Source organism: Ovis aries, chromosome 24 (genome assembly GCF_016772045.2).
Source record: "Ovis aries strain OAR_USU_Benz2616 breed Rambouillet chromosome 24, ARS-UI_Ramb_v3.0, whole genome shotgun sequence".
Taxonomy (NCBI): domain Eukaryota; kingdom Metazoa; phylum Chordata; class Mammalia; order Artiodactyla; family Bovidae; genus Ovis; species Ovis aries.
This window is the reverse complement of record NC_056077.1, coordinates 4,408,041-4,628,918: the sequence shown is the minus strand read 5'-3', so window position 1 is coordinate 4,628,918 and position 220,878 is coordinate 4,408,041. Positions and strand designations below refer to the sequence as shown.

At 51.8% G+C, this 220,878-nt stretch overlaps 6 protein-coding genes and 2 long non-coding RNA genes across 23 annotated transcripts; 5 read left to right on the top strand and 3 right to left on the bottom strand.

Moving 5' to 3' along the window:
* Nucleotides 1–4,214: 4,214 nt before the first annotated feature.
* SEC14L5 (SEC14 like lipid binding 5) lies at nucleotides 4,215–42,312 on the bottom strand. Its single transcript, XM_042239950.2, has 16 exons — nucleotides 42,046–42,312; nucleotides 41,290–41,404; nucleotides 28,125–28,274; nucleotides 27,544–27,675; nucleotides 26,442–26,570; nucleotides 25,402–25,594; nucleotides 19,865–19,977; nucleotides 18,240–18,429; nucleotides 16,037–16,125; nucleotides 15,869–15,939; nucleotides 14,147–14,318; nucleotides 12,658–12,792; nucleotides 11,505–11,639; nucleotides 10,637–10,864; nucleotides 9,243–9,421; nucleotides 4,215–6,829 (listed from the first exon to the last, which is right to left on the bottom strand). The coding sequence occupies exons 2-16, from the start codon at nucleotides 41,350–41,352 to the stop codon at nucleotides 6,721–6,723; spliced, it is 2,088 nt and encodes a 695-aa protein (XP_042095884.1). The 5' UTR covers nucleotides 41,353–41,404; nucleotides 42,046–42,312; the 3' UTR covers nucleotides 4,215–6,720.
* Nucleotides 42,313–63,150: 20,838 nt separating this feature from the next.
* On the top strand, nucleotides 63,151–111,241 carry PPL (periplakin). 3 transcript variants are annotated; one of them, XM_027961713.2, is made up of 22 exons: nucleotides 63,151–63,430; nucleotides 85,834–85,933; nucleotides 91,401–91,555; nucleotides 92,208–92,328; nucleotides 92,902–93,015; nucleotides 93,111–93,152; nucleotides 94,381–94,542; nucleotides 94,640–94,747; nucleotides 96,467–96,562; nucleotides 97,823–97,945; nucleotides 98,043–98,189; nucleotides 98,804–98,955; nucleotides 99,916–100,013; nucleotides 100,179–100,336; nucleotides 101,740–101,918; nucleotides 102,012–102,150; nucleotides 102,877–103,070; nucleotides 104,373–104,523; nucleotides 105,253–105,336; nucleotides 106,041–106,157; nucleotides 106,641–106,733; nucleotides 107,727–111,241. In XM_027961713.2, the coding sequence occupies exons 1-22, from the start codon at nucleotides 63,369–63,371 to the stop codon at nucleotides 110,394–110,396; spliced, it is 5,265 nt and encodes a 1,754-aa protein (XP_027817514.1). In that variant the 5' UTR covers nucleotides 63,151–63,368; the 3' UTR covers nucleotides 110,397–111,241. The 3 variants fall into 3 exon arrangements, with proteins under 3 accessions (XP_027817514.1, XP_027817513.1, XP_042096587.1); XM_027961712.2 differs by having other exon boundaries at nucleotides 107,724–111,241; XM_042240653.2 differs by lacking the exon at nucleotides 63,151–63,430 and adding an exon at nucleotides 64,327–64,408 and having other exon boundaries at nucleotides 107,724–111,241.
* A 168-nt stretch (nucleotides 111,242–111,409) lies between these two features.
* UBN1 (ubinuclein 1) lies at nucleotides 111,410–143,503 on the bottom strand. Of its 5 annotated transcripts, none has more exons than XM_027961714.2 (18): nucleotides 142,744–143,503; nucleotides 139,229–139,516; nucleotides 136,234–136,320; nucleotides 135,574–135,669; nucleotides 135,081–135,215; nucleotides 134,289–134,392; nucleotides 133,192–133,630; nucleotides 126,568–126,638; nucleotides 125,261–125,390; nucleotides 124,949–125,070; nucleotides 124,684–124,812; nucleotides 124,357–124,500; nucleotides 119,017–119,067; nucleotides 118,879–118,921; nucleotides 116,676–117,893; nucleotides 115,375–115,618; nucleotides 115,060–115,149; nucleotides 111,410–113,424 (listed from the first exon to the last, which is right to left on the bottom strand). In XM_027961714.2, the coding sequence occupies exons 2-18, from the start codon at nucleotides 139,475–139,477 to the stop codon at nucleotides 113,375–113,377; spliced, it is 3,402 nt and encodes a 1,133-aa protein (XP_027817515.1). In that variant the 5' UTR covers nucleotides 139,478–139,516; nucleotides 142,744–143,503; the 3' UTR covers nucleotides 111,410–113,374. The 5 variants fall into 5 exon arrangements, with proteins under 5 accessions (XP_027817515.1, XP_014959555.2, XP_027817516.1 ...); XM_015104069.3 differs by having other exon boundaries at nucleotides 124,949–125,067; XM_027961715.2 differs by lacking the exon at nucleotides 115,060–115,149.
* Nucleotides 117,889–122,614, top strand: LOC121817911 (uncharacterized). The gene is made up of 2 exons (XR_006058008.2): nucleotides 117,889–121,201; nucleotides 121,722–122,614. It is a non-coding gene; the product is annotated as an uncharacterized LOC121817911 (long non-coding RNA).
* A 160-nt stretch (nucleotides 143,504–143,663) lies between the features above and the next one.
* Nucleotides 143,664–175,070, top strand: GLYR1 (glyoxylate reductase 1 homolog). Of its 8 annotated transcripts, none has more exons than XM_042240656.1 (16): nucleotides 143,664–143,718; nucleotides 144,774–144,810; nucleotides 145,738–145,817; nucleotides 153,971–154,109; nucleotides 154,656–154,898; nucleotides 158,389–158,475; nucleotides 159,337–159,393; nucleotides 160,108–160,158; nucleotides 160,246–160,319; nucleotides 162,669–162,768; nucleotides 167,149–167,241; nucleotides 167,927–168,028; nucleotides 168,724–168,886; nucleotides 169,203–169,382; nucleotides 169,992–170,116; nucleotides 172,955–175,070. In XM_042240656.1, exons 1-16 carry the CDS (start codon nucleotides 143,681–143,683, stop codon nucleotides 173,027–173,029), a joined length of 1,644 nt encoding a protein of 547 aa, XP_042096590.1. In that variant the 5' UTR covers nucleotides 143,664–143,680; the 3' UTR covers nucleotides 173,030–175,070. The 8 variants fall into 8 exon arrangements, with proteins under 8 accessions (XP_042096590.1, XP_027817645.1, XP_042096593.1 ...); XM_027961844.2 differs by having other exon boundaries at nucleotides 167,131–167,241; XM_042240659.1 differs by lacking the exon at nucleotides 154,656–154,898.
* A 435-nt stretch (nucleotides 175,071–175,505) lies between these two features.
* Nucleotides 175,506–181,329, top strand: ROGDI (rogdi atypical leucine zipper). Of its 2 annotated transcripts, XM_004020754.4 has the most exons (11): nucleotides 175,506–175,564; nucleotides 175,644–175,715; nucleotides 176,413–176,495; nucleotides 176,764–176,818; nucleotides 177,522–177,602; nucleotides 178,247–178,342; nucleotides 179,550–179,648; nucleotides 179,999–180,112; nucleotides 180,189–180,238; nucleotides 180,343–180,469; nucleotides 180,775–181,329. In XM_004020754.4, exons 1-11 carry the CDS (start codon nucleotides 175,520–175,522, stop codon nucleotides 180,814–180,816), a joined length of 864 nt encoding a protein of 287 aa, XP_004020803.1. In that variant the 5' UTR covers nucleotides 175,506–175,519; the 3' UTR covers nucleotides 180,817–181,329. The 2 variants fall into 2 exon arrangements, with proteins under 2 accessions (XP_004020803.1, XP_042096594.1); XM_042240660.1 differs by lacking the exons at nucleotides 175,506–175,564; nucleotides 175,644–175,715 and adding an exon at nucleotides 176,194–176,301.
* Nucleotides 178,691–182,455, bottom strand: LOC121817910 (uncharacterized). The gene is made up of 3 exons (XR_006058007.2): nucleotides 182,078–182,455; nucleotides 181,796–182,001; nucleotides 178,691–179,118 (listed from the first exon to the last, which is right to left on the bottom strand). It is a non-coding gene; the product is annotated as an uncharacterized LOC121817910 (long non-coding RNA).
* Nucleotides 182,456–189,573: 7,118 nt separating this feature from the next.
* SEPTIN12 (septin 12) lies at nucleotides 189,574–199,101 on the top strand. Of its 2 annotated transcripts, XM_027961725.3 has the most exons (9): nucleotides 189,574–189,762; nucleotides 192,205–192,330; nucleotides 192,407–192,488; nucleotides 193,212–193,349; nucleotides 193,456–193,573; nucleotides 193,672–193,767; nucleotides 197,935–198,031; nucleotides 198,751–198,802; nucleotides 198,888–199,101. In XM_027961725.3, exons 1-9 carry the CDS (start codon nucleotides 189,600–189,602, stop codon nucleotides 199,099–199,101), a joined length of 1,086 nt encoding a protein of 361 aa, XP_027817526.2. In that variant the 5' UTR covers nucleotides 189,574–189,599. The 2 variants fall into 2 exon arrangements, with proteins under 2 accessions (XP_027817526.2, XP_027817527.2); XM_027961726.3 differs by lacking the exon at nucleotides 193,212–193,349.
* Nucleotides 199,102–220,878: the final 21,777 nt, after the last annotated feature.

Below are 220,878 nucleotides of genomic sequence, written 5' to 3'. Positions count from 1 at the left end.
AATCAGACACGACTGAAGAGACTTAGCACACACACGCAGGGGTTCTCACTTTCAAGTGTACTTGAATCACCTGGTGGCTCAGCTGGTAAAGAACCTGCCTGCAGTGCTGGAGACCTGGGTTTGATCCCTGGGTTGGGAAGATCTCCTGGAGAAGGAAACAGCTACCCACTCCACTCTTCTGGCCTGGAGAGTTCCATGGACTGTATAGTCCATGAGGTTGCAAAGAGTCAGACACGACTGGGCGACTTTCACTGAGTCACCTGGAGAGCTTGTTATACATGTAGACTCTGGCCTGGAGCCGAGCTCCAGACTCCAGGTCTCACCAAGCTCCCAGGTGATGGCTGTGAGCATCTGGACAGCACTCTGTGAGTTTGCACTGTGTGTTTTAGTAAAATTTAGTTACCAACAGTTACAAGTCAAGAGATTCACAACTCCAGATTTCTGGTTTCTCTTTGAAAAGAGTGAGAGGAAGACTTGCAGTGGTTAAGAATCCACCTTGCAATGCAGAGGGCGCAGGCTCAGTCCCCAGTCAGGGAACTAAGACCCCACAAGCCAAGGACCAGCTAAGCCCACAGGGAACAACTACCGAGCCCACACACCGCAACGAAAACTCCCTCCTGATGGAGTGAAGCTTCCCCCGTGCCGCAACTAAGGCCAGATGCAGCCACAATAAGCAAGTAAGTAAATATTTTTTAAAAAGCTTGACATCCCAGCATCAGAGGACGCCCTCAGAGGCAACAAGATAAATAATCCAAGCCAAGAGTGGCCGGTCCCCATCTGTGTCCTCTCCAGCTCATTGCAGCCCCAGCGGCTGGCTTCCCTTGACTGTGACCTGCATCCTTGTGAGATTAGAGCTTGTAACTTGTGGCCTCAGAGGGTCTTTAGGAAGTGCCTGGCGACACCCTGCCTCGTAATACACCCCGCTGTGTGCTTGGCAGCTTTATGCAGAGGGTACATGGAGGGAGTTGCTGCTGCTCCCAGCAGGTTCTCAGGTAGATCCAGGCACGTAGTGGATTCAATGTTTGCATCCCCTGAAGTTTGTATGTTGAAACCCTGACCTGCCGTGTAATAGTGTTAGGAGGTGGGCTGTTTGGTTTCATTAAATGAGGTTTAGATGAGGTCGTGAGGGTGGTGACCTTATAAAAGGAGACAAGAGAGCACCCTCTGCAACATGACACTCACAAGAACGAGGCCACGTGAGCTCGTGGTCGAGGGCGGCCGTCAGCAAGCCAGGCAGCGGGCCCTCACCAAACGTACTGTCATCTCAGTCGTGTCCAACTCTTTGCAACCATGTGGACTATGGCCCTCCATGTTCCTCTGTCCGTGGGATTCTCCAGGCAAGAATACTGGAGTGGGTTGCCATACCCTCCAGAGGATCTTGCCAGGGATCAAACCTGTGTCTCCTATCTCCTGCTTTGGCAGGTGGGTTCTTTACCACCTGCAAAGCCCCATCAACTGTAGTGGCATTTAGTGCTGAACAACAAACCAGCCCCAAACTGGTGGCTTAAAATAATAACCAGTCATTGTTCCTCAGGAAAAATAGTAGATTTTCATGCTTCTAGGGTCACCTGGGTGATTCTCTTGACTTGGCCTAGAATCAGTGAGTCCATCTGGGCTCACTCAGGTCTCTGCCATCCACTAATTGGGGCCTGGTCTGGAGTGACCACAGCTGCAGACATAGCTCTAATACCTCATCCTCCAGGGTTAGGTTCAGACTTGGGGTCAAGGTGGAGACAGGGATCCAGGCAGAGATGTGAAGCTGCTTCTTGAAGCTTCACCCCTTGATGAAAAGCTGCAAAGGGGCATGAATGCGGGAAACTGACTGAGCCCATCGCTGCAGATGAGTTGCTGTAATATGGGTCTAGTTTCATTTTTTTTTTGTTTTGTTTTTGGACCATGCTACATAGCTTGCATGATCTTAGTTCACCAGTCAGGGATTGAACTCTGGGCCCACAGCGGTGAAAGCACCCAGTCTTAACCATTGGACTGCCAGGGAATTCTCTAGTTTCACTTTAGAAAGGAAGAGTTTGGTTCAGAGAAGTGGAATGTCAAGGCCAGCTCCCAACCTCTGAGTTCCTGCAGGGATGTGTCTCTGGATCTGTGAGTCTGTCTCCCCACTGAAGATGGCAGGTGGACAGCCACCGTGCCAGCCTGTGATGTCCCCTACAGGGAACAGGAGGCTTGGGTCCTACAGTGCTGCAGGCCAAAGTGATAGAAGTGGGGGTGATGGAAGACCCCTGGGCACAGAACTTGGAAGGTGGACTAGAAGTCCTGGAGGTCTGACTGGGAACCTGGAGAGTGCTCTGTGCTGGGCAGTTGCCATGGTGACAGGTATCTCAGCCGCTGGGCTCCTCCGTATACAATCTGAGCATCTGGAGGGACCCCAGAAAAAGATTCTGATCCTGCAGTTGCTGGGTGGGTTCCGCAGTCCTGATGCAGCTGCTTTCATTGGATTCTCGAGGGGTCTGTGTCCTGCCTCCAGAACTCTTAGGGTGCTTTCAAATGGTGCTTTTCGGGGACCCACATTTCTCAGCAGTGCCTTGGTGGGCACTGAAGGGAGGGGAGGGAAATGGCCTGGGGAGAAGTTAGAGAGCCACCCAGCGCCTTTCCTTCCAACTCTTTCCAGCTCCTTCCAGGCTCTGCCCAAATTCTCACAGGAGCCCCTTGCACCATAAGGCCTACCTCTTCTGCGGAGGCCCCTGGCCTTGGAGGAAGAATTGGTCCCAGAGGCAGCCCTCAGGCCACAGGGAGGCAGGTTGTGTTGCTCTCTGCTGTCTTCAGACCCAAACCCCAAGAGCCTTCCTGGGAGGAGACCAACGTCATCAGGGCCCGCGGCTCAGACCTGACCCCAGCTCGCCGGCCGCAGGGAGCTCTTTCTGATCACCCACCAGGCCCACGGGCGGCTGGCTGTTCCTTGGAGACCCCTCACCCACAGCACCGGGACAGCATGAAGAAGCGGGAGGGATGAGTGCAGTGGGCCTGGCTGGTAACCGCAGCCAAGGTGGACAGGGGGCCCATCGGGGCCACAGGAAGCATACCTCTGCACCCTCAGCTGATGGCCCTTGGCCTCCTGCTCCAAAACAAGGGACCCTTCCCAGAATCCTGTGACACCTAGTGGCCGCCAGGACCCACCTCTGGCTCCCAGGGGAGCTCGCAGGAAGGATGGGGGGCACCCTAGACAGGCCCTGCCCACTCCTGACATCAGGACTCAGGTGCATCTCTGGGACTTGGGCAAAACCCAAGGGAGAGGGGAGAGCGGCTCAGGAAGGTGGATAGCAGGGCCCTTGCCTTCATCTGGACACCTGGCCAGGAGCCTCCTGCAGCCCACCCCCACAACTCGGGGTTGAGTGGGGCCCTGAGGCCTGTATTTAATGTTCTGATAGACAGCACGTGTCTGTTCTTGCACTATGTATATGCAGTGGGTTGAACAGTGTCACCCGAGAATTCATGTCCACTCAGGACCTCAGAGTGTGACTATGTGGAAGTAGGGTCCTTGGTGGGTCGTGCCCATGTGCTTGCTTCAGGATCTTAAGAGGAAATCATTCTGGATTTAGACTGAGGCCTAAATGCAATGACTGGGGTCCTCGTCAAAGACACACAGAGGAGAAGCTGCGTAAAGACAGGCAAAGGGACTTCCCTGCTGGTCCAGTGGCTGAGACTCTGTGCTTCTAGCGTAGGGGGCCTGGGTTTGGTCCCTGGTCAGGGATCTAGATCCCATGTGCTGTAACTGAGTTTGCACACTGCAACTAAAGATCCCACACCAAAACTAAGACCCGGAGCAGCCAAAAAACTAAATACATATTTTTTTTAAAAATTGCAGAAGCAGAGACAGGAGTGATGTGGCCACAAGCCAAGGAACACCAGGCATCCCCCAAAACTGAAAGGATCCTTCTCTACAGCCATGGGAGGGAGCCAACACATTTATCTCAGACTTGTGGCCTCCAGACTGAGAGAGGATCCATTTCTGTTGTTCTAAGCTACCAAGTTTGCGGTAATTTGGTTTGTCAGCACTAGGAAACTGATACAGTATGTCTGTGCTTCTATATTAAACATGGGATTTTTTTGTGTTCCCCCTAATTTCTCCAAAAACCAATCTGCAACCCCTTGAGGGTAGTGTGGTCCCTGTTAAACACGCTCTTGAGTCTTTTAAACAACAGCTGAGTTATTCTTGAACAAACCCAGGGAAACCTCCTAGGCAACAGACAACAGAGGGGTATCCAAATCTAAAACGTTTAATGCTTCTGGTCGGAGCAAACACTCAGGTGCATTTAATGCTTCCAGTCGGAGCAAACGATCAGGTGAACAAGGAATGCCGTGTTTTCCTGGCTGAGACAGACTGTGTGATCAGCTCACTTTACAGGGGGAGAAATTCCAGACACAGGCTTGGGTGGGGTGGGAGGGAGCCTCAAATTCCCCTTATTTCAACCTGTGGGGAGACCATCGTATAGCCAATTGAGGGAAGCACTACTCGGAATGAGGCCCTTCTAGACAAGTGGACGTGCCCGGAGAATGCAGTTTCTGCAAAGGGAAAGCCAGAAGGCAACAGCATCCATGCTTCCCTCCAGATGCATGGCGAGTATGATAGTGATGGGTGTTCTCACAGGATGGAGTCGGGTCTTTGGATGAGAAGCATTAAACTATCAGAATAACCACCTACTTTTATTAAGAGCTTTCCGTGTGCTGGGCGCCGGGCCCAGGACTTCAATCCACTCTCATTTCGTCCCACTGCAACCCAGAGAATGAGGTAGGCACTATTCTATCCCCATTTTACAGATGAGGATGTTGAGGCACAGAGAGGTTAAGTCACCTGCTGAAGGTCACACAGCTCGTGTGAAAGGATGGCTGGGCCTCGAATCCCACCTTGTTGAAATTTTAAGACTCAGGCTCCTAAACTCAGTGCCTGGGCAGGTCCTATTGCTAAAGGGTCATTTGTGTCCTGGCCACAATAGGCTAATGAACAAGATGGAGAAAGAAGCCATACCCAGGGGGCTTCCAGCCCTGAGGTTTGGGGAAATTGAGAAGCCAAGAGCTCAGCATCTCCTTCCTTGGATTTTTAATCCCAAGCCTCTGAAGGGTTAAGAAGGGTAGCTGTTGGTTGCTGATGCTCCAGCACAGGAGGGAAACCGTAGCAGATGCCAGTGTGGCCACCTGCTGCTCCTTGGCCCACCTCTCTTTCTCCATTGGGTGACTGGCCCTCCCCCACCCCTCTGTGGCTTCTGGAAGAAATGTCAATCCCAGGGCTCCCAGCTGCTCAGCCAATATGTCCACAGGAGTGACCACATGACCTGCTTAGGGCCAGTCAGAGCCTTCCCTGGGATTTGAGATGGAGAGTCTCTCTCTGCCTTAGAAACGGAGAGCCCTGTGGTTGTAGGCTAGGGGCTGCCAGCAGTCACTTTTCCCTCCAGCTGAGGAGAGAACAAGGTCAGCATGCAAACTGACACAGAGGCAAGAGGCCTAGGCGAGGCTGAGGATGGGCACAGGAGCCTAAGGCCACTGAGGGCTCCTGGATGCAGCCATACCTGCAGCATACCTGAAGCTGCGCATCCCAGCTACTGCTACCCTTTGGTGCTTAAGTAAGCCTGTTTGAGCTGGGGCTTTCCTGAGGGAGATGAGGAGAGCAGGCTCTCAAAAAGAGAGGCATAAGGCTCCTTACTGCTCCTGTTAAGGCAAAAACCAAAAACACTAAAGGCAGGTCAGATCAGACTGCAGGATGCCAGTGATGACCTCTGACCTGTTACCTGTTTGCAGGCCCAGGGAATGAAAGGAGAAATGTCCTCAGACCCATGCCCCTCCCATGCAGGAACTTAAGGAGAGTCTTTCAATATTGCAGCTGGTACTAAGGATCAGATTTGCCCCCAGTGCATAAAGATAACCAGAACTGCTTCATCATTGCCTGGAATTCAGCAAAAACATTGGGCCTTCCACTGGGGTGGTCAGGATTAGACCTTCCAGCCACATGCTGTGAAAATGCTTTTCACGTCCATGGTGGGTGGCTCCCCACAGAGAGTGGAGCCTGTAACTTATATAACTGCTCGCCAGCATATCCTGGGACCCAGGGCATCACTGTAGGCTTAGATGCTAGGGTGTACACCCATCATTTCTGCTTCTTAGGGAGGGGAACCCTAAGAGTCTTGGAAGAACCCACCTTGTGCTTTTCAGACCAGGTGGTGGGGACAAGCATGTGGTCTGGGCGGGCCCTCACTGTACCTCCTCCCCAGTGATTGGTCCAGACTGAACACAGACCCTGCAGGCCAATCAGTGTTCTCTGCTCCCCGCTGGCAACCGTGATTGGTTCAGGGACTACCCTGGGACTCAAGCAGGCTGATAAGACTAAATTCTGGGAGGCTGGATGGAACTTGGTCAGGAGACAGATTCTCTTCTGCAGCTGAGCTGCGGGAAAGGGAAAGAGGGAAACTAACAGTGCCGGGGTCGCCTGAGAAGGAGGCCACCCCAAGGAAGCTGGACCAGAGATGGAGGGGGGCACTGAGCCCGACAACTTCCCTGAGCCCCTAGACATGAATGGGGTCCGCCCACCCCTTGCCTTTTTGTACTCGAAGCCCGGTCATAGATGATTCTGTCCTCGACACCCCAAGAGCCAATGGGGGCCTCCAGATAGCCCAACTTTGGCAGCGTCCAGACCCAGGGCTGCAGGCCACACAGCCTCGTGGACACATGGGGACGTGGGAGGCGAGCAGGCTGCCCCACGGGGCTCGGTCCCAACTACCTGGACACTAGGGAGCTGCTGTGGGATGGTGCCGAGGAGGAGGAGGTGGCGGCGCTGAGCTGAGAGAAGCGGCTGGTGCAGGATTCCAGGCTGGACATGGAGCCCCTAGGGAGGAAGGACACACACGTTGCCTTCTGGTGGTGACCCGGCCCTGGGGCCACTGGGAGCGGTGGGAAAGCTGAGGATGATGCCAATGAAGCCCCAGGGCTCTTCCCACAAGGCTGGTAACCCTCCCTGGGTGCAGAGGGCAAGTGCAGAGGGAAAAGCAGGTGAGACTGTGATGAGACGTGAAGCCTGGCCCACTGCCTTGCAGGGCCTTCCTTCCCAGGCGAGCCACCCACCTCTGAGGGGCTTCACTGACCCAGGGGCCCAGCATGGCCCAGAGGGCACCCCGTCATCTCCAGCCTCACCCCTCCGCCTCCTTTCAGCTCCTCCAACACCCGCCTCCCCTGTCTCGGGACCTTGTGTCTGCACCTACTGCCGGAAGCCTTTCTCTCCCACCTACTTTGTCCAGTCAAATGCCACCCAGACCACAGAGCAGCACCATCCAGGGGACATTCCTGTGATGACAGACGCGTCCCATAACCGCGCCTTCCAGCACGGCTGTCATGGGCCATGTGGGGCTGCTGGGCACTCGAGATGCAACTAGTGTGACCAAGGAACTGAATTTTTAATTTTATTTAGTTCTAATCGCTATGTTTAAATTGCTCTCTCTGGCTAGTAGCTGTCGGGTTGGAGGATACAGACTTAGGGCCTAGCTCCTCAAAGTGTGGTCTGGGAACCAGCAGCGCAGCGTCTCCTGGAGCTTGTTGGAGATGCCTCAAGAGCTAAGCCATCTGCATTTTGACAAGCCCCTCCCCCACAGCCATGTGACCATGTGCGCATGGCCTAGATCTCAACTCCAGCGTCACTTCCCAGAGCCTCCCCCAAAGCCCTGCACCCTCGCCCGCCCTGCGCCTGCCTTGGTCCTGGGCTCCGACAGCTCTGTGTTCAGGCCACCAGCACCTCCTGGACTGTGACCGGGGGGCGAGGACCTTCCTGGCATCATCACCGCTCCTGTGTGGCTATGTGGTCTCCTGCTTCAGGATGGCGGACCCCGTCTGCCTGGCCCCTCTAGGACCACCAGTTGCTCACCAAGGGCAGCCTTGACCTAGGACTCTCCCGAGGCTATTGAGGGTCAGGGCAGCAGGTTCCCCCACACTGACCAGACAAGACAGGCTGGCAAGCAGTTCCAGCCCACCCCTTGGCCTCCGCTTGCTGTCCCGGAGGCAGCAAGTCCCTGATACATGTGTCTACAGGTCTGAGTCCCTCTGGGCCTCAGTCTCTCTCCCCCCCACTGAGGCCCAGTGGCCAAAACAGGCCATCTCCCAAACAGGGAAACACCACCCTTTGACACACTGTGGGGTCTCCCTCTGGGGTAAAAATACTGGCTCAGCATTTCCTTTCTTTTTTCTTTTGCTCATGGCCTGTGGGCTCTTAGTTCCCTGACCAAGGATTGAACCCAAGCCCTAGGCAGTGAAAGCACAGAGTCCTAACCACTGGACCGCCAGGAAATTCCCGGCCCAGCATATCCTGTGCTGGCTACACGTGCCCCTAGAATCCCTGCAGCTCCACCTGGGATGTAGGTCCAGACCTGACATCCTCTTGGAGCTTCAAATCTACTCCATGGTAAAGAGTCGGACATGACTGAGCAACTGGACAATAACAGAAGAATTTGAAGCGTCAGTTTTAGAAGGAAACTGACACAGCCATGTCATAAGGCAGGATGCAAAATCACATTTGTTTTTAAAAGATAGAACACAAGCTGTGGCCGGTTCATGCTGATGTATGGCAAAAACCATCACAATATTCTAAAGTAACTATTCTCCAATTAAATAAATTTAAAAAAAATTTTAAGATAAAACACAAGGCCTGGAAGAAACCACTATTGAGTGCTTACTGTATGCACAGACTTCCCCCACCCATCTTATCCTCAGGACAACTGCATGACGTAGGGGATCCAGTGGTCCCCGTCTAACAGCTGGGGCTCAGAGAAGTAAAGTGACTTGCCTGAGGTCACAGAGCAAGCCGGAAGTGCTTGGAGGTCTTGACCTCCCTGTCTCTCTGTCAGCAACACTGGGGGAGAGTTGTCTGTGAGCCATAACTCTAGAATGTTCTAGAGCAGTCCAAACCCAGTTTGATGGAATTCTAGGAGTGAGGGAAGGTACAAATAAGAGGGCTCAGGCCCCTCTTCTCCCGCCCACCCAATCAGTCTGGTGTGTTGGGCCTCTGTCTGGGGTTTCATTTGAAGGGAAGTTTCTGCAGCTGAGGCTGAAGCAGAAGAGTGATACGATCGCTCATGATAAGGGGCTGAGCCACTGGGAAGTTTATCAGTGCCCACGTCAGAGCCCCAGCCCAAGAGAAGCTCAAGGGCAAGTAGAGGAGGTGAGTGCAGTGCCCCCAGCCTGGAAGGAAGGGACCTCGGGCGTGCTGCAGGCCTGGCCCGGCGGTGGGGGTGGGGAGTCGGGGGGCCCCATACCTGAAGTCCTCAGACGCCAGCACCTCGTAGTAGTAGAGCAGTTTGCACCTGGGGCCGGGGCTGTGCAGGGCCGTCAGCACATCGTCTACGCCCGGGAGGCTGCAGGCCACGTGGGCAGGGGGGCTGTGCACTCGCCACTGCAGCAGGTAGATGCCAGGCCACCGGGTCACGTGGGAGCCCTGAAACACAGCAGCCAAGCCTCAGGCCCCGGTCCGCCCGGGGAGGGGGGCCCCTTTCTAAGCCAGCCCGCCAGCAAATCCTTCCTTTTGGCGTGTCCCAAAGTCACCTTTGCTTCCCCTCTGCTGTTACCCCATATCCATGGCAACTGAGAGCCTCCCTTTTAATCTGGCAGGGAAATCAGGGCCTAGGGGTTGCAGGAACTACAGAGGTGTGGTTTGGTTAAAAACCTGGATTTTCTTGGGCCTTCGTCCTGCTGAGTGGGATTTGCAAATTGAGGAAACCTGGAGAAAGGGGTGTATGGGCTTCCCAGTTGGTTCAGATGGTAAAGAACCTGCCTGCCAATGCAGGAAATGCAGGTTCGATCCCAAGGTCGGGAAGATTCCCCTGGAGATTCTAGCCTTGCCTGGAGAATCCCATGAACAGAGGAGCCTGGCAAGATGCAGTCCATGGGATCGCAAAGAGTCAGACATGACTTAGCAACTGAGACTACACACACACAGAGGGAGCTTAAAGGTGTTTACAGTTTGCTGAGGGCGGAGGGACAGCCAGATAGGAGGGTGTCAGTCTTTATGAGAAGAGCAACTTTGTAAAAGGGCTGATGCTCAGTGGGACCCGGGGGCAGAAGATGCTGGTGTGTGATGTGACAGTCATCTGTCCAGTTCTCCTATGACACCTCCAGCAAGATCTCCACTGCTCACCAGCGCGCGCACGCATGTGTGTGTGTGTGTGTGCGTGTGTGTGTGTGTGTGTGTGTTTGGGGCCAGTGATGCTGACCTGCACGCACCATGGAGTGTGGGGGGAAGGTGGTCAGCAGGGTGGCCCAAGTTCTGGTGGCATGTCCCCAAGTGCTGTTTCCAGACCTACAGTCTCCCTGCTGCGTGGGTGCTAAACATGACTGCGCATCAGGAGACCAGGCAGACGTGAAGCAGGCAGACACCAGGCCAGCGCCCAGGGCTTCTGAGCCCGCCCACGCGGCATGGGGCCAGCAACCTGCATCTCTGACAAGAGTCTCAGGAGGACGCTGAAGCCGGGGCCCTGGGGTGCCAGGTCTCAGACCTGCCTGCATCTGTCTTTCTCCCCCACTGTCCTGCAGGGTCTCTGAGGCCGGGGACCGGGTCCAATCTGTGCACTGCTGTTCCCCCAGAACCCTGGCATGCAGCAGACACTCGGTCCTGCGTGATCGTGATGAATGAATAAATGACCCAAGAGATGACCTGGATGCTCTCCCCCTCCCGGCAGATGAGGGGGGCCTCCACGCAGCTGAAATCTGCACCCAGGGCCCAGCCTCTGTCCGTCAGCTGCCCGTCGGCCCTGGCCCCAGGCTCCCGGGGGCTGGGCGTGGACGCCTGCTTGGCGTGGTACAGACTGAACACCACGTCCCCGCGGAGGATGTCGAAGTCCCAGGTGATGACTGACTCCCTCTCCAGAATCTCCACGGTGACCTGCAAGGGGACAGGTGACAGGTGAGGTCTGAATGTCCAGTCTGGAGGGGGCTGGGATGCGGAAGTCAGCTGCAGGTGTCTGGGTGCCCACCCTGGTCTCTATTCCCCACCCCAAGTCCAAGAATTGCTCGGGACAAACAGATCCACCTCCGTCTGAATCACCTGGGATGATTCCCTGTGCCAGAGTGACCACAGCCAATGACAGGCTGATGTGTGGGTACCGAGGCCAGCCCCCTGCACCGCTCTCCCCTCGGATCAGACTGGGCTGGACCACGGCTGCAGCCAGCTCTTGGCTTAGCTTCTGTCCCTAGTAGTAAAGAACCCGCCTGCCAATGCAGGAGACGTAAGGGATGCAGGTTCAGGAAGATTCTCTGGAGGAAGAAATGGCAACCCACTCCAGTATTCTTGCCTGGAGAATCCCATGGACAGAGGAACCTGGCGGGCTAGTCCATAGGGTGGCAAAGAGTTGGACATGACTGAAACGACTTAGCACACACACCACCCTCCTTAAGGGTTTCTCCTGAGGCTGATCCTCTACAAGTCATGGGCACAAGAACCCTCATCTCAGTCTCTGCTTCAAGGTCCCTGACCTAAGATGACACCCAGCCCAGCGGGCCCTCCCAGGCCGGGACCCCAGCACCTCGTGGGGGGCCCCGCGGAGCACGCTGGCCGAGTGGTACGTCTCTCTCCACTGCCGCAGCTGGTCTTCATCCTCCTGATCCTCTTCCGTCAGATACAGGGACTTGGGGACCAGTCCTCCTTCAGGGACATTACACTGGGGGACAAAGACACCGGGTGACAGTCAGGGCCCAGCCAGGCCTGGCTGACCCAGAGGAAGGCGCTCTATGACCCCTGAAACCACACTTACAACATGCATACAGAGCCTGACGATCGGAGAGACCTGGCAAGCTTGGCAAAATTTCTAGGAAATGTCTCTCTCTCTCTCTTTTTATTTTTTAACCCTGACAGCATGCAGGATTGCTCTTTGAGATTTTATTCATTTTTGGCTGCACTGGGTCTTCACTGCTGTGTGTGGATTTTCTCTAGTTCCATCGAATAGGGGCTACTCTTTGTTGCAGTGGCTTCTTTTGTTGCGGAGTTCAAGCTTAGTTGCTCTGAGGCATGTGGAATCTTCCCAGATCAGAGATCAAACCCATGTCCTCTGCATTAGCAGGCAGATTATTAACCAGTGGACCACAAGGGAAGTCCTGTTTGAGATTTCTGCTGGAGAAGGGAAAGGACTGCCCTCCCACATCAGATGAGATAAGGGTCACCCCCTGCCTCACCCCCAGGGGGAGCAATAAAAAGGGTCTGGGGGCACCTCTCCTGGAACCTGTTGCCTGATCATCCCTTGCCGTGTAGCTGTAAGTTGGGAATAAAGAAGTCCCTTTGGGTACACTAGCTCCTGGGTCCAGGCCGCTGGCACATCTGAGTCTCCTCCCCTTGCAGGAGAGGCTGCAAAGTCAGCAGCTAAATGCTAACTTCTGCCTGGCAACCTACTGGATGGGGATTCAGAAGAGTAAGCCCTTGACTGGCCTGGTCTCTGAGCTTCCGGGAAACTTCAGCTTTGCTTGAAAGCATCAGCATAAGGTCCCTCCTTCAGAGAGGAGTCACCTCTCGTAAGGGCAGCTTCTAAGACCAGCTCTGCCTCCAAAGAGTCAACAGGGTCCTCCCCAGCTCAGAGCATGCACAAGGGGTCTGCCCTCCCCCAGCCTTCTGCCACCTGCGGCCACGTCTCCCTGAGGCCACAGACCATCTCCGCTGTGGGCGCGGAGGGCTCACTGGGGCCTCACCAGGCACTCTCCCCCAAGGAAGTCAGGAATCACATCTTTGTCCAGATAATCAACAAGGCCTCCGGGGCCCTGGTAATTGCTGCCGCTGTAGATGAGAAACTTCTGCCTGGTATTCTCGTTGATGAAGGGGCTGATCTGAAACGGGGGAGATAAGGCAAGATGGAAAGATTGCTTTTTAATTGAGGTGTAATTCACAGAACATAGAGTTAACTATTTTATTTTATTATTATTACTTTTTGGCCACCTTGCAAGGCTTGCAGGATCCTAGTTCCCCGACCAGGGATCAAACCTGAACCCACTACAGTGGAGTTCCAAGTCCTAATCACTGGACTATCAGGGAAATCCCAGAATTAACCATTTTAAAGTGAACAGTCCTCTGGTATTCAGTTCATCCACTATGCTGTGCAGCCATCACCTCTAAATCCAAGACATTTTCATCCCCCCAGAAGGAAACCCCAGATCCGCCAGCAGTCACTCCCCTCTCCTTCCCCTTCAGGCCCTGGAAACTGCCAATATGCTTCCCGTCTCTATGATTTGCCTGTTCTGAACATTTCACAGAAAGGGAATGCCACGACGTGTGGCCTTCTGTGATTGGCATCTTTCACTGAGCCTCATGTTTTCAAGGCTTATCCACGTCGTAGTGTGAACCAGAACTCCCTTCTCATGGCAGAATAATATTCCATTGTGTGGATAACGTGTTTTGTTTATCCAGGATGGAAAGTATTTCAGTACTGAACTCTAAGCTGCGTGTTAGTTGGTTTTTCACAGTGTCCCAGGGCTGGGGTGGTGTTTGACTCAGTGAATAGTTGGGGAAGGCAGGGCAGGAAGGAGGGAGGTGGATAACCAGGCGCTTGGCAGACCAGAGCACAGGCCAATGCCGCAGGCAGGAGATTAATGGGGAGCTAGAAATCCCACTTGGGTGGGTCACACTGCTTCAGACCCTATCCCGAGAGGTGGTCCCTGTGGGCCCAGCAAGCTGGTTCTCATCTGCTGCGGCCAGTGAGGGGTGGTGTAGGCACTGGGAGGTGGGTACTGCTTTCCCCGCTCCCTCCTTGCTCCAGTGCTCCTGGAAGTACCCCCTCTCACCTGTGCCAGCCCTCACGGGGCTCTCGTAACAAGGACATCCCTTCCTCTTGTCTGTCCGGGGTGGTCAGGGCCTGCAGCAGTGGCCAGCCCCTGGGGCCGCTCCATCCTGCCCACCCTCCTAAGAGTGGGTCACACCCCCACCAGAGCCAGCTGGGTGAGTGCTGCTTCTGACCAGGGGTTGCGGAATCTCAGTTCCCCGACCAGGGATTGAACCCAGGCCATGGTGGTGAAAGCCCAGGACCCTAACCACTAGGCAACCAGGGCACTCCCAGAAGGGGTGAACTTTATGGGAAATGAACTAAACCTTAGTCAAGCCGTTACTGAGAAAAACTGACACAGGATCACCGGACAGGCAGATCCCAGAGGGACCCTCTCCCATCTCAGGCTCCTTGCTCTTTCTCACCAGCGTCCAGAGCACGGGGAAGACGCGGGGGGCTCGCACGATGAGCAGCCGGCCCAGGGTCTCAGGGTAATTGCCCTCCACCACCTCGATCATACGCAGCAGGGCCTTCACCCCTGGCCGCCACAGGTGCCGCAGGCTAAGACCCTCCAGGTCCACCAGGCAGGTCCAGGAGCTGTGGCAGAGAGGCCCACCTCACTCCACCTCATTCTGCCACCCCCACCCCTCAGAGCCCCCAGCACCGTCCGCAGGGACCCAGGGGCCCTTGGACAGGGACGGACGGTGAGTCTCAGTGAGGCAGCCGCTGGGGCAGGGACCGCAGGACACTCTCGTGGGCCCTCCCCCCAGGAGGGAGGGCACATGGCATGGGGGTTCTCAGCGTGCACACCAAGGCTGGAGTGCCCAGATTCAAGTGCCTGAGGGCTGAATGATGTCGGCAGAGTCCTCATCAAGACGTCAGCAATGTGTTACTAATAATTGTTGAAAAGAGGTGCCTGCGTGCTAAGTCGCTTCAGTCCTGTCTGACTCTTTGTGACTCCATGGACTGTCTCCTGCCAGGCTCCTCTGTCCATGGGATTCTCCAGACAAGAAAACTGGAATAGGTTGCCATGGCCGCCTCCAGGGGATCTTCCCAACCCAGGGATCAAACCCAGGTCTCCTGCATCACAGACAGATTCTTCGTCGTCTGAGCCGCCAGGGTAGCTGCGTCACCACTGGTGCTGGTGCTGGTTTAGTCACTCAGGCGTGTCCAACTGTTGTGCCCCATGGACTGTAACCCGCCAGGCTCCTCTGTCCATGGGATTCTCCAGGCAAGAATACTGGAGTGGGTTGCCATTTCCTTTTCCAGGGGATCTTTCCCGCCCAAGAATCGATCCCGGGTCTCCCAAATTGCAGGCAGATTCTTTACTGACTAGCTGTGAGGGAATCCCTGGTATCCCCTCTGAAGTCATTCTTTTTGATAAGCCATAAGGAAGCCCTAGGGCCTCCCAGGTGGCACTAGTGGTAAAGTACCAATGCAGGAGACGCAACAGACCTGGGTTCGATCCCTGGCTCGGGAAGATCCCTGGAGGAGGGCATGGCAACCCACTCCAGTATTCTTGCCTGGAGAATCCCATGGACAGAGTAGCCTGGCGGGCTACAGTCCATGGAATCACGAAGAGTCGGACTTGACAGAGGCGATTTAGCATGCATGCAAGGAAACCCTAGAAGTGTTTACAGAAGAGAAAGCCCCAGCTCAGAAAGGTTAAGTGCCTTTGGGGGGTGACACCCCTGTGAGGACTGGCGTGGGAAACTCCACTCAGGAATAGGATTTGGGGGCAGCCAGAGGGGGCAGTGGGTCATTGGATGAGCTCTGACACCTGAGAGGTTCACCTTCCTGGGAGACAGCCAGGGTGGATCTTGGGGGTGGGAGAGCTGACCTCAAAAAGCCAAGTCCAGGAGGCTGCGTGGCACAGGCAGAAAACCCATGAGCCCAAGCCAGCCGGGACCAAGTTCCAACCCCAGCTCTGCCCCTCCCCCGCTCAGGAGCCTTGGATGACGTCACCACTCTCAGCCTTGGTTTCCCCCTCCATAAAGAACAAGGACACCTTGCCTCATTAGGGTCACTGTAAGAATTAGGGGAGGGCATCTCTGTGAAGCATCTAGCAGGCATCCATGCCCAGTGAACCTTGGCTGTTTTTACTGTTTAGGAGGGAGTGCCCCCACCCCCCCAGCCCGAGTTCTTGCCTGATGGGACGGCCAAACTGCTTCGTGTTCCCTTCACACCGCTTCTGTCCTTCCTCGTTGACGGAAAGAATCTAGAAGGCAGAGAAGCGGCTGGCAAACGTCCTCTTGGTGCTCCGGCCGTGGGCAACCCCGGGGTGGGGGCTCCCAGGAGCGGGGACCCCAACTCACGTGCTGCAGCAGCACCTCCTCCCCCACGGCCTTCATCAAGCCCTTGGTGTCCATGTGGCCCAGACGCAGGATGTACAGTGGGCGGCCGTCTTTGGGGTGGGGGGAGGGAGGAGGGGACAAACCGGAGACAGAATTACGTAATGCTTAGGATGCGTTATGCTATACGTGCACGGTCAGCCGCTCAGTCACATATTGTTATATATATAACACACTATATATATCGCGAAAGTCGCTCAGTCATGCCCAGCTCTTTACTACCCCACGGACTGTAGCCCCCCAGGCTCCTCTGTCCATGGAATTCTCCAGGCCATAAAAATGGAGTGGGCAGCCACTCCCTCGGAGAAGGCAATGGCACCCCACTCCAGTACTCTTGCCTGGAAAATCCCATGGACGGAGGAGCCTGGTGGGCTGCAGTCCATGGAGTCGCGAAGAGTCAGACATGACTGAGCTACTTCACTTTCACTTTCATGCATTGGAGAAGGAAATGGCAACCCACTCCAGTGTTCTTGAGAATCTCAGGAACCAGGGAGCCTGGTAGGCTGCCGTCTATGGGGTCGCACAGAGTCAGACACGACTGAAGCAATTTAGCAGCAGCAGCAGCAGCCACTCCCTTCTCCAGGGGATCTTCCCAAGCCAGGGATTGAACCCAGATCTCCTGCATTGCAGGCAGATTCTTTACCGTCCTTCTGTGCCACTAGGGAAGCCCATATATAACATACTATATATATTGTATATATATATATATATATATATATATATATATGAAGTTTAATACTTTATACATATTATATACATACAATTAATTCTTATTATTTGCAGTAGTTAATTTCTATAAAGTCACCTCAAATACTGAATCAGGAAACACAGAACCACTTCTACTGGGGGAGACAGGAGGTTAAGTTCCTGCCAGCCTCTGGCCATGACATTTTTGTCAGTCGACCAGTATTAACTTTGTTTTGTGTGTGTTTCTATTTGAGGACATCTTGTTTAATTTATGTTGTTGATTCATTAGTAATTCGTGCCTGAAAGGAGCTTATCGAACATGAATTTTCTCCGTAAGGCACATCACACCTTCTTGCACTTAGGAGCACAGCACTTTCCCATGACTCAAAATCAACACACAAAAAAAGCACAAAATGCAAAAACACACAAAAAAGTAATGGCACTAAATAGACTGCAGAAAGGAGACTCATTGGAGGAGGAGCTGAAGCAGGGAGGCAGGACTGTTAGGCCTCAGGTGGGAAGGGACGCACACTTTTGGTCACTCCGTCCATGAAGGACAGTGAAAGCACCTTGAGCATTGATCTGTGGGTTAAAAGTAAATTTTAATGAGCAGGCAAATTCACAAATACAGAATCCATGAAGAACAAAGATCGACTATATATTGAAAGCAAGTGTGCCAACCGGTTTTTCAGGAGACTCGAGCACTTGCCCTGATCAATACATATGAATTTTTAACATTTTAATTTTGAACAAGGACATCAAAAAGTGTAACAGGTGCTGGCTTCAATGGCACTTTCACTTTGAAAAGCCCAGAGACGATATTTGTAGTGGATTGCCCCAAAATTCATGTCCATCCACAACCTCAGGATGTGTCCTTGTGTGGAAATAGGTTCTTTGCTGGCATGATTAGTTAAGGATCTCAAGATGAAGCCATGCTGGATCAGCTTGGGCCCAGGAGAGAGAACAGAGAGATACTGAGTGGGGGGGAGGGTGTGTGAAGGCAGAGGCAGAGACCTGGAGGGAAGGGGAATGTGGCCCCAAGCTGAGGAATGCCTGGAGCCACCAGAAGCCAGAAGAGGCAGGAAGGATCCTTCCCTAGAGCTTTCAGAGGGACCACTGCCATGCTGACACCTTGCTTTTAAACTTCTAGCCCCCAGAACAATGAGAGGATGGATTTCTGTTGCTTTCAGCCACCCAGTCTGAGGTCATTTGGTACGGCAGCCCCAGGATACTGACGCAGTATTCTGCAGACAATAAGTAATGATGCGCTGACCCTGCCCCGGGAGCACCATCTCATCTCAAGCCCAAATGTCAACCCCAGCTCCGCCTCACACTGGCTGTCATCTCAAAGGCATCTCCAGATGCCCAGGAGAACCAAGACGAAAAGTAACAAGCTGCTAAAAGAAGAGGGGCATTCAAAGCACATTCAGTGGTGAGCCCAGCGTGCCCCCCGCCCCGTCATGCAGGTAAAGGGACGCACCTATGTCCTGGTAGTGCCAGCCCCCAGCGTAGAACTCCTCCAGGAGGGCGGGGGGTCGCCAGGTCTCTAGGAGGAGATCCACCTGGTGCTGCTTTCGCCAGCTCAAGGACTGGCACAGCATCTCGCGGGCCCGGTCCAGGTGGAAGTCTCGAGCCCGCAGGAAGCGAAGGATGTGTTCATCTTTGGGGATCTGAGGGGAGAAGGAGGAGAAAGCCCTTAGCAAGGTATTCCCTAAACTGCGCTTGTCACTTGTAATTCGGTCGTGTGTGTGTGTGTGCACGCAAGCACATGTGCACTAATATTGTGCCCATTTTACAAATAAGGAAACAGCAGACAGGTTATATCCCAACCCAACACTAAAGTCATTCCCTTGTCTGCCTGCCTAGTAGGGGGAGGGGAGGGAGGGCAAGCAATTCATGACGAGGCTGGAAGCTCTTATTCAACAGAGCTGAAGGTCAGGATCTACATGGTGCACCATGATGTTGGAGGCTTTGAGACTAAAGGCAAAGTTCATGTGCAGTCAAAAACCAACCCTCCCAAGTCATTAAATCTCTTAGTGAGGGGGCTTCCCTGGTGGCTCAGTGGTGAACAATCCACCTACCAGTGCAGGAGACATGGGTTCAATCCCCAGCCCGGGGAGATCTCACGTGGCACGGAGCAACGGAGCCAGTGTGCCGCAACTACTGAGCCCGTGCTCCAGAGCCCGGGAGCCGCAACTACTGAGCCCATGAACCGAAACTACTGAAGTCCGTGCGCCCTAGAGCCCATGCTCCGCAGCAAGAGAAGCCACCGCGATGAGAGGCCTGCGCACTGCAGCTGGAGACGAGCCCCCGCTCGCCTCAACTAGACAGAAACCCGCGCAGCAACAAAGACCCAACACAGCCAAAAATATAAAACTTAAAAACAGATTGTTAAGATGGTAAATTTAAAAAAAATCTCTTAGAAAAGAACAGCATGCATGGTTTTGTAAACGTAGGGCTACAGAGCAGTGACTGGGCTCCCCGGGGGACACTGGCACGGTCTGGAGCCAGTTTTCATTTTCACAACTCGGGGAAGAGTCCCTGTCCTCTCATGGGTGGGGGCCAGGAATGCTGCTCGACACCCTATGTACACAGGACAGCCTCCCATAAAGAGCTGCTGCTGCTGCTGCTAAGTCACTTCAGTTGTGTCTGACTCTGTGCGACCCCATAGACAGCAGCCCACCAGGCTCCCCCGTCCCTGGGATTCTCCAGGCAAGAATACTGGAGTGGGTTGCCATTTCCTTCTCCAATGCATGAAAGTGAAAAGTGAAAGTGAAGTCGCTCAGTCGTGTCCGACTCTTCGCGACCCCATGGACTGCAGCCCACCAGGCTCCTCTGTCCATAGGATTTTCCAGGCAAGAGTGCTGGAGTGGGGTGCCATCGCCTTCTCCACCATAAAGAGCTGCCCAGCCTCAAATGTCAACTGTGCCGAGACTGAGAGACACTGCTGTCAGTGCTATGTACAGAAGGCATGAGATGGGATATAATAAAAAGAAGGTGAGATAGAAGTGTCCGGCATTGCTAACCACCCAGCCTTGCGTACCTGGCCCATCCTGCCCACCCCGTGCCCAAGGCTGAGAGGCTGCAGCCCCGGCCCCCACCTACCTTGCCTTTATGGGTCTCCTGCAGCCAACGTCTCAGCTGGACCAGGCAGCTCTCCTGCCTGGGTGTGAGATGGCCCAGGCACCTCTCAATGTAGTCCGCGTCCAGCTTGTCCCCTGGAGGAAAAGAGGGGGTTCAGAACAAGCAGGAGACACTGCTACTGTCTAACCTTTCTGGAGCCCTCGCCTCACTGGCCGATTTCGAATCTGAAAGGTAGCTCCATGTGTAGGGCAGTCCTTTCACCAAGGAGCTGTTGGTCTTCAGATCTTCTAGAGTTTGCAACCCATTTGCAAGGCGATCTGAAAACTCAGGCCGGGGCATGCCTGGATCTCACCGTGGTGAGTGATATGCCCCTTTGACTCTCGGAAATCAAGATCATTCCTCCCTCTGGGAATGTCAGTTGGAGCTGCCTCTTCGGAAAACAGTGTGGAGGATCCTCAGGAGACTCAACGTAGGATCACCATATGATCCGGCCCCACTCCTGGGCACACACAGAGACAGGACTCTACTTCGAGGAGATACACGCATCCCAGAGTTCACTGCAGCACTATCCACAACAGCCAAGACATGGAAACAAACCTAAACGTCCATAGACAGACGAACGGATAAAGAAGATGTGGGGCATGTATACAACGGAGTATTACTCAGCTGTAAAAAAAGAACAAAATAATACCATTTACAGCAACAGGGATGCAACTACAGAACATCATACCAAGTGAAATGAGTCAGAAAGAGAAAGACAAGGGCTTCCGCAGGGGCTCAGTGGTAAAGAATCACTTGCAGTGCAGGAGCTGCAGGAGACGAGGGTTCGAGCCCTGTGTCAGGGGTATCCCCTGGGGGAGGATTATGGTAACCCACTCTAGTAAAAAAACAAAGACAAATAAAATATGGTATCACTTATATGTGGAATCTAAAATATGGCACAAATTAAGTGAAAGTGAAGTTGCTCAGTTGTGTCTGACTCTTTGCAACCCCGTGGACTGTAACCCACCAGGCTTCTCCGTCCATGGGATTCTCCAGGCTAGAATACTGGAGTGAGTTACCATTTCCTTCTCCAGGGGATCTTCTCGACCCAGGGATTGAACCTGGGTCTCCTGCATTGTAGGCAGACGCTTTAACCTCTGAGCCACCAGGGAAGCCCTATCTACAAAACCGAAACAGAGGTAGAGAACAGACTTATGGTTGCCAACGGGGAGACAGGGAGGAAGAGGGATGGACTGGAAATTAAGGGTTAACATGTGAACTATACTATTTATTTTTGTGTTTATTTAGGCCATACCACGGAGAAGGCAATGGCACCCCACTCCAGTACTCTTGCCTGGAAAATCCCATGGACAGAGGAGCCTGGTAGGCTGCAGTCCATGGGGTCGCTAAGAGTCGGGCACGACTGAGCAACTTCACTTTTGCTTTACACTTTCATGCACTGGAGAAGGAAATGGCAACCCACTCCAATATTCTTGCCTGAGAATCCCAGAGACAGAGGAGCCTGGTGGGCTGCTGTCTATGGGGTCGCACAGAGTTGGACACGACTGAAGCGACTTAGCAGCAGCAGCAGCAGCAGGCCATACCGTATGGAATATTTGGCTTCCTTGGTAGCTCAGCTGGTAAAGAATCTGCCTGCAATGCAGGAAACCTGGGTTCATTCCCAGGGTTCGGAAGATCCCCTGGAGAAGGGAACAGCTACACCACTCCAGCATTCTTGTCTGGAGAATTCCACAGACAGAGGAGCCCGGCGGGCTACCGTCCATGGGGTTGCAAAGAGTGAGACACAACTGAGCAACTTTCACCTTCATGTGGGATCTTAGTTCCCCGAACAGGGATGGAACCCATGTCCCCTGCACAGGAAGGCAGATTCTTAACCACTGGACCACAAGGGAAGTCCCACTGTTATCTGCTCTTAACTACTGGGGTGGCAGATGCTGGCATGGTGAGGCATATGGGCATCTTAGACCCTCCGCACTTGGTGGAGATGGTCCATAAAGAGCCGGCTCCATGGGCACAGCCCTTTCTCCACATGTGGAGGGTGCAATCAGAAAACAAATGGAATGACTGCAAACCCAGCAGCAGGACCTAGCATTTCCCCCAGAACGAAAAGAGCTCAGGGCTGGTGGTCATGACTACCACACCAGTAGGCACCTGGGTAAATGGACGCTGCGAGGGGAACCACCCAGACTCTGCAGCCCCTCAGAGTGGTCAGAAGTGGAGATGCTGCAGATGGGGAGAGGGCAAGGCGGGGATGAGGGAGGAAACACGAGGGAGGCAGGAGATACCAGCTTCCTTCCGGCCTCCAGGAAGATGTGAGGCCCTTTCTCCTGAGCACAAAGGCTCAGTGGTAGAGAGCGTGGAAGGGGCAGGACCCTGCCTCCCACCAGCCATCCTGAGAACCAGCTCTGCTGGTGGACAGCACAGGCAGAGAAGGAAGGGGAGGCCTGGTGCAAAAAGGGGAGGGTATGGGGCATGACCTGCAGAGTGTACACAGTAAGGGGCAGAAGAAGTGCAGGTATTGTATAAATTTTAATATTTTAAAACCACACGCACAGCAGCAGCCAGCTAGGGCACACAGCTGGTGCAGGATAAATACTGGTTGAATGAATGAATTTTGTTGTCCCTAAACACAGCCCCCCACATGTATTTTTGGTTACATGGTATATCTCTGCATCAGGCAAGCCCTTACACTTCAATGGCCCCAAAGAGAAAACAATCATTGTGAGCATTAGTGCATATGGTTAAGACTGGATTCATGAGGCATGTGCAATTTTGTGTCCCAGGTATTTTCCATTAACAAATTATTGTGAACATTTTCCAGATCAATAAAAGTCAGAAATATGACAAAGGACTAATTGCCTTAACATGCAAAGAATTCAAAGCAATAAGAAATTGATGAGAAAATGGGAAAATGGATATATGACCAAAAAAAAAAAGGAATTCACACACAAAAATAAAAGAAGAAGAAAGGAAAGAAAAAACAGTCACCAAACATGAAAAAATAAAACTTGACCTCACTCATACAGAAGAACTGATCACTAATTCACCAGTGGTCAGCCTTTGCCTTTCAGAAGTTTAAAATATTTACTAATCGTCTTGGGGTAGTGAAGGCAGAAATAGATACAGCTACTCATTTTCGGTGGAAACATTGATTAGTACAACCTCTTGCAGGCCTAATTGGTAAATCTACAAAAATTTTAGTTGCCTGTAACATTTGACTCAGCAAATCAACTTTTAAAATTATATGCCATATACATGCTCATGCAAATATTTTTTAAAGCCTTAAACACAAAGCGGTACCACATTATTTGTATTTAAAAAGAGAATGGAGGGACTTCCCTGGCAGTTCAGTTACAACTCTGTGCTTGGGGCTTCCCTGGTAGCTCAGAGGTTCAAAGAATCAATGGATATAAAGGCAAAAATAAACAAGTGGGACCTAATTAAACTTAGGAGCTTTTGCACAATGAAGGAAACTATAAGCAAGGTGAAAAGACAGCCTTCAGAATGGGAGAAAAAAATAGCAAACGAAGCAACTGACAAAGAATCAATCTCAAAAATATACAAGCAGCTCCTGCAGCTCAATTCCAGAAAAATAAATGACCCAATCAAAAAAATGGGCCAAAGAACTAAACAGACATTTCTCCAAAGAAGACATCAGATGGCTAACAAAGACATGAAAAGATGTTTAACATCACTCATTATTAGAGGAAATGAGGTACCATCTCACGCCAGTCAGAATGGCTGCTATTAAAAAGTTTACAAGCAATAAATGCTGGAGAGGGTGTGGAGAAAAGGGAACCCTCTTACACTGTTGGTGGGAATGCAAACTAGTACAGCCACTATGGAGAACAGCATGGAGATTCCTTTAAAAACTGGAAATAGAACTGCCTTATGAACCAGCAATCCCACTGCTGGGCATACACACCAAGGAAACCAGAATTGAAAGAGACACGTGTACCCCAATGTTCACCGCAGCACTGTTTATAATAGCCAGGACATGGAAGCAACCTAGATGTCCATCAGCAGACGAATGGATAAGAAAGCTGTGGTACATATACACAATGGAGTATTACTCAGCCATTAAAAAGAATGCATTTGAATCAGTTCTAATGAAGTGGATGAAACTGGAGCCTATTATATAGAGTGAAGTAAGCCAGAAAGAAAAAACACCAGTACAGTATACTAATGCATATATGTGGAATTTAGAAAGATGGGAATGATAACCCTGTATGCGAGACGGCACAAGAGACACAGATGTAAAGAACAGACTTTTGGACTCTGTGGGAGAAGGCGAGGGTGGGATGATTTGAGAGAACTGAAACATGTATGGGAAATAGATCGCCAGTTCAGGTTTGATACATGAGCCGACTGTGAGGGATGGGATGGGGAGGGAGGTGGGAGAGGGGTTCAGGGTGGGGAACACATGTACACCCGGGGCTGATTCATGTCAATGAGTGGCAAAAATCACTACAATATTGTAAAGTAATTAGCCTCCAATTAAAATAAATGAATTAATTTTTTTTAAAAAAAGAAAGAGTCGCCTGCTGATGCAGGAGATATAGGTTTGATCCCAGGCTGGAAAGATCCCACATGTCTCGAAGCAACTGAGTCCATAGGCCACCACTACCGAGCGGGATCTCTGGAGCCTGTGCTCCACAACAAGAGAAGCCCCCGCAGCGAGAAGCCGGTGCACCGCAACTAGAGAGCAGCCCCCGCTTGCTACAGCTAGAGAAAACCCCGGGCAGCAACGAAGGCCCAGCACAGCCAAAGCAAATAAACAGAACCAAAAGACTTCGCACTTCTGCTGCGGGGGGCACGGGTTCAACCCCTGGTCGGGAATACATGCTGCACGTTTCCATGGTGCGGTGTATGTGCTGGGGCGGGGGCGGGGGGCGGTGTGCAAATAAAAACAATTTTAAAATAAAAAGGAATGGAAACACTCTACATGCCCATCAATACAAGACTAGCTAAATAAACTAATTAAAATAATAAACAATGTTTATTAACAAATTATGGCGCAACCACACCACAAAATACTGCAAAGTACCAAGATACATGCACTGATACAAAAAGTTGTTCCAGCAACATTAGTAACTTTTTTTAAAAAGCAAATTATCAAATGGAATGTATATATACTCTCATTTGATCAATGTAAGTTCCACGTGTGTATGCGTATAAAAAGTGTGTGTTTGTGTATTATGTATGTATATGTGCCTAGACAGCGTCAGGAAAACTTTCCATAGAGAGGAAAGGAGTCTTACTTCCTACTTCACATCTGAGCAGTTTGAATTCTTCTCTACCACAATCATGCATTCCTCATTTAATTTAGAATGCTAATAAAACCTGAGGAAAAGGCAGATCAACCCATTCCTGATGGAGAAATGAGCCAGTCCTGGTTCTCGGGCTGGAGCAGAGAGAGGGTAAAGCAGTTGAGGGAGGGAGGAAGCTGAGCCTGTCCCAAAGAGGGCCCCTGGCCACCCTCCCTACCTAGCCCCTCCCAGGAATAAGCAGGCCCGTGGCCCCCAGGGCAGACCTGACCGCTGCCTGAGACCTACCGTCAGTACTGACTGACTCGGGAGCCAGGTCCTGGGCACTGCTGGGCCCACAGACCTCCAGTGAGTCGGGCTCCCTCTGCTCAGCCTGGGAGGGGTCATCCTTTTCTCGGGCGAGGGCAGGCGTCCACCGGGGAATGTGAGAGGTGCCCTGGGAGATGAGCTCGTTCAGGTAATGCTCGATCACCTCCTTTCCCTGGAAGCCAGAGACACATCAGTACCGCAAAAGCCGGCCAGGGAGTCACCCATCACGGGAGTCACCTGTCACTGACTCCCACCCCAGCCCAACACGTGGCTACAGAGCAGTTGAAATCAGCAGGTCCAAATGGAGAAGTGCTGGGCACGCTAAATACACACTGATTTCCAAGACTTAGATGCAAACAAAGAAATTTAAATAGCCCACAGGTAAGTTTTACATTTGTATATTTTGTATTTTAAAGTATATGTTAAATATTATATATTTATAAATATATTTTTAAATATTATAAAATATTATATATCTTATATTTTTATTTGGCTACCTGATGCTAAGAGCCAACTCATTGGAAAAGACCTGATGCTCAGATAGATTGAAGGCAGGAGGAGAAGGGGGTGGCAGAGGATGTGATGGTTAGATAGCATCACTGACTCATGAATATGAGCAAACTCCAGGAGATAGTGGAAGACAGAGAAACCTGATGTACTGCAGTCCATGGGGTTACAGTGAGTTGGACATGACTTAGCAATTGAACAAATTTTGTATTAAAAACATGGATAGAAACGTAACTTAATTAAAATAAAGTTCACCTGTTTCACTGCTCTAACAAGCCTCTACTCAGTGATGGTCTGAGATCTTTAAACCAAGCACCGCACAAAGTCCCCATCCTAGACCAGATGCTTTCCATGCATCATCTCACATGATATGACTTGATTAGCATACCCATTCTACAGATGAGGAGACTGAGGTTGAGGAAGGTTAAGGGTCTCGGGATTGCAGATCAGAGTCTGCAGGCTCCAAGGTCTGTGCACCTTCCTCCCCATGACCGAAGGAGCCTGCCTCTTACCCTCTTGACGTTGGCCGTGTACTGCCTCATGGCGATCTTCTCCAAGGCACTCTCAAAGCCAAAGAAGGACCGGATATCGAGTGAGGCAGATTGCTCAAAGCACGTCCAGTCTTCATTCTCAGGGTGGACCTGAAAAGCCAGGCAGGGGCGGCAACACAGTCTCAGTGTGGGGGATGACATGCCCTCTCAGGGGGCTCTCTTGGTGACCTGGACCTGGGCAGAGCACACAGTGGGCAGGATGTCACAGCAGTACCAGGGGGCTCTGCCCAGAGAACAATGTGAGGTCTAAACCTTAGAGAAGACAGCCTTCTCAGGAGGGACCTGAAGAAAGTGAGTCCAAAGTTCCAGTCCCTTAAAAATTATACATACACAATGATGGACCTCCCTGGTGGTCCAGTGGTAGGGAATCCACCTGCCAATGCAGGGGACACAGGTTCGATTCCTGGTCCAGGAGGATTTTACTCACCATTGGGCAACTAAGCCTGTGCACCACAGCTACTGAGCCCGTGGACCCTAGAGCTTATGCTCTGCAACAAGAGAAACCACTGCAGGGAGAAGCCTGGACACTAGGGAGTAACCCCTGCTAGCCGCAACTAGAGAAAACTCACGTGCAGTGACAAAGACCCAGCACAACCAAAACTAAATAAATTTTTAACAAAGTATACGTATGTGATATATTTAAATTAATATCTAGTATATCATAAATTATGCATAAATACTATATTTTAAAATGTATTCGTTGTGAAAGTGTTAGTCACTCAGTCATGCCGAATCTGTGACCCCTGTGGACTGTCCATGGAATTCTCCAAGAATACTGGAACGGGTAAGCCATTCCCTTCTCCAGGGGATCTTTCCCACCCAGGGATGGAACCTGGGTCTCCCGCATTGCAGGCGGATTCTTTACCGTCTGAGCCACCAGGGAAGCCCCACACGTAACAATATATGTGTTTATTTCAGCTGTGTCTGTGAACTGCCGGTGTCAGGAGCTCCTGCGTCTTCTCTGACATCTCCCGGGGAGGGCCGGGGCCGCCAGGACCTCACCGACTTCAGGGCTCGCCCGGTGCGTGGGGGATCCAATCCCTGCGGGCAGCCCCTGACTCACCCTGTAGCTGCAGTTCTCCTTGACCACCACGCGGCTCGCGAAGGTCTCGTTGTGCGCTTCAATGAAGAGCGTCCTCTCCTTCCAGTTCAAGACGTTTCTTTGCACGAAGACCACGTGCTCCACGCCTGCGATCTGCAGGAAAGAGGCAGCAGGGGTGTGCAGGCTAGACGTGAGGTGGGGGCTCGGGGCGCGAGTCCCGAGGACTGTCACCACCAGCCCAGTCCGGATCCCTGGATCTCTGAATTCGAGGATCCCCGAACTTGGTCCCCTGCCCGGCGCCAGCCCACCCGCTGGAGCCCGGAGCCCTGACTCCAACCCCTTTCCCCCACTTCCGGGACCCTGGGACTCCCTGTTGGCCCTAGTTCTCTGGACAAAACCCAGTCTCAGCCCAGCCCCCTGGCCCTCCCCTCCCCTGGACCCGGGAGGCCCCCAGTCCAGAACGCGCTCCAAGCACCGACACACGCGTGTCCCCACGCCTGAACCCCGCCCCCGTCCCAGGTCTCCGCCCGCCACGCCCCACCCCGGTGCCGGCCCCTCCTCCGCGGGGTCCCCGGTTCCCCAGGGACCCCCTCCGCGCCCACCTTGCGCAGCAGCCTCGGGGCCTCCACGCGCAGCCGGCAGCTCCGCTCCACCACGTGCACCGCGCCGTCGGCGCTGCGGAACTCGCGCAGGACCTCGCTGCCCAGGAACACCGGGATCTGCGGGCAGGTGGGGAAGCGCTTCTCGTAGGCCTGGGGTGGGGGGGGGGCGTGGGGGGCAGGTGAGCGCCAAGGAGGCCGGGGCGGCCAGAACACCTCCTCCCTCCCCCCAGACCTGGCTGGGCCTTTGTCTCAACTCCAGGACGAGTCATCCAGAGGAGAAGGGCGTCTTCCCTGGGGAAAGAGCGGTGAGCACTGACCCTATTACCACAACGGTGGTCTTAACCTCTGTTCTGGAGCGTGCCTGAGCGCTGATTGGCAAATCACATTTTGACTCTCTGTGTGAAATGAGATATTTTCTGCCCTACAGCTCTACGGGGGAAACAAGCCTTTTCCAAATGCAAATATCTGAGCCCAGGTGACACAAAGCCAGCTCTCTGGAAGACGTCAGGTACTTCCTCCCTGTTGAGCAGCTGGGGAGAGGAGAGGAGACCTTCCTCCACACTGGCCATCTCTTACCGTAAACAAGGGATCAAGGAATTCGTATGTGAATAAAGAGAGCAGGATTGGTCCCAGATAGCTAGATGCATATGAAATAAATTATTTCAGCAAGCCCCGACTCGTCTATCTTCCTATACATAGAAGATCGCTAAATTTCTCCATATGAGAGATTTAGCTTTTCTTAAATTAAGAGTAATTGTTTAATATTCAGATTACCTGCCCCTTGCTGCAAACTTGTATATGGCCTGGCTCCTCCCCCACCTCCTGGGGGTCAGCTCTCTCCCTCTCACCTGAGATGCTATCCCTGGGACTCCAATCATTCCCACAGAATAAAACATTCTCACAGAATAAAACCTAACCCTCAACTTTTAGGTTGCAGGTGTTGTTGTTTTTTTTCCAGTTGACTTACATTTGACTTTTTGCCCTCCGAAGTGGGCTAGTTTGGGGCATTTTAAAAGAAGGCATGTTTTTTGAGGGGGGGGGACAAAAAGATGACAAAACCAACACTCCTTCACAATTAAAAAAACAAACAAGACTCAACAAAGTAGGAATAGAAGGGAACTTGCCCAACCTGATAAAAGGGCACATACAAGAACCGCAGCTAACAACATGCTCAGTGGGAAAAGACTGACACTTTCCCTGAAGATAAATTTGAACTGTGGTGTTGGAGATGACTCTTGAGAGTCCCTGGGACAGCAAGGAGATCCAACCAGTCCATCCTAAAGGAAATCGGCCCTGAATATTCATTGGAAGGACTGATGCTGAAGCTGAAACTCCAATACTTTGGCCACCTGATGAGAAGAACTGACTCATCTGAAAAGACTGTGATGCTGGGAAAGATTGAAGGCGGGAGGAGAAGGGGACCACAGAGGATGAGATGGTTGGATGGCATCACCGACTCAACGGACATGAGTTTGAGCAAGCTCCAGGAGTTGGTGATGAACAGAGAGGCCTGGTGTGCTGCAGTGCATGGGGTCACAAAGAGTCGGACACAACTGAGCGACTGAACAGAACTTCCCCTAAGATCAGGAACTAGGTGGGGATGCCTGCTTTGGATTTAGCCCTCTCCTGGGGGTTCTAACCAGGGCAGTTAGGCAAGTGAAAGAAATAAAAAGCCTCCAGATTGAAGGATGAGAGGCCAGTTCCCTGAAATGCCAGGGTCAGAGCCAAAGCCGGAATCAGGGGCGGGTTGAGGGGTAGGGGCATGCCAGCATCCATGGCTGACAGTATTCAAGCAGGGTTTGCTCCAAGAGCCTGTCACAGCCACGTGGCCCGGAATCAGGATCAAAGTGAACTCCAGAAATAGGCGTGAGCTCCAAAAATAGTGCCGGCATCTGAGGACACACACCTCCTCCCCTTCCCTAGAGGGAGGTGGCACCACCCGGCTCAGAAGGGCAGAGGCAGGGGAGGGGCAGGGAAGTAATGCTTGGTGTCACTCAAGGTCCCACAAGGCCAGCCTAGCGCGCCCTCCACCACGGTCAGGAGGTCAGGGCTGCCTTCATGTGTAGAGGCTGGTTGCTTTGTGCAAACACACCAGGGGTCAGAATAATTCTCCTCCGGGAAGAATGCACAGTGGGGTTCCTGGGAGTCTGGAATCAGAGGGCTGGCAAGGGAGGCCCCCTGAGAACGGTCTCCCCGCTGTACATCTCAGGCCACCTTGAGCTCTCTCTCAGAGGAAGGCATTTTGGACTTCCCTGGTGGTCCAGTGGTAAAGAATCTATCTGCCTTGCAATACAGGAGACAGGGGTTCAATCCCTGGTCCAGGCGATTCCACATGCAGTGGGGAAACTAAGCCCCATGCACCACAGCTACTGAGCCTGCGCTCCAAAGCCTGTGCTCCACAACAAGAGAAGCCACGGCTAGAGAGTATCCCTCACTTGCCACGACTGGAGAAAGCCCATGCACAGCAACAAAGACCCAGCACAACCAAAAATAAATAAAGAATAAAATTAACCAGCAACAAAAAAGGAAGGCATTTATTTCTCCACTGAGGAAGGTGCTGCTTTAAGTAGAACTTGGCATGGGGTCCAGCACCTGGTTTGAAGCCCAGCTCCACCCCCTCCCAGAGGAGAGGCAGGTCTGTCTTTTCTCTAAGCCAGTTTCATCACCTGGAAACTGGGCACAGACCAGATTGAGTATCTCATGCAGAGCCTGGCACAGAGTAGGCACCCAGGATTTTTATTCTCCAGGCAACAGGACTCAAATGGTAGCAGTGCAGGTTTTTAAGAACCAAAAGCAACTCCCCTCCAGGCCCTTCTGAGCAGGGGGTCCAGAGGAACTGGGCTCGACCCCACCTCTGTGATGGGCAGAGGGGTGCTGGCTTTTTTTTTTTTTAATTATATGGAGGGAAAGGAGTGCATGTGTCAACTGGTCAGGCTCAGTTCAGGTTTCTGCTTCCCTGGTGGCTCAGATGGTAAAGCATCTGCCTGCAATGTGGGAGACCTAGGTTCGATCCCTGGGTCGGGAAGATCCCCTGGAGAAGGGAATGGCAACCCACTCCAGTATTCTTGCCTGGAAAATTTCATGGATGGAGAAGCCTGGTAGGTACAGCCCATGGGGTTGCAGAGGCGGGCACGACTGAGCGACTTCACTTTCTTTCTTTCACTTCTTTACCTTCTCATTGGGTGATGCTGGGCAAGTGACTTGCCCTCTCTGAGCCTCTGTCTCCTCATCTGTAAAATGGGCTGGTGGTACGGGTGCCATTAGATTGCATCTCAGGCACACGCTGAGCCTCAGCTCTGCTCCTCCAGCTGTGTGCTTTCTTCCATTTAATCCTCTAAATGATGTCCTCATTTGACGAATGAGGAAACTGGAGCCCAGAGAGGCTAAGTAACTTATCCAAAGTCATACAGTGCAAAATGGTAAACCTGGATTTGAATCCTCGGCTGACCCAGCTCCTACTCCCTCAGGAACCTCTTGCTTAGCAGTTTGGAAACAGCCCAGGGGTTGCAAACTTGCCGATGGCCCAAACAGCTCCAAGGAAGGAGACCAGGGAGGGGAATGACAGGCGGTGAGCTCAGCGCACACAGCCAGCAAGCATCACTGACTTCCTGTCTTAACAGACTCTAGCTGGAAGAGCCCTGTCTGGAGCCCCCAGATAACGCAGGCCCCAAGCAGGAGACGTGCCCTTAGCCACAACCCTCCTGACTGTGAGGGGGAAGGCACTTCTGTTTCAACAATGGTGCCACCCCCACGCACTGGGGAGACCCCAGAACCTAGGGAAGGCAGGGGCCCCAAAATAAGGAGTCTACCCCAGTGCCAGTTCTCCAGAGTCTGAGGCTGTCAGCCAGAGATTCCCTGGGGTTGTGAAGGCTGGCATTGGACACCACTGTTATGGTGACACTTACAGAGAGGGCTGACTGCACCACTGTGTCCTCACGACATCCTGTTGGGATGGAGACCAGTATTCCCCCATTTTACAGATGAGCAAGTTGAGCCTTGAGAAGACAGAGTGACCTGACTCTGACATCACAGGATCGGTAAGTGGAGGGGCTAGAGTGCAGGCCCCATTGACCCAGACCCCAGCCCCGAAAGCCTTGTCCTGCCTCTCAGAGGATGTTGGCTATGTCACAAACGTCAGTGGTTTGGGAATTCTCAGTCTTGCTGGACCTCTGCCTTTGGCAGTTCACAGGGTCTTACAGGACCATCCCTGTGTGCAGACCAGTTCACACAGCTAGTTTTATCCTTGCCTGAGAGCCTCAGATGCTGACCGCTGTCCCCACCAGGGAAGTCTGAACTTCTCCCTGCCAGATGAATGCATGGGGTGGCTGCCACAGGCACACAGGGCAGCAGAAGGATTCGATTTCAGCTCTTCTGCCAAGTGGCTGGAGAGGGGACTCACACCTGCACGCTCAGAAAGGAAGCTGGTCCAAGGCCCAGAACCCATCGGGACAGGGACAGAAGCTGGGGCAGGCAGAGGCCAACGGACACTGCCAATGAAGGTCTCCCACGGGCTGCCCATCCTGCCGAAATCTACATCGACACACTAAGCACGTGGACATGGGCGCTTGGATTCCTAGCCGGACTCACCCATCTCTGGGCTGGGTAAACTTAGTATATATATATATATGACTGCATCAGGCCTTAGTTTCAGCGGGTGGGCTTAATTTCCCCAGGACATGCAGGATCTTAGTTCGCCGACCATGGATCAAGCCAGCTTCCCCTGCCTTGGAAGGCAGATTCTTAACCACTGAACCACCAGGGAAGTCCCAGGGCTGGGTAACCCTTGAGCATGGCACTTCCTGTCTCTCCTTGTTTTCTCAGTCCTTCAGTTGTGCCCGACTCTCTGTGACCCCATGGACTATGGCCCACCAGGTTCCTCTGTCCATGGGATTCTCCAGGCAAAAATACTGGAGTGGGTAGTCATTTCCTACTCCAGAGGATCTTCCCTACCCAGGGATCAAACCCAGGTCTCCTGCATTGCAGACAGATTGTTTACCACCTAAGCCCCCAGAAAAATCCCGTTCCTTTCTGAGGCTTATCTATAAAAGGGAGTGTTGTGAAACCGCCCAGTGAGTGCTTGGCTGTACTAGTTTCCTTCTTTCCTGTCTCACAGCCGCTGAAGGAAAAGCCATCGGCCCTGAATCCCTAATGCTCGTCACAAAGCCTAGCACGCAGTTGACACTCAGCAGACATTTCACAATGAGTGAGTGAATGACGGGGTAGCTTAGCCAGGAAGGGCATGGACTCCAGGCTTGGGTCCGAAGCTCCGCTCTGCTCCTGAGCAGCTCTGTGACCTTGAACAAGCCTTCATGCTCTCCGTTCCTACCTTCCTTCATTTGTTACAAGCAGAATGAGAAAAGTGTTATAGCTCCCTGAGTGGACAGGGGAATAAAGGAATCGGTTTGGTAAACTGTTGAGAACAGGGCCGGGCACATGGTTCATTCTACAGAAGAATTTGTTCAATAAACTTAAATTTTAAAAAAGAGTGAGAGTCTATAAAATACAGAGAAACTATTTCTGCTAATCACTTGACAGCTGCTTCCTCCTGCCATCCCTCCTTCCTTCCTGCTCTTCCTCATGAAAATTCAAAGGAAGCTGGAACACTGCTTACCCCAAACCTTCCAGAGTAGGGGAAGAAGATGCAAAACGCACCCACGTATTCTAGCCCAATACCTCACCTTTCTTTCCCGTGCAGTGCTCATGCACTGAGCACGTGACCAGTCCTCAGGGGACTTCCTCATCCACTGCAGCTTCCTCTGCAAGCCTGGGAAACCCCATGACCAAGGTATCAATCCTCTCAGCGGCCCCCTACTTTTTAAGAATTGTGATACCATACCATAAATGCACCATACTCATTTAATACTCATACCATACCGTGACACTCATACCATAAAATGCTCCCTTTAAAGTGTACAGTTCAATGGATTTTATTAGAACGTTCACAAAGTCGTGCAAACATCACCACTGCCTAATACAAGAACGTTTCATCACCTGCAAGACAAACCCCGCACCTGGACTACCCTGGGGGTCCAGTGGATAGAGGTCTGCCTGCCAGTGCACGGGACGTGGGTTTGATCCCTGGTCAGGGAAGATTTCGCATGCCGTGGAGCAACCAAGCCTGTGCACCACACTACGGTGCCCATGTGCTCCGATAGCCTGTGCTCCGTAACGAGAGAAGTCACCACTAAGAGTAGCCTCTGCTCACTGCAACTAGAGGGCCTGTGCACAGCAACAAAGACCCAGCACCGGTGAAAAATAAGTTCATTAATTAAAAACAAGAAACGCTACACCCATCACGGTCACTCCCTGCCCAGGCAACCACTGATCCACTTTTTTTTAAGATAATTTTTTATGTAGACTGTTGGGTTTTCTGAATTTGTCACAATATTGCTCCTGTTTCACATTTTGGTTTTTTGGCCATGAGGGACGTGGGATCTCATCTCCTCAATCAGGGATGGACCCTCAGCCCCCTGCACTGGGAGGCAAAATCCTAACCATCGGATCACCAGGGAAGTCCCCTAAATCCACTTCCTGTCTCTCTGGATTTGCCTTTTCTGGACATATCATGTGAACAGAATCACAAAATACACGATATTTGGTATCTGGCTTCTTTCCCTGAGCATCAGGTTCTCGGGGTTCGTCCGTGTTGTAGCCTGTGTCTGTGCTTTATTCCTTTTCACAGCTGCCTAATATTCCCTCGTGTAGTGCTCCCAGCTCTTGGCAGAGCTGCTCAGAGTTGCTGGAGGAGCCATCAGACACCCGATGGCAGCAGCGTCATCTCAGCTGATGAAGGGAAGCAGGCATGGGAGAATCAGGGTGACATCATCCTGGAGTCTTTTGAAATGACTGCTGAATATAATAGATAGAAACAGCTGTGTCCAGATGGCCCCGTAGCTGAGCAACCTGCTGCTATTCTGGTTGAGGTCAGCTCAGGAGACAAAAGGATGGAGACAAAGGGTCAGAAGGACCCTGCAGGGGGCAAGAGCGGGATGTGGTGAAGTGGTGGGGACAAAGCCCTGGGTTTAGAGGCTACCCATGCTCCCTGCCAGCAGGGTGACCTCAACGTAACCTAAGACTCAGTTTCTTCCGGAAAAAAAGAGGATGATGATGACAACGACAATGATATCAACTTCGTGAGGCTTGCTGAGGAGACTAAAGGGAGCCATGATATGTAAGGCATGTCACACAGTGCCAGACACATTTTTCTAAAATGAGCAACAGGGAACCAACAGAGACCTGACTTGATATTTGTACAACCGTGTTGACAACAACATTGTTCACAATAGCCAAAAAGTGGAGACAACCCAAATGTCCGCTGAGGAATGAATGATTAAACAAACCACGGTCCAGCCATGGTCCCATAGGGGAATATTATGCAGCCGTTAAAAGAATGATGCAGGCTAAAATATGGATGCATCCTGAAAACATAATGCTCAGGGAAAGACGCCAGTCACAAAAGAACACATGCTATATGATTACACTTACATGAGATTCCTAGAGTCATCAGATTCATTGAGACAGAAAGTAGAACCGTGTTTGCAGGGACTGGGGGAGGGGAAAGTGGGGAGATAGTGTCTAATGAGAACAGAGTTTCAGTTTGCGAGGATGGAAAAGTTGCGGCCGCGGATGTCAGTGATGGGCGCAGAACAAGGTAACTGCACTTAATGCCACTGAACTGTACCCCTACAAATGATAAATTTTGTGTAATGTATATTTTACCACATTTTTTAGGAAAAGTAAGCCATCTGATGGATGGTTTCTAGCCCCAGCAGATCGGGATTTGCAATAGTGTTTCAGGTCTGTGTTTATTCGTCTGTAGTCAGCATCTCTGTCTCTAGGTTGCTTCCTTCCCCGCTGGATTTCCCAGTGGCCTCGTACGTACCACACCTGGGACACTGTAGACAAACAGCCAATATTTGCTGGTCCCCGCTGCGTTCACAACAGCGGTGCACCCACAGCTGTTGGCCAGTGCGTCCGCACCAGCGAGGCGCAGGGCAGCAGTTCCGTCCGTCTGTCCCAGCTTCCCAGTCCTGAAGCTGTGGCGTGAGGCACCGTTAGCGGGGCCTGGTGGCTATTCTTTCCTGCTTCTGTCCTTTCCTCTAAGGGTGGGGCCTCCTCTTGCCTGGCCTCTCCTGCCCTGGGGGAGCGCACAGCCCAGCCGCCCGGCCCGGCCCCGGGCACTGCTCGCAAGCCTGCTGCAGCTTCTCACCCACTCACAGGTCGCGCTGGGGCAGGGAACTCTCCTGCTCTGAACATGCTTCCTGCCCACGGACTTCCAGGATCACCTGGTGCCCCTGGTGGATCAGGGAGAGACAGGGTGGTAGCGAGGCCAGCCCAGGGGGTCTTGACATTTAACACTAGGTCAGGATGGTGATGGGAGGGAAACGCTGTTTTAGATTTTCCAAGTGTCTCAGGAATGCACCTGGCCTTGGTCACTCCTACTCCCCGCCCTACCAACCCCCCAGCCCGATCTCTCATTTCCGGGATGAAAATCCCTCCTCCAACCCACTTTCCACACCTTCCCAAATCTCCCAACATCCTTAAAGGAACAAACTGAGCCCTGTGGGCTCACAGAGGCCCAACTAAGCTGCATTCATTTCTTCAGAGAGACAAGTTCTGCCCCAGGGGCCTTGGCACAGACGGGCAAGCAGGCTGCCTCTCTCCACCCCTCCCTGCAAAGTGTGGCTGACTTAAAAGGCCTCTGGCTGCTGACCAATGGGCTCTTCTCTGTGTTCCCGGATGCATGCGTGCTTAGTCACGTCAGTCATGTCCCACTCTTTGCAACCCTATGGACTATACGTAGCCCTCCAGGCTCCTCCGTCCATGGAATTCTCCAGGCAAGAATACTGGACTGGGTTGCCATTTCCTCCCCCAGGGGATCTTCCTGACCCAGGGATAGAACCCACGTCTCCTGTGGCTCCTGCCTTGCAGGTGGATTCTTTACACCAGGAAAGCCCCTGTGTGTTCCTACAATGCCCTATTTTTTCTTTCCCAGCTACAAATCTTGCTACATGGTATTGCCTGGAGTGACTCTCATACACACACACACACACACACACTGCAAGCTCTGTGAGGGCAGGAAGGGATCATGTCAGGAGAACCAAGTTAAGACAATGAGAACAAGACAGACAAGGTCTCTGTCTTTCTGAAGCCTAATGAAAAAGACCCATATAAACAAACAAGCAAATTCCGTGTAAAGAAGAAGGCAAGCAAATTAAGAGAATAATGATGCATTTCAGGAAAAGTGCTAAGAATGACGCAGTTTTGTAGCCCTGGCACCTGGTACGATGCTCGGCATACTCTGGAAACTCAGTAAATATCTGTGGAATGTATTCACGTGTGCATTAACGCATGCATTCACAAATGAATGAGGGCCGAAAGCTGACCTCAGGACCCCCTGAAATCATAAGATGACTTTGCAGTGGATCAGCTCCAGTCTCCTAGCCCCAGTAGGAGCCGGTCAGGGCCCTGGAAGCAATCCAGGATGGAAAATGTTGCTTCCCTTAATCTGTTAGCAACGGGCTCAGATGACAGGCTCCAGGGAACTAATTTAAACACATTTAAATAAGGCCTCTGCTGCTTTATTAAAACTACATCTCTAACAATGATTCCCATGGCAACTGTCATTGACCTGGGCTGCAAGGATCTACCTTCAGTAGCTACTCCTTATTAATAACCCATTTGCTAAATTACAAGCTGTTTATCAAGACAAAAGTCCAGGTCTTTAAATATTTTAACACAAATGCTGCCTCTCACCTCTATAACCCTTCCTCCTCAGGATCAGCCAACCTATTGTCCAGGAAATTCTACTCCATGCCATCTTCCTTCTTAAGGTTTGCAGAATCTGAGATGACCTGAAGCCACAATGCTTTGAACCCCACAGGGACCCCTGGGCAGTGGACAGACAAGAGGCATGCAGGTCACTTTTGAAGCCACCTCAGCCACGGGCGCACAGATGTTTACTGAACATCAGAGTCAGAATCTGGAATGTCTGACTGTGTGCCCAGGCTATGGGGTCGTGCACACATGCCTGCTAAGTCGCCTTAGTCGTGTCCCACTCTGGGCGACACTATGGACTGGAGCCCCCAGGCTCCTCTGTCCATGGGATTTTGCAGGTCAAGAATACTGGGGTGGGTTGCCGTGCCCTCCTCCAGGAGGCTTTCCCAACCCAGGGCTCGAACTGGGGTCTCTTATGTCTCCTGCATTGGCAGGTGGGTTCTTCACCACTAGTGCCACCTGGGAAGCCCCTCTGAGGAGCGGGAGACTTCATTACTTCCGTTTCACAGATCAGAACCCAGAGCCAGGGGCCAGCCTGGAGAATCTGACTCGTAACCTCCACCCACTCAGGAGAAGAGCCCAGAGGAGCTGGAAGTCATTCACTACGGCTGTAGGCTGACCAGAGAGTGACCTTCAGAGCGCAGGTAACCAGAGTCCGCTGTCCAAACCACAGTCTTCACGTCCATACAGGATCTCCACAAAGACCCTGCCCCACCTCCAGGGACCCCACATTCAAAGGGACCAGGGATTCTGCCAGCCTTAGATACTAGCTGCCTCCATTGTCTTAACTGTTTTCCTCTGCTTACTGAGAGAATACACGCTCATTGTTCTGAACCCAGTAATACAGACCACTACCAAGAAAGGAAACAGCAAAGATCCCTGGAATTCCATGCTTCAGAAGCAGAATTCATGTCAAGGAATGACACCCATTCATTGAATTAGTTACGTTTTTGAAATGGAAGAGAAAAATAATTTTAAAAAAATAACGCTGGGTCTAGAAAGGTTACCTTCGTATTATTTTATAACCAATTCCACGAACACAGTTTCAGTGGCATGGTGGAATTTCTGCAAAGGGACGTTTTGATTCTCAAGTCAGTTTTGTTAAACAGAAAATCCAGAAGGCCAGCTCGTCTGGTCAGTCGGATGTGGTCAAAATAGCCGAGTTCATCCGAAACTTCCTCGGCATCTGACCCAAACTGAGGGCAAGTGTTCAGCCGAGAAACAATGACCGACATTAAGTGCAGAAAACCCCTTTTGTGCCCACACAGCGAGCAAGTTATGTTGAGCTATGCAGCTATTTTGGGGACAATGATGTTTTGTAAACAGTTGGCAAAGTGGCTTTGTCCGACGTTGGGGTAGTTTGGGGCCATTTTGCTGAACAAGGACTGTATGGAGATAAGGTAACACAGTATTTGAAAAAATACAAATGACAAATTGGCACAACACAGGTGATACATATCTGAAAACGTCTATTTCCTGCTGTACCCACAAGTATTTATCCATCAGCACCTAAAGATTATTAACAGCTACAGGAGTAAAGTGAGCCCTTCGGCCTGCACGTGTGGAACTCAAAGCTGATGAAATATGCTTCACATATTCCACTAGTCTCTTTTTTTGACTGTACTGGGTTTTAGTTGTGGCACGTAGGATCTTCATGCTGGGATCTTAGTTGTGGCATGTAGGGTATAGTTCCCCAACTGGGGATTGAACCCAGGCCCCCTGTCTTAGGAGCACCGAGTCTTAACCACTGGACCACCAGAGAAGTCCTCCAACAGTCTTAATACAGTCTTAAGTGCTACCTTAGTGGACATTTTTATTTTAAAATTCAATGATTGTAATTTTTTTTTTTTTTTTTGAGAATCCTAAACTTACTAAGGGTGGCTCAGTGGTAAAGAACCTGCTTGCCAATACAGCAGACGCAGATTCCATCCCTGGGTCGAGAAAATCCCCTGAAGAAGGCAATGGCAACCCACTTCAGTATTCTTGCTTGGAACATCCCACGGACAGAGGAGCCTGGCAGGTTAGTCCATAGGATTACAGAAAAGTCAGATACAACTTAGTGACTACAACAACAGCAACAGGAGTCCTGTTTAGAGACGGAAGGTGTAGGTTCAGAGAGGTTGAGTAACTTGCCCAAGGTCACCCAGCTTGTCGATGAAACCCCAGGCTTGCCCCTGCTACTTTCCTGACCTGGCATCATCCGCACATCACAGCACAGCATGATTACTCCAATGATGCTTCTTAATCTTTTACGTGACTATAAACATATATGTAGGTAGATTCACAGAAGAGATGTGGGGAGGACACACACAGAGCCTTCTATCCAACAATGAGAGCCACTGGATAGAAGGCTGGGATTAAGCAACCAAGAGTGGGATGAGGAGGATGGGGGTGGACTCTGGTGTTTCTTCCACTTTCAGTATCATCACTGATAACACCATGTGGTGTAATAACAGGGACAGCTGCATTTAGTGAGCACCTACTGTGTGCCAGGCACTGAGCCAGAGGCGCCAGGCACTGTTTCACTGACTCTTCATCACAACCCCAGAGCATCGCCCCTGTTCTATGGAATAGGGAAGCTCCGAGAGACAGAGTGATCACATTAAGAAGGAAAGCCGCAGCGGCCCGACCCCAGCACCTGCCCCGGAGGCTCAGACCTCTGATCCAGGAGGCCGAGGGTGCGGGAGCCAAGTCTACGTCCTGTAGCTCTTCTGAATCCCAATAAACAACTGCTAGCAGGCCCTTCCTGCCCACATGTGCCCCCTCTCCGCCTGGTCTCAGCTTCCTGGAAGGAGAGGGCAGGGGGTGTGAGAGCAGAGGGGGGACATGGCGGGTGCTGCAGCTAAACACAAGGCTCTGGAGTCCCCCGTGTGTGGATCCCAGCCCAGCTCCACCTCTTCCCACTGCCGAACCGAAGACCATCCTTGTCCGAGCATCAGTTTAACGCAGCAAAATGAGAATAATAGGAGCTATTGGGAATTAAACCAAACAATGTATGTAAAGACTTAGCAAACCCTCAACAAAAGGCTGCTGTCAGCATCTTCATTGTATACATACCATTATTATTATTATCAGTACACAAAATGACAGCAGCAGCTTGGCCCCTGATATCCTTTTTCCTGTCAAAGGAGACTGAGATAACAGATGAGCTTCAACAAGGAAAAGGAAGACCTTGTCTTGCTCAGTGTGCAAGGCTCCTAGAAGTTGTGGCAAAAGATGGGATGGCAGAGGGGTCCTGGTTAGAAGCTGGACCCATCGGGTCAGCAGAGTAGCTCGTTAATTCCTTCTGATCTAGGGGTTTGGGGTTTCCTTCTCCTTCCCATCATGGCTGACCTCTTGGGGCCCTCTGACTGTCACACAAGGGGCCCCAGAGTCAGGGGTCACTCACCACCATGACCAGCTCGAATGGATGCTTGTAGACACGGACAGGAGACTGGTACTTCTGCACCATGTTTTCAAAGGACCAGCGGCAGGAGCCGGCCAGGCGGGAGTGGGCGCAGAGCCTGGGTGAGGGCGATGGTGAGGGAGCAGCTCCCTCCAGCTGAAGCAGGAGCCCCGGCCTCAGCTCCCCCTGGCCAGGGGCAGGCCCACTACCCCTCTGGACGCCCCCCCCAACACACACACACATCTCCCCAGCTCTCAAAGCAAGGGGGCCAGTGTGAGCCCCAAGTTACTTCCAGCCAGACCCCCAGCACTTGCCCCGCCCATTACCCAATTCCCCAGACCACACTCGATCCTCAAGAGCAATCAGTATCCCCCAAACTTTCCTCCCTTCTCGCCCCGTCATGCTGGGAGCCAGTAAACTCCCATAAAGCCACCCTGCTGGAAACACCCCCACGATTCATTCGCCCATGCACCCCGCAAGAATCATTGCACTTGCGCTCCCATTTTCCTCCAAGATCCCCTAACATACACACACAGTCTTCACCAGATTTCCCACGCACTGGCTCTGCCACACAAGCACACACATGCACGACTCCCCTCCCACACGAGAGAGCCCTTGCACACGAACTCAACTTTGCACACACACCCAGCTCTGCAAGCACAGTTCCCTAGATGCGCACAGACATTGACACACATGCACACACACAGATGCAAACGCACGCACGCATGCACACCCAAGCCCCCCAAAAGTCCAACTCACCCTCGCCCTCGGAGTCTCCGGGGACGTAGACCCAGGGCTGAGCGAAGCTGAGCCCGCGGGAGTCCTCCGTGGCCTCCTGGCCCAGAGCGCAGCACTTAGGGCGGGGCGCAGCACCGCGATCGCCAGAGAAGTCCGAGCCAGCGATCGCTGATCCCGGGCTGTCGGGTCTTGCACATCCTGCACCCTCCGAGTTGGTCTGGGAGGGGACGGCTGGGCGGGAGCGCTCCAGGACCCAGGACAGCGAAGATCCCAGCCTGGCCTGGCTCCACCCCCGCCCCACCCCCGCCCCACCCCCCGACTCTGCCCCGGCCCCGCCCAGATTTACCTCCGGACAGGCCCCGCCCCAAACTGGCTCCACCCCGTCTTAGCTCCGCCCTTCACTTTACACAGCCTTCTTTAACCGCGCCTCCACCTCGGCCCTGCCTCCATACTGGCCACGCCTCTTGCAGACCCCGCCTCCACCGGGTCCCGCCCCTAAAGCACCCAGCCTCGGGGGTGGCTCAGCCCCAAGGAGACCCCGCCCCAAGGCTCTAACCCCAGTCTCACTCTGCCCCCAGTCTAACCCTTGCCCCTCCCAGCCCGGCTTGCCCCGGCTCAGTTCACGTTTGGCCAGTTCCCTAACGGGCAACCCCCTCCTCCTGGGCTCTGAGCCCAGTCCCTCCACTAGCCACACCCCAGAGCCCTCCTGACCCCGCCGGGGATCTTTCATTCACTTTGCCCGCTTTACAGAGCGCCTGCTGAGTGTCAGGACTTGCCAGGCGCTGGAGAGTTCTCAGTGAACAAAACAGGTAAAAAGTCCTCGCCCTCGTGGAGTTTACCTCTCAGTGAGGGAGTGTGTGCGTGTGCATGCTAAGTCGCTTCAGTCGTGACCAACTCTGCACTCCATGCACTGTAGCCCACCAGGCTCCTCTGTCCATGGGATTCTCCAGGCAAGAAATACTGCGGTAGAGTGCTGTTTTTCCTCATTCAGGGAGTCTTCCTGACCCAGGGATCGAACCCGCCTCTCTTATGTCTCCTGCATTGGCAGGCGGGTTCTTTACTGCTACTGCCACCTGAGAGGGAGAGAGACATTAAATAAATAAGACAAATACAACACTGTGTGTGATGGGGGGAAATGCCAACGTGAAAAAAATAACCAGGGAAGGGATTCAAGGAGCCAGCAGAGTGAGGGTACAATTTAACACACGGTGGACTGGTAGAGTGAAGCCATCATTCATTTTCATTTTGGCTCGCACGCAAACCCTTCTGGCCTTTGCAGGATGCAGGAGACCCAGCATCCTTCCATAGTTCCCCCCTTCCTCTCCCTCTCTGTTTGGCTTGGGGGAGCCAAGAGGCTGGCTCTAGACAGCCTTGTCATCCGTGTATTCATTCATTTGACAGGTACTGAGCACCTACTGTGTGCCAGCACTGTGACTTTATCCATTTGCAAGAGGGAATCGGACAGGCTCACCTGCTCCTGCATGACCCAGAGTCCTAGGCAGGGAGAGGGTGTACTGAGAGACAGCGCTCTATTTAGCAAACGTATCGTTGCCCTTTGTGATAATCAGCCCCTAGCTTCCTTCCTATCTTGCGTCACACTCTGTAATCATCTTATTTACTTATTCATTTTATCTCTTTGTAGCTCTGACCCAGGAGACTGTGAGCTCCACAAGGGCAGAGACCTTATCTATCTTATTCACGTGCCCAACGTCCACGGGATCTTACTGGGGACCTGGCACACTGGTGCCGTGCGTTTTCTTGGTTACGGTTTTCAAGGACAGTGAAGCTGAAGCTCCAATCCACTGACCACCTGATGCAAAGAGCCAACTCATTAGAAAAGACCTTGATGCTGGGGAAAATTGAAGGCAGGAGGAGAAGGGGACGACAGAGTATGAGATGGTTGGATGGCATCACCGACTCGATGGGCATGAGTTTGAGCAAGCTCTGTCGATGGTGAAGAACGAGGACTCCTAGTGAGCTGCCGTCCATGGGGTCCGGAAGAGTGGGACGCGAATGAGCGACTGAACAATCCGGAATGGGAAAGGAGCGCCCCGGGTCCCATGCCTGCCACAAGATGGCAGCACAGTCCATGGCTCCTGGAGTCGCCACGAAGGGGACCGGTCCGGGGGAGATGGGAGCCCCGAGGTGCATCGCGGTATCCAGGGCTCATCCAGGAAACCCCCACGCTCCTCCTGGGCGTCTTGCAGGGCGCGTAGTGAGCGTTCACGCGGTTGACTGTTGTCACAGCACGATTGCTGATTGCCGTTAGCTGGCACAAAGTAAGCCCAGGTTGGAATGCTAACACCTGGAAGGATAAAGCTGAGCGATCGATTCCAAACTCTCCAGCTCCGAAGACCGCTCCCCACACCCCAGCAGGGCGAAGGCTGAAATGCAGATTCCCGGGCACCGCTGGAAGAGCCTAGGAATTGGCTTATTTAACACACTCTCCAAGTGGTTCTTCAAAGTGGACACGCCTGGCAGTGCTGGAGGTCATTCCCAGCGCTGGGGGATTCCAGGACGCTCAGAGGAATTGCGGGCCCTGGGGAGGGGTTGGGGCGCTCGTAAGTGGGGGAGTTCGGCTCTCAAGAGCTCCTCCCAGATGGGCGGCGTGCTCACTGCTCCCAGTACCGCGTTCTGCCCAGACGGAATCTTCCGGGTCACCTCCACGCGTGTCTCCTTTGCCACAGAAGGTGCCGGCTTGGGGGAGCAGGGGCCGGCGTGAGCGATGCAAAGAGTGGGAGCAAGAAAAGCCGCGAGGAGCAGATGAGAGGCCCTGAGACTACGGGGAGGCTCCGGGACTCCTGGCTGACTCCTGGCTGCCGTTGGTGCCGCCTCTGCCCACAACCCGTGAAGACGCCACTGGGGGGAGGGGAATTGGGGGGAAAGAGATGCTGCAGCTGCGTGGGCCCAGGAACTCAGAGCAGGAAGATGGGGCCCAAAGGGGAGGGAGAGCCTAACTGCCCCCTCCTCCAGCCAAGGCAAAAGAATCAGTAACAGCACCACCTGCCAGCTGCTTCCGTCACAGCACCGTTTTCCTATCAGTCATCCCTACCTTTTATTGAGCACTTACTTGGCACAGTGGTGGCTCAGCGGCTAAGAATCTGCCTGCAATGCGGGAGACACAGGTTCCATCCCTGGGTCGAAAAGATCCCCTGGAGGAGGGCATGGCAGTCCACTCCAGTCTTCTTGCACGGAAAAACCCATGGACAGAGGAGCCTGGCGGGCTACAGTCCATGGGGATCTCAAAGAGTCAGACAAGACTGAAGCAACTTAGGACTCACGCAGGCACATACCAGGCATGGTTCTAAGACTTTACAAACATTCAAACACTTAATCCTCAAAAATAGGCCCTGTAGTGATGAAAACGTTTTTGGCACTCCACAGAGGTGGTGGTTGCACAATACTGGGAATGCTCTGAATGCCGCTGAATTGTACACATTGAAATGGTTCATTTTATGTTTTAGAACCACACCTACCCTGAATATTCACTGGAAGGACTGAAACTCCAATATTTTGGCCACCTATGCGAAGACTCAACTCATTGGAAAAGACCCTGATGGTGGGAAAGACTGAAGGCAAAAGGAGAAGACGGAGACAGAGGATAAGATGGTTAGATAGCATCACTGACTCAATGGACATGAATTTGAGCAAACTCCAGGAGATAGTGGAGGACAGGAGCCCGGAGTGCTTCAGTCCATGGAGTCACATGGAGCTACTGAACAACAACCAACTATACCTCGATTAAAACAAACAGCCTTTTCAGGTCAAAACTCTGTTAATTCTCATTTCCCTGGTGGCTCAGAGGTTAAAGCATCTGCCTGCAATGCGGGAGACCTGGGTTCGATCGCTTGGTCGGGAAGATCCCCTGGAGAAGGAAATGGCAACCCACTCCAGTACTCTTGCCTGGAGAATCCCATGGACAGAGGAGCTTGGTGGGCTACAGAGTCGGACACGACTGTGTGACTTCACTTTCACTAAAGACAAGGAAACTAAGGCACAGAAAGTTTGAGTAACTTGCCCTAGGTCACACAGCTAGCAAGGAAATCAAACCCAGGACTTCTTCCCCGAGAGCTGCAGTGGAAGTACCCAAAAGGTGTGATTTTCCCAGCCTGAGCTTCAGAGATATCCAGGCATCCTCGTCAGGACCAAGGAGGTACCAAAAGGTTGGGCTGATCCTATGGGAACACGGGGACATGAAGTCAGTCCCAGGGGCAGGACCTCCAGCCTCCACCTGCCGCTTCCTACTGGCCCTCGAGAATGATTGAGCCACAGCTGCCTATTGTTGTGGTGGATTTTGAAGACTCCAGGAACTATCTCACATCTGTGAATATCTCCCTGCAGTTGAGTGCATGTGTGTATGTGTGTGTGTGAGATAAGGTACACAAAACGGGACTTCCAGGGTAGTCCAGTGGTTAAGACTCTGCGCTTCCACAGCAGGGCTCAAGGTTTGACCCCTTGTCAGAGAACTGTGATCCCACATGCCGTGGCAAAAAAAAAAAAATAATTATAATAATAACATGAAAATTACAAGTTTTAGTCACTTTCTTTCTTTCTCTCTCTCTCTTTCAAGCCAGAGACTTTACTGGGAAGTGGCACCCGGATGGAGAGCAGGAGGGTAAGGGAACCCAGGAGGACTTAGTTATTTTCAAGTGTACAATTCAGTGGCTTTTCGTGCATTCAGAAGGCTGTGCATCCATCACTGCTATCTAGTTTCAGAACATTTTTATTACCACAAAAGAAAACTGGTACCCATCAAAGCAGTCACTCCTTCCTACGCCCCTTCCCCCAGTCCTGGCAATCCTCAGTCTGCTTTCTGTATCACATCTCATTTGTCCTGGGGCTGCTTCTAATCCTGTTCCTTCTTCCTCCTCCCCAGAGCTCAGACACCTCCCAGACTGGGGAACCTCCAAGGTCATCAGGGTCGTTGGCAAGGGTGGCTATGTACAGATGTGCAGGTTGTAGCCTGTGGCAGCTTCGATGGAGCAGAGGCTGAGTCTGGAGTCAGTAGGAGTCGGAGGAGGGGAGCGAGGGGAGGGGAACCTGACCTAGAGGGCTACACAGCCAGACCTCACCCACCTCAACCCCAAGCCCACCCCCAAGTCCAGTCACTTCCACACAAATGCTCTGGGATTCCAGCAGGCATTGAATGTGGAGTCGGAGTCCAAAGGTGAGCAAAAGAGTCGGAGCCCAGGAGCTCTCAGCGAGGAGGAGAGGAAGCGGAAGGGAAGCTGGGTGCCCTAGCAGAGTCTCAGGGCCCTTGAGAGGGGGTGGGGTGGCAGGGGGGTGAGTGGCGGGTGCCGGAGTCCAGACAGGCCTGTGTGCAGGTTCCAGCCCTGTCACCTTCCAGCGCTCCTGCACTTTATGTGGCTGCAGTGTCCCCTCCTTGAAAATGGGGATAATGTGGACATGTTTCAGCCTTCACAAAGGAAGGACAGGTCCATGGATGAACCTTGAAGACATTATGCTCAGTGGAAGAAGCCAGACAGAGAAGGACAAATATTGCATGATCCTACTTTCATGTCATCAGGCTCACAGACAAGGAACGTAGAGGGGTGGCTGCCAGAGGTGGCGGGCTGGGAGGCGAGGGGGGCGGGGGGAGGCAGGGGCAGGGGCAGGGGAGTTAATGTTTAATGGATGCAGAGTTTCAGTTTTGCAAGACGAGGCATTCGAGGAAGTCGTGGAGGTAGATAGTGGGGACGGTTGCACAACAGTGTTGAGTGCACTTAATGCCGCTGAACTTGTACTTAAATGGTTAAGGGACCTCCTAGGAGATCTAAGACTTCTCCTTCCAGGGCAGGGGATGTGGGTTCAATCCCTGGTCAGGGAGCTAGAATCCCATGTGCCTAGTGGCCAGAAAGCCACATCATAAAACAGAAGCGGTATTGTAACACATTCAATAAAGACTTTCAAAATAAAAACGGGGCTTCCCTGGTGGCTCTGTGGTAAAGAATCCTCCTGCCAGTGCAGGAAACATGGGTTCAATCCCTGATCCATGAAGATCCCACATGCCTCAGAGCAACAAAGGCCGTGCACCACGACCATCGAGCCTGCACTCCAGAGCCCAGGAAGCCCTCGTGGCCTAGAGCCCATGCTCCACAACAAGAATCCATCACAATGAGAAGCCCACACTCCACAATCAGGGAGTAACTTCCGCTCACTGCAACTAGAGAAAAGCCCATTCAGCCATGAAGACCCAGCCCAGCCAAAAATAAGAAATAAATTTAAAAAAATTTTAAAGACTTCAAAAATGGTCCACATCAAAAAAAAAAACCTCTAAAAACATGATTAAAAAATAAAAATAAAAAACATGATTAAAATGGTAAATTTCATGCTATCTGTATTTGATCACAATAATTAAAAAAAAATCTCATTGGAGAAGTCGATAAAACAAAATAGTGCTAAATAGTGCCAGCTTGGAGAGAGGGTCCATTTCCCATGAGACTCTGTTGAGAGGGTGGCGTTGAGATGGAAGGGAAAGGAGACACCCACTCCCCAGCCCCTTTCTCTCCCACCTCCGTCATGACCTTCCTTTGGGCCAAAGTCATCTGGATGGTAGGGCAGACAAAGTCCCCTGCAGGGCAGGGAAGAAGGGCCCCATGTGTGAATCCCCCACAGCCACTGTAATGGATCAGCACACTCTTAGTGGCTTAAAAAAAACAACACAAATGGGGACATGCCTGGTGGTCCAGTGGTGAAGAATCCAGATCCCACATGCATCGGGGCCGCTAAATCTATGAGCTCCCAATGCAGGGGACACCAGGTTCAATCCCTGGTCAGGAAACAAGATCTTACCTGCTGCAACTAAGACCCGACACAGCCAAATAAATCAGTAAATATTAAACACATACAAATGTACTGCCTCACCATTCTGGAAGCCGGAAGCTGAAATCAGTCGCTCTGGGCTACAGTCAAGGTGTTGACCACCTTCGTGCCTTCTGGACGGTCTGAGAGGAGACTCCGTTTCCTCGCCTTTTCCAGCTCCTGGAGCTCACGTTCCTTGGCTGGGGGCCACTTCCTCCTTCCTCAAGCCTTGTCGCTCCCATCTCTGCCTCAGTCGGGGGTCCCACGGCCTTCTCCTCAGGCGAGTCTCTGTCCCCAGCCTCCCTCTGCCCGTCTCTCATAAAGACATCTGTCATCGGAAGCAGTGCACGTGGGCTGTCGCCTCTGTCGTGTCTGACTCTTTGTGACCCTATGGACTTTAGCCACCCCGCACCCCCAACCCCCACCAGGCTCCTCTGTCCATGGGATTCTCCAGACAAGAACACTGGAGTGGGTTGCCATTCCCTCCTCCAGGGGCTCTTCCCGACCCAGGGATCGAACCCACATCTCTTATGTCTCCTTCACTGGCATGCGGGTTCTTTACCACCAGCGCCACCTGGGAAGCCCAATTGGATGCAGTGAAAGTGAAGTCGCTCGGTCAATTCCGACTCTTTGTGATCCCATGGGTGGTAGCCTACCACACTCCTCCGTCCACGGGATTTTGCAGTGAAAGTGAAAGTGGAAATGAAGTCGCTCAGTTGTGTCTGACTCTTTGGAACCCCATGGACTGTAGCCTACCAGGTTCCTCCGTCCATGGGATTTTCCAGGCAAGGATACTGGAGTGGGTTGCCATTTCCCACCCTAAATCCAGAATGATCTCATCTTGAGATCCTAAATTTAATTGCATCTGTAAAGACCTTTTTCTCAAATGAGCTCCCGTTCCCAGGTTGCAGTGGGTTAGGACTCGGACTGTCTTCTCTAGGGGGACCACCGTCAGCCCACTGCAGGACCCCCCACCCCGGTGATGTGCTGCCCCTGGCATGCTCTCTACCCACTTCCCTGCTCCTGAATCCCAGAGTCTCTTCCAAAAGCAAAGTCCCTGAACCCAAGCTCTGCTTTCAGGGGGACCTGGGCGAAGATGTTCAGCAGATCAGATGTGACCTCTGCCCCCTCATCGGAGGAGGGATGTAGGGACCGGCTGAGGGAGGGCAGGACTATGATACAGGCAGTCAAAGGTCTAGGAGGGATGAGGCAGGCTGGCCTCTCGATCCTGGAGCCCACACTCCAACACTAGGAGATCAGCTCAGGTCATGGTTCTGCCCACCACGCTGGGTCAGACTAAGGGGCTAGGGATGAACAGCCACGGGTACAAGCTTGACCTCTTCAACAGACCCCAAGGGACCCCCAGCTCCATCCCGGAGGCCCTAACTGCCCCTGCCTTGGAGAGAGGCTATAGTTCCAAGCCACTGATTTCTCCCCCACCCCCCGCCTGGAGCCACCCAATGTGACAGTCGCCAGCCACAGGCAGCTATTTAAATTCATGAAACGGATATGAACATGTCAGATATTTATGTAAATAAAAAATGTAAACAGCAAAATTAAACACGCAGTTGCACGAGCCACATTCCAAGTGCTCAACAGCTACGTGTGGCTCGTGCTGAGAGGACAGAGTATTCCAGCACTTGCAGGAAGTTCCTTTGGCAAGGGCTGCTCCAAGTCACCCCCCAGGGGCCGGCAGAGGCTGGGCCCTGACTCGGGAACAGGATGGACTAGGTGGGCGTGGAGCAGGGACCCCAGGGCCGGGAGGAGGTGGGTGTTTGTCCAAAGCCAGCTTGCGTTGACTCATCACTTCCGAGGCCCAGGCCTGGATGGGGGATTAAGCCTGAGCCAGTGACCAGAGGTTGGCCTGGGGTGGGAAAGGGGTTAGCCTGCTGTGGCTGGGCCTCCTGGGTCCAAGGCAGGAATGTTTGACCTCAGCAGAGACAGTAGATAAACGGCCTGGGCAGGTCCAGACTGGGTAGATAGGCCAACTTGCCGAGTTAGGGGCAGCTCTAGTTTGAATCAGAAATGGTCAAAACATCTGCTGCTTTACTTGTTACCACCTAGACTTCCCTCCCCGTGAGGCTATGGACCCCTGTCTTTCTGACCTCATCTGCCTGTCCAGAGCCTGGCAGTATCATTGTTCCTCTGCCCACCTCCCCACGGATGAGCAGTTAGGTCATTTCAGTTCTCTATTTTTTTAAAATCACAAATAATGCTTTTAATTATTTAGTTTCTTACAGTATTCATATGACGGAAACTGACAAATCCATGTTGTTGTTGTTTAGATGCTAGGGTTATGTCCGACTCTTTGCAATCCCATGGACTGTATAGCCTACCAGACTCCTCTGTCCATAGGATTTCCCAGGCAAGTATGCTGGAGTGGGTTGCCATTTCCTTCTCCATTCATTTCTTTAAAAAAAAATGTGGGGGGGGGGGGCTGTGCTGCATGGCACATGGGATCTTATTTCCCTGACCAGGGGTGCAACCCGCGCCCCCTGCATTGGAAGCACAAAGTCTTTTTTTTTAATATATAATTTTATTTATGTATCTGGCTGTACTGGGTCCTCCTCGCTGCCCAGGCTTTTCTCTGGTTGCAGCAAGTGGCGGCTACCCTAGTTTCAATCCCTGGGCTTCCCATCGCTGTGGCTTCTCTTGTTGCAGAGCACCGACTCCAGAGCACTCAGGCTCAGTAGCTGCGGCTCCCGGGCCCGAGAGCACAATAGTTGTGTCTCACGGACTTAGTTGCTCTGCAGCATGTGGGTTCTTCCCAGATCAGGGATGGAACCCATGTCTCCTGCATTGGCAGGCGGATTGTTTACCACTGAGCCTCCAGAGAAGCCCCTGAAAGCGCAGAGTCTTAACCCACTGGACCACAGGGAAGTCCCAGGTCATTTCATTTCTTTACATGTGGTCATCAGCTTGCTCTTCTATCCCTTTCTCTTCCCAGACCGGGTTGTTCAGGCTGTATCTTGCTAGCTCCTATATCCCCAGGATGGGGCATCAGGTAGGTGCTCCGCAAATGGGAGGCACTCTGAGGGCAAGATCCTCCCCTCGGGACAGGCAAGCCTGGTTCCTAAGGAAATATCAGTGATGGTTGGGAGGGAGGGCCATGATGAGGGAGCCGGGGGTCCCTGCCTCCAGCGAGGGCCTCCAGCCACCCTCAGCCTGGGGTCTGGCTGCTTTCGTCACGGTGTCTTGGGGCCCGGTCCATGATTTTGTCTGCCTGCAGCGCTGCGTCCTTGGGGATATTCGAGAGATGCCGTGATCTCTCCCTAGGGACGTCATACTTTCACTGTCTCCTCATTCCTGCCCTACTGGCTCCCCGAGAGCAGGAACCTGTGTCCATTCTATTCCATCTGTATCCCGAGCACCTAGAACAGGACTTGTCACATAGTAGATGCTCAATAAATATTGAATGAAGGGACAAATGACTCCCTTCTCTTCCACCCCAGTTCTGACTCAGGACCTACTAGCTCTGGTTGGTCCTCCTCTGGGGACCTTCCCTGGGACCACAGTGCAGTGACCCTCTTGATCACACCATTCATTCATTCAGCATGACACTGGGCACTTACTCTGTGCCCGGCACCTGCTGCTGAATGGTGATTGAGGGAGGGACAAGGGTGCTGGCTCAGACTGCAGGGTTTAAATCCTGAGCCCCTTCCTGACCTTCTTGAGTAGGCGCTGAATGCACTGAATGCATTGGAGCTTCAGTTTCCACATCTGAAAATTAGGGAGAGGAAGAAGGCCAGTTTGCCCTCTTTGTTGTGGTTCCACTACTGTGTGCTTGCATCAGAACTTGTCAGATGATACACTTGAAATATATGTACTCTGTTGTATGCCTAGCACACCTCGATGAAGCTAGAAATCACAGTGCTAGCATGCTTCCCTGAGCTAAGGACTTAGCGCAAGGCCTGGCACACAGTAAATGCTCAACAAAAGTTGATATTTTCTGTCATTATTACATGTTTTCAGTTCAGTTCAGTCGCTCAGTTGTGTCCGACTCTGCAACCCCATGAATCGCAGCACGCCAGGCCCCCCTGTCCATCACCATCTCCCAGAGTTCACTCAGACTCACGTCCATCAAGTCCGTGATGCCATCCAGCCATCTCATCCTCGGTCGTCCCCTTCTCCTCCTGCCCTCAATCCCTCCCAGCATCAGAGTCTTTCCCAATGAGTCAACTCTTCGCATGAGGTGGCCAAAGTACTGGAGCTTCAGCTTTAGCATCATTCCTTCCAAAGAAATCCCAGGGTTGATCTCCTTCAGAATGGACTGGTTGGATCTCCTTGCAGTCCAAGGGACTCTCAAGAGTCTTCTCCAACACCACAGGTCAAAAGCATCAATTCTTCGGCGCTCAGCTTTCTTCACAGTCCAACTCTCACATCCATACATGACCACAGGAAAAACCATAGCCTTGACTAGACAGACCTTAGTCGGCAAAGTAATGTCTCTGCTTTTGAATATGCAATCTAGGTTGGTCATAACTTTTCTGCCAAGGAGTAAGCGTCCTTTAATTTCATGGCTGCAGTCACCATCTGCAGTGATTCTGGAGCCCAAAAAATAAACTCTGACACTGTTTCCACTGTTTCCCCACCTATTTCCCATGAAGTGATGGGACCAGATGCCATGATCTTCGTTTTCTGAATGTTGAGCTTTAAGCCAACTTTTTCGCTCTCCTCTTTCACTTTCATCAAGAGGCTTTTTAGGTCCTCTTCACTTTCTGCCATAAGGGTGGTGTTATCTGCATATCTGAGGTTATTGATATTTCTCCTGGCAATCTTGATTCCAGCTTGTGCTTCTTCCAGCCCAGCGTTTCTCATGATGTACTCTGCATAGAAGTTAAATAAGCAGGGTGACAATATACACCTTGACGTACTCCTTTTCCTATTTGGAACCAGTCTGTTGTTCCATGTCCAGTTCTAACTGTTGCTTCCTGACCTGCATACAGATTACTCCAGAGGCAGGTTAGGTGGTCTGGTATTCCCATCTCTTTCAGAATTTTCCACAGTTTATTGTGATCCACACAGTCAAAGGCTTTGGCATAGTCAATAAAGCAGAAATAGATGTTTTTCTGGAACTCTCTTGCTTTTCCATGATCCAGCGAATGTTGACAATTTGATCTCTGGTTCCTCTGCCTTTTCTAAAACCAGCTTGAACATCAGGGAGTTCACAGTTCACATACTGCTGAAGCCTGGCTTGGAGAATTTTGAGCGTTACTTTACTAGCTTGTGAGATGAGTGCAATTGTGCGGTAGTTTGAGCATTCTTTGGCATTGCCTTTCTTTGGGATTGGAATGAAAACTGACCTTTTCCAGTCCTGTGGCCACTGCTGAGTTTTCCAAATTTGCTGGCATATTGAGTGCAGCACTTTCACAGCATCATGTTTCAGGATTTGAAACAGCTCAACTGGAATTCCATCACCTCCACTAGCTTTGTTCGTAGTGATGCTTTCTAAGGCCCACTTGACTTCACATTCCAGGATGTCTGGCTCTAGATGAGTGATCACATCATCATGATTATTTGGGTCATGAAGATCTTTTTTGTACAGTTCTTCTGTGTATTCTTGCCATCTCTTCTTACTATCTTCTGCTTCTGTGAGGTCCATACCATTTCTGTCCTTTATCAAGCCCATCTTTGCATGAAATGTTCCCTTGGTATCTCTAATTTTCTTGAAGAGATCTCTAGTCTTTCCCATTCTGTTGTTTTCCTCTATTTCTTTGCATTGATCGCTGAAGAAGGCTTTCTCATCTCTTCTTGCTATTCTTTGGAACTCTGCATTCAGATGCTTATATCTTTTCTTTTCTCCTTTACTTTTCGTCTCTTCTTTTCACAGCTATTTGTAAGGCCTCCCCAGACAGCCATTTTGCTTTTTTGCATATCTTTTCCGATGGGGATGATCTTGATCCCTGTCTCCTGTACAATGTCACGAACCTCATTCCATAGTTCATCAAGCACTCTATCAGATCTAGGCCCTTAAATCTATTTCTCACTTCCACTGTACAATCATAAGGGATTTGATTTAGGTCATACCTGAATGGTCTAGTGGTTTTCCCTACTTTCTTCAATTTGAGTCTGAATTTGGTAATAAGGAGTTCATGATCTGAGCCACAGTCAGCTCCTGGTCTTGTTTTTGTTGACTGTATAGAGCTTCTCCATCTTTGGCTGCAAAGAATATAATCAATCTGATTTTGGTGTTGACCATCTGGTGATGTCCATGTGTAGAGTCTTCTCTTGTGTTGTTGGAAGAGGGTGTTTGCTATGACCAGTGCATTTTCTTGGCAAAACTCTATTGGTCTTTGCCCTGCTTCATTCCACATTCCAAGGCCAAATTTGCCTGTTACTCCAGGTGTTTCTTGACTTCCTACTTTTGCATTCCAATCCCCCATAGAAAAGGACATCTTTTTTGGGTGTTAGTTCTAAAAGGTCTTGTAGGTCTTCATAAAACCATTCAACTTCAGCTTCTTCAGCATTACTGGTTGGGGCATAGACTTGGATTACTGTGATATTGAACGGATTGCCTTGGAGACGAACAGAGATCATTCTGTCATTTTCGAGATTGCATCCAAGTACTGCATTTCGGACTCTTTTGTTGACCATGATGGCTACTCCATTTCTTCTGAGGGATTCCTGCCCGCAGTAGTAGATATAATGGTCATCTGAGTTAAATTCACCCATTCCAGTCCATTTTAGTTTGCTGATTCCTAGAATGTCGATGTTCACCCTTGCCATCTCTTGTCTGACCACTTCCAATTTGCCTTGATTCATGGACCTGACATTCCAGGTTCCTATGCAATATTGCTCTTTACAGCATCGGATCTTGCTTCTATCACCAGTCACATCCACAACTGGGTATTGTTTTTGCTTTGGTTCCATCCCTTCATTCTTTCTGGAGTTATTTCTCCACTGATCTCCAGTAGCATATTGGGCACCTAATGACCTGGGGAGTTCCTCTTTTGGTATCCTATCATTTTGCCTTTTCATACTGTTCATGGGGTTCTCAAGGCAAGAATACTGAAGTAGCTTGCCATTCCCTTCTCCAGTGGACCACATTCTGTCAGACCTCTTCACCATGACCCGCCCGTCTTGGGTTGCCCTTGCAGGCATGGCTTGGTTTCCTTGAGTTAGACAAGGCTGTGGTCCTAGTGTGATTAGACTGACTAGTTTTCTGTGCGTATGGTTTCAGTGTGTCTGCCCTCTGATGCCCTCTTGCAACACCTACCATTACATGTTTTACGTCACCTAATCCTTTCAAGGCCCTGTGGAGCAAGTATTAAGTGTCCAGTTTTGCAGATGGAGAAACCAAAGTTCAGAGAGTTGAAGACATTTCCCAAGGGTCACACAGCTAGGAAATGGAGGAGTGAGGATTTGACATCTTCGCTCACAGGCTCTTCCCAATTTTACAGATGGAGAAACTGAGGTTCAGAGAGGTTAAGCCACTTGCTTACGGTCACATAGCTGGTTATATGGCTGAGCCAGATTTCAAACCCAGTCTGGTTTCAAGCTAAAGCTTGATTTGATTTTGTATTTTGTCCCCTGTGGCCTGGCCTGTCCATCACTCAGGTCCCCAGGTGCAGGAGGGAATGGGGTCCTGACCTCCTGACCTGGGCCATCCCCAGGAACTGTCACACACTGGCCCCAGAAATGTAGCCCCACCGGTCTGGGCAGCATGGGCCCCGGCAGGGCAGGGAGGAAGTAGGCTTGGTCATGGGGAGGGGAGTTTTGGATTTGGGTTGGGCAGCCTGTCCTGCGGTGGAGATCCCAGGCCTGGCAGAGCCAGTCTGGCCTCAGGACCCCACCCAGCTCCACTCTCTGCCCTGACAGTGTGACCTCCTCACTGGGTGGCCCTCACTGCTCCATCTGAGAGGCCCAGGGATGGGCTTGAAATGAGGCGTCCAGAGATGTAGAGTAGGTTGTGCCGGCAAGCCATCCAGGGTTCACGATGAGGCTCAGGTCTGCAAGATGCTATGAGGGTGCAGTCTGGCTGGGCCAGAGGGGCTGCCAGCCTGTGGGTGAGGCCAGGTCCAAGAGGCCCCTGCTGAGCAGAGGGTTAGCCCCTCCATGGCTGGGTCCTGCAGAAGGGCCAGCGTGGCCAGGGGCAGTGGGGGCTCAGCACCGCCGCTATTCACCCACTGGTCAGGAGCTGTTCCAGTGTTTTATAGCAGACACAGTCATGCAGGTATACAGCCCTCCAGAGAGGGCCAGCAGGAAGGTCATCTGAGCTGCGGATGCTCCCTTGGGGGGCATCAGGGTGGGACTCCCTGGCAGGCAGTGGGGAGGTGGCAGGATGGGGCAGCCTGCCAGGGGCCCCAGGCAGGTTTGGGCCAGAGGCACATTCCTGGGGGATGACTCAGGGGCAGGCAGAGTGGGTGACTCACCGTGGACCCTCTCTTGTCTCTGCTGCCAGCGGCCAGCCTCCTCTCTGGTCCCAGGGGGGCTGTGGTGGGGAGCTCACCGGCCCAGGGCTGAGTGTGAGTCAGCCCATCTGGACTGGATGTCCAGCATGATTTTCCATCCATTGCATTGTTCTGTGAGGAAAGTAAATACATGTTACAAAACACGGGGTGAAGCCGGGCCAGCCCCCTCCTGTCCCCTTGGAGGGCGGGGAGGAGAAGGCCCTCTATGCCACGCCATCACGGAGCACTGGCTCATCCACATTTTACAGATGGGGACGCCCGGTTCAGAGAGGTTAAGCCACCAACCCAAGGTCACACGCTGGGCAGGATTCAAACTGAGGCTGGCCTCAAGCTACAGCCTGTGGGTTCTTCCCCAGAGGGTGTAGACCAGGCCTGCCCATGTGCTGCGTCTCTCTGCTCACAACTGTGTCTCTCAGGGCAGCCCAGAGACCCACAAGCTTTAGCATCCTGGGGGGCGTGGGAGTGGGGTATGTGCTTGTTAACACGCAGATTCTGGGGCTCTAGCCAGACCCACCAACTGCAGTCTCAGGGGCCCTGGAATCTGCATTTCTGAATGCCCTCTAGGTGGGGGTGAGGCCGTACCCCTGGAGATAGGAGAACGGCTGTCTGTCCACAGGGAGGCTGGGCCTCTGCCCTGGGAGGAGAGGCTCCATGGTGAGGAACTGGCCTCCCATCCTGCACACCCCTCTCTCTGTGGGAATGCTGCCCTTCTTGTTTCAAACTGGTTCACCGAAACACCTGAGCCAGCCAGGGAGTGAGCGAGCGCCTCTCCAGCTGCTGGGGAAACAATGATGGCAAACAGGGAGGGTGTGGATGACCCTTCAGATGGGGTGGCCTCCTGGGAGACGGCCGCCTGGCCCAGCTCTAGGCAGGGGACAGGGTTCAGGGGCCAAAGGTGGCCTGGTTGCCAGGGAACAGAATGGCCGGGCAGGTACCATCCCTTCAGGGTGAACATCAAGTCAACCCCTTGGGGAAAGCAAACACACTCCCCAAGCCCCCACCCCACGGCACAGGCAGAGCGGATGAGTCACTTGGCATATGAGGCTCCTCGGAACCAAGCAAATCCCATCTGCCCACAGGAGGATCCACAGGGCCCAGATCCCAGCTCCCACCCCATCTAGCCTGCCCACGGAGTGTCAGGCACACGTGTGTACACACGTGTACACACTCACACACACACACACACACACACACACACACACACACACATATTGCCCCAGCCCAGAAACCCAGATTCTAGAGGCTGGAGGGAAGCGGGATGGTGAAGGACAACTCAGTTCCTCCCCAAATCTACTCATTCTCCCCGAAGCACTTGGGCCAGGCCCAGCTGAGTCAGCCCACGAGGGTGGAGACGGGTGGGGGTCCAAGAGCGTGGGGCCAGAGCAGGCTAAGCCAGGAACCAGCCCAGCTGGCACTGGGCCTCTCAGGGCCTCAGTGAGCTTCCCTGGAAGATAAGAGACCTTCCTCTTGGGAGGGAGGGTCCTTGGAGAGTCAGTGGGGGTCTCTGGGGAGTGTCAACCCGCTGAAGCATATTGGCCACGTGCTGTGTTGCCTGGCATGGAGTCGGTCCTCAATAATGGAGAAATGGTATTAATATCATCAATGTCACATAACATCATCAGTGTCACGGCTGTTATTCAGCAGCTGAGCTATCAGTGTGCTCACCTGGAGGTCCCTAGTTTGGTTTCCTCTTAGAAGCCAAACTTCACTTTTCTAGGTGTGGGGAAGGAGGATTTGGAAGTTGGGAGAAGTCTGGAGTTCTGAAACAGTTTGTAGTTCCTATAATTGCTTGTAACCCTCAGCCCCACGAGCATGGAGCCTCCACCTGCAGAGGTCAACCCCTCCCATTTGTGGGACCCTCACTCAGGGCCTAGGGGCATGCCAAGTGCTTAACACATGGGATCTCACCTAGGAGGCGGATACTATGCTGCTGCTGCTGCTGCTGCTGCTGCTGCTGCTGCTGCTGCTGCTGCTAAGTCGCTTCAGTCGTGTCCGACTCTGTGCGACCCCATAGACAGAAGCCCACCAGGCTCTTCCATCCATGGGAATTTCCAGTCAAGAGTACTGGAGTGGGGTGCCATTGCCTTCTCCGGGGTGGATACTATAGTTGTGTCCATTTCACAGATGGGGAAAACTGAGGCTCAGAAGCACAAGATGACCTGTGTTCAAGCTGCAACACCTGAAAGAGACTGAGAACTCCAGGGCTCCCCAGGCTGCCGCCCCTCACCCCGTCTTTGGAGCCCTGATAAGGTTCATCTCCCTAGGCTCAGCCCAGTTGGCTTTGTAGTTGCTGTCTCTTTGTCTCTGGCCATAGACTATCAGCAACTTGAAGATAGGGAGGCTTCCTTCCTTAACATGGATTCCATTTTGCTCAAATGTTGTATCTTCCATAATCCTTATCAACCAGTATCTTTCAGTCCAGTAAGGAAGACTGACAAGGAAGGAGGTTAACACCATAGAATGTAGTGGACCCTAACAGAGGGGCATGAAGTGGGGAGTGGAGGCAGGGAAGGGTCTGGGAAGTGGGAATGCCGGGCTTGGGTCATTTTGAAATGAGTCTTGTAAAAGTCACTGAAGGACTTCCCTGGTGGTTCACTGGTTAAACCTCTGCATTTCCAATGCAAAGGGTACAGGTTCAATCCCTGATTGGGAAATTAAAATCCCACATGCCACATGGCTAAAAAATAGAAAGTAATTGAAAAAAGACATTGAAAAATTAATCCAAGCACATATAAAAATAATATCCAAAGGAAGTTTTAAAAAATAAGACAAAATCCAAACACTATGAAAGAGCATACAATGAAAATTCATATTTGTTTCCTGAGGGGACTCATGGCTAACAGAGTCTTGTGGATACTTCCAGAAATTTTCTGTACGTATAGGCATATATATTCTCTGTTTCTCTCTCACGCTTTGCTCCTGGCGCCTGACAACGAATTCCACATCTCATTCATTTCCAGCTGCACGGTCTTCCCAGAGTAGATGCGCTCTGGGTTATTTAACCACCTGATCCCCATCCCAGTGGCCATCAGGCTGTTTCCAGGATCTCCTCCCTAGCAACGGTGCTGCCGTGAATGACTCCAATTTACTCTCTAAGGGAAAGGTAACCCAGAGAAGGAAGGAAGAGAGTTTCCATGCAGAGTTGTGCCATAAAACAGGGGGTTGGACAGTATTCCCTCCTGAGCCCTTTGGCTCACTTAGGGGCACAGGAAGGGGTCCAGGCTGAGCAAGTTTTGTCCTGACTTCAGGCCAGGTCTAGACCCCAAGTCACTCCCCCCCCCCCACCACCAAGCTGTGTGTTCTGAAGCCTTGGGCTCCTCCCTGACACCTATTCCCAATGGGCTTGTAGTCTGGACTTATAGTCTCTAGGTCTCCTGCATTGCAGGTGGATTCTTTACCATCTGAACCGCCAGGGAAGCCCAATGCTTGTAGTGGGACTCTAGGTCCCACCCTACTCCCACCCCCGGAGCTAACCTCAGACTTGGGGAGGGAAGTCCCTGCAGGTTGGAGGGAATTGCTCAAGCACTGAGCTGCCTCATGGGGAACTCCCCACCTAGAAGGGGCATCTGAGAGAGAAGCCAGGGCAGTGCCAAGTTCAGAGAGGAGAGAAGGGTTAGGTGTGGCTGGAAGGTCTGTACAGGGTTCCCTATCTGAGAGCTGCAGGCAAGATCCCTCACTCCTGGTTTCTCATAGAGGGGCCAGGGACCACCAGGGGGACTTGCTAAAAGTTTAGACCCCTGAGACCTTTCCTGCGCACAGCCCCTCAATCAGGAGCTGGAGGGGGGTCACACCCCGGAATCTGCATTTTACAAGCTCCCCTGGGGAAGCTGAGCTGCTGCTCCTCCCAGCATCCTTTATCCTTTTTAGGCCTTCAGATCCCAACTTGAGGTTGTCAATGTATTGTTAGTAGTATTAGCATCTGTCTTTCCCTCTCCGTTAAGAGAAAGGCCTTTTATGTTTTCGTTTTGTTTTTCCCTTTTCTCATCAACGTAGCAGAACCAGGCAGCCACGGCTGGGAGAATGCCCATATCTGTGGAATGAGCCAATGAACGAGCCCACTGAAAGCGATAGACCCTCGCCCTCAAAATGTGCATTTGGACACACACACATTTTGAAAGCAACTGTAGGAGGATCTGCAGAGACCCTTAAGCCCACCACAGATACCCCCTAACAAATAAGGTTTTCCCAGAATCTCTGTAAGGGACAACAGATGACCTAAAGCAGCCATCCCCAAACTATTTGGCACCAGGGACTGGTTTCATGGAAGACAATTTTTCCGAGGACGGGGTTGGGGGGGATGGTCTCAGGGTGATTCAAGCACATTACTGTTTGTTTTTTTTTTTAAATTGGGGGATAATTGCTTTGCAATGTTGTGGTGGTCTCTGCCATACATCAACATGAAACAGTCATATATATATATCCCCTCCCTCCCCACAATAATAAACTCTCTCCTCCCAGTAAGGAGAAACGCCTAAATGGAGGTGCCAGGCACTGAACCCGGGGCCTCGTGCATGCTAAGCACACGCTCTACCATTGAACTACACCCCCGCTACTACACTTACTGCGCACTTTTATTTCTATTATTATTACATCAGCTCCACCACAGATCATCAGGCATTAGATACTGGAGGTTGGGGGACCCCATGGCCTACAGGACACTGTTCTCAAATGCTCTGGGGTCTGGGGCAGGAAAAGCCTGTAGGAATCAACTTCCCCATCAACCTCCTTATTTTTTAAATAAAAAGCGGCTGAGGAAGTGACTGGCCTGAGGACTCTGGATGCCTGTGGCAGGGAGTCTGCCTCCTTCCCTCATCATTGCTCCCCATCTGGGCCCTTTGGCATCTCCCCTGAGGACTGGGTGCTCCTCCTTCCCAGCTGGGCTCAACACCCGCAGTGCCCTCCAGAGGGACGCTGAAGGGCTCCCTGCTGTCACGGCCCCACTCTGGCTCAGGGCCAGACCCGGGGTTACTGGCTGTCTAACTGCAGCCTTCTCCGCGGGCACACAGAGCAGCAGGGCCCCAGCGTGACTGGCCTCTGCTGGCACAGATGTAACTTGGCACATGGGACTGTGTGAAGTGTTGTGTGAATGATCTACAGGAATCCCTATGGGGTGGGGTGCGGTTGTTACCACTGTTTGACAGATAAAGGAAACTGAGGCTGGGAGCAAGAGAAGCCTTGCTGAAGAGTCAGCTGACCATTCAAAACAGCAGGATTTGAACTCAGGTAGGCGCACTCTGGGGCTTCCCAGGTGGCTCAGAATCCGCCTGCCAATCCTAGAGACGCAAGTTCGATCCCTGGGTCTGGAAGATCCCCTGGAGAAGGAAATGGCTACGATTTCTTGGCCACTCCTGTGTTCTCGCCTGGGAAATCCCATGGAAAAAGGAGCCTGGCGGGCTACAGTCCGTGGGATCGCAACGAGTCGGACACGACTTAGCATCTAAACAACATCAAGGCGCACTCCCAAGGTCCCTTTTCTCAACTGCTATCGACAGTCCTACCACCTGAGAGTAATTCACTAGCTATCGGGGCATAGAGACCCGTCAGGCTGTCCCATCTGACTGGGGGCCCCACCTGGGTGTCAGCCAAGAAAAGGGAGCCCCGGTGCCCAAGACGGGCATCCGAGACCCGGGTGAGGGTCCTCAGCCTGGGGCGCGTGCGCCAGGCCGGGAGTCAGGGGCGAGGGGGCCGCGGAGCGCGCTCGGAAGAGCCGCCAGTGCGCCTCCGCCCGCCTGCCCAGCTTCTCGAGCGTCCGCGCTGGGAGGTGGGGTGGGATGGGCCGGGTCCTCCCAGGACCCCGTGTCCCCACCCAGATTCCAGGCTGGGCGCCCAGCTCGCTCCAGCGGGGCCGAGGGAGCGCCTGGAAGCCCCGCCCCCCGGCGCCCCGCCCCCCCCGGCGCCCCGCCCCCGGGAAGGTAAGCGCCACCTTCTCGGGAGCGGCGCGGGCAGCCGCGGCCTGCGGGCGCCCCGCCCCCCGCGAGTAGTGACGGGCCGCCGCCGCCGCGCCGCACTCGGGGCTCCCGCGTCGCCGCCCGCTCACCTGCGCAGGCTGCCCGCCCCTCGGTGCGCGCCGGGGCCTCCGCCGCCCCGTGCCCAGCCCGGCGCAGCGACCCGCCGCCCCGCCCGGCCGCCACCATGAACTCGCTCTTCAGGAAGAGAAACAAAGGCAAATACAGCCCCACGGTTCGGACCCGCAGGTGAGGGGCCGCGCTGGGCCGGGATGCGGGGCCCGGGCCGTGAGGGGAACGGCCGGGCCTCCGGGGCCGCGGCGGCTGGGAGGGGGTGCGCACCGCCCTGGGAGCTCCGCGGGGCGGGGAACCCAGCCTGGAGTGCGCGGCGCGCGGGGACGCGGGCGCCCGAGGGCCACCCTTGAGCTGGGAAGCACGGCCGAGGTGGGAATGGAGGTGGGCCGGGGGCGCGGAAGGAAAACACGCTGTTTGGCCCCGGAAAGTTCTAGGAGCCGGGAGAGTACTGGCTTGGGCGCTTAGAGAGCAAGGTACTGAGGTGGAGTCACTGGGGGGTGGGGGTGGGGGTCTCCGCGTCCCGCGGTCGCTCTTGGGCCAGGGGTCCTCGCGGGCTAGGAAGCACCGCCCAGGTGGAGAGTGGTGTGTCCGGCGGACGCTACACCCAAGGCGGGGCGGGGTGGGGGGCGACGGGGGCGAGGGTGTGTGCAGGGACAGAAGCACCGTCTAGGGGCGCACCCACGCGGTGAATTTGAGCTGGAGCGGGGGCGTGTCGGGGGACGTTCACCAGCGCTCCTTGGAGGGGCGCACAGGTGCTTCTGGAGTCGGGGAGGCGAGAGGTGAGGGGACGAATTGGGGGGCGGGGAACGTGCCACCTGCAGCAGAACTTTCCGGCACCTGCCATCCTGCGCTCCAGAGCCTGGTTCGGAGGAATCCGTGGGTGTGGGGTCGGGTTGGGAGAACCCGGGCTGAGGCACCCCTGGTCCACACTCCCTACCCCACCCCGAGGTCTGCGCAGCTCCTGGGAGGGCGGTCGGGCCTTCTCCCTGAATGATTTCTCAGGGGCGTGGCTGCCCCCAGCACCCCCCCGCCAACCAGCGCCGAAACTGGCGGCGTCTCTGAGAGCCTCTGGTTCCCAGGGCCGCCTGGGAAGGGAATGACATGTCTCGATGTGTTTGCGTTGAAACGGCAGCCCACGTCCACGTCTGCTTGGTAAGCCTAATGTATTCACTTAATAACCGGTTTAGGGGAACCTCAGTGGAGATGCTGAGATTGAGGGAGGGGGCAGGACCTCAGACCCTTCCTTGGCCTCTCTCTAGGGAAAAGGAGGCAGGGGCTATAGATGGGAGGGAGCCTTTATCCACAAGGGGCTTCAGGCAGGTGGGGAAACTAAAAAAAAATTGCAGAGCCCACCTGCCCAAGTGTATCCACCCCAAAGTGCCCTCATCTGAGACCCCCTCCCCTGGAAGCAGTCCCTCACTCTCTCCCAGGCCAGGGATGAAGGCGAGGAGACCCTGGCCTGCACTCCCACCCTGCCCCCCGTGGTCCAGCCCAGGCAGACCTGTCTGACAGGTGCAGGCAGCTTGGGCATGGTGTGGAGAGGGTGGGCCCTCCATGTCTTTGTTCAGTCAGTTCAGTTGCTCAGTCGTGTCTGACTGTTTGTGACCCCATTGACTGCAGCAAGCCAGGCCTCCCTGTCCATTGCCAACTCCAGGAGCCTGCTCAATCTCATGTCCATCGAGTCAGGGATGCCATCCAGCCATCTCACGGTGCCCTCACCTGAGACGTAGAGTGTGGGCCCTCCATGCCTTTGAGTTCCAGACTTTTCAGAAACTCCCCTCTCCTGTGACCCCACTGCCCCTTCTCCCCTTTGCCTTGTTTCAAGTTTAGAAGCATTTCTTTCCCTCCCCTCTCGGGATCCCCTCCCACCCCCGCCCCCACCACACACACACACACAAGCCTCCCTGGTCTTTCCCAGCCCCAGGGATTGGGCAGGGCTCTGCGCTCTGCTCCTCAGTGGCCAGGTCCAGCTGGCTCTCCAGCCCAGCTGGGGTCCCGTCCAGTCCCTGAACTAGTCTTTCAGATGTTGCACAACCAGATGCTCCGTGCCAGCCAGGGAGGGCTGTGCTGTTCTCCCCCCACTAAGACCGGGGCCCCTCCAGTCCTCCACCCACATGCACACACCCACACACCAGGAGATGGGCCAGCCTCGCCCTGCTCTCCGCCTCCCTCATCCCTCTGAGCTTCCCCTTCTTCCAGCTCTCCATCCGTCCAGTCCCCCAAGGGCTGGGCTTGGACCTAACAAAAGGTTATAATGAATCTGGACAATCTGGGAGGGTCTTGGCCTTCCCAGCAGAGGGCAGGAAGGAAGCAATTAACATCCTTTACAGCTTCGGGGACTCAGGGTTAATGGGCATGGATCCTGCACTTCGAAATACCCCTGGCCCAAGGCAGCCATCCGCTGCCCCTAGCTGAATGTGTGATCTCAGCTTGGAGGTCTCTTTCTCCAGGAAGCCCTCCCCGATTCTTCCCAAGATGGGATGAGATTCTTCCTTTGGGCCCCGTGGCCTTGCACAGTCACAGCCCTGTGTAGATGCCAGGTGACCGTGGTCTTGCCAGCCCAGCATGTTCCCCTTGGTGGAGACAAGTTCATGGAACAGATTGCAGGGTCGAAGGTAGCCTCTTGAGTGTTACCCAGTGCTTGGCCCTGTACCCATAGCTCTAAGATGCGGTCGCTGGTCACAGGTTGCTGACCCCTAAGTTACTCTTGCACCCTGAGTTTTCTGGGGGCTTCCTCTTCCGTCTGGGGGAGGCAGGGTTGCCAGTGAGATTCAGCATTGAGGTGGTCAGTTGAACACCTCGCCTCTTGTTCCAGAGAGGCTCAGGAACCTCTCTGAATCTGTTTCTTCATCTGCAAGGCAGGCCTGGTACTAATATCTTCCAAGTGGGGTTGCTGGGAAGAGCCAACATAACAATGGAGAGGATTCCGCCCACCCCCTGCAAACCTCCCCCCCCCCCCCCCCCCCCCCCCCTCACCTCCCCCCCCCCCCCCCCCCCCCCCCCCCCCCCCCATTTCCCCAGACTCATAGGAAGTGCCCAGAGTGAGGGTCAGCATCCCTGCCCCCAGTAAAGGGGATTCAGGAGCCAGTACTTGTGACTCGCACACAACCCCTCGGTCGCAGGCTCTGGGTGGCACAAGTGAACAGGAATTCGTGAATGGAGAGCCCCTTAGGAGAAAACCGCCCCTCCCTGTTTGTCAGCCTGGCAGCAGCTGGAACTGGGTGTGAGCCCCGCTGCTCCCGCTGCCCTGGTTTCTGATGACAGGTGTCGGAACTGGTGTTCACACCTGCGCTAATGACAGGGTCAGGCTGCTGCTGCAAGGTCACCAAGGATAGTGTCCAGCTCAGCGGGGAGGGCCTTGAGGGGCCCCGGTCCTACTGCCCTGCTTGGATGCTGAGAGTACAGCCCTGGCCAGTCCTTGCTCTCCAGCTGTGCCACTTGGGGAGAGCTGCTTGGCCTCTCTGAGCCTCTGCTTTCTCAGCTGTGGAATGGGCATAAAAATACTACCTGCCTGGTGATATTGTTGACATGATGATTAAAGGGAATAATGCAGGGAAAGGGTTGAGAATTACAGGAAGCCTCGTTCCACAGCAGCTGTGGTAGTTATAACTGTTGAATACATTTGAGTAGGCACCTGCTATGTAGCTGGGATTGAGCTGAACGCCACGATGGACAGGCAGTGCACTGCACAACTCCTGGGGTGTCATTCCGGGGAGTAGGGGTGGCTGTGGAGGAGACGTTGACAGTCTCTACATTTGATGGAATTTTGCTTAATTACCGCTGTGGTTGCAGGACTGTGTCATGGTAGTGATGGGAACCACTGAGAGTTTGGGAGGCATAGCGCTGGACAGATGAGATTTCCAGCCTGATGGCCCTGTTGCTCCCTGACTGGTCTGAAGTGAGATCTGTCAGGGTTAGGGTGGAGACCTGGATTATCGGGGAGGACTCCCTAGGATGTGTCTGAACTGTCATTGGGAAGGATGGATGGTTAGACCCAGCTCTGCAATTAGACCGAACTCTGCCTGTGTTTGCGTTTGGCAAAGAAATTTGGCCTCGCTAGAAGCCTCGGCTTTCCCTTCAGTAAAATGGGACTAATTTTGTCCCTCTACCCAGACCTCGGTCCCAGTGAGCACCCAGCAGCCTGGCCTCACTTCCTGACCTCACCTAGGCAAAGTCCTACAAGAATGGCCCAGTCCTAATGGGGACATCCTGTGGGGGAGGCAGGGCCCAAGGGTTTGGAGGCTGGTGAAAGGGGCGTGTGTCCTCCTGGAAGCTAGCTGGGGTACCCTGGGTCCCTCGGTGATGAAGAGCATGTCATCCAGGTGTGGGTTCAAGCCCCAGCTTTGCCTCTCCTGAGGTATGTGTCCTTGGGCAGGTCACAAAACACTTGAGTCTCAGTTTCCTCATCTATGAAATGGGAGTGTTTCATCCACAGCAGCCATCAGCTGGTGAGGTTGCTAGTGGCTCAAGTGAGATGATGCATGTGACGGGCCCAGCTCCAGTGAGTGCTCAGTAAGTCAAGGCAGTGACAGTGGTGACTGCACACTGCTGTTGAAGATGAAAAGTGAAAGTCGCTCAGTTGTGTCTGACTCTTTGTGACCCCATGGACTATACAGTCCATGGATTTCTCCAGGCCAGAATACTGGAGTGAGTAGCCATCCCCTTCTCCAGGGGATCTTCCCAACCCAGGGATCCAACCCAGGTCTCCTGCATTGCAGGCGGGTTCTTTACCAGCTGAGCCCCAAAGATGAGGATGGTGCTAAGAACGGGGCTGACTAGGCAGCTGGGCTCCTTCCAGCTGTGGAGGCTGTTGCCCCAGGGGCACAGGAGGTCAGCTGACTCCCATTCTTTCGCCCTAGCATTCAGGTGGACCCCACACACACACCTTAAGAAGACACATGGAGAGACACACCTCCATGCATTGATCAGTGTCGGCTGAACAGCCCGAACAGTCTGCAGGAGGGCCCTGTCAGCAAAGTTCACCTCCCACTCCACGGGTAGCCGGGACTGGAGTGATCCGCCCAGCCGTTTCTCAGCACCTGCTGTGCCCCCAGCACAGACATGTTGTTTTATATATATATATATGAAATGTTTTATATATATATAAAGGATGTTTATGTTTATATATATATAAAGGATGTTTCATATATATATGAAATCTCATTCTGACGCCGAGCCTGTAAGGCTACTGCTGGTATCCCATTTCACAGAGAGGAACACTGAGGCCAAGAGTAAAGGTACTCGCCTTGGGCTCACGGCTCACACATGGCCAATGTTGGGGCCCCTGGTGAAGGAAAGTAGGGCTCCCCACCTCAACCTGGGGTTGGTGCTGTCTCTGGGGACTGCCCCAGGCCAGATGGTGGAGTCACTGGGTTTTGTATCCCTGACTCCGCCCAGCAACCCTTTGCACCTCCCCTCTCTCTGGCTTTGCCCTCACTTGCCCAGTGCTGTTGGCAGAGGGAATGAGACCCAGTGAATTAGATTCAGGACAGAACAGAGCTGAACATGTAACAGTGGCTGCTAATGGTGGCATTTCAGACACAGGGAGCTCCTCTGGAGAGAGGCTTAACTGAAGTCATACCTTTTAGGCAACACTCCTAGGAGAGTGAGGGGCCTCTGGAGGGCCCTGGGGGCTGGGGGAGAAGCTGCCTTTGAGAACATGTCCAAGGCTCCTTGTCAAGAGATTTCTGGCTCCTCTCTGCTCCAGGCAGGACTGTGTCGGGTGTTGCCAGCGCCACCTGCCACTCTCCAGCCTGCCTGCCTGCCCTGACCTGTCTTAGGAATGGGGAGATGGAAATGGCCCCTGGTCTTTGTTCTCTCTGCTTTTGATGGGTCTTCTGTCCTCCTGAGCCTAGGGAGCGAGGCCCCCAGTGCCCCTTCCTGCCTCCAGGCAGACTGAGCCCTGCCCTGGCCTCTAGGCTCCCTGCCTCCAGAGCGGGCAGCCCCGCTGGGGCCCCAGGCCCTGTCACCAGCACCTGTATGCAGGTCAAGAAACAACAGTTAGAACCAGACATGGAACAACGGACTGGTTCCAAATTAGGAAAGGAGTACATCAAGGCTATATCTTGTCAGGCTGCTTATTTAACTTATATGCAGAGTACATCATGAAAAACACTGGGCTGGATGAAGCACAAGCTGGAATCAAGATTGCCAGGAGAAATATCAATAACCTCAGATATGCAGATGACACCACCCTATGGCAGAAAGTGAAGAGGAACTAAAGAGCCTCTTGATGAAAGTGAAAGAGAAGAGTGAAAAAGTTCGCTTAAAACTCAACATTCAGAAAACTAAGTTCATGGCATCCGGTCCCATCACTTCATGGCAAATAGATTGGGAAACAGTGACAGACTTTATTTTCTTGGGCTCCAAAATCACTGCAGATGGTGACTGCAGCCATGAAATTAAAAGATGCTCGCTCCTTGGAAGCAAAGCTATGACCAACCTAGACAGCATATTAAAAAGCAGAGACATTACTTTGCCAACAAAGGTCCAACTACTGATTTTTCCAGTAGTCATGTATGGATGTGAGAGTTGGACTATAAAGAAAGCTGAGCACTGAAGAATTGATGCTTTTGAACCGTGGTATTAGAGAAGACTCTTGAGAATCCCTTGGACTGCAAGGAGATCCAACCAGTCCATCCTAAAGGAAATCAGTCCTGAATATTCACTGGAAGCACTGATGCTGAAGCTGAAACTCCAATACTTTGGCCACCTGATGTGAAGAACTGACTCATTGGAAAAGACCCTGATTCTGGGAAAGATTGAAGGGACGACAGAGGATGAGGTGGTTGGATGGCATCACCGACTTGATGGACATGAGTTTGAGCAAGCTCCAGAAGTTGTTGATGGACAGGGAAGCCTCGTGTGCTGCAATCCATGGGGTCGCAGAGTCAGACACGACTGAGCGACTGAACTGAACTGAGGAAGAAACCAGTGGCTCCAAAATTATGCTCCCCCAGAGGAGGGGGCTCAGAGGGTACTAAATAATAACACTGTTTTTGAAAAAAATCTGAAACACTTATGGCTGAGTGGCAACATCAGCGAAGTCTCGGTGGCATTCTTTTCCATACTTTTCTGCACGTTTGAGCTAGGTTAAGAGTTTTCAAGTTTTTAAAAGTGAGGGGTGGGCTAGACCAGGGGGGCTGGCAGCTGATCCAGCCTGGAGGGAAGCCTGCAGTTCTGGATCTGAGTCCAGTCAGCAGGGAGATAGCAGAGAGGAAGAGGGAGCGGGCCTCAGCGGGGGGAGATGTCCAAGGCCTGGGGAGCAAGAATGGAGAGCTCTGGATGCGGAGACTCAGAAGTGCGGGAGGGAACCACGGCCAGGAGCTGGGAGAGGTGTGAACACGTGACAGCCTCTGAGGCTGAGGTGCAGAGGAACAGCCGTCCTGAATTATGACTGTATTGTCCTTAGACAGCAGTGCCCTCATCTGTCTTTTCCAGGTGAGGCTCAGTGTTTTAGAGTCTCAGCGGCTCTGAGCCAGGAACAGATGAGCTGGCTGCCGGGGTGTCCCCTCTGGTCACCCAGCCCATCCTTTCCTGGACAGAGGGCTTGTCAGGTCTTATAAATGCACAGTGGGCTGCTGGCTGGCCGGAGGCTCCGCCCCACCCGCGGCCTGCTGACTCTGGAAGGCTGCGGAGCTGCCGGAAGACAGTCCTGTGCAGAATTCTTTACTGCCCCAGCAGCCAGGGCTCAGATGTCAGACTTGTGGCTTTGAGGGCTTTTCACTTCTCCATGCTGGGATGGGGACTTTTGGGTTCCAGCTGAAGGTTCCGAGTTTGTGCCATCAGGAACAGAGGAGGCTCCAATCCTGCTGCTCTGCATCAGGAACTCGACTCTTCCCAACTATAAACTGGGCAGCAAAACCCCCGTGTTACTGAGACGGAAGCTGAGGCTGAGGTCAGGGATGGAGGTAGAGTAGAAAGAGCCTGGGTTTGGGAGCCGTGGATCTGCTTTCCAGGCCCAGTTGTGCCTCTGGTCAGCTGTGTTGCTGCTGGCCACCTTCCTGCCCCACTGTGGGCTTCATGAAGGTAGGGGCTTTGCAGACTGTGTGGTCACTCCCACACCCCCTGAATGCTGCCTCACGCATAGTAGGTGCTCAGTGAGCAGCAGTGAGAGGTCTGTTTTGAATCTACAAGTTAGAGACGTGTAGAATCATGGAGAGAACTGGAGATGATGTGTGTAAAGGCAGCAGACACATAGTAGGTGCTTCCTATTTGAAGGCCGGTACTCCTGGTCCACTGGTTTTGAACCTGGAATGATGTCCTAACAACTGGGGTTGTCACAGTTGGCTTGCTGCTGCTGCTGCTAAGTCGCTTCAGTCGTGTCCGACTCTGTGCGACCCCATGGACTGCAGCCCACCAGGCTCCTCCATCCATGGGATTTTCCAGGCAAGAGTACTGGAGTGGGGTGCCATTGCTTTCTCTGACAGTTGGCTTGAGCCCCATTTAAATCTTGCAAAAATCTCCAAGACACACCCTGGTGTTACTCAAAGAGGTTTGAACTTCTGTGTGTGTGTGTCTGTAACGAGAGCCCAAAAGCACATGCCTGACATGAGGCCCCGAGGTGGGGAGGCCTTCCCTGGGTGGAAGCAAGTTAAACCATGAAACAGAGCTGTAGTTACTCCCACCAGCAGCCTTCTCACTGTAGAATCTACTTCCCGAGGATTAGTAGACAGTAAATCCCTCCACACCCAGCTAATTATCGCTGAGGTTTCTAGTCGGGAGCCCGTCAGTCAGTCGGCCTGTCAGTCTGGTAATTTTTGGATGTTTTCTGTGTACTGTTCTCTACAAGACTTCCTTCCTGCCGAGACCTGGGAATTCTTCCTCGATCTGCTGGTCTAGCCTCGCAGCACATGACTCTGGCTCGTTTCCTTGTTCCCAGCCCTGCCAGCACGTTAGAATCATCTGAGTTTTGGGACTTCTCTAGCAGTCCACTGGTTAAGACTCCAAGTTCCCAATGCAGGGGCCCAGGTTCCATCCCTGCTTAAAGAACTAGGTCCCACGTGCTGCAACTAAGACCTGGTGCAGCCAAATTAAAAAAAAAAAATTATCTGAGCCTTGCAGGTGATGTCCAGGTCCTATGGCAGACCAGTTAGGTCAAAATCAGTGAGGCGGGGCCCGGACTTCAGTCTTCTGATATGCAGCCGTCAAGCCCGGTGTTTACAGTGCCCTGAGTAAAGGGGCAGTGTAACTTGTCCATAGAGTTATATGTACCTTGCTGTTGTTTATTCGCTAAGATATGTCCAACTCTTCCGCAGCCCCGTGGGCTGCCCATGGTATTTCCCAGGCGAGAATACTGGAGTGGGTTGCTGTTTCCTTCTCCATGGGATCATCCTGACCCAGGAATCAAACCCGTGGGTCTCGCCACGTCTCCCGCTTTGCCGGTGGGTTCTTTACCGCTGAGCCACCGCTGCACCTTGCTCTTGCTTTAAAACAGCTGAAGCAGCAGTTGCCTGGTCTATCGCACGCTATTCTTTTAGTCCCAAGCTTCCTATGTAATTTTATTTTAGATGTGTGCCTTGCAGAATGGCGTAGAGCTGGCTTTTGTTTTGTTTTCATGTTCTCCCCGGGAGTCTTATCTTTTAGCGGGTGAGTTTAACTCATTCTCATTTATTGTACTGACTGCTGTGTTTGGACCTGCTCCTGCCATATATTTTCTATTTCCTATTTATCATGCTTTCTCTTTGTTTTCTTCTTGCTCTCTTCTTGCATTTTATGGGACTGACATTTATTTTCACAATTAAATTAGGATACAAGGCCTGAAGTGGGCAGAGTGGATGAAAATACCCTGACCCAAACAGTCTGAATCTCTGGAATTACAGTTATTGGAGAGCTTTTCTAAATCCTGCCTATTAGACCATAAACTTTTGGACAATAAGGACTTACTTACCTTTTGGTGGAGGTTCTTCTGTGGCTCTTAATTCCAGGATTTGTGTAGGCTGGGGGCTCAGTAAATAAGTGTTGAATTAAATAGACATTTTAAGCATGTTGACAGCTCCAGGGACTTGCTGATGGAGAAGGGCCTGTCCCCAGGGCCTGTAAGAGGGGCAGAGAGATGACAAGGAGTTGGGGGTGTGGTGAAAATTTATTCAGCAATTACTGAAGATCTGGAAATCTTGACGATCTGGAAAGGTGACGGGGGTGGCAACAGTCACCAGCGTGGATACTAACCTTCTGGCCCCAGGCAGGTCTGCCTTCCTCCCCAGTCTCAGCTTATGTATCTGCACGGGAAGCAATAATAGTACCAAGCTTGATGATGGGTTGTTAGGATCAAAGCAGGAACCCATGTCAGACACTGGGGGAGGGCGTGGCCCAGGGAGGGGTTCTGTCATACCAGTTCCTTCCCCCTGCCTGGCCTGTTCAGAGGGACAGGCTGGGAGCCCCTCATGGTGGCATCTTAGGAGAATGAATGACTCAGCCTTAACTACCACCACTGATGGTTACTCAACCACTGGGATTAATTATACTGCTGAAGATGCCAACGAGATGTAAGTCACTATGCCTCCCCTGGGTGGTGAACGCCTTTCTGCTTTGTCTCCTGTCCTTGATCTCTCCCCATCACTTTGTGGAATAGTATTGACAGATGCTGGGATAGGTTGAGGGCAGGAGGAGAAGAGGGTGACAGAGAATGAGATGGTTGGATGGCGTCTCCAATTCAATGGACATGGGTTTGAACAAGTTCAAGGAGATGGTGAAGGACAAGGAAGCCCGGCGTGCTGCAGTCCATTCCGTCACAAAGAGTCAGACACGACGTAGCGACTGAACAACAATATTGACATCCCTCTTGTTCTGAGGAGGTGGCTCTAACACCTCTTCGGATCTTGACATTATCACTTCCTAACAGTGTGACTTTGAGCAGGTTTCTTAGCCTCTGCTATCTTCATCTGAAAAATGAGGAGAGAAGAATTATTCACATGCTATAAAGTGTCTGCTCAATTCAACCTGTATTTATTGAGCCCCAAGCCTGTGCAAAGCCTGGAATTAAAGGCTACAGAAGGGTCCTCCCCTCCCAAAAGATGAGTAAATTCTTATTGTCCAAAAGTTTATCACCTAATAGAATTAAGAAAAGTACCCCCAGTTACCATAAGGGCGTGTTTCTCCCAGGATTGCCAGGTGTCAGGACATGCTGCAGGAATAGGCTGAGCGGGTGATGGGCACCTAGTGAGTCCTCTCAGTGTCTGGCTATGCGTTTCTTCAGTCATTTCCTGCACCTCCTGTGTGTGCCTTTGCGGTAGAGACAGGGCAGGTGTCCTGGAGTGAAAGCCTGTGCTCTCTCAGCCTGGCAGTGTTTAAAGAAGGTGGGGTCAGGGGGCCACCTAGTACCCAAGATGAACTTGGAGGTTCCTCTGGGGGCCGCTTAGGCCCTGGAGGCAGGCAGGACCCAGAAGGGGTTGACCATGGGGAACAGGAGGTCAGGCCCCTTCTGTGGACTCTAGGAGGGGTGAGGCTGGGACAGGCTGGTTCCCAGGAGAGGTGTGGGCTCCTGTGCATGCCAGACATTCCGAGACTGATCATCCAGCTCTGCTCGCACCCACTGAGACAGAATTAACCCCCAAAGGGAGGGACTGTGGACATCATCAAGGACCAGAACGTGGGGACTGACTCAGGCCTGGAAGGTGAGATGGCGCTGGCCAGGGAGGAAGGGCCGTCACCATCAGCCACACCCTGTCCCTGCCGGTTCCCATCTTGACGCCCAGAAAGAAAAAGCATGTTGGGCGTGACCGACAGGTGACAGAACAGTGCTAGGTGGGCAGCGACTGCTGGGGTGGGGGCTTATGCTAGGGCTGTGGCCCCTCAGTAGTGGTATGACCCCCTGGAGGTGGGTCAGGAAAGAGGCCATTCTCCCAGGAAGGAGGGTGGCGTGGCTGGCTCTGGCCCGTGGCCATGGGCAAAGACACTGGAGCTCTGGGGGCCCGGGAAAGGGTGTGGGGCTGTGGTCTGTGTGCTCTGGTGCTGCGCACCCAGGCACCGCGCTCTGCTGAGCACAGCTGGGAGCCCTGGATTGTTTTGAAGTCAGGCAGCCAGAGACCCATAGGTGAGACCTGGCCTTGGGCAGGTGTCTGGCCAGTCTGTGTGGGTCTGGTGGGACACTGGCAGGAAGCAAAGGAAATGACCTTTTTTTCCTCCAATTAATTATTAATTTCCTTGGCTGTGTCAGTTCTTAGTTGCAGTGCACAGGATCTCCACTGTGGCACAGGGTATCTTTCACGGTGACACACAGACCTTCTAGTTGAGGCTCAGTGGCCCCACAGCATGTGGGATCTTAGTTCCCCAACCAGGGATCGAACCCACATCCCCTGTGTTGCAAGGTGGATTCCTAACCACTGGACCGCCAGGGAAGTCCCAGGAAATGACCTTTTATTACGTGGCCCTAGGGTGCTAGTGGTAAAGAACCCACCTACCAATTCAGGAGATGTAAGAGACGTGGGTTCAATTCCTGGGTTGGGAAGATCCCCTGGAGGAGGGCATGGCAACCCATTCCAGTATTCTTGCCTGGAGAATCCCATGGACAGAGGAGCCTGGTGGGCTACAGTCTGTTGGATTGTGAAGAGTCAGACATGACTGAAGTGACTTCGCATGCACGCGAGGATGCTGATAACTACCTTGTGATGCACGCAGGTACCAGGCGCTAATGTTCCGAGCCTCCTCCAGCTTCATTATGGCAGGACTGATGGGCTGCACTCATTGTGGGCTCATCGCAGAGCGGTGTAGGGGCTGCAGAATCACCCAGAACTATGCCATCGTATTTGTTACCCACTTGCCATGTGAGATATGCATAGAACAACCTGAGATGCCCTGCAAGTATAAACCACATGCCAGATGTTGAGGAAAAGAGAATGTAAACTCTCTTTAATAATGTTCTATTGACTGTCAGAATAATGGTTTAGCTGTGCTGTGTGTGTGTGTGTTAAGTCACTTCAGTAGTGTCCGACTCTTTGCAATCCTGTGGACTGTAGCCCGCCAGGCTCCTCTGTCCATGGATTTCCCAGGCAAGAATAGTGGGTTGCCATGCCCTCCTCCAGGGGATCCTCCTGACCCGGGGATTGAACCTGCATCCCTTATGTCTCCTGCGTTAGCTATATTAGGTTAAATCAAATGGTGTATAAAAGTTAAGTTCACCTGTTTCTTTTTATGTTTTTCGCATGGCTACTAGGAAGATTTAAACTACAAATGTACTCACATTCTGTTTTTATTGGACAGTGGTGGCTTTGAAAGCAAATCAACCTAGTCCCCACCCTATCTGCCTTGGGAACATTTTCCACCTATCAGATATGTCTTTCTGTTTGCTACGCAGTCAGTGGATCCAATAACCTCATTGTGCAGACAAGGAAATTAAAGGTAGGCAGGTGAAACAGCACATGTTGTTATTCCAAATGCCAGCAGCTGTTCATTAGATTACTGCTGGGACGAGCTCTGTGCCGGGCACCATGGACACAGCAGTGAGCCAAACAGACCAAAATTCCAACAATCCTGAGCCTTTCTGGTGTGACACGTACGTCCAAGGTCCAAAGTGTTTTACGAGCCTCCTCTCTTTGAACTGTCTCCATCCTCTGGATGAGGCTGATTCTTATTCCCATTTTGCAGATGAGAAAACTGAGGCACAGAGAGGCTAAGGAACCTGCCCAAGCTCTCTCAGTCTCTGTTCTTTCCCTGGGCCAGGCTGACTCAGTTTCCCTCCCTGCAGGCAGGATGGAGAGGAATGGACCAGTTGCTGCAGGGTGACCGGGACAGAGAGAGCTGACAGCAGGAAGGGCTGGGCCGGGCAAGGCAGGTCCCAGACAGGAGAGCGAGCTCTCTTCTGAGCGTGTTTGGGAGCATCGACAAACCTGATCTCCGACAAATGCGCAGAAGTTGGCTGGGGGCAGCAAGGGTCAGAGTGCAAGGAGATGGCTGGGCGTGGCCATTACATTGGTCCAGGCGAGAGGTGATGCTCTTGATCAAGGTGAGGGCCTTAGGGCCAGAGGGAAGACGGACGCACAGGGCTCTCTTCCCAGATGGAACCAGGGGAGGCAGAGGCAGGGGTCTGGGGTGGTCTTCGGGTTCTGCTTGAACAGCTGGGTAGACAAAGCCTCTCCGCCCTGCCCGTCGGCCATGTCCCTGCTGCAGACCAGGTACAGCAAAGCTCATAGTGGAAACCCCCTAAACCCCTCAAATCCCAAGCCTAGCGGCCTAATCCTGACTCCAGACCCAAGAGGGTTCCTCCAGACTGGGGCTGGGGCTGCGCCCTCTCATTACCCGTGTATGTGCACGGCCCCTCCCCGCAGGAGCTGGAGGAGACATTCCCAAATATTGAGGTGGCTTGTGAATTCCCCATGCCCGGGCGAGGTGGCATCCACAAGGCGGAAGCAGAGTGGGTCTGGGCTTGCGTGAAGATCAGTGCGGATGGCCTGGGTGACCCAGGGGCTTTTTTTTTTTTCCCAGCTCCCCCGTGCCTGTGGGTTCTGACATGGGGCCTTGGCTGCCAGCTTTTATCAGCTCCTTAAAAGGAGCCCAGATCCCTGGGTGGTGACTCTGGGTGGAAGCAGAGAACCTGGGCTGCCTGCAAGGTACCACTTTGTACCTGTTCTCTCAGTTAACCATGCCCCAGCCCTGAGAGGTGTGGACTGCCGTGACCCCCAGTGACAGACGGGTGACCTGAGACTCAGGAAGGCTAGGTAACTGACAGCTTAATAAGGCCTGAGTCAGGATCCGGATCTAGGCCGCCTGCCTTTGGTCCGGGTGCTTAACCACCAGGTTATACTGCGGCATGGCTTATCGTGGGAAAGGGCCAGGGGCTCCCCACCCAAAGTAAAGCATGAAGGGGTAATTGGCGGTAGGTGGGGCTGACGGTCCTGCGAGAGCCCTGGGTGCTCTTTCCCCACGTGGAGCATCCGCAGAGTCTGGGTGGCCCGGAGTGCCGCCTCTGTCCCCACTTCTCTGATCGGATTTCCTGCCGGCCCACTGACCAGACTCCACCCCCCTGGGCTTCACAGCACGGGGTTCCAGCCCCGGCTCCCCAGTCTGAAGCTGACCTCCTGGGCTTTGAGCAGCCACCCGCAGAGCAGGCCAGGCTGTGCTTGTAGAGTTTCTAACTCTGGTGATGGAGTGAGGGTGCCCGATGCCCCGTGAGGCTCCCAGGCCATCTCCCCACAGCTCTAACTCCCAGAGCACATCCTGAAGGACAAAGAGACGCCTGTTCCAGGCTGGTGCGTGCAGGCTCAGACCCAGAAAGCGATTGTTTGTCCCAGAGTGTCCTCAAACCCAGTCATGGGACTCTGAGGCAGCCCCAGACGTCCCCCTGGCCGTGCCCTCCTTGCACCAGGAGTCTCATACGCAGACCGGGCCAAGGAAACGGGGTCCCTTTTCATGCCTCGGATGGGACCTGGGCCCTCGCCAGACTCCAGCGTCCTCAGCCTTGGAAAAGAAAACAAGGGCGGATTCTCTGGAAAAACAACCCCTGTCTGCAGGGTGTGACTCCACCTGGCTTGTGAAACCCATTTACCTTGTCTGACCAAAGTCTGGGCTGGGCTGAGAGGACCATTTCTGGAGACAGCCAAGACCTGGGTCCCATTGGCCTTTATTAGTACCAGGTGGGGTCTCGGGCCACAGCACCCACTGCCCAACCTGTCAAGATGGGCATCCCTAGACACACCATCGCCCAGAAAGATCTGCTTCTATAGGGTTTTGCTGGAAAACCTGGAAATCTAGACATGAAAAAGTGAGTGTTAGTTAGCTCAGTCATGTTTCTTTGTGACCCCATGGACTGTAGCCCACCAGGCTCCTCTGTCCATGGAATGCTCCAGGCAAGAATACTACAGTGGGTTGCCATTTCCTTCTCCAGGGGATCTTCCCAACCCGGGGAGCAAACCTGGGTCTCCTGCATTGCAGGCAGATTCTTTACCGTCTGAGCCACCAGGGAAATCTAGAAGGAACCTTTAAAGAAAGAAAACAAAAACAACTGAGTTATGAGGGCTTCCCTGGTGGTCCAGTGGTTAAGCCTCCTCACTGTCTTGCCATCGCAGGGTGCACAGGTTCGATCCCCAGTCGGGAAACTAAGCTCCCACATGCCGCGCATTGTGGCCAAAACATTAAAGAGAGAACAACTGAGCTATGAACTTCGTTCTGCCTGCCCAGTTTCCCCGGATGCCTCGTCCTGTTCCAGGCCCCCAGGTTGCATTCAGTCATCTCTGCCCGTCTGACCGTTCCTTAGTCTGGTCTCTCATGGCCTCGGCAGTTTTGAAGAGGTCTGGTAAGGCGTTTTGTGTTTGTCTGTTGGCTCCCATCCATGGCTTGTGGGTCGTGCGTTACCAGGGAGGATTCTGAGGGGGTGCCATGTCCCCTGTGTTGAGGTGCCTTCTCCCTGGTGGTGTTCACCTTGCTGTCCTCGGTGCTGTGAAGTTCCTGTTTTTTAGAAGGAACCTGCTTACAGCTTCCCTGGTGGCTCAGCCTGTAAAGAATCTGCCTGCAATGCAGGAGACCCAGGTTCCATCCCTGGGTCGGGAAGATTCCCTGGAGTAGGGAATGGCAACTCCAGTATTCTTGCTTGGGAAATCCCTTGGATAGAGAAGCCTGGTGGGCCATAGTCCATGGGGTCACAAAGAGTCGGGCACGGCTGAGCGACTTTCACTCACTTCTTTTACAGAACCAAGCACCACTGGCAAGCGGGGTTCCCCGGGAGAGAAAGGGGGTCCATAGGCACAACCTCATGCACAGATCAGGGAGCAATGTAAGGGCGCAGTTTCATGTGGATGGAAAGGCCTTCGGGGAGTAAAGGTGCATGGGGAAGTGTTCTGTGGATAGGCATTGTCACCACTTAGGGGACCCCTGCAGTGTGCTAGGTGATTAGACCGAATATTTGCTGAGTGTCTCCAGTGTGCCAGGCACTGTTTTAGGTGCTGGTGAAACTGGTGACACCCCACTCGTGAGCTGACATGATGTCTAATCCGCTCAGAGGCTGCTGTAAATCTCTAGCTCAGTCCTCGAACCCCAAAGTGGTCTTTGAAACTTGATTCCAGGGTCCCAGAAGTAACCCTGACCCTCACCACCCACCTCACTTGCCTAGATAGGATGAATCTTGCCCATCTGATGGATGATAAAACTGAGATTCAGAAGCAGAAAATAGCTCTTTCAAGGTTGCATGCGCAGTCACTCAGTTGTGTCCGACTCTTTGCAAGTCCACGGGCTATAGCCCACCCTCCTCTGTCCATGGGATTCTCCAGGCAAGAATACTGGATCTGGTGGCCATTTCCTTCTCCAGGGGATCTTCCCGACCCAGGAATCAAACCCGCATCTCTTGCATCTCTTGCGTTGGCAGGCGGGTTCTTCACCACTGCGCCGCCTCCATGGTGGGGATATTGACCGTGCCGGTGGAACGCCACCTCTCCCGCAGCGTCCTCTTGTTGATCTGTCCCTCGCCTTTCGTGGCGCTGGGTTACGAGGTTACACGGATGGTTAGCGCAGTCAGGATTTGAACCCTGTCTGGCTGTGGACACTGGCTGCTCCCTGTGTGACCTTGGGCGGGTGCCTGCGCTTCTGAGGGCCTCAATTTGCTCACCTGTGTAATGAGCAGGTGGGGCTTGATGACTCCTGAGGCACCTACCAGTGCCGACGGCCACTGCCCTCAGCATCTCTATCCGTGTTAAACTTCTGAGTAAGTGGAGGGAGGCTGGGTGTGTCCCTCCCCCAGCCTGTCACTCAGATCCTCTTCCCTGGTCCCTTCCCTTCTCGGGAGGGGTTGGGGATGGGCACCTCAGCTTTCCTGGCTCAGCCCAGAGATCCCCATCTCCGTGAGTGGGACCGGACTCGGAAGAGGCTGGTAGGGGAGATCTGTATCCAGGCCTCCATCAGTTGGGCCGACAGTCCCCCAGGGGCCGTGTCTGGCTGCCTCAGTGTGGCCCATTAGCTGGATGAAAAGCTGGACTGGCCCAGCCAGTTCTCAACCCTCTTGGGATCTGCACATACACACATACACACACACACACACACACACACACACACACAACATCCACCCCCGCACCCCCCCACCCCTGCCCCTGCAGGTTCCCTACTCACCCGCATTCCTGTTCTCCTGGTGTGGGGCTCTGCGGCTCTCAAGGGGAGCACATGTCCGCTCCTATGGCCAGCTGGATGGCAGGAGGAAGGCAGGACCCTCGGGGGCCTCTCATCTGGGACTCCAAACCCAAAAGGCAGAAGTGCTGAGACTGCTCCAGAGGCATGGGCTTGAATCCCAGCTCTGCCTTGCTTTAGCCAGTGAGACTGTGGCCAAGCGAGCTAATGGCTCTGTGCGTCAGTTTCCCCATCTGTAAAATGGGAGAGCAGTGCTACTTCAGTGGGTGGTAGGATTAATGAGCTCATCTGGATGTGATTTGCTTAGCACCAGCCAGGCACATGGTCAACCCTCTGTGAGGTTTTAACTAGCATCTTCCAGGCAGCTGGGTGTAACCCAGAGCTGGCCCAGCCTCCACGGAAAACAGGATAAAAGCTGGGGACCATTCAAGAGGGTGGGGGCAGAAGAAACATATCCCTGCCACTTGTAAATGGCACTTGCCAATGTTTTTGAGAACAGTTTTGTTGAGACATAACTCGCTCACCATACAGTTCACTCACCGTGCTTGTGCTCAGGTGGTCAGTCGCGTCTGACTCTTCGCGACCCCGTGGACTGGAGCCCACCAGGCTCTTCTGTCCGTGGGAATTCTGCAGGCAAGAATACTGGCGTGGATTGCCATGCTTTCCTCCAAGGGATCTTCCCAACACAGGGATCAAACCCAGGTCTCCCGCGTTGCAGGCAGATTCTTTACCATCTGAGCCACCTGGGAAGCCCAGTTTGCTCATTAAAAGTGTACGATTCAGTTGTTTTGAGTATATTCACAGAATTAATGACCACCACCATAATCAGGGGTTTCGCAGGTGGCACTAGCAGTAAAGAACCTACCTGCCAGCGCAAGAGATGTGAGAGACTTGGGTTCGATCCCTGGGTTGGGAAGATCCGCTGGAGGAGGGCATGGCAACCCACTCCAATGTTCCTGCCTGGAGAATTCCATGGATGGAGGAGCCTGGCGGGTTACAGTCCATGGGGTCGCAGAGAATCGGATGCGACTAAAGCGACTTAGAACAATGCAGACCATAATCAATTTTAGAGCATTTCGTCACCTTAAAAAGAAACTCACGCCCTTTAGCACTCCCTCCCCTTCTGTCTCCTGCCCCTCCTGACTATTAATCTACTCTCTCTTTCTGTGAATCTGCCTACTCTAGACAATTCATGTAAGTGGACCTTTTGTGTCTGGCCTCTTTGACTTAGCCTCGTGGTTTCAAGGTTTCTCCGCACTGTAGCCTGTTAGCGTTTCATCCCTGTTTTCTGTTGTACGGATGCTCTGCGTTTCGTTCATCTGTTCACTAGTTGAACGTTCGTGTTGTTTCCGCTTCCTGACTGCTGTGAATACTGCTGCTGTGAACATTTGTGTACAAGCTCTTATGTGGGCCTGTGTTTTCGTTTCTCTTGATATCTATCGAGTAGAATTGCTGGTTTCCTTGCTTGTAAAGGGGCACACACACCTCCCCTAGAGAGCTGGGGTGAAGATGCTACCGGGGCTGTGTCTGTGGACATGTCTGATGTCTGGTGAAGCGTGTGCGCTAGGTTTCAAGTTACTACAGTGACTCCGTGGTCATCCCCAGAAGACAGACGGAGAGGCTGAGGCGCCTCAAGGCTGAGGCGCTTGCCTGGGACGGTCCCAGCAGTAAGTGGTCCAGCAGGCCTTGGAACCCACGCCTGTCTGACCACACGCTTCCGCCGAGCTGTCCTTTGTTCCCCACCAGGAGCACCAGGTCCATGGAGCTGGCTGTCCCCACCCCACTGCCCTGTGTCCCCTTCCGGTGCTGGGCTTCGGCTGGAGTAATGAGCTGGCCAGGGTGTGGTCCAGGAGGCGCTTTCCTTGAACCCGTCCCAACCAGTGAGGGGCCTGGTTTGGGAGCTGGCCCCTTGCCCTGAGGTGTGGCTGGGCTGGACCCGAGAGGGATAGAGGCCCCCACCTAACCCACACTGCAGGGTCACAGTGGTGCCCTTGGCTGTCACGGTTAAATATTTGGATTGAGACTCACCACGTCTGACTGCTGAGGCCATGGTGGGGTCAGCGGCTGGGGTTGGGTTGAGGGCGGAAGTGTTCACATGTGCCACGTGGCCAGCCCACGCCAAGGTAGGGGGCAATGGGAGTCGGCCCATGGCCCAGCAGCCTCACCCCACCTTACCCAGAGCCTCCATGCACAGTCGCCTCCTCTGAGCCTTCCTGGGTGCTCCACTGAATACCAGCTTTCTCCACCACAGGACTTCTCAGAGCCTTTACTGACTTATTGAGGGGTCGGGTTTTCCTAACCGCCCTGAGTGACAAAGCTTTCATTCCAGGAGCAATTACAGGACCAGGGTTCCTGGGGCCCCACTTGGGAAAAGGCTGCTTCCTTGGTTTTCTTTGCAGAGGGTGTGGCCTGGGTCTCGTTCGCCAAGACCCTAGCCCTCTCCCCTCCTAGCGCCTGTGTATCCAGACCTGGCACAGAGCAGGCCCCCAGGCAAGGTTTGGGCCTGAGCTGGACAGTCTTGCAGCTTCTGTTCGTGTTCCTGTTCCTTCCACCACTCCGGCTTCCCCCGCAGCATCAGTAGCATCTGCAGTGTTGAGTCTCAGACCCTGCCATTGTTCAGTCGCTAAGTCGTGTCTGACTCTTTGCAGCCCCGTGGACTGCAGCACGCCAGACTTCCCTGTCCTTCACCATCTCCCTGAGTTTGCTTAAACTCATGTCCACTGAGTTGGTGATGCCATCCAACCATCTCATCCTTTCTGTCCCCTTCTCCTCCTGCCCTCAATCTTTGGAGTCAGTATATGAGGTCTTTGGTGGAGATTGGAGGTCTAAGTGCCAATCTCAACCACTGCTGGGTAGCTGTGTGACGATGACCAAGTTGCTTTCCCTTTCTGGTCTTTGTTTCCTCCTTTGTTTAGAGAAAACAAGGAGCTGGACAATGATCATTAAGGCTCCTTAAGTATAATCATGAACCTTCGTGAGACTTACAGGGTGCCCAGCTCTTTGCCTGCATAGCCTCACTCCCATTCCTAACACCCAGCTGGGAAAGGCCCATCTGATAGCGGGAAGCAGAGGCACAGAGAGGGACAGCAGCTTGGCCAAGTCACACAGCCCCAGTGCACACCTGAGTCCAAAACCAAGGTCCCCTCCTCTCCCCCAGCAGTGCTTGCCAGGGTGGGCTGTAGTGAGATTTTGCAGGGCAGACAGATACAGCCAGAGAGAAGACAGAAACGCCGAATGAGAAAGCCTTTCCGATTTCAAATCTCTCCCAGACACTCTGAGAACTCTCAGGAGGTCTCAGCTTGGTGCCAGCAGAGCTCTAGCTTGGCTGTGGGGCCTGCATGCCAAGCTCTGCCTTTAAGCAGGAGAGGGCAGGGCTCAGTTTCAACGTGTGCAGGCGGCCAGGTGCCCAGCTAGAACTTAATGCCATCCTCTTATTTCTGTGGAATTTATTTTGGCTATTACCTCTTTATGGCAAAGGCTTTTGGTTTTCTGTTTACAATGGGGAAGCAAGTCCTCCTTTTTAGAAAATTTATTTAAATATAAAGAAAGAGTAGATTGAAAGAAAAGTATCAGGTATTTAATAATAAGACTGCTGACACAAAAACTTGTACCCGAGTGTTCGGAGTAGTCTGAGCCATCATGACCAAAAGGTGGAAACAGCCCAAGTGTCCCATCAGTCGATAACCAGATAAATAAAATGTGGCATAGCCAGGCTGTGGGATATTATGCAGCCATAAACAGGAATGAAGCACTGTCACACACTAGCTACAACACAGATGACCCTCAAAATATTGTTAAGTGAAAGAAGTTAGCCCCATGTTGCACAGAGTAGGCAAATCCATAAAGACAGAAAGTGGATCTGTGGTCGCTAGGGGCCATGGGGTGGAATGGTGAGGAGTGAGTTGCTAAAGGGGGTGGGGTTTCTATTTGGGGGTGATAAACATTCTGAGATTACATAGCAATGATGGTTATACAACCCTGTGAATACACTAAAACCCCTGAATTACGCACTTTGTTTTTTAAATTTGCTTTTATTGTTTTATTTGGCCGTGCCGGGTCTTAGTCATGACAGGCGGGATGGGAACTCTTAGTTGCAGCATGTGGGGTCTCGTTCCCTGACCAGGGATCGAAGCCGGGCCCCCTGCATTGGGAGCGTGTGGTCTTAACCACTGGACCGCCAGGGAATTCCCAGAATTAGCACACTTTTAAAGGGTGAATTCTATGACATGTGAGTTATATCTCAATTTTAAAAAGTGGGAGAACAGAGTAAGCGTGCTCTGCCAACGTGGCAAATAGAAGCACTGGGGTGATGGCCAGAGCAGAGGCTGATTCCCGGAAAGGCGCTGCCTCGCTCTGTGCCTTTAGTGATATCGCCCTGGGGGACAGCCAAGCTCCATTCGAGGCTCACTGGGCAGCTTCCACTCTGAGCTCGGGGCTGGGGACGGCCTGCGAGACTGGGGTGCTGGCAGGACCCCGCCCCTGCCCTCCGGCACCCCCCCACCGCGGCTCACCTCCCCTCTCTCCACCTGCAGCGTCTCTAACAAGGAGCTGTCGGAGCTCATCGAGCAGCTGCAGAAGAATGCCGACCAGGTGGAGAGGAACATCGTGGACACGGAGGCCAAGATGCAGAGCGTGAGTGCCCGCCTCCCACCCGGTGCCCCCGAGATGCCAGCCCCCTGGGGACCCAGGGCTTAGATGACCCCGAGGTTCTCACCTGGGCATGATTCTGCTCCTGGGGGATGTGTGGTCACGTCTGGAGACATTTTTAGCCACCGCACCCTGGGGAGTGCAGGGTCGGGTATCTAGCGATGGAGGCCAGAGATGCTGCTCTGTAGCCTACAGAGCACAGAATGATTCAGTCTCAAATGTCAGAGTGCCCAGGTGGAGACACATTGAAGAGGAGCCTCCTTAGTGCTGTTAATACCAGCTCCTCCACCCCAGACGCCGAGTTCCTGCAGCCATGGGCCCTGTCTGGAGCAGAACCACAGTCTCAGGAGCCAGGCCTTGGCTAGGACCTTGTTTTTGCCACTTAGTGTGTGACCTTGAGCAAGTCACCTTACCTCCCTGTGCACCGGAAGGGGGGAAACCACCACCCGTCTCCTGGGCTGCTGGAGGGATTTGATGAGATTATGCAGGTGGCACTAGTGGTTAAAGAACCCTCCTGCCAGTGCAGATAGACCTTGAAGACCCAGGTTCAATCCCTGGGTCCAGAAGATGCCCTGGAGAAGGAAATGGCAACCCACTCCAGTATTCTTGCTTGGAGGATCCCATGGACAGAGGGGCCTGGCGGGCTGCCGTCCACGGGGCCGCACAGAGTCAGGCACGACTGAGCGCAAGGCACGTATGCGGGTGCCGTGCAGGGCTCCCTGTGATTAGCAGCATCATCATCCTCACTTCCCTACCACCGCCACTACTCAGACACAGGCGGCCCAAATCATTTCCCCCCTCCGTGCCTCAGTTTCTGGGACTGTAAAATGGGGATAACAACCAGCCCGAGCCCAAAGGTTCTCCTAGGGATCCTGCTCCGTGGGCTGGGCAGCCCTGCAGCTGTGCTCACACCTCTGAGCTGCTAAGCTGGCCGTCTCCTCTTCGAATCCCTCCCCACCAGCCCAGAGTGGTTGAGTTCGTACCTTCTTTGTGGCTAGAGAGGGCCAGGATGGACTTTGTCAGTCACAGAGCTGACCTCAGAGCCATTCCCCCACCCCCAGAGTGGGTGTTGCCAGATTTAGCAAATGAAAATACAGGATATCCAGTTCCATTTGAAGTTTAGGATGCACATTTTTGTGGGTGGAAGTGTCTCCCACACACTACTTGGGATATACTTATATTACAAATTATCCGTTGTTTACCTGAAATTTGAATTTAAACGGGCGTCTGTATTTCATCCACATTCCAGGCATGACTAAGAGGCAGTTCCTTAGGAGCTCAGGGGAGTTGAGGGTGGACAAGTCATGAGGCTGGCTGGCCCCACAGTTGGCCCCAGGCCCAGACATGCTGCCTCTCCGCTGACCGCCCAGGTGTCCACTCCCCTGAGGGACACGGGTGGGTGGGGGGAGTGACACTCTTTGGGTGAGAAGTAGGGGACGGGGCCGGGGGGGGGGGGGGGAGCTCGGGAAGGGGGTAGATTGGATGAGAGGGTGCTCTGCTCCCCGCTAGGGTCTCCCTCCCCCAGGACCTCCCTTCCCCTCTCCCCGCCTCCACCCCCCATCTTTCTTTCTGGCCTCAGCCGGCCCTGCCAGCATCCCTCCCTCTGGCCATGCCCTGGCCCTGGTACCCAGTCCCTCTGGCAATTTCTTTTTCCTCCCCACTCTCGTGACTGCCACGGTGGCGTGTGTGCTTTCCTAAATGAAAACAGCTTTTTGGGGTGTGTCCTTTTTTCCTCCTAATAAAAGTAATATGTGTCCGCTACGAACATTTTGGGGCCGATAAACAAGTATAAAGAAGCAAATTAAGATGATTCCACCAGCAGAGAGGAAGACCATCCCCTCACATCTGGTGTCTCTCTGACCTTTTCTGGCCTGTGAGAGTGTGAGGAACAGACCCCAGCGCTCGTCTCATGGTATCTGCTTAGAGTCATGACTCAAAGTAGCAAGGATGTGTTTGGAAGATAATTTTGCATGTTTTCTTTGTTTTAATTCAAATGAACAAACTTAAACCAGATTTTGAAGACAGCATGGGCTAATCTTTTTGTCTTTTCCTTCTTTCAGAAGAAAACATCATTATTAATTTTATTTATTTAATGTTTTATAAATAATAATTTAAAACAATTTATTTATAAATATATATATCTTCATTTATAAGTTAAAATTAATTTTATTAAAAGAGAACCCAAAAGTTCTCTTTAATTTTCCTATTTTTTAAAATGGAAGTGAGGTTCACATAGATAAAGTGAAGCATTTAAAGTATAGAATTTCATGGCATTTCATGTTTATGATGTGCGATGACCACGTCTTTCTGGTCCCAAGTTGCTTTCATCCTCCCAAAGGGAACTCCCATGCCCATCTGCCCAGCAACCGCTACTCTGCCTTCTGTCTCTTTGAATATACATATTCTGGATATTTCACAGAAACAGAATCACACAGTGTGTGGCCCTGTGTGCTGCTGTGCTTTCCCTGGTGGCTCAGATGGTAAACAATCTGCCCACAATGCAGGAAACCCCAGTTCAATCCCTGGGTCTGGAAGATCCCCTGGAGAAGGGAATGCCAGCCCTGTCTAGTATTCCTGGGGCTGCCCTGGTGGCTCACACAGTAAAGAATCTGGCTGCAATGCGGGAAACCCTGGTTTGACCCCTGGACTGGGAAGATCCCCTGGAGAAGGACATGGCAACCCACTCCAGGAGTCTTTTTGTACCTATCCCAATTTTTAAATGCCAGAAAAGCCGGAGGGGTTGGAGAACACCTGTAACCTCACCACACAGATCCTACCAGTAACCATCTCCGGGATTTGCTTTATTGATTATCTGTCCGTCAGTGTGGGCAAAATTTACAGGATATGTCGGTCCCTATGACTTTTTTTGTGTACTTAAAAAAACTTGTCTGTGGTAAGTGTCCAAATTTTAAGATTTCACGCTTGTGAGTTTTCGCATCAATCGGTACCCATGGAACCTTTACTCAGGTCAAATCAAAGGACGTTTCCCGAAAGGTCCTGGGGGACCTTCACAATCAATGTCACCCCCCACCCCCGAGGTAACCACAGCGCTGACCTGTCCTCATTGATCAGTCTTGCCCGACTGTGGACTCTTGAACTCCCTCGTGGCATCTTTTGGCTGGATATTCTCTCTCATTTTGGCTGGACACGTTTTGCATTCCCACAGAGTCCCTGCACCTGTGGGAATTAGGAGATGATTAATTTACTTCCTCCTTTTGCAAAATTAATCTTTGACATGGTAATTGCCCAGCAGAGCTTCAGATCAACTGGTGATGATGGAACCGATAAAATTCCACCCAAGCCAAGAACCATGATGTTGTAACTTTTTAACCAGCCAGACCTACCTGCAGTGGGGCAATGGTCCAGCGACTTTGGCCTTCTGCCACAGGTGTCTCACCCCCAAAGCCCCTTAGGGAGCTGCCCCCACCCGTCGCTGCCCAGCCCTCCCAGAGTTGGCCCAGGAAAGACCTGGAATGTGGGCTGGATACCCTCTCTTCCTCCAAGAGGAAGCTGAGTCATTTTACACTATACCAGGCACCATACCACCTCCGTTCACTTCTTTTTCCTTTTTCCGTTCCTCCCTTTTGTGCTTTTTCTTTTTTTTAACAGCTTTATTGAGGCGGGTTTTACAGATCAGAAAATGCACCCTCTTCGAGCACACAGTGCAGTGATTTTTTTAGTAACGTCACCGAGGGGTGCAGCCATTTCCACAGGTCAGTTTCCAAACCTGTAATCCCTTTATAAGCTCCCCGAGGTCCATTGACTGTGGATTCCTGCTCCCATCTGGCCTCTTTTATGGATCTGCCGACTTGGGGCAGTCCCAAGGGGCGTGGCCTTCAGTGCCTGGCTCCTCTCACTTGCTGGTTTTGAGCTCATCCCCATCTGTACTCCCATCTTCAGGCGGCTGAGGGACAATTCCCTGGTCTCTTGGCTGCCTCTGCTGAAACATGGGTTTCTCTTACTGCCATTGCAGAGATGGGGACACTGACCCCCAGCTGGGGGTAGCAAACGGGCCTACGAGGTCCCTTATGTGACCCCCCGCCCCACCTGTGCTCAGTCCAGTCTCTGACTCGTACCCCCTCCGCTCCACCACAACAGGCCTGGCTCAGAGCCCATCTCGCTCCATGAAAGTCTACTAAGTGGATTAACAGGCTGTGTTTAACCTGCTGTTCCCTCTGCCAGTTCATCATTCTTCCCTAAATTATCAGAGACCCTGGGCTCATCAACCCTGAATATTCGTGGAAGGGTTGATGCTGAAGCTCTAATCCTTTGGCCATCTGACGAAAAGAGCCAGCTCTTTGGAAAAGACCCTGATGCTGGGAAAGATTGAGGGCAAAAGGAGAAGGGGGTGGCTGAGGATGAGATGGTTAGATAACATCACTGACTCAATGGACACGAGCAGACTCCAGAAGATAGTCAAGGACAGGGAAGCCTGGCATGCTGCAGTCCATGGGATTGCAAAGAGTCAGACATGACTTAGCGGCTGAACAGCAACAACTGGACTCATCATTGACTGAGCAATTGTACCTTCCAGACGTCCACCCACTCTGCTTATTCTCGCCGTTTCGCTGGCAACACCCCAGTACAGGCCACCCTCAGCTCTCTCCTGGGCCTTGTCATAACACCTGACCGTGCCCCTAGCTTGGACCCTCTCCCCTGAGGAGCCCCTGGAGGAGTCACCTTTAAGGATGGGTGGCACCGTGCCCTGTCCCACCCCCAGCTTCTTCCCCTGACCGTCCTTCCAGCCATCATTTCCTGCCACAGGACCTGCACACAGGCCACTCCCTCTGCCTCCAGCTCTCTTCCCCCTCTTCCTTCATTCTTAGCCTGCGTCACTGCCTCAGGGGCCTCCTTGAATCCCAGAGCCCGAGCTCAAGCAGGGCCCCACGTTCCACCCCTGCTGGGCTTCCTTGGTAAACGCCGACCTGTGCAAACTTTGTCATCTTTGTTCCCTGACCAGGGAGCGAACCCATCTCCCCCTGCAGTGGAAATGTGGGGTCCTAACCACTGGACTGCTAGGGGGTTCCTGAGGTTTATTTGTTGACAGGCCTTTCTGGGGGTCTCCCTCCTCCCTTGGTGGCACAGTGGTAAAGAATCTGCCTGCCAGTGCAAGAGATGCAAGAGCTGCAGGTTCTATGCCTGGGTCGGGAAGATCCCCTGGAGGAGGAAGTGGCAACCCACTCCAGTGTTCTGGCCTGGAAAATCTCACGGACAGAGGAGCCTGGCGGGCTGCAGTCCACGGGGCTGCAGAGAGTCGGACACGACTGAGCGCGCACACACGCTGCCCTCCTTCCTGGGCTGGATGGGCCATGCCTCCCTGTGCACAGCCGTGTCCCGAGCCTGCTCCCTCAGAGCAGGGGCTGGGCAGGGCCAGGGGAGCCCCCCAATCCTGGCTGTGCCCCCTGAGTCCCTGCCCTCTGTCTTCCCCACCCCTTTCTCGTGCCTCTCGCAGGACCTGGCCCGGCTGCAGGAGGGCCGGCAGCCCGAGCACCGGGATGTGGCCCTGCAGAAGGTGTCAGACTCGGAGAAGCTGCTCTACATGCTGGAGGCGGACGCGGCCATCGCTAAGCACATGAAGCACCCCCAGGGGGACATGATCGCCGAGGAGTAGGTCCCCTCCGCTTCCGGTCCTGAGGGAGCCGCTCGGGGTCAGGGCAGGGGGGCTGTAGCCGCTCAGTGTGCAGGGACCCGAGTCGGGGTTTGTGGAAGGCTGATGGTGGGGCTACCCCTAGTTGAACGCTCCATGTGATCCTTCCAACAACCCATTTCGCAGCTAGGGAAATTGAGGCTTGGAGTACTCGGGTCCCCTGTCCTGGTCACAGTGTGACCACAGCCCCCGACCTCCAGGCTTGTGAGTGCGCTGTCCCCTGCCTGATGCCCAGCTGGCTTTCTGAGCTCCTGGCTCTTGCCTCAGCTCAGACGTGGACAGAGCACTGTTTCTGTCGCAGCCCAGCCCTGGGCCCTGCTGGGTGGACAGTGGGCTCCAGGAGCAGCAGACTGGCCTGTTTGTTCCGAAAACCTCTATGGTTCCAGGCGCATAGCGGGCCCTGGGGAAACGTTGGTGGGGGAAGGCAGAATAAAAGAGAGTGGGCAGGAGCAGGCCAGGGTGGACTCAAGGCCACCGTGACCCTGACCTTCCAGGCCACTGAGCAGAAAGCTGAGACTGGGGCCTGGGGTGGGAGCAGAAGCCCCCCAGCAGAAGCACTGTGCCTGCCCCCCAGCCCCGCTAACCAGGGCGGTCTCTCCCCTCCCCGCTCAGCATCCGTCAGCTGAAGGAGCGTGTGACCAACCTCCGCGGGAAACACAAGCAGATCTACAGCCTGGTGGCGAAAGAGGTGGACCCGCAGGTCAACTGGGAGGCGCTGGTGGAGGAAAAGCTGGTACGGCCCGGGCTTCGGCTGGGGTGGGGCCATGTAAGGCTAGGAGTCCCCCCTCCACTGCATGGGCACTGGAGCCCTGCTGTTCCCAGTTATTTCCTGATGTCTGTGTAGTCTCTGAGCTCAAGGCTCAGAGAGGTGCAGTGCCTAGCCCAGGGTCAGCAGATGTGGTGGAGGTTGGGAGCCTCCCAGGATCGTTGGGGTCCTGGTCGACTGGGGGCAGCAGCCAGATTTCTGGCCGGCCGCTGGTCTTCCTGTGCCCTCGCCAGCCCATCTCCACCCCGGAGAAGCCCGGCCACTGGTGTGATCTTGAGCAAGTGACTCCCCAAGCCGAGCCTGTTTTCCCATCTGTGAAATGGAAGCAGCAACCGCAAGGGCCTCTGAGGTTGTAGCGAGGTTAAATGAGATCAGGGGTGACAACCTCTTCCCTCATCCCTCCGGGGCTACTTCACTGCCTCCTCAGCTGGTGCTGTGAGGAGAGCTAAGGCTCCCCGGGCATGGGCACTGAGTGGCCTGCGAGTCCTGGGGCCCCCTGGCCCATGCCCGTGTGTGTCGTGCCCCCGCCTCCCTGGCCAGGACAAGCTGAGCAGCCAGAGCTTCGGGACGGAACTGCCGCTGGTGGACCACCAGGTGGAACAACACAACATCTTTCACAATGAGGTCAAGGCCATCGGGCCCCACCTCGCCAAGGTGTGTGCCTGGGGGGAGGGGTAAAAGGGACCCGGGGGAGGAGGGGCTCCTGCCTGCACCCCCACCGTAACCCGTGTCCTCGGCCTGATCCTCAGGAGCAGAACGGTGAACTCCAGGCCAAGTACCAGAAACTGCTGGTGAGACGCCCCCAGGACCGGGATGGGAGGGGACGGGAAGCCAGGCTGTGGGCGAAGAAGTGTGTGCGGTTAACACTTCAAGCAGGATGTAGGGGGATGAAGGGGGGAGAAGCAGTATCCCGAGCCCCTGCCCGAGAGGCACCCCTGATTGCCCTTTGCTCACAGAAAACCCCAAGAGACCCTATGGATACAGTTTATCCTACTCTTTGCTTCTTAATTCTTTCTTGAGCACCCACTGTGTGCCAAGCACAGTGCGAGGTGCTTAAAAGCAAAAGTTCTCTATTTCTCTTTTCAAAACCTTCTTCTTTGTAACTGCGCATGATGCCTAAATGCTTTCTTGCTGTGGATGTTACAGACACCTCAGACATGAGAATGCAGGGACGGGGACAGGGTAGCCCATGGCAGGAGGCTCTGGAGCTGGGCCGTCTCCCCTTTAGGTGGGGAGACCTCGAGCATGAGCTGCTGAGCCTCAGGGAACCTCAGTCTCCTCATCTGTAAAATGGAGTCACTTCCACTCCTTGGCTTACAGGAAGCCTTCAGGGTTGCCTGAGTTGATGTTGGAGAAGTCCTTTGCGCAGTCATGGGACATGGTCGGCTCCCCCGTACGTGTTCACTGCTGATCTCATTTGCAGAGTGGAATGCAGACACCCCCTCCCCACTGCCCTGTGGTAGTTGGCACCATGACATGTTAAAGACAAAAGCAGAAGCATAGCTGCTGACGTTTATGGAGCACCAACTGTATGCCAGGCTTGGTGCCCTATGAGATCTGTGCTGTTATTCCCATTTTGCAGATGAGTAAACCGAGGGGCTCCACAAGCATGTCTGTTCTGTGAGGGTTTTGTCTGTTTTGCTCACTGCTATATCGCAGGGCCTGGAGCCATGCCCAGCACTTGCATACATGCCAAGTTGCTTTAGTCGTGTCTGACTCTTTGTGACCCTGTGGGCTGTAGCCCTCCAGGTTCCTCTGTCCATGGGCTTCTCCAGGCAAGAACACTGGAGTGGGTTGCCATGCCCTCCTCCAGGGGATCTTCCCAACCCAGGGATGGAACCCGAGTCTCTTGTCTCCTGCGTTAGCCCAGCACTTAGTAGATGCACAATAAACGTTTGCTGAACGATTGAAGGAGTTTGGGAGGATCAGATGACTTATCCAAGGGAGTCCAGCGGGGCAGGAGGTGTGGAGGGAGTCCCTTGCCGGCGAGGCTGCAGCCCTGTCCTTGCCTGCCTGCAGGCGGCGTCACAGGCGCGGCAGCGGCACCTGAGCTCGCTGCAGGACTATATGCAGCGCTGCACCAACGAGCTGTACTGGCTGGACCAGCAGGCCCAGGGCCGCATACAGTATGACTGGAGTGACCGCAACCTCAACTACCCCAGCCGCCGGCGCCAGTACGAGGTGGGTGCTGGGCTCCGGGGGTGCAGGGTGGGGGGCCCCGGAAGGAGCTTGGGGCTGCCCGCCTGGGCACTGAGCCCCTCCACTGCCCTCACTGCAGAATTTCATCCACCGGAACCTGGAGGCCAAAGAGGAGAGAATTAACAAGCTGCACAGCGAGGGTGACCAGCTGCTCGCCGCCGAGCACCCCGGGAGAAACTCCATTGAGGTGCGTGAGCCCCAGGGAGGAACACTTGCTTCAGGCTGGCCTCCAGGTGACCTCTGGTCTGGGCTCCCTGCACTCAGGCAGGCCCCAGGGTCCTATGTCCAGTGTCTGTCTGTCTCTCCACTTTGCCGTCTCCCTTTCCTCTGTCTGGCAACCCACTCCAGGACTCTTGCCTGGAGAATTCCATGGATGGAGGAGCCTGGTAGGCTACAGTCCATGGGGTCACAAAGAGTCAGACACGACTGAACAACTTCACTTTCACTTTCACTTTTCCTCTGTCTGGCCCTGCCTCCTCTTCTCGATGCCCTAGCCCTCGGTCCCTAGACTTCTGAAGCCCATGTGGTGCCTGTATTAGTTTCCTATTATTGTTGTAACAAATGACCACCAACTTGGAGGCTTTAAACAATGGAAGGTTATTCTCTCATAGTTCTGGAGGCCAGAAATTCAGAATCAAGGTGTTGGCAGGCTTGTTTCCTGAGGGCTCGAGGGGAGAATCCTTCCTTGTCTCTTTCCTTGACTCTGGTGACTGCTGGCAATTCTTGGCTTTCCTGCAATTCAGTTCAGTTCAGTCACTCAGTCGTGTCCGACCCCGTGAATCGCAGCACGCCAGGCCTCCCTGTCCATCACCAACTCCTGGAGTTCACTCAAACTCAGGCCCATCAAGTCGGTGATACCATCCAGCCATCTCATCCTCTGTTGTCCCCTTCTCCTCCTGCCCCCAATCCCTCCCAGCATCAGAGTCTTTTCCAATGAGTCAACTCTTCGCATGAGGTGGCCAAAGTACTGGAGTTTCAGCTTCAGCATCATTTCTTCCAAAGAAATCCCAGGACTGATCTCCTTTAGAATGGACTGATTGGATCTCCTTGCAGTCCAAGGGACTCTCAAGAGTCTTCTCCAACACCACAGTTCAAAAACATCAATTCTTCGGGTCTCAGCTTTCTTCACAGTCCAACTCTCACATCCATACATGACCACTGGAAAAACCATAGCCTTGACTAGACAGACACCTCCTATATCCACCTCTGTGTCTTTACATGGCCTTCTCACCTGTGTGTCCTCTCCTCTTCTTATAAGGACACCCTGAATCTAGGATTTCATCTTGATATTCTTAACTGATTATATCCACAAAAATCCTATTCCAAATAAAGCCACATTTTGAGTTCTGGTGGACATGAATCTGGGGAGTACCTTGTAAGATTTTTTTTTAAAGCACCACTTTGGGCAGACATAGCCCCTACTTGTCCCTTGTGCAGTGCACAACCTGTGTGCCCAAACATGGCAGCCCTGCTTGACTCCTCAATACATTCTCCTCTCTCCTCCTCCCACTCCTGGCAGGAACTGGCTGGGAGTCACACCCATGCAGAAGCCAGATGCCCCTCTCCTCTACCCTTTTCTGGTCTGGAATCCTGCCATCCCTCCCCTGGTGTCCCAGATTCCTGCGTGTGTGTGTGCTAAATCGCTTCGGTCATGTCCGACAGTCATTTCTGTTTGCTGCCCTGTGGACTGTAGCCTGCCAGGCTCCTCTGTCCGTGGGATTCTCCAGGCAAGAATACTGGAATGGATTTCCTTGTTCTCCTCAAGGGGATCTTCCCGACCCAGGGATCGAACCCGCCTCTCTCACATCTGCTGCAATGGCAAGCAGGTTCTCTATCGCCAGCACCACCTGGGAAGCCCTGTCCCAGATGCCTGGCCAGCAGCAGTGTGCCCCCTTTCTCCTGGCAGGCTCACATGGAGGCCGTCCACGCAGATTGGAAGGGATACCTGAACCTGCTCATCTGCGAGGAGAGCCACCTGAAGTACATGGAGGACTACCACCAGGTGCCTGCCACCCGGGCCCCATGGGGGCCACCCAGCGCCCACTTGGCTCCCTTGTGGGCTCAGCACCGCTTCCTCGGGAGCCTTTCAGAGCTGCCTTCCCACGCCGCCCAGTGTCTGTGGTTCTCATGGTGGACACGCATGTGCCCTAAGATTGCGGCGCCCTTGTCTGCCTTCCCAGGGGGCTGGGACTGGGGAGTCTTAACTCACTAAGAGAGCGCAGGTGCAGGAATGGGTGTGTGGGGTTTTCATTTGGTATATATATTATATGAAGTTTGCCAGTCTGGGCATTTTTAAGTGTGCAGCCCAGTGCAGTGATTATATTCACAGTGTTGTGCAGCCATTGCCACTGTCTTTCCAAAACGTGTTCACCACCCCAAGTGGAACTTCTGTACCTAATAAACAGTCACCTCCCCCATTCCAACCCCTGATGCCCACCCCTCTACTTTCCGGCTCTTTGGATTTGCCTATTTTAGATATTGCATAGACGTGGACTCACATGATCTGTGGCCTTTTGTGTTTGGCTCTTTCACTGAACATGTTTTCAAGGTTCATCACGAACTGGAACTTCATTCCTTTTCACAACTGAATAATATTCCATCGATCCCATTGTATGCGTAGACCACGTGTGTGTTCTCCATGCGCAGTGTTGATGGATACTGCAGTGTTTCCACTGGAACGTGTTTTTAATAAGACAGCTGCACGTGATTCTTCTGAGCAGGCAGTTTGGGGACATTTGAACTCAGACAACACTAACATAACTAACTCGGTGTCGTAGTATCTCAGTCCTGCCGGGCTGTGGACTTCCCAGGGATCCCAAAATCATGTTCACAGCTGCAGCCCAGGGGACAGCTGTCAGTGAATGATTCCAGAGCTGATAGGCTGAAAAACGGGCACGAGAGTTTCCCAGAACCAAGTAGGGAGGCTTGTCTTCCATGTACTGAGACTTAGAATAATCAGGGTGTTCCCAGCAAAGACAGAAGTGGAATAGAGGAGAACCCTAAGGTTACTGGTGTATGGACATGAAAACAGTGTGTCGTAGAGGTGGCGTTGCATGGATTGGTGAGAAGGGACCCGGTTTCTCCCTGTGAAGCCCCCCAGGAAGGTGGGCTGGGGAGGGTTGGGGGCATCCCCAAGCCTGTGGATTCAGGGTAAGTGGGAGGCCCAGCCCCACCTGGGAGTGGGCTTCAAGTCACAGCCAGGATGAGCCCCAGGCATCCTGGTGGATTCCCGTCCATGATGGGACCCTCTGGTCTCCTCTAGTTCCACAAAGACATGAAGGATGCCCAAGAGCTGCTTCGCAAGGTGGACTCGGACCTGAACCAGAAATACAGCCCCGACTTCAAGGACCGATACCAGATTGAGCTGCTACTGCGGGAGCTGGACGTGAGTGACGCCCACTGAATAGGCCCTTCCCTGGCTCCCTGCCTGCTGCCTGGGGAGGGCTGCGTGGTCTCACCCGGGCACTCCCCTCCACATCCAGGACCAGGAGAAGGCTCTGGACAAGTACGAGCATGTGGTGCGGGGGCTGCAGAAGCGAGGGCAGCAGGTGGTGCCCCTCAAGTACCGCCGGGAGACGCCCCTCAAGCCCATCCCCGTGGAGGCGCTCTGTGACTTTGAGGGTGACCAGGTGAGCCCCTGCCCAGGTGTTCCAGGTGCCCCAGGCAGACTGGGCCCAGATCAGCCTCTTCTCAGGTCACTGAAAGGCCTAAGGGGTGACAGGGCTGGAGGCAGGACCTCAGACGTTTTCAGGAGCCTGTGTTTATCTCCGTCACTGGGGTCACTCTCTGCCAGCACTCTCCACCCCCACCCCACCCCCGCCACATGGTCCCACCTGGCCTTCTGTCCCACCAGCTTAGAGGCACCAGTTATTCCAGCAGATGTCTCAGGGAAGGTTCTCATTGGCCCACTCTTGAGTCATGTGTTCAGCCTGAACCAATCACTGTGGCTGTGAGTGCCATTCTCTCATTGGCCAGACCTTAAGTCACATGTTCACCCTGAGCAGTCAGAGGATGAAAGGAGGAGACTACCTGGGCTGGGACTGCATGGGGTGGGGGTCCCCAGAGGGAAGTCCAGGTGGGTTTTAGGCTGGCAGAGCCTCTCATCTTCATGATGAAACCTCTTGAGGAGTTCCTGAGAGACAGGCTAAGACTCCCCAGGTCCCAGAGTTAGGCAGGGACTGGCTCCCAGCCACCAGCTGTGACAGGTCTCTCCATGTGTCCTGACTGGCCTGTCCCCCACCAGGGCCTGATCTCTCGGGGCTACAGCTACACCCTGCAGAGGAACAACGGGGAGAGCTGGGACCTCACGGACAGCGCGGGGAATGAGCTGACTGCCCCGGCCGTCTGCTTCATGATCCCTCCCACCGACCCCGAGGCCCTGGCTCTGGCTGACAGGTATGGGATAAAGGAGGAGGAGCTGGTGTGGTATGTGGCCGCACCTCCCTGGGCTCCCAGGCCCCATTCACAGCCCTGGGCACCACAGCTGAGCCACAGGGTGCCACTTGTGTCCCACACGTGCACCCCCTTTGGAGGCTCAGGTGGAACAGCAGCAGATCCCGTTGGCCTGGCCAACTTGTGTGTGAGCGTCTGGCTCTGGGTATGTTGCAGAGAGGGGCCTCTCTGCAGGTGCCCCAGGGCCTTGGCACGTGTAACTCCCTCTCCCTGCACGCCAACCCATCGCCCTGTTGACTCAGACCTCTTGGCTTGAATACCCCAGCCCGGGGGCCACCTCTTCTGTGAAGCCGTCCCTGATTGCCCCCTCCCCTCATCTTCCACTCTGGCTCCAGGACAAAAGGCTGCCGCCTCTTGGCTCCCAAGCACCTTCTCCCACCTCGTGTGCTGCTCTCATGAGGCTGCTCTGTGTCTATGTGTCCATCCCACTGGGCAGAGGTTCCTTGAGATTTGGTATACTTTCAGGGTCTTGTTCCCTACCTGGTGCAAAGCAAGCACCAAAGAACTCTGTGTTGAATGAGTGATTCAGGAACTCCTTCATTTCTTCGTTCAGCAGATATGTGTTGAGCATGTGCTATGTACTGCTCCCTTGGAGGAAGCATCGTGGCGGGGAAAAGTTATGAGCAAACAAGACCACTGTAGGTCGTAAGACTTGCTATGAAGGAAAAAGAGACAGAGGAAGAAAGGAGAGGCTGAAGGGGCCCACTGAACCCGGGAGCAGACAGAAACCGGTGTTTCAGCAGAGCCTCTGTGTGCATGTGTTATGTTGACATTTCAAAGCATTTTGAGGAGCTGCCTGACTCCTCGGGGCTGTCTGTTGAGCCAGAACCCAGGGTCCCGCTTCTGTGGGTGGTGGGGGTATGGACCACCTCGGGGTCCCCAGCCCATTTTTTGCTGTCACAGCCTGGGCAGCCAGTACCAGAGCCTGCGGCAGAAGGCAGTCGGGAGCAGAAAGGCGCTCCAGCAGCGGCATGAGGTGCTGAAGGCGGAGAGCTCTGGAGGTGGGTACCAGGGCCACTGCCTGTGGCTCTGGGGGAACGGGGAGGGGGCCCAAATCCAGGGTCTGTGTAGCAGATGGGACAGCAGGGTGGGGGGACACGCTGAGCTGACCCCTAAACACCCCCTAGGCCCCCCACGGCCCCCTGACTCTGACCTCCCTCCATCAGATGCCTCGGATCTGCAGGGCCGCCAGCTACTGGCCGGCTTGGACAAGGTGGCCAGTGACCTGGACCGGCAGGAGAAGGCCATCACGGCCATCCTGCGGCCGCCACTGGAGCAGGGCCGGGCTGTGCAGGACAGCGCCGAGCGGGCCAAGGACCTCAAGGTACCCAGGGCTGGAGGCACGGGCTGGCCCCCTGGGCTTGCCGCGGGCCCTGCCCACAGTCTCATGTCCATGGGGGCTCTGGGTGCTCCATGGGGTCCGCTTGCCACGTGTAATGGGAAGCCATGAGTCGCAGGGAGAGGCGCTGTTCTAGGCTGAGAACTGAAGAGGTGCCAGAGGTCTGGTGTCCCCCAGACATGTCTCCAGGAGAAAGGGCTTTTGATAGAGCAGATGACGGCAGGACCGCAGCCTGAGCAGGTCAGCACCCAGCTGGGAGAGAGGCGGGGCGCCCGGCGGCCCAGGGGCTCTGGGCCGACAGAGCTGGCCCCCTTGCCCTGATTGCAGACCTCAGTTTCTTTAGTAAAATGGGCTGGCTGCCCGCTCAGGGGGTCTCGGGAGGATGGAGCACAGGAACGCCGGCCACAGCTCACCTCCTTCACACACACACACACACACATGCCCCTCCTACACACACACCCCCCCTCCTACACACACACACCCCCTCCTACACACACACACACACTCTCTTACACACACACACACCCTCCTACACACACACACACACACACCCTCCTACACACACACACACACTCCTACACACACACACACACCCTCCTACACACACATACACCCTCCTATACACACCCTCCTACACACACACACCCTCCTACACACACACACCCCCTCCTACACACACACACCCTCCTACACACACACACACACACACACACCCTCCTACACACACACCCTCCTACACACACACACCCTCCTACACACACACCCCCTCCTACACACACACACCCTCCTACACACACACACACCCTCCTATACATACACACCCTCCTACACACACACACCCTCCTACACACACACACACACACACCCTCCTACACACACACACCCCCTCCTACACACACACCCTCCTACACACACACACCCTCCTACACACACACACACACAGTTTCTGGGGTCCTCGGCCCCCTCTGTCGTGGGTGCAACCTTCCCGGGCCCACAGAGGAGGCATGGGACTCACAGCGGTGCTGTGGCCCTTGACGGGGCTCGTGCCAGGGCCGGGAGGGGCTGAGCCAAGGCCTGGTACGGGGTGGGGGCGTGGCTGCAAACTCCTAAGCCGCATGGAGTCGCACCCATCTCGTCAGGGTTCCCTCCAAAGATGAGTAGCACCATCCCCGTGGAGTAGTGGGAACCTGAAGTGCTTGGTGTTACCTGTTGGTTTTCATCAGTCCTGAGTCCCCATCCACTGCATCAGAACCCCCGGGGATGTTCATTACAGACCCCGACTCCTAGGCCGGTGCCCCAGACCCCCAGGCAGCCCCCATCCCAGGGAGGGTGTCCTGGGGGAGAGGGGCCCCTGGCTGTGGCCAACATGAGGGCTCCGGTCCCCACAGAACATCACCAACGAGCTGCTGCGGATCGAGCCCGAGAAGGCGCGCAGCACGGCCGAGGGCGAGGCATTTGTGCGGGCCCTCCCGGACAGCAGCAGCACCGCCCTGCTGAGGACGCGGGTGGAGGACACCCAGCACAGATACGAGCGCCTGGTGCAGCTGCTGGAAGCCGCCCAGGAGAAGTGGGTGCAGGCGGGCAGCGGTGAGGCCAGGCAGGGTGGTCAGGGGCCAGGCCACCCTCCACCCCGCAGCTAACTCCTGACTCATGTCCTCAGAGTTGACATCGCCAACCGCCTGGAGAAGAGCCTGCAGCAGGGTCGGGAGATGCTGGCCACGTATGAGAACCAGCTGGCCCAGGAGGACACAGTGCCCGAGAGTGGCCAGGCCCTAGACAGCAGGAGGCAGGAGCTGGCGGTGAGTGTGGGGACTCCAGGCCCCGGGATCCCCTCGCTGAGCTGCGAGTGGGCTCTAAGGGCTCCCATTCGCCCTCCACCTCTGGACAGTCAAGGGGCCCAAGGCCCAGGACAGCAGGTCTCTCCAGGTTTGGAATCCCAGCCACACAAGGGGTTTGTGGGGCCTGCGGAAATCAGGTGCTGGTATCTGCAAATCAGGTATCAGCGTAGCCACCCCCTCGCCGTTTCTCTGAAGGAGCAGACCTGGCCTCCTGTGCCCAGATGCCCGCCGGGCAGGCCAGCCGAGCAGAGGCAGCTCTGCCCCTCGCCCAGCACCTGCCGTCTTCACGGTGCCACTGGGCTGTTCTAAGCCCGTCTGTGAGCCTGTGGTAGGCCCCTCATTCATGGATCACCTCACAGACCCCTTGCCTTTGGTGACAGCCTCACTGGGAATCCAGGAAGCAGGCTCAGAGGGCAGAGCCTCCGCCGGGGGCCCTCCAGTCCACACACAGTGTCACCGGCCCACGCTGTGCGCCTCAGGGTTTTAGAAGCTGTTTTTCCCGGGTGGTGTTCATTGTCACGAGACGGAAATTGTAGAAGTGACCTCAGGTTTGAGGACCACTCGGAGGCAAAGCCCTGGTCCCTGACCGGGCCAGGCCCACCACCCCCTCTAAGCAGGCGGCCCCAAGCACTCTGGGCCCTGGAGCCCTTGGCCACGGCGCCCGCCACCTGCCTCTCCACCCTGCAGGCCATGGCCTCTGAGCTGCAGGCCCGGAAGGCCCTGCTCAGCGAGGTGCAGCGGAACCTGCAGGCCGCCAAGCAGTGCTCGGGGTCACTGGCCAGCCGCTTCCAGGAGCACTGCCCAGACCTGGAGCGCCAGGAAGCCGAGGTGCACAAGCTGTGCCAGCGCTTCGACGGCCTCTGCCAGCAGGCGGAGCTCAGGTCAGGGGCCGCGGGGCGAGGCTGGGGGGTTGGGGAGGGTGGTCTCGGTGGCCTTGGCTTAGCTAGTCTGCCTGAGGCACCCAAGTAGGATTTCTGTGGACAGCGCTGAAGGCTGTTTATTTTCCAAATAATTGCTGCTTTTTGGGAAAAGCAATACACATACAAAATTTTAAAAACCCACAGGGGTTGTAATGACCAAACCGTTTCCCCCAAGATCAGCCCTGCTATGAGTTTCTTGTGCGTCCTTCCAAAGCCACCCTGTACGAACCAGGGTTGGTAGGAAACGTAGGAACACCCAGCATGTCCTACTAGTTCCCCGTCGTGTATTTTCCTGGCCTGAACAGTCAGGATGTGCTCCCTCCTCCTCTTTCTGAAAGAGGGTCTGTGAAGACTGGGTATTACTTCCTTAAATGTGTGTAGAATTCACCCCGGAAGCCATCTGGGCCTGCAATTTTTTTTTTTTTTTTGTAAGAAGGTTTTTTAGCTACAAATGCAACCTCTTTTATTAGATATTGGACAATCTGGGTCATCTGATGCTTGAGCAGCTTCACGAGTTTGTGTCTTTCAAGGACACGTTGGACACCTCGTCAAGCTGTTGAGTTTTGGGCATGAGATGGTCCATGACATTCTCTTCTCCTTGAAGGGAACGTCCTTGCTTTCATTCCTGACATCCTGTCTTCTTCTGTTGTATTTGTTTCTTCTGTTTTCTCCCCCTGATGACTCTGTCTGGGGTTGATCACTTCACTGACTATTTCAGTGAAACAGCTTTGGCTGCAGTGATCTTCCCGTTTTCCTGTTTCCTGATTCACTGAATTCTGCTCATCATTATTTCCTACTGTAGCTACTTACATTTGGTTCAGTTGGCTTTTCTTTTTCTTCCTTATTAGAAGCTTAGACTGTTGATCTGAGAGCCTGCTTTTTTTTTCTCCCTAATCTAAGCATTTAAGTACATCTTGCTAAGTACTGCTTTCACTTTGTCCCACAAGTGATGTTTTTATTTTCAGTGAGTTCAAAAGATTTCCACACCTCCCTTGTGATTTCTCCTTGGATCTGGGAGTGATTTAGGTCCTGGGATTCACAGTGGGCATCACCTCAGGTCCGCACCCTCAGGCCTGCCTGCCTTTAATGGAGGCCATGCAGTATTCCCACCCAATACTCCACAATTTATCTAACTACTCCTCTTCCTGGTAAATGTTGCGCTGGCTCCCAGTTCAGTTCCCTTTGGTAACCTCTAGAAAGGGACAGCAGGCAGCTCTCGGTGCGACCCAAGCGCCCAAAGGCCTGGCTGGCTTTGCTCCGCAGGGCCCAGAGCCTGCAGAGCGCCCGGGCTGAACACGACGCCTTCTGCAGCGGCCGTGACCGCCTGCTTCAGTTCCTGTCCCACATCCCCAGCTACGAGCCCCAGGAGACGGACGGCCTTGGCCAAGTGGAGACCAAGCTGAACAACCAGAAGGTGAGCAGGCTGGGTGGGAGTCAGCAAACCCCTTTGTGGACGGGCGCCTGGTTGTGGTCCTAGCCTAGCAGGCTCCCAGCACCTGCGTCTCTGAGCTCGAGGACAGGCCCCCCCTCACCGCTCCCTCCCTGGTCCCTTGCATGGGGCCTGGCCTAGAGCGGACCCCTGCCCCCGCCCCCGGCACAGGTCTGCTAAATAAGCGGATCACTGCAGGGTCACTGGGGAGCCCTCATTGGGGGAAACCCCCCTCCACAGCCCAGAGCCCTGGCTCCCCAGAAGACAGCAGGGCCTTGGGGTGAAGGATGAGGAACGGAAAAGCCAACAGCCTGGGCTCAGATCCTGCTCCCACCCCCGGAGCCATGCACCCGCAGTCCAGGCACTGCACCGCTGGACCTCCTAAACTGGAAGTGAGGATGGTGCTCACCTCAAAGGATGTGTGTGGGGAGAGTCAGGGAGATAATCTCAGAAAGACACATGCTTAGCCTTAGCACCGTGCCTGACACCTCCATGCACTCAGTAAACACTGCCATCTGGCAAGGTTTGTTAGCTTCTTGGCCCTTCTTCAGAGGCCCTTAGAACTGCCTTTTGGAACCAACAAACGTAAACAAGGAAGCTGCTCATTATACTCTGTGCTACAGAATTCCAGACTCTAAGGAATTCAGCTACTCTGTCTAGGTTTAGGATTTTTTTTTTCAAGCTTTTATTTTTAAAGTCTCTGTTGTTGTACAGAACCTGCTAGATGAAATAGCAAGAAGGGAAGAGGAAGTGCAGAAAGTCCACACGCACTCCCAGCAGTACCAGCAGGCTGTCAAGGTGAGACGCGACACCCCGGCAGCAGGGCCTCTTCCCCACCATCCCCACCCCCCACCCCCTGGGGGTGTCCTCAGGCACGGCTGGTGGCCGTGCAAACTGGCACCACCTTTTGGGAAACAAGATGGTACCAGGCATCAAAAATCAGAAGGGTTTTATACTGTTTAAAGCAGTAACTCGGGGGAATTTATCATAAAGGAAAAGATGCGAAAAAATGATAATGTGGGATTAACAAAATCAGTATAAAATAAAAAATTATTTCCAATAGCCAAAGAAACAAACTGGAAGTAACCTAAATGTCCAGTATTAGCAGAGGAAACAGCTAGGAAATTATCCAGCTACTTGATGGATGTTCAAGTCATCAAACTGACCCACAGAAGGACTCGGACAGGGTGGCATGAAAAAAAGCTTGCGGTATAGAGTGAAATGAAGACGGCAGGAAGCCACCTTCTCTGGGCCAGGGGCACCCTGGAGGGAGGGAGTGCGCTTTGGGGACGAAGGGGTTTGCGGGCCCGTTTTCTCCTGTCCCGCTTGTCGTCCAGAGATGTGGTTGTGTGCCGTTGATGGAGCAACGGTTCTCCAAACCTCCTGCTAGTCAGAGCAGGGTGCGGCTGAGCGGAAGACCTTCGCGGTCAGCCGGAAGGGGCATGGGAACACTCTGGTCTCACCTGCCCTGGTCTGCCCTTTGCCACGTGTCTCTCACCCAGGACTACGAGTTGGAAGCAGAGAAGCTCAGATCCCTCCTTGACTTGGAGAATGGAAGGAACAGCCATGTGAGCAAGCGGGCCAGGCTCCAGTCCCCTGCCGCCAAAGTTAGGGAAGAGGTGAGCTCCATGGGCCTGGCCTCCTGGGGCTCCCTTCCTCTAGGGAGCATGGCACGCAGGCCTCAGAGGGGCACGCGCAGTGGTATACGGGGCTGGGGGCCCTCCTGGGTGCCAACAGTCTCAGTGGGAGAAGACGATGAACTTATTCTGGGCCGGCGACAGTGACACGCCTGGAAAGACAGCCTGCTGGGAGTCATGGCTGGGGCGGTTCCCCTTGCTCCATGCCGAGTGGGTCCACACACACAGAGGGCTGACGTTAACCTGTTCCTTCTGTACACGAGCACCTTAAGGCTGAGAGACAGACCTGCTCAAGGTCCCTGGGGGTTCAGGCTTCTGACTCTAAATCCAGTTTTCTTTCTCACAGTTGAGACTAGTGGAACTCCAGGTAGGAAGTGGCAACTCTCTTTGGTGTCTCTCCCCCAATGCCAGGTTTTTCTCAAACACCTCGCTCAGCTTGATTCCTGTCTGTCTGCTCTCCTGTAGGAAGCGGCTCTTGCTGCCAAGTTCACGGAGGTTAATGCCATCAACAGACAGAGGCTGCAGAACCTGGAGTTTGCACTGACCCTCCTGAGACAGGTGACGGGTCTCAGGAAGGCATCCTATTGAAAACTACCCCAGCAGCTAAGACACTAGGCTCCCTCTGCCTCAGAGAAACAGAGGTGGCCGGCGGGCATGTGCCCTCGCTGCGAGGCCAGGGCAGTGCCACCCCCATGTCCCCCCACGTCCAGGTGGGTGTGAATCCAACCTAAGCCTCCTGTCCCTCAATCATTTGCTGGGTGCCCAGTAAAAGGTAACTTACTTCTAAAACTCGAAAATGTGTACAACAACATTGTGAGAGCCTGGAAGCGACTCAGTGTTCATCAGTAGTGGGTGGATGACTGAGCCAGGGTCTGTCTGCATGATGGAAAACGATTAAACTGCCGCACGACGAAGTGGTCTTCTCTGGCCACTGCGGATTCTCTCATAAGCGCAGTCAACGGTGCATGCAGACTGGGGGCCACCATTAGCGTGGAAAAGATAAACGCACATTGCACACGAAGATACGTGAGTGGCAGGGGTGACTGCACCCTGTAGGGCACTGGGCTTCCCTGGAGGTTCAGACGGCAAAGAATCACCTGCAGTGCAGGAGACCTGGGTTCCATCCCTGGGTTGGGAAGGTCCCCTGGAGGAGGGCATGGCAACCCACTCCAGTTTTCTTGCCTGGAGAATCCCCATGGACAGAGGCGCCTGGGGGGCTACAGCCCATGGGGTCGCAAAGAGTCGGACACGACTGAGCGACTAAGCACAGCGCAGCGCATCCTATAGGACCAGGACCAGGAGGGACAGGCGGCCTTCACGTCACACCCTTCTGTGGCTTTAAGATGTTTTCCCAGATGCGTTTAAACTAGTGGTTTTAATTTCGAAAGGAAGCCTAGGGCTCTACCAGCCCCGACACTGAGCAGGGGGTGGGGGTGGGGGTGTCCCTTGGGGACCTCAAGACAAGCATTGTGAGCCTTGGCGGGTGGCGAGACGGGGACCAATGGTGCAGAGTCGAACCCTAACCCTGCGTGGTCTCCCCCTTCCCAGCAGCTGGAGGCAGGTGCGAGCCAGGAGGCCCTGCCCGGGAGCAAGCCGGGCCCCGGAGCGGAGGAGACGTGGAAGATTCAGAAGGAGCTGGATGAGGAGATGGAGCGGCGGCAGCAGCTGGAGCACGAGGTCCGGAGCGCCCAGGAGGAGATCCGGGCCCTGCGGAACCAGAGCCCGCAGGAGGCGCTGGTGACCAGGGAGGTGCTCAGGAGGGTGCCGGACCCGGCGCTGGAGGAGAGCTTCCAGCAGGCGCAGCAGACCCTGGCCGAGGAGCAGCACAAGAACCAGCTGCTGCAGGGGGAGGTGGAGGCGCTGCGGCTGCGGCTACGCGCCCTAGAGGAGGCGGCCCGGGCTGGGGGCCAGGAGTATGTAGTCAAGGAGGTGCTGCGCATTGAGCCGGACCGGGCCCAGGCCGACGAGGTCCTGAGGCTGCGGGGGGAGCTGGAGGCGCTGCGGCGGCAGAAGGGCGCCCGTGAGGCAGAGGCACTTCTCCTGCAGCAGCGCGTGGCTGCGCTGGCTGAGGAGAAGCGGCGGGCGCGGGAGGTGGTCACAGAGAAGGAGGTGGTCAAGGTGCGCAACGACCCCCAGCTGGAGGCTGAGCTCCGGCAGCTGCAGGAGGACCAGCGGCGGGAGCAGGGGCTCCGGGAGAAGCAGGAGGAGGAGCTGGGCTTCCTGCAGGACAAGCTCAAGAGGCTAGAGAAGGAGCGAGCCATGGCCGAGGGCAAGATCACTGTCAAGGAGGTGCTCAAGGTGGAAAAGGACGCGGCGGCCGAGCGGGAGGTGGGCGCCCTCCAGCGCCGGTACGAGGATGAGGCCGCCAGGGCCCGTGCCAGCCAGAGGGAGAAGACCGAGCTGCTCCGTAAGATCTGGGCCCTGGAGGAGGAGAACGCCAAGGTGGTTGTGCAAGAGAAGGTGCGCGAGATTGTCCGGCCCGACCCCAAGGCTGAGAGTGAGGTGGCCAACCTCCGCCTGGAGCTGGTGGAGCAGGAGCGCAAGTACCGGGGGGCCGAGGAGCAGCTCAAGAGCTACCAGAGCGAGCTGGAGGCGCTTCGGAGGCGGGGCCCCCAGGTGGAGGTCAAGGAGGTGACCAAGGAGGTCATCAAGTACACGACGGACCCTGAGACGGAAAAAGAGCTCCAAAGGCTCAGGGAGGAGATTGTGGACAAGACCCGCCTCATCGAGAGGTGTGACCTGGAGATCTACCAGCTGAAGCAGGAGATCCAGTCCCTCAAAGAGGCCAAGCCCCAGGTGCAGACCAAGGAGGTGGTCCAGGAGATCTTGCAGTTCCAGGAAGACCCCCAGACCAAAGAGGAAGTGGCGGCTCTGAGGGCCCGGCTGGCCGAGGAACACAAGAAGCAGGTAGACCTGGAACGGGAACGCGCATCCCAGGAGGAGAAGATACAGGAGAAGGAGGAGGAGCTGGCCCAGGGAAAAGAGGTGGTGGTGCAGCAGGAGGTGGTCAGGTACGAGGAGGAACCGGGCCTCCGGGCCGAGGTGAGCGCCTTCACTGAGAGCATCGACGCAGAACTGCGGCAGATTGACGGCCTCCGCAGCGAGCTGCGGCGGCTGCAGCGTCGGCGAGCCGAGCTGGAGCGCCAGCTGGAGGAGCTGGAGCGCGAGCGGCAGGCACGCCGCGAGGCTGAGCTGGAGGTGCAGCGCCTCAAGCAGCAGCTGGCCCAGCTGGAGGCGCAGGAGGGTGAAGCCCGCGAGAAGGTGACTCTCACGCAGAAGGTGGTGCTGCAACAGGACCCCCAGCAGGCCCGGGAGCACGCCCTGCTGGCCCTGCAGCTGGAGGAAGAGCGGCGCCGCCGGCAGGGCCTGGAGCACGAGCTCGAGACCCTGAAGCAGCAGCTGGAGCGCCTGGAAAAGATGGAGGTCAAGGAGAAGGTGGTCCTCTCCGAGAGCGTCCAGGTGGAGAAAGGCGACACCGAGCAGGAGATTCAGAGGCTCAGGGCCAGTCTGGAGGCCGAGAGCCGTGGCAAGAGAGAGCTGGACGCCGAGGTGAGCCGGCTGGAGGCCAAGCTGTCGGAGCTGGAGTTCTGCAACTCCAAGTCATCCAAGGAGCTGGACTTCCTGCGGGAGGAGAACCACAAGCTGCAGCTGGAGCGGCAGAGCCTGCAGCTCGAGGCCCGCAGGCTGCAGTCGGAGATCGAGGTGGCCGTGGCCGAGGCACAGGGCCTGAGGAGCCTGCCCACGGCGGCCGGGGCCGAGCCCAGGGCGCCACTCGACTCGCGCCTGCGGTCCCTGGAGCGGGAGCTGGACGACCTCAGGAGGCTCTCCAGGGACAAAGACCAGGAGATTGAGGAGCTGCAGCGGCGCCTGGGCTCCGTGGCCGTCAAGCGGGAGCAGAGGGAGAACCACCTGCGGCGCTCCATCGTGGTCATCGACCCTGACTCAGGCCGTGAGCTGTCCCCCGAGGAGGCCCACCGCGCCGGCCTCATCGACTGGAACATGTTTGTGAAGCTCAGGAGCCAGGAGTGCGACTGGGAGGAGATCTCCGTCAAGGGCCCTGGCGGTGAGTCCTCCGTGATCCACGACAGGAAGTCCGGCAAGAAGTTCTCCATCGAAGAGGCCCTCCAAAGCGGGCGGCTGACGCCCGCGCAGTATGACCGCTACGTCAACAAGAGCATGTCCATCCAGGAGCTGGCCGTCCTGGTGTCAGGGCAGAAGTAGGCCCACCCCCACCCTCAGGGAAGACACCGCTGGCTCGCCCCTGCCCAGAACCCTCCCCTGGGTCGTCTCTCCCTGGCCCCCGCACAGCTCCCAGTCCGCTCAGAGCCCCGTGTGCCGCCACCCTAGCTGCTGGGCCCAAGCACAGGCGGGACTGGCCCCTGCTGAGCCGTCCCTCAGCCTGGAGAGCGACCCACTTGTCCCCCGACCGTTCACACCTGCAGTGCCTGTCTTCCTCCCCGCCTCTCCTACACTCCTCTATCAACAGACCCCCCGGGACACCTGGAAGCAACTGACATCTACCACTAAAGCACAAGACAGGCAGCAGCCCCATGGGCCAGCCTGTTCCGCACAGCACTGGCCTCCACAGCAGAGCCAGGGAAACTCAAGGTAGGGAGGGCTCCATTCGGCAAAGCCCCAGCCCCCGGGGGCCGCCACCTGCATTCACAGCCCTCGAGATTCCAGCTCAGCTGACTCGCCTTCGAGGCCTCCTGGGGAAACCGATCTGGGCGCTACGCCAAAGGAAGCGCAAAGAAACCAGAACAGCATCTGGCCCTGGTGCTTGGGTGAAGCTTAACTGTTGAGCCAGACTGTCCCAAGAGAACGCACCATCAGAGGACGTGTCGTGGTTCTGTAACTGAAGTACTTTCCTAGTGGACTGTCGCTGGCGGCCTTGGATTCGGTGCCTGGTCCTGCTTATTCTTTCACTGCCACTTAAGACTCCACAGTTGATTTTTTATCAAATGAAATTTGGGTTCTCTGTATCTCATGTATTATGTAAGAAAATGGGAAGTAAGAGGGAACTCTATTTATAGCGTGAAAATAAACACCTGCTGGCTTGATTCTAATTTCATGGAAAGTGTGTTTCTTCCTCTCTTGCCAGTGAGGCTGATTCCCCAGGGCCTGCTTGGCTTTCAGCCAGAATGAATGTTCCCCAACTACCAGCTCCTAAGGGAGACAGAATTACTTGCAAATATGATAAAAAGAAACGCAAAAGAAACAGGAAAGAAAGGATGTTCTGGAAACCTTGAAACAATTTATTGTGTTGCTTTATACAAGATTAACAATTTCCACACCACCCCCAACACCAACATAGTCGCTGCACAAAAGCCACAGCCCTTTCACACTCAAGAATTGCCAGCAAGGGGGGCCTGCAGCGTGGTGGCCGGGACGCCTCCGCCTGCAGCCCTCCTTGCCGTGGCTCAAGTCACTCACTCTTCCGTTACCACAAATAAAGCATCAACAAGGAAAAGAAACCTCATCAACTCCCCATCAAAGAAACGTTTCCCTGAGGCAAGAGGCATCGCTAGATTCCTAAGGAGGAGGGCATCCTGCTCCGGCCGAAAGCTGGGTGGTGCCGGGAGGTGGGGGCGCGGTGGGGAGGGGCACCTGGTGTCCTCCCGCCGCTCAGCGCTCTTGGACGGACGGCCTCTGCGCCGCTCTGAGCTCAGCAATACCAATCTCTTCTTTGGCTCTTTTGCTACTACCTAAGACTAGTCTGTAAACTGGAAACCCAAGTTGCAAAAAATAGATATAGTAAAGGGACAAGGACTCCACTTGGCCCCATGTGACACGTGTTGGTTTTTCTGTTAAAAAAAAGTCAGAGCAGAGGCCTGGCCAGCTGGCTGGCCGCAGTCTTGCTCCCCGGGCAGCCGGACAGCCTCTGAGAAATTGCGAGACACCAAGCGTCATATTCTGGGATTCAGGACCCAAAAGAACTACCCATGTCTCCACACAGGCAGGCGCGCATTCTGAAGAGGCTTTTTACTCTCAACATAAGGGAAATGACTTAGCTGGAACAGTCAGTTCAGACTTCACAGGACAGGCAAGCACCCGAAAATCCTTGAGAAGCAGCTGCTGGCTGAGTGGGGCGCTGCCTCGTCTGTCTCCCAGTGAAGGCAGAACCTGCTGTCTGGAGAGTGCGGACCTCAAGGCCTGCTTCTGCACGGCAGACACTTCCCAGGGGCCTGTTCCCGCAGCTCGGCCTGAGCATGGTTTTACAATAAACTGGAATGTCTACCTGCAGCCTGGAACTCCTCACACCCTCAGCCCTCAAAGAGGAGGAGGAATTCGGGGCTCTGCAGCCCACCTGCATGAACTTGGGAGAAACAAGGTGGGGGCCCTGGCTGAGCTGGGACCTGGGAGGCAGGGCCCGGGTGACCTTCCAGTCAGGATGGCCCAGGTTGTGATATGCAACCATAGAAAACTCAAATAAGCTGGCTCTTAGATACAGACATGTCTTTAAAAAGGTCTTCATCTGAGACCCACTCAGAGGGCCGAGTGGACGTGTCCAGTCCCGCTCCACCATAAAGGCACTGGAATTTTGTCTTCCTAGGAACAACATGAAGTGCGGAGAACAGTCTGATTCTATCCAATGCGTTTAATGGTAAGGATCAAAACTGAGCCAAAAATAAGTGTCTTTAAAAATCCTACCACAATTGTTGAATCTACAAAGGTCTTTTCTCTAAAAAGAGCTTCATTGTCATGTTGAGTGGAGAGACTAGCCCCCACGGTGAGCACACGTTGGGTGTTGTGAGTATTTTTCAGAGAACAAGGTACCTCTCCCAGCTGGGGTGTGAGCCGGGAGGATGGAAAGCGACTCTGACCACCAGGGAGCCCACTGTGGCCAGAAGGAGCCCCCGACCAGTAGGGTGCGCTGAGGTACTCTGGCCAAACGCCAGGAGCTGGGCCACCTGCTCTGCCCCGCCACCAGAGAGCCCAGCCCGAGCCGGCGTGCTCCTTGGCCTAGCGCAGCCCCTCCAACGATTGTCTGCAGCAGAGCCGCGAGGCGCCAAGCACCAGGCTGGCCAGGGCCCCCAGAGAAGCACGGGGCCGCTCCCTGAACGGAAGGCACATCACACGTGCCAAGAGACGCTCCACTTAGCACTCACGCCTTCTCCAGAAGAAAACCAATGGCAGAGCATAGTTATCATCCAACTTCTGAGACCTCCTTGTGCAGCTTCCAGCCTTTGCCCTGAAAATCACAACTTCCTCGGTACACTGGGCCCTTTCCCATGGAGCTGAGAAGCGTCTGAAAAACAGTAAGCAAGAACAGAACATAAGACTCTCAGGGTCTCCTTGAAGGCAGCAGTAACCAAACCTCAAGGGGACCACTTCTGAAATAGCAAAAGTCCCCGAACACTGAGTGTTCTGGGGCTCAAATGGGCCAGACGCGCTGGCAGGCTACCTGCGGCACAGGCAGTGTGCTGGCGCCGGGAGGGCAGCCGCTGGCTGGGTGCCGTCTGTGCCACAAGGCCCGCTCCCATTCCCAGCCACAGCCGCCATCCCGGGGCAGAGCCTGGCTCCTCGTGAGGCCTGTCAGATGCACAGCGCCTCTCCACTGCAGACCTGGGGGCTGGAAGGGCAAGCTCACAGGTGCTCATGTTCTGAGCCCACACGGGAGAAAGCAAAGCAGATACCAGTCAGAGCTGAGACAGCAGAAGGCTTCTCACCGATGACCACTCAGTGTAATCCTACAACACGACGAGTGTCTCAAGAGAGACATTCAAGTGGTCTCTTACAGCCCGGACGCTTTTCAGACAGCCTTTTAACTCCAAGAGGAAAAACAGGAAAGAAACGGTACAAGCAAACACTTTTCCCTTTTTTCCTGAAAATTCCACACATCAGTAGTCACGTTTCCAATAGCATTCCAATTATTTCTGTTTGAGAGTGTTACCAAAAGCAAAGAGAGGCAGTGCAGTCTTTCAAATGCCAGCCACTCTCGCCTGGATGGTTCGGAGACCACCAGTTTGTGGAACAAGTCCCTGCTTTCTCCATAGGAACAGGGAGTAACTGCTGACAAGGCTTAGCCTCAGTTTCTTTCTCTGAAGTAAGTATGTTTCTGTCTGAGAGACTTGCAGTCCACCCTTGCACACGGATGGCCTCTGGCATTCACTGTTAAGCATCAGCCTCAGGATGCCGAGCAGTGCAGCCCCCAGGCCGTGCCTGGAGCAGGTGCAGAGCAGCAGGAAGGGCAGCCGGCCCTGCACTACGTGCACCCGAGAGCCACGGTCCCAGGACGGGGCCAGGCAGACCGCCCACTGGGCACACGCTGGCTCGGGGCGCCTGTGCCCTCTCCTCGCGCTGTGAACCAGGGCTTGCAGGCTGGCCCCTTCTGCAGCCACTGCTGTGTGCAGAGCAGACACCAGGGAAGAAGGATGCTGCTCAGTCCTGCCGTGCTCCCAACCCCCCGCATCAGCCTGGACTGAAGCGCACACTGCTCCTCTCCCGGACACACGCTCCGTGAGGGGTCAGGGTCCCTCCTGAAGCCCTGCCACTGCTACCGGACTTCCCCTTTCACTTACACTAAGGTTGAGTCCTCTGTTAGCAAGGCCTGCAGTGCCCCAGCTAGCCCCTGGGAAATCAGCACCATCACCCTTCCAGTCTTGGTTACACTGAAGAGGAAACACTGAGTTGAGGGCAAGAAGTCCTGAGCCGAGTACTCAGGCCACTGCGCCTCCCTCTGTGATCACACAGGGCAAGGCAGGGGTCAGCGTGGGAGAGACTGCATCCCTTGCACCAAGTACCACAGAGACGCCTGAGCCTCCGACGACAAACCCAGACATCACAGTGACGCCAGAGGGAGACGTCCTTGGCAGCAGAGAAGGCCTCTGATGGAGGGGAATGGCCCGCAGTGCACATGGCACTCTGACCACCTGGAAATTACCTGGCAGGCTCTGCGGGAGGTGGGTAGACACGGCAGTGTGCGGGAGAGGCGCGGCACGAGGCGGGCTGGAGTGCACGCCGGCCAGGAGACCTGAGAGGAGACGACAGGGAGAGGGAACACCACACACTAAGGCCGGGAGCAGCCTGGTCCTGGGCGCAAAGCCGGGGGTGAGAGGGCTCAGCACAGCGCCGGGAGGCCGCCCACGCTCACCCCCAAGACACACACAGGAACCCAGCACGCGAGAGCGGAACCCGTCGGTCAGAGGCCCAGGGGCCCCTCCTGTGCTCCAGTATGAGGGAGAAGGGAGATACCTACTGTGGCCGAGGCCGTGGTGGAACGTCCCGGGGGCAGGGCCGGTGACGATGGCATCCTTGGAGACCCCCGCTTTAGCAGAGGAGTCAGCACTGAAGGAGATCACGTGGAGGGGAAGCTGGGAGATAATCCCCAAGGGGCTTGAGTTCAAGGCCCCAGGGAGCTTGGGACTGCCAGCCTTATAGGATGAAGACAGCAGGTTCAAGGATGAGGAGCCGGTCAACAGCACAGCCCCACTCGCTCCTTTCTGGGGAGGAAGCACAGAGAGGGGTCAGGAGTCCAGCCCCATCCAAGCCCACTCACAAACCAAAGCTGGCACCGCACCGGGGGTGGGTTGGAGAGGGGTACATGCATGTTAGCCGCCCCTCCACTGCAGCCCCGAGGAAGGACCATCGCAGAGAACCAGCACAGAAGGGCTCCCCGAGCAGCGTTCACTTTACAAAGCAGGTATTAATTATGCCTCCTTTGTGCAAGAAAGGAAGGAGAGAGTATCATACATGGATACCAACCAATACAGGGATATAGCAATGTGTATACGTCCATCACACACACAGACACACAGACACACAGACACACAGACACACACACACACACACAGGCATTTACCTTTGGTTTTTACAAAGAAACAGAAAAGACCTAGAAACTAAGGAACGCAGTTACAAGGGCTGGAGAAGGCAGGCAGAGGCGAGTGAAGCTTTGCTAAACACATCTTTCTATCAGTTTGCTCTTTGCAACCACACTATCCTATATATGGGAAAAACGGAGGGGAAAAAAGCTCTCATTCCCCAACCTTCATCCAAACTTCCTGTAAGGCATCACTCGAGGCGAGCCTCAGTAACCAGGGGCCAGGTCACGGCACCTTTGTCTCACGTGTGGAGTCTCCCCAAACCCAGCAGAATCACCCTGAGAAGTACCAGTCTTCCTGGTCATGACATCCCTGTAACTGACCACCTGAGGGCAGGACTAGCTTCACATGCTCGCTTGGAGAGATGACAGGCAGGAGGCCGTGCAGGGCGCATTTCCTGACTCCCTCTGGCCATCCAGATCCACAGCCTCCCTGCAGACGCAGGGCTGCCCAGTCCTGCCCTGCTCGTCCTTCCCAGGAGACTTTTCAGGCTTCCTGGGAGTCTGGCCACCAGAAAAGAAAAAGCCTGAAAACAGGAAGCCCGGTCCTCCTTCCAAATGGCAGGCTCACCGTTCCTGATGCTCACCGTGAGCATCAGCTCTCACTCTCAGACCAGAGCGAGGCCAGTGGCCCTGCCCACAAGGCCCAAGAGGGCAGCGGGCTACAGCAGGACACTCACTGGCAGGGAGGTAGACGATGTCACGCTGCTCACTGCACTGGGCTTCAGAGAGGACGTCAATAACTTGGCCACACCCTGGGTCCCTCCACTAGAATCTCCATTGGGACCACCGGGAGGGGCCACCAGGGTCAACTTCTGGGGTACAGGCGGCTTCTTCACTGCAGGGCCAGGGACAGGTCGGCTGGCGGATTGTCCTGCGGAGGGAGGCTGCAACGCGGGGAGCAGGTTCCCAGAAGCAGGGCTCTGGACCGGCGTTCCTCCAGACGAGGGGCTGCCAGACGACACCCCATGTTTGGAGGCAGAGCCCAGGAAGGGACTGGTCTTGTAGGGAGGTCCTGAAGAGATGGCTGAGTGTGGTTTCGCTGGATGGCTCACGGCAGCAGAGCATGAAGCTGGGGTCTTATGAGAGCTGCTGCTGGAGGCTGGCGTGCCTGACGCTGGCGTGGAAGCATGGAAGCTCTGGCTTTTAGTCGCTGTCTTGACAAGCTGCAGGAGGGATCGGTGACACTGAGGGGAGCCAGGCTTCGGGCCCTGAAGCTTATTAACGAATGGAGCCGGAGGGGTGAAGCTCTTCTGTGGCTGCGTGCCAGCATGAAAGACCTTGACCTGGGGGCCGGGCATGGCAGTGCCCGCCGGGGGCACGTGAGACGTCCGCGGCAAGCCATGGTGCTTGGCTTTCGGCTGCTGCCCTTCCGGTGGGCCCTTGCCAAGAGCAGCCTGACAGGACAGCTCTTTGTAGCCAGAACTCTCTGTTTTTTTCTCCTGAGAGGACTGCCCCAGGGCCAGCGCCTGTTCAGCCAGAAAATTGAGGGGTGACTGCAGAGAGCTAGAGGGTGGAGGGGCAGAAGGAGGGCTGGGCTTTGGAAAGTTCCTTTTTTCTTCTGGACATAGAATGCCCGCGAGCTTCTCTGCAGGCACTTTCACGGGTGCGGGCAGCGGGAACTCTGAGCTCCCAGCAGCCCTGCTGTGCAATACAGCCAGTTCCTTGGACACTGCCTCCAATGAGGAGGCAGAATTATGGACCAAGTCTCCATCCAACGAGTCCTCCAGGTTGACAGGAGCAGGGTGAGCGAGGCTGCCAGATGCCTGGGACGAGAGCTCCCTGCTTGCGGCCCCCACGCCCTGGCCTCCTCCTAGGTGCTCTGAAGGCAAAGCTGGGGGGCTGCCCATCTGGCCTGATGAGACGGACACCTTCTTATCTGGCTTAGCAGATGATTCCTAGAGGCAAGCAGAAAGGCTCGCGTTTATAAACGTCCAAAGATGCCAACTCTGGCCCTGCTGAAGGGGACTCAAATGTGAGAAAACATACAGGCAGCGGGCCTTCCAGTTTGATCACAAAGCCAAGGAGGAAAGGAGCAGGCGGCCTGCATGGACTCAGAAATGCTACAACCCCACCACTCTCTGGCCACGGCTGGGTGGGGCTGGGCTGACCCAGGCATTCTGCCACCGCAACACACACAAGGAAACCGCGTTGTTTCTGAAAAACTATACGACTTGAACAACAAGATGTGCTCCCTTCCAGCCCTGCTTTCACTCTCTCCCTCCTTGGTTTCGTCAGCACCTAACTCCCCTCTGGGCTCACAGTCTGTCCTGTCACTCCCGCCTCCCCAGCACCTGGTGCAGTGAGTCTTAGGGACATCAGAGGAGATCAACAGACACTTAGGAATAACTGATCTGCATGCTCCTTCCCTTGGGCTGTTCAGGGACGATGAGGGGCGCTACAGAGCCTCAGGAATTGGCAAAAATTTTGGTGAAATGGCAATTTTACTACATCGAGAGAGCTCTGCCAACATCAAAGTCATTCCACAGTCTTCAGCCATCGCACTCCCCTCTGCGTCTGTCAGTCAGCTGGACAAAGCCTCCTGCCTGCCAGATGCCAATCCAGGCTCACCTGCACTTGGCTCAGGGGCGCTCTTCCCTAAAAGGTAAAGACAATTCACCAAGACGACCTCATTTAACTCCACAACAACCCCAGGAACTGGCCAGGTAGGTGATGTTTCCTAGACATGGGGCTGGAGGGCACTAGTGGCCCAGGTCAGGTCTCTGTCCTGCAGACCCTAGGCCCCTCCTGTGGGCCAGGCTGCCTCCTGGTACAGCCTCATCTTGAAGAGCTGTCCCCAGACCAGCAAAGCTCCATGAGCTGCCAGAGCATGGGTGCAGAGAGCTAAGAACAGGCGGCACATGACTGGGCAGGCTGACTCACCTTCACCTTCATTTTGCAAGAGGCCATTACTTTCTTCTTGGCCCTGTGCAAAGGAAGGAACACAGCAAAGAGTCAGAGGAGATCCTCAGAGATAAAAATGCCAGTAGTCCTGACAAGTGAAAACATTTAGACACTCACAGAATTGACGTCAGGTGCCCATGGCCTCGTCTGCTCTCCTTAAACAGAGTCCTGGAACAAAGAGACACGGGGAAGTCCTCACGAGCCCCTGAAAGCAGTCTGCTCCCCAAGCCTCCCCACCTCCCTGGTATGCAGGGATTGTCACCCATTAATGTCAGGGGGCTGCTGAGGGGGCCTTACATAGCTGCCTGGCCACCTGAAAGCCACAGAGCTAGGATTCCCCCCAAAAAGCTATGACTCTGCCCCCAGACCTCTCAGAGTGATTCCTCCCCTAAGGGCAAGAGCACTCTCCTTACTACCTGTTCTCATCCCCTTCAAAGGCACAACTTTTCCCAGAGAAGCTCAACAGAATTTTCTTTATGCCCTTCCCTAAGTACTATCAGGAGTCCAATCTACAGTGAGAAGAGCAATTCCACTTGAAGGGACTCTAAGAGAAGGCCTGCTCGACCAAGAACACTCCCTAGCTCCACAGGGAGGGTCCTGGGAACACGCCAAGCAGGAAGCACCAGGTGTGGTCTCCCACCTGGACAACTACACTACACTAGCCGAACCCATCTGACGGAACCACTCTGTAATCTCAGAGGCTGTTCAAGCTTGCAGCTTCCAGGGGAGGACTTAGACGAGTAAACTGTGGTTCATCCTGGCTCTCAGCAGAGGAGCAGCCGCCCAACCCCCACCTGGTGGCCCGCAGCTGCAAGTGTTCCTGGAGCAGCTTGCACACAGCTTGTGGGAACCAGCATGGGAAAAGGACCTTGTCTCCAAAGACCGGGGACCTGTGCTCTGTTGGCCAATCGCTGCTTCTGGTCATGGGGGTGGGAGGTGCAGACACAGGGCAGCAGCCCACTGCTGCTGCACCACTGGCTGAAGCAACTGCCAGGGGATCTACAGGGCCAGGACCCCCGCCGCCGCCGCCGCCGCCGCCGCTGAGTCGCTTCAGTCGTGTCCGACTCTGTGCGACTCCAGAGACGGCAGCCCACCGGGCTCCCCCGTCCCTGGGGTTCTCCAGGCAAGAACACTGGAGTGGGTTGCCATTTCCTTCCAATGCATGAAAGTGAAAAGTGAAGGTGAAGTCACTCAGTCGTGTCCGACTCTGTGCGACCCCATGGACTGCAGCCCACCAGGTTCCTCTATCCACGGGATTTTCCAGGCAAGAGTGCTGGAGTGGGGTGCCATTGCCTTCTCTGAGTACCCCCTTTAACCTCTTCCTTTTTATCATTTTTCCCCCTTTGGAAGTCAGATGTTAAAGACTAGAGCATTAAAAAAAAAAAAACTACATATGTGGGAGAAATCAGAAAGTGACTGCATGTGCCTAGGGAAAAGCTTGGAAAACACGTAAGAATAACACGTTAAGTTCACACCTCAGGCTGATCCTTGACATAGAGACAGCCTATACTAAAAACGAAACACAAAACAAGCAAACTCCAGGGGGGAGAATCTGATTTTCGGAGTTATCACATTATTAGATTCAAATGTCTGCTGTTCAACAATAACAACAGAAAAAACACACACGGTACATAAAGAAACAGGAAATATGGCCCATTCAAAGGAAAACACAAATCAACAGAAACTGTCTCTGAGAAAAGTCCAAATGGCAGATACCCCAGAAAAAAAACAAAGAACCTGAAACAGGACAATGAAGATGATTGAGACTGAGGAGCAGAAAGACAAGACTGAAGAAAAGTAATCAGTCTGAAGGACCCATGGGACCATCAAGCGCGCGCGCACACACACACACCCTCACAGCACGCACGTCCCCAGAAGACAGAGAAAGGGGCCCAGAAGAGTGAAGAAATAACGGCTGAAACTTTCCAAATGCGAAAACAGACAATGTAAGCGTAAATATGTGAATATAAATATCCAAGAAGTGCAAAGAACTCCACATAAGTTGAACCCAAGAGACCCACACCAAACACACGATAATCAAACTTACAAAGGCCAGCGACGAGGGCAGAATACTGACAGCGCCCAGAGACCACTGCAGCATCACCCACGAGGGTCCTCAATAAAGTCACCAGCAGGCTTCTCACCAGAAACTCTGGCAGCCAGAGACAGGGGGCTGACACAGTCAAAGTCTCAAGTAAAAACAGTGTCAACCAGGAACCCTGTATCTGACGGAACTGACCCTCAAGAGTGGGGGAGATGTACATCAACTATACTTCAATCAAAGAGTGGAGGATATCCCCAGGTAAGATAAAAGCTGAAGGTGTTCATGATCAAAAAATCTATCCTGTAAAAAATGCTCATGGGCCCTGAGGGTGAAATGAAAAGACAGCACCTCAAAGTTACATGCACAAATAAAGATCTCAGAAAGGTGAATAGACAAAGACCACTATAGAAGCCAGCATCATTATAACAATGGTGTGTAATCATACTTTTTAAAGTATGATTTAAGAGACTAATACTAATTTAAAAGCTAGTAAATATTATTATGACTTTGGTTGGTAACTCTAAATCTTGTCTTCTACATAATTTAAGAGGCATTTTTAAAACTATTAGTTTATGTTTTAGGGCACACAATGTATAAAAATGTACTTCTGTGACAGCAGCAGAGCTGTATGGGGGCAGAGTTTTTAGATGTTAATCAACTTACAGAAGTATTAGCAACTACTTTAAAAAATAACAATTCAACACTCTAATCAAAAGGCAGAGACTGGCAGAATAAATAAAAAACATGATCTGATCTAACTACATGCTGTCTGTTGCAGCTGCAGTGCTGTGGTCAATTGTGTCCGACCTGGTGCGACCCCATGGACTGTAGCCCACCAGGCTCCCTCGTACGTGGGATTTCCAGGCAAGCTACAAGAGCCAAAGACAAGAAGAGATTGAAAATAAAAGGACTGGAAAAGGTACTCCATGCAAAAATAACCAAGAGAGCAGAGGCAGCTATATTAACATCAGACAAAACAGACTTTAACTCGAGAAAGGTTACAAGAGATATAGAAAGCTATTACATATTAATAAAAGGTTCAGTACAGCAAGAAGACATAGCGATTATAAACATTCATGCACCTGACAAACCTTTAAAATATATGAAGCAAATACTGATGGAACGGAAGAAACAGTTTCACAATAAAAGCTGGAGATTTCAGTACCTCTGCACAAGAGAGAATAATGAGACAGAAGATAAAGCAACAGAGGACTTCATACAATAAACCAATTAGATATAACAGAGAGACACTTTCTCATTTGCACATGGGACATTTTCTAGGATAGATCATATATTAGGCCACAAAGGAACTCTCGGTAGATTTTAAAAGACAGATACCATACAAAGTATCTTCTCTGATCACAACGGAAAGAAGTTAGAAATCAGTAACAAAAGGAAAACTGGAAAACAAAACTGTAAGAAAAAGGCAGATACATTAGACAAAACAACTTTTAACAACATACTTTTAAACGATCAATGGATCAAAGAAGAAATCACAAAGACAATTAGACAATTAGAAAATACTTAAAAAAACAAATGAAAATGAAAATACAACATACCAAAATCTATAGGACAAAGTGAAAAGTGGTGCTGAGAGAGGAAATCTTTAGGTATAACTGCTTACATTAAGAAACAAGGAAAAAAAAAAAAGAAAAGAAACAAGGAAGGTCCTGAATTTTATAAGGAACAGAAAAAAGAAGAACTAAACCTAAAGCCAGCAGAATGAAGGATATATTAATAATAAAGACTAGAGAAGAAATAAGCAAAACAGAGAATAAACAATTATAGGCCTATTTAGACTTCCTATTTTTTTCTGATTTAGTCTTGGTAAGTTTTGTCCATTGGACAAAACTTTTCTAGAAACTTGTCCATTTCATCTATGTTGAAAGACACTTATCCATAGAGTAAAAAGGCAATCCAGAGAACAAAGAAATATTGGAAAATTATGTATGTGATAAGGGATTAATATCCAGAATACATAGTGAACTCTTAAAACTTAGCAACAAAAAAGCACACCAATTTAAAAATGGTCAAAAGACTTGAATAAACACATCTCCAAAGATGATATGCAAATATACAGTTAGTACGTGAAAAGATGCTCAATATCACTAATCACTAGCAAAGTGAACTATGGGGCACCACCTCATATTCATCAGGATGCTTACTACCAAAAAAACAACAACAACTGTTGGTGGGGATGTGGAGAAAGTGGAACCTTGTGCACTGCTGGTGGAAATGTAAAAAGATAACAGCTATCATGAAAAACACTACGGTGGTGCCTCAAAGTTAAATACATCGTCATACAATCCAGCAATTCCAGTTCTAGGTGTACATGAAAAAGAGCTGAAAGCAGGGTCTCACAGAGATGTCTGTATGTCCACGTCCACAGCAGCATTATTCACAATAGCTTAAATGTGGAAGCAACACCAAGTATCATTGATAGACGGACGGATAAGCAAAATGTATATATACAGGAGAATATTATTCAGCTTTAAAAAGGAAGTTAGTTCTGATCCATGCTATAACCGATGAACCTTGAGGACATTATGCTGAGTGCAGTAAGCCAGACACAAAGACACTTTGTATGAGTCCACTGATACGAGGTACTTAGAGTAGTCACAACCAGAGTAGAATGGCGGCCTCCAGGTCTGCGGGGAGGGGAAACGCACAGTTGGTGCTGCTGCACAAACATGTCAGTGTGTCTAACACCACGGAACTGTGCCCTGAAAGATGCTAAAGTTTACATTAAGCATATTTTACCACTCCTCATCCCCAAAATTTTTTTTAAAAAACACTAGTTATAGGAAACTTTCTCTGTCTATTGCAGATACAGTCCATTCATGGAAAGCTATGTAACACAAAGTAGCCTGTTACAAAAGTCTGGCACTTGGCTCTAAGAAGTAGTCACTCCTGCCAGTTTCAAATAAGAATTCTGTTCAGAAAATTAGAATGTTCCTGACATGCACCTGCCTCCCAACTTCCAGTAGGTGCCATTACGTCACAACGGAAAAGGGCATACAGCCATAGAACTTTAGTGGGATAAAGAATGACAAAGACAGAATCCCACAAACAACTCCCTCTTCCCAGGGAGACAGAGAAGCCCCTAGCTTCTCAGGTGAGATGATAGTCCAATCCATTAGCCTGTGACTCCGAGGGTGGGGCTCTGGTGGCCTGGCACAGAAGAATCACTCAAAACATCTCTTTACCACAGGATTGGGCTTCCCCTGTAGCTCAGCTGGTCAAGAATCCCCCTGCAATGTGGGAGACCTGGGTTCAATCCCTGGGTTGGGAAGATAACCTGGAAAAGGGAAAGGCTACCCACTCCAGTATTCTGGCCTGAAGAATTCCATGGTCCGCAAAAATGCTCCACCCTAAGGTCACACTGACTACACTGGCTGCCCACGGGCCCTCACCTGGCCTGCATCCAGCCTTTGGGCCAGAGAGGTTTGACCTCGGCATCCAGAAACGCCTTCACGTAGTCCTCCCAGGACTGGACCTTGCTCTTCTCCAGGTCAAAGCTCTCCAGCTTGATCTTCACCACCTGACAGAGCAGCTCCCTGCGCAGCGGGCAGAAGTCACAACCTTTAAACCACCCGAACGCTCCTCCAAGGTTTCAATCATGTGCTTTCAGCAGCCCTCATTAAAGAAACAGGTTCTAACCCTCATCAGAAACACAGGAACATGCTCAGACACTGGCCCCACAAACCCTCCACTGAGGCAAGGTCCCAGTTTGGGCACACCTGATTTCATCACTCCACTGGAACTTCTTCCGGGGTCCCATTATCCTCCGGCCCCCTTTCTCTTCATCTTCCTCCTCATCAGAACAGACCCGTTCTCTCTGCTCCTTGTCCTTCTCCTCTTCCAGCATCCTAGAGAGTGGGAAGAATTAGGCGGGACCCTAAGGTCACCACAGACCCGCTTCCTCCTGCCTACCGCCCCCCTCTCCAGCCCCCATGACGTCTCAGGAGAGGTGAGGATGCTGAAGGCAGCGAGGGGCGCACTTACTTGGCGGCCTTGGCTTGCGTGTGGGCCTGGCACTCGCCCTGGTACTTGGCCATCTGCTCCGGCATGGCCCTGCCAATGGCTTCCTTAAGTTTCTGGAGTGGCTCCTTCAGACGCCCACCCTGCTAAGAGCAAGACCAGTCATGAGTCTGGTTTACATGTCACTTTTTAGACTGAGGACACACTCTAAGCATAGCCGACCGCAGAGAGGCCGTGCAGCAGCGGGTCGCGCAGCAGCAGCCGCAGCAACTGTGAGTGTGTGCCACCCTCTCCACTGGGCCCGAAGCCACAGGGCTCCCCTGCAAGGTTACCCACCTGCTCACAGAGGTGCAGTTTTCGTGCGCGCTTGACCAAGGTGTCTTTGCTGCAGGGCAGGAAGGAAGCAAGGTAGGCATACACTCCAGAACGGGTCTGGCTGCTCAGCTCCCGGGTCTGCGCCTCTATGCTGAAGAACAGAGCACAGTTACCCACCGCAGCACCTCTCATCTGCAGGAGCCAAGAGTGGGCCAAGCCTTATCTCGCCAGTCACACAGCATCACAGAGCGGCCAGCACAACAAACCTGACGAACTTGACTAGGCAGAGTGCACCACGGTTCTCAGGTCAAAGACAAGACTGAGTCAAAGGTGTCAAGAAAATCGAGTCTCCAAGAGTGCAAGCTCTGAAGTTCTAAGTTTCATAAACAAAGAAAGCATAAATGCTTTCAAGCTGGGAAGTAAGAGTTGCTTGGGATTGACAGTTTCCAGCAGAGCTTCCCCTTTTTCCCCCTACAGTTCCAAGTTCTGTCCCTGACTACACGGTCAAGGAAATTCTCACGCCTGCAGCGTCCCCACTGAGATGAGCAGAATGCGGTCTGTCTTCCATCCCTTGAGCTCCCTGGATCTGGCACACTCCAGGGCACGAACCCCTCACCTGTGCAGACCCTCAGGTGCTCCCTGACCCAAAGGGCCAATCTCCCTCTGTCCTGGCCAGGCAAGGTCCTTCGCTAGAATATCCCCTGGTCTTAACTACAGGTTTCACACATGCAAAACCCTCAGCAGTTGCATAATCAGCTTCCTCTGGTACATGACGCAACCAGGAAAGAAAATGGCAAAGCTGGAGGGCCAGATACAAAGAATCTGGCTCGGATTTGTATGTGTGGGTTTTGGCTTTTTTTTTCTTCTTTTTAATCCAATTCAGACAGTAGGGCGTCCCAGAGGCTGGAGTGTGTGAGATGCGGAGTGGGAGGGTGAGCACTGGCCTCGGAGCACAAGTGCGACTAGGAGGACGACCAGGCTCGCCGAGGAGCGCTCCTGAGGGCAGGGCCCGGGCCTGCACCGAGCCATCTCTCCCCCTCCTCAGAGACGGGCAGGCAGCACGACACCCTCCCCAGCACGCTGTGACGAAGACACAGAGTCCCAACAGCGTCCGCTGCCTCAGGTTAGGATGGTCTAGCAGTTTCTAGAGACAAACAACTGATGTCCCCGCCCCTGACCTCTATTTAAAAAAACCACAATAAAGCAATAGAAACCAACTTTTAAAAATCTCATCGGGGCTTTCTTTTCCCTCAGTTGTACTCCCACCTCCCCAGGCCTGCTGAGCCCTGCATGGTAACAGCAAATGCAAAGAAGCGGAGGATACTCACTCTAGGAGGATGCCGTCAGTGTCCCGGGTGAAGAACTTCTGCCTGCCCTCTCCCTCCGCGGCTCTGGCAGCCTGGCCCACAGCAGACAAGGACAGCCATTAGTGCCTGGCCCCGCACCGCCCGCACACCCACCCACAGGCCTAGAGAACTCCGGATGACAGGCCCGCGCTGAGCCCTGCCCCGCTCAATCCTAATCCAGACTAAGTTAGCCTATGACCGCTGCATGCTCCCCAAGTGGCGCGTCCAGCTCTCTTCACAGGCTGCTGCAGAATCTACGGACAGACAGTCCGTTCTTCCCAGGACTTGACCCAACCATCGTGTAAGAGGGCTGAGCCTTATGTGAAGAAAATTAGTCAAGGGACTCGTGAATCTGATTCACCAGCGAGCGAGCTCCTCAGCCCGGCACTCTAGCATCTAAACGGCGAGCTGTGTTTTCCAGACCATCTACAGCACAGAACAGTCACGAACGTCAACAAACCTGCAACATCTGAAGGCCTTTATTCACCAAAATAGTGTTAGCAACAATAGTAATGTGCTGCTTCAGCGTTTAGAAACCATAATTCTTTGACAATTCATAATCTATTTAGTGTATGCTATCACAAACTCTACTACTCAGACCAGTGGAATGACTAACCCACCTGACGACCTACTAACACAGATATAGCAGGCTGCTACAGTGCTGTGCTTCCCATGAGCGCACAGTTAACAAGAGCCTGGCTGGCCACCCTGGAGACCCCTGAAGCAATCACAGGAGGCAGCCAAGCCACCAAAAGCACAAGAGAGGAAAGCAGCACGCAAAGGTCTGGACCAGGGGTTCTCTATTTGGCCACGTGCACCTAGCGGCCTTCCGCACCCTAGACACATCCCATCGGAATCTCCCGGGAAGGCCTGTGTTCCTTAAAAGAGGCCCCAGGATTAGGACCCACCAAAATCACTCTGGTGACGAGCATGTAGAGGATCAAGAACCACTGACCCACACCCAAGAGGTTCCTGGTGCAAAGTCAGCTGCTCAGTCGTGTCCGACTCTTTGTGACCCGTGGACTGCAGCCCACCCAGCTCCTCTGTCCATGGGATTCTCCAGGCAAGAATACTGGAGTGGGCTGCCACTCCCTCCTCCAGGGGATCTTCCTGACCCAGGGATCGAACCAGCATCTCCTGCATCGCAGGCAGATTCTTTACTGTCTAAGCCACCAAGGAAGTTCACTGGTCCAAAGGCTTTAGGCAAAATAAAATGTCAGGCTCGACATATAATACTGATCGTAAATACAGACAATGAGGTGATTGTCTACAGTGAAATGATCAGTCCTGATCAACCCTTGGGAACGCCAACCTTTCTCTAGCCCCTTAGGCCTTCCCCTCACCACATCCTCTGAGTCCTGTTCTGACCTCCTAGCTCTATCCTGTCTCCTCCACTAGCTCTCAGCTGCAGGCGCGCTCCCAAGTTCCATCGAGAGACCTCTTCCCCCAACAATGTCTCCCCCTCAGCTTCAAAATAACACGTATGCACAAAATAACAAACACAACCTAAACGTCTATCCTCAGCTCTGGACCAGAACTATCAATTATCTCCCTGAATGAATGACCCTGGAGTAGACAAATCAAGTTGTCCGAAATCTAAACCACTCCTTTCTGCTCTTCCTCCCAAGTCCCTACTTCTAACAACAGCACCTCACCCTTCTTAAATCCTCTCACTTTTCTTTAGAGTGCTTCGGGAGGCCTTCCTGAGCCTAGAATCAAACCCAAACTCCTCCACCTGGCAGTCAGGGTTCTCCAGGACATGGCCTCACCATCCTTTCCAGCCCCCACCTCCCACCACATACCAGGTGTCCCTGTTATCCAACACGTTGCCTGTTCTCAGCCCTGTGCCCTGGCTTACCAGAAGGCCATGTCACCCGAGAGGCTGGCCAAGCCTGCTGCTTCCAGTCCTATCCCTACGGGCCCTCAAGAGCCCCTTTCCCTTCCTTAAGTTTGGCAGTCCACTGGACCATCCTGTTGGCCACCCAATCATGACAGCTTATTTCACCCTGCTCTGTCCCACAGCCCGTTGTTTACATGGCTACCACTCTGTACAACAAGCTCGTGGAGAACGTGAACTGAATCTTACTCATCAACATGTTTCCCACAGCGGCCCATCACCTAATAGCTACTGAGTAAAAGTCAGCTGAGTGGGCGATGAATGAACACACAAATGAACAGATTATCACTGCAAGGATGAAAACTAAGAGGAAGAAAAGCTCAGTACCGGACAAAACTTGCAGAGGATGTGAAAAAATTTATTTAGCTCGGCTAGGGGAGGGGCAGAGGCCGGAGATGGCTGGCAGAGAGGAAAGAAGAGAGGGCAACACTGGCGTCACCTGTTACGCTTTATGCTGTCAGGGAGTTTGGAATTCCCCTGTGGCACCTTTAATGTACTGGGATTGTGACTTCAGTTTGAGAAAAAAAAAATGGAGTCATTCTCTCAACTTAGAGACTGCTGGTTACAGGGCTTCTCGGGTGGCGCTAGGGGTAAAGAACCCATCTGCCAATGCGGGAGATGTAAGAGACATGGGTTCGATCCCAGGGTCAGGAAGATCCCCTGGAGGAGGGCACAGCAACCCACTCCAGTGTTCCTGCCTGGAGAATCCGATGGACAGAGGAGCCTGGCGGGCTACAGTCCATGTGTGCTGTGCACAGGCTCGCAGAGTCAGACTCGACTGACGTGACTTAGCACACTGCTAGCTGTAAGATGCAGAAGCACCTTTAGATTAATTAAACCTAATTAACATGCACTTCAAATGCCTGTTTGTCAGACCCAGCAACACCTCAGGCTTCCAATTCTTGTTTGTTTTTGGCCGCACTGTGCGGCTGGTGGGATCCTAGTTCCCTGACCAGGGACTGAACCCAGGCCCCTGACAGTGAAAGCAAGGAGTCCCAACCACTGAGCCACAAGGGAATTCCCTCCAATCAAATTTTCAGATATCAGCCATTTCAGAAGCTTTCTGGCTATATAATTTTTTTTTTTCCTGACGCCTTCTGAATCATGCACAACAGTATCTCTGAGGATCTGGCTTTATGCTGAAGCAGTCAAGGGCTGCATTTTTAAATAAATCTAAATAAAAGAGCCACTGACTATGTAGTTGATAGTTTGCCAGGAAGAACTGAGATCCCACAACCCTAATGAGAAACACCCTTGCTGGAGGCGGTTGTATGAATCAGTTAAATCAATCACTCTGAGATTAGCTAGGAAATGAAATAAACCCAGACAGCCAGATCACGCTGATTTACAATAGTTCCAAGAGCCTTTTAATGAGCTCTTTATTCATTATTAAGAAGAGCCACTTCTAGCCTTTCAGCACCTAGATCACAACTTTATATACTGTACCTGCTTTTGCCGAATAGAGTGAAATCTGGTATGATTTTCTTGACAAAGACCAAAGCAGTTCGTTTGTTCTTAGGGTGCACCGCAAGGCGTGCAGGATTTTAGCTCCCCGACCAGGGGTCAAACCTGTGCCCCCTGCACTGCAAGTACAGAGTCTTAACCACAGGACCACGAGGGAGGTCTCAAAGTTGTTTTTTCCTATCTTATTTTCTGTGAATCGGTGTCTCTCTAGTTTTGCAATGCAAGGGTTCTAACTGTACAGAAGAGTAAGCACTGAGCAGGTAGAAGGGTGGGCAACATGTGTCTCCATTTCTTTTCTATTTTTAGTATCACTATCCTTTCCATTTTATGCTTGAATGAAGAGAAAACAGACACGGGTCATCTGCACGGAGCAGGGTGAGTACCTGCCAAACTCTATCAAGACAGTTACATATCAAGGGGCAACGTTACCTGAGCTTTCCAACCAGCAAGACAAAAGACACAACCAACACATATTAGGAGAAGACAGACAGGGGCAAGGCCTTCAGGTCAAACCATGGGCTCCCTGGGGCCCGTGAACAGGCACAGCAGAGGGGAGCAGAAAGCGGAAAGTGGGCTCACAGCGCTGGAGCGCTCCCTCTCAGAATCTCTCCTTCACACATGGACACTTTCAAATATATTTTTCGAAGTTTTAAGAATAACACCTAGTTAGAAGACAAATCTTATTTTCGCTTCCAACTGCAAAACATTTTTCCCTGGGAGACTGATGCACATCACGTTAGAATCTGCTTCAGTACCATGGGGGACTGCAAACAGGACCACGGACTCTTCCCGTCCCGGGACGGGGCATCCCCATGGGAGGGGGCCGCTAGCTGGTAACTTGCTTTCCCAACACAGTGTAGCAGAGGTGCACACCACCTCAAAGGCTAGAGCATGAGGGTCTTCTGGCTTCCACCTTCACCCTCTTGAGATACTACCCCGAGACTGTCCTGCCCAGAATGAGACGGGAGAGGCCCTATGGTCCTAGCTATCCCAAGGCCCAGCTATCTCACCAGCTGAAGGCAGCCCCGAGAGCCACCACATGTGTGGGGTGGGGTAGGGTGGGTTTAGACACAGTAGCAACTGATACATGTACCCCCTAGGGCCAAGATTTAAAATCTCAACAAAGCACCACAAAAACAAAGCGACGAGAAAAAAAAGAAAAAGAAGGGAGTGAGAAATAAAGTGAGAAACATAAACACTGCCAACGTTAGTTAGATGCATCAAGCTTAATTTAAATAGGAAAATAATGTCCAGTTCAAGATCTAGGACGAGGCTTCTTATTAATGATCCAAAGATCCCCGTGTGACTTTTGAAAATCATGTGTCATTTCTGTGTACACAGGCGTCTTTCCCTGGGAGGAACCTCTGCCAGCAGACTCTCACAGCAGGGCCTGGGGATAGAGCGCCTGTGCACACGTGCAGGCGGCGCCAAGTGCCCCCAGCACCAGGAGCCTTCACAGTGGCATTAAGTCACTTTCTAAAATAAGCCTTCTTGTTCATGCAATCATTAAAAATAATGAGGGCTTTGTAATGATATTTATTAAGTGAAAAGAGCAGAAAACAATTATTCACGACTATAATTACAACTGCATAAAAACATATACACAGAGGCTAGAAAAGAAAGTGAGTTGAAAATAGTTTTCAGAGCGGCAGGATTTTCCCAATTTCCCAAGTTTCCTAATGCTGCCATTGAAGGGCCAGGTGATTGGCTGAAGTAACAGTTTCACACGTGAATATATGTTCAAGCCAGTACAGTGACGTACAGTCACCACCTCCTCACCAGGACCTGAGCCTACCTTACCTACGGGCTCCTGACTTGCCTGCATCACGCCTGAAAGACGACCGAGACTCGGCAATTCCCGAGGAAGGAGAGCCTGCTCGGCATCCACCTGATGGGCTCCACAGAGTAAGGTTTTCTCAAATCATGACCCAATGCTGTTCCACATGGAGCCGCTTTGTTTCCACCAGACTTGTCCATCCTTCCCAAGAAAATGTAATACTGAGTCTCAGTTATCAGACTGGGACACCCCCGCACTGGCAGCAGGGACGCACCCAGAGCCACTTTAACTTTCCTCTAAGGAATGACTGGCCTCTGCCACACACGTCTGACCTGACTCAAGGCTTTCAGGAGCTACAGGATAATCTGATTACATACCACAAGACTGAAAAGGGGTAATATTTTTTTTTTAACATATATTCTGAGAGCAAGCACAGGACAATAAGCTCATACACACGAAGTTCAGATTTAACTACTTCTACCTTAATATCCTGTTAAGACAGACCCTGAATCCTGACAGGGCATAATTCATTTAAATGGGTACATTCAAACAACACTGTGTTCATTCCACAAGGATGAACAGAGCTCTGAATAAGACGTCTGAATTATTTCACATGCCTTGATCAAGTATTTTTTGCAAGTGAGAAAATCATTTGCAGAAGTGGTTAACGTTTTATCCTGCCCTGGTCCTAGTGTATATGAGGACTAGTATACACAACAGAGATTCTGAAACACTGAGAGTCACTGGTTTGAAACCTAAGCTATGGAGTATAAGTGCCCCCAGGGCTGTCACAGTCAGGATGTCCAAGGTGAAATGGTATTTTAACTGAAATACACTGTAACTAATGACCCGTGCTTGGCTTAGCATGGGTATTCACGGACCGTGGAGTTTACAGCCTTTAGTGCTCTAGTACTAGCTCAACTCCCCATCCCCAGGGGGAAAACAGGAGGAATGGCTGCTATTTTCCGAAGACCGTTACTGCTTTTAATGTGGGGCTGTTGGACAGCACTTATGGTTCAGCTCTTCTTACTTATCACCATTCCAGATTCCTATAATCACTACCTAACACTAAACCCAGTGGCAACTAAGCATATGCCCCACGCCCAACATGTCTGCAAACTTCTATGAATGTTCAAAACCTCCAGATTACTAAAGAGATGGATCTCTGCCCCAGCTGCCTACTGCCAACATGAATATATGTCACACAAAAGGAAAGAGACTCTGACAGGCACAAAGGAGAGAAAAATCTCTCCAGAAGCAAATTTTCCAGACGTGAAGGAATCACAAAAGGACAGGCAGAGCTGACCCTGTGCCCTTGCTTGGGGTGGGAAGAAAGCCTGGAAAAGCAGACACTAGGAGCGCCCACTGACTAAGGGTTGCTCTGGGCCATGAGCTGCAAATGGTTCGGGACCAGCAACGATCCGCCCAATCGCTTCCAGGAGAGCCCAGCCACTCCATGTCACCATACCTGAGCCAGCTCCTTAACGCGCTTCTCCAGGGGTGCAGGCAGGCCTTCGGGAAGGGAAGAGGGCTGCCTGAATTCCTGGTCCAGTCCCACCCCAAGGGAATCGCTTTCATCATCCATATCGCGGAAGGGGCTTCCTTCTGGAGACTCACTGAGCAGCTGCTCCAAGTCCAAATCCGTCAGCGAGTCCATGGCGGTGGCCGCCTGCAGCAAGTCATTGTCAGAGGCAGAGCCGAAGAGCGAGAGCAAAGGGTCGGAGGTGCCTTCCAATTCCCGCAAGCCCTGAGCTTCTGCTGATGACACTGCTATGGGCTTATGTTCTTCGTCCCTCTTTCTCTGAGCCTCTTTCTCCTTTTGGAATTTCTTCAGCATCTCTTTAACACTCAAAGCCCCAGAATACTTCTTTTTCTTCTTCTCCTTACTGGCATTGAGGGCTGTAAAGCTGCAAGTAAAAGGGAGAAGTTGGTTACTAAGATTGCAGGACCCCTTGCGAGGGAAATTTCCAGAGGGGCTTTAGCCCCACTCCCAGCACAAAGGTCTCCGGGAACCTCAGCCACAAGTCCACCCCGTCACTCCTCCTCCCTCCTCTTGGCACATGGAGCTCCTCCTTGCTGGGACCGAAGCTTGAGACTGAATACAGGTTAGCAAAACAGTAACACAAAATGCTAAACATCCGATGGGTTTTTTAAAACCACTGCCAGGCTGAAACAAAAGGTTGGAAAAACAGGAGGGGCAAGAAAAGACATTTAAAGGGAGAAAGCAGGAGCAGCAGCAACTTGGAGGGCAGCTGGGGTGAGACCGAGTGAGGCTGAGGAAGCAGGACTGGAGAAGACAAAGGGGACAAAGACAGAGGAGACTGGGGGCAGAGGAGGGTGCTCAGGAGAACAGGAACGGCAGCAGCCACACAGTGACAGAGAGACCCGCCAACACTGACGCGGGGCAGAGCGCACTCTGATGCCCGGCACACAGACTGAGGGCCCCGACAAGGCCGTGCGGCACCGTGAGGCCCGCGGCCCCGCGAGGCTGTGAGGAGGTGGGTGCGCGGCCCGGCGGCCCTGGCGGTGCCGAGTCCTCCTAGCAAAGAAGCTGCTGCCTCTCACCCGGCTTTGGAAAACTTGGACTTTTTCGATTTCTTCTCCTTGTCATAAGTGTCATCTTTTTTCTTCTTCTTTATCTTCTCACCACCTTCCTTCAACTTCCGCTTCTGAGAATTAAAGACAAGGCAGAGTTACACGGCTCCCTAGCTCTGGGAGCAAGTGCAGCACGCAGCACTGGCCTTCTCCGCCCAGGCTACATCCTGAGAGCTGTCTTACTTCCTCCACGAACACAGGATTTCAGCTCAGTCCTTGGACCACAGACCTGCAGGTCAGGACAACATTCCCACTGACAGCGGCTCCTAGGAAACCCGGGCCAGAGGCAACAGAGGCCCTTCTGCAGCCTGAACCATTTCTGTTTTAAAATGAGCTGTGTGGGGGCCTACCTCGCATTTTAAACACCCAGGCAGTCATAGATAGCTTTCAAAATAAGCTTATCTTAGGGCTAACTCATTTTCGTTGGGGTGAAGTCCTCTAATGTCCACAGATGAGATAGAGTAAGCTGGTGCACACGTCCCTCACTCCACACCCGTCACTGCCCTCGTCCCCGCCCTGGGGCCACCTCGAGGAGCGAGTCCCCGCCGAGCCTGCTGGGACACAGGCACGGACACAATGACGGAGCCTCCAGGGTCACGGCACACGTGTGTGAAGGGAGCCGCCAACCTCGGCACAGCTGATGCCTCTCCGCCACTCTCCTGAGCCATCCTAAACCGCACAGATTCAGGCAAGTCACCTACTGATCTCATAAAGTCACGTCAAAAAGCACTTCTGAAGTCCAAAAGCGAGCAATGTTCTAACCTTGGGAGATTTTTTCTTCTTTTCCTTAATGAAGTCATCCTCAGACTCTGACGCTTGTCTAAACTGCAGGGTTCCCGAGTTAATGTAAAATCCTCCATACTTCGTAGTCAAAGAAGCAGGAACAAGCTCATCGTACTGAAGGGGGAAAACAAACTTGGATCAGCTCCAAAGTCTGTGCTACGTCCACAGGTGCAGAGTGCATCTTGACAGAACAGATGTGACTCTGTTCCTCTGTCACATTTCAGACAGCATACTAAGGTATGCTTCAGGTCAGTCACCAATGTCCAAGTTAGGAGGTGTTTTGCACAGATCTGATCACCATATTCGGAGAGGGAACCAAGGCCCAGATCAAGGTGTCACTTCCGGTCCCTTCAGAGCAGCTCTTTCCACTGAAAGGGCACACCCACTGCCTCCACCCCCAGCTCCAGGCACTGTCAGTAGGGGCCTGGGTGACGCACTTCTGGTGGTTTCAGTGGTTTCATTAAGTACTCACCGCCTCAGAGTTATCAATGAAGGAATCAGACTCGTCATAACCATAACCCATATCAATCAAGTCCTGGATTCGGTCTTTTCTACGTTTCTTTCCACCCTAAAATTTAAAACAGATCACATGCTTGTTTTTATACTTGTGATAGGAACATATAACACAAGATCTAAACTTTACACAAATTTTCAGGCCCAGGGTCACAGGACTTTTTTGTTTTTAATACACAGAATTAATTGTTGCCTTGAACTCCAAAAGCTAATGACTAAAGGTTATAAAACACTGGACCAGTCTCTTACACACATCCCCCAAAACCTTGTTCCCTGAAGACCTTTCAAAATAGGACAGATTTGTAAATGCATACAGTGGCCTAAGACTGAAGAAAGAACTAAATGGTCTCATATGCCTTGCATCAAAACACTTATTCTCAGGATAAATTCTACGGGTAAAACCCTCTTAATGTTTATTCATCCATTTAGCTGCACACGAGTTCCTGCCATACACACTTTCTGTACCTTACTGCATTTAATCACTTCATTCTGTTCTCCCCAAGCTCTACACTCGTGTCACACTAGTGTTGATTGGATAAACCACTAAAGGAGTATGAAAATGTCTGAAAACCTCTCCCACCCAACAAGGTTTTTCTGTTGCCCAAGAGAGAAATCTTACATATTTTTCTTCAAATTTCCTAGCCAGGGCCTCCACTTTATGCCTTTCCTTTTCTTCATCGTTGAAAGGATCCAAGAGATCTTTCTTCTGTAAAGAGACCATTCCACAGAAACAAGATTCACAAAAACGTTCCCACAAAGCTATTCATTGTACCTTCACTGACTCCACACTGATAAACTATATAATAAAAACAGCTTTTTCAGAAAAGACAAGGGAAATACATATCACCTTCCCATCCGTGTTTACCTTGTTTGAAAGTAAAATTTCCATTCATGAGGCTCAACAGAACTTGATTAAATATCTACAATCACCCACTGAAGTACTAGGTCCTATAGTGCTCCAAATATGGCAAAGGCAGTTTAGTCAGGGGATGCTCACCCCCGCGTAAGACTGTGTTCCAATATAACTGGTTTCCTTTGTAATACTAAAAATTATTTTATGCATTTAAAAACATTATTCTAAGAAAAGGTCCAAAGGCTTCACCCAGACTTGCAAAGCAGCCACTGGCTCAGAAAGGCTAAGAACCCACTGAGCACAGAACAAGCTCCTGACAGCTGTTCAACCTTACTGGTTAGAAGAGTGCTATGAACTTATTCTTCTCTCAGTGCTGTCAATAGTCAAACCCAAGTTCGTGACATTCCTTTTCCTTGGAAGCCTATCTTGAAGGATCAATAATCTCCCTTCCCTCCCAATCTCAATACTATCTCCAGATATTTTCAAGTAGTTTTCCAAAGTTTATACTGCATAAACCTTTCTATTTTTCCTCAAATTTTCCAGAGTTGGACCTTAAGCTTCCATGACAAGGAATCTTAATTTTAATAAAAGACTTCTGTATCAAATACACTTAAGACTTTGGAGTCTTAAAAAAACACCAAGACTGGACTTTTCCTTCTTCTACAATGATCACATATAACCTAAGTGGTTCAACTAATTTTAAGAAACCCCGCTCGTCTGGAGCAGCACTGGATTTAATGTCCACTTCTTAATGCCCTGCAAGCAGCAGTCATCCACTATTTCCTGAATGCATGAAGGTCTGCCTCTGTCTACACACAGCATCTGGAATGTAAGCTCCTTTCTGCCCAAGCCCTCCAGGGGCTATATTCGCACCAGACTTAACAATTACCACACTGTGACTCCTGTTACTTGTGTGGGTGTAATTCTCCTAAAACATCTACAAGAATGCAAAGTTCCTTTGAGGTTGGGACAGCAGCCTCCCCACCTTCACTCAGTCCTCAGCATTCTAAGCACAGTGCCTTCACATTCTAAGACACACGTGCTAAGTGAGTTAATATATAAATGTGTCAGATTACATTGTGCTTTGAACACTGCAGAGTAGACAGGGTAATTTAGGAGTTCTGAACCTGATGCCAGAAGTGAATCCCCTCAAATTGGATCCGAAGTTCTCTGTGTAAGACCCAAGCATTTTTCTGCAGTTGAGGAGGGCATCTGAACCCCACAAAAGGTGAAATCAGAGCACTGGAGTTCTAATCTCAGTTGACCTACTGATTTAGTTTGAGCCCATAAATAAATAACCAATTCCTGCTACTTTCTCTTCCTCTCAAGGAAGAGGATACTGTTCCTACTTTGGAGAAGAGTTGATGAATGGATGTGAAATTACTTTTTCTCAGCCTACCCACTGGCCCTCATACAACCTGGCACAGACTGAAATGGCTTTCATTCAATCAATCAGATCTTTATTAAGGAAACACATTTTTTTCTAAAAACAGTGGATAGTCCTGCGGACCAAAGGCACCCCAAAGAGCACAACCATGGATCAGATGGAAGGAACATGGCCCAGAGGAGTCAGGCACCTGCATGATTTCTTCAACCCCAGACAGACACTGTGAGCCATGCCAGCCCAACCCCCATGTCCCTGGAGCCAGTCTAGAGACTGGAACGCTGCCAGCACAGGACCCTGCACACGTTTCCCACAGAGACTGGCAGAGTACACAGGCTTACAGCAGGTGCTTACAATAAATGCTCCTGACCCAGCTCCTACTCAAACTGCATGGTTCCACTGACATGAAAAACAGAAAATGCAAAGCTGATCTCAACTATCAGAAATCAGGACAGCTGTCACCCTCGAGGGCTGAGGCAGTATCTGAGGAAGGAAGAAGAAGGGCTTCTGTTGGCCCCCAAATGTTGTATTTTGTAATCTAGGTGCAGGTTACGGGGTGTTCGTGGACAGTCCATCAAGCTGTGCATTTATCACATGTCCGCTTTCATTATGCACATAATTCAGTTTAAAAGTTTATAAAAAATTGTGCAATGTTAATGAATTGCCAAAACATCAGTAATAACTGAAGCTGGGTAATGGGCACATGGGGGTTTATTATATTATTCTCTCCACACTGTACATGTTTGCAACATTGCATACTAAAAACGTAAAACAAGTCTGCCAGGAAAATAAACAGATCATTTAAAAAACATTTTAAGAAATCAAGCTGATTATCAAAAGCCATAAAGGCTGCCCATTTCTGGCAGGGGGGAAAAAACTTCAACAATCCCAACAAAAACAAAACCCACAAAAATAGGTTTCTATCCATCCAAGTAAAGAAACTATCCAGAATATTACTGTGCTTAGAAGAGCAGAGCAGTCTGTGTCTTTGTCTGCCCTTGTATTAGACACAATGAGATTCCCTTGGAAAAGAGAAATGCCCAGCAGGAAATTCCAGCTCTGGAAAAGGCAGGGACTAGTCACACTAAGACGCAACACTTATAGCCTTGGCATGAAAAAATCTGGTGTTTATTCATATTAATTAGCCATAATACAAATTAGCCTTGGATGTGACCATACATTTTCTCTAGCATAAATAAGGAAAATGGTTCTAGAAAGAATTCTAACCCTTCCCTCCAGAGGCAAAACTGGCAGACCATGAGCTTGCTTTGAGGGGGAGGCCAAGCCTCTGTATGCTGCTTCCGCCCTCTGGAACCCTTCCAGCACACACTATCCTGAGCATCAGATCCGCAGAGCGCGCTGGGGATGACGGTGTACCTTGTCTGCGGGCTGAAGTCCTTTCACCTTCCCTCGTAAGTTCTTCACCAGCTCTGGGTAGAAGAACTCTGGGCAACGTTTGTGATCCGGCTCAAAGAGGGTGAGTGTGATCCGAACAGCGGCCGCAGCCGGCTCCGAGTCCTGATGCTGCTCTGCTCCCCCAACTTCCTCTTTTCGGGATTTCTTCAAAAACGCAGGATTCAAAGAACCTGGGAGAGAGGTGAACTGGACCCTGTGGGGCTCCGACATGGCTACCAACAAGTCTTAGCGGGTGTCACTGCATGGCTTCTGTTAATATTGAAAACAAGAGCCAGGTCAAACCAAGATAGTAAAAATGGTGATTTTTTTCGTGTTTAGTTTTAAAATTGAAAAAAAAAATTCACTGTCAAGAATCATCGTTAAATTTATCTTAATTACCATTTACTGCTTTTTTCTGCCTAAATATTATTTAAATATAAAAAACTTCATATAGATATGAAAAGCATCCCAAATCCTATACTCAGAGATAATCACAATTTAGCATACTTCCAGTCTTTCTGTCCAATGCATATTCACTAGATCCTTGACACTAGAGAACCCATGCTGATACAGCCTTAAAGAATCCTCAGAATTGCAAAGGAACATAGAGAAAATTGGTTTTCATTTAATTTATCCAACATACTTTTTTTAAAACTTTGGACTGAGAATAATCTCCTTCTTAAAACCTCTTTGTTTTCAGCACCAGTAGTTTACTTTTATGTAGCGCCATTCTTCACAAAGTTTTCATCAGTTCATAGAGGCTCTGCCCGCCCCAGGATAAGTTTAAGACCACTGTCTCAAGAGCAGTGTGGCTGGACTCACTTCCTCATACCAGTCTTCACTACCCAGACTTGGGCCTCAGCAAAGTGACAAATATCACAGGCCAAAGACCTTCCAGGGGCTTCCCCAGTGGCACTACTGGTAAAGAATCTGCCTGCTAATGCAGGAGACGAAAGACATGCGGTTTGATCCCTGAGTGGGGAAGATCCCTTGGAGAAGGAAATGGCAGCCACTCCAGTATCCTTAGCTGGAAAATCCCATGGACGAGGAGCCTGGCAGGCCACAGTCCATGGGGTCACAAAGAGTCAGAACGCCTGAGCATGCACACAGCATCCATATACATTACGTGTATGTGCACACATGCAGTATTCACTGCGACCATAAGACTGTGACCTATACAACCAGCTAAGGGAATAAAATATCTAAAAATGAAGAGTTAAAATAATTCTAATTAGGAAGAAAAGCAACTGGCAGCAAAACAGGTTGGTTTTTGGCAGCAAAAAACCACCATGCACTAACATGTCAAAAAAAATTCCCCTAAAAGAAACTTCAAGGGCTCCCACGACATCTGTGATGCACTGGATTATAGAAACAAATTCAAGGTGAAGACATAAAAGTACCCACTCATAAAAGCAGGCAAAGTCCCACCATACGAAGAGAATCTGCACACTAACCAATAGAGGATGCAGAAAGGTCAGCTTGGAAGTGGTAACTAGGTCCCTGCCTGACCAGTAGGTAGTTTAAAAATGGAACCTTATCTTGGCCCAAATTTTAGATAGTATGACCTCAGTCAATCTAATGGTTAAAAATGCATCTCGTGGTTGTTATTTTAATTTGAAATCCTTAGAAAAATATAAAATTGAAAGTCTGTTTTTAAAAGACCTGACTTACATCTTTAAGTTTATTAGACTTACAAGAGTTAAGTCCTGGAAAGATTTAACTTTAGGCTTACGAGTTCACTGTTTTAGAAGTTTTAGGTACTTGGGAGAACAAACATATAGAACTTTAAATGCAGTTTAAAACACTCAAAGAAATCTTAATTTTTTTAAAAGTTCATTGTTTATGAGAATTTAATCTATTAAACTTGAACTGTGGTGTTGGAGAAGAATCTTGAGAGAGTCCCTTGGACTGCAAGGAGATCCAACCAGTCCATCTTAAAGGAAATCAGTCCTGGGTCACCAGAAGGACTGATATTGGAGCTGAAATGCCGATATTTTGGCCACCTAATGTGAAGAGCTAACTCATTTGAAAAGACCCTGATGTTGGGAAAGATTGAAGGCAGGAGGAAAAGGGGACAAGAGAGGATGAGATGGTTAGATGGCATCACTGACTCAATGGATATGAGTTTGGGTAAACTCTGGGAGTTGGTGACAACCTGGCATGCTGCGGTTCATGGGATCACAGAGTTGGACACGACTGAGCGACTGAACTGAACTGAATCTATTAAACTAGTGCTTTAACTGAAACTTTGTCAAAAATCAAATTTTTTTTCAAATATTTGAAAAAATCTAAAATGTTTATTTTTATGTATACATTCTTAGATTTATAAACAAGATTTGTTGAAAAAGCTTAAGAGGCTTAAGTATTTAAACACTCAATTGTAAGAGTTGACTCTTAATTCTAAATAAAAGCAAAGTATTCTACAAACGAAAGCACCCCTCTTAAAAAACCTCAACCCAAGTTATCCAAGAAATTCAAGCCTCCTTTTGTATCTCAGATTATTCCAAGGAATGGTACTTTTTGTTGTTTCTATATACCCTCTCAATCATATTTTCAAAATGATTATTGGTGAAATTTAGAAAAACCCACCGAATATTGAATGCTAATTTTGCAATTAGTCTCTTCAATGAATTCCTAGCTATTTTAATGGTTTTCCCTTAACTCTGTTTTTCAAAATAGACTGTCCTATCCTATCACAGAAATAATAACTTTGTCTCCTCCTTTCTGAAAAATAATGTTCTATTTTTGTTTCATGTCTTATTGCATTGGCTAGAACTACCAAGATAATATTAGACAATATATTTACTTATTACCATGTTCCCGGCTCTATCGCAAATTTCCTTAGGGTCCAGTGTGATGCTGATGTACGATTCATAAACTGTACTAAGTCACTAAAAAGTATCCTTTAATTCCTCAAAAATTAAGAGTTCTTAAACTAGGAAGATGTGTTTAATTTTCTTATTTCCTGGAAACTTAAATATGCTTAAAAAAAGATCGGTCTAGTCTCTAAAACAACATGAAATAGTTAACAGTGAATGACAGCTCCTGAAACTAGCTGTCCTGAAACTAGTATTTAGGGGAAGCTGACTGCAAAGAGAAACCGGGCCGCGAGTTCGCTAAAACCCCCCTCTTATAACCAAATACCTTTGGGAGACAGTGTGTAGACCTGCCACCTTTTTTCTTGAGCATAGGATGGCTCAATAAAAGGCCGGTTCTAAGTTAAGTCAACATGGGCCTTGAATTCTTTGGGTTCTACAACTAGAACTGGGGATCTTGAAATTTTTTTTATCTTCTACCTGGGCTGTTGACTTGTAGGCATACGCTGTGCTCAACTGCTGTCCCCACTTCCCCATTGAACGGCTTAGTCTTAACGCACTGATAAACGACACCTTAGCATCTGCCTTCCTGCTGTCAAAAAACAGCCTGCTCCCAACTTCCCCCAAAAGTGTCAAACTACAAGACTGACATGAGAGCCCGGACCCGACAAAGACACGCACCTTTGTCCCCGGCGCGACGCAGCCTACGGCCCCGCGGGTCGCTTTCGTGTCCCCCGCGGCCGTCTTCATGCCGGCCCAAGAGCCCGGGCGGCGGTGCCGCTAGCGGCCGGCCCCCGAGCCATGCCTCCCGGCGCGCCGCCGGCCCGCACCGCGGCCCATGGCCGGGTCCCCGCGCGCCCGGGGTAGTGAGCGGAGCGAGGGGAGGGGGGCGGATCGCCGGCTGTGCCGGCCCAGGAGGAAGCGGAGAGACGGCGATTCCACGTCGGCCGGGCAACTCGGAACCTCGCGGCGGGAAGCGCTGCGCCCCGGGGAGAACTTGCAGCGCGGAAGCAGGCTCGGAGCGGCTCCCGCTAGACGCCGGCCGTTAGAGAGCGCGCCCCGAAAGACCTGTCCGCCCCGCGGGGGCGACCATGCAGAGCCCGCCGGGCGCGGGGCCCCGGGCGCGGGCGGAGCGCTGGCTTCCAGGCCGCGCCAAAGTCCGTCAAGGCAGCTACCGGCGCGCTGACGCGGCCGGCCCCGGGGCCCGCGCCGGACTAACGGCCGTAACGGAAGCGCTGTCGGGGCGGGCGCTGGAGGCCAGGGCCCGGGGGCGGGGCGGGCCGCACGGCCGGCTCCCTCGCTCGTTCCGCCGGCCGCACCGTCGCCGCCGCCGCCGCCGCCGCCGCCGCCTCGTACCGCGGCGCTTCGTTGTCACGAGCCGGAGGGAGGGGGAAAGGAGCCGGGAGTCTCGGGGATCCGGCGCGCGGAGACCGCGGCGCCCGGGTCACGTGCCGCTCGGCCGGCCAATAAGCCCCGACGGGCGCGGTGACGTCAGAGCAGCGGCGTGGCCGGGGGGACGGTCGGCCCCTATCACGTGGCCAGCCTCACTCCAATGGGCGGCGCCGGAGCGAGCTGATGTTCCCGACCGCCCGTGCGTCGGCGGTGGTTGGGTGGTAAGATGGCGGCTGTGAGTCTGCGGCTCGGCGATTTGGTGTGGTGAGTCCGGGCGGCCGGGGCCAAGAGCGGTGCGCTGGGGAGCTGCCTCCCCTGGCGTAGGGTGTGTGGCCCGCCCCGAGGCGGCCTTTCTACTCGCTCCAGGTCTTGGAGAAAGGGCGAGACGAGGTGCCGGCGCAGGGAGTGAAGCCGGGCGGAAGGGGCAGCCTGGCCCTGGGGGACTGAGGCCGAGGGTGGCCGCGGTGGGCCCAGCTCCGAGCACCGAGGCCGCCCGGGGAGAGCAGCGCTCCGCACCCGGACGCGTGGCAGCCCACTGTGAGGAGAGTGACCGGCGCCGCGCGGCTTCCACGGACGTCCGGTTCCTCGCCCCCGGGGTCTGGGCTGGGGGGCTCCCAGGAAGAGCCGGGGAGCCCGCGGGGCCGTCTCGTCTGGGTAAAGCCCTCCGACACCCGCGTTGCGCGACGGAACCCACCTGTGCGGGCGGCTCGGCCCGGGGGTGTCGAAAGCTGACTACCGGCGCTGCGCTTTGAAGAAATGAAGGGAACACTTCTCCATTACAGCCGAAGGCTTGGCAGTGACCGGTGCCTCTCGTTGTCGGCTTCTGTGTCCCGCCCGGACCGAGACGGGAGCCGCCTCCCTCGAGCTGCGCAGCTCGTCTCTTCGACCCGGAGGAAGGGCTTCCCTTAGCGTTTTGTCAAAGCCAGGCTGGTGAATTAAACCAGACTTTGTGAAGGGGAAGTCTTGTGTTTACAGAGCGAGCTGCCCCCCACTCCCGTCACGTCACGGGCAGGCTCTAGACAAACGGCTGTTGGTGGTTTTGTTTTGTCTTTCTGTATTCCTCGTCACCAGAAGGATGCACATACCTGGCGCACCGAAGTCTTCGATTTTTTTTTTTTTTTGCATTGCGTTTCTGAGGAATTTGGGCATCTTGGGCCCAGCTGTGGAAGCCACGTTTAAGAATTCCTTGTTGCCAGCTTTTAGTCTGGCAGTGGAGGGTGAAGGTGGAGGTTTAGGAAAAATAAATTGCATGTTGAGTGTGTTGAAGGAGCTGGAATTGCTTTTCCAGAGCAAATGCTGACTCTCTGTGTTTTCTCTAGGGGAAAACTCGGCCGGTATCCTCCTTGGCCGGGAAAGGTGAGTGTCTTGATACTGAAGGAAGAACGTCTGAAGTTGGCTTTGAGAAGGGGGATCATGTAAGATGGAATTCCCCACAGACTCTAGCATTGAGTTAAACTGGGCTTATTTAAATAACATACTGGTTTTTTGTGTTTCTTTTCTTTAGTATCAGTTTATTTAGAAAAGGCAGTATACATAAACCAGATCTTTTAATCTGCAGTGAATTATTATTTCTTGACTCAGAAGTGGTTTTTGATAAAAGTCTTTTAATCCTGAAAATCCATTATGACTTGAATAGCTTTGCATAAATCGAACAAAAGGAGAAGAAAATAAACTTTCCGGGAAGAAAAAAAATCTAAATGTAGGTTAGTGAAAAGTCAAAGTATTTTTGTCCCGACTAAGTTTAAATTTTCTTCCATTTTACCATATGTGCTGCTCCAGTGCATCTTTGCAGAAGTTGGCATTCCACATTTTGCATGAGGCGATCCTTCATAGCCTTCCAAATGTTCTGTTTTTATATTCTTGCTTGGAGCCCAGGAAATGTCTTTAGACTGTGTCTTTGCAATATGGCATTTGCAGTGCCTTATTTATTCGTCACTGTTGTTGTCACCTGTCTCAACTCTTTTGTACAAAAGAATCTTCAGGAGTGTCCCATATGTTTCTTCACTGATGACAGGGTCATGTTGCAGGGAGTAATACTTTTAAAACGGGGTCATTTTAGTTAGATATTGTATCTACTGAACACTGTAGATGATAGTAGATGTTGGGAACTCTTGGAATATTTGCACATTTCACGTATCTCAGTAGAAAAGCACCAGGTTTGGACATAAACTAGGCCCTGTGTTTGGTTTTGTTTTTTAAGACATATTTCTTTTATTTCATGTTTTTTCTTACCAACTTATCACTGTGGAAAAAAACTTTTTGTTTTCCTCTGTCATCCTGTAGATTGTTAACCCACCCAAGGACTTAAAGAAACCACGTGGGAAGAAATGCTTCTTTGTAAAGTTTTTTGGAACAGAAGATCAGTGAGTAGTGCTCACTAAGAGTTTCACTTTCCCTATGTTTGGGAGTTGCCCTGGGTTGAAGCTGCTTTGTGAATATTCTAATTCGGTCTCCTAATTCAGTCTTATCATGGTCTATAAAAATGGCATATCCTTCTGGTTTCTGCCTAAATAAAAGGTGTTATTCTTATCTCCCAGACATCAGTTGAAAAATAGGGCGATGCCTTCTAGATGTGATCACCTCATTGAGATAGGGTTTCCCATCTCTTATACTCAACGCCTCTCCCCTCCAGGCAGATCCTTTTGTTTTTGTTTGGTTTTCTTAATGGCTGTTTATCACTGGGGTTCAGGCATGAGTTATACAGTGAAAGCTAAAGTTTCTTTTGTCTTAATAAAAATAGTTGTTTAGCCTTGTTCTTGTAAAACTAGATGACTTGATCTAGCATTGTAACAGTAAAGCTTTTTAACCAGATGTGTTCTAGAGTTGAAATCAGGATTGTTAATTTGAGATTCTTTGGTGGGCCATATAATAAATCGCAGCAAAGAGAGGAATGTGTTTTCGTGCTTCCAGTGACTTGGTTAGCTTTCTCATCACTCCATCAAGTTGATTGCCTGGTTCTAGCTAGATGGTTTAATTTCTCTAAGTAATTGTGTTTGTATATGTGGTTCTTACAGGAAAATGTAGCTTTGGGTTTGAAAAGTATATGCTTGTGGAAAGTGATATATGATATTCCATAGGAATATCTCTTATAAATGGTACTCTTCACTAGCAAGTTTTTGTGTCAGAGTGCTCATCCTGGTTTACAGTTTGCATGACATGTCTGCATTCACCATACACACATGTACCAACATACCCAGCCCTAGTGCTTGTCTCAAACCAACTTAGCATCCTTTTGGTGGCAATATTTCAAGGGAGTCACTGGCCCAGAGCTGTGAGAGCCAGAGACAGTCTGGAAGAGGGGATGTTCTGCTAATGCCGTGCACACCACGAGAAAGACCATCGGATGCGTAAAACAAGCGCTGAATGTGCAGCCAGACCCCAAAGAGAACTTCTGGGGAAGCAAGCGCTATGGTCCCTGTCTTCCGGGAACTGAGGTAACAAGACATAAACACTTCAGGTGGGACCAAGTGTAGAAGGAGTAGAATTATTAAAGGATTCTAGAACGAGGAGAAATCGAGAACAGCAAGGAGAAATTTGAACAGGGGTCAAAGGAGTCGTCTTGAAGAGATAGGATTTGGATCAAACTCTGGAGGATGGGCAGAATTTGGAGAGGAATAGTAGGGGCATTCCAGGCAGCGAGGATACCATAAACCACTGGGAGATAAGTTGGACGTGTGGACAGAGAAAGACTTCCTCCCAGAGGTAAAGAACCTGTGCTTGAGGAGAGCAGGGCAATATTGTCGGCCTACCTTGATTAGCGAAATGAAGAAGTCACCAGTCGGGAACACAAATGGGAACTCATAGAAGGTGGAGAGTTAAATAGCTTACAGGGGACCTGAAAGCCATTGTGTTTTTACGATAATTTTTAACACGCTGAAAGTCTAGAGAAATAGACTGTCCCTGTGTATAAATAGGACACAGAAAATGGGAGCTGAGTGTATCTCAGCACTCAAGCACTCAGCCAGGCAGACCAGTGAAGCCAGTGAAAAAGATGTGCTTTCTGGACACAAAAATAGCATGTTAGTGATGGTGATGATGTTAAGAAGTTCTTTGAGGAGACTCATAAGGAAGCGGATACACCATACACGGCAGTGGCTAGATATAATATCTTTAACCTTCTAAACTTCCTTGATACTGTTCTTCATAAAAAGCCATTAAGAGGAGACTAACATGTTAACTTTTTGTGGCTAAGCTGTTGCCTTAGTGAAAGGAAACAAAGGGGAAGGATCTCCAGCAGTTCTCGAACCAGAGAAGAGTTCTTAGTGGCCAGCATTGAGGCAGAGTTTAGATTCTTTGTATCTTCTGAAGGCGAAATCTCCAGATTGTTTCTTAGTAGTGGATTACTTTGGTGACAGAGCTCTGGGTTGTTACTGCTGCTGCTAAGTCACTTCAGTCGTATCTGACTCTGTGCAGCCCCATAGATGGCAGCCCACCAGGCTCCCCCTGTCCATGGGATTTTCCAGGCAAGAGTACTGGAGTGGGGTGCCATTGCCTTGTTACTGGCCTGATATATATTCAGATACCAGTTTCACTTGCTCTGTGATTTGGGCTGTTTGACTTTTAAGCATCTGGGTCCTTATCCACATGTGGGGACAACACTCTACCCTGCAGTTATAAGAAAGTAGCATCCCTTACTCATTGTATTGGTTGGCATAGAGCAGGTGTTCAACAAACATTGGGTTAGGGTTAGATCTCTTACTGAAAAAAAAGTTGATGAGAAGCAGGTGGCTTTAAGTAAAGACAGTATGAGAGAGAAAGAAAGGGACCCTGCCCATGGTAGGGTAGGGTGTGGAGGATCTGTGTTTAAGAAGAGTGGTCTGTGACCTTAGTGGCTTGGAACACAAAATGATACATTATGCCACCTTTTTTTGTTTGGCTGATGTTTTGTTTTTGTTATTCTTTGTTTCTTATTTTTACATTGTTTCACCTTTATGGAAAAGCTACGTTCTTCCCAGCCAGGGATACGGTGTGCTGTCTAGTCTGTCCTCTTGACTAAGTCAGGCGACAGAGAGAACTCTTTAATGTGAAGAAGCAAAAACTGAGGAAAGAACATGAGCAGAATTGATGAAATAATTGACCTTAAGGAGATAAACACTGACTTGATCATAAATCCTCAGGTGTTTTGACAAAGGGCGCTGTGAGTAGAGTAAACATCGTGTGGCTGTCTAGGAGGGCTGTGTTTAGGACTGTGTGTAAGGAGGGCTGTGTGAGATACAGCTCAGACAGGAAACGCAAGTGGACTTTAGGGGTGAGAACTGCTTTGTGACAGACAGAGCTGTGAGTGGCTACGGCAAAAGCTGGACTACCTCCCCTTAATGCCTGCTCCTGCACATCCTGGAGGCTCTGTCGGTTATGGTGTCCTGACCTCGGTGGACATGTTCCTATCTTTTAGAAACCTGATTTTTTTTCTATTCCTCCTTCCAAAACCTAGAAAATTTTGTTTCTCTCTCACTGAAAGAGAGAACCAAGAAGAGAGGACCCGGGAGTGATGTCACCAGGATGGCAACAGAGTTCATTCCTGACTTTGCCCCCCCCCCCCGCCCTCGCAAAAAGGAAGAGAGGATTAGACCTTCCCAGCCAGCCTCCTCTGTGACGGGAAGGACTTAACAAGATGGCCCGATTGCGCTCTCTGAGCCTGGATCGCTGCATGGGACCTGCCCACAGCCCTTTTCTGTTTCATGAAAATGCAGAGGGGAAGAGAACTCCACCATGTGACCACAGCCCAGGATTAAATCTCTGGTGCATGAGGGCCCACCTTGAACAGGTGGTTGCCCGTCAGAGCAGAAACTGAGCTCGGGGTTTCAAAGTTTCTTCAGTGGCCCTGGGTGGCAGAATGGAGGGAGTTCATTCAGTTTGCAGGTGTGCAAAACCCACGGAAAACAAACCAGTTCAAAGAATACTGTGGGCAAACAGTGTAAATCCGTAACAGCTCTTTCTATAGCAGTCTTCACATCTGATCCTCACAACAGCCCTTTCAGAAAACAAGGTAGTTGTTCCGGTTCTTATTTTTCAACAGATACAGAAACTGAGAGCCAGGAAACTTAAGGACTTAAGTGATAATACGTCCGAGGTCCCAGCCTGAAGTTCTTTTTACATCGAGCTAGATATAAGGTGGGACAGGCTGGTTGTGAGGTGTCTAAATGAGTGCTGAAATAGCAGTAACTTGTAGAAAAATCTGTCTCGTAATTAGGGGCACGGCAGGTTGGACCCATCTGAGCATCCCCCTTTCACTTGTTGCCTGACTGACCCACTTTCCCTGCCTCCAGCACCATGTAATGGTTGCAGGATTGAGCCAGGCAGGGAGTAAGAGCCACTGCTCCGGTGTTTGAATTGAGCCAGCAGTGTCCTTCTTCCAGAGCTGGACAGCCGCGATCCTCAAGAGCGCTGGCAGCAGCCCCCGCCCTTCAGGTGAGACGCCCTCCGCGTGGCAGGGTGCCCCGGGGGCAGGGGGCACCAGCGTGGAAAGCAGTGGCTGGATGGTGGCAGTGCAGCTTGAGAGCTTTATCCAGCACTGGGGAATGTTGTCAAGTTTTGGAAACAGAAATTTTCTATGTCTTATAAGCAAGTCTTTGTTGACACCTGTATGATAGGCGTTGCTTGTAATTAGCTGAAATTGTTACCTGTTTTGTGACCTTTTTTGTCTTTTGATTTGCATTCGAGGGAAGGTGTCTTGATTTCTGAATAGTTTAGACTTGGACCTGTAACAGCTCAGTAATCCTCAGCCTCTGTGACTGGTTTAAGCTGGGGGGAGGGGGGCTGAGAGTCATTTACTAAGTACTTCTCACCAAATCCAGATGGAGGGCAAACATACCTGTCTGACCATGTACTTGTTCTCACCTGTGGCCTCTGCCTGTACGCTCTGTCCCCTCTCAGGTCACTGTTTCCGGGAGTCTGCGACATATACGTGAGTGTTTGAGATCATTCATAGACTGGCTTCTTCACTAGGATATCTGTGTAGTCTAGTTTTAATCAAGAGGAAGGTGGGTCAGAATTATGAAAGTGAAAATGTGAGGGGGTTTTGGCCATGTTGGGTCTTTGTTGCTGGGCGGGCTTTTCTCTGGCTGTGGTGTGAGGGCTTCTCACTGTGGTGGCTTCTCTTGTTGCCAGGACTTCAGTAGTGTGACACATGGGCTTAGTTGATCCACAGCCTGTGGCCAGGGATTGAACCCGTGTCTCCTGCATTGGCAGGAGGATTCTTTACCACTGAGCCACCAGAGAAGCCTGAAAATGTGAGATGTTTACATTCATTTTGAGTGTATAATCAGAGGGTGGCTTAGGGGAAGTTTTCTGTTCTCAAACGAAAAGTATTTGTAGGAGGTGTATCAGATTACCAGGGTAAGCTTGCTCTTGGCTGTGTTACAGGCGCAGTTACACCAGGAGCCAGGCAGTAGCTACCCACCTGAGCAGACCTACACAAGGAAGTCATGGGGGAGAGCCCCCTTCTCAGTAGAAATAGCTCGTGTGCTACAGCATGGGCCCTTGTTGTTGATTTGTTGAGGGATATTTTATTTTATTTCATTTATACAGATTTTTAATATTTATTTTTTCATATGGCTGTTGCGGGATCTTAGCTCCCCCACCAGGAGTCGGACCCGGGCCCTCTGCACTGAGTGTGCAGTCTTAGCCACTAGACCACCAGGGAAGTCCATGATTTGTAGTTTTTTTAAGATTAATAGATACTTACGCCCAAATCAAGCTTTAAACCGTTGAGAAAGTTCCATTCCTCCTCTTCCGCTCAAGTCTGGCCCACAGGCATCTAGCTGTACTAGTGTCTTCCGAGAGTGCCTCAGGAGACACTGGGCGCTGATCAGGAAGCTGCCCGTCCCTTCTTCCTCATCTTAGTGCAAGTGCTCGTGCACTCCACACACTGCTCTGTATCTTGCCATGCTCCACTTAGCCAAGAATCTTAAAGGATCTTCCATTTCATTCTTTATAGTGACCTTGCGGATTGCCAGTTAGCTTGTTGTCGGGCATTTACTTCTACAAACAATGTGTAATTAACTTCCATGAATACAGAAGCAAAGCCAGTTCATTAGACACAACTTGACTATTTATGATTTTGTTTGTTTGTTTTTGTTTGTTTTTGACAGCCCGCAGCAAATTGGTTGGAAAAAGTGCAACTCTATCTAGGCATTGGGAGCACATTGAGGGAAATCAAAACTTACAGCTTAAATCAAGCAAAGAAACAGAATGCTCACTTTAAAAACATATAATCAACAGCAGCAACCACAAAAAGCCTGCACAGTCATCTGTTGTTTTAGCCCAGAGGCTAGCAGTCCAGCCTCCCTGACATGCCTGGAAGATTTCACTTACTGAGTAATTATTGAGCGCCAGTTGCATGCCAGTCCCTGCCTGGCTGGCCTCAGTAGGGCCTTACTGAAGCTCCAGTTGAAAAGCACACCCTTTTTAAGGAGACAGAGTTTTGTAATATTGCCTTTGGAGAAAAAATTATTGAAATGGCCAAAGTGAATTTCAGTTCATCGTGCTGCTGGGCTCATGTTTTATTTACTGTTTTTCCAAGATGACAGGATGTTTCTCCAGCAGGAGGTGATTTCTTAGATTAACATTTCTCTTGAAGTCATACTTACACTATCGCTTCTTTCAGCAAACTTATTTTCACTTTTCAAAGATGGTCATAAGAGAGGAAAATGTCATTTTAGTATCTCAAATGCTAGTCTTTATTTAGGATAAATGAACCTTGACTATTACTGTTCTCTTGGCAGAACTCAGTAATCCACTTAAAACGCTTCAATGGAAGATAGGCCTGGGTTCATTGGGGCTTCCTCCACAAATATCCTCACCTTTCCACTTACTCTGAGTCCTGTGTTAGTGTGAGGAGATTGGAGAAGAGGGATTTAGGAATCCCTCTTAGGATTCTTACAGTCCTTTCTCAGGGAGGCTTGATTAAAACCACCTTGTCTGTCTTATGCCAGGAATGCGTGCAGGTCTTAGCAGCTGACCTGAAGCTGGGAGAGGGTGGAGGTCTCTTTGAGGACTGTCGGTCTCTAAGGTCACTGATACTGAGTATCTGTCACCTCAGAGCTCCCAGTTAATCTGAAAGTTTGACTTGCTTTTCATCTGATTGTGCTGGTGGTTTGGCCTTAATGCCGTAAACACACTTGCTGAATAATATGGGATCAATTTAATTCCATTTTTCCTCCTCATAGATTGGACCTATGGGGTCTGTTACATCCAATTTCAGACTTCAGGATGAGTTGGTCACTTGGAAGGTACCTGCTTACCTCGTCTTTTTGGAAACCTGCAGTGAGACCAGCGTCTGAGTCCCCAGTCACTGTTTTGTTGTCACTCGTCTTGTTTACCCACAGATAATATGCCTAGTCTTCGTTAGCAGACTGATGGTTCCAGAGGTTGTGTTTATACAGACCCATTATTACAACCATTAGCACAACACTTGAAGCGCAGGTGGCTGTTGCTGGGTTGGTAGCACTATTTTTATGTGCAGAAGTTAGCGCTTCGACTGTTATTAGTGAGTATTCTCCAGCTTTCTCTAAAGGAAAGAAGCCTAAGTTCATGTAATAGCCCAATTTCTATATCCTTGACCTGACCCACTTTTTCTGAAGGTTATGCTATGAAACCTCTTGAGTTTTACAGGGTAAAATATGTAAGTAAACTCTTAACCTTGCCAAGCCTATAATTCTCTCCATTGTATGCTGTTTTGGAAACTGACCATCATTTAAGGAAACCACAAAAGCCAGTGGGGGCAGATTCATGCACGTTAGTGTGGCAGGCCAGTTATTCCAGGGTCGATGGCTCTTTTCATTCTCACATGTAATGCATTGGTGGTGGGAATCAAAATTTGAAGAGTATGTTCCTCTCCCTTTAATCACAGGCAGAGTTTTATTTCTGAAAGCCTCCTTTTGTGACTGCTGCTCTTGTTCCGAACCGTGTGTCACCTGTTTCATGTGGTTCAGTAGCCCCGGGTACAAGCATTCATGAACAAACACAAGCTCCGAGACTGCAGACGCCTGCAGGAGCAGCAGGTTTTTTAAGCGGTTGCCTTTCTTTAGCTCTCGGAGCATTCCTGAGTCTTGGGATTGACAGGTCATCGGTCTGACTGAGGTTTTTGACTGGCAGTGGTGCTGCTGTGGTTGATAGTGCCAAGAGTCCTGATTTGCTAGCATCCACGTGGAGCCATTTGTGTTGTGTTAGTGAGGGTGGGAGCACATCTCCAGGTCTCCTTGGTCCTGAGCTGATGGCAGAGTGTGTGCGTTCCAGCACGGAAGCCTGGTGGAGGATAGTGGAAACAACCTGCAACAGTGACTTTAGTTGGAGGAGGATGATTTTGGTGGTGGTGGTGGTTTGACTTGTTTCCGGAAAACATACTTTTAGGCTCAAGAGTCTAGGGGGTGGGCAGTGTATGTTTTGAAAACAGGCAGGCCTGTTTCGAAGACCAGTGTAACCAAATGGATACTTGCGCTCTGCTGGGATGAGGCCTTTGATACTTTGTGGCACAAGCAGTGTAGATCATGTCCTTGCTCTGTGTGTTTTCTGCCAGTGCCTGGATCAAAGTGGAACAGCTCAAGCCGTATCATGCACATAAGGAGGAAATGATAAAGATCAACAAGGGGAAGCGATTCCAGCAAGCTGTGGACGCTGTGGAGGAGTTCCTCAGGAGAGCCAAAGGGAAGGACCAGGTGAGAGGCCCCACGATTCTCACTTTGTGCCGACTCCGGACTGGTTATTTTTTGCATAGTAACTAACAGATTAAATATCACGTGAACCTGAAACTCTGTTCTCATGAAATGCCAGTGGGGAGAGAGCTACTTCAGGTCTAAGGCGTCAGCATTTTCCTGATCAGATTGAAACTCCACGCATCTGGTTGACCTTTCTGGAATAGATTGTTGCCCTCAGGAAAGTCGTTTGAACCCAGCAGAAGTCCCTCAGCTTTTGAGTACAGCACAGGCCTTCTCCCCTTTATGGAGGTTAGGAGTATGCCTCTGGGATCTGTCCACTGCCTGAATATAAATCCAGTTTGGGGACTGTGGGCAAATGACCTGAATTTTATTTTACTCTACTTCCCCAAATGATGGGGAAGATGACAGCGGCGCCTACTTCATAGGATTAACACGTGGATGACGCATGTACAGAAAGTGCTCACCACAGGGCACGGCCCGTGTAAATAGGGGTCGCGATGGTAGCAGCCATTGTGCTGGTTATCACTATTATTATTAAACTTACAGACATCATCCCACAGTTCTGCTGATGACAAGAATCGGCGTAATTCCAGTGAGGAGAGAAGTAGGCCAATCTCAGGTGATGAGAAGCGCAAGCTTAGCCTGTCTGAAGGGAAGGTGAAGAAGAACATGGGAGAAGGAAAGAAGAGGGTGCCTTCAGGCTCCTCAGAGCGAGGCTCCAAGTCCCCTCTGAAGAGAGCCCAGGAGCAGAGTCCCCGGAAGCGGGGTCGGCCCCCCAAGGATGAGAAGGTTGGTTCTGTCTCTGTAGCTTCTGGGACTGGTGACTGTCCTTCATACAAGGCAAAGTCGAGCTCTCCTGTGTGCTTCAGCTCCCTGAACGGACGTAGGGCCCCCTGCTTTGTGCTGCCCTAAAGAATTCTGCAGACAGGGAAGGGGCACCGCCTGGACGCACAGGCATGAAACAGGAACACGGAACTCGGGCGTTCAGCCAGACACATGGTCAGGAGTAGAAGGGTCCACTGAGCCAGCGTGCAAGGGCTAAGCAGGAAAGAAGGGAAGGCCTTCCACGGACGAAGGGCACAACCCACATGGGCTTGATGTTGGCGGGCATAGTATCAGTCCTCGTACAGGACGGGGAGGAAGACAGACGGGTAAAGGCAGCTTGTCACTAGGTCATGGAGAGCCTCCAGGTCTGCGTCAGCAGTGTTGTACTGCCATGGAGTCAGTAGGGTGGTGTGAAGGTGTTAGAGCTGAACGTGGAGGTGGCAGTGTGCGCCAGGCTGTGTGTTACAGGGCCCGGCTGGCAGTGAAGGAAGGCTCAAAGCCGATAAGAAGGGTAACATCAGGTGTTCATTCATAATGGGGTTTCCTTGGGCAGGGGGAGGGGGGCGTTAGCAAATACTGAAAGGAACTATGTGAGAAGCACTTCAGAGGAGGAGTTGGCAAGATTTGGTAACTGGTTACATCTAGGGGATGATGAGAAAAGGGGAGGGGAGATGATTTCAAGTCTGTACCTGGAGAAACTTGCCTTTCTTCTGAGCAGAGGAGTTGGCTTTTGGGGCGAGAGGACCGGTTCTGTATGTAATGACATTGAGCGATGTCTAGACTACCAGGGAGGCTTCCAGGAACACAGGACGGAAATGTTGGTGTTGGGGAGCGAATATCTAGAGAGGACATTAGATCCCAGAGCCCTGATTGTGGTTGTCTTGAGGGAAAGCCAGGAGAGAGGAGAGGGGAGGGAAGAAGTTGGCTTTGCAGAGAGAATGCCCACAGCTCAAGGCTGGAAGAAGTGGATGGAGCCGACGAAGGGAAGTGAGGCAGAAGTAGCATACCTCTCACCTTTGTGTGGGTCTTGGGAGCCAGAGGAGGAAGGTTTGAGGTGAAGCAGATAGTCTGTCAGCACACAGGGGAAGGTTGTTAGAGCAGGATCGGAGACTGGAAGCCAGATGGCTGGCACAGACCCGGGATGATGGGGCGGTGACGAAGCGCCGGATGTCAGATGGAGGCGCGCAGGTTGAGACACCAGCGAGACCAGGCAGGGGCGGGAAGAGGGTACTTAGGCACGAGACTGAGCCGAAAGTGTTAGGGTGGCGGCAGCTGCCTCTGCCGAGGCCATGCCCCACCCTCGGACTCCCAGCCAACTTTTGCCAAATCCTTTGGTTTTTCTCAAGAGAAGCTGGAAATACAGATTTTAAGTGAAATATTCCTATTTTAAATGTTAGAAGCTAATTCAAATTTTTACAACACTTCTAAGTACAAAGGAACGTCACTCTGGACTACATTCAGCCTGTCAGCTGCCGCAGTACAACCGCTGCGTTAGAGCGGGCCCTTCTGGCTGTTCAGTGACCCAAGACACAGTAGATGAGAGCAGCTGAGTGGTGGGCACCTCCAGCTAGAGTGAGGGGAGTTTAGAAACTGCCGGGTGTGGGGCATGAAGGACTTTCAGGAGATGTGATCTGGCTTGATCCGATTGAGTTGATTTCCTGCGGACCCACAGAAATCTGGGCTGTCTGGTTTTATCTGTTTTCCAAATGCATGCTGTCCGGCATCTCACACCACGGATCTCACCACCTCCTGTCCTCACCCTGAAGAGAAACAGCTTCTTTGGGGTAAAGGGAGGTATGAAGGAGAGGTAAGGAGGAGGCCCTGGGGTCTCCATGACCTGCTACAGCTGTACGACGGTGGCCAGCTCCCTTCACCTCAGTTTCCTTGTCTGGTCATTGAAGATAATAGTGCCTCTTAGGTTTGTTTTAAGAATTAAATGAGTAACACAAGCCAAGCACATAAGACAGTGCCTGCAACACTATACATCTGACAGACATTGCACATTTATTATTTTTCAGCAGCAGCCTTTGTGCAGTGAGAGTGGTGGTTGTAGTGCACTCCTGGGGGCTGCTGCCAGGCTTACGTGGAGGGACTCTTCTCACACAAGCGTGTGTGTTGCTATAGTGATTGTCATTTGGCTGGCGAGCTCCTCGCTGAAGCAGAGTGTAGTAGTCTAGCTGGGCAGAGCCCCAGATGAGTGCTGTTCTGAGCTATAATCCTCTGTCCCGTGAGGATTAACAGAAAAGGCTGAGCTTGACGGCAGGGGTGTTGATTACGTGCGGGAAGGCGAAGACTGGGTTTGTGTCCAGCTCCATGGGGGAGCCATGCTCAGGGGGTGCACACTCGCCTTCTCTCTGGGGCGCAAGTCCTGAGCGGGGAACTGGGACTCTGGGCATGGACCACAGGACAAAACAGAGCTATCCTGTGAGGCTCTCCTAAAAATCCAGACTCAGACAGGGAATCAGGAGTGGAGGCCTTTGCTCAGTGCTGGGTGGACAGCTGTGTTCCTGCCTTACGCTTGTTCTGTTGTTGTGGTCACTAGGCTAGTGACCGTTTACATTTTAATTAATTTACATTAAACCCAAATTAAAATCCAGTTACTCAAGTCACATTGACCACATGACAGGTGCTCCATAGTAACACGTACCTAGACTGAGCAGATACAGAACACGTCCATCATGCCAGCAGCTTCTCTGGGGCAGCACTGCTCTGGGCTGCTTTGTTTCATTTTGCTCATCTCCGCGCCGGTCTGGAGATCTAGGGATAAAGCTATACAGGTCGTCTGCTCCTGCTCCTCTGCCACGGGTTACCTCTTGTCCCTGTTCCCACTTGCTGTCTCCCAGCCTCGGTGGCCCTCCTGACACTTCACCTCAGCTATCTAGTGGAGAGCTTGACCTGCCGCACTGAGCTCTTGACTCCGTGCCCCCACGGCGCCTGCCTTCTGTCTGGGGGGGAGAATGGACTCGTGGATCCTGACCGCTCCAGGATCTAATTCTGGCTTCATCACTTAGTGGCTCTAAAATGTTGGGCAGATCTCCTCACTGCACCACGTGGCTTCCCTAGTTTCTTTTGAGATACGATGGATTCCTTTTGAAGCCAGTACTGTTTTCCTAATGCTCGTTATGTGCAATAAGGAGTTTCCCCTGTGACCTGCTGATCACACTGCAGACCACAGTTGCCTTTCAGGTTCCCTCCATCCTTGAGGAATTTTGGCCCAGGAACACATTTGTCATTCTGGACCAGAGAAAAGAAGGCTTCCCTCTGTGTTGACAAGGACTTGCCCTGTTTCTCCAGTCATCAGAGCTGTGCCTGGGGAGACCTTGAGGCTGGCTAGGGTAGTTTGGGGTGGAGTGTGACTAAAGCAAAGCAGTGAAGAGGGGCCCCCAATTGAGCGAGGAAGACACCTGCTCCTGAGGCGCCACAGTGTTGTGACCACCTGTCTTTCCCTCTGTAGGACCTCAGCATCCCTGAGTCTAGTACTGTGAAGGGGATGATGGCTGGACCCACGGCCACGTTTAAATGGCAGCCGAACGTGAGCGAGGTAATGACCTCTCCCTTGGGCCATGACAAGCACAGCCTCAAAGCTGGTTTCCCAGCCTGACTGTGTGGTGTGCTTTTCCCGACACTTTTTAATTGCCAATGAATACAGAAGTTTGTGAGTCCACCCTGGCGCAGGCTTGCTGTCAAGTTTGATTTAACTCACTCCAGACCATTTGGCATACCCACTTAACCATCAGGTGTATAATCACATATCCGTGTTACAGGTTTTTGCTTTGGGGAGTAGTGTTGATTTTTACAAAAGTGGGATCATTCTGCAGTTTTTTCCCACTTGGTACTTTATAGAGACACTTTGGTCACGTGCGTGGCTATTATGTTTGGTCACCTGCACGCTGCCTCATCCTTGGCGTGGGTGCGCCCACTGCTCCCCTGCTGCTGGACCTGCTTGTGAAAAGCCCTTGAAAGTCCTGCAGTCGTTGCTTCCTCCTTCCTGTTAATATTAACCCTCTGAGCATTTGGCACCAGGTACGAGGGGGCCAAAATCCTGTGACTGGAGGAGCTTGAGAATTTGGCTTGATCTGCTGGGTCATCTGAAGTGACTGGTGAATGCTGGATTTAAAAATCACTGGTACACTTTTTAATTATTTTTCCACAGTGTTTGGGAGTAATTTATACACCAGCCTGCCAGAAACATCCATTCTTTTCCACTTGAAGCCAGTGTTCCTCCAGTTGAAATGGGCATTGTTTATAAAAGGCTTAGAACCAGAGTGGGAAAAGAGCTTCCAGGTAGTTATAAGCTCAGCTCCCAAAGGTGTGTCAGCCAGAGGAGAGACTGGTTATCAGTAGAAGGGGGGGACCTCTGGTGGAAGATAACTTGTTTTATTCAATCATTTTCTGATTTCAGCCTGTTAAAGATGCAGACCCTCATTTCCATCACTTCCTGCTCAGCCAAACGGAGAAGGTAAGCTTGTTCCTTGAGGTTCTTGATCTTCCGTTAGGAGCTAGCCTGAGGGGAGAGTGCTGGTTCGCTGGAGCCTCACCCTAGTCTGCTGCCTGTACTGCTGTCCAGAGCAACTAGTTAAATTTAAATCACATAGAGGACCACTCATGAATCAGGCATTGTTAAGATTTAAAAGGAACCTAAAGAAGCTTTTAAACCTAGTGGCTGTGTGCTTGAGACATTGGTGGTTGCCCTCAGAGTCTAGGACAGAAAGCCAGCCTCAGGAGCTGGCACGGGTGGCCGCACCCATGGGTGGCCAGTGCTGCTGGATGAAGGCAGTCTTCCATGAGCCCTGGGGGTGGGGGGCGGTTTCCCCAGGTGTCTCCGCAGGGCTGTCAGCTAGGCTGAGCCCTCATAGGATCTGCTGATGGTGTGTGACCTTGGAGTCGACACGTCCGGATTCCAAGGCGAGGTACGCTGGCCACGCCTATAATTTTGGACATATAAACCTCTGATTTTCAGCGTCATCACCAGCAGAAAGCAGCTTGTAGAGCCACGTGAGAACTAGAGTAATGCAAGTTAAGTTTTCATGTGTTGGAGTTCAGCAAAGTTGGACACCAAAAAGTTTTGATCTTAACTTTCCGTTTTGGGTCTCATCTCAGTAGGGAAATAGTAACTAAGACCAGTTAAATGTTCAGTTTAATAAGTGATTTTTTTTCACTCCCTCTTTATTAGCCAGCTGTCTGTTACCAGGCAATCACAAAGAAGTTGAAAATATGTGAAGAGGTACGTAGGTTCTACGCCTCGTCACTTGTATTCTCACCAGGACCTGGCACTGGCAGGCCACCTGACGACCTGTGTTTCCTCCCCCAGGAGACGGGGTCCACCTCCATCCAGGCCGCAGACAGCACAGCGGTGAATGGCAGTGTCACACCCACAGACAAAAAGTAGGGCCTTTGGGGGAGGGCTTCCTTGGGCTCTGGTTATGTGGGTCTGGGGGTGACTTCAAGGCAGCTTCTTAAGGGTTGTATCCCAGCCATTGCTGGGACTAAGTGGAAAGAGAAAGGGAAAATTATAATTCTGAACGATTTGCCTGGGAGTAACTTGGCTTGCGGGAGACAGAAATTGCCCTGTGAATGTACTATGGATTTGCTCACTAGTGAGTCTCCTAAGCTGGGAACACTTGGGTCAGTGGTTCTCAGACCTTCCTGAACCACCTGGAAGACCCTTCGTAAAGCACCAGTTGCTGGGCTGCACCCCTAGAGTTTCTGGATCAGTCGGTCTCGGGTGGACCAGTTCCCAGATGAGTGGCTGCTCATCAGGAGACCACACTTGAAGAACTCCTGACCTTGGCCCCGGTGGGGGCAGGTGGGAGCGAGAAATGAAGGCAGCCTGTTGTCTGCTTTCCCCCGTCCTCCCAGCATACCTGCTGGCTGCCCTCCGCCCCACCCAGACAAGTGGGGAGCCTTGACTGCAGTCCCCAGGCCTTAGGCGGCATCCACCCTCGCCTTTACCTCCATTCTGACGGCCTCTTGTGCTTCTCAGTCGTGATGATGAGGGCTCTTAAGGCAGGAGCATTCTCCTAAATAACGTCTGAATCTCCCATCTGAGTCTTCTGTGCGGTTCTTTGTCAGACTAAAAACACTTTTTTTGTGCTGTTGAAGTCACTTGTTCAACCAGATATATTTGGTGAACTTCCATTGTGGTGTGAAGGAGCTGGAGGCATGTGCTAATTAAAGGAGGAATGGGTGTTGCCCATTAAATCAATGAGCAATGTGTTGGCTTTTTTTTTAAAAAATCCAACTCCAGGCTGAGGACAGAGTCCAGTGTTTCCTGCCATCACTCAAATCCTTTTTTATTGTAAGTGTAAAGCCAGCTACTGAGCAGATTAGCTGCATCGCACCCAGTGCACCTGGTCCACATTTTCTTTGCCTCAGGGACACCGTGAGCAACTGTCAGTTGCCATGTACAAATACATAAACTTTACCCCCAGGTCTTCTGGGTGTCCTGGAACACTAAACAAAGGAAAGAGAATGAGTCGTCATGATTTACAATCCTAGAGGAAACTGGTTGCCACCCAGATAGCTGTGAATAACAGATTATACCTTTGGTGAGGAGAGTGGTGGGTCCCATTTTCAGCATTTGATTCCGGTGACTTAGAGCAGGCTAGACAGAAAACATGAGAGTGTTGTATTCCCGCAAGGGTAGGGGAACCTTTGAGCCCATTGGCAGAGGTGGCTGCGGATATGGCTCCTAGGAGACTGAAGATACTGAAGGATAATGCCGGTCAGAGTGAAGAAGCTGCAGACAACATTAGAGCTGAGAGAGAGAGAAGCTGGAAGCGAGACCGTGAGATAGTAAATGAAGAAAGAGGCGTTGCTTAACCCTGTCTTGTGCAAGGAGAGATATTTGAGCAAGATAAAATCATCCATAGAACCATGTGGCAGCTATGAGCCCCAAGTTCTGGGGCTGCAGGAAAGAGCAAGCGAGCTGTAGCAAGTGCAGGTAAGCAGCACATACTGACCACCTGAGTTTTAGTCACAGAAGGAGCATAACTGGCCTGCAGTTAGAAGGCATGGAGAGAGCAGAGGAGGACGGGCCCAGGTGGAGCAGTGTGGGGGAAAGGTTCAGGAGAAGATTCCACATACCGGGGAAGACTGACTCCAAAGAGCAGGCAAGGCTTTGAAGAGGCGTGGTGAAGCCCATCCCTGCTGACTGCATGAAGAGAGCAAAGGTGGTGCAGAGCCTGAAGCCAGGAAGAGGAGGTGACCACCAGGGTGTCAGCTTGTGCAGGCGAGGGCGGTGGGGGCTCCGCACGTGTGGCGCCTGTTACGTGTCATGGATCCCAGGGTGCTCAAAGTTGGCACCTCGAGGCCTTGCACCTGAGGTGGCTGGTGAGGAACTATTGCATGCGCTGAAGATAAATGTCTGGTTTCTCACTGCAGTGGAGTTGTAAGCTCAGCCCCTCCGTCAAAGCAACAAGGAAATGGTTGGGAAGATTTGCCGTAACCTGTATGAGTCATACTTCTTGCAGTGGCAATTGAGGGTTTAGAAATGCCTGTGTAAACTTATGAGCACTTTTGAACAGGGCCGGAGTGAGAAAAGGCACGCTCTGCCAGCACTCCTGCCAGCTCTGCGGTTGTGGTATCAGCACACTGCAGAGCAGCCTGCCTGGTGGACTGAGGTGAGGATCCCCAGGTTTAAGAGGAACAGAGCCAGGGTAGTATTCATAATCCCACCCTGTCCTCCCCTCCACCCCATCCCCCACTCTGAACTGACCAGTCTTGTCTTTCTAGGATAGGATTTTTGGGCCTTGGCCTCATGGGAAGTGGCATCGTCTCCAACTTGCTAAAAATGGGCCACACGGTGACTGTCTGGAACCGGACTGCAGAGAAAGTAAGCATTCATGGTGGTGCTTCTTGGGTGGGGTGGGGCCTGGGCCTTGGAGTTGGGGCAGCTGAGGATAGGAGTCGCCCTGCTGTCTCTGCTCCACGTTCTGTGTGCATGGAGTGGAAGCCAAGCTCCTAGTCCAGGCAGGGGATGCAGATAAGCCAGCACAGGATGCGATCATAAAAACTCAATATTGAAAATACCCAGAGGTATAGCATGAAATAGAAATTTACCCATCTCTGCCATTACCTGAAATAGATAATAGGAGGTAATAGGGGAAAAAGCCTGTCAGGTTTTTCCGTGTGTGTGTGTGATGAATACATTGATATGGAGAGTGTCCATCAGCAGATCTGCTTCATCCAAGGTAATGGCCATGCTCTGTTGTGTTTGGATTGTGTTAACAACCCTGTGCCACAGACCATTCTGCAGTGAAGGAGCTGTGCTGTATCTGCACTGGCCTCTGTGAGAGCCACTGACCTCATGTGGCTCCAAAACACTTGGATTCATGGCTCATGGACTGACGAATCAAATTTTAAGATTATTTCACTTAAAATTAAGCAGTCCTAGTGGCCAGTGGCTACCACATTGGACACGACAGGTTCAGAAATTGTTAATCTAAGGTGGTCCTTGGCTTCACGGGGCCTGTGTGTGCCATGAAATGGAATTCCAAGTCTTGTGTAATGGAGAGAGGTCATGGCTCCCCTCAAGTTCTCATCCAGGAAAAGGTGAAGAACCATAATCTAAGCACCAGAAAAGTAACGCACTGTGCTTGCCAGGGACAGAGAGACCAGGAGAGACCCAGCCTGTTGAGGAACAAGGCGTGGCTGAGCGTGTGTGTGTGAAGCGATGGGCGAGCATCCCGTGCACGCAGCACAGGGAGGGCGGGAGTGGAGGGAGATGGTAGAGCCGACGGATCTGGATTACAAAAGCGGTCCAGGCAAGACAGGCAGTCCACTTGGCTGAAACAGCCGCTTTCCAAGAATAACAAGGAACTGGTTGGAGAGTAGGGGGAGCCTGGGAGAAAGGACACTGAAGGCTGTTCTGAGAGAGGTGGGCTACAAGTGCTGGGCATGAGGTAGGCATTGTGGGACCTAGGTCAGGAGTGAAATCCCAGAGACCCTGTTGGCAGATATTTTGTGATTCAGGGCCAGGGTAACCAGGAAATCTAGACACAGATAGTTGAAGGACATTGGGAAACTCCAAGTGTATGTGCTCCTTTGATAGAAGTGCCTGTGGTCAGCCTGTTTGCTTGATTAGAAAGCCTGTTATAAACATGGCTATGCCTTTCAGATTAATTTATAAGAAGGCAGTAGAGCAAAGCAGTTACAAATGTGAGTTTGGAATCAGCTGTTACCCTCCTTCTTCAACAGAAGAAAACAAAGTTTAATATAGATCTTTTTAGAAGTTTAAAAGAGTTACCAAAGAAAAAGATGAAAAGGTTTGATACTACTTCCCACAACAGCAAAAAAGAAAATTTGAAAACAAGATTTTGTATCCTTAAAATTTTCCCACTATTCTAACAATTTTTGTGTTTTTCTCTAGTTTGTGTGTGTGTGTGTGTGTGTGTGTGTACAATTGAAGTACAATTGATTTACAATAGTACATTAGTTTCAGGTGTATAGCACAGTGATTCAGTATTTGTACAAGTTATGCTGTATTGAAAGTTATTATGAAATAATGACTGTTTTTCTGTGCTGCAGTATATATCCTCGTAGCTTATTTATTTTATACATAACAGCTTTTAATATCCCCTACTCCTGTCCTGCCTCTTCCTGATTCCCTTTCCTCACTGGTAACCACTAGTTTGTTCTAAATCTGTTTCTTTTTTGTTATATTCATCCATTTGTTTTACTTTTTAGGTTCCATATATAAGTGCTGGAGAAGGAAATGGCAACCCACTCCAGTATTTTTGCCTGGAGAATTTATGGACCAAGGAGCCTGGTGGGCTGCAGTCCATGGGGTCTCAAAGAGTCGGACGCGACTGAGCGACTAACACACACACATAAGTGCAGGTGTAGAGTATTTGTCTGTCTCTGCCTGGCGTATTTCACTAGCATAATAGTATTCTCTAGGTCCATCCACGTTGTTGCACGTGGCAGAACTTCTTTCTATGGCTAAGTAGCATACCTGTGTGTGTATGTATGCCACACGCACACATGGTAGGAGTGTGTGTTCAGCCACTCGTCTGCTGATGGGCGCTTAGATTGCTTCCCTATTTTGGCTTTTGTAGTGCTGCCTTGAACATGTGGGGTGCATGCAAATTAATGTTTTTATTTTCTTCAGATATAAAACCAGGAGTGGTATTTCTTATTAAACAAATAGTTTAATAATGATGTAAAGATTTTTAAATAGGTCACAAGGAGACAGTCAACAAAGGTATTAGATATTTTGTACTTAGAAATACTCAAAATGTATCACACAAAGAAGTTGCTATTTTTGGCTTGTTAAATCAAGTAGGACAAAAGGTTAACATATTAATGGGTACTGTGTTGTTTTTAAATAATGTATTCCATGCTGCTGATCTGATAAAACCATTTTCAGAGCCTGTTTTTTACCCTCAGTTCAGTTCAGTTGCTCAGTCGTGTCCAGCTCTTTGCAACCCTGTGGACTGCAGCACGCCAGGCTTCCCTGCCCATCAACAACTCCCGGAGTTTGCTCAACCTCATGTCCATTGAGTCGGTGATGCCATCCAACCACCTCATCCTCTGGCATACCCTTCTCCTGCCTTCAATCTTTCCCAGCATCAGGGTCTTTGCCAATGATTCCTTTCTTCACATCAGGTGGTCAAAGTATTGGAGCTTCAGCATCAGTCCTTCCAAAGAATATTCAGGACTGATTTCCTTTAGGATGGACTGGTTTAATCTTGCAGTCCAAGGGACTCTCAAGAGTCTTCTCCAACACCACAGTTCAAAAGCATCAATTCTTCGGCGCTCAGCTTTCTTTATAGTCCAACTCTTACATCCATACATGACTTCTGGAAAAACTATAGCTTTGACTAGACAGACCTTTGTCAGCAAAGTAATGTCTCTGCTTTTTAATATGCTGTCTAGGTTGGTCATAGCTTTTCTCACCATCTGCAGTGATTCTGGAGCCCAAGAAAATAAAGTCTGTCACTGTTTCCATTGTTTCCTCATCTATTTGACATGAAGAGATGGGACCAGATGCCATGATCTTAGTTTTTTGAATGTTGAGTTTCAAGCCAACTTTTTCACTCTCCTCTTTCACTTTCATCAAGAGGCTCTTCAGTTCCTTTTCGCTTTCTGCCATAAGGGTGGTATCATTTGCATATCTGAGGTTATTGATACATCTCCCAGCAATCTTGATTCCAGATTGTGCTTCATCCTGCCCGGCATTTTGCATGATGTACTCTGCATGGAAGTTAAATAAGCTAGTTGACGATACACACCCTTGACGTACTCCTTTCCCAGTTTGGAACCAGGCTGTTGTTCCATGTCCGGTTCTAACTTGCTTCTTGACCTACAAGAAGAAGTTTTACCCTACTTGTTGTTTTAGTCATTAAGTCATGCCCTAGTCTTTTGCAGAACTATGGACTAGAGCCCACTAGGCTCCTCCATCCATGGAATTTTCCAGGCAAGAGTTCTGGAGTGGGTTGCCACTTCCTTCTCCAGGGAATCTTCCAGACCCAGGGATCGAACCTGCATCTCCTGCATAGGCAGGTGGATTCTTTACCACTGAACCACCTGGGAAGTCCCTTACATGTATTTGTTGGGGTCAAATACATGTAATAATTTGTATTTATAATTGGGCCAGGAGAGCCATTAGGTAAATTCAGATATGTTTCTCAGTGAGGCAAATAAGATACAAAATCATAGGTCCAACTTATTCTAAGTACTTTTTTTAATGCCCATAGAACAAGGAAGTAGACCAAAATGTTAATGATATATTTTATGAGATATTTCAGGTGATTTTATTTTTTAAAAAAGAAAGAGTTAGTGCTTTTTGCTCCCCCACATCCCACCAGAAGCAATTCAGTAGGAAGTGGCAGCCTGTTGGCCCCAGCCCTGCTTCCCTGGCTCACACAGCACTGGGCAGATTTTGCCACAGCCAAGACAGCCACAGAGAGCTGCGGACAAGTACTGTTCACGTCCCGTTCTTGGTTCAGGAAGCCTCCAGCAGACACTTGTTTTATGCTTCCTGTGGAGCAGAATGTGGAACATGCATCCTCGGCACCAAGTTTGCAGAGATACAAGATTGTCCTTAAGGGGCTCCCGTCCACTTCCCCTTGAGCAGTCAGGTTGCCTGCCTTGGGAGGCCACGCAGGAGCACTGGGTGCTGCATCTCTGGCCTGGCTAGTGTATGTGTTGTGCACTGCCTTGCAGCTCACATTAGGATCTGTGACTTTTGCAGTGTGATTTGTTCATCCAGGAGGGGGCCCGCCTAGGAAGAACCCCCGCTGAAGTCGTTTCAACTTGTGACATCACCTTTGCCTGCGTGTCGGACCCAAAGGCAGCCAAGGACGTAAGGATCCCTCCCTCCCCTCAGCGTCTCAGGTTGTGGCCAGGAACGCTGGCTGGCCTCCTCCCTTTGTCCCCTGCACACCGAGTGAGTGTCTGCATGTGGGGGGTTGGGTGTCCCATTTGGGGGCCGTCTCCCATTGTGAAGGGTGTTTGCATAGACTGAACACAAGACTTCCTTTAATTCAGAACAAAGAATGAAACTGACTGGGGTCCCTGAGGTCTGTGCTGAAATGGTTCCTGACAAGCTCATGTGTTCCTGGTGAGCTGGAAGCTTTGAGGCTGAGTGTGGCTTTGGTCCATGTGCCAAGTTCCTATATTTAGCTATCACTGTATTTGTATGCTTTAAAAGTTCAAGTGCAGTAGTTATCTTGTCGAACTCGTGACTAAACTAATCCAGGTAAATCCAAAAAAGCTAAAAAATAAATACTGGCCTTTAATCTTTTCAATGGGAGGCTTTTAATGAAGAGAAATACATATATATTCTTTCTGAAGGTAAATGGGAACATAACATAAATTCTTCTCTTTCCCTTGCTTATTTACATGCTCTTCCCTTTTGAGCTTTAATAATTAGCTTCTGTTTGGGAAATGAGCCAAAAAAAATCAGCAAGTCTTGACCTTAGGTCTGAGGGTCTCCTGGGTGTCTGGCTGGGAGCCTGGGCTATTGCTCCTCCCTTGTGTCCCCACAGCTGGTGCTGGGCCCCAGTGGCGTGCTTCAGGGGATCCGCCCCGGGAAGTGCTACGTGGACATGTCGACAGTGGACGCTGACACAGTCACCGAGCTGGCCCAGGTAGCAGCCTTGTTCAGGCTGGCCCTCCAGCGTCCTTTCAGTTGGAGCCCAAGACCCAGGCTTACCATACCCCAGTGTGGGTCACATAGTTACTCCAGAGCCACAGCAGAGACTGTGGGATTCTAGCCTGTTTTCACTCTCTGCCTTCAAGTCTACAGCTGGTCTGCATGGCTGAAACAGAAGTGCTTCTTAGCTGGGAGAGGCATCAGGTCCCGTAGCCACTAGCCTTTCAGTTGGAAGCAGTCCAAGCTGCCAGCAGGGTCTTTGTGGTTTAAACAGCTTTCTGCAGTTAGTACTAGCAGAATATTCCCCCACCCTGAGCCTCTAGGCCACGGTGAGAAGATGGTGACTAGTGGCCCATGTGTGTTCAAAGAGTGGCTGAAATCAAAGAAGGGCAGTGTCTGTCCTAGAAAGTGTGGTCGGCCAAGCCGTAGTGTGATCATGTTGATGATATCTTTGTAATGGGAGCCTCTGAGGACCCCCAGCTCCTCGCTGTCTCCTTCATGGGATTCAGGCATCTGGTGGAGGACAGTCTGCTGGCCCTCCCCCAGCATCAGCCCAGTACCTTGGTACATGCGTCTGCTTTGGGGCTCAGTGTGGAGGGCCTAGTGCTCCAGTCCCTGCGTGCTCTTTACTTCCTGCCCAAGACCCTCTTGAGAGGCACAGCCTCCAGAAGCTGTGACTTTCCTTTCCAGGTGATTGTGTCCAGGGGGGGCCGCTTTCTGGAAGCCCCGGTCTCAGGGAATCAGCAGCTGTCTAATGATGGGATGTTGGTGATCTTAGCGGCCGGAGACAGGGGCTTGTATGAGGACTGCAGCAGCTGCTTCCAGGCAATGGGGAAGACCTCCTTCTTTCTAGGTAACATGCCTGCCCACCCGTCAGGCCACTGCAGGCCTGGAGGCTGGGTGGGCCACAACCCCTCTAGACCACCCTGAGGACAGCGTCAGTCCCGCACGGCCTCTCTGCCTGGGGCCCCCGTGGGAAGGTTTCTTTGACTTGCACAGTCAGTGCCTGCAAGGAGGAAGAGCCAGAAGGGTCAGAACCAGTTCTGTCAGGGGCAGGTGAATGGGGCCTCCCCTGGGTGTAGAGGTGGGTCCAGGCAGGGTTGAGGGTGGGCAGAAATCCCTCCCCGTGGGATTCCTGGGATGTGACTGCAGTTCTTTGCCCTGGGCAGGTGAGGTTGGCAACGCAGCTAAGATGATGCTGATTGTGAACATGGTCCAGGGGAGCTTCATGGCCACCATTGCAGAGGGGCTCACCCTGGCCCAAGTGACAGGCCAGTCCCAGCAGACACTCTTGGACATCCTCAATCAGGGACAGTTGGCCAGCATCTTCCTGGACCAGAAGTGCCAAAGTAAGTTGCCTTTGACCACTCTTGTTGTGTTTTAGTTTGGGTTCTAGCTGGGAAGCTGGGTCAAGCAGCCATCACAGAACAGTGTCTTTGGGAGCTCCTTCTGTGTGAATGACACATCCTCTCCAGTCTGGCCCCCAGGCAAAGTGAAGTGAAAGTCGCTCAGTCGTGTCTGACTCTTTGCGACCTCATGAGCTATACAGTCCATGAGGAATTCTCCAGGCCAGAATACTGGGGTGGGTTGCCTTTCCTTTCTCCAGGGGATCTTCCCAACCCAGGGATTGAACCCAGGTCTCCTCATTGCAGGTGAATTCTTTACCAGTTGAGCCACAAGGGAAGCCCAAGAATACTGGAGTGGGGAGCCTCCAGATCCTTTCTCCAGTGGATCTTCCTGACCCAGGAATTGAACTGGGGTCTCCTGCACTGCAGGCAGATTCTTTACCAGCTGAGCTCTGAGGGAAGCCCCATAGGATTTGGGGGTGCAGTCTGGGAACTTGTCTCTTGGGTGTCTGAGGAGTAGGAAATGCTAGGTGTTGAGCCCTGACAGTGCTCCAGATGCTTTTTTATTTAGGATCCTTTTAATTCTTCTGGTGAATGCCTTTCCCTCCTCAGATATCCTGCAAGGAAACTTTAAGCCCGATTTCTACCTGAAATACATTCAGAAGGATCTCCGCTTAGCCATTGCGCTAGGTGATGCCGTCAACCATCCGACCCCCATGGCTGCTGCAGCCAATGAGGTAACTGCAGGAGGCTGTGGGTGGGGCCTGCAGACTTCCCTTGTTCCCTTGCACTGCCCCTTCTGCCGACTTTGCCTTGGCTTGGCCATGTCTGACCTCTCCAGGGGGAGTCTTAGGTTGTTAATTTTAGGCTTTCCTTTTCTGAAGTTGTATGTCTCCTCCAGTCCATGCTGACTTTGCTGGGAATTCGTTGACCTGTGGGTTACTTAAAAGTGTGTCAAATATGAGTAAAAATCCTAAAGGATTTCCTAGATATCGAATGGTTATTGATTTCTAATGTATCTTTGTGGTCAAAAAATACACTCCGTGTGGCTTTTACCTCTTTGCATCAATTCGGACCTGTTTTGTGGCCCAGCAGACGGTCGGTCTTGGTGGGTGTACCACATTCATATTCACTTAAGAAGACTGTGTGTTCTGCAGTGGGTGCTGTGTTCGGCATCTATCAGTTAGGTCGAGATAGTTGGTAGTGTTTTTTCAGATCATCATTACTGACCTTTTTCTCCAGTTCTTTTAATTGCCGAGAAAGGGATGTTAAAATCTCCAGCTGTTATTGTGGGATTATCTGTTTCCCCTTTAATTTTGTCCATTTCGCTTAGTATCTTCGGAAGTTTTTGTTAGTGGGCCTTAGCCATTTATGATTATACTGTCTTCCTGATGAATTTGCCCTCTTGTTATTAAGAAGTGTCCCTGTTGATCTTTGTCTTGAAGTCTGTCGTCAGACTTTCATATGGCCACTATGGCCTTCTCAGGTTTACAGTTTCCATGCGTTCTATCTTTTATTTCAATCTAACAGAAGTATAATCTTTCAGAAAAACAGCTGAGCAGTATTCATCTTTGAATTGCAGTGAGAACCACATGTTGTGAGACACATACATATATACATCATGTGGATTCATTTTAGAAGTTCTCTCTTCCAAGCGCTGTAAGCCGCATGCATTTTTATCCAAGTTAAATAGAGGTCTCTAGTGGCTTTTCCTGTAGAGGCAAAGAAATACAGATACACAGTACTGGGGGGCTCCCTGAGGGTCTAGTGGTCAGGGCTCTCTGCTCCCACTGGTGGGGCCAGCTGAGCAGTGCAGCCAAAAATCAGTGAAAAAACGCAGTGCCGCTCTCTTCAAACCTGCCTTTCCATGGTCGATGATCTTCTGTCCTTGAATTCTGCGTCTCTCTCTCTTCCTTGTCTGTCTGAACATCTGAGTACTTCTTCACTCTTCCAGGCTGCAGTACAGTTTCTGATTCCTCTTGTCGTACCTTCAGGTTCTCTCTTGGCAGTGAAGTTCCTGGCTGTTGTATAGTTTTTCGCTGATAAGTTTGTCTGTAACTGGTTACTTCTGAAGGGTTCTGTGGTATCTTATGTTGGGAGCACTTCTCTGCGAGGTGATTTCCACTTGCCCCTCCCTGACTCTACAGGATTCATGGACTTGGAAACAGACATTTTGGTTCAAAGTGCATCATCTTTATTTTTGTCTTTTCTCTCGGGATTACTGTATGCATCTTAACTTCACGTCCTAGATTGGCCCTGTCGTAAAATGTGTATCCATTTACCACTGCCTTCCTCTCATCCTTGGGAGCATTGTTCCTTGGCCTGGGCACCACTGGCACTTGCTATGGGAGCTGTCCAGTGTATTGTAGCCTCCCTGTCCTCTACCCACTCGATGTGATTGCACCCCCTTGGTTGATAGGAGATGTCTCCAGACATCACCAAATGTCGCTCCAGATGGGGAGCAAAAGGACCCCAGGTTGAGAACCCTTGCTTTACTGTACACATGTCCTATATGTTATGTTTGCTTTGATTTTTAAGCTCACCATTGTTGGAGTGTCTCGCTTTAGTAGTCGTATGAATTCTAAAGATATTCAGAGAAAAGATAAGTTTCTGTTTCTCTACCATTTCCTTTCCTTTCCTTTCCTTTCTGAAGAATTGAATTTCTCTTTGGTATTGTTTCTCGTTCAGCTGGGAGAACTTGCTTTAGCATTTCCTGAACGCAGGTCTGCTGTCAACAATTAGTTCTCTTTTATCTGAAAAAGGCCTTTATTTAGCCTTTGTTCTGAGTTCACAGCTATACCCAAGGTGTAATGGACATCAATCATGATGACTCCAACTGAACTATGTTTAAAAATAGAAAAAAAATACACCTATGTCCAGCTGCATTTTTCAACATGCCTGGACATTGCCCTGCCCTTATTGAACAATGGTTTTTCTAAGTTTTCTCACACTCTTTCATATTCACCTGGTGCCTTTAGAGTGGCTGTTAATTGCCAGGGACCGTCCTAGGCTCTGGGGACATAGGACAGCCCCTTCTCTTCCTTGTAGAGATTACGTTCTAATGGAAGGAGGCACCAGGTAAGCACATAAATGTTTCGACAAGGAAGAACTGCAGGAGGTTAGAATTGTGAATAAAATGGAGCAGAGTAAAGGGATGGAGGTGGCCGGGTCAAGTGGCACAGCTGGCACTTCAGATGGATGACGGGGAAGGCCCTGGAGCTGATGGGGCAGGACGGGGCCGCAGCCTCGGAGCATCTTCAGATGGAAGGGATGTGATTGTAACTACTAACCAGTGTTGAGCCCTGCCTCCGAGCACTTTACATCCCTCAGTCCATTTAACCTTCGCCGTAACCCTGTTAGCCTCCCCATGAAATCAAGAAGCAGTGCTGGAGGCACAGAGAAACTGAGGTACTTAGTCCAAGGTCAGGCCAAATCTGGGAGATCCAGGAGTCACACCCAGACAGCCTGGGCTCCAGAACCTACCCACCTAACCACACCTAGAACCCCTCTAGGAAGCAGATCTGTCTGTAAGTCAGCTCTGTGGCCAGACTAAGCCTGTGTTGTTTTTTTTCCAGGTGTACAAAAGAGCCAAGGCACTGGACCAGTCTGACAATGACATGTCCGCCGTGTACCGAGCCTATATACACTAAGTCCTTGACCCCATCCCACCCCTATCTTCCCTCTGACCCCCTCTTCCTCACACGGAGTTGGGGTCCTGGGACTTAACTCTGGACCAGTCCACCTGTCTCCATCTCCTTTTATACAGACTTTGAGACTTGCCATGAGCACAGCACACAGCATCGCTCCTCCCCTGGAGGTCCTGGAGAGAGGAGGGGTGTCAGCAGGAGTGGCCTGTGGGAAGGCTCTTGAGCTGGGCACTGGCCATGGACTAGGTGGCTGTGTGTTCTCACACACACACCCCACACACACACACACACCACACTGGCTCTTGCCCCAGGATAGAAGCTGCCCAGAAACTGCTGCCTGGCTTTTTTGTTTTCCCTTCTTCCGAGCTGTCTTATCTCAGACCCTTCCAGTTGAGGAACTCGAGTCAGCAGTGAGAACTGGAAGCTTTCGCACTGCTTCCCTCAGAGCAAAGAGGCTGTGGTTTTATCCACTGTCCCCCACTGGATTCCACGCGAAGAGAGGCTCTAGGCTACAATGAGCCAGCAAGACTCTTAAACAGAGGGTCGCATGGCCCCTCCAACCTCAGGTGATTCGCTGATGAGGATTGTCACGTTCAAGCTACCAGTGTGCAACCACCTCTCCATAAATGCCTTTGTGAGCTGAAAAGAGATGGACACAGTCAAGCAAAGACAGGGCTCTGGCTTTCCAGGGAAAGTGACAAACAGCCCACCATAGGCAGGCCTCCTGGAAGCCTGCTCTCCTCACTGCTTTTGCGCGCCTGTCCCAGAAGTCACTGTCACTGTGGAGCCTGGGCCGTTGTAGTATTTGGATATGCATTCCAGCCCTTGGGAAGGGGTCCTGAGGGCAACCACTGAGGAGTGACTGGGGGAAGGGGCTTCCTTCCTGTTTCCGTTACGCCACAGACCCTCCACCTGGTTCTGAAGAACCACTCTGACCCAGGTCCCCTCACAGCAGTCCCCCCTTTTCCAGCCTGTCCCTGCACAAGTCCTCTGTGTTGCCCACCTCTCCATTCGCCTCCCTTCCCCCTTTCCTCCCATGGAGACAGTGTTTCATTCTGTCTGTTCCTCCGTTGGCCCATACCCAGCCTGACCAATGACAACCATTTCTTAGGTTCAGCTCTTGAAACAGAAATGAGTGTCTTCACTTAAGCCAGCAGCTTGGTCTTCGGTGCTTTCAGGGCCCTGGGGTCTGTCAGGAGAGAAGAGGAGATCTAGGCTTGACGTTACCAGAGCTCGCTGACCCTTGGAGGTGAATCAGCATTTCTCCTTGGATAGGGGACCACAGGGGCTTGGAACGTGGCATGAGAACAAGGAGAAGTCGCCTAAAGGATGTCAGTGTTCTCTCCGCCTGCATGGGTTGGATTCTCCAAAGTCAGGCTGTGCGGAAGTTCAGCGTTTGTAGTGCATATACAGTGATAAACACAATTTGAGGTGGCCACGCTGGTGTGTGCCCCTCCCCCTTGCAGCTTTGGCCCTTTTTCCACTGATCAGAACCCAGGATAGGGGATCTCAGAAAACATGGGGATGGGGAGGGCAAGGGAGATGCCTGTGGTTTTTGACACAGTTGTTAATTTCACTGGGATTTTGAATTCTTTTCTGTCTGAACACAAAGCCTGTTCTAGTCCTATAGCGGGACACTGGGGGGTGGGGGTTGGGGAAGATGCTGTAATGAAACTGGTTAGTCAATGTTGTCTTAATATTGTTGACAATTCTGTAAAGTTCCTTTTTATGAATATTTTTGTTTAAGCTATTTCACCTTTGTTTTTTGAGATCCTTCCCTCTTAAGGAGAAAATGTGACACTTGTGAAAAGCTTGTAAGAAAGCCCCTCTTCCACCACCCCTCCCTTTTTTTTCCTTTGAACCTTTAAATGACAAATCTTCTAGGTAATTAAGGTTGTGAATTTTTATTTTTGCTTTGTTTTTAATGAACATTTGTCTTTCAGAATAGGATTGTGTGATAATGTTTAAATGGCAAAAACATGATTTTGTGCAATTAACAAAAAGCTACTGCAAGCAAAATAAAAAACGTTTCTTGGTAACACAACTGTGACCTTGGTAGGGTGGTCTGCGCCCTGACACCGAGCACCACTCGGGAGAGAAGGGGGGGTTGTCCCTCCGGGACAAACTGAGCTAGGAGACGAGACCCGGCGGGAACCAGCTGACCCGGTGGCCAGTAGCCGGGTGCGGCGAGAGCGAGCCATACCGCCGGCCAATCGCCGAGCGCGCCTAGTGCAGGGCGTCCTATCAGAGCCGAGGAGGGGCGGGACGAGCGAGCGCCGCGCCCTGGCGGGTGAACCGCTGCGGATGCTGAAGCCAGAGCTCGCAGCGCCGCGGTGTTCGGCGCGAGCTGGCGTGGGCAGGTCCCCGGCGCTCTCGGGGTTGCGAGCTGGGGGCGTGGCGGGCGCCCGCGCAGCCAATCGGCGGCGAGGGTGGGCCCGGGCGCCGCCAGCTGACCGAGCACCCGCGACGGTCGCTGGGCAGCGAGCGACGGCGATGGCGACCGTGATGGCAGCGACGGCGGCGGAGCGGGCGGTGCTGGTGAGGCGCGCGGGCCGGGCCGGGCCAGGCGGGAGGCGGCCGCGGGCCGGGGCGGCTGACAGCGGGCCTATCCCCACAGGAGGAGGAGTTCCGCTGGCTGTTACACGACGAGGTGCACGCCGTGCTGAGGCAACTGCAGGACATCCTCAAGGTAACCTCGAGGACCTGTGCGGGCGCCCCCTCTCCCCCAGCGCGACTTCCCCCTCGGCCTCCCGCGGCTGCTGCGTACCCGACGCGCGGTGTTCAGACCAGGCCCTGCCCTCAGGCCCCGGACTCAGTCCTAGGACTTAAAAAGCGTCTAACCCGGGGCGCCAGCAGATAATTACCCAGTTCCACAAGCCGTCCTGCCAGGGCTGCGGGCCTGGATTGAGCCCCGGAGTCGGGGAAGCTACCCTTTGAAATTGACGTTTAATCTCCTATCTGAAGGACCCAGCATTTTGACCTCAGCCAAGTCCTCGATCTCTCTGGACCTCCCCTTTGCGAAAAGGAGATAGCAGTACCGCCCTCAGGGCTGTTGTGAAGATTTAAAAAAAACAGCCAATGGAAATACAAAAAAATGCCCAGGCGGTGCCTGATAAGGCTGGAATTACCGGTTGCCATGACTACTGTCTTCTCAGACTTTGCTCCCCACTTCCAAGCTCGTCAACCAAACGGGGAGGGTGTCTCTGGGTCCTCTATCCTGTATGGGACACACAGTAGGCCCCCAGGGAATGTGGAAGGAGCCGGTATGGGTTCAGGTAGGACCTGAAATTGGCCGTGGGGGAGGGGCCCTGGGAGCGGGGCTTATGGAGCAAAGGCTCGGCTGGAGTAGGTGAGCTTGGTTTACCCGACTCTCCTTTGCCCCTCAGGAGGCCTCGCTCCGCTTCACTCTACCAGGCTCAGGCACCGAGGGGCCCACGAAGCAGGAAAACTTTGTCTTGGGCAGCTGTGGGTGAGCCTGGGCTGGGTAGAAACCGTGGTAGGGTTGAGGGGTGGACTTCTGGGAGGAGGGACCCTTGGGGATACCCTCTAGGACTGGTGGCGTGGCCACAGCCCTGCCCTGTGGACTGATTCCAGCTCCAGCGGCCAGAGGATGTGCAGTGGGACAGGCTGGACTATCCTGTGACAGCCCGCGGAGAGGCTGGGGTGGTGGGAGGGGGCAGCTGCAGGTGGTGGGAGGGGGCAGCTGCAGGTGCTGCTCTGACCCCCACGTGTTGTAGCACAGACCAGGTGAAGGGCGTGCTGACACTGCAGGGAGACGCGCTGAGCCAAGCGGTGAGTCCCCCTGCCCCGGCCCCTTCCCATGCCACCACAGCAGCCAACGGGCAAGAGTCAGGGGTGGGTGGGGGGCCTCCTGCTTTAGCTCAGTTCTGCCCCCAACTAGCTGTGTAACTCTGGGCAGGATCCTTGACCTCTCTGGGCCTCAATTTCCTTGTTTGAAAATGACAACAACCCCTGTAACCTGCTTCTGAGGTTGGTGTGTTACTCCTTTGAGAGGTACAGCAAGTGAGGGGGTGGGTGGTGCTTTGCACACGGCACTACCTATAGTCTGGCCCCAGGGTTAGCCTGGCCCCAGACCAACATCTTAACTCTTTCTGCACTTGATCCTGTAGCAGGTGCCAAGGCCTGGGGGAAGGTCCCCCTCCTCCTTGGGTGGGCGTTACGTCCCTTGGCACCTGCAAATGTTCTCCATCTGCCCACAACCACACACCTCCTCCCTCCCAGCAGAAGCCACCTTCCCCTTTCGCGGCTGTTTTCCCTTTCATTTCTTTGTGGTTCCTTTTGGGCCTGAGTTCCTATTTCCTGTTCCCTGTTTGCCCCCACCCAAATGGCCATGTTCTTCCCCCTCTCCCACATGGAGTGGCTCAGACGTGAGCCACCACATACACTCTGCTTCTGCCCCCTGGCTCAAGGGCTTAGAGTGGCCGGCGGCAGGAGGGCATCCTTCTGCCCGGCTTAGCCCACCCTTGCCTGGCAGGACGTGAACCTGAAGATGCCCAGGAACAACCAGCTGCTGCACTTTGCCTTCCGGGAGGACAAGCAGTGGAAACTGCAGCAGGTAACTGGGCCCTTCCCCGGCTGGGGCCCAGGGCACAAGGGCAGGCAGGAACAGGCCCTTGCAGCGCTGAGGCCTCCAGGGCTGGCCGCTGTGAGGCCTTGCGGCTGCAGCAGGCTTGCAAAGATGTCTCCTAGCAGTGCAGCTGGGGTGGGCAGTGCCTGGTCTCCTAGCCTGTCCTGTAATTGGACCTGGCTTCTGCCACCTCCCTCTCCCCTCTCACTGGCCACCAGCTGTTTCCACTTCACGGCCTTTGCTTGGGCTTGTCCCTCTGCCTGGAGTCCACCCCCCAGCTTTTGCCACTGCACAAGCTTCAGCTTAAGAGTTGCCTTCCCTCACCGCCGCCCGCCCCCCAATCACCTTGTTTCCCTGTGAAAGCTGAGCAGTCTATTACCTTGTGCCTTTCCTCTGTTACCCTCTGTCCTCCTTTGGAAAGTGAGCTGCAAGGGACTGGGGACCGAGCCTGCCTCACTGCATCAGCCAGGCCCAGCAGGCGGCACCCACCCCACCCCTGCTAGGAAGATAGATAGGCCCCCTCGGGGTGGGGATCCCTAGGCTGGGCCCCCAGAGACCATGGGTGTTCTGAGGCTGGCACCTTTCCCTGCCAAGGCCCAGCCCACTGACCGCTCCGTGGGCCCTGCTTTTAGATCCAAGATGCCAGGAACCACGTGAGCCAAGCCATTTACCTCCTCGCCAACCGAGATGAGAGCTACCAGTTCAGGACGGGAGCAGAGGTCCTCAAGGTGAGCCACCTCAGGAGTGGGAGAGCCCAGTTCCCTGACCACCGATCGGGCCCCTGGGAAGCTCTGCCCCCACCCTCAGGTGAAGCTGAACGTCAACCCTTCACCTCTCGGTGTACGCCATGTCCTTCCAGCCAGTTGAATGGCTCACAGCCCAGGCCCCATAAACAGATGTGGGTTCTGATCCCAGGGCCTGCACTATGAGCCAGGCCACCTCAAATCCCTTACTTAGCCATTCTGTGCCTCAGCACCCTCACCTGATAAAAGAGGGGGATAAGCTGTCATGCCTGCCATCATGACAACACGGGTGACGTTGCCTCTAATAAGCACCCAGTAGATGAGAGCTGCAGGTATTACTACCAGAAACAGAAAAGCTTCTGTATTTAACAAAGTGAATCCATGTGGTGTGAAGGGACAAGATGAACTCAGGTTCTCTGAGTTCACGCTTTAGCCCTGCCTCCGGCTTGCTGTGTGTCCTCGGGTGGTTTGCATGCCATCTCTGGGCCTGATATGAAAACTTGAAACCAGATGGACCAAAGTCCTTTTCAGAACTGTGAGTGTCCTTTGGGGTGTAATGTGCAGCCCAGTAATTCTGCCTTTCCCAGGAGCCAGGTGACCCCAGCGCCCATGGCAGCAGCTGGGTGAAGAGCTGGAAGCAGTGGGCACTGGGGCTCTGAGAGCTTTGCTCCCACGCAGAGGGAGGGGATGAGTCTCCAGACGTTCCACCATTCCCCAGCCGTGCGGCCTTGGACCTATGGAGCTTCAGTTTCCTTCCTCACCTGTGAAAACAGGGCTCCTGTCCACCTTAAGGCCTCAACTTACCCATCCCAGTGCCTCCTCAAGGAAGCCCTCCCTGACTCCTTACACCCACGCTGAGTTAGGGTCCCTCCTTCTAAGCTCCTTTACTGCCTGAACCCTCATGCTCAAAGCCCTTGGCCCCCTGGGACTGACTTCCGGGCTCCTCCACCCCAATTGGACCAGGACCCTGGATCCCAGATGGTAGAACCTTCTGGATGGGTGGTCAGCAGCTCAGATGTCCTGCCCCCACCCCCAGCTGGAGCCCGATCACCCGCATCTTTAGCAAGCCCCCTGCTGCAGGGGTTCAGGGCCTGAGTCTGTGACCCCCAGGGAAGGAATTGGGAGCTCCCATAACTTGGTTCCTTCTGATGGGGCTACCCCAGCACCGCTGTGACCAGCTCTCCTCCCCCAGCTAATGGACGCCGTGATGCTGCAGCTGACCAGAGCCCGCAACCGGCTCACTACTCCTGCCACCCTCACTCTGCCGGAGATTGCTGCCAGCGGCCTCACGGTCAGTGCCTTAGGCCCACCCCTGCTCCAGGAGAGGCGGGAGGGACACAAGGGTGCTAGGGCGTCCTGCAGGCCCCAGATTGTTGACAGAGTTTTCTGTGCAGTTTTCTTGGATTGGGTCTTTGGCTTCCATTCTGAATCCCCAAAATATATCTCCCCCTACCCCTTGGAACCGGGTCACTGGTGTCCAAGCCCAGTGATGCAGTAAGTTACCCGGGGCACTTGGCAAGAATCAGAAGGCCCCAGTCCACGGGATGGGGACTGGGATTCCCTACCAGCAGTTGAAGGGGCGAGGGTGGGACGTGCCTGCTGGCCCTCATCCCCCCTGGATGCCCGGCCCTCCCCCCACAGCGGATGTTCGCCCCCACCCTGCCTTCTGACCTCTTGGTCAACGTCTACATCAACCTCAACAAGCTCTGCCTCACCGTGTACCAGCTGCACGCCCTGCAGCCCAATTCCACCAAGGTGAGCCCCTCACCCAGCCTGCCCTCACCCACCCTGTGGTCTCAGGCCTGACCCCATCTGATGCTTTCTTGTTTAGAATTTCCGCCCAGCTGGAGGTGCCGTACTGCACAGCCCTGGGGCCATGTTGTAAGTATGCTACCTGAGAGGGGTCTCAGGAGCGCCCCCGCCCCTCTTAGGGTAGGGCCCTGGCCCTCTGGGCCGCCCTCAGGGCCCCTCTCGTCTCCCCACAGCGAGTGGGGCACACAGCGCCTGGAGGTGAGCCACGTGCACAAGGTGGAGTCTGTGATCCCCTGGCTCAACGACGCCCTGGTCTTCTTCACTGTCTCCCTGCAACTCTGCCAGCAGCTCAAGGATAAGGTGGGGATATGGGGTCAGGACCGGGCTGGACCTCACCCCGAGGAGGCCAGCCAATCCACGGGCCATTCAGCCCCTTCTTTTGGGATGGGGGTGGGGATGCCAAGGGCTCCTTGTGTGTCTCCAAAGCACCCCCTGATCTTAAGCTCTGTTACACTCTCTGCGCATACCAGTTGGGGGTGGGCCATGATATCACTCGGCAACACTTGTCTTCTTCCGGCCACTTGGCCCTTGGGTGACAGAGGCTACAGCAGGGCAGACCCCCTGGCCCGACCCCTCATCACTTCCTCCATCTCCCTCCTCCCCAGATCTCTGTGTTCTCCAGCTACTGGAGCTGCAGGCCTTTCTGAACAGAGTGCCCAAGAGCCTGTCCCCTGGGAGTGGAGCCCAGGACATCCATCCTCCCTACACCTGCCCCCCGCCCAACCAGAGTGCCAGCCAGGGCCGGGCACTGCAGGCTATTTATTTCCCCCTTCACGCTACCCTGCCTGTCACCCCTGCACAGACGGGATGGAACACTGGATCCACTGGGAGGAAGGGACGCCGGTGGGCTTTTTGTTTTGGATGGGGAAGATGAGGAGGCACAAAGTGTCCTCCAGTCCACATCCTGGCCTCCCGACAGGGCAGGAGCTTTTGGACTTGGGCTGGAACCAGGCTCTCCTTCCTTCCCCCTTCATCTCCTGCCTGGCCCGACCCCTAGGAGGGCGAGGGGCAGCCACATACCTCTTCCCGCTTGAACCTAAGGGGTGGGCTGGGAGGGAAGAAGGACAGAAGCGCCCCTCACCACGAGCTGTAGTGTCCTTGACTGCATTCACTCAGCAGCCCTGGTGGGGCGTCCAAGAAATAAAGATTGTCTGACTTTGCCTGTGAGCCCTTCTCTGTCTGTCTGGGTGGGACCTGGCCAAGGGCCCCTGATAGTTAGCCAGGCCAAGTACCCAGTGACTTGGCCTCTCAGGTACCAAGGGGCTGAGTGGGCTGCAGCATGACATCTAAGGTCTCCTGGTAACAGCCATGCCGGCTGAAGGCTGGGGAACCCAGCAGGCATCTCAGTGAAGCCGTAGGACCTGCACTGCCCACCCTGATGGGACGAGCTCTAGACTCAGGCTTTTGCTGAACGAGGTTTTGTTATTACTCTCCAACAGGGCAAAGACAGGGAGGCAGGCACTGTCCACATTAAGGGTCCAGGTGAAGTTATCAAATCCCTGGGATGGGGTGGATTCCTGCAAGAGGCACAGGGGAGCCAGTGACTTCACTCCTTGGCCCCCTGCCCAACCTACTGCAGCTCCTCGCTGCCCCAGTGCCCACCCGGCCCCGATGCTCGGAGCTCACCTTCTGGGACCCGGAAGAGCAGCTTTGTCAGCAGGGCATGCAGGGGATACAGCTGCCACAGCCGGGAATACAGCCGCCACAGCAGGGAATACAGCCGCCACAGCCGGGAATACAGCCGCCACAGCCGGGAATACAGCTGCCACAGCCGGGAATACAGCCGCCACAGGTGGTGTTGACGACAAACAGCAGCAGGAGCACTATGACCGCTGTGGACAGGACAGTGGTCCAGATAAGGCCCTGGGCCTGGGAGGCTGATGGGGGCCAGGGCTGAGCCGCACTCACCGAAGCCGAAGACAAAGGCGATGGTCCACTTAGAGTGGAAGAGCAGGATCGTCCAGTCCATCTCAGCTGGGAGGCCCTGGCTGCCACCTGCTCCAGCGCCCCCCTGCCCCACAGAGGGCCCCACAGAATCCTGGCTTCACTGGGGCTGCTGCAGGCCAGCCCTTGCACTGTCCTCCCACACCGCCCTCTGGAGCCTCACCCCTACCCTGTCTCTCTCCTGCACCTCTCCTGACCCTGGCCTAGGCAACCCCCTTCCCGCGCGCCCCCTAAAGCAGCCCCATCCCTGGACCCCCACCTGCCTTGGAACTGCCCCAGGTAGCTCCTAGGTCTAGGGAGCACGGATTGCCTCCAGCTTCCAGGTCCACAGGACCTGAGGCCTTAGCAACCTGTCCCGCCTCCCACCACTCCCCCAGCACAACCCCGCCCCCCAGGAGCTCAAGCAAGGGCAGGCCCTGTGCCCCACAGCTGTGCTTCCTGCCTCTGAACCTCCGCGAGTGCTGCGGGAGCAGGCAAGAGGCCACAGGCCTGGCGGCCTCTTCACTCTGGGTCACTTTTTCTCAAAAGACCAGAGTAGAAACCTGAAACAGTTTGGCCCTCAGCTGCTGTTAGCTTCACAGGTGAAAAAAAGACAGAAAAAGACGGTAGTGGGCTGGAGGGATCAGTTCAGTTCAGTAGCTCAGTCGTGTCTGACTCTGCGACCCCATGGACTGCAGCACGTCAGGGCTCCCTGTCCATCACCAACTCCCGGAGTTTACCCAAACTCGTCCATTGCATTGGTGATACCATCCAACCATACCATCCTCTGTCATCCCCTTCTCCTCCTGCCCTCAATCCTTCCCAGCATCCAGGTCTTTTCCAATGAGTCACTTATTTGCATCAGGTGGTCAAAGTATTGGAGTTTCACCTTCAACATAGTCCTTCCAGTGAACACCCAGGACTGATCTCCTTTAGGATGGACTCGTTGGATCTCCTGGCAGTCCAAGGGACTCTCAAGAGTCTTCTCCAACACCACAGTTCAAAAGCATCAATTCTTTGGCGCTCAGCTTTCTTTACAGTCCAACTCACATCCATACATGACCACTGGAAAAACCATAGCCTTGACTAGACGGACCTTCGTTGGCAAAGTAATGTCTCTGCTTTTTAACATGCTGTCTAGGTTAGTCATAACTTTCCTTCTAAGGAGTAAGCGTCTTTTAATTTCATGGGTTAGAGGGATAGAGGGAGGTAAAAATGGAGACAAAGTGGTGAGGGGAGGGAGAAGCAGTTACCTGTCCACCACCCGTGCCTGGGCAGCTGTCTTGTGCCTGGTGGCACAGCTGTAGCCTCCAGGGTTCTCACCATCCTGACCCTCACGATGACCCCGCAAGATGATAGTTAAGGTCGCTTGCATGAGCTCTCTTCCCAGGCGCCTGGGGCCCCTGACACAGCAGCTGGAGGCAGCTCTCACCAACCTCCTACCCCCATAGCAGGGGCCAGGCCATGTCAGCACTTGGGACTGGCTGTAAACCAGGTGGGCACACCTGCTTGTCCCTTGGGCTTACAGTCTTGCTGGGAAAACCTGTTGGCTAGCATTAGGCTCTGCCTGACCCTACATGGGTTCACCTTTGTTTACTGCACTTTCACAGATAGTATGTTTTTTTGACAGATTGAAGGTTTGTGCCACCTTGAGTTGAGTGAGTCTTGTTGGTAGCATTCTTCCAGCAGCATTTGGAAACTTTCATTGTTACTATATTTGCTAGGGCAATCTGTGATTAGTGATCTTTGATGTTGTTTGACATTTTTCAGCAGAGTATTTTTCAGTTAAAATTTGTACATTTAGACACAATGCTGTTGCACACTTAATAGACTACAGTATAGTGCAAACAGCTTTTATGTGCCCTGGGAAACCAAAAAAATCCATGAGAATCATTTTATTGTAGTATTTGCTTTATCATGAGATTCCCACTCCAGAATTCTTGCCTGGAGAATCCCATGGACAGAGGAGTCTGGCGGGCTACAATCCATGGGGCTGCAAAAAGTCGGACATGACCGAGAGACCTAACACTTGCTTTATCGTAGTGGTCTTGAACTGAGAAGAATGCCTGTACGTACATTACCCAGTTTATTCCTCACGGCAGTCCTCAAGTGGGTATATTTGCTAGTCCCCTTTTACAGATGTGTACACTGAGGCCTTGAGAAGTTCACCAGCTAGTTCAGGTCATACATGTAATGTGTTCATTTCCTGTTGTTGCTGTGACATACTACTGTATGCCAACTTAGTGACATAATGCAAGTGTATCATCTTACAGTTCTGGAGATCAAGGTCTAAAATGACTGGGTAGGACGGCTTTCCTCCTGTAGATCCCCCAGGGGAGAATCCATTCCTCAGCTCTTCCAGCTTCTAGAAGCCTCGCACCCCTGTTCCTTGGTTCATGCCCCATCCCCATCCTCACACCTCTGGCTCTGCCCTTCCTGCCTCCCTCTCATAAGCATCCCTGTGATTGGTCCATAGAATCATCTCCCCATCAAAATCCTTAATCACATCTGCAAAGTCCCTTTTGCCACATAAGGTAACATATTCAGGAGTTCAGATAAGAATGTCTTTGGGCACCATGATTCTTCCGATCACACCCAACGAGCAGGGAACTCAGAACCCAGACCCAGGCATTCAAACCCTGGAGCCCTTGACCACCATAACAGAGTCTCCTGTGCTGGGATCCTTGTCTTAAACCCTCCATCCCCACCCCTATCCCATTCTGAGATCTCAGATTGGTGTTGCCCAGGAGCGGTAGCTTTGAAATGACTATTGTAGTGCAAAACGGAAGGGGTGCAGCCACTGTAGAAACCAGTTTCCGCCGGTTCCTTGAAAAGTTACGCATGGAGTTGTCAGGACCTGACAGTTCCACTCCACTCCACATCCACACAGGAACTTGTATGCAAATGTTCACAGCATCATTTTTCACAGTAGCCCAAAAGTGGAAGCAGCCCCAAAATATCTGATAACTGATGAATGAATAAACATGACGTGGCTACTCCATGGGCTTCCCAGGTGTCTCATTGGGTGAAGAATCCGGTGCAATGCAGGAAATGCAGGCAGACTCGAGTTTGATCCCTGGGTCAGGAAAATGCCCTGGAGGAGGGCGTGGCAACTCGCTCCAGTATCATTACCCGGACAGAGTATTATTACATGGACAGAGGAGCCTGGCGGGCTGCAGTCCTCAGGGTCGCAAAGAGTCGGGCACGACTGAAGTGACTGAGCATGCACCCAGGGTCTCTCCATGTAATTGAATATTATTCAGCCCTGGAAAGGAATGAGGCACCAACCAACACACACTATAAAGTGAAGGAACGTTGGAAAGACGGGTCCAAGAAGCCAGACAGAAAAGGCCACACCGTACGTGATTACATTTATAGGAAATGTCCAGAGGAAGGGAATCCATAGAGACAGAAAGTACTCTCTGCCGAGGTCTAGGGCAGGGGTTGGGGAGGGGTTGCTTAGTGGTGATGGAATTCCCTTTTGGGGTGGTGAACGTGTCATGGAGTTGGACAGGGGTGGTAGCTCTGCAGCATTGTGGATGCAGCAAATACCGCAGATCTGTGCAAGGTGAAATGGCTAGCGGGTAATTTGACATTCTGTGGATTTTACCTCAATTGAAAAAAAAAAAAGCAAGGAGGGGAGGTTAAAAACTGTGGTACCTGCCCACCCCTTGGCCTGGCCAGTTAGGCAGGGGCTACCGTCTTCTCCTCTCCCCGCTGACCCTCAGTCTTCCTGTCTAGACCTCCAGGTGCTTCATTTGTTTGTGTTCATTAAAGAAAATCCGAGGTACTCTTGAGTCATCAAAAGACAAAAAATTACCGGTACAGCCCCCACCCCCCACCAAGATCCAAGCAGAGCGATGATGGGGGACAGGCCACAGCAGGACACGTTTCTAACTAGTCAGACCCCAGACTGGGGTCCTGTTCCCAGCCCTAACACCCACCCATGTGTGACCGGAGGCCCAGCCCCAACCCCTCTCTGTCTCAGTTTCCTCATCTTAAATGGGTGTGTGGAGATCTCCCCCATCGGGCCTCTGGGAGGGGTGGATGCAGTAACTGATACAGATGCTCCCTTGGCACAATGACCGCGTAGAAAACTTGCACTAAATCGCCACGTGTTACTCACCCCACCTGTGCGTGCGATCCCCGCCAAGTCTTGGTCGTTTGGATACGCTGGGCTCACCTGCCCTCTGCCCTTTGCTCTGATCACTTTGCCCTCAGCTTTCCCCAGTCCCTGTGGGGCTTCCCTGGTGGCCCAGATGGTAAAGAATCTGCCTGCAATGCGATGTTCGATCCCTGAGTGGGGAAGATCCCCTGGAGAAGGGAATGTCTACCCATTCCTGTATTCTTACCTGGAGAATCCCATGGACAGAGGCACTTGGCGGGCTGCAGTCCATGAGGTCGCAGAGAGACAGACACAACTGAACGACTAACATTTTTTCCCCAGTCCACAAAGCCCAGTGCCTTGAGTGGTCCCTGTGGGCGTCTTCCCACCAGAATCCCACACCACTCACATGTGACACTGCCACAGAAAGTGTTTTCTGGGCAGAAACGCTGATTTCCTTGTTCCCAGAGGCAGATTCTCCTCCCGTGCCAGGTGGGTCCCCATGTCAGCAGCACTGTTGGGTCATCCTCCTCTGTGGGGAGGAGGAGGCCAGGTTCTCTGAGTCCCTCTAGCTGTGGTGTCCGTCGTAGCTTGAGGGAGTTCTCCAGTGGGAGCAGCATTGTGTTCTGGGCAGGCTCTGTCCCAGGCCCCAACCAGCCCCACTCCTGTCCTCCAGGCCCTGAAGGTGACATTTAAGCCTCTGTCTTCCGATATGTGGACGGTAGGAGAGCAGAAGGCAAGGCAGGCAGGCAGGGACAGAGGCTTCTGGGGCTCCAGACAGTGGAGGCGAGTGGGTCGGGCAGAGGGGCTGAGTCTCAGTGAGAAGAATGGGCACGACAAGCCGCCACCTGCTCCTGTAAATGGGCTGACTGGCACACATCCACGCCTGACCTGCTGCTGTGGCTGCCATTGCACAGTGACAGTGGAGTCAAAGAGCAGGTGCAACAGACACCTTCTGATGGGAAGAACTTAAAATCTATCAGTTCAGTTCAGTCGCTCAGTCATGTCTGGCTCTTTGCAACCCCATGAATCGCAGCACGCCAGGCCTCCCTGTCCATCACCATCTCCCGGAGTTCACCCAGACTCACGTCCATTGAGTCCGTGATGCCATCCAGCCATCTCATCCTGGGTCTTCCCCTTCTCCTCCTGCCCTCAATCCCTCCCAGCATCAGAGTCTTTTCCAATGAGTCAACTCTTCGCATGAGGTGGCCAAAGTACTGGAGCTTCAGCTTTACCATCATTCCCTCCAAAGAAATCCCAGGGTTGATCTCCTTCAGAATGGACTGGTTGGATCTCCTTGCAGTCCAAGGGACTCTCAAGAGTCTTCTCCAACACCACAGTTCAAAAGCATCAATTCTTCGGCGCTCAGCTTTCTTCACAGTCCAACTCTCACATCCATACATGACCACAGGAAAAACCATAGCCTTGACTAGACAGAACTTAGACGGCAAAGTAATGTCTCTGCTTTTGAATATGCTATCTAGGTTGGTTATAACTTTTCTTCCAAGGAGTAAGCGTCTTTTAATTTCATGGCTGCAGTCACCATCTGCAGTGATTCTGGAGCCCAAAAAACTATCTGGCTTTTTACAGAAAACATTTGCATACATATGAGACAGAAGATTGCTTGTGGCTTAGAGACTCAGGTGCCAGGAAACAGGCAAGAAAGAACTGAGTGAGGCAGACTTATGATGAGAAGGATCTTACTGGGGAGGCATTAGAGAGAGGTGAGGACTGGGGCAAACTGGAGAGCATGTAGCCCATCTAAAGCGGGCAGCGAGGGACTTCCCTGGAGGCCCAGTGGTTAGGACCCAGCGTTTTCATTGCCAGGACCTGGGTTCAATCCCCGGTCACGGAACTAAGACCCTGCAAGCCATGCAGCATGGCCAATAAATAAATAATAAAGAGGGCAGCTTGAGTCAGCTGTAGGCTGGACCCAGAGTTGCCAGGGATTATAAATCCCTTTGCTGTTCAGTCGCTAGGTCATATCTGAATCTTTGTGACCCCATGGACTGCAGCACACCAGGCTTCCCTGTCCTTCATCCCCCGGAGCTTGCTCAAACTCATGTCAGTTGAGTCGGTGATGTGTCGGTCCATCAGTCAGTGAGATACACCAGAAGTCTACACATTGATGTGAACAAGAAAAGAGACTGTAGGGGTGAGCATGAGGACACAGCTCCCAGTTCTGCCACCTCCTCACTGTGTGACCTGGAACCACTCTCTGGACCCTTACGTAAGCTGGGGCTTCCCAGGTGGCACTAGTGGTAAAGAACCTGCCTGCCTGCCAATGCAGGAGACATAAGAGATGAGCACGTTCAGTTCCTGGGTCGGAAAGACCCCCTGGAGGAGGGCAAGGCAACCCACTCCAGTGTTCTTACCTGGAGAATCCCACAGACAGAGGAGCGATGGGCTACAGTCCATAGGGTTGCCAAGTCAGACACAACTAAAGTGACTTAACACGCGCAGGTCTAGTAACAACACTTACTCCCGTGAAGACCATTGACAGGTTAACATCCTAAGGCTTCTAGAACAGTTGTTAACACAGACACAACACAGAGCGTGTTGACAGAGTGACACCAGCAATGGACAGGCCGAAGAAAACACACACCCAGGTGTGCTTTCTGCTGTCTTCTGGTCACAGGTTTCCTTCCCTGACAGAGAGGTTTAAGGGCATGATCTTGGAAGCCAGAGGAACTGGCGGCAGTCCCGCTGTGCCTCTTACCGGTGACCTTGAGCAAGGGAGTTTCCCCGGGGCCCTGGCTTCCTGTCTGTAGAACCAGGCTGGTGTCATTGTGAGGGTTACAGGGTACTGGCCCAAAAGGGCCCGGAGGCGTGGCTTACCTGTCCCTATCCCCAGCCCCCTGCTGCAGCGGAGCCCTGGGGCGCAGGGTTCAGGGGAAGCAGGTGGAGCTCAGATTCTTCAGTTAACTGTCACCTGTCCCCTCCCCCTCACCACACACACCAGGGTCTGCCAGGAGAGGGCAGCCCCTCAAGGCTCCCACAGGGACCCAAGGCCACCAGGTGCCACACGAGGCTGCCTCTCTCTCTCTGTGCCCCCTCCGCGGGTCCAGACCCTGGCTTTTGCCAGGCTGGCCACACAGCTGTGGGAGCCTGCCTGGGCCCAGGGTTGGGGAGGGACAGATTCCTGGGGCTGGTGCATCTCAGAAAAGGGATTCAGTCTCCCTTGAGAGGCAACACCTCCAGGCACCCCTTGCCAAGCTCCATGGGCCATGGGGACTTAGCTGGGTACATAGGTCAGGGGACGTGAAGCGTGGGAATGTCTGGGAGCAGGTCTCAGGAGTCAGGGTTCAGAGATGAGAATTCAGATGGTCCCCCTCTGGAACCCCAGCAACCCCCTTCTCCCCACCCTGACCCAGATGACAGGCATCGTAGTTCCTTGGCCCCATGGACCCCTTGAGGCAGTCCCCCTCGCCCAGTTCATCACGGGCCTCCAGCCCGAGGACCTTCTCCTGCGAAAGGCTTGGTTACGTGGGCATCGAGGCTGTGCTGGACCAACTCAAGATCAAGGCCATGAAGATGGGGTTTGAGTTCAACATCATGGTGGTGGGTGAGTAAGGGGTCAGGGCTCACAGGAGGACTGAGTCACAGACACCACCCTGTGGGCCTGGACGTGTCACCTCTCGGAGCCTCACTCTCCCCATCTGTAAAGTGGTCCTGACAGTTGTACCTCAAAGGGGTGTGGTTGGTGGAGAAGTGGGAAATGCTGAGTCATGAAAAGACAAAAATCACCCAAGAGGCCCCGAGTAAACCCAATCAGAACATGAAAAGGGGAGGCTGTGTGTGGCAGGAAGTGGGGACACCCAGACTTAGATGGTGGTCCCAGGATTTAATGCCCACCAGTGTGTGACCTGGGCCCCTGACTCCTCACTGCCTCGGTTTCCTCATGGGGTTTAGCACAGTGTCTGCCATCTAGGAGGCTCCCCATGGGTCAGCTGACCTGGAATTGCATTTTTATACATGCAAAATTTGGTGGGTCAAAAGCTACACTTCTCTGACGTCCCTGGTGGTCCAGTGGTTAAGACTCCAAGCTCCCAATGCAAGGGGCCCACCATGTTCCATTCCTGGTTGGGGAACTAAGATCCCAATTGCCACACAGCCAAAAAAATAAATCAATATTGAAAAAAAAAGAAGAAGACAGTTAAAAAAAGAAAACTATGCTTCTCACAAAATAAGCTGGATGCAGTGGAACATAAAATGCCAGATGTATAGCACCAGCGAAGCGCATTTTTCTAAGGAGGGGCGTCCAATAGAAATGTCATGGGAGTCACATCCACAATTTCAAATTTCCTAGCAGCTTCCTTTAAAAAAAGAGAAATGGGAGAGATTGATTTTAATCATCTCTTTTATTTAACCCAATACATTCCAAAAATACTACCATCTTGACGTATAATACATAGAAAACATTATCCACAAGATTGTTTGCATTCTTGTTACTATATCAAGTTTGCAAAATATGGTTTATTCCTTTACACTGACAGTACATCTTGGTACAGACTTGTACGTGACCGTATTGCCGGTAACAATAGCCAAGGGTGGCTCCGACTCTGAATATCGAAGCCCAAAGGACAATTTCGGCTATAGATACAAGCGTGCATCCTGCCCTGTGACGTAGGATGTTTCCTACTGTGGGACAAGGTCCATGGAATTGAGAAGCCAGCCCAGCAGGGAGGATAGGCCATCTACAAGTACAGACAGCATGGAGATTGCCGTTTTTCAGTCGCTCAGTCATGTTTGACTCTTTACAACCCCATGGACTGCAGGATGCCTGGCTTCCCTCTCCTTCGCTACCTCCCGGAGTTTGCTCACGCTCATGTCCATTGAGTTGGTGATGCCATCCAACCACGTCATCCTCTGTCACTCTCTTCTCCTCCTGCCCTCAATCTTCCCCAGCATCAGGGTCTTTTCCAACAAGGTGGCTCTTTGCATCAGGTGGCCAAAGTATTGGAGCTTCAGCATCAGTCCTTCCAGTGAGTAGTCAGGGAATATTCAGCATGAGGGAATCTCACCAAGAGAAGCCAGAGACGAAAGAGCACGTGCTGTGTGATCCCCACGTAGAGCGTGGGTGGGCAGAGCTGCTCCTTGATGGTGCAAGTCAGGAGAGTGGCCGTCCCTGGGGCTGTTAACAGAGATGCGACAGGAGTGGTCTTGGGTAGAACCACGTGTTCTGTCTCTTCACCTGGTGCCGCATCTATCAGCTGTTTCATTTGTAAAAAGGCATTGACCTGCCCACCCGCAGAGGAATGGATAAACACAGTGGGGTCTACCCATCCGGGGGAGTATTATTCAGCCTTGAAAAAGTAGGAAGTCATGGTGCATGCTACGGTGTGGATGAGCCTGAAAGCACTATGCTGAGTGGGAGCAACCCGACACAAAAGGACAAGTACTGCGTGATCCCGTTTATATGAAGCACCCAGGGAATTCCCTGGAGGGCCTGTGGTTAGGACTCAGTTTCAGTGACGAGGGCGTGGGTTCGAGCCCTGGTTGGGGAAATAAGATCCCACAAGCTGCACAGCATGGCCAGAAGAAAAAGGGGAAAAAAGAAGTATGCACACAATAGGCAAATCCATGGATAGAAAGCAGATTAGTGACTGGGGAGTGTGTGACTAATGAATGCAGCATTTTTGTTGGGTTGATGAAAATGTTTTGGCGCTAGAGAGAGATGGTGTTTGCACAGCACTGTGAACGCACTCAGTGCCCCTGAACTGTACACTTTCAGTGGTTAATATTAGTTTTTATTATATGAGTAAAATAATTTTTATTTATTCATATTTTATATAATCTTATATTTTATTTTAAAATTATGTTTTATTTTGTTTCTGCCTCAATAAAAAATGGGGAAGGCATTGAGCTGGAGACTTGGGATAATACATGCTTTTCTGTGTTTATGTTATACTTAAAAAACGGTTGACTTTCTGAAAGAGTTTATTTGAGAGTTTCAGAAACATGCCTAGCCCTTCTGCCATTGTTGGGGCTCTGTGGTTACTTGCAGGACAGAGCGGGCTGGGCAAGTCCACAATGGTGAACACGCTCTTCAAGTCCAAGATATGGAAGTCCACGATGCCGGGTCTGCGGGTGCCCATGCCCCAGACACTGCAGCTGCACTCTGTGACTCACGGTGAGTGAGCCCCCCATCACCCATCCCCACCCCACCCACCCAAGCCCACTCTCTGCCTCTCCGCTCTTCCCCACAGTCATCGAGGAGAATGGTGTGAAGCTTAAGCTGACCGTGACCGACACACCTGGCTTTGGGGACCAAATCAACAATGACAAGTGGTGAGTCCTCAGGGGAGGCAGGGAGGGCCAAGCCCTGGCTACCCTGGCCCCCGCCCCTCCAGTCTCCAGGAAACATCAGGCCTGAAGCCACCTGGATGTGGCATCTTTGGGGCTCAGTTATTCACCTGTACAACGGGTGTGTGCAGTCCTCCTCCCAGGATCATGGGGAGTCAAGTATGTAAAGGTCTTAGCTTGCTCTTAGCTCTCTGATGAAGGCATCGTTGATGAGTATGGCAAGGCAATAGAAGCCCACACTCCAGAATCAGGACCCCTGGGTTAAACTACTTGCCGGGTGTACCACCTGGGCCTGGCTGCAGATGCTCTCTGAGCCTGGGCTTCCTTTTTTGTAACTTGGGGATGACGACATCCCCCGTCCAGAGTTGTTTTAGGCTCTCAAGGAGATGAAACACATTCACACAAGCACCTGGGTGAGGCCTGGGATTCTTCATCCATAGACACCTGGCCTCCACCCCTTCCCCAAGGGACCCCGCTAACCTACACAGCTCTTTTGCTTGAATTGGAAAAAGGCAGTAGCATCCTTCACAGACAGGAGCCTGCATGGGATTCACCCCTACTCAGCCTCATGGCGGGTTGCCTTTGTGCAGTGCACAGACTGCACCTGTGGACAGGGAAGCCCTGTAAGGGCAGAACACCCAGAGGACCTGAGGGGTGGTGGGGGGTGCTCCCAGCAAGTTTCTGAGGCTGGACCATCTCCCGCCCCAGCTGGGACCCCGTCCTGGGCTACATCAACGAGCAGTATGAGCGGTACCTGCAAGAGGAGATCCTCATCACCCGCCAGCGGCACATCCCCGACACGCGAGTGCACTGCTGTGTATACTTTGTGCCGCCCACCGGGCACTGGTGAGGTGGCTGAGCCAGCGGGCGGAGGAGGAAGGGACCCTGGCGTGGGCGTGGGCTGGCACCCGCTCATCGGGCCTTCACCACCACCGCTGCCCCGCCTGAGCAGCCTGAGGCCCCTGGACCTTGAGTTCCTGCAGCGGCTCTGCCGGGCTGTGAACGTGGTGCCCGTGATAGCCCGGGCCGACAGCCTGACCATTGAGGAGCGAGAGGCCTTCAGGCACAGGGTAATCTGGGCGCCTGGGAACGAGTCTGGGGTCAGTGGGGGTAGAGGGGGCAGAGTTCATCTTAGAGTGGGCTGAGGTCATCTGTGTGTGGTCTGCAGATCCAGGATGACCTGAAGACTCACAGCATCGAGGTGTACCCTCAGAAGTCCTTTGACGAGGACATCAATGACAAGATCCTCAACAGCAAGATCCGGGTAGGAGGCCATCTGGGGTGGGGAGGCTGGTGGGACTGTGTCTGGGTGATGCGCTGCCCATTCATTCTTTCCATCTGAAGATTTGTCTCTCTGCAACTTGGGGAAAGTTCATATATTTCTGGCAGACACAAATCTCCACTTGAAAACAAGGTGAGCAAGAAATTGGTCATATCAACAACACCCAGAATGGAAGAAAATGTTCTCAAATGATATATTTGATAAGGGACATGTATCATGAATATAAAAAGAACTGTTACAGATCAACACTAAAAGACAGGTGGGACTTTCCTGGTGGGTCAGTGGTTGAGAATCTGCCTTGCAATGCATGGGACGTGGGTTCAATCCCTGGTCTGGGAAGATTCCACATGCCCCACCCCACCCCCAGGGCAACTAAACCCGTGCACCACAAGTACTGGGCCCACGCGCTAGAGCCCAGGAGTCATAGACGTTGAGCCCATGAGCCACAGCCGCTGAAGCCGGCATGTCCCAGAGCCTGAGCTCTGCAACAAGAGAAGCCACAGCAATCAGAAGCCCGTGCACCACAGCTAGAGAGCAGCCCCTGCTCGCCCCAACTAGAGAAAGCTGGCCCAAAGCAACAAAGACCCAGTGCAGACAAAAATAAATTACCAAAGCAAAGAACTCTTACAAGCCAACAAGAAAAGACAAATAGCTCAATTTAAAAATGGACAAGGAGCTTCCCTGGTGGCTCAGGGGTAAAGAATCTGCCTACCAATGCAGAAGACTCGGGTTCAATCCCTGGTCTGGGAAGATCCCACATACCACGGAGCAAGCCCATGTGCCGCAACTACTGAGTCTGCACTTAGAGCCGGGAGCCGCAACTACTGAGCCCGAGTACCACAACTACTGAAGCCTGCTGACCCTAGAGCCTGAGAGCCACAAGAGAAGTCCAGATGGACAGAGACTTCCCTCGCCATCCATTGGTTAAGACTCATGCTTCCAACGCAGGGGACGTGGTTTCAACCCGTGGTCAGGGAACTAAGATCCCACAAGGCACAGCAAAAGAAAAAGACAATGACAAGTATTAGTGAGAGTGTGGAGACACCACAACTTTCACACACTGCTTGTGGGAATGTCAAATGGTGCAGCCACTTCGGAAAATAGTCTGGTAGTTCTTCAAAGGTTAAACACTGTTACGATATGGCCCAACAATTCCACTCTCAAAAGAAATGGAAACCTTACGGCATTTTAAGACCAAAAAGAGAAAAAAATAAATGCAAACCTATTTTGATATAAAAACTCCTACACAAATGTTCACATAACAGAACATTTAGAATGATCTGTAACAAAAAGTGGAGACAATCTAAGTGTCCGTTAACCTGTGAATGGACAGACAAATGTGGTCTATCCATACAAGGGAATATTCCTTAGCCATCAAATGGAATAAAGTCCTGATAGATTCTACAATGTGGATAAACCTTGAAAACGTGATGTTAAATGAAAGAAGTCAGACACAAACGCCATGTGTTATATGATTCTGTTACATGAAATGTCCAGGATGGGCAAATCTACACAGATAGAAAATAGATTTGTGCTTCCAGGGGCTGGGAGGTTTACAGGGAGTTGGGGAGTGACTGCTAAAGGGTTCAGGCTTTCATTTGGGGTGATGAAAGCGCCCTGGAGTTAGATTGTGGTGACGGTTACACAATCTTGTGAGTATACTGAACTGAACCTCTAAAGGGAAGAATGTTATAGTGTGTAAATTATATCTCAGTAAAGTTATAGAAAGAAAGAGAGAGAGGGAAAGAGAAAGAAAGAAAGGGATGGAAGGAAAGAAGGAAATAACTCATATCTTCATTTTCCCTGAAGCAACCGAATTCCACGTCCAAGCCCCAGTCTCCCTGTCCTTGTGGTACATTCAAAGTCAGTCTGTCTTGTTCCTAAAAAGCACCTGGGTGAGGCCTGGGATTCTTTGTCCATAGACACCTGGCCTCCACCGCCTCCCCGAGGGACCCCGCTAACTCACACAGCACTTTTGCTCGGATTAGAAAAAGGCAGGAGCCGCCTCCACAGACATGGGATTCCACCCTACACAGCCTTGTGGCGGGTTGCCTTTGTGCAGTGCACAAACTCCACATCTGTACGTGGAAACCTTGCTTCCTGTCTAGCCCCCAGTTTCTCCACGCAGTCTCTCTTTCCGCTCCCCACTGGAGCAATGAACAGTATTTCCTGTGAAAGATTCAAAGAGCTTTGACCTTCCACTGTCTGTCCCAAGGCCTGCAAAGGCAGCAGCCTGGTCACAATTGGATTAGAACTGGGGGAATAAAGAAAAGTTTTTCAAATTAACCTCTCAATAAATCATCCAGACATATAACATCTGTCCAGGGTCGAATACTGGCTGGTGCGTAATAAGTGTGCAACAGATAGCTATTTTTAAAATATTTATTTATTTGTATGTGGCTGCTTCGGGTCTTAGTTGCCTCACAGGAACTCCTAGTTGTGGTATGTGGGATCTAATTCCCCAGCCAGGCATCAAATCCAGTCCCCTGTGTTGAGAGCTCGGAGTCTCAGCCCATGGACCACCAGGGAAGTCCCCAACACATAGTTATTATTATTAGCATCAATTTATTTCCTATCACAGCCTAATTCTTAGAAATAAAAACAAACCCCCATACTGCACTTGAGAGCCTAATCTCCACTTGCAGCCACAAATGGACTTCCCTAGTAGCTCAGTTGATAAAGAATCTACCTGCAATGAAGGAGGCCCCAGTTTGACTCCTGGGTTGGAAAGATCTGCTGGAGAAGGGATAGGCTACCCACCTCAGTATTCTTGGGCTTCCCTTGTGGCTCAGCTGGTTAAGAATCCACCCGCAATGCGGGAGACCTGAGTTTGATCTCTGGGTTGGGAAGATCCCCTGAAGAAGGGAAAGGCTACCCACTCCAGTATTCTGGCCTGGAGAATCCCATGGACTGTAGACTGTAGATTGCAAAGAGTCAGACATAACTGAGCGACTTTCATTTTCACTTTCTAGCCATGAACAAGTAAGAAACTAGAATTACAAAAGGGCTTAGAAACTTTCTTTTTTTTGTAGCAAACTTTTTTTGTGTGTGAAGGGCCAGACAATGGTATTTTAGACTTTGCTGCAATTACTCAGCTCTCCCAAAGTAGTATGAAAGCAAAACAGACAAGAGTCGATGAATGGCCAGGGCTGTATGCCCATGAGTTTGACTGCTTTGGTCCAGGAGCCATAGGTTGCCAGCCCCTGGCTTACAATGTTCTCTCTCTCTTTCAAATTTCTTTTATTGAGGTATCATTGATTTACAGTGTTGTGTTAATTTCTGGTTTACAGTAAAATGATTCAGTTACATATATAATTTTCCATTATGGTTACAGGATATTGAATACAGTTCCTTGTGGTATACAGTAGGACCTTGTTTTTATATAATAGTTTGCATCTGCTAATCCAGACTCCCACCCCACCCTTCCCCCACCCTCCTTCCCCTTGGTAACCACAGCTCTGCGTTCTACATCTGTGTAGGTAGGTTCATTTGCGACATATTTTGGATTCCACATATAAGTGATATCACATGGTATTTGTCTTTTTCTTTCCCACTTACTTCATTTAGTATGATACGGCATTGCTTCATTCTTTTTATGCCTGAGCAATATTCCAGTGTGCGTGTGTGAGGAGTGTGTGTGTGTGTATACACACCCCACATCGTCTTTTTCCCTTCATCTGTCAAGGGTGTTAAGCTGTTTCCATGTCTTGGCTGTTGTAAACAGTGCTGCCATGAACGTAGGGGTGTATATATCCTCAAATTCTAGTGCAAAATTGTCTCTTTTAACCTTATAATAACGGTTAAAGGTGATTGCCTTTCCTGTTTCACAGGTAAGAGATAGGATGTGAACGGAATTGACATCACTAATGTACTCTGAGTAACACTTGGTTTCCAAGACTTGTTCTGCTAAGCCCTTCATCATGCTAAGCCCTTCCCAAATATTCAGAGCCCTGCATTGGTCCTATCGCGTCTCCCACTTTACAGATGAGGAAACCAAAGCACCGATCAGAGTCTGTGCCCTTCGACTTCAGACATCTGTGCTCCTCCTGCCGCTTTCTGTCCCCACAAAGGGCAGCATCCTGAGGGTTCATACCTCTCTCTCCACGTCCCCAGTGGAGCCAACCCTCCCATCTTGTCTCCTCCCTGCAGGAGCGGATCCCCTTCGCTGTGGTCGGGGCCGACCGAGAGCACATGGTGAACGGGAGGTGTGTCCTGGGCCGGAAGACGAAGTGGGGCATCATTGAAGGTCAGTTCAGGGACCCTAGGGAGGGCTCAGGGAGAACAGATTGAAAAGCGAGGCTTGGCCTCTTGCCCTTGCCATCCTTACACCCACCAGAGAGCCCGGTGGGGATTTAAGCCCAGAGCTGGAAAACAGGCAGACCTGGGATCAAGTTCCTTTGTGCTTCTGGGTGGCCCCAGGCAAGATACCCAACTCCATCAGTTTCCTCACAGTCAAACGGGTATCATGAAATCGTCAGCCTCATAGGGTGGGTGGAGGAGGAAAAACCACCACTTTGCATTGAAACCTGGCACCCAGGAGGCACCCTATTCATTCACCAGAATTTATTGTGGGCCTACTATGTGCTGGGTGCACTAGGTGCAGTTCCTGAAGGGATACAGTGAAAGTGGGACCCACAAGGTCCTTGTGCCCACAGAGGTGGCCAGACAAGGACAGTGGGGACGCACAGAGAAGGAAACGTGTGGGATGGGGGGGCACCTGAAGGAGCAGAGGAAAGTCCTGTGACTCAACAGCTGTTTATAGGAGCCACCTGTACCAAGGGCTGGGGACACAGCAATGAATGAATGAATGAAGGGGAGGTGGGTTAACACAGGGAGAAATGTGGGGAGGGGCAGGCAGTGGCGGGGGGTGGGGGGTGCAGCATGCAGCAGGCGCTTACTCAATGCTGGCCAAGGGCAGAACACCGAGCAGAGCGCACACTCAGGGTTTGGTGCCGTGTCTTCCAGTGGAGAACATGGCCCACTGTGAGTTCCCCCTCCTGAGAGACCTGCTCATCCGGTGAGCCAGTGGGGAACCCGGGAGGCTGCGGGGGCCCCGGGGGATGCCCACAGCCCACCCCACTGACCTGCTGCCCATCTCCCAGCTCCCACCTCCAAGACCTGAAGGACATCACCCACAACGTCCACTATGAGAACTACCGCATCATCAGGCTGAAAGAAAGCCACGCGCTGCCCCGAGGGCCCGGCTGGGTGAACTTGGCCCCCACCCAGTCCCCCACCCCCACGGGTACCCGGGCCAGCCCCGGGCCTGGGAAGGTGTGCCGGTGGGCCGAGGACGACTCAGACGAGGATTTCTAAACGAGTGCTGGGTGGCCCCTCAACACGCAGCTGTGTATTCGAGCATGTATTAAAGGTGGACATTGCTTTTTATGAAAAGCTGTGCTTTGAAAACAAAAGGCATTTTGTAAATGACTTTGATCTATCCTCCAATAAAAGTATGGTTCTTTCTAAAGTAACAGTGTGAGACCCCAGGCCCTCGGGAGTCTTGAAGACCTGGGAGGGCCTGTCTTGGACAACCAGCCCCCTCTTCTGCCCAGAACCAGGGTCAAGGTCCAGATCAGGCGCTGCCCTCAGCCACAATGCCTCCCTCCCGCACAGGTATCATAAGATGTGACCTGGAGCAAGTTGTTTCTTCTGGTGGGCCTCAGTTTCCTCATCTACAAAATGGGGATGACACTATCCCCACACTACAGTGCTGCTGTGCAGATAAAACGAAATGACTCAGGGAATGTGGCCGCCACCTAGGAGAAACAGTTCTCAGAGGCAACAGGAGAGCACATACCACCAGTCCAGGAAAGAGGCTGTGCCCCATAGGATGTGTGAGCACTTGCTGGGGCTCTCGGGATCCCTGCAAAGGAAATAGACTTCACCAAAGTCCTCACGGTACACCTGAGCTCCCCCAGGGCACAGGCAGGGGGGAGCAGCAGAAAGTGACCCTGGGGCGCTTCAGCCCCAAGGACCCTGGGACCCTGGTGTCCCAGCTGCTGGTCTGAGCACTCCTCATCACCGGGGCAATCTTTCCTGGGGGGAGGGGAAGGTATTCCAAGTGTTACTGAAAGAAGAGATGCGTCCAGCTGCTTACCGCTCAAAAGCCAATACCAGCCAGGCGGATGGAAAGGAAAGTGTGCTTTATTTCAGATGCCAGTAACTGGGGCTGGGGGAGGGCGGATGTCTGTCCAAAGGCTGACTCTCCCCACCCCACCCCCACCCACTGGCCTCCAGTGGGATATGAGCTTTTGTAGACAGATGGAGGGGGCTACATGCAGGAACAGCAGTCAGCTCTGATAGTCATCTTCAGATTGGTCACTGGTGGTCTGACCAGCATCATCTTGGTTCTTTTAGGTACAGTTAATCTTCAGTTTCAGGGTCCATTTGTTCCCATTTCTTTGAGGCCAGTTTTCAGAATTGTGGCAGCTTCTGTGGTAGGTGAAGTCTGGCCATCATGCAGTTAACTTCTCCACCTGATGTTTCAGTATCTATAAGACAGCTCACAGGATGTGGCTCAGAATATTACCTATAGCTCTTGAGAAAGAACTAAAGGTCCTTGACTATGCTTAATGACTACATGATTGTTATTTGGTCTTCTTTGACCATTTTCCTTTGTTTCTGCATTTCTCATTTCTCTGATTAAACTTGTTTTTTGACTAAAGTTTTCCATGGACAGAAGGCAGGCAGAGGACACGGAGGCTAAGGACCATAGGGTCCAGCTCCATTTCACAGGGACAGTGGTCCTGTTCTCTGCTAATGACTTTCCCTCCAGTTCTGGAAGCTCTTGCCATGCCCACAGAGATGCTGCAGTACGTGCCTGGCATAGACTCAGTTGTGAGCCCAGTAACAGTAATGACTGTACACAGATTTCTTCTGCATTTCCTGACCTATATCAGATGGGTAAGGGCGGGGTGGGAGTGGGGCTTCAGCTGACACATCTCGGGATTCCCCAGGCCCAGCAAGTGTAGATGACACTTTGCCCTTTTTTAACTGAAGGACTTTAGCAAGTCACCTGACATCCTAGATTCCACTTCCTCCTGCAGAAAACAGGGACAGTACCCCCAACCTACTCTCCCCGGGTGTGTGAAGACAAGCCTGCTCACAGATGCCTAGGTCCCATAAGGAGCCATTTATCTGAATATTTTGTTCCATTTTATAGGCATGGGGGGTTCCCATTGTGCTGCATGCTAATCAGGTTCATGTCATAATGATAAAGTCATCGTATCAACTAACAATGTTGTTGTTGTTTAGTCCCTAAGTCACGTCTGACTCTTTTGCAACCGCACAGACTGTAGCCCACCAGACTACTTACCCATGGGATTTCCCAGGCAAGAATACTGAAGCTGGTTGCCATTTCCTTCTCCAGGGGAACTTCCCAACCGAGGGATCAAATCCTGGTCTCCTGCGCTGGCAGGCACATTTTCTTGTTAACCACTGAGCCACCAGGGAAGCCCAATAACTAACAATAGTGGGGTTTTTAAAAAACAGGGAGTCACAGATGAAGTTAGTTGCAAAGCAGGAAGAGACCAAGAGGTAGAGACCAAGTATATGGTTACCAAGGGGGAAATTGGGGTGGGTGGGATGAGCTGGGAGATTGGGATCGACATATATACACTACTGATACTGTGTATAAAATAAACTAACTGAGAACCTACTGAATGGCTCAGAGAAGTCGACTCAGTGCTCTGTGGTGACCTAAAAGGGAAGGAAATCCAAAAAAGAGGGGATATATGTGTTGGGACCTAACAAACGCCATGAATAGGCTTCAGGGACTAAGGTAGGACTCACAGGAAGGGCTGAATCATTGCCCAGTGAGGTCATCCCCACGGATGCCAGGACTTGTCTAATCAGCATACTCCCCGTAACCTGGTTTGAGTCTATCAGGACGTAAAAGACATCCCCCTGCAGCCAATAACCAATTAGTAAATACCAGGAAACCCCTGCAGCCAATAAAGATTAGCCAATTAGTAAATACTAGGAAACTCCTGCAGCCAATCAGCCCTTGCCAACTCTCTGTTCTAAAACCTATAAATACTGCTGTAAATCTGGGCTCAGGGCTCCTTGCTCCACTCCACTGCGTTGGATGTGGCGGAAGCCCTAGCTCGAGCTAGAAATAAAACCCCTTCATGCTTTTGCATTGCTGTGGACGTCTTATTCTCTCAGTTTTGGGGACTTGGACTCTGGGCATAACATTTGGGGGCTCGTCCAGGATCCCTTTAACTGGGAAGAATAACACTCTCCCAGTAGAAGGGGTTTCCTCACTAGGAGGAAAGATATCTGAACACCAGTGTTAAGTCTGGTTTAGTCCAGCATAAGGCCAAGGCCCAGCATATGCACTGGAAGGCAGCTGGCTCTTGTTAGGCCTAATCAGAGGTGAATTAGTCATCCTAGCCAGTGTAAGACCGAGGCCCAGTGAGCGTGCTGGAAGGCAACTGGCAGCCAGCATAAGACCGGGGTGCAGCATTCGCGCTGGAAGGCAGCTGGTTCTGTGGGGAATTGGGGAGGAACGTCTCTCCCGACTCTGAATCTGGTGGGCAGTGGATGCCCTTCGGTGAGATGACATTGAGAAGCAAGATAACAGTAACCCGGGATAGACCCAGTTCTGTGTTTTTGGCCGATATTTGCTTGTCTTCTGTCTGTCGCCTTTCTTTGTGTGCCGGCACCATTTTTGGTTTTTTTTTGTGTGTTCATTGTGAGCTCCATCATTATGGGTCAAAGCTCTTCCACCCCTTTGTCTGTAATGACTGACCATGAAGATCGGGAGAGTCAGAAGAAGAAGCCAATACTCCAGGAATCCTCTTTATATCCTAGCCTGATTGACTTAGACACTGAAATCTCACCTCCCCCATATATGCAGCCACCCTTGCCCCCGCAGGTACCACAGGTGTCATCCGTAGAACAAAGGAGGGACCCAGAACCCTCGGCTCCGCCATGGGAAGGGGGGCCGGCCCAAGGAACTCGCGGAAGGACTCGAAGGGGCGGAGACTTGTCTGAGGACGGAAGCCGGGAGGCTCCTTCATCCACCGTGCAGGCATTCCCTGTCCGGGTGGAGCCAGCAAATCCCGGTGGGGAGCGAACATACCAGTACTGGACGTTTTCTAAGGGTGATTTATGTAACTGGAAAACTCAAACCCCCTTCTTTTTCTGAAAAACCCCAAGGTCTTATTGATCTCTTAGATTCTATCTTGTTTACTCACAATCCTACTTGGGATGACTGTCAGCAGCTGTTGCAGGTGCTCTTCACCACGGAGGAACAGGAGCAAATTCTATCGGAAGCATGAAAACATGTTCCAGGAGTGGATGGAAGACCCACCGTGCAGCCCCACCTAATCGAGGAGGGGTTTCCTTTGACGCGACCAAACTGGGATTTTGAACGCGCTGAAGGTAGGGAGTGTCTCCGAGTGTACCGCCAGACTCTGATGGCTGGCCTCCGGGCAGCCGCCAGGAAACCAACGAATTTGTCTAAGGTAAATTTGATAAGGCACGAGCCAAATGAGAGTCCGGCAGCCTTTTTAGAGAGGTTAATGGAGGCTTTCAGGCAGTATACGCCCATGGACCCTCAGGCTGATGAGTCACGCGCAGCAGTCTTGCTAGCCTTTGTTAATCAGGCAGCTCCGGATATCAGGAGGAAGTTACCGAGGATAGAGAGGCTAGGAGAACAGTCAATACAGGATCTGGTGAGGGCAGCTGAGAAAGTGTTTAATAACAGAGAGACCCCTGAGGAGAGGGAGGAACGAATTAGACGGGAGGAAAGGGAATTTAGAGCTAAGGAAAACCGAAGAAATCGGAAAGAGCTGGCTCAAATTTTCTTCGGGGGGATGAGACTGGGACCTGATTCCCAGAAGACTCGAGACACCCAGCCGAAAGGAAGGGAGAAACCAGCCAGACCCACCCTAAAGAGAGACCAATGCGCCTATTGCAAAGAGCAAGGGCACTGGAAAAATGAGTGCCCCAAGAGAAACCTGAAAAAAAGGACTGTAAGAAAAGAAGAGTCTCCCTCGGGTATCAACATTTTACATGCAGGAGAAGATAGTGATTAGGGGGGTCAGGGCCCGGCACCCCTCCCCGAGTCCTGGGTAACTATTAATGTGGAGGGGAAACCGGTCAGCTTCATGGTGGATATGGGAGCCCAATACTCGGTCCTCAATCAAAAATTCGGGCCGATGTCCAAGAAGACTAGCTTGGTCCAGGGAGCCACCAGGACAAAAAGATATTACTGGACTACTAAACGAAAAGTGGACTTGGGAGCCCAACAGGTGTCCCACTCATTTCTGGTGATCCTAGAATGTCCAGCCTGTTTACTAGGAAGAGACATATTGTCCAAAGTCAATGCGCAAATTCACTTTGACTCAGGGATATCAGTCACAGACGTGCTTGGACAACCAATTCATGTTTTATCCCTGGCACTGAGAGATGAATACAGACTATATTCACCAAAACCCCCTGCAGCTGTGGACTCAGCTATGCTACAATGGATCCAAAAATACCCTCTGGCCTGGGCTGAGACGGCAGGAGTAGGACTGGCAAAACAAAGACCTCCCATCATTGTTGAATTAAAAGCAAACGCTACCCCTGTGAAGGTAAAGCAGTACCCCCTGAGTCAGGAGGCCCGGCAAGGAATCACGCCACACATACAGCGCCTCCTGAAGGTAGGGATTCTTAAAAAGTGCTGGTCCCCATGGAATACTCCCCTGCTGCCTGTGAAAAAGCCCGGGGGAACGGACTTTAGACCCGTCCGAGATCTTCGTGAAGTCAACAAACCGGTGAGTGACATTCATCCCACTGTCCCTAACCCATACACCCTCCTGAGCAGCTTGCCACCAGACTACATCTGGTATACAATCTTGGACTTAAAAGATGCCTTTTTCAGTTTGCCTCTGGCCCCTCAGAGCCAAGAGATCTTCACATTCGAATGGACTGATGAAGTCAGTCAAACTGTAGGACAGCTGACCTGGACTCGCCTTCCACAGGGATTTAAAAACTCGCCGACATTGTTCAATGAGGCTCTAGGTGAGGACCTCTGTGAGGACCGGACTAGCCACCCAGACGTTGTCCTATTGCAATATGTGGATGACCTCATGCTGGCCACTACTAGCAAGGAGGTATGCCTAGAGGCCACAGGCGACCTCCTTCAGACTTTGGGGACATTGGGGTACCGGGCGAGTGCAAAGAAGGCCCAAATTGCTAAACAGGAAGTCGTTTACTTGGGGTACAAATTAAAACAGGGGCAAAGATGGTTGACTCAGACTATGAAAGAGACTATTTTACAGATCCCCGAGCCAACAACTCCTCGGCAAGTGAGGGAGTTCTTAGGGACTGTTGGGTACTGCAGGCTATGGATCCTGGGGTTTGCTGAAAAGGCCCGGCCTCTATATGAAGGAAGTAGAGAAAATAAGAACTGGACTTGGACTGAGCCAATGAGGCGGGCGTTTCAGGAACTCTGGCGGGCATTGCTAGAAGCCCCGGCCCTAGCTCTCCCTGACCCGGCTAAGCCATTTCAACTGTTTGTGGATGAAAATCAGGGAGTGGGAAAGAGAGTCCTGACACAGCAATGGGGACCTTGGAGGCGGCCTGTGGCATACCTCTCTAAATGGCTGGACCTGGTAGCTGCTGGATGGCCACCCTGTCTCCGTATCATCGTGGCCGCTGCTCTCCTTGTCCATGACGCCGACAAGTTGACTTATGGACAGCACCTCCTGGTCTACACTCCCCATGCCATAGAGGGGATCCTCAAACAGCCACCGGGTAAGTGGATTCCTAACGCTCCCTTAGCCCATTACCAAGCCCTGCTGTTAGATGCTCCCCGGATACACTTTCAGACACCTTGTTTTCTAAATCCTGCTACTCTCTTGCCCATCCCGGAGGAGGATGGGCCTCTCCATGACTGTGTTGAAGTATTGGCTGAGGTAACTGCCATACAAAGAGACCTCAGCGACATACCATTAAAGGACAGTGAGCTGATATGGTTCACAGATGGGAGCAGTTATATAAAGGATGGGCAGAGAAAAACGGGGGCATCATAGTAGATGACACTGGGAGGGTCGTCTGGGCCGAGGCCTTGCCCCCTGGAACATCCGCCCAAAAAGCAGAATTGATAGCTGTGATACAAGCACTAGAGAGGGCGAAAGGAAAAAAGATCACCCTTTACACTGACAGCCGGTATGCATTCGGCACCGTGCATATTCAAGGCCCTATATATAAAGAACGGGGGTTCTTGACGGCAGAGGGAAAAGAGATTAAGAACCTACCTGAAATACGCAGACTCTTGGCAGCGGTCCACTTGCCCCAGGCAGTATCCATAGTACATGTCCCAGGACACCAGAAAGGAGAAGATGCCAGGGCCCAAGGCAACCATGCTGCCGATGTAGCAGTCCACGAGGTAGCCGCTGGATACTGCCAAGCTCATATGCTGGCTGTAGGATTACCACTGCCGGGGATGGGGACTCTCCCCCCAAGCCCCATATACTCCCCCTCCGATTTAAGCTGGTTGCAGGATAACACCAACTGCCCTGCGGGCAAGGACGGATGGTGTTGGGACCAGGATGACAACCTGTTGCTTCCTGCCGACCTGGGCAGACATCTCTGTACCCATTTACATCAAACCACCCATTTGGGAGAGAAAAAGACTTTGACGCTTCTACAAGCAGTGCAGCTGCGGTTTCCCCAACAAATGAAAACCATACAGGACATGTCCGCACCTGCAAGGCCTGTCAGGTGATGAGACCGGGAAAAGGACAGCACACGGGTGTAAGATACCGGGGGGAAAGGCCGGGACAGCATTGGGAGATAGATTTTACAGAGGTAAGGCCAGGCAAGTATGGCTATCGTTACCTGTTAGTTTTGGTTGATACATTTTCTGGGTGGGTAGAGGCTTACCCCACTAAAAAGGAGACAGCAATAATAGTGGCTAAGAAGCTCCTAGAAGAGATAATACCTAGGTTTGGGCTGCCAGCATCTACTGGCTCTGATAATGGATGTGCATTTGTGAGCAAAATTGTTAAAGGACTGGTCTCAGCCCTGGGAACCAAATGGAAGCTACATTGTGAGTACAGCCCCCAGAGCTCAGGACAAGTAGAAAGAATGAACCGGACCCTAAAAGAAACTTTAACAAAGCTGGCAATAGAGACTGGCGGGGACTGGGTAACCCTCCTTCCCTTTGCGGTTTTTCTGGCACGCAATATCCCCTATAAACTAGGTTTGACTCATAAACATATCTGGTCACTGATACGAGAAGTTCATGAGGGCCAGAGTAAAGGAACAATCCCGTCCCATGATATGGGCCTGGGAGATTGGGTCTGGGTTAAGAGACACCAGTCAAAAACCTTAGAGCCAAGATGGAAGGGCCCCTATGTTGTTCTCCTTACCACCCCCACTGCCCTAAAGGTGGACGGAATTGGACCCTGGGTGCACTGCAACCATGTGCGTTGTGCCACCCCAGAGGAACAAGAAAAGGCCCCAAAAGAATGGAAGGCGACACCGCTTCCCACCAACCGCTTAAAAATGAAGCTCGTCCGCCAGCTGGCCTCAGACAAATCCCCCAGACTCTCCTGTTGGTGGCCCTCCTTCTCCACTCCGGAACTGCTGGTGCTAACCCACATCAGCCTGCTAAGATCACCTGGACACTTCGTAATGGACTAACCCATGAGGTACTCAATTCGACTACTGGAATCCCCCCAATACTTGGTGGCCAGATTTATTCTTCGACCTTGGACCTTTGTAAAAAGAACATATCAGTACAGTTCAAGTGATGATGCTGAGACAACACTATCAGGCAATGTCTCAGAATGAAGAGGATTCCTCTCCATGATCAGAGGACAGGGGGGAATGTTGGAACCTAACAAACGCCATGATAGGCTTCAGGGACTAAGGTAGGACTCATGGGAAAGGCTGAGTCATTGCCCAGTGAGGTCATCCCCATGGATGCCAGGACTTGTCTAATCAGCATACTCCCTGTAACCTGGTTTGAGTCTATCAGGACGTAAAAGACATCCCCCTGCAGCCAATAACCAATTAGTAAATACCAGGAAACCCCTGCAGCCAATAAAGATTAGCCAATTAGTAAATACTAGGAAACTCCTGCAGCCAATCAGCCCTTGCCAACTCTCTGTTCTAAAACCTATAAATACTGCTGTAAATCTGGGCTCAGGGCTCCTTGCTCCACTCCACTGCGTTGGATGTGGCAGGAGCCCTAGCTCAAGCTAGAAATAAAACCCCATCATGCTTTTGCATTGGTGTGGACGTCTTATTCTCTCAGTTTTGGGGACTCGGACTCTGGGCATAGCAATATGTACACATATATGGGCTTCCCTGGTGGCCTAGCAGTTAGGATCCGGCACTTTCACTGCCATGGCCCGGGTTCAATCCCTGGTTGGGGAACTGAGACCCCACAAGTCGCTTGCTCAGCACAGCCAAAATTTTAAAAAAACAGGCAAACAAAAACTTGCATTTTATGCCACCTGCACTCTTCCCCCATCACATCTCTCTCCAGACCCTGCCCCATCACCAGGGATAAACATCATCTTGAATTAGGTGTTTACCCAAATTCCACCTTTCTTTACCCTCTACCACCTGTGTTGTTGTTTAATCACTAAGTCATGGCCCATATACATTTAGGGATACCACACATGTATATATTCCTAAATCATACACAGCATCGTTCTGTGTGTTCTTATAATTCATGGAGATGATTTCATTCGGTCACTTGCTTTTTAGCTCAGCATAATCTCTGAGATTTATCCATCCATCATTCTGTTGATCGACACTGAGATTGTTTTCAGGTTTTTATCATTATAAACATTGCTCTAAACACAGAAGCAGTTTTTATTATTTTAAAAATTAGAATGTATTAAGCTATATATTAAGCCTTTATTGGGCTTCCCTGGTGGTTCAGTGTTAAAGACCCCACCTACAGTGCAGGAGACATAAGAAATGTGGTTTCAATCCTTGGGTCGGGAAGATCCCCTGGAGGAAGGCATGGCAACCCACTCCAGTACTCATGCCTGGAGAACCCCCTGAACAGAGGAGCCTGGTGGGCTACAGTCCACAGGGTGGCACAGAATCGGACAGGACTGCAGTTATTTAGCACAAACCTTTAGGCATTTTGTTGCATATTTAAATCACAAGGTTACCTACCCCGGGTGTTACTATCCTCATTTTACTAATGTGTTATTCTTGTCTTCTCCCTCCTTCACCCCAACCCAATCACTCCCAGGGCCCTGTGGACTCTGCTTCAGGAATCTGGATCAGATCCCTCCCTGAGTGACTACCACCATCACCAATATTACTTCAGTTCAGACCTCATGGCTTCCCTCATAGTTCAGATGGTAAAGAATCTGTCTCCAATGCTGGAGACCTGGGTTTGATCCCTGGGTTGGGAAGATCCCCTGGAGAAGGGAATGGCTACCCCACCCAGTATTCTTGCCTGGAGAATCCCATGGACAGAGGAGCCTGGCGGGCTACAGTCCATGGGGGTCCAAAAGAGCTGGACAGAACAGAGTGATTAACACTTTCACTTTCAGACCCAGGAGCTTCCAGCTGGTTTCACTGCTCCCCTCTGGACTCCCCGAAATCTGTATTCCACCAAGCTTCCTCTCCTACCAGGACACTATGCTGCTTAAAAGCCCAAACTACTCCTTTCTCCTGGCTCTTGGGATATAACATTTAATCCTCCTGGCAGCCTTCCAAAGACCCCTGCTTGGTCCCACCTCTTCAGCCTTGTCTTCCAAGGTTGGCCCCCTGTACCGGGACGACACTGGTCTCCTTTCTGTCCTGCAAATGCACCCCGATCTCTCGGGCCTCAGGATCTTTACACTTGCAGTTCTTTCTGTGTGGACCCTTTCCCCACAAATCCCCAGGCTACCTTCCCTTGACACATTCACCCTAAGAGGGTCAGATCCCCTCTCCTCTACTGCTTTGGCAGCATTTACCAAAGAGGTGACTAAACAATTATTTGGGCAATTATTTGTCCAGTGTATACTTTTTTTCTTGGTAGAATGTAAGTTTTATGAAAGAAAGCACTTGCTCATCATTGCCGAAATGCCAGCGCCTAGCAGAGCTGGCGGATGGGATCGCTCAATTGGCAGCTTTAAAAAATATATGTATGAATGGATGAAAGGATTTTGAATGAATTAATGTCCCCCATTCACAGATGTGGAAACAGAGCACGCAAGGGACCAGCAACAACAATGTGGCGCCCAGAGGCTGATGCCCCTTTTCACCTGCCCCTCACCGGGTCACCTCCAGGAAAGACCCTTAAAGCAACATGACACCGGGCCCACTGCAGGTAGCCCTCTTGGCATCTGCCTGAATGGCGCCCCACGACGCACTATGGGAAATGTAGTCTAGTTGTCTCCCCGATGTCAAGTGGGCCTTAGAAAGCATCACTAGGAACAAAGCTAGTAGAGGTGATGGAATTGCAGCTGAGCTATTTCAAATCCTGAAAGATGATGTTGTCAAAGTGCTGCACTCAATATGCCAGCAAATTTGGAAAACTCAGCAATGGCCACAGGACTGGAAAAGGCCAGTTTTCATTCCAATCCCAAAGAAAGGCAATGCCAAAGAATGCTCAAACTACCGCACAATTGCACTCATCTCACCTGCTAGTAATGCTCAAAATTCTCCAAGCCAGGCTTCAGCAATACATGAACCCTGAACTTCCAGATGTTCCAGCTGGTTTTAGAAAAGGCAGAGGAACCAGAGATCAAATTTCCAACATCCGCTGGATCATGGAAAAAGCAAGAGAGTTCCAGAAAAACATCTATTTCTGCTTTATTGACTATGCCAAAGCCTTTGACTGTGTGGATCACGATAAACTGTGGAATATTCTGAAAGAGATGGAAATACCAGACCGCCTGACCTGCCTCTTGAGAAATTTGTATGCAGGTCAGGAAGCAACAGTTATAACTGGACATGGAACAACAGACTGGTTCCAAATAGGAAAAGCAGTACATCAAGGCTGTATATTGTCACCCTGCTTATTTATATGCAGAGTATATCATGAGAAACGCTGGGCTGGAAGGAGCACAAACTGGAATCCAGATTGCCAGAAGAAATATCAATAACCTCAGATATGCAGATGACACCACCCTTATGGCAGAAAGTGAAGAAGAACTAAAGAGCCTCTTGGTGAAAGTGAAAGAGGAGAGTGAAAAAGTTGGCTTAAAGCTCAACATTCAGAAAACGAAGATCATGGCATCTGGTCCCATCACTTCATGGGAAATAGATGGGGAAACAGTGGAAACAGTGTCAGAGTTCATATTTTGGGGGCTCCAAAATCACTGCAGATGGTGATTGCAGCCATGAAATTAAAAGACACTTACTCCTTGGAAGCAAAGTTATGACCAACCTAGATAGCATATTCAAAAGCAGAGACATTACTTTGCCAACAAAGATCCATCTAGTCAAGGCTATGGTTTTTCCAGTGGTCATGTATGGATGTGAGAATTGGTCTGTGAAGAAAGCTGAGCACCGAAAAATTGATGCTTTTGAACTGTGATGTTGGAGAAGGCTGAGTCCCTTGGATGCAAGGAGATCCAACCAGTCCATTCTGAAGGAGATCAGCCCTGGGATTTCTTTGGAAGGACTGATGCTGAAGCTGAAACTCCAGTACTTTGGCCGCCTCATGCGAAGAGCTGACTCATTGGAAAAGACTCTGATGCTGGGAGGGATTGGGGGCAGGAGGAGAAGGGGACGACCGAGGATGAGATGGCTGGATGGCATCACTGACTCGATGGAAGTGAGTTTGAGTGAACTCTGGGAGTTGGTGATGGACAGGGAGGCCTGGCATGCTGCGATTCACGGGGTCGCAAACTCAGCGACTGAACTGAACTGAACTGCCTCCCCGATTCCGGCGTCCACGACGTCCGCTTCCCGCGGGCACCAGCCTCTCGCGAGGCTTTGGGAAGGACGCGCGGTTGTGGATCCGGTTTGCGTCTGAGTTGCTGCACTGGGCGCGCTGGCCTTCGCTGTGTAGCGAGGTACTGTCTCCCTTAGCTGTGCGCTGCGGGTCCTTCCCGGGCGCCGAGGTGAGTTCCTGTGGTCGCAGCCGTTAGGGCAGAGGCGGGAGTCGAACCTGGAGTGCCTCCTCTTGCTGGCCTCTCTTGCCGGTGAGGTCCAGGCCGCGCCTCAGAGCGAGTTCAGTCAGAGTCAAGGGTGGCAGACTGAAGTCAGGCCTCAGGTTGTCAGCATTGTTATTTCGGCCTACAGTGGATTAGCCCGGGACTTATGAACTGGAGTTTGGGAATCAAAAATTTGTGTTCCAGTCTCATTGTCATCGCTTCACAACCATATTATCCTCCATGGGCTCTATACCTAAAACTCGTAGAGCTTCAGGGTTATTATTATTATTATTATTAACATGTGAAATAGAGATACAGCACCTTTGGCGTTAGCAACTTAGGAACAAACAGTGGGAATGGGTATTGCCCGGCGCTCATAAATTGGTGGCCATTATTATTCTTGCATCGGGGAGAAGAAGCAGCAGGCAGGACAAAGAATTGGGGTTGGAAGTTGTTGGGGTCTTGATGAGGGGGATCTTTACTCCGGAGGCCGTTGTCTCCCCAGCAGAGGGTAGGCAAAGGCACTTGGCATCTCTTTCAGAGGCTTAGCCTGAACAACTTCGTCCTTTGGAAAGGAGAGTCTCCAGAGGTCACTTTTGTACAAAGGTCACTTTTTTTCTCCAAAACAGTCTTCTCTGTCAAGGATAGGGAGGTGGGTTACCCTGGACCAGGTGGCAAAGGGTCTCTTCTTGACCAGACTCTACTTGGGCTCCTCTTAACTCTCTTCTCAGCTAGGCCTTGATTTCTGGGCTTCCGTGTTTATTTCTGCATTGTTTGCTTGTGGCCACTTTAGCCAGAACCACCCGCCTCCCTCAACTGAATTGGGTTCCTTAGCCTTCAGCATCCCCCAGGTGATGTCTTGTCATCATGACTTTCCTTCAGCAAGAAACCCTTCTTACCCCTTACGTTTCTTTTCACTAATTTTCCATCCACTACCACCCACCCCCCACCCACCTCAGTCCCCAGCCCTGCACCTTGGCTGTAAGTTCCCACCTTTCCTTGTATTAGGAGTTGGACTTGATCTCTCTCTCCATTGCAGTGTAATAGGGAAGAAACTTTGTAGTCTATTGCAGTCTAAAGGGGTGTTGCCTGTAAGCTTAAATTATCCATAATGGCCCATCTCTGGAAATGCTGCCTTCCAAGTAAGGAGCATTAAGTTCAGATATCTTTGTTTAGGGCTTCCCAGGCCACTCAGTGGTAAAAGAATCCCCATGTCAATGCAGGAGATGCAAGAGAGGCTGGTTCAATCCCTGGCTCCGGAAGATTCCCCTGGAGGAAGAAATGGCAGCTCACTCTAGTATTCTTGCCCGAAAAATCCCATGGACAGAGGAGCCTGGCTGGCTACACTCCATGGGGTCATAGAGAGTTGGACATGACTGAGGACTAAGCACACAGGCACCTTTGTTTAGCTCACTAGAAATATCCTTACCAGACCCACATGTGAATGACCGCAAGAAATTAACACATCCGCTCCAGAGGCTGACCAGAAGCAGGAAATGTTTGATTTTACATCCTCCCCTTTTAGTATAAAAGAAGCCTCAATTCTAACTAAGGCAAGGTGGTTGTTCGGAACACAAGTCTGCCATCTTCTCAGTCTGCCGGCTTTTTGAATCAAGTTGCTGTTCCTGCCCCAACAGTTCGCTTCAGTTTATTGGCCAGTTGTGTGGCGAGCAGTACAAGCTTGGACTTGGTAACAGCAGTGGTCCCTAACAAGTGGCATCAATAATTTCTTTTCTTAGAAGTGGCTTAAGAAGTTCCATTCCTCAACTGTGGCTCTCTGTGTGTCTCTCACAGACTGGCTTTCCTCTTTGTGGTTGGCTTCAGCCTGCAGCAAATTCTCGGAGAGAAGCTAGACATTTTACCTCTATTTCTCTTCCCTAGCTCTGGCCTCCTGCCCTTTTAAGGAAGCCTTTGGAGAAAATACTGAAGCCAAGGAGGTGCTGGCTTCCCTTCCTGAAATGGAGGCCAGATGAATGAATGGTCCTTTGTCTGAATATTTTCTACCTAAAAGAGTAGCTGCATTGCTCTTTCCCTTCCCCCTAGTGTGTTTTTCTGCAAAGCAATATCATCACCGGCATCATTTTTTTTGTCTGTGTATAGACTTACTGGTGGCTCAGATGGCAAGGAATCTGCCTGCAATGCAGGAGACACAGGTTCAATCCCTGGGTCGAAAAGATCCCCTGGAGAAGGGAATGTGGCTGTCCACTCCAGTATTCTTGCCTGGAGAATTCCATGAACAGAGGAGCCTGGTGGGCTACAGTCCATGGGGTTGCAGAGTTGGACATGACTGAGCGACTAACACACACAGGCACACCCCAGAGATACTGACAGTTTGGTTCCAGACCACTGCAAAAAGAGGCTATCACCATAAAGTGAGTCACATAAATTTTTGGTTTTCCAGTGTATATAAAAGTCAGGTTTATATTATACTGTAGTCTGTTAAGTATGCAATCAGTTCAGTTCAGTCGCTCAGTCATGTCCGACTCTTTGCGACCCCATGAATCGAAGCACGCCAGGCTTCCCTGTCCATCACCAACTTGGCTATGGCACCCCACTCCAGTACTCTTGCCTGGAAAATCCCATGGATGGAGGAGTCTGGTGGGCTGAAGTCCATGGGGTCACTAAGAGTCGGACACGACTGAGCAACTTCACTTTCACTTTTTACTTTCATGCATTGGAGCAGGAAATGGCAACCCACTCCAGTGTTCTTGCCTGGAGAATCCCAGGGACGGGGAAGCCTGGTGGGCTGCCGTCTATGGGGTCGCACAGAGTCGGACACAACTGAAGCGACTTAGCAGCAGCAACATGTCCATCAAGTTGGTGATGCCATCCAGCCATCTCATCCTCTGTCGTCCCCTTCTCCTCCTGCCCCCAATCCCTCCCAGCATCAGGGTATTTTCCAATAAGTCAACTCTTCACTTGAGGTGGCCAAAGTACTGGAGTTTCAGCTTCAGCATCAGTCCTTCCAATGAACGCCCAGGACTGATCTCCTTTAGGATGGACTGGTTGGATCCCCTTGCAGTCCAAGGGACTCTCAAGAGTCTTCTCCAACATCACAGTTCAAAGGCATCAATTCTTCGGCGCTCAGCTTTCTTCACAGTCCAACTCTCACATTCATACATGACCACTGGAAAACCATAGCCTTGACTAGATGGACATTTGTTGGCAAAGTAATGTCTCTGCTTTTGAATATGCTATCTAGGTTGGTCATAACTTTGCTTCCAAGAAGTAAATGTCTTTTAATTTCACGGCTGCAATCACCATCCGCAGTGATTTTGGAACCCCAAAAAATAAAGTCTGACACTGTTTCTACTGTTTCCCCATCTATTTGCCATGAAGTGATGGGACCAGATGCCATGATCTTAGTTTTCTGAATGTTGAACTTTAGGCCAACTTTTTCACTCTCCTTTCACTTTCATCAAGAGGCTCTTTAGTTCCTCTTCACTTTCTGCCATAAGGGTGGTGTCATCTGCATATCTGAGGTTATTGATATTTCTCCTGGCAATCTTGATTCCAACTTGTGCTTCTTCCAGCCCAGCGTTTCTCATGATGTACTCTGCATATAAGTATGCAATAGCGTATGTCTAAAAAATGTACATATCTTAATTTAGAAAAATATTGCTAAAATATGCTACCAGCATCTGACAATATAGGGTTTCCACAAACCTTCAATTTGTAAAAAACATAATATATGCAAAGCACAATAAAGTGCAATAAAATGAAGTCTACCTATACATCTTTGTGCCAGAAATAGCCCAGAAATGTGATAGTGGGTTTGGTTTATCTCACACAGGATTTAATTCCATTTTGAGTCTGCATTTAAACTTGGGAGTTTTCACCTAAAAATCCAAATATTTCGATTCTGGGAAGTGACCAAATTGGCAGGCAGTGTTGGGCCTGCGTCTCCCACTGCTTCCCATGGCCTTGCATCTGCTCTATCTGTCACACGGCACTGTTATGTTTCTTGTAGATAGAAACTCTCCACACTCAAGTCACTCTAACACACAGTAATACGGAAGAAAACCCAAGAGGGACGTGTTTAAAGAAAAATGGGAGAGAGCACGTCTTTGTGGAAAGTAAGAATATTCCAGAATGTTTAGTATCTCTGTCAAAAACCCATTTTTACCTTCCTCTCTGACCCTTGTGGGTATTTGAGCAGATGACCCCAGGCCCAGAGTGGGTGATCGTCTGAGGGGGACTTTTGCCATTCCAGGGACTGGTGGTGTTTGTGGGTTCTGTGTGTTACGGACTGAACTGTGACCCCCAGAACTCACACTGAAGCCCTAACATGACTGTATCTGGAGACAGGGTCTATAGGAGGTAATTAATATGAAAAGGAGAGAGAGAGCACCGTTTCTTCCCACCAAGTGCGGGCACAGAGGCACCATCCATGAGCCAGGAAGAGAGTCTTCACCAGGAACCGAATCTGCTGGCACCTTAAGGACTTCCCGCCTCCAGAACTGTGAGATATAAATGTCTGTTGATTAAGCCCCCTGTCTCTGGTACTCTGTTATGGCAGCCCAGCAGATGCTAACACTGTGTTTTTCTCAAGAGAAGCATGTGAATCATCACCCTGTCCTGAGCCACAACTGAGCCGACCTTGGACAGGAGACTTTCCAGACTTGACTTTACATCTCCACGGGTGAGGATTTCCAAGCACGCCTGGTGGTCCTTGCGTCCCTCCAGACGCCAGCCTTTCCCCCTGATGCCGCATCCTTCGCATCCGTCATGCTTTGCACACCTGTTGTCACACATCTGCTTCTCATTTAACGTGCTGACTTCAGGGAGAAGACAGATAGTTTCAAATGCTGGGTGATTCGAGGTGTAAATGGTTATCTCCTGCCTCCCTGTTATGGAGAAGGCAATGGCAACCCACTCCAGTACTCTTGCCTGGAAAATCCCATGGATGGAAGATCCTTGTGGGCTGCAGTCCATGGGGTTGCAAAGAATCAGACACAACTGAAGCAACTTAGCAGCAGCAGCAGCCTCCCTGTTAACTGATGAATCCTCTTGTGTGTCTAAAATTTCACGATGGAACCAAAACACAGCCAGACTCCAAGGAGAGATTTCACAGTATTGCACAGCAAGCACTCTTATTCTTCATCCTTTCTGTTAATGAAGATAATAACAAAACATTTGCTGTTCACTGAGTGCTCCTATGTTTCAGTCTAGGGCAAAATATTTTAATGTACTCTGTCATTTAATTCTATTATAGTAAGTATCCTCTAGGAAATAGGTACCATTAACCCCCATTTATATTATTGTCAGAATTAAGGGGTTTTAAAAAAAACTTTTTAAAATTTATTTTTGGCTGTGCTGGGGCACAGGCTTTCTCTAGTTGGGGTGAGCAAGGATTACTCTTCATTGCAGCTCAAGGGATTCTCATCACAGTGGCTTCTGTTACGGAGCACCAGCTCCAGGCATTTGGATTTAGTAGTTGCAGCTCACAGGCTTAGTTGCCTCGAACCTGGTCTGGTGTCCCCTGCATTGGCAGGCAAATTCTTAACCACTGGACCATCAGGGAAGTCCTGGAATCAAGTTTGTGATAAGATTGGGCAACAGAGTTCAGTGTCTAAAGACCAGATTCCACCCACTTATTTATTTGATTTCTCAGCAAATAGTACGCCTCTACCGTTAGTATATGCCAAGCAGATCTGTTTAGTGTGTTGAGAAAACTAGAGGGGCCCTGCTTGGGCAGCTCAAAGGAGAATCTTGGGACAAGACTACAGTCTTCCAAGAAACAGCTTGCATATTTACTCTGAGTCAAAGCTTCAATTACCTGGGTGGCATTCAAGTTTACCTTAATAAGAGTGTTCTAAGGAGCAGAGTCTGAAGCATGCTTGCCCGAGTTTGTCTTGGCTCTTAAACTTTCCTAGCTGTGTGGCCTTAGGCAGGGCTCTGCACCTCTTTGAGCCTCAGTTTACTTAACTAAAATGTGGGTCACAATGATGTTTACATGATTGTCATTGTGAGGATTTAAGTAAGTAAAAACATGAGCTCCATGGACTTAGGAAGTACTTAAAAAAACATTAGCTTTTATTGTTAGCTTGCAAAGGCCTTAGAAAAAGTATAACAAAACACCAATTACATATCAGTTTTGGAAAACTGTAGTTCTCTGATGACTATCTGATCCAGTTGAATTACGGACTGTAGCCTGCCAGGCTCCTCTGTCCATGGAATTCTCCAGGCCAGAATACTGGAGTGGGTAGCCGTTCGCTTCTCCAGGGGATCTTCCCAGCCCAGGGACTGACCCCAGGTCTCCCGCATTGCAGGTGAATTCTTTACTGTTTGAGCCGCCAGGGAAGCCCAAGAATGCTGGAGTGGGTAGCCTATCCCTTCTCCCAGGGATCAAACTGGGGTCTCTTGCATTGCATGCAGATTCTTTACCATCTGAGCTACCAGGGAAGCCCATAAAAAAACACCCATCAGGTATCAAGTTTTTGTAGTTCTCTGATGACTCTGAGATAATTCAGTTTATCTAACTGTTTGACTTGTACTGAATTGTTAGTCCTTAGTTATTTGGGCTTTAGGAAATTGCTACCACAGATGACTCAGGCTTACAAAGTGCTGGATCACAGACCATCTCTTCCCAACCATAATTAAGTCGTAGGAGTAAGTATGAGCTGAACCAGTGCCCAGTATGTGATTATGGACTGTGTGCCATCCATCTGAAGATGATCTTCCCCTCTGTCTTCAGAGAAGGACATGTGTGAACCTCTCACATGTGTGTACCTCACATGTTGGCCTGATTCCACGAGTGTGAGGCTGCCATTTTATTTATTTTTAATATTTATTTATTCAGCTGTGCTGGGTCTTATATGTGGCATGTGGAATCTAGTTCTCCCACCAGGAACTGAACCCAGGACCCCTGCATTGGGAGGGCAGAGTCTTAGCCACTGGACTACAAGAGAAGTCCTATGGTCCCCATTTTAAGTTGAACTGTTTTGTAAACTCCATAAATGCTACGAAAACAAGCTACATTTATAAGTGTAAATAGTTATATGTGATTATAGATACATGTACAGCAATAAATACTTTTCCTTCAGACTCTACACTGTGCTTGGCACTTTAATGAATTGTGACCCTCTTACAGGAACACCACGGCCCCAGGCATCTGAGATCCACAAATCTGGAGGCCTGCAGGCTTCATCCCAGTATGGTTGCAGGTCATGAGCTGGTGTTTATGGAGCATCTGTTACATGCTAGACATCATCAGAGGGCCTTTACAAGCTCAATCTCATCGAATCCCATCTGTCAGCTCTCAGAAGCTGGAGCTGTGACAATCCCCATTTTACAGATGAGGTAAAAGGTGAGGCTTACCCAGTTACTAAGTGGTAGAGCCAGGATCTGAAACACTGGTTTGGGTGTATGTCAGTGTACATATAAATTCATACTGGTGTACTGGTGTGCATTGGTTATGGAGTGAATGTGTGTCCCCCTCAAAATAGATTTAAGAAAGAAATCCTGGGAAAAGTAGAAATGTATCCTTTAAAACTCCGTTGGACGCAGTCACTGAAAACTGCCCAGAGAGGAGAGGACCAGGACTATGTCAGGCAAGCCTGGTCACCACATGGACTTTGCTGACTTATGTGTATCTGGCCCCGAGGAGATGATACAAGACACAAGGCCAGGGCCCTGCAGCTAAGCAGGAGGCCATTAGAAACTGGAAGGTGTGGGGCAACGTTGAGGATGGTGGTGTCCCCACCCATCTGCCCCTCCAGACAGAGCCCAGCGTGTCTCTTTTGTTTTGCTCCTTTTCCCTGTTCTCTCTTCCTCTCCCGCTACATACCTCTGTGACTTGTTCAAATTTCCCCTTTCCACTCCCCGCTGATTCCTAGAATGTCGACATTCACTCTTGCCACCTCCTGCGGGCAGGAATCCCTCAGAAGAAATGGAGTAGCCATCATGGTCAACAGAAGAGTCCGAAATGCAGTTCTTGGATGCAATCTCAAAAACAACAGAATGATCTCTGTTCATTTCCAAGGCAAACCATTCAATATCACAGTAATCCAAGTCTATGCCCCAACCAGTAACGCTGAAGAAGCTGAAGTTGAACAGTTCTATGAAGACCTACAAGACCTTTTAGAACTAACACCCAAAAGATGTCCTTTTCATTATAGGGGACTGGAATGCAAAAGTAGGAAGTCAAGAAACACCTGGAGTAACAGGCAAATTTGGCCTTGGAATATGGAATGAAGCAGGGCAAAGACTAATAGAGTTTTGCCAAGATAATGCACTGGTCATAGCAAACACCCTCTTCCAACAACACAAGAGAAGACTCTACACATGGACATCACCAGATGGTCAACACCGAAATCAGATTGATTATATTCTCTGCAGCAAAAGATGGAGAAGCTCTATACAGTCAACAAAAACAAGACCAGGAGCTGACTGTGGCTCAGATCATGAACTCCTTATTGCCAAATTCAGACTTAAATTGAAGAAAGCAGGGAAAACCGCTAGACCATTCAGGTATGACCTAAATCAAATCCCTTATGATTATACAGTAGAAGTGAGAAATAGATTTAAGGGCCTAGATTTGATAGATAGAGTGCCTGATGAACTATGGAATGGGGTTCATGACGTTGTACAGGAGACAGGGATCAAGACCATCCCCATGGAAAAGAGATGCAAGAAAGCAAAATGGCTGTCTGGGGAGGCCTTACAAATACCTGTGACAAGAAGAGAAGTGAAAAGCAAAGGAGAAAAGGAAAGATATAAGCATCTGAATGCAGAGTTCCAGAGAATAGCGAGAAGAGATAAAGCCTTCTTCAGCGATCAATGCAAAGAAATAGAGGAAGACAACAGAATGGGAAAGACTAGAGATCTCTTCAAGAAAATTAGAGATATCAAGGGAACGTTTCATGCAAAGATGGGCTCAATAAAGGACAGAAATGGTATGGACCTAACAGAAGCAGAATATATTAAGAAGAGATGACAAGAATACACAGAAGAACTGTACAAAAGGATCTTCATGACCCAAATAATCACAATGGTGTGATCACTCATCTAGAACCAGACATCTTGGAAT

Coding starts and splice junctions, on each gene's coding strand:
- GLYR1 (XM_060406043.1), top strand. CDS start 143,681: ATGGCGGCTGTGAGTCTGCGGCTCGGCGATTTGGTGTG. Junction 145,818..153,970: donor TTTTTTGGAACAGAAGATCA/GTGAGTAGTGCT, acceptor GTTTTCTGCCAG/TGCCTGGATCAAAGTGGAAC. Junction 168,887..169,202: donor GAAGACCTCCTTCTTTCTAG/GTAACATGCCTG, acceptor TGCCCTGGGCAG/GTGAGGTTGGCAACGCAGCT.
- UBN1 (XM_027961714.2), bottom strand. CDS start 139,477: ATGTCGGAGCCCCACAGGGTCCAGTTCACCTCTCTCCCAGGTTCTTTG. Junction 135,216..135,573: donor TCATTGATAACTCTGAGGCG/GTGAGTACTTAA, acceptor TTCCCCCTTCAG/TACGATGAGCTTGTTCCTGC. Junction 113,425..115,059: donor CCTCCCGCAGAGCCTGCCAG/GTAATTTCCAGG, acceptor ACTGTTTTTCAG/ACGCTTCTCAGCTCCATGGG.
- ROGDI (XM_004020754.4), top strand. CDS start 175,520: ATGGCGACCGTGATGGCAGCGACGGCGGCGGAGCGGGCGGTGCTG. Junction 175,565..175,643: donor CGGCGGAGCGGGCGGTGCTG/GTGAGGCGCGCG, acceptor CTATCCCCACAG/GAGGAGGAGTTCCGCTGGCT. Junction 177,603..178,246: donor AGCAGTGGAAACTGCAGCAG/GTAACTGGGCCC, acceptor CCCTGCTTTTAG/ATCCAAGATGCCAGGAACCA.
- SEPTIN12 (XM_027961725.3), top strand. CDS start 189,600: ATGGACCCCTTGAGGCAGTCCCCCTCGCCCAGTTCATCACGGGCCTCC. Junction 189,763..192,204: donor GTTCAACATCATGGTGGTGG/GTGAGTAAGGGG, acceptor GGTTACTTGCAG/GACAGAGCGGGCTGGGCAAG. Junction 193,574..193,671: donor GAGAGGCCTTCAGGCACAGG/GTAATCTGGGCG, acceptor TGTGGTCTGCAG/ATCCAGGATGACCTGAAGAC.
- PPL (XM_027961712.2), top strand. CDS start 63,369: ATGAACTCGCTCTTCAGGAAGAGAAACAAAGGCAAATACAGCCCCACG. Junction 91,556..92,207: donor GGGGACATGATCGCCGAGGA/GTAGGTCCCCTC, acceptor CTCCCCGCTCAG/CATCCGTCAGCTGAAGGAGC. Junction 103,071..104,372: donor TGCCAGCAGGCGGAGCTCAG/GTCAGGGGCCGC, acceptor TTTGCTCCGCAG/GGCCCAGAGCCTGCAGAGCG.
- SEC14L5 (XM_042239950.2), bottom strand. CDS start 41,352: ATGGTGCAGAAGTACCAGTCTCCTGTCCGTGTCTACAAGCATCCATTC. Junction 18,430..19,864: donor AGGAGACCCATAAAGGCAAG/GTAGGTGGGGGC, acceptor TTCTCCCCTCAG/ATCCCCAAAGATGAACACAT. Junction 10,865..11,504: donor TCCGCGGGGCCCCCCACGAG/GTGCTGGGGTCC, acceptor GTCCCCTTGCAG/GTCACCGTGGAGATTCTGGA.